The sequence below is a fragment of the Pelodiscus sinensis genome, chromosome 2 (genome assembly GCF_052426305.1).
Source record: "Pelodiscus sinensis isolate ZL-2025 chromosome 2, ASM5242630v1, whole genome shotgun sequence".
In the NCBI taxonomy this organism is placed as follows: domain Eukaryota; kingdom Metazoa; phylum Chordata; order Testudines; family Trionychidae; genus Pelodiscus; species Pelodiscus sinensis.
Window position 1 is genome coordinate 81,367,281 of NC_143053.1, and position 225,070 is coordinate 81,592,350.

Below are 225,070 nucleotides of genomic sequence, written 5' to 3' on the forward strand. Positions count from 1 at the left end.
GCACTAAAGAGTCAACTGCCAGGGCTGACTAAGTGCTGCGTGCTCCCCAGTCCCTTGGCCCTGATTGGCCTGGGGGCAGGGGAGCGGCCGGACCTCCATGGGCCAGATCATCCCGCTTGGTGGGCTGAAACCAATCCACAGAAGCCCTTTTGCCCACCCCTGATGTAAGTCGTATCAGTATTACCATCCACCAAAAGGCCCAATCAAGAAATCAGAAAGGGGGAAGATTAGTTTCCAAATTTGTATTCTGTTGATAAGATGAGGTTAATGGGGGGAAAGTAACTTCTCCTCTAAGTGGGAATATCAACAAAGGGAAAGAAAAGGAGAAGAAAACATAGGGATAAAGGATGGAGAGATTCTTTTTTTTTTTTTTTTGTATTTGACATTCAGACGCTGGCTGAGACCTTTGTGGTTTTCAGCTAAGGTGCTTTAATAGAGCTGAACATTTTTGTTTAATCATATATTGTTAACAAACTGGCTGTCCCATATGGCTTTGCCTCCATTCTAACTAAGCAGATTCCTTCGCTTGGCACCACCCTTGAGGCAGCTTATCATATTTCCATTAATAAAACCAAAGACTAATTCTTACCACTTGTTAAAACCAAGAGAGTGTCTACTGAAAAGAAGAATTAGAACAGTGGAGCCATTTGATATCTAGGAAAATAGCGAAGTTGGAACAGACATACCTGTTTAATCAGTACAGTGAAACTAGACTATTTATAACTAACTTGGGTTCTTGTCCTGCACTATTCAAGTCAATACATATTTTACCCTACATCCCATTTTCAGTATAAATCAGGAGTAACTGTACTGGGTATAAAATTGTTATGAGAGGACAATTTTTATTTGGCAGAACTATTCTTTCATTTAACTTTGCTTTTAATACATATGATATGTTTTTGACAATTTGTATGCGTAGGTTGAACCTTTCTAGTCCAGCACCCTGGGAATCTGACCAGTGCTGAACTAGGGAATTTGCTGGACCACAGGAGATCAATATTGTCTAGCAGCATTATCAACACTTCCACTGCTCACTGGGCTCTTAGAAGACATTTAAGGGTAAATTAGAGCTAATTAACACCACAGAACACTGAGAGCCAGGACTGATGGCTGTAAAGAAACTTTATGGGACTGTGGGAAATTTGGCCACACACATTTTAAGTGGACATCCAGATAACTACCGGTAAGTCATGGTAGACCATGGATATTGCCGGACCAGAGAGTGCTGGACTAGAGTGGTTCAGCCTGTACCCATATACACATCTGCCAATTTGCTATTTATGTATGCACAGAATATGTATGCACAGAATCCTTATTTTAGTGTCTCCCATTTAGTGCTCATTGGAACATTTTTAGATAATATTTATGGAAATTGAAGGGATGTGAAAAATTCTAAACAGCCGAAAGCAGTTCATAACAAATAAGTGAGCAAAAGAGAGCAGTTAAGAGGTGACACATTTCATGATGCTGTAAGGCACAACTTTTTTTCCCATAACATTTACAATGCCAGCCACTTAATTAATAAGGTTATGTATACTATCAGTAAAATAGCAATTGGTTTTTATGTTACATTAAAAATACAATGGAAATATATATTCAGTATGTCATTAGAACATAGCCTGTTCCATTTTAGCTGGATGTAGCTTACCCAGACATTTCTACAATTGGATAAAATAGTTTTCTCACACAAAAGTAACCTTCTGCGCAACTTGTGCTGTCATTCAAGATTTACTCTGAGGATATTTATCAGATCCTCTATGGCGACTTTGCCTCCCATGGCAATCTTTTGATCTCTCATGGCATCTAGTCTGCACTCTTGCGAATAGCCCTTCCTATCATGACACTTTCCTGAGCTGTACTGGGAACTTCCACATCCTCATTTTGAGATTTCATTCTTCTTTTTCCACATTCTATTTCTCTTTCTTTCTTGTATGAATGCTGGCTAAGCTGGACAAATGGCCATTTGCTTGATGAATTTGCATTAGCTTGCCTGTGCTCTGCAGGTCAGGTTTTCAATGACGGTTATCTAAACTGTGCATGCAGAGGGCATCTACTTAAAGTCACCCACTGAATCTACCTCTGCTCCAAGCATAGGAACAGGGACCCAGATCTTCAAAAATATTTAGGTACCTAATTCCTCCTGAAATCAATGCAAGTTAGGTGCTAAATATGTTTGAGGATGTGGCCCAAGGTAACTGAGAATCAGGCTTGTGGTCTTTCTGACTTAAGAGTGGGTAATAAAGAACTACACTGAATGTAATCTCCATCTAAATTCTTTATACAATATTTATTACTCAATATTTTACATCCTTAAACTGGCTCAATTCACTGTTCTAAATTGCTGGTAGTCTGTGAATGGGAAATCTCTATGAATGGAGATAAATGCTCTTGGGAGGAACACTTACTAAAATCTATTTTCACTTGAAAGCATTGTAACATATGTGCTATGGGAGAAAAAAAACATCTTTTTCAAAAAGAATACACAGTAAAACTCCAATAGTCCGGCATCCAATAGTCTGGCACTCCTGATAGTCCGGCATCAAAATGGCAAGAGCCTAGTGAGTGAGCTTCGGCAAAAAATGAGTCACAAGGTAACAGTGGCAGCAGCTGAACTGAGCAAAAAGGGTAAAAAAGGCTTAAAAAACCTAAAACCTTACAGTATACTGTATACAGTATGTACAGTAAAAAGGGTTACGAACACTTTATATACAGTATATAATGTATACAGTATATATATAACCAGCTTATAGTACCTCCTGATAGTCCGGCATATCTGATAATCCGGCACCATCTACGTCCCATAGGTTCCGGATTATCGGAAGTCTACTGTAGTATGTCCATTAGCACGGGAGATTAAAGATGGCCTTATGGAATGAGGTATAACAGTTAACTCGAACTCGAACTAAGTCCTTAGTTCAAGTTAATGTTTGACTGCTGCGTGTAGCTGCGGGCAGTTAGTTCGGACTAAGGGGATTTAAAAATGGCGCCTGGACAGGAAGATGCAAATAAAGCCCGGGATATTTAAATCCCGGGCTTCATTTGCAACTACGAATGCCTACATTAGCCTCCCTAGTTCGAACTAGGGGGCTAGTGTAGACATACCCTGAGGGAGTTGGGATGAAGCAGGTGGTTGTGACTTAAAGCAGGGGACTGAAGTGCAGGGGTTTGGGATGTGACCTAGGGTAGGAGGGGACTGTGATCTGGGGCAGGAGATTGGGGTGCCAGATCTGGGAGGGGGCATGGGTGTAAGAGGGGGACAGAAGGTTTGGGTATATTGAGTGGGGGGGGGGGGCAGAGCAGGGAGTTGGGGCAGGAAAGGGCTGAGGTACCAGAAGCAGGCTGTGGCTAAGAGACATACTTGTCAGCTGCCAAACTAGCCTGCCTGCCTGCCTGCAGAGCTTAAAATGTTTCCCAGCCAACCAGCCTGCTTTCCTGGACATGTGCTTCATGGACAACTGAGCCGAGGAGAAAGGGTGTGATTCTTCTTAGCTGCCTGTTATTCTAACAAGCAGCTCACAATGGCTGGTTTCTGCCAGAAACTGGCCAATGGGAATGTGCTGGGGGGGTGGGGGGGGCTCCTAAAACTTCCCCCCTCCCCTCCAGTTTCAAAACAGAAAGGGAGCTCTGCAGCCATTTTTCTGCATGGCACACAGGGCTGCAGGGCAAGTGGGGAGCCTGCCTGGAGCTCCCCGCTGCCTCCATGGGCCAGATTCAGGGGCTTGGCAGGCCGGATCTGACCCATGGGCCGTATTTTACCCAGGCCTGCCTTATAGTAAAGTCTCCCAGTCCCATGCCAAGAGATTTGAGTTCTATTCACAGCTCTGCCTTGAACTTGTTATGGCTATGAGACTAGTATGTCTCTCAGTCACACCAGCAGAAATAAGGAGCAACTCCACTTAAATCAGAGTTATATTGGTGTAAATTAAGAATGAAGCCTCCATATTACAGCCACTATCATGGCGATATTAATACTTCTCTAAAGCACTAAGATTCTGTAAAGCTTTGTTCATGAATGTTTGTAGGTTGGATGAAGGGTCCTACTATAGTGCTGAGAATTAATATGGTCCCTGTCTGTCTAAAGATGCTGTGCTAATCTCATATCTACTATAAAATATATATTTAAACATAGCAATGCTATGAATTTACACACATTTGTGTATATAGGTACCATATAATATTCATAGATCATCAGATGACCATAGACCATCTGTCAATACATGACAAAAAGACAACTCATCAGGATATTTAACTTGTTCTAGAAAAAGCACTGCCTCTAAAATGACTTTTCACTATTAACTGTGCTGGTGGATTCATTTTTCATACTCATTATATACCCAATGGATTTCTGCATTGTACTTTCCAGGTAGTTTCTCGGAATAAATTATAATTGACATTACGGAAGAGGAAGATGAACTTTCGAGAAAGTATGGAATTTAGGTCTAGGGAGCTCTAGAGCCAATAAGGGAATGAGCTTTAATTGGTTAGTCTTATAAACAATGACCGAAAATATAAATTACAAAATCTTGTCTCCTTCCAGCAGAGCTGGAGTATTTCAACAGGCTTATCTGTACTCAGCCAAGGTAAACTGGAGGTCATGAGGCAGTAGAAAAACAACTCTTCCAAAAGGGTCCAAAAGAACATGCATGATGGTATAGCATGTGGCCTCACCGAGAATAAGCAAAGTAGAAACCAAATCATGTGGATTCTGTTAATAAATGTTAAATATTTGTTTATTTTTTTGTTTAAGATAGGCAGTGCTGCTGCTGTCTAAGTAATGGCTCTTTAGGGATATGGAGGATGTGGGTTGGAAAGTGATATCATCCATTAACTCTACTAGAGTCTGGTGGCAGCCTACTTAATTTGGCTAGTTTTTTTGGCAAGGGAGGACTCAGCCAACAAAGACATGACATTAATTTACATTAAAACATTTTGGAGAAATGCAGGTTGACTTGACCTTTTAGAATACACCATGTTTTATTACCACATTTTAAAATCCAGCTTAAAAACCACCTACTACACTTCAGTATGCTCATATTTTTCTATTTTATAAACATCTTTTCATGTCATCTTAGCTTGACTTTCAGTAGTAAGCAGCACCCGTTATGGCAGAGCTTCTAAAAATAGCTTTTTAATAATCAAGAGGAATAATCAAAATATTTCTAAAAAATCTAGAGATGTTCTTCTGTTTGATATTTTTCTGTAAACAGGGAGACAGGAAGAGAAGAAGGGAAGAAATTAAGGCAGGCATCACAGTGTCTTGTGTTAACATAACCCATATTGTACAGCAGTGCATTGATGGTTAACTGGCTGCCTGTGATTTATGGCTATCATGAATATCTGGTCCCTGATCTACTTAACTGATACTCACACAGCCTAGACTTGCATAAAAATACTGTATAAAATCAACTTCAAAGTTATTTAAGCAAGTGGTTCATCTGCGAAAAAAAAAAGCATTTTTAACTGGAAAATATTTTTCTATAGCTGATCAAAGTTAAGTCTAACTACAGACTGATTATGATTACTACTTTTACTGTTTTCTTTGGTCCCTGTGTACTATATATTTTTTTAAAGACAATAAAAAAGAACAAATGTAAAAAGCAAATATTTTGTACAAAAATACAAAGTTTTAAAAGCTCTTAAAAGTATATCCCATATTATTGATAAGAACTTGACTATATATATATTTATATAAAATCTATATACTATATAAGTGTATCCGTATAATTTTCCTATATTTGGGATTTTAGCAAATGAAATGTACTGTTTTTACTGTAGCTTTATATGTATTTCCTACTTGCTTCCCACTGTAGCTCAATGACCAAGAGTCTTACTCAGACTGCTATATTTCATGTTTTGAAGACAAAACTCATAGTTGTATGGAGATGGACAAAAATATGTAACTGATTCAGTCCAACTGCATTTCCAATAAATGCACTGTGCTATGGGTCTAAAATCCTTGAATAATCACAAGATGGCGAAGATGAGTTGCTGCTGAATTTTTTTTTGCATTATGCCAGTTTTCAGTGCTTCCTTCTCAATTTTGTTAGGAGATGATGACCCATAAGATTTTTAGTAATCTGTATTTGTGTCCATAAATTCATAACTTGTTATAATCCAGGTGCCTAAACTACAAGAGAGAAAGAAAAAGGGAACATCGGTGTAAGGCTTGTAAAGGTAAAATAAATGATCAGCAAAGAGGTTTATTGAATTCAGAGAACCTTGGAAAATTCTCTCATATCAGTCTTGGTTTTCACGGAATAGAACTTTTAAAAATATGACCCATATTCAGATACTGTACACCAAGAACTAATATTTTCAAAACCTGAAGTTCAACTAGTGTAATACATATTAATCTATGAAGAAACGAGAACTCTGCATAGAAGCAGTGCCTCACTCTGCACACACAGGATTAATCATATGAAGAGTGTACAGATGTTTTTGTGGGTGCTATCTAAGAGCCAGTATCTGAAAGTTTGGCTCCAGCTGGGCGTTTCTACCACATCCTATGAAATTCTACCTATGCAATCACAGCAGCCAGGGATTCATGACAAAAAATATTCTGAGGGGAAAAAAAGCTTTATTTAAACAATTAATGTTTCCGGCAGGCTGTAAAATAACTTCTCTTTAAAGAACGAAATAATCAGAACAAAAATATAATGAGCTCTAGTAGTGATCATGGACCAGAGCCCTAAGAAGCTCTGTGGAGCAATGGGGTTCTATGGCGAGTGCATCCCTCAACCTTGAAAGAGACTCTGTAGTGTTTATGTTTTTGCTCAGTAAAAAAATCTGTGATTTCAGCCCTGCCCAGCTGCCATTAAGTGATACTGAGCTGTCAGCTAAAGAACTTGGACAAGGCCTACACTCCTGCCCAGCAGACAGAGTGAGTGGGTGTCAGTTGAAGGAGAGAAGCCCAGCAGTTGCCAAACACTTCCCGGCAGCAGGGAAGTGTTTGGCATGTGTTTAGCCCTCGTGCTTGCTGGGGTGAGATCTGCATAGAGTTGCTACAGGCAATAGAGTTCTCATTTGTGAGAAGCCCACACTGCCTGTAAATCAGCTCCACAGTACCTGCCCAGAGGGTAGGGGTCTCTAGAGCCCTGCATGGATACAAAATTTGTATCCACCTCTACAAAAATAATCTGCAGGTAAACCACATCCATGGATAGAAACCAGACATCCACGGATTTGCAGGGCTCTATGGCTCTCCTCTCCTCAAGCTGTGCAATCGTGGCTCTTTGTGACTATGATTAAACTCTTTTAACTGAACATCTAGCTTACCTTTGTCCATGTCTTTCTCACAAATAAAATTGTTAACATCTTCACATTGAAAATCATTCCAGAGCCCAGCAGAGATCAATCCAGCACAGTCTTCTCCTGGCCCTTGCCCTGTACTCCAGTTATCAGGTTGCCCACTTTTCCAGTTTCTTTCAATAAAATAAGAAGTGGATGTTAAGTAGCCTCACATGATACATGCACAACAAACGAGATTAGCAAAAAACATCATGAGATCGGCTCTGAACTGGAAATATGCTCTTCAACAAACATTACAAGACGCCTACTGAAAATAAAAAACAGATGTGTTGCAGAGAAGGAAATCTACTCGGCCTTTGCACGTGAAGGCTTAAAGCTTAAAATTCAAGCAATTAGCTCTATTTTGGTTCGTGGATATATATATGCAAGTGTGAGGAGAGTGCATGCCATATGCACATGGCACCATTGCTCCACTGTGTACATCTAGTTCATTTTTACTGGCAAGCGGTACTGAAACATCCAACAGTCTTCTGGTGGGATTTTACATTATTTCAATACCTTGTCTGCTAAAAAGAACACAAAAGGGACACAGCAGAGAAAGGTGGCAAAATAGGCACCTGTAATTGCAACTCAGATCCTGCCTTGATTGTGATGGACCTCTCTAGCTGCAAAACCTCAACTTATCTATCTTTTGTAGACCTCAGTTTGGATGGGAAATGAATGTTCAGACTCAGAAGAAATTTTTTAAAAGTTGGCTTTATTTGGAGGCCAGTAACCTTGACAGTGAAATTTGACACAGTACTTAGTACCCTTGCTAGATGAAGCAAAACTCTCAATTCTGATTTCATGTAATAAATGAGATGTGTTTCCAATCTCAAAACTTAAAAGGTCAGTTTTCTTAAAGAAACAGGTTGTTGAATAGAAGCTTGTGGTTGTTGTCTGACATGGTGCCATAAGCAGCTAAATTATATGCCTGCCTGATACAAAGAGCCTGCCCAAGTGTCTGGGAAGAAATACAGAGTTCCAGAAATAATGAATCACAGACAGTGACTGACAGTTCTGCGGTTACCAGATGACCTTAAAGACACAGCACAAGAGAAATCTTTGGTGACACAGACCATGGGTTTGCTGTAGCCAACTGAAGTTGAGAGAGAATAATGGTAGGATTTACCAAAAACAAAGTAGCCACAAATTAGAGCCCTGCAAATCATTTATAACAAACAACAATGATTTTTTCTCGTGCACTGCATGCTGAGATTTATAGTCACTATGGTTCACTCCACTGCATTAAAAATTAGGGTGGCTGCATCCTGCTCTATTTAATACCAATTTGGTGTATCTCTTGGATTCCTGGCTACCTGCCAATGTAGCTCTCAGGTAAGTGAAGTTTGGACATCCTTGCTTTAGACCTTCTGCTTCTGTTTAATACCTTGAACTTGTTTGGGTTTTGGTAAGAATGAGCTCTCTGTTTATGGCCAGTTGTAATACAAGCAAGGAAAATTTAAACCAAAACCAAAATGCCAACTGGCCTTTCCAACTGCCACTTTGTAAAAACACTGGCAAGCAATTCCATGCTGTGCGGTTATCTGATTCTTTCATTCGATATTCTATTTTCTATTTTCCTTTTGGCAAGGAAATAAAGGTTTGTGCCTGGAAAGAGGAGGTGGGAGATAGGGGTGGGAAAAACAATATCAACACCACTTCCAGATAAAGTATTGCTTCACTGGCATCCAGTAACTCATCTCTAGATACTGCAGATCTCTAGTAAAGTAGTGGCAAGAACAGTAGCACCCTGCAGAAAATAAACAACACGGTTCTTTTCAACACTTACGTGTACTCTGGTAAGGTTCCATCCAGCCATCTCCACTCATTCTCTTGGTCTGTATCTGTGAGTCCAATCCAGAAGCTACCTTTCCCAGCAATCTGTCTTTTTACCCATTGCTGTAAGGGACAGAGATCTGTGATTTCAATTGTCTGTTTCTCAGAGTGCACAATTACTTGCTTTGCATAGATTTTGCTTTTTGAAGATAGAATAAGAAAAGTGTTCTTCCTCTTCTCATTCCCAAGGCTCAATCACTTCACTCCTTTCTTGGTTACCTCTCCTTTCTAGTTTTGGGTCTTACCTGCCTTTGTTCTCACTCCTGTGTATGCTGCTTGTGTAACCCACACATCTGCTGGATGTGGCATACTATCCCATTTAGTGGCACCAAGTCCACTTCGGACATGTCTACACTAGGAAATAATTTCAAAATAAATTATTTTGAAATAATAACTCCTGAAATAACAGTTTTGAAATAGTGCTGTTCCTCATGACAAGCAGGAGTTATTTTGAAATGACAAGTCTATTATTTTGAAATAAAGGGCTGGGTAGTGTAGACACTTATTCTGAAATAACTCCCTAGTGTAGACCAGGGCTTACAGAGAGAATAATGAGTCTGCTCTATAGCCTTAGCTACCTTAGCTGGCTTTTAGCTCATTCAGTAGAGGCTCATGCTCTGAGCTTCAGAGGTCGCAGGTTCAATCCTGTCTGTCAAATGTTAAAAGTGGGGGCATTGTCCAGGATTTCAACAGGGATGTATTTGAAGTTTGGGACCCACTTCCTCAGCTAGGGTGAAGTATGTAACTCCCACAGCTGCTGGGTGTGGTGCACTGTCTCATGTAGTGGCTCTGAGTCTACTTACAGAGAGAAAAATGAGTCTGCTCTATATCTTCAGCCCATGAAGTAAAACTAAGCTAGAGAGGTCCCAGGTTTGATTCCACCTGTTGTCATTATACTGAACAATTACACTTTTATCCTTACACTGAAATGACAAAAAGCATCCCCATAGGCTCAATGGCACTGTTTGTCTGTGAATAAAAACGTCCTGTGAGAAGTGGGTATTTGGAAGGCTACCACCAATGGTATTTTTTAATTAAGAAAAAATAAGCAGTTATTCATTATTGCACCACTCCTGCATAGCAAGGGTATGTTTGGCTACCAAACAATTATAGCAGATAATAATGTAAGATATGGTTATTATCTGCTATTGCTGCTCTCCCTACAGATGATCTATAGATCATAATAAAAGCTTAAGTTGTCTATCTTAATGATTGAATTTAAAAATAACTATTTGCAACACAGAACAAATGTATTTCAGATAATCTGCCACTGGCAAAGGGCTTGATTCTGAAAGGCACCAAGTGCCTACAATTCCCACTGAATTTGCAGTGGCAGGCATTTAGCACTTTCAGGATTAGGCCTACTGCCTCCTACATTGTTCTTTTTCTCAATAAGGGGGTGTCTACACAGCCCAGCTAGCTCGAAATAAGCTATGCAACTGGAGCTACACACATTTCATAGCTTATTTCGAGCTAGTCTATTTAGAAATTTGGTGCTGTCTACACAGCGCCAAGTTTCAAAATAGACTGCTATTCCAACAAGTCCCTTACTTCTCATGGAACAAGGTTTACTGGTATGTTGGAATAGCAAGCGTGTAATTTTGAATGCATTTTGAAACAACGGGCAAGCTGTTAAGATGCAGAAAATGCAATTTCGGAATACTGGATGTATCCCGAAATAGCGCCGCGGTTTAGGCGTATCCTAAGTGCTGACATGGGAGTACAACATTGGGAGTGGGGTAACTCAGTGTGTTAATTTCACCATATGAATTCATGAAGTTCTCAACTTCCTTACTGCCATGTAATTTGCAGACTCAAAGTACCTTCAAACCTTATAGCTTTCAGAAAAGCAGCATGTTATTTACCTGCTCCTCTCTGTTGTTTATGATAACCAGATGTGAGGACTTCTCGTCACAGAAAACTTTTGCTTCTTCAAAGACCTCTCTTTCAGATGAAAAGTAGTAACAGTTTCCTGTAAAGTTCTTCCAGTGAGCAGGACAACCTGTGACATGAAACTGTGCTGTTAAACTGGGGATTTTAAACTGTCCTAAAGCATGGTCAGATCTGAAATTCTTAGGTGCTGAGCCAATGAAAATGCACCTACCGGAAAGCTGCCCTGCATTGTAGAACATAGCTTAAATTGCATGCCTAGAGAACTGCTCATTATTCATTGCAATGGTGCCATCTCTTTAGAGATGATGCATTTTAATCAAACTCCAGAGCAGCTGAAAGAAGTCAGGCAGACACAACTTTGCTAGGGGAACCTGTGGTCAACATTAAGAATCTTTGAGAACTGGTGGGTCTAAGGAAAAGTTAACAGAGATTAACACTAGCCCACAATCATAGTGGTAGTTGAAATAAAAACACCTATTTGGGCAGATGGGCCTATCAGTAGAAAGTAGGTGGGTGAGTAGATAACTTACCATTAGCCTCAGGTGTTGATGTCGGCTCACTTTGCAGTGCCATGGGCATCCCTGGACCTGGTGGCCCAGGAGGCCCAGGGGGCCCAGGCAACCCTGGCACGCCAGGCAGACCAGGCAGTCCTCGAGGACCAGGTACCCCTGGCTCTCCAACAGTTCCTTGCAGTCCTTGAAATCCTGGTGGACCTGGTGGACCTGGAGGACCATCTTTGCCAGGTGGTCCCGGTGGTCCTGGGTCTCCATTAGGTCCTGGCAGACCAGTCTTGCCAGTAGAACCTCTCTGACCTTTGGAACCAGGTGATCCTCTTGAACCTTTCCCACCTTTTTCTCCTGGTGGCCCAATTGGCCCAACTGGGCCCTTTTCACCGGCAGGTCCTGGTGGCCCTGGCTCACCCTTCTCTCCTTTCTGCCCTTTTAGGCCAGTGGGACCAAGAGGCCCTTGGGGTCCCCTGTCACCTTTAGGTCCTCTTGGACCTGGAGGTCCTGAAATAATTAAAACATGTAGAGGAGGGAAACAAAAACCAGGAAGAGTGTTCAATATACCAGAGATTAAAATCATGTGGACATTCAATACCCTACATGCAGTAATAGAGCCCAAGAAACTTGAGTTGCCAATGTAAAAATACAGTTGGTCTAGAAAAAAAGAGGTGAATTTCTTTACAATCATTAGTTATATTTTATTAGTTATTGAGCCTCCTCAAGGCACTTGAAGCTCTACATGACACAAGAAACTTGGGCCCTGCTGGACAGGCCTTGTAAGTTAAGAAAAAGAGACACATAGTATTCCAGATGATCAGATGAGCCATGGATTTCAAAGAGATACGACTATCATTTGTTTTCTAAATGTAGTGTTAGGCATTTTTTGTCTTTGGTGGATTGACAGTGATGGGCTTCATGGCAGCCTGAAGAAGGAATCTGAATGAAGAGAATGAGTGCTTGTTTGGGACAGAAGAATAAAGAAGGCTTTTTAATATGAAGGAGCAGCATAAAAAGGGATAGAGACAATAGTGAAGGAGGTGGCAAAAAAGATGTTTAGAAGGGCAATTTGGAGGGGGTTAGCAATCTGTATTTGGGTCAGTGGTGGGCAATAACCGGCCAGTGGGCTGGATGCGGTTCAGCAGGGTTAGCCCCGGCACACTGCCCACCGCAGTATTTACCCTGCACCTCCACAAGTATGAACACTTGCAGCTCTTGTTGGCTGCAGTGTGCTTTTCCTGGCCAATGGGAGCTGTGGAAAATGGACTCCGGGTCTGCACCACTTCCCACAGCTTCTTTGATTGGAAATTACGATGGACAACCTACGGGAGCTGCAAGTGCCTGCTCCTGTGGAGGCACAAGGAAGTAAAGTAACGGTAGCCTGCCAGGGGCTAACCCTGGTGAACCACTGCCATCTTATTACTCATTCCTGATATGGGTAGGGGGCTGGAGTAAGGAAGTGAGATCTATGACATTGGGTGGGGGAAGGAGAGAATTTTTAACAGCTTCCTCCCAGCAGCCTTAAGTGGATCACTGGTCCCAGAAATATGAGGCTTACTGCAAACCACCCTTTATTATCTCTTCTTTCCCATCTTATCCTTTCACTCTTCCTTATATTCTCTTTCCTCTTCTACTCCCATGTTGTTATGTTCTTTCTCCCTTTGCTCTATTCCCCTGTTGCTTCCAACCACACTTCTCCTTTCACTCTACCACAAGATATAGTAAGAGCAGCACTGTCTTGGTGTCCATAGGATTTAGCAGTGATATATTGGGATAGTGGAGCAAGATTAAAAAAAAAGCCTCAAAATGGAATGCACCACAATATTAGAGGGTATGTCTACACTACCTCCGTAGTTCGAACTAGGGTGGTAATGTAGGCAACCGGAGTTGCAAATGAAGCCTGGGATTTGAATTTCCCGGGCTTCATTTGCATAAAGCCGGGCGCCGCCATTTTTAAATGTGTGCTAGTGCGGACTCCGTGTCGCGCGGCTACACGCGGCACAGACTAGGTAGTTCGGACTAGGCTTCCTATTCCGAACTACCGTTATTCCTCGTGAAGTTACTCGTGAAGTTACCGTTACTCCTCGTGTAGCCGCACGGCACGGAGGCCGCATTAGCGGACATTTAAAAATGGCGGCGCCCGGCTTTATGCAAATGAAGCCCGGGAAATTCAAATCCCGGGCTTCATTTGCAACTCCGGTTGCCTACATTACCACCCTAGTTCGAACTAGGGTGGTAGTGTAGACATACCTAGAGAGGCTTTGGAATTGTTGCTCCATGAAGCAAGAAACAGACTGGGAGTGAACCACAGGCCACCTGGATGATGAAAGGGGGAAATGAAGGAGCTAAGGGCTATGTTAGAATCATGGGATGGATGGATGGATGGTGAGAAATAAGGCGACTGGAGAGCTAATCGCATGGCTAACAAAATGCTATCTGCCTATTGGATATTTATGGAAGGACAGTGCACCAGTCACAGTGGAAGATGAGAAGACAGTAAGAATGATGGGTTTTCCATATTTGATCATTAACATGAATTTGGATTTGTTCACAGATAAGCATGTTTTAGTGCCTTGTTTCTTAAACTGTGTTCCATGGTGTCACGGGGTACGCCCCTGGCGTGGGGTGCGCCCCTTCCCTTACAGGCCCATTGCCCGCTCTACAGGGTGAACACAACCCTAGTAGTCCCAACATAAAAGTTCGTGCCCCTCTATCAGGGTACCTACGGCATTAGAGGCCTAACCGCTCCGAGAAGCCTCTCCTGGCCCGGGGTTGATTATCCAGGGCAGGGGAAATGGGCGGTGGGGAACCCAGGCCCTCCCTCTCCACCGGGTCTCAGCCCAGGGCCCTTTAGGCAGGGCCTATGGCTCCTGCCCGCTCAATGGGGAATCCGGCCGCTACAGGCCAAGTTGCGCTTTGAGCCCTTTGCTCTGGGCTGCTTCCTACCCCGCCCTGCTCCCCTGGGGCCCATTCGCCTCGGTACCTGCCGGGGTCGCAGGCTCGCTCCTGCCTCCCTGGGGTCGGCGGCTGCTTGCTCGGTTTCCGGGTCAGACACGGTGGCAACTCCGGTCTCAGCTGCTACAGCAACACCAGCCCGGACTGGTCTACTCCCTTAGCCTGCAGCCTCCTCGGCTGCAGGGCTCCCTCTGCTTTTATACCCAGCCTCTGCTGGGAGCATGCCCAGCATGGCCGGAGGGGCGGGGCTTTCTCCGCCAGCTGGGCCTTGGCTACGCCCTGTCTGTCAGTGCGGGGCCTGTCCGCCCCCTCACACATGGAACACCGGTGTTCCGTGGAGAACTTCCAGGCGAGTCTCAAACGTGTAAGGAAAAATAACGGCCGCTAGAGCCGCTGAGACGCAGCCGGTGGTGCGAAGCGTGGAAGAGGTGAGCGAGTGTGACGCAGCAGTGACGCAGCTGGAAATGAGACAGGGCTACCTGCGTTCCTCCTCACGTGCTCCTGTGCCCGGCTTGCAATCACCTGGGAAAGCTCTGCGCCTTGGTTGCGCCCCTTGACAGAGAGGAGGAGCATTGCAGGGCCAGCAGCAGGGCCCGCTCTGATTGGCTGTCTCCGCTGCTGGTCTGAGGATCCTGCCTGTCAGGGGAGAGAACTGCCCTACAGCCTCCACACCAACTAGGTCTTTGCACTGCTGCTTTTAGCCCTCACTTGTTATCCAGGACACCTGAGGGGGGCAGATACAATGTTCCTTCTTTGTTGGACAACTTTTTTTTATTTAATGGATAGCGATTGACAGGTTATGTTTGGGATACTTAGATTAAAAGTGTGTGTGTATGGTGTTGTTGGTTGTCTTTTTTTCTTTGCTCAACCAAAAACTCTGTTCCTCATCAACAAAAATTATTGTTTGGTGTTCCCTGGTCTTAAAATGTTTAAGAAACACTGTTTTAGAGCATTTCTCCCCCAAGAAATCTATTCCATTTAATTTTCTTTAAGGATAAGCTCCTAACATGCCTCTGAAATTGAAGGCACTGATTTCCATGTGAAACGGGAACAGACGAGAAAGGTATTTTGGACTCACATGCATCATGGATCTTGCTTCCATCTCTATCTATTTTGAGGGAAGGTTTTATTTCTGTGATCAGTAGGGTTGCCAAGTTTTGTTGGACATATTCCTGGACGTTTCATCATATCACATAACCTCTGATAAAAGATTAATCTTTAATTTACAGAGACTCCAGGACAATCCTGGAGGGCTGGCAGCCCCCGTGATCAAGGTTCAAGGCCTGCCACTAGCTGGTTCAAATCAGGCCAGCAATGTGGAGTATTAACTTCAATTAGAAGAATACTTGGCTTGGACGACTTTAAAAAAAAACAAACCAAAACAACCAAAAGAAAAACAACACTATGTGTATATTTACTTCTGAAGAAAATAAAGTATCCTTTGATTAAAAGAAACAGGAGGTTTCCCAGCCTGCTCCCAGCTGGCTTAAAACAAAATAGTTTTACTTTTTCACTGAGAGTGACCTCTCTGGGAATGATCCAGTTTTGCTTTGTTCAGCTATTTCCTACTTAGCGGGGATTGGTTTCTTGAGGTTTCCACCCTCTCCACAACTATTCCAGCTTCATTCAGAGGTGAAAGTAACTTAAATTTTGGACGGGTACTGTCCTATTGCTACTCTCGCCCCCTGGGGGAGGCAGTCAGGGCAGGAGGTTGCGGGGATGGTTGCGATAGGACAGTGCCTATAAGAAATGTAAGTGTGGGAGACCCAGGGCAAGGTTTTGGGGTGTGTGTGGGTGTAGGGGAGCTCAGGGCAGGGGATGGGTTGTGGGCAGTGCAGGAGTAAAGGCAAGGGGATGGGACTTGGGAGGTGTGCAGGATCAGGGCAGGCGTTGGGGAATAGGGTGGGGGATGCAGGCATAAGGGCAGGGGATGGAGGGCTTGGGGCAGGGGTGGTGGGTGCAAGAGTCAGGGTATGGGATTGTGGGGTGTGGGATGGTTTAGGCCTAGGGCTGCCGGGGTTGTGGAGTGGGGGGGCAGGGGCTCAGGGCTAGGAGAGCGGCCACCGTGCTACCTGGCTGTTTCAAGCACCAGGGCTGGAGCCAGGGTGCATGTGCAGTGGATGCACCATCTGGGATGGTGGCAGCATCCAGAGCCCTGGTCAGTCTATTATCAGTGCAATGCACCAGGGCGCTCCAGCTTCCTTTCATCTTTGAGCTTACTTTAGATCAGTGATTCCCAACCCACATCCCACACAGCTGCAGCCTATGTGACACCCTCAGGGCAATACAGGCAGTGTACATATTTTGTGTGGCCGTGGCTCACATTAGAGATATTAAATTTAGATTAATCAACTAATTGAATAGTCGATGGAATTTACATCGACTACTCGATTAGTCGATAAGTACGCCTCCACCTTTGAAATGCACAAGAGCCCCCCGGGGCTCTTGTACATTTCAAAAGCAAAGTGCGCAGGGAGCCCAGGGCGAGCAGGGGGCTCAAGCAATTACCCACTGGCTCTCTGCTCCCTGCTTTTGAAATGTACGAAAGTCCTGTGGGGCTCTTGTACATTTCAAAAGCAAAGTGCCTAGGGAACACATGGCCAGCGAGGGAGCCAAGCAGTCCCTCCTGGTCCCCAAAGAGGGTCCTCTCTCTGGGTACGTCTACACTACAGCGCTAGTTCGAACTAACTTAGTTCGAATTAGTTAATTCGAACTAAGCTAGTTCGAACTAACGCATCTAGAACTAAAAACTAGTTCGAACTAGCGTTTTGCTAGTTCGAACTAGTAAGTCCACATTGAGTGGACTCTGAACAGGGCTTAATGATGGCCGGAAGCAGTGCCGGCAGGGCATAAAAGGAGGACTTAGAGCATGGAGATACTGTCTCAGGCTAGCCGAGGGCTGCGCTTAAAGGGTCCCGACCCCCACCCCGGACACACAGTTCTAAGGGGTGCCCCGCTTGCAAAGAAGTTCTGGCTTGGAGTGCCCTGAGTGCCCACACTGGGCACATCACACCACTCGGCCATCAGCCCGGCTGCACTTGCCGCAGGCTGCCATCTGGGGAGAGGGAGTAATTGGGGGGCTGCAGGAGAGCTTCCACCCCCAGAAGCCCGCAGAGCCAGCCCAGTCCTCCCCATCGGGGGCTCGTACCCCATTCCTCCCTCACCTCCTTCCACTTGCCCTTCCCTAGCCCCCCTTCTTCTTGATGTACAAAATAAAGATAACGTTTCTTCCAACATTGACTCTGTCTTTATTGAAAAAAACTGGGGGAGACTGGGAAAAGGAGGTGGGAGAGGGGAAGAGAAAGGCTGGGGGAGGGGAGGGCAACTAACATGATCAGGGGTTGGGAACAGGTCCCAGATGAAGAGAGGCTACAGAGACTGGGACTGTTCAGCTTAGAAAAGAGGAGACGGAGGGGGGACAGGATAGAGGTCTGTAAAAGCAGGGGTTGGGTGGAGAGGGTGCATTCAGAAAAGTTCTTCATGAGTTCCCATAAAGAAGGACTAGAGGACACCAAAGGAAAGGAATGGGTAGCAGGCTTGAAACTAGTAAGAGAAAGTTGTTGTTGTTGACAAAGCAAATAGTTAACCTGTGGAACTCCTTGCTGCAGGAGGCTGTGAAGGCTACAACTAGAACAGAGTTTAAAGGGAAGTGAGATCAAGTCATGGAGGTTGGGTCCATGGAGTCCTATTAGCCAGAGGGTAGGAGTGGTGTCCCTGCCCAAAGTTTGTGGAAGGCTGGAGAGGGATGGCACGAGACAAATGGCTTGGTCATTGTCTTCGGTCCATCCCCTCCAGGGTCCCTAGGGTTGGCCGCTGTGGGCAGACAGGCTACTGGGCTAGATGGACCTTTGGTCTGACCCAGGACGGCCATTGTAAGCTCAGGGCTCAGTGTCGGGGGTCTCAGTGGACCCCCTTGATTTTCATGCACACCTGCTCCTGGGTGGCCAGGCTGGCAGCTCTCCTGCCCTAGACGGCCACTTTCCTGTGCCTAGTGCGGAGATCATGGACAAGGTCCACGATGTCCGCACTAGTCAGGAAGATGCCCGCCTCTTGCGGTCCAGGGCAAGCTCCCGGGAGCCGCCAGCCTGGTCCCGGCAAGAGGGGGTGGGCTGGGGGGCATCGGGTGGGTGGCTCTGTGCCGTGCCAGGTGCAGGGTCTGCTAGCTGGGTGCTGGCAGGCTTGCACCTGGCACGGGCACCGTAGCCAGCCCGTGCCCCTTTAAGGGGTCCGGGGCCGGGAGGGGGGCATAGAGTTTCCCTGGTGTTGGCCAGAGTGGCCACCAGGGAAACCTGGGGAGGGCTAGCCTCCCACTAGTTCGAACTAAAGGGCTACACAGCCCTTAGTTCGAACTAGCTAGTTCGAACTAGGCGTTAGTCCTCGTAAAATGAGGTTTACCTAGTTCGAACTAAGCGCTCCGCTAGTTCGATTCAAATTCGAACTAGCGGAGCGCTAGTGTAGCGCCTAGGAAAGTTAGTTCGAACTAACGTCCGTTAGTTCGAACTAACTTTCTAGTGTAGACATACCCTCTGATAGAGGCAGCATGAGAGGCAGGGAAGCGATTAGTCGAGTCACTAGTTGACTATCTGATAAGCATATACTTATCGGATAGAAGACTAGTTTACTAGTTGCTTACATCCCTAGCTCACATACCGCAGAGAAAGCTGCATATGCGTCCCAATGGTAAAGAGGTTGAGAACCACTGGTTTAGATGACAGATCAAAAGCGGACTCAACAGTCAGAATAAAATTTAACCATCCTAGACTTTCTTTCACAACATTCCAATTTCAGCCCAACAAAGGACAGATGGGAATATTAGGTGAAAAAATTTAAACCAAACTAACATCTCCCAGGTTTAGGTTTAGATAATGGAACAGGTCAGGTAGGAATAAATGGTAAGTTTTCAGAGTGGAGAGAGGTAAGTAGTGGAGTCCCCCAAAGGTCTGTTCTGGGACCAATCCTATTAAACTTATTTATAAAGGATCTAGAGAAAGGAGTAAATAGTGAGGTGGCAAAATTTGCAGATGGTACCAAACTGCTCAAGATAGTTAAGACCAAAGCAGATTGTGAACAGCTTCAAAAAGATCTCACCAAACTAAGTGATTGGGCAACAAAATGACAAATTAAATTTAATGCTGATAAATGTAAAGTAATGCATGTTGGGAAAAATATTCCCAACTATACATACAATATGATGGGGACTAATTTAGCTATAATTACTCGAGAAAGAAATCTTGGAGTCACTAAGTGTGGAGTGGCTTCTGTTTGTCTTGAAATGCATGACAGGAGAGGGATCACGTAATGATTCCCTGTTCTATTCACTCCCTCTGGGTATCTGGCATTGGCCACTGTCGGCAGACAGGATACTGGGATAGATGGACCTTTGGTCTGACCCAGTATGGCCGTTCTTATGTTCTTAAGTTCTCTGTCCCAGCATAAATGGGAAAAAGGACTTTCATACAACGAAAGCCATTTTGGTTTTGATTAAAGGTTACACTAAGGATTCCTTTTCTCTGGCAACTATGCAGGGAGAAGCCAAAGACCCCCATCACACATTCCACAGAGAGGAGGGGATAACACCTGTGCTCTCCTGGTCAATGTTTCTTTTCTTAAGGCTAGATTTTACCAGAGGTACTGTCTGAGGCCACGTCTATGCTTACCACGCCAGAGATCGATCTTCTGGCACTTGACTTAAGGACCCACTAAATCAAACTCTGAGGGTGCTACCAGCTGGTGCTGGTACTCCTAGGTTCACAAGGAGTAAGGGAAGTTGAAGCCACCGCTGTGGAGATGGTGCCAAGTCTGGCTTAAGGCTAAGTTATGTAGCTGGAGTTGTCTACCATAAGCTGATCTTCCGGGTCTAGTATAGACCTGGCTTGACATGTTAGAGAGGCTGCAGAGGGGTCATGAAGCAGCCAAAGCCCTGCTTCACAGAGCTGACAGCAAGGGGTGGGCAGGGGAGGTCCATGTGTGGGAGGCGCGGGAATTGAAGATTTCATTGTGCAAATCTGCTGGGACCTTCACCCGATAGAATAGGGCAGCAGGAGCTTTGACAATTGCTTTCACCTTATAGCAGTCACACAGTTGCTTTGCTGCAGTTCCATGGGCAAAGCAGGCAGTGCTCTTTCTGCCCATGTCCTCACAAACTACCGCTTTGCAAAGCTCAGCTATTCAGGGTTTCCTCGGAAGGATAGAATTTAGTCCATAAGGATAATAAAAAAGAGCTGAAGTGTTTTGGTTTTATTTAAAAGCATGTAAAACCCATATATTGTAATGAGGTGCAACTTGAGATATAGACTGAAATTCCGCTCACCTTGCAGTATTGTGAAGTTCTTGATGAGCTGTCCATGTCTGGAATCTACCAGCTTCATTTCTTCCATAATTAGTGACAAATTTGCAACTTCCACATCTAATCTTGATCTCATCACATCCTGTTGCATCCTGAGAGATGTAGAATCTAAACGAATATTGGCAAGTGTGTTGTTCATAAAAGTCAGGTCATCTGTGTGTTTACTTAAGGTGTCTGTACAAGTTGTCCTGACCTCATTGAGATTGCTAGTCAGTGTCCGCAGGTGATGTGCAGTGTAGCTGATGTTGCTAATGATATTAACTATATCTGTCTCAAATTGCTGAAAGCGCTCTTCTAACTGGTTAAACTTGGCAGAAGTTCTGTTCTCATAATCTTTATGGTGCTCCTGCAGCTCCTTAAGATTTTGTTCATTGGTTTGAGCGACTGTGGTGATGTTCTCCATTTGCCCACTGAATGAGTTAAGTTGACTATTCATTTCTTCAAGTGTATCATTATTAGCTTTGGCCAATGCTGAGTTGTTGACTGCTAACATCTGTAAATTTTGCACTTTTTCCTTAAGCCAATCAGTGTCCTTTCGTGCTTGAAGGACAACCTGTTGCAGATTTTGAAAGTCATTCTTGATTCTTTGGATAGCCTGACTTGTATCATCCACAGACCTCTGCAAAATACTGATAAGATTCCTTTGTTGAACTTGCGTCAGATTTAAATTGTTTAAATTCATGATGGCCACATTATGAGAATGCATTTGGCTTTGCAAATTTGTTTGGATATTACTTGTGTCTTGCTGGAGATTGTTGATATAACCAGTGTATGCTTGGAGTGTTTTATTGACAGTGATGATCATGAAGGAGTTGCTGTCCAAGACCCCTTTCATTTGGCTCTGCCTGTCATCTAATACACTTCCAGAATCTTGCAGCTTCTCCAGTGTATCCTTGTTTTTGGTGGTTTTCTCTGCAATCTCCTGAAGCTGCTGGCGAAGAGCCAGAATGTCAGATCTGAAGCTAGAAAGTTCTTTGTTAGTGCTCATATCTTTTTCTCCAGTTTGGTCATCTATTAAAAAGGGAAATTTTCAAAAGCATTAGCTTTGCATTGTTTTCTTTTTGTAAACACAATATCAAAAGACTCTTTCCAGAACTGTAAGTGCTGTGTCTAAGAATGGTCAGGCAATTAAAGCATTACGTTGGTGAAACATTCTATTGTCACTTTTCTAAAACTAATGCTGTAGGGTCTAGTTCTGCCCCTAGATCAAGGGTGGGCAATAAGCCAAACATGGTTCACCAGGCTGGGCCCCTGCTGCGCTGCTGGTGCTTTATTTACCTGCGCCTCTGCAGGTACGGTTGTTCGCAGTTCTGGTTGGCCATGGATTGCCATTCCTGGCCAATGGGAGCTGCGGAAAGTGGTGTTTAACCGGTTAACTAATTAAATGGGATTTTACAACCTTAATATGCAGATTCCTAGACAACCTGTTCATCAGACAGATCTGTGACGATAAGATCAACTCATATCCACTGCTATATCTCCCACAATGATACTGTACAAGGACATGCAGATAGGGTTCCTTATATGGCTTTTGGTTATGTGGAGATTACCTAATTTCTTCAGACCACTCTCCACTTCTGTGAGTTTCTCAGTGTATCTTCTGTGGGATGTCTCCATGCCACCTGTAACATTGTCCATTTTTTCTACAACTGGAAAATTGAGAACAGTCTTAATGGGCGTTTACATTTGTAATTTTTGTAGATTTAGTTGTGAGAAGTTCCAGCTATGAGATATGGTGTAAGTAATGAGATTTTCATAACAAGTCATATAGAAGATCAATAAATGAAAGTGTAAATAATGAAAAAAAAACCCCAACCAAGGATAGAATTACCTGGCTTTGCACTTAACTCCAGAGTTAAAGTACTCTGAATAATATCAGAACAGTGTGTTCCTTTCTGCTCACATAATTGTGCACTCTGCTAAAAAGTTAACCACTATGTTTGGATCAAATATTTATTTTGATAATAAACAGATTCATCTCATGAATGAAGAGTCGTCTGAATTTTCCTCTCTAATCAATTTATTTTTATAATATTTAACCGCAAGCAGTGCCTCCTTGTCTACTGGAGGTGTGTTGGATGCTTGAAGCTTGTTACACAACTAGAAGCAGATTCCTTCTTACTCTCCTCTAGGCCATTTCGATTCAGATGGACCAAATAATTTTCTGACCCTTTTAATCACTATGAACTGCATCTTAATTACTATGTGTGGAACCTATAGCTCATATATAAGATGCTGCTCTTAAATAACATCTTCTGAAAAGTCACAAATCCTTGAAACCTCTTGATAACAACATCAGGTCATTGAATCAAACAATGGCTTTAAAATAATTCTGATTTGCAAGGGTTTAAACCGTGTTTGTTCAGCCCAGCCTGGATGTTTGGCTGTTCCCAATTTGCTCTTGGCTTGATGAGGTTGGAGTTATTTTCCTGGCAGTGATGCATTCTGTTGCTTTTTATGGCAAGAGTAAGGGTAAGAAAGAAGGAGAGAGCCAGAAATGATGAGTCCAGAAGGCTCAAAGTGCTAAATATGTATTTATAAATGGTTACAAGCAAGGGAGGAAATTGAATGCTTCAGAAGCTAGATTCTGCACTGATAGAGTTGCCAACTTTCTAATCACACAAAACCAAGCACCCTTGCCCTGTCCCTTTCCCTTCTTTGAGGCCAGCCTGCCACTCACTCCATCCCCTCTCCCTCAGTCATTTGATATCTTCCACCCTCACTCACTTTCACCTGGCTGGGAAGGGGTTGGGGTGCGGGACAGATTGTGGGGTGCAGGCTCCAGGAGAGAGTTAGGGTGTAGGAGGGGGCTCAGGGTTAGGGCAGCGAGTTGGGGATGCAAGAGGTAGGCCTGGGAGGAAGTTAGGTGCAGGAAGGGGTTCCAACCTGGGATAGGAGACTGGAATGTGGGAGGGGTTTGCAGTAGGGATGTCAATGTGTAGACGATTACATGATTAATCAATAAGCCTGGGCTTATTGGTTAATCTTGTTGACTACATGCATTCCTCCCAATTTTTGCCTCTGTATCAGAGAAAACAAAGGGTTGGGGGGGAGCTGGTGCTGATACACGCAGGTGCTGATACACGAGCCATGCGTATTGGCTCCTGTGGACCTGCCTGCCACCCTCTTTGCTTCCTCTTTCAGTCGCAGGGAGGAAGCACAGGCAGGAGCCGGTGCTGGGGGAAGCCAGTTTAAAAGCTGGTTCCCTCCAGCAGCAGCTCCATGGTGCTGCCTGCGAGCTTGGGCCCGCTGCGGACAAAGGATACTCCGTGATAGCAGCCCCTATCTGTGGGGGCTCTCAGGTGGCACCATGGAGCTGGTGCTGGGGGGAACTCGGATTCCTGCAGACAGGGGCGGCTACCACCCCATGCAGCTGCCTCTGATACAGAGACAGAATTGTGGGGAGCAGGAGGCTCCCTGGGAGTGGGGACGGGAGCGCACTGGCTGTCAGCCCCACCTCCAGGGACTATTGAGTAGTCGTGTAACTGATAAAAGTTCATGAGGTTACACAACGATTTAATTGCATGATATTTAACATCCCTAGCTTATAGTGAGGCTCTGGCCAGCAGGCACTAACCTCAGTTGGCTCCTGGAGGCAGAGGCATGTCCAGCTCCTAGGCAGAGGGGCCAGTGGGCTCTGCACACCACTTGCACCTGCACATGCCACCCCTGCAGCTCCCACTGGCCATGGTTTCCAGCCAATGGGAGCTGTGGAGCAGAAGCCTGGGATGGGGACAGTGCGTATCGCTCTTGTGGCCTCCTCAGTGTCCAGGAAGCAGAGCTGCTGGCCACTTCCAGGAGCCATGAGGAGAAAGGGCAGGCAGGGAGCCTGTCTTAGCCCCCCTTCACTGCCAGCTGACTTTTAGCAACTTGGTTGGCAGTGCTGACTGGCTCCACTAGGGTTTCTTTTTGACTGGGTGTTCCAGATACCTGGCAACCATATGCCTTGGCCTTGAAGTCCAAACCTAGTATCAGTTTGGTGTTTGTGAACTCAAATCACAGTGAAAGCCTGAAGGCTCTGTCCTATACCCAAATTATTTGGACTCTGGACAGAGAGGAGCTGCACCATACCAGGTGGGGATCCACAAGACATTGTGCTGCATTGCGTCACTCCCCCAGTCTCCTTGCACGCTGGACAGGTGCTGCAATAGGCCTTTGGATGAGCAGTGACACCCAAAAGGAGATGAAGGACCTTGGGGGAATATGGACAGGGTCTCGTGTAGGTAGCAGAGAAATATGAAGAGACTGTGCATATATGTATGGAGTGTAGGTTTATGGAATTCTGTGCTTGGACTGGCCCTCTCATGGGGGGATTAAAAAGTTAAGGACCGCTTTTGTAATGCTGTGGATGAGCGATCACAGAAGCCAATGGACACTGCCTCAGCTTGTCCACTAATCAAGCATGAATTGTTGAAACCCCACCAGGTACTTCCTGGAGCAATGGTGAGGCTCAAATGCATACATGGGGATAAGAAACTCTGCCCGAAGGCACAAGAGCCTCTGAAAGTCCAGTGTAAGTTTAAATGGAAAGAGTGTTGGGGTAGTGAATTGGTTGCCTTGTTCCTTCACGTATCTGGAAACCCCAGAGGGAAGGAATCCAATCCCTAAGGAATGAAAAAGAGCCATTAAACTCTGAAGGATTGGGAAACACTAGACAGGAAGATACAAGCCAGAGAGAAAGTAAAGAAAGCAGAATACCCAGAGAGATGAAGTGAGAGGGGAAAGAAGATAAGGAAACAGTCTCAGGAGAAAAAGATACATGAGCTCATTAACAGTGATCAAGCAATTACTTGCGTGGAGCCTTACTGAAGTTCTTGAATCTCCAAATTAATACCTTTCCATAGCAAAAACTGGCAATTACATACACACACACACACACACACACACACACACAAATCTCAACCAATCACTATTCTAATATCACAGTTTCATAGCTGTTTGAAAGAGAAATTTCGAAGTTTGTTTCGTGTAAACTATGTCAAGCATGCAATGAATTATGGTAACTGACATTTCATGCTGCAATAATATTAAAGCTGAAAATAAAATAAATCCATTCTCCTCTCCATCTCTAATAGTTGGAGCTCTTGCTTGGATTCTCATCTGAAAGTGAAACACCGTGGCACATATGGTACATACCTTTGTATCCCAGAATGGCTACTGTTATTGTTAGCAAGGCACACAAAATATATAGTAGAATGATGGAGAACTTCAGTGCCCAATTATTTTTACATTTGGTACATTGAGTCCCCTCCTGAATACCTGGAAAAAAATGGGACTTTAAGAATCAGGTCAAAGAGTAAATCTTAACTTTCCTTGTGTTTTTTTTTTTGTCTAAAACACATAAACAGATTATATGTACACAGACTTATCTACACTGTAAGTGCTGGTAACATTCCATGGATTTAAGGCTCAGTGTAGCCCTACTTTAGTCATATGGTCATTTTAATGTCTCAGATGAGTATTAATTAGATTCAGAACACCCCGCATGTTATTATCAATCATAGGTGTGCGCACGGGGTGTGCCGGGTGTGCCCGGGCACACCCTAATGTCTCAGGCTGGCTAGCCCGAGCCATTTTTGAGCCCTGGGCCCCAACTGGCCTGGCAGCACAGCACGGCCCAGCAGCACAGCGCGGCGCCCCTGACGCACCCAGTAACACCCCCACCCAGCACGGAGCAGTCTCCTTGAGGTGCCTGGGAGCGCCCCCGCCCAGCATGGCAGCACCACACGGCATCCCTGAGGCACTTGGGAACGCCCCTGCCCAGCCCAGCAGTACGGCGCAGCGCCCTTGAGGTGCCCAGGAGCACCCGCACCCAGCCTGGCAGCACCGGGCAGCGCCTCAGGAGTGCCCCCACCTGACCCGGTAGCACCACGCAGCGCCCAGCCCTGCAGCACTGCATGGCGCCCCAGGGGCATCCCCGCCCCACCCTACAACACCGCGCGGCGCCAGGGGCGCCCCCGCCTGTCCCGGCAGCACCATGCAGTGCCCTGGGGGTACCCCCACCCGGCCCTGAAGCACCATACGGCGCCCTGGGGGTGCCGCGCCCTGGCCTGCAGCTTGGGTTGGCTCTGACTCCAGCCCTGCAAGCTATAAGGCAGAAGCTGAAGGTAAGGGGTGGGAATAAGAGGAAGGGGCTTTTGCAGTGGGGGAGGGTGGAGGAGGAAGAAAGGGGAAGAGGTGGAAGGGGCTTGTACTGAGGGGGAAGGGAGAGGGGGAAGAAAGGAGAAGGCACCAAAGGGACAGGGTAGAAGAGACACAAATGCTAGGGGATGAAGTGGAGACAATGAGGAAAAGGGCAGGAGAGGAAGTGTCAGTGGGAGGGGGGACAGGGTGATGCTGGAAGAGGAGAGGGAAGGGCACTAAAGATTGGAGGGGGAGGTGCTGGGAGAAGACTTGAAAGAAGGGGTAGGCATGAGGAAGGCGGGGATGGAGTAAGTCATGTGTGAGGACACGGGCATGAGGGGAATGGGGGCAGAGAGTGGTGAGGGGATGGGCATCAGGGAAAAAAGGGCAAAGGGAGCAGGGACAGTGAGAGAAGGGGGAGGCACCAGGAGGGTGCAGGGGTAAGGGAAGGTGCAGGTGCCAGGGGATTCTGGGGGTAAAACAGAAGGGCAGACACCGGGGAGGGACCAGCACCAGAGGAGAGAGGCGAGGGAGGTGTAAGACGAAGGGATGAGATGGGGTAGCTCATATGATCAGAGTGGGGCTACTGGAGGAGCGGGCACAGGGGGGAGAGAACGGCTGGTGGAGGAGGGGCAGGTCTCAGGAAGGCTGAGGGCAGTGAGAAGGGCAGGAGTCAGGACAGCAGCGGAGGGTGAGGGGTTGGGGGGCAGCAGGCACCAGGGGAGTTGATGGAGCAAGGGGAGGAGACATGGCAGCAGAGGGGAAAGGTAGATATTTATTAATAACTTGGGTGCCACAATGGCACATACAAACAAGCCACATGAACTCAGTACTGGTGCACAACACAAAATTCATTCTGCTCATGGGAGGAAAATCTTAGAGGGAACACTTCGCCCCCCCCAGCCTCTCCACCCCCGCATTAATGTCAGACGCATTGGATTAATGCAATCGCAGGATAGCTGCATGGGGGGGGGGGGGAACTAATCCCTATTGGTAGGAGGATGGTGGGAAAAGTCCTTGGGTCGGGGGTCACATAACACTTTTTACTTTTGGTCATGTGCCCATCTTGCCCGGAGAGGGTTACCTCCAGGGGCATGGCTAATGGGGGTCAGGGGCATGGTTAACAGGGGTCAGGGGTGTGGCTAATGAGGGGGGGGTCAAAGTGCATTTTTAAAAAATTCTTTGGGTGCACACCCTAATGAAATGTGCTGCGCATGCCTATGTTATCAATAGTCTGACAATGAGACAAGATTGCAATTAAGACAAAAATTATGGCAATATTCTGTCTAGATCCTCCTGGTAATAACTCAGTTCTAGCATTCAACTTCGCTGCATTGTGAGCAGTGAGTGATATGCACACATAAACTGAAAGAAGTAGAGCTGAAACTAAGTGCTAGTGTAAATGTCTGAAAGGAGACTTTTGCCCTATTTTGCAAATTTTATATTGAAACACAGGGATGGTGACAGACATCACTGGGACTTGGGCAATGTGGGGGGCATAGTCTTGGGTGGAAGGGGTGGAGCTAGTATCTAGCCTCTCTCAGCCAGCCTTCAGTGCTATACAGGACTCTGGGGCTGAGGTTACTGTTGATGCCATGGTGGAGATGGCCTGGAGCCCTGGGCCAATTGCTCTTTTTGCCTGCCCTTCCTCCTCTCCCCTCCTCCCCCAAACCACAATGGCAGAATTGTTGACACATGGACTTAGAAGGAAAATATGAGGATTTCAGCACTTCACTTTTTTTCTACTGTATAAAATAAGGATAATGAGATTTAGGGTTTCTCTACACAAGGAAATTTAGCAGTATAGTAATACTGGTATATCTCCCTGTATGAAACCCAAAAGGAGTTACATCAGAATAATTATGCTACTCATACCATTTTTCCACATAAGTGAGTTCGAAGGAAGAGAGAATAGAGAAAGGGACCTTCAGCTGTGAGGAAAAAATGATCCTTTAATATTTGGTATTTAGTTTCATACAGAAAATACTAATGTCAGTCTAATGTGGAACTGTTTTGCCAATGATTACAGGGTATAGCACATAATCTGCTCAATGCTTGCAATGCTTATAAAAAAATGCAGGGGAAACAGAGATCTATAATAACCATGAAAACATGAAGACTGTGTTGGAATGAATGGAAGAGATTAAGCACTCATTAGGCAAGGATGAATATAACCTCCTGCGTCTATTAAAAATGAACTTCCTTGACCTTTTACCTTATTTCTTTATTATTAATGGAATCCCAAAGGAGAAAACTTTAGTAGGCAGTGTGTACCAAATTACTGATCTAATGAAAACTTGTTCAGCAACTTTTTATAAGTAAATTACATTTCTCAGGGGGATTAACCTACCAGCTGATTTTACTTTTCTGCAACTTGTGACCTTCTGCATAGTGCAATTCCTCAGAGAAATGCATAGGCAGCCTTAGCTGTTTATTGAGGACTAAGGACAGAAATAACAAGTTAAATCATTTCTTGTTATCTCAAAGAGTAATAGGTTCTAATGGTTTTCTTAAACCAAACATGCTTTAAAGGGGGAATTTTCATACGGAAGCAAATTCAAGAAGAGAGAATTATACAAAAAGTTTATCTGAGTTATTTTCTTAGTCCCCTTTACTAGTGTTATTTCACATATCGGCCTTAGATTAGACTGAAACGAACAATTCACAGGCCAGTTCCTTTTTACACGTTATAATTGTGTGGTGAAGTCACACCATAATCTTATGGTTGTGGGACACCACATTTTGTTGCAATGGGATAGATGTGATGTCAGGGATTCAAAATTATGAAGTCACTGTGGGACATAGAAGAGAAGCTCAACTGGGGAAGAGCAACTTTCAGCTAGAGGTACAAACCTCTCAGTAAATTGATAAATGTGGCAAAAAATGTCAGGAAAACAAGTTAATACATTTATGTTCTAAATCTATCTTTGTTAGTGTGAGCCCGGCCAGAAGCTCCAGACGGGAAAGAGCTCTCTGCTCTCTCTATTGGAAATTAATGGGAATTCAGAGCACTCAGCATATCACATGATTATGCTCTTATACAGGTAACAGAAAACTTGATTCACTACCATCAGCATTGAGACAAGACACACACTAAAGCACCTATAAAGACTTAAGTGATTTATTTAAACAATCTGAGTTTCAATTCTGGTTCATATTGGGTGTGTGTATGTGAGAGAGATTCCTGTTCTTGTCAACTTCCACTTAAGTTAATGGCATTTTGGCTATTTGGAGCCTGTGAATAAAGACTACAAGATTTGGTGTATTATCTGTGTAATCAGTGTTATCTGAGTAGGTTTGTAACATCTCATTTGGAGATCTTTAAGTCAATGGAACCAGTGTGGACATTTTTCTACAAAGGGAACATATATAAATCACACAGAACAGGGCTTCGTTTTAATCAGATCTTCTTTGTTGTTTGTAGCACAGCATATGCCATTATGTATTCTCAACACGTGGTTTTAATGCTGATATGCTCCCAAGACATTTGTCAGTAGCTTTACATACCAAAAAAGTCAGGGGCACTTCCGGGTGATGAGCATTGCTCTCTGCTGACTTTATCAACATTTAATAAATATCAGATGGGACATGCTGGGCCTTGCTTCACTTGACACACTTTTCTTTTTTCCTGACTTATTTTAATAAGAGGTTTGTTTTTTCTGTCTCACTGTTGGGAAGACATCTGGCCAAACAGACAGCAAGTCACTACAAAGGGATCCTGCTGGCTCACATGTTTTGGGGACCCCCATCTCTGTGAACCAAGATTGTCACAATAAACATGCAAGAGAGACATCCCCCTGTTACCAGCCTTTGTAGTATTTGTTTTTATAGCATTACATTCTAGTGACTGGGAACTTTGTTTTTCTGCAGGAGGTACCCATCTGCAGTCTCCTTTTGTGCTACAGCAAGGCAGTTTTTTTCTTTTAAAATTACAGGGGGCCAATTGCATATTCTCTTTGCCAATGTGCAGATACCTTATCAAAGGTCAGACGTCTCAAACATATTCTGTTTCAAAGACCATGATTTTAAATGCTTAAGTGTAATGTGTATACATATTTTCCTGTCAGATAATTCTTTTGAAATATTTTCCATTGAGCTTTCTACTTGGCTCTTGCTTCAGGAATCCAGGTGTCCTCATAAATTCTGTGCTATAATGTAGAGTTGTGATGAAGACACAAGATTCCCTACCTAACCATGACAAAAAAGCATTGCTCAGATAATTTAAATATTAAAAGAATGTGGTGCAGGAAACATTATCTAGGGACATGGGTAACTAGAGTTATGCACCTAAATCCATATTTAGTCTAATTTTAAAGATGCTCAGTACAAGTAGTAGTATTAGAATAAGCATGTAGGACCCAGCTTTTAATATATACTTAGTTGCCAAAAAAAGGCAGAGAAGCACCTAGTGAGATTTTCAAAAGCCACTTAGATGTCTAATGCTCTAATGCCAAGAAGAGTTAGATGCCTGAGTGCTTTTGAAAATCCTACTTGACATCTCTCTGCATATGTAGACATATAAATATGTTTAAAAATCTGACCCTATAACTAAAATCAGGGACACAAGTTTGAAAATTTCAGCTAGTGTATCTGACAAGTAAAATTATAACGCTTTAGCATTAAAGACTTACAAATCTTGATATATACCTTTAAGCATTAGGAGGTTGGTCTAATATCAATAGGGAATAAAGAGGCAATTTTCAGACTTTGGGTCCTAAATTTTAGCATCCAGATATACATTTGGGTGTTTGCACTGACATCTTCAATACCTAAAATAAGAATCTGACTACCTGAGGGACAACTGGAACATTGAAAGGAAAAGATTAGGTGCTCACATGTGAAAACTGGGCTCAAAGTATTTAATATTTGGATCTGCTGAAGTATTAAGGGAACAAAGGGCATATTTCATTAGCATGTTCTAAGCTCAGGTTTTCAATTTTAACCTTCAATAAAGCTTGGAGATTTGGTTGGCTGGATTCTACAAAGTTTTGGCTGAGATTTGCAACTTTTTTCCTTCATATGATTTTTACAGTTTAGTAAACTGTAAAAACTGTATTCATGGTATGAATTCATATAATCCCAAGTGAATATTTTGGTTACAAATAGCAAAACTAACTATCCAGATAAATCCTGATAGTTAACATATCTTAGAAAGCAAAAAGTCTGTAAAACATTTAAATCAGTGATTTTCCTAAAGTTTATAAATTACAAAAATAGGTTGATTTTTCAGGAACATCAGCTCTTTATTTCCCTAGGCTTATCGGTTAATCTAGTCAACTACTCGCATTTGCCCCCGTTTGCTGCCTCTGTATGAGAGGCAGCGGGGAGGGGAGGAACAGGAGCTGGGGGGAGCTGGCTTAAAAGCTGGTTCCCCCCAGCACCATTTTTGTGGTGCTGCCTGTCCCCTCCATGCTGCTGCCTCTATCAGCAGCAGCATGGAGGGGACAGGCAGGGAGGGGGCCAGAGAAGCTGCTCCACATCCCACGGAGCAGCCTCTGTCTACGGCAGCCCAGGCTGGCTGTTGGCAGGAGCTGCTTTGCGGCAGGAGCCCTTGTCTGTGGGGGGTCCCAGAAGACATGAACTAGCCCCGGGCACCGTTGAGAGATGCTGCTTCACGGCAGCCTCTCCTCCTCCCTCCCCCCCCAGCTACCTTTGTTCACAGGGAGCTTGGACCCCACAGACAGGGGCTGCTGACACCTCTGTCTGTGTGCGGGACAGCAGGCAGCCTGTCTGCATGGGGAGCTGATTTTCAAATTGGCTCCCCTTGCGGACCGGCTACCACCTGGCACCCTGCACTGCTGCCTCTGAAACATGAGGAACCGATGCAGGGTAGTAGGGAACTCCCTGGGAATGGGGCTGGAGCGCACTGGCTGCCAGCCCTGCACTAGGGATTGTAGAATAGGTCATTACCACTAAGAATTCATAAGGTTAATTGACTATTCTATTATCAGATTGCTAACATCCCTAATTTGAATCAGACAGATCCCAGCTCCATGCTGCCTATGTGTCATCAAAGAGAGCACAGAGAGCACAAGTGAGAGGGACTCTGCACTTTCAGATCCCATGTCTAGCCCCACACTGTTCCAGAACATTAAAGGAGGGAAGAGCTCTTGTGATTCAGTTTGACCATCATCTCACACTTATTTATTTAACCCATCCAGCATTTTGACTTTAGCTTTGTACTTGTTCATTGTAGAATACAGAATGAATTGTCAATTTTCCCAATTATACACATCAATAACCATAACCATTTAATTATGTACAGTACTATTACCAAACAAGGTCCTGCAGTGATTAAGCAGTCAATATCTTAAAAGGGTACAGAAAAGGCCTTGGTACAACACAGGCAAACCACTGAGTGTCTGAACTGTATGGTACACAAAAATAGTTAGGAAAGCTGTAGGCTTGTCATGGCAAATTTTGAGGAAAATCATAGATTTGTTACAGTACAATATCAAGCCATAGAAATGTGGTAAGATGATTAAAGTCCCAAGGGACATGGGATCTTTTAAACCACTGTATTAAAACAATGCATTCAGATCTAAGATCAATCCCAAATAACCAAGCAGCAAATGAGTGTGCTTTTAAATAAGTCCTTAGCCAGGTGAACTGTCACTTGCACTCAGTAATGCAAATCAAGCAGAGGATCATTGAGTGCATGCCCCAAAAATAAGGAAACCCATTTAAACCACCTGGAAGAAAGAAAATCTAGAACTGCTAAAAGAATTTTAAATTGTGTATGAATTAAGGAGATGTACAGTGACTCACAAGAGGCATTCCAGCTGAGTTTCTCAAACTGAGGCACATGCGTGTGCACATGCACGTACAGGAGATTCAGGCTGATTAACTGAAGAAATTTCCTAATAGAAAGATTTATTGGATTGTGCAACAGTCTCTTACGAGAAAAAGTGGAAGCCCCATTGTTTGAGAATAAATTAAAACTAGACAGAACAAAAAACTGGAAAATACATAGAAGGGAGCTGTGGTGCAGAGGCAGGGCATTTAGCCAGATGGCCTAATATGTCTTTTCTTAACTCTGTATCATTCCATGATCTTCAATTCTCAAACAAGGAGATTCATCTTTAGTGTTCCCAATGGAACATAGTTCCTAATTAATGTTGTACAATTTGAAGACCAATCAATGTATCTGAACTTTTGCCCCTAATTTAATTTACTCATTGTTTTTCCTTCAGTCTAATGCATTAGATTCCATTTTTATTTTTTCTTACTAGTCTACATTTTTATACCCTGGTATCTGAGTGATGGTGATTAGTCATGGTTTCTTGGTAGTTTTTAGTCAGAAGAAAAAAAAAATGCATGCTTTACTGCTCTTGGGCTTCCTTTTAAGAGGCCAGGTTAAAGAAGTACCATTAGGGTCCTGGGGGAAGCTGTGAGGCTTCCTAGTTATGATGTTGGGCACCAATGATATTTGCATGGAGGAAAATAGTCACATTGTTTGTTAGGAAAATAGTCACATTGCTTAAAGGGGCAGATGAAATTCACAGCATCCTATCAATCAACCTTTGCATTACTATTTCCAGACTTTTTGAATGTTCCACTTGACATCCTTAATGTTCTTTTAACATAGATTTAAAAGAGAGAGAGAAAAAAAATAAAAGCATGTGCCACTATTTCAAAACCACAGAGGAACACTCTCTCTTGCACAGTATCTATGCACAATGAGGCAAGGGCTCCTTCTTTCACACACACTGTCACAGGTCATATTTCATAAGCTGCATGTATTAAAACTAGCATTTCATTCAGATTTCTTGTGTACAGTATACATATTGAAATCCAAAGAGAATACCAGGAGACTACCTGTTCAATAGAAATTGCTGTAAAATTTATATACAGGGAACTCTCGGACTTATGACATTTGTTCCTCAGAATTGTGTTGTAAGTCAAAATGTTTTAAGACAAAACTGCTCTTCCCATAGGAATCAATGGTATAAAAGGGGAATTTGTTCCTGAACCAAGGCTTGATACACTATTTTCACCACAATAACCTAGATTTTTATGCTAAATGAATTATGGATGACTAATGTGGTAACATCAATGAATTTCATTGGTAAACAGCATTCACATAAACCTAAAAGCACATGTGATTTCACTTTCCAGAACTTTTTGAAGGGCTCTAGACTGCAAGTTACTCTGGAGTCTTCTCTGCAATCTTAGGGCTCGTCTACATTGGCCCCTTTCCCGGAAGGGGCATGTTAATTTCAGCGATCGTAATAGGGAAATCCGCGGGGGATTTAAATATCCCCCGCGGCATTTAAATAAAAATGTCCGCTGCTTTTTTCCGGCTTTTAGAAAAGCCGGAAAAGAGCGTCTACACTGGCCCCGATCCTCCGGAAAAAGCGCCCTTTTCCGGAGGATCTTATTCTTTGAAGTAGGAATAAGATCCTCCGGAAAAGGGCGCTTTTTCCAGAGGATCGGGGCCAGTGTAGACGCTCTTTTCCGGCTTTTCTAAAAGCCGGAAAAAAGCGGCGGACATTTTTATTTAAATGCCGCGGGGGATATTTAAATCCCCCGCAGATTTCCCTATTACGATCGCTGAAATTAACATGCCTCTTCCGGAAAAGAGGCCAATGTAGACATAGCCTTAAAGAAAGTGTCCATAATAAGCAGAATTGCGTTTGCTTTTTACAGAGTTGTTTGTAATTAGCTTTTTCACTGTGTTATAATGAATGAAGATGGAAGGGGATCTCTTGCAGTTGCTTGTTTAATTGGCTTCCATGACCATGGTAGATTGCTGCTGGGGTGTCTTGCCGTTTGTTTTTCATTGGCCCTTGGCTCAGCTAATCAGAAAGCTTGAACAGTGAAATCAGTGACTGGCTGAGGCTCAGCATGTGATGTGTGCTGTTCTCCCTGCCTGCTTTTATTGTAAGAGTGAAACAAGCATTGCAGGAGCAAAGCAGGCAGCCACTTGAAAAGCATCATAAATGGTGCCCAACCTAAGTCGGGCATCTTAAGTCCAAAGACTCCCTGTACCCGCACGTGTGTAATGCTAATGGAAGTTTGACAGGTGATTAGTTTTATTGTATAACAATACTCACTGTGCATCCATGAACTATGCTTTTAAATTCTTAACTCAGAAGACCCAAAATTAATTTTCATCAGATCAACGTAAGACACATATATGCCCTTGGAAAGATGTTCCTGACTAACACAAAGCTTCCATCACTTCTCACCGCCGTGCTACAGCTGTTCAAAATAAGTTCCCCAAAATATTTTACAGGAAAAAACACTGCGTTTTCTCTTTTTCCCATGCCTGAAAACCACAGAGCCATCTTTACTGAAATTTGAAACTGAATGGGAATGCCATGGTTCAGTAAAAAAAGAAAAGAAAGAATAAAAATGCCGTTTGTTTTTCATTGGGTAGCTTTAATTACAGGCTTCACAATATAGTCCACCTACAATATGGTAATAGAAAACTGACTGTACAGAATTGGAGTAAGCAAATCATGAGTTAACGGCTTCAAATTAATATACAGTCCTTATTCTGCTGCCACTGACTGAAGTCAATGGAAAAATTTCCATTGACTTCATTGAAAGTAGGATTAAGTTTATAATGTATAGAATACTTTTTTTTCCAAATTAAAAGTCTAATGGGGGCATTATTCAGGACTTAAAATGGAAGAGATGGATGTGCTCCTGTTAGTCTGGAATATGTAGCAGCAAAGTAGGTCTCTTAGGCTATGTCTAGACTACAGGGTTTTTTTTTAAGTGGCCTTTTTTCGAAAAAACTTCACCTGCATCTAGACTGCTGCCGCGTTCTTTTGAAATTAAATCGAAAGACCGCGGTGGTTTTTCTGACAGCGGTAAACCTCAGTTTACGAGGAAGAACGCCTTTTTTCGAAGCCCTCTTTCGAAAAAAGGCGTTCTTGAATGCAAACAGGGCTTTTGCGAAAGAGAGCATCCAGATTGCCTGGGTGCTCTCTTTCGAAAAAAATGGGTCGCTTTTTTGAAAAAAGTGGCTGTGTAGATTATTTATTTTGAAAGAAGCTTTTTTGAAAGATTCTTTCGAAAAAGATTCTTTCAAAAGAAACTTGTATTCCTAGACATATCCTTACTTGGAATGAGACCAAGTAAATAGAATTATGCACAAAAATAATGAGGTGTATGAAGAAGACCAACTTGATTGTAACAGAACCTCATAAGAACATGAATATGGAAAACACTTGGATTCCATAAGTTATGCACCATTTATTTATCAGGCTATAGCTATGGATGCAAATTGTCAAAGGCCATTTCAGACTAGCCTTTTCCACGGTGTCCCCATCATGCTCCAGCTCCTAATAGTGCATGGTTGAGACTTCATCACTGAATAAAAGAGGGGGATCTCAAGACACACGAGGTCAAATTCACCTTTATGTGAGTGGTTAAATCAATAACCAGTCTCAACAAATATATTTCTGGGTAACTCTCTCAGTTTCTTGGCACACACACTTCTCGAGTATCCAATTACCTTGCTATAAAGTAAGTTCAGCATGAGTTTCCTTCACCAGACGAGCGCTTGTTTCAGGAAGTTGTGCCAATGCATGAGTGCTCTGTATGGCAAGGAAGCCACAGTTCTGATGAATGTAATTCTCTCTGCCTATGACTAGCACTTCATAAATTTGAGGAGTTACCTGAAATTGTGTTTTATTTTAAATTCCTTTATATCTGGGGGGAGGGGGAGGGAGGTGTGAGGGGGATAATTTTCATGGCTCTATACTAACATATCAACTGGGACAAATAGATAATGTCTTATTTTTCCTCCTAATTATGTTTTAGAAATAGGAAAATGCCATCTTCTGCCTTTTTTTGTAAGCATCGTATGAATCATGGAATGGTGTACTGTGCAGTTTGCATTCATAATCCAGATAAGTTACCTATCAATAAAAACACAAACCCTGTTGAAATAATATTTTACTATGTCTCTTTTGCCAGTATCTTCAGATTTGTATATATATGAAAACCCTTCCACTCGGTTAAAGGCCAATGAATGTCTGTTAAATAGATTAAAATCCTACTGCAAATATTAACATATTTTAGTCAACAAATCTGCAACCCTGTTAAATGTGCACATCTTCCCAGCAATAATTTGTCAGATTTATATACAGAAAACTCATTGAACATCCACCTAATTAAGCAATAAATCTGTTATCACAATAAAAATAAATCTTACTACAGAAGGTTCTGGCTGGTAAGTGTGTTAAATGAGCATATAATCCTTACTTGATAGCTTTTGAAAGCTTGAAAAAATATGCAGTTGTAGGCTCTTTGAAAAACCTTTTATCATCTGCAGTGGCAAGGAAGGGAGAAAATGTATTTGTACTTTAGTAAAGAAAATTTTGAAAACTTACATTCCAGACAAAATTTTGGCTCATGATTCGATGAAAGAAGTCATGGGATAAGTCTTAATATAATATTTGCTTACTTGAAGGTCAACACTACATGGAGCAAAGTAGGCAGGAACAAAGTTAAATTATCAGACCACATATGAAAACTTCTTATTGAATGAGTCTTCAGCTTTAAATTGAGGCTAAAGTCACTTAATTTGCATATTTAGATGTCCGCTTGCTGACTGTCTCCTCAGTAGTTAATAGCTTTCCAAGGTTCTAACTTTATCTTATCTTTAAAATGCTGAAAAAAGTTACAGTTCTCAAATTCATGACTCTAATGTAGAGGTTTCCAAAACTTGATGAGGCATTTAGAATATATACATATTGGTCTTTTTCCATGTTTGCTGTAAAGCAAGGGTCTCCAACCTTTTTGAGCACGAGATCACTTTTTTAATTTAAGCAATCCAAGATCTACCTCAACCCAAATAACCTTTCCCCGTCTCCTTTCCGCCTCTTCTCCGAGACCCCGCCTCTGCTCACTTCATCCTCCCTCCCCTATTCTCACTCACTTTCACCAGGCTGGGGCAGGGTTGGGGAGTAGACTCTGGTCGTGGATTAAGGGATCTGGAGTGCGAGGGGGGCTCTGAGCTGGGCATGGGGCAGGCAGTTGAGATGTGAGCTTTGTCTGGGCACTGTTTACCACAGGTGGCTCCTGGGTGGTGGTGCAGTGGGGCTAAGGCAGGCTCACCCCTTCCCTGGGCCTGCCCCACTCCCTAAAGCAGCCAGCAAACTCCATCCCAAGTCCTGTTGTGCCCCCTCTCTGCTCTGTGGAGACAGGATACAGGGTGGGAGGGGGGCACCTTGATATCAGCACCTTCCTCTCCCTACCCTGCACAGCACAGAAAGCAGGAGGCTCCCCAGTGGGAGGGGTAGCTCCAAGGCAGAGGGCAGGAGTTGCGCAGCAGTGGGGAGAGGGGCAGCTGAAGTGCTGGCACTTGATACTCTTGGCCAAACCAGTCAGGATCACCTGTCAGATGCTCCAAAATCTATTGGTAGATTCTGATTGACTGGTTGGTGACCAGTGCTGTAAAGGGTGCAACACATCTGAAGTCAGTGCAGTTACACCTGCTTACACCAATTCTAAATTTGGTTCTCTGTTTTATGTATTGTCAGATTTATTGGTCCTTGAGTTCAGATATGAACTGAGGCAAATGTGGAGTCAATATTAACCTTTGGATCAATAAATCTTTATTTTCTCTCCAAGAGAAGTCACTATCTGCTATAATTTATGCCATACTCCACAGCTGTTCCTCTGAAATCCATTACCAAAATACATTGTATTCTTTACCCAGTCTTTCAGAATTTATTTAGAGCCATTATAATTTGTAGTGTAAATGCAAATGGAAAACTCTCAGCCAGTTAGTGTACTAAAAGCTCAGGATCCCAATTCTGATCTGATTTATACGAATACAGTTGTAGGATAGAGTTATCTCTGATTTACACAATGCAAGTGAGATCACAATCTTCGCTCTTCAGCTTTTCATTTAAAAAATAAATACATATACACTAGAACCTGTTTTTAAAACAAAGCAAATTGCCTTCTTGGCTTCAAAATTGTATTGAGTTCCCATTATGCTTTCATGCTCAACAAAATTTCAGCTGAAAAATAATTTCAATTTAAGGAGTGCAAAAATTACCTAAAAATGTCTTTTCTATAGACTATTAACTATTGTTAATGCTACACCATGAACCATACCAGGAATGGCAAAGTTTCAATGTGATGTTGAAGCATGCACATGTGTTTCATAAAATATGTATTTTGTTAGACATATTTCACAAATCACTCAAGCTTGTACAGGAGGAAAACATTTGAAGACCTATGCAGAACCTGTTTACAGCAGAGACTACTATGTTTGATTACTTTGCATGCTTTTTTCCCTTTTCTAGTAGCTTAATTTGCAAGAAAAGATAATTTCCTCTCTCTGTGTGTGTATGTGCAAGTGTTTGTATCCACCAAATTTGGTATGGAACTTTCTTACTCTAACTTTGGTTGTGCCTGGAAAATGGGAAGTTCTGGGAATGAGACCGTTTTCCAGAATTTGCAAAGGGAGGGGCAGAGAGAAGAGACATGATACTGTGCGTGGCTATTGGGGGCAGTGAACATGGGGAAGAGCTGTACTGCAGAATGACCACCAGGGGCAGCCGCATCAGCAAGAAACTGCCCAGCTGGGGACAGGGCTCTGCAACGGAGCAGGTTAGTGGCTTGGGGAAGGGGAAAGCCTCCATCCCACCTGGCCCAGTTATCCCCCCTTCCTTGTTCCCTCCCCCTGGCCCTTCATCCCAATTCTCTCACCCTCCCACCCAGGAGCTCTCCCTGCCCTACCTAGGAACCTCCCACCCCCCCACCCCACTCCAACAGAGGCCCAGACCTCAAGGCCATGAGGTGGCCACTGCAGCCTGGGGGCAGTCCCCAGAACCTGCTCCCCAAGATCCTGCAGACCACAGGCAGGGCTGTGCCAGGCTAGGGACAGCTCCTGGAGCTTGCTCCCCACCCCTTCCTGCAGTGAACCTGTAGGCCATGGGAGGAAGGAAGATGTGGCAGGATGTGACCAGCCCATGGAGTCCCTCTCCCACCCGTTCCTGCAAGCTGCATGCCAGGGAGGAGTTGCCAGCCAGGGAATGCAGCCCAGAACCCCAGGAGGAACCCACCGCCAGAGCAGCAACACCCTTGCTGCCACAGGTGGCCTGGTAAGCCCCCTCTCAACTTCCCAGCTCCCTGCCCTGACTCCAGCACTTCCACCTCCTGTCCAGAGCCTCCCCAATCCCCTGTCCTGAACCTCACCCTCTGCTGTGACTCTGGCATCCCCAACCCGCTGCCCTGAATCCCCTCTCCCCCTCACACCCAACCCCTGCCCTGAGCCCCCACCCATCTCCCAGCTTCCGGCCCTCACTGCTGTGCCCCCATCATTGATCTGAGCCCTCTCCCACCCAGCCTCCTGCCCTGAGCCCCCTCATTTCAATAAAGTATGTACATTTTCCTTTTAATTAAGCACACCCACACACCATTATTACAGTTAAGAACCCAAGCAACGCTGGGTACACCTGCTGGCTGGTTTAAATGTAACATTGCTCTTTTGAATAATTTTTGACTTGCATAATCTTATACTTTAAATACAAGGACATTCTTTTCAAAGGTGATTCAGCTCTTATATCTGCTGTTGTGACGGTATTTTTAACTGATAAGATACAAGGTGTAGTTTCTATAATTTTATAAAACCAAGTAATCAGGATGCAGAGTTGCACAAAGTGTCAGTTTGACATGGATGTAACCTTAAAATAGATAGATACAGCCAGTAGATTAACCTTGAGCATCTCCATTTGTTTTAATCTCGGTCACAGCTGTTCCTGCAGTTCTTGTGGCATAGAATCAGATGTGGCTACAGCCAGCCATGGTATCATGCTCCCTTAGAAAATGGAAGGCTGGCCTACTCTGAAGTTAGGGCTCTCTTTCTTCTCCCATCTCTATGTTCAGGATCTCTGTTCATGTGAACAGTGTTTTTTGAGAACTGCCTCTTTCTAAGTATTTTGCCATGGATGCTGTAGCACAGTTAGGGCAAAATCTTGTTGCATAGGAGAAACAAACTAAAAGATAGGACAATCACATTTTAATAGCCATTTTATTTTTTAATAAAATACTGTTTTGTGTTGAGCAGCACTGTATTATCTCAAGATAAATTGCAAAGCACCATCGGTGTGAGACTCACTCAGCAGTGGACACAAACTGTGCAAGACACACAAAGGGGGGCAGGCCCATAACTTCTCTCTCCCCTGGCAAGATGTGGAAAAGGGGAGTTTGTTACACTCCTGAAGACATATAGCACCTCCTGCGCTGAGCATGCACATAGAAAACTCCTGCTGGTATGATTCAGCACTTCATCACTTCAACAGGGGAGGTAATTAAATACAAAATAGAGTCCATAATTAGTATGGGAAAAGAATATTTACCACCACCCACTGGAGATTTGAAAGGGACTGCAAATAAAGGGGATGAGTGTGAATCAATAGCTGGTACTCTCTCAATACCCAGAGAGACTGTCTGAATGATTTTGCTATAAAGACCATAATATAAATATTTGTTCTATGAACAAATAGGATGAATCAAAAGACATGAACTCCGGATATGAATGAAAAGCCTGTTTGTTTGAAAAGCACAATTGGAGATATTGTTTAGGAACAGTTCATCCATGTGAAACTGACCGTGTAGTACTGCCAAGATACGTGAGAGCTTTGGTGAGTAAGCTCTGGTTCTGCATGTTAATATTGCATAATTGAGCAATCTTATCTGCTTTGTTTTCTCCAGAGAACATGTGCAAATTGTAACGTGTAACACTGTTATTAAGGGCCAGCTTCTCCCATTGTTTCTACTTTTTCTGGATGCTTGAAAGAGGGTAAAATTATAATTTTGAATTTCTGGGTCACCCCCCTCTCTCTCTAAAGGGCTGGGCCAAAAGCCCCAGAATTGGACATGCCTGAATTTTGGGGAAGTTTGTATCCAGATTCCTATTCTGTGGCTGAGACCCATCTCCAGAACCTTCTTCAGATGGCGCCTTCTGATGACATCCTCTTCTTGACACCTGCTAATGGTGTCAAATAGGTTTGAATGGAGACTAGTAATGGCTCTCTCATTACAGTAATTTTACCCTTTAAGTTTTCTCACCTTCCTATCATTGTTGGAAGTGGGTCACATCCACTGACAGAATTAATCTCATTAACACTGTTGTAACACTCCCATCTCTGTATCCGTGCTATGTGATTCTTTCATTTCTTGTATCTGTTGAAGTGAGCTGCAACTCACAAAAGTTTATACTCTCATAAATGTGTGAGTCTTTTTAAGGAGCCACCGAAGTCGCTGTTGTTCTTGTTTAAATAGAATCTACTCATAGTCACAAATTATTAAATCATTTTGGTCTTTATAATCCTGTTCTGACCACAGCGGCGGTTTTGAATCTGTTTGCTAGTAACAGAAATAAAAGTAAATAGAACGATTTGCCCAATAGGCTAGTTAACATTATACAAATCTAATCAGTGATATAACACGAGAGAAATGATGAAATGCTGTATCAGTTTCTAAAAACAGAAAATCCGATCATAAATATTGGATAGCTATTCATGAAGGGAACACTATGGAAATATGTTCTATTGGGAACTCGTGGATGGTTCCCTTGGTCTTTCCAGCTTGGTTCCCTCATAAAGTAACTTGTCAGTTTTTTGACAGGGTAATTGGTAAGTTTATCACTGCAGCTGCCTTTTATTGCCAACAAATGCAAGTCCCAAGGAGCTGTAGCTTTACTTATTCATCATTCTACTCTTAGAGGGGAAAAAAATCTGCTCTGCTTTCAGCTATAAGTCCTTCATTCCAGGAAGGGAAAGTGAAACATGCCTTTTAAGATCCGCAATGTGGTTGTGACTCTGATGCTTCTTCCTTCAAAAATGGCATAATCAATTTAAGGATTGTATGAAAAAAGAGATGCGTGAAAGTGACAGGTTCTAGAACACATCTGCACCTAGCCCAATTCTCATAATGGGTGTTCCACTGGAGAAAAGCTAAAGCAGACAGTTGTTTTTATTTTAAATATAGTTTCCAAGATTTCTTGCCGACAGGACATCATTTTTTTTCACCTTACTCATCCAACAAAGAAGTTGAGAAGAAAAAAAAAAGGAAACAAAGACAAGCAAAATATCTGGAGTGTTGACAGATGAACCCTCTTTTGGACACAATTATGCTTCGGTATCTCTGATGGCTATTAACTGCTTATATGCCAGAGTAATATTGTAGATGATTTAGATTAACAGATAATTTGCTGAATTGTTCCAAGAATGCCTAAAATGCTGTAAAGAAAAGGATCAAGGACTGTGTCTTCAAATTTATCTGTCTAGTGCCTGGCAAAACTGACCAAAAGAAGAAATTCCCTTTGAATTCTCATTTGGTTTCAGTGCTTGGATTCCATGCCAAGTCCCAGTGGCTTGAATCTAAGATTATTCTGGTTCATCAGTACTACTTTCATATGGAAGCTGCGCCAAATTCTTTTCACAATTACTCTTGGGGATCACCACAGAAGTGAATGGTACTGTTTCAATGTAACTGAGAGCAAAATGAGGTCTGTCAACTTTTGCTCAACAGTGTAGTCTCATTGCTTTGTAAAACTTCTAGGAAGGGCATAAGCTGAAAGGGATTCAGTTTTGCTTAATCCAATTACCTCACACACTCTGTGTGGCCTGAAAAAGCTCGCCTGTTTCAACAACTGGTAATTGTTTATTTTGAAAGAAGATGAATGCTGCATTCCTTGCATTTTCTGCCTCTAAAAATATAAATATTTGCTTTTTTTGATTTAAACTTTTTTTTTTAAAAAAATGTGCTTACATTTATTGAAATGGGCTAGATTTGTGTATCGTTGAAGAAATTCCGGTTTTTTTTCAAGACTATTATGGTAGATAGGTCAATAGTTGATGGGATAATTTTACACTACAGACTAAAGCTCATCTGAAGAAGTGGGTTTTGCCCACGATAGCTTACAGTATTATAAATATATCTGTTAATATCTAAGGTGCCATAGGACTACTTGTTGTTTTTAAAGTTACAGACTAACAGTTTTTGGATGTGCATGCATATCCCATTAACGTCTCAATTCAAGCCAATGCACATGCATTCAAATTGGCAGGATTTGTCCCTAAATCTGCATGTGTGAGATAAAAAAAGCACTTATGGACTTTCAAGTGAACACATCATTCAGGCTGTGTTTACACTGCACCCGTAGCTCAAAATAAGTTACGCAATTTGAGCTACGCAAATTGTGAGCTTATGTTGAGTTAATTTCAAAATAGCTTATTTCAAACTTTGGTGCTGTCTACACAGCACCAAATTTCAAAATAGAGCACTATTCTGAAGCATCCCTTACTCCTCATGGAACAAGGTTTATAAGGATGTTGGAATAGCGAGCTCGATATATTTTGAAATAACGGACTTGCTGAAAAGATGTGGAATAACTATTTCGGGATACCGGTAGTATCCCAAAATAGCTCCACTGTGTAGATGTAGCCTGAGAAAGCTTTTGTAATGTGTATTTTGAAGATGATTAATCTGAATATCACAATTCAAAATAAATAAAGTGTAAGTATTTTAAGTTTGGCCCCTCTAAAGTTTTTCAAATGTATCCTTTAGTGTAACTCCACCATTTCAATCATTGGAGCTGTTGTTTGCTTACTGATGACAGTGTCTTCGGCTCTGTACAGTCTATAGAAGAGATGTGTTCCTTGCCTCACAAGAGACTTACCATTTAAGACGCTAATCCTGCAACCAGATACATACTTCCCACTGGAAGCGGTCACAGGAGAGTAAGTACTGAGCCCAGCGGGCAGCGTTTGAAAGTTCAGGTTTCCGTAGTGCACACAGATACACCAAACAAAGATCATAAGACTGTAGAGAGCATTTGTTGCCTTCACGTGGAGTTTCTTTCTTATGTTAAATTCTGATCTCCGGGATATCAGTGTAAATCCAGAAGAATGCCACTATTTTTACTGAAATTACTCCAGATTTATATTGGTGTAGATAAGAGCAGAACTTGACTCAATACATTTAAGATATTACTTGTCAATATAAACATTAGGGGTGTGTTTAGACTACATGGCTCCGTCAACGGAGCCATGTAGACGATGCAGGACTACAAAGGGAAATGAAGCGGCAATTTAAATAATCGCCGCTTAATTTAAATCAAAATGGCTGCCGCGCTGTGCCAATCAGCTGTTTGTTGGCACAGCGCAGCAATCTAGACAGTGATCTGCCGACCCCAGAACCCTTCGTCGGCAGATCCCAGGAACCAGGAATTGGCCAAGGGACAGCCAGCCTTGGGATGGCTGAGGAGATGGAGGTTGGTTGGGCAGCGTGCTGCAGGTGGGATCCCTGCTGACCCACTGACCAAGAAGGTGCGTTATGGCCAGGAGCCTTGCCAATCCAGTGGAGGCTACATGGCCACTACTAGGGCCATGGGCTGGGACGTGGTGGAGTAGGAAGGGCCTGCGTCCCACCTGCCACCCCTTTCCTTGGGTGGCAGATTCCCACGATGGGGAAAACCCCCTGCACTTGTCGGCTCTCCGCTAGCGAAGAGACCCAACCCCTGGTGCTGCCTGCAAACGGGCCTGCACAACTGAACTTTCCTCTTGTTTGACTTGTTTATTGCTTTGACCTGACCCAGCGACGGGGCTCACGAACTGCTGTGCAGCCCGCCAGACTACTATCCAACTGTTAGTTACTGCCCAACCCTGAACCGGGGCAGGTCCCTAGACTCAATAATTGGCCGACTGTCAGGCCCTTAAGGCTCCCGACTGGGGAGTACCAGGAGTCAGCGTGGCCCCCGCTGACTTGAACTACTACAGTCCGTTTATCCTTTGGTGTAAAGACTATCCAGTTCAGCCAATATACTTGGCAGAGGGGCGTTGCTGGCACTTGATGACATATATCACATTAGTTGAGGTGGATGAGCTCCTGCTGTTGTGGCTAAATCCTGTAATGGTGTCGTTTGTATAGAAATCCCATTGCCAGTTCTGTCCACATCTCTTAGACACATCTATGTAGCTCACTCAGAGCTCTGAGGGTGCCTTCACGTGTGTTATCCGTGTGTCCATCTGAAAGAAAGATCTTCCCCACGTTATGTTCCTATTGGCCAAAATGTGGGCAAATGCAAGTTTCATAAAATGTATAACAATCTATAGTACACTTCCTCCTAGAGAGAAGACTCATATCCATGGATATTATGAATCTGAACTGCAACATGCTGGGTAAAATACAACAGTTACTTGGAGTAAACCATGTAAGCATGTACCACTAAAACAAGAGCCCCACAGAGATATATGGTGTGTACCAATTTCCTTGTGCATATCCTAGAAAAGTACGATACCTGGGAAGATTGTATATGCAAGTTTAGAGAACTTTTCTGGTCAAAAAGGAGACCACGCTAATGTAATTTACATTTTGAAATATATCAAGTTCTTCATCTTTGCAACAGAAGGATCCACACTTTTCTTTACTATTGGGTCCCATATGCCCCAGCCTACATGTTGTCATTGGGGCCTGGTTCTGCACTTTTCAACACTGCTGTAAAAGAGAAGTAATTTCACTGACTTCAATAGTTACAACAGTGTAAATAGCATCTTAAGCGGGATTAAAATCAGGGTCCCTGAAAGTAGTCAAGAACAGTATTTATTTTACACTCCCTCTGTGCCTCCCTCTCTTGAAAAACACACTTCACATCTGCTTGTTATCAGTAGTTATCTCACAGCATGCCTCTGAATCATTTAGAAAACTCAAAGCACATGCTTATTCCTGCTGAGGAATCAGACATTACTACGCTATTTACAGGCCCTCTGTGACCTGAAGCACGTTACGTGGTGTAGAAAGCTGCCAAGGTTTTTGTCTCAGGGTTTCTCACTGCTTGCTAGGTTTAATTTCTTAGTCACTTTCAGAGATGCCATTCTCCCGGACACCAACCATTAGCTCTTTCTTCTTGAGAAGCAATGATGGGGAAAGCACAGTGCATGGTCACTAGTATTTGGATTTGTGTGTATGCACACACGCATCAGAAACTGAAGACCACTGGTTGATATAACTAAAAACAAATGGTCTGGTAGCACTTCATAGACTAACAAAACATGTAGATGGTATCATGAGCTTTTGTGGGCACAGTCCACTTCTTCAGATGACCGGAGTTATGAGTAGGGGATATGAAAACTCGAAATAAATAAGAGAGGGGAAGGAGAGGGGGGAGAAAAAGAAAGGGGGGTGTTGGCCTTAGAAAGATTTAGGTCCCTTTGTTCACAAAAGGCCAGGAATAAGCTTTACTCCAGTTCTTTCACGTTTAGCTGGTCCAGATGAGCTTTATATGCCACTTTAAAGCATCATAAAGAAGGTGATTCCACTTGCGCTAAGACACATGGTATGATCCTTTGCCCACTGAGGCCAATGCAAAGCTCCCATTGACTTGTCTGGTGTAGGATCAGGATCTACCAACTCGGAGAGATGACAGACAAATCTCTCACCCATGTTTTCCCATCCATTAGGCAATTATCACTATAATGCAAAAATATAAAGGAAGGAACTACAGTACATAAGGGATGATCACCTTTATGAGTGTGCCAACCCTTGCATTAAGCTACTTACTATAGCTTAGCAGTGTTCAATCCCCTGCTTTGCCACAGACTTCCTGTGTCAGCTTGGGCAAATCACTCAGCTGCTCAGTGCCTCAGTTTCCCCTCTGTAAAATGGAGATTATAGTACTTCCCTAACTACTTTGTGTCATGAGGATAAATACATTAAAGGAAGTGCTCAGATATTATGGTAATGGGTGCCATACAAGTATCTAAGATAGACAGATAATTGTAAAAAGCTATGTGCCAATTATCAATGGAAATAACTACTGTAATCTTTACACAGTATTTCTACAGTATCTATTACATTAGTTAGCATTAGAAAAAAAGTGAAGTTAAACAAAACCTAAAGATTGTCAGTAAAAATATAATTCAACCAAATGCCACAGATTGAAAACATCTGAGTGTTGCTGAAATGTTCATGTCGACGACAGTTTTAACCATACATTTTGCGCACTGCTTCATTTTACACCATGATATTTATATACCCACTTAAAAGTGTCAGGTGCTTTAACAACACAATATGGGGAACTGCATGGCTACGTTTACACTGGCATGATTTTCTGAAAATGCTTTTAACGGAAAACTTTTCCGTTAAAAGCATTTTTGGAAAAGCACGTCTAGATTGGCAGGATGCTTTTCCGCAAAAGCACTTTTTGTGGAAAAGCGTCTGTGGCCAATGTAGACGCTGTTTTCCGCAAAAAAGCCCCGATCGCCATTTTCGCGATCGGGGCTTTTTTGCAGAAAACAGTACTGTGCTGTCTACACTGGCCCTTTTGCCCAAAAGTCTTTCGGAAAAAGACTTTTGCCCGAACGGGAGCAGCATAGTATTTCCGGAAAAGCACTGACTATCTTACATGAGATCGTCAGTGCTTTTCCAGAAATTCAAGTGGCCAGTGTAGACAGCTGGCAAGTTTTTCCGCAAAAGCAGATGATTTTGCGGAAAAACTTGCCAGTCTAGACACAGCCCATAGGTATGTCTACATTGCATTCCTCTTTCGAGAGAAGAATGCAAATGCAGACAAACAAAATTGCAAATGAAGCGCGGATTTGAATTTCCCATGCTTCATTTGCATAATTGCATCCAGACTCAATTTTGAAATACCCTATTTCAAGATAAAAACACCAATTAGACACGTTATTTTGAAAGAAACCCCTTCTTTAGAAATAACCTTACTCCTTAAAAAATGAGGTTTAACGGTTATTTCGAAAGAAGGAGTTTCTTTCAAAATAACCACATCTACATGGCGTTTTTTATCTCGAAATAGGGTATTTTGAAATAGCGTCCGGATGCAATTATGCAATGAGGCGCAGGAAATTCAAATCCGCGCTTCATTTGCAATTTCGTTTGTCTGCATTTGCATTCCTCTCTCGAAAGAGGAATGCAATGTAGACATACCCTAAGAGTGGAGAAAGAAAGCATTCAAGGTACTACTAGGTCAAAATCCAAATGTAAGCCTAACCTACATACTGTATGTCTGAATTCCTGCACTCCTTCTGCCAATGTGATATAAAACAATATGCTTGACTACAACTTGAGGACCATGGAAATTCAAAGCTGCTGCATCCACATGCAATTTTAAAAAGTTGTGCGCTCTCCAGACCAGTAGGCGTTTTAAAACATCTAGTCTATCATTTAAATACACATTTAAAACTTAATAAAACTCATTTACCAGAATATCAGTAGCAATTAGGTTAGAGGTGAAAAATATGTGTAGCCAATTTATTTTGTCCATCCCAGGGCAAGCTATTTCCCTCTAGCATTTACATACAGATTTTTCTTCCCCAGGGATCTTTATTGTAAGATCTGAAAATTTGATGTTGTCACGCCTCCAGTGTACCATGTGACTTGGGGTTATCTTGTCGTCAGTAAATATAGGAGAAGTGGAACTCTGCTTGTTTCCATTAGACCTGGAGAGTGTGGTTTCTTTGCTTTCCCAGTGCCTGGCCAGGAACAGAATTTGGATCAGAGTGAACTGGCTAAGACTCAATCTGACAAGATGATGTTGATGGGAGCGGAAAGGATCTTGATGGAAGGGTTGATTTCTATTCCTGTTATTGGAGGGTTTTTTCCCTACCCTTTATGCAAGAAGAGTGGGGGAAAAGAAGTTCACCATTTGGATCTTGGACTCACTATTATTCTTAGTACCCCAAAGTACCTTTTTCATCTGCATCTGGTTCATGACCTTTTCTGTCACATCCTGGCCTTGACACAATAAGCCAAAAGTTTGGTTTTGTTTTACTTTTAGATGGAATTATTGCAAAGCACTTTATTTGGTGCTTCCTATGAAAATCAAGTGGAAACTACTGCTGCTACATACCTGCAGCATCCTACTTGTTAGGCAGTGTTTCATGACAGGCAACATGTCACAGCAACTCTCCTGATGGTGACAGGGCACTATGTGCAACATAGACATTATTCTATAAGCCTCTGTCTGTATTACTTGGATCCAGGAGAGAGCTGTGTGTCACTATGGCAGTTGAAGCGATCAGACTAGCTATCCCTAGATTTAAGAGTCTGATGGCTGGTTGCAGGATCTTCTTCCTAAAAGGCACTCAACTCCTGAATTAACTTGTCCTGATAATTCAATCAAGGCCACATCTGTTGAGCATTAGGGCACAATGTGAGGTCCATCTCTTAAGTATTTGCTTGAGGAATTGGTCAGGGGGACAGGAATATTGTTGACTTTTGGAGACCCTCTTATTTTTGGAAAAAGAGGCAAACCTGTTTTTTCACATGCTATGACATGCAAGGAATTAGAAAGGAAAAGCTAAGGGTTTAAAATTCTCCATTATAAGCATGTATACTACAGGTTGAACCTGTCTAGTCTGGCACCCTCAGGACCTGACCAAATATGAACCGAATTATGCCAAACCACGGGAGGTCAGTATTGTCTAGCAGCATTACCAACACTTCCACTGCTTAACTGGGACTACAGGAAACTTGGTCACATCCATGATAAGTAGACATTCGGCTAACTAAAATCATGCCGGGCCACAGATGGTGCTGGACCAGAGAGATTCAACCTGTACCCTTACAAACAAGCAACTGCACTATCGGCATGCTTTCTCCAGTGCTCTTCTAAGTCTTTTATAAGTTGCAGTGAGTACATCTGAATAAAAGCTTCTAAAGTAAAGGCTTATAACAGAAAGACTGACAGGAATCTTAAGTCCCTGGCATATGAATACAACCATAATTGGCTGAAGTCAGGTAAATCTTATTATTTATCAGGATGCTCTCCCTCCTTGGAGTCATTCTGTGGTTTTGTTTGTTTGCATCAATATTTAGGAGTTTGGGAAATGAATCAAATGGTAAAACATGACTGTCATTCTTTAGCCTTTTGTTCACAGTTCATTGAAGGCTTTAGCACACACTACAGTGTTGTGAAACACTAGAATGTCTTTGTAGTCTCTAAAAACATTACCAGTCTGCTAGCAATTTATGTGTTGCTAGGGAGCTACAACCTTATAAACTGGTTCATTTTTGACAGTCATAAATGTACCTTGTTTCACACACTGGAATAGTCCTAAGAGTGAGGCATTCATGTATTAAGGCAAGTGTATCCAGATCTTTCATAATTACTTGAAAAAAATTATGAGCTGGGGCAGGATGAAGATAAGATGAACATTAAATATTAATATTAAAATACTTTGATTCCTTCCTCAAAAAACCAAGTGGGATTTATTCCAGATGACTACAGTTTTTGTTTTTAAATATAATAATACAAAATCTATGTTTTATGCTGGTTTATTCTGAACTTTGCTTGTTTATGCCTCCTCTGTGGTCTACAAATGGCACCCACTTAAATGTTTCCAACTCTTCAACTGTCACCTCTCATGGATGGGGTTCCAGTCTCTCTGCCTCTTGACCGGGGTGTTAAGGCTGCTCAGCCTCCTGATTTACACTGTAATATTCTAAGCAAGACAGACTGCTTGCATCTGATCTTTGCTTCCTCTCTAGAAGCTAGGAACAGAGTAATTGGACATATATTACCATACAGCTCTCTCTAAGCAATCACATTTAGTCTTAAGGTAAAAGCATTGCAAGAGAAAAACAACAAACAAACAAACTGAACCTAACCAAATTCTAAAAAACCCTCCCAAAAACACACAAAGAAACAAAAAGCTTACCAGAAGTCACCCCAATTCCAACATTGGCCTCTGGTAGTGTCAACCCTTTAAAACCTACAACTGCATTTTCCATCTGGTTACAAGTTCATAACTGTCTCAGATTTAAAACCAGAGCACAGACTTGGAAGTTCTGCTATTTCTTTATGCAGCTCAGGCCTTTGAACTTGTCTCCAGGAAAACGGAATCAGCAGACAATGACCCACTCCTCCAGGCACAGCTTCAAAAGGCTCAGTTTTTGCATAACTAGATATGGGGGAATTTGCATGATCTCTCTCTAGGTATTTCCCAGCAAATCCACTCCACACTTATTGTCCCAGAAGTCCATTCTTGTCTGGCATATTTTCAATATAGCCCTTTGAACACCCAGGCCACACACCATGTCTACCCTTTGAGAGGCTGCATGCAGTCCTGATCCACAGTATTACATAAACTTTAATACAACAGACCCCATATTTAATCTTAATTCAGTAAACTCTCCCAAGGATATGCAGGAAATTGCCATATCTGTCACAACTTTCTTCCCTCTTTTGTTCACATCTGGAGTTAGGCCTGATATCATGAGTATGGTATGTCATCTGCCTCATCTCCCCTGGTATAAATGAAGAAAATTACTTAGTATTCATCACTCATTCACAAGTCTAAATACACGAAACTGCTCAAAGTGGCTTATCCGTTTTGGCCTGGTTGATTTATCTACAGAATTAATGCTCTTTGGAAAGTTGACAGGAAATATTAGCTCCATTGCTCCTGTAAAAATAACTCTGTCTCTTTATAAACTTAATTTTAATTCCTTTCTCCCCTCCCCATTTGTGCCTTAACCGGGATTTTTTCCTCCTCTGCTATAATGGAGATGTCTCTTCGTGCTTCCTTTTGTCTTTCAGAGGGATGTGTGTCCCTTTGCTGCAACTGCTCTGTTTCGGCCTGATTTCTTAACAGAGTCATCCCCTAAAAATGTTTATTTTTTTCCTGCACTTTTTGCTTCATTCTTTGCATCTTCTTCAGGCCGGGCTTTTCTCTTGCATCTCAGTCTAAAGTTGTGTCTGTTAGGCTATGTCTAGACTTCATTGCTTTTCTGGAATAACGGAGGTATCCCAGAAAAGCAATGCTGTGTCCAAGGAACGCATACGCTTTTCTGAAAAAGCAAACGCACTCTTTTGCCATCCCTGTAAACCTTGTTCTATGAGTAATAAGAGATGTGTTGAAAGAGCACTTTTTTCCCAAAATTTGACGCCATGTAGATGTGCCAAATTTCAGAAAAGCCTCTTTCGAAAGTAAATTGGAAAAAGAGGCACAATTTATGTACTGCAAATTGCGGGGGGGGGGGGGGGGGGGAGAGGGGGAGGGGAGGAGGAGGGGGTTTCCAGCTTAACATTGCAGTGTAGACCTAACCTCTGTTTCTGGGAATGTTGAAAACAAAGCCTCCTCTTACTTAAAAGGTGATTACCTTACTTTAGAGGAACATTTTCCTGTCCTCTCTCTTCTCTCTACCAGTGGGAGCAGGCAGTTCTCATAGGCTATGTCTAAACTACACCCCTCTGGGTATGTCTACACTACCCCGCTAGTTCGAACTAGCGGGGTAATGTATGCATACCGCACTTGCTAATGAAGCCCGGGATTTGAATTTCCCGGGCTTCATTAGCATAAGCGGGGAGCCGCCATTTTTAAATCCCCGCTGCTTCGAACCCCGTGCAGCGCGGCTACACGGGGCTCGAACTAGGTAGTTCGGACTAGGGTGCCTATTCCGAACTACCGGTACACCTCGTTTCACGAGGAGTAACGGTAGTTCGGAATAGGTACCTAGTCCGAACTACCTAGTTCGAGCCCCGTGTAGCCGCGCTGCACAGGGTTCGAAGCAGCGGGGATTTAAAAATGGCGGCTCCCCGCTTATGCTAATGAAGCCCGGGAAATTCAAATCCCGGGCTTCATTAGCAAGTGCGGTATGCATACATTACCCCGCTAGTTCGAACTAGCGGGGTAGTGTAGACATACCCTCTGTCGGCAGAGGGATGTAAATGAAGCACTTCGAAAGTACAAATGAAGCGGGGATTTAAATATCCCGTGCTTCATTTGCATAATCGCATCACTGTGTTGTTTTGAACAAGCAACATTTCTAAACTGAATCCGCAGGTTTTTTTGACAACGGGGCACCTTTTCAAAAAATGAGGAGTACGGGATCTTTTGAAAAGGCGCCCCGTTGTCGAAAAAACTGCAGATTCAGTTTCGAAACGGTGCTTGTTTGAAACAGCGCCATGACGCGATTATGCAAATGAAGCACGGGATATTTAAATCCCTGCTTCATTTACGCTTTCAAAGTGCTTCATTTACATCCCTCTGCCGACAGAGGAGTGTAGTTTAGACGTAGCCATATTGAGTTAAGATGCAGGCTGGAGCAAAGGGGAAATACAACAGAAATAACTGCTGTATTAGTAAGGACCCAACAGCTAGCTGAAAATTCAGCTCTATTTCCAGGTGCAATGAGGCCACTACACCATTATGTCTTCCAGTCTGGGATTCATCCTCTGCAGGATGCATATGGTGTTGCTGCCCTTCTTCAGATTTTCATACTTGATGGTGACTAAAATTTTTAATAAGTATTAAACAAGGCAGACTGCTTGGAGGGAAGATACAAAACTTGAATTGAATACAAGAATATATAACTCATACTGAGAGTGCTTAGGCTTCTGGAAACCTCTAGATCACACTTGGCAAACTCAGAGGCATCATACATCTATTATAACAGTCAGACTCACATTGACATTAAGTCATTCATTAGCATAGTCACTCCACTATCAGTAATATGATATCCATCCTTAGAGGGAGCAGTGGTTCTCAAACTTTTTGGCCTATGGACCACCTAGCTCAATGCAAACCTTTCTGCAGACCACCAGTTGCAAATGGAGATACGTTTGATTATATAATTACACCTGAGCCATTTTGCTAGAGAGAATGGTTTAATTTAAATTATTAAACAGATTAAGCATTTTAAATTTCTCATGTTAGTTTATCAAACTTCATTTTAAATAAAGTAAAATATTAATTTATGTCCAACGTAAAAGGTTCCCATGTTTTCTTTATTTATGGCAGGGTGGGGTACCTTTTTTGGGTCAGGGGCCACTGACCCACAGAAAAATCAGTTGGCAAGTAAGAACCAAAAGAACTCCTCCAAAACCCCCAACTCTCACTGATATGGCCCACAACTAAGACATCTTATTCCTCTGGCGCTCCAGCCTCACAGGGTGAGGGAAAGGGACAGGGAGGACTGAGGTTCAGGGTTTCCCACAGGCCAGATTTACTTTTTTGGGGTTCTGGAGTTAGTGGATTTTATGGACCCCTTAGGCTCTCATGGAGAGCTTGCTGGTAATTTTTAATAGTTATCCCCAGTTCTGCTTGTTGTGCTATTAACAAACATTTGCAGGAAGCAGTCTCCAGCTCCTGGCGGTATTTCCCAGCATAGCTGGCAGCTCCTGCCTGTCCCCCTTGGTGCGCAGCCACTGAATCCGATTCTTCCCCTTCAGCCACTTCTCCAGCAGGCTGCTCAGCACCATGTTGATTTGGGGGCAGGAAGGGCTGGGCAGATTGAGGGCGGCAGCGGGTGTGGCCACAGCGCAGGGTCACTGGCTCACACAGCAGCCATTGGCACAGCAGGCAGCCACACAGTACCGATGGGTGGCAGCAGGCGGGGTCGTCCAACACTTTAGCCACCCCCTAAGCCCCGTTTGCTGGTCTGTCTAAAAAAATACAGGTATATAATTTACATTAATTCTGGGCACTTATATCAATTTACCAATGAGAATATGCTCTTTTGATAGAAGCAATCTGAGAATAGTTGTGAAATTGATCTGCATTGAACGTATACAAGGAACCTACATGAGATGATAACACAAAAAATAGTTTTTCCATAGACTTCCAAGGGAGCAAGTCCAAGGGATTGGCCTTGAATACTTTAAATCCACATGCTCTTACTCAGGAGTGGGATCTTCTCCCATTTCTAAAATAAGAGGAATTATTCTTTAGGATTTATTTTCATCTGTTTAATACATTTGCACAGGGATACAGCAGCCAATCTCTCTCTTGGCATTCTGGGATCATGTTGAACTATTCTCCTGAGAACCAAGTGAACAATTTACCGTCACTACAGCAGAAATAAGCCACAGGGCTATGTTTAAACATCTTTGGCCTGATTTCAACTGTTAAACATTATTTGCCTTCCCGGTATTTCGTAAATTCATATGGGACAAGATTCTTTTTAGTTAAAAGTTGGCTTTATTTTAAAATAAAGCCTAGGCTATTGGAAATCATGAAAATTCCATGTATCCTCATACAGAAACTGTCCTTAATTGGTAAGCATGTTTGTTTAGCAACCACACCCTTAACCATGTGGTGTTCAGTTGCAGACTTCTATCAGTGGCCATGTTTTTACACACCAGCTGCAAGGGAAAGTAACTGAATTTTAACAGAAACCATCCTTGATCTAAAGCTGCAGGGAAAAACTAATTAGACATATTTGAAATCAGGGATGCTAAAAATATATGCATGGTATCTTAACTACTTTGTAAATCTGTCATTATTTCTTTTAGTTTAAGACATGTAAAATATGTGTAGTAACCTCCCATTCCCCAAAACCATATAGTTCTCAGAAACTAAAAGTAGTAACAATTACACTCATATATATATATACAGAGCTCTATGGGTATGTCTACACTACCCCGCTAGTTTGAACTAGCGGGGTAATGTAGGCATACCACACTTGCAAATGAAGCCCGGGATTTGAATTTCCCGGGCTTCATTTGCATAAGTGGGGAGCCGCCATTTTTAAAACCCCGCTGGTTCGAACCCCGTGCAGCGCGGCTACATGGGGCACAAACTAGGTAATTCGAACTAGGAAGCCTAGTTCGAACTACCTAGTTCATGCCCCGTGTAGCCGCGCTGCACGGGGTTCGAACCAGCGGGGTTTTAAAAATGGCGGCTCCCCGCTTATGCAAATGAAGCCCGGGAAATTCAAATCCCGGGCTTCATTTGCAAGTGCGGTATGCCTACATTACCCTCCTAGTTCGAACTAGGAGGGTAGTGTAGACATACCCTATTATAGTTACTATATACATGCTATATATGCACTCTATGGAGTGCAATACACAAAATATAATAAATGCATATACAGTAAACTTCCGATAATCCGGCACCTTTAGGACCCAGGGGGTGCCGGATTATCAGATATGCTGGACTATCAGAAGGGGGGACTATGAGGGGTCTGGGGTGGGGTGGGGGGAAGCTACCCTAGACCCCCTCATAACCCCTCTCTTCTGATAGTCTGGCTTTGCCCCAGGAGTCCCCGATACAGCCGCTGCTGGTCAGTTTCAGCAGCGGCTGAATCGGACACGCCTGCAGCAGAGCAGCTGGGGTGCTGCTGGGTTGGTTCGGTAGAGCCGACCCTTGGCGCTGCGAGACCAACCCATCAGCACCCCAGCTGCTCTTGGGGACGCCTGGGGCAGAGCAGCTGTGGTGCTGACGGGTTGGTCCCGCAGCGCCGCTCCTTGACGCTACTGGACCAACCCAGCAACACCCTAGCTGCTCTGCCCCAGGTATCCCCAAGTCAGCTACTGCTGAAACTTATCAGCAGCTGACTCCAGAAAGCCAGAGGCAGAGCTGCTCTGCCCCGGGCTTCCTGGAGTCAGCCCTGGTCAGTTTCAGCAGCGGCTGAATCGGGACGCCTGAGACAGAGCAGCTGGGGTGCTGCTGGGTTGGTCTGGTAGCGCCAAACCTCGGCGCTGCGGGGACCAACCCAGCAGCACCCCAGCTGCTCTGTTCCAGGTGTACCCAAGTCAGCTGCTGCTGAAACTGACCAGCGGCTGATTCTAGGAAGCTGGGGCAGAGCAGCTCTCTCTCGGGCTTCGTGGAGTCAGCCGCTGGTCAATTTCAGCAGCGGCTGAATCTGGGACAGCTGGGGTGCTGCTGGGTTGGTCCCGCAGCCCTGAGGGGCAGCGCTACTGGACCTACCCGGCAGCACTCCAGCTGTTCTGCCCCATGCTTCCCAGATTCAGTGCTGGTCAGTTTTAGCAGCGGCTGAATCAGGGACCCTGGGGGCAGAGCAGCTCAAATGGTCCGGCTGCCCGGAGCACTTCCGGGTTCCTGATGGTGCCGGACCATCAGGAGTGCCGGACCGTCAGATGCCGGACCATCGGAGTTTTACTGTACCAGTTTCATTTTTAATACTAGTGTTTGCAGGCGCGTGAGTATTTACATAGCATGCCCACACGAGACAAATCTGTAATGACATTATAAAACTGTAATAAAGTGATGTCTTTTTTTCCACAGAGGAGCATTTTATAGTCACACATGGAACTTATTCTCCTGAATTAAATAAACCTTACACAACCTGTCTTCAGTTAGATATTCTTTTCAATAATTTTCTTGTAATATAAAAGCAAGCACTTTTTAAATATACAGCAAAAAATAACCATTTTCAAACTTGGAAAGGAATGAATTTAAGATAAGGACTGAATTATTGATCATAGTTGTTCCAAATTTAGGATGCAGCAAGGAGTTAAATACAGGCAGTCCCCGGGTTACGTACAAGATAGGGACTATAGGTTTGTTCTTAAGTTGAATCTGTATGTAAGTCGGAACTGGCGTCCAGATTCAGCCACTGCTGAAACTGATCAGTTTCAACAGTGGCTGAATCTGGACGCCAGTTCTGACTTACATACAGATTCAACTTAAGAACCCCAGGCATCCTCAAGTCAGCCACTGCTGAAACTGATCAGCAGCTGATTCCAGGAAGCCACTGGTCAGTTTCAGCAGCGGCTGACTTGGGGACGCCTGGGGCAGAGCAGCTGGGGTGCTGCTGGGTTGGTCCAGTAGCTCCGCCGCTGGACCAACCCAGCAGCACCCAAGCTGCTCTGCCCCAGGCGTCCTGATTCAGCCGCTGCTGAAACTGACCAGAGCAGCTGGGGTGCTGCCGGGTTGGCCCCATAGCGCCCAACCGGCAGCGCCCCAGCTGCTGTACCACAGGCGCCGGGAGCAAAGCCACGGAGCACGGGGGCAGCGGGACAGCCCAGACGCTGTCCTGCTGCCCTCGGGCTCCGTGGCTTTGCTCTGCTTTGCTCCCCGTCCCCCTGGTCTGCGGCGGAACACGCGGGCAGCGGGCAGCCCAGACGCGTCTGGGCTGTCCGCTACCCGTGTGCTCCGGGGCTTTGCTCTGCTTGCTCCCCGTCCCCCTGGTCTGCAGACCAGGGGGACGGGGAGCAAAGCAGAGCAAAGCGGCAGAACACATGGGCGGCGGGCAGCCCAGACGTGTCTGGGCTGTCCACCGCCCACGTGTACTGCCGCTTTGCTCTGCTTTGCTCCCGGTCCCCCTGGCAGGGGGACGGGGAGCAAAGCAGAGCACAGCCGCGGAGCACGCGGGCTGCGGACAGCCCAGACGCGTCTGGGCTGCCCGCTGCCCGCGTGTTCCGCCTCTTTGCTTCCTCTCCCTGGTCTGCTGGAGACCAGGGAGAGGGCCCCGTTCGTAAGTGCGGATCCGACATAAGTCGGATCCGCGTAACTCGGGGACTGCCTGTACTACATTTTCACAGGAAACAAAAAAAGAGGTAGGCCCAAGTCGCAAGCAAAACCAGAAAACTAACCTGGGCTTGCCATTTGGCTTTTATTCAAAATGTCTTCTTTAAGCTGAGAAAAAAATAGAGGAAGTTGTACTTGAATTCAACTTTATTCTAACAGTTCCTATGCACATCATGTTCAGTATCATCATTGTTCTAACACCTTTCCAAATTATATCGATAAATGTAAGTCTGTAAAGGACAGGAGCATTCGTCTATACAGTAAAAGCTGTGTGAGGCGGCTCTGTACCAATGGGAAAGCTCTATAAACCATTGTTTCTAATCTTCCCTGACTATCCAGCTTATCCTCCAGTTGGCATGGGGCTAGCAGGCTTCCTGCCTGGCTGTGCATGGCTCCCCAGAAGCAGTGACATGTCCTTGTTGCTCCTAGGTGGAGGAATGGCCACCATGGATTGGTGTGCAGGAAAGGGTGTGGGGCTGGGGCTTGTGTCCTAGGAGTGGATGTGGGCTCTGGGAGGGAATTTGGGTGTGGGAGGAGGCTCAGGGTATGGGGTTGGGACATGGGAGAGGGCAGGGGGTGCCATATTCAGGGGCGAGGGGACTCATTTCAAGCGGCTCCCTTTAAGCAGACAGTTCTTATTAAGCTATATTTAGTACTTTCTACTTCTGGGGCTGACCATGTGGTCCACCATGCTTCTGGACAGCTGAGCACCTTATCTTAAAGTTTCAAAGTTTTTCTAAGAACATCATACCTTGCATAGTAAAACAGACTTGAAATTTAACACAACCTCTGAAAAGAGGGTCCTTAACAGGATTTCATTCAGCTCTGTAGTCTTGTGCATTAAGGAAAAATAAAGTGATTCCAGTCAATTTTATTTACTTTCAAAAAAGCAAATCAACTGATATTCACTCAGATTCTGAGAGGTAATTTAACTTATTTTCCCTGGAAATAAAAATGGGCTGGGTAAAGATTTCTGCATATGGTGTGATGAGGTTTCAGTAAGAAACCAAAATGGCTTTGACCGCTGGATTTCTAAATTGGTCTTTTTCTAGGGATGTATTGTGGAGCTCTGTGTATGATCTGCACCCAAAGGGCCAAGAAGTCTCTTAAAAATTAGATGCTTAATAATTTCAAATACTACTAGGATGTCCCAGCAGCAGCAAGAATGAAAGCGTTTAATATTATCTTTCCAAACACATTGACAGGACAGCTCTAGTGTCTCATAAAATCGTCCAAGAACACGATATGATGAACTGTGTCTGAATTTATCAAGGGAGGTTGGTAAGGAGAGCTCATCCAATATTTCCTCTCCCCTGTGTAAACATAAACAGGGCTACGGTGTTAAAAGCTGAGAAGGAAGGTAAAAAGGCCATTCATTTTCTCTTACTCATGCAATCAACCAGGCTCCATCATGCCTGTGAGCTCATGAGAACTGTGCTCTGGGTTGGCCCTTTGTAAGTTTATCCTTTGCTCAGGCTCTGCCACTGGGATTTCCAGCAGCATGGAAGTTTTAATAAAGCAATTTATACTTATTTCCTATTCCCTATGCTGCATGCTCTGACCTTGCAAGCAGAATGAATATAAGGCGAAGCTATTGTTTTTTTGATTGCATCATAGTTAGGTGTTCTTCAGAAAGTAATTGTGAACCATGATACCCAAGAAACAATTTACACATTACAGCTGAAGCTGTTCTGACCTCAGCAGTGAGGCAGACAGGAGAGTATTTGAAATAGTCCTGTTGATGCACAGCTTGATAGGATGACTTTTCAACTTGTCTTTTATGAACAAATTCAAACCCTGTTTGTGGAAACTGAGTGACAATTCCCTTGTCCATTGCCACTTTCACACGATTCCCCCCGTGCTTTGGAGTTTGATCACTTTCAATAAACTTGAAAACGCTAAGTCCTGGCTTTTGCAGGACACCTTTGCCCAGAGCTATCAATCCAATTGTTCACCGCCTCAGTTTTTTTTCTGTCATCACTTTTCTATTTTAGAGCACTGATGACCACTCTGAGCACTACTATTGTGGAACAACCCTTTCTAATGTTGAACAGATAGCAGCCTACGGTTATTTATCTCAAGTATTTATTATGGTCTTCAACACCACAGTTCCTCTTTAACGTATTTATCCTCAACAGTTTGGCTGTGTCTAATCTACACCCCTCTGTCGGCAGAGGGATTTAAATTAGATGTTTCAAAAGTGCAAATGAAGCGGGGATTTAAATATCCTGTGCTTCATTTGCATAATCACATCATGGCGCTATTTTGAACAAGGGCCATTTCTAAACGAAAACCGCAGTTTAGATCCTTTTTTTTTTTTTTTTTTTACAACGGGGCGCTTTTTTGAAAGATCCTGTAGCTCCTAATAGCTCCAGTACAGAATCTTTCAAAAAAGCACCCCATTGTCAGAAAAAATGAGTCTAAACTGCGGTTTCTGTTTCAAAATGGCGCTTGTTCGAAACAGCACCATGATGCGATTATGCAAATGAAGCATGGGATATTTAAGTCCCCACTTCATTTGCACTTTCAAAACGTCTAATTTACATCCCTGTGCTGACAGAGGGGTATAGTTCAGATGTAGCCTTTGTGTGGTAGGGAGCATTTTTATCCCAATTTTACAATGGAGAACTGAGGTACGGAAAGACTAAGTGACTTGCCCAAAGTCTCCAAAAGAGTGTATAACAAAGCAGGCAATTCAAATCCCAAATCTAAGATCTCCCAAGTCCTGGGCTACTGCCTAAACCACAGGAATGTCCTTCCTGCTGTAGCATTTTGGAAGTACTGAATTCTAGCCTAGCCAAATCTCCCCACTGAGAGATTTCACTGGAATTCTCCTGGAAAACAAAGGTTTCCAGGGCAGGACAGGGTAATTGTAACAGTCCTGTGTTTGTCCCTCCTCAAAGCCCTGCAAGGCCCATGGAGTGGGACGGCAAAGGTGGAAGGAGAGAGAAGTGTGATCACAGCATACTATGTTTCAGCTATTCTGAGCTTCTGGGCAATGCTTTGGCCAACACAGTAAGTTAGAATAGCTCCTAAGGCATCTCTAGCATACATGGAGAATAAATTATCTTTTGGCAGCCCAAGAATCCCAATAGTGCAAAGATGGCAGACAGCCCCCTTTACCCTGCTTGGGCTGCACTCATTAGTAGCCTTTCTTGAAATGCACGGTGTAGAAATAGTGCTTGTAAGTGTAAAACAAGGTTAATGCTCAGCAAAGATAATAAGATAATAAAGAATCCAATGTGTTGATTATAGTGCCATATGGTTATAGAGTAATAATCATGGCATTAACCCAACTTTTCTGTTTTCTCCATATTTAGCGTATGCTTAAGTCTACTCTGGCCATGCACACGAAACTTGGAGCAGCATTTAGTCCACAATATTAGGCCTAATGTATCTGATGAAGTTACTCAGTGGTTATTTGCTCCAGAACCACCCCCAAGAACCTGGCTGAATAAGTACAAACATGCAGAAAATCTAGTAAGGAGTTGATGTGGGAGTACGGATTAAAATCATAGCTTTTTATGAAATTAAGAGAGTTTGCCACACCTCTGTGCAAAGGTTTGCATCTCGGAATCTTTGAATTTTACATGCCAAAACACTCAAGAAAGATCCATCCCTTCAACAACTGTTAATAAAGAATCATATTTTTGTTCTAGAAGCTCTGACAGTTAGGGTTTGTCTACACAGAGCAGCCATATACCTATGGAGGTTTGATTTCTAAAGCATACTAATGTGCTATGCATTAATTGACCCTTATAGATCTTGCTCGTGTGCAATAATAAATCCTTAGCATGCTTTCAACAGAATACTGTTAAAGTGTATTAAGGTGCTAAAGGAGCATTCAAGAAGCACAAAGCTGTAGTAGAGGATCTGAGGGAGAGTCCTATTTCTGAGCCATTGTTTTTAATATGACAAATCTGAGAAATTGTACTAGAGTAAAATGTCAATAAGAGGAGGTTTTTGATCAAGAACCAGAGGGCATTCGCTCAAGTATTCTGAAGGAACTCAGATATGAAATTGCAGAACTATTAACTGGTGTGCAACCTATTGCTTAAATTAGCCTCTGCATAAGATGACTGGAGGTATAAAAGCCTGGGAACTAGACCCTGGGTATGCAGGAGTGTGGAACATCTAATACCCTCACAGTGCCACCAGGAGGCCTTACAGAGCCATGTCAGGGAGCAATATGGAGAGTAGGCACCAGAATGACAGTATACTGCACCCGTCTGATTGGCCCAATGCTTTATTTAACCCCCTGAGTTAAATAAGTTGTCCCAAAAAGGGTTTTGGGCAAACACAGAAACTCTGGCCTGCTTGCAATGCCAGACTTTGCTTGATTTCTGGTCCCCAACCACAGCCTGACCCTGACTCTTGCCTCTGATTCTGATTCACAGGTTGGATCTCTCTGGTCTGTCACCCTAAGGACCTGATTGGTCCCAATCAAGGGGATTTGCCGGACCAGGGGAGGTCCCTCCCCTAATGGCCTGTGCTAAATCACTGCCCGCTCCACCGCTGCCTGGCCAGCTATCACTCCCTGGGCCAGAGCTCTCCAGCTCCCAGTGGCCCTGCTGCTGCCAGGGTCAGAGCTATTCAGCTGGGGCCGGAGTTTCCTGGTTGCCGCCAGGGTCAGAGCCGCGCAGCTACTGCCGGCCCCGTTATTGCCCAGTTGCTAAGGGACTCACCCAGGAGCATCCCACCCCCGGGGCTCCTGGGTGAGTCCCTGCCCCCATATCCCTCCTGCCATGCTACTGCTCCTTGACCAGACCTCCCTATACCTGGACTCTGTGGTCCAGGAACATCTGATGTCCTGCCGAACCATGGATGTTGTTGGACCAGAGAGTCCCAGTTAAGGGAGGTACAACCTGTAGTACTACCTCTGCTCTCCGATCCTAGCAGGCCTTCACTCTTTCCTACAAAACCTGGAAGAATTGTAAGAGCCAACTTCCTAGCCACTGACAGCTGCCCACCAGGATAGTAGTCAGCCCGGCTGTGATTGCTAGGCCAGACTACCTACATGCCAGGCTCTTACAGGAGACTAGATGATATAGGGCTTATTTTTTTTAAAAAAAGGCTTCACAGGTGATATTGGAAATTACAGGCTGGTAAGCCTCACTTGAGTACCAGACAAACTTGTAGAAACTACAGTGAAGAACAGAGTAATCTGACACACAGGTGAACATGATGTGTCAGGGAAGAGTCAACATGATTTTTTTCAAAAGGAAATCATGCCTCACAAATCTATTAGAGTTTTTTGAATGTGTAAACAAGCATGTGGATAAGGGTGATTTTAGTTGATACAGTATACTTGGACTTTCAGAAAGCCTTTGCTTAAAAGCCTTTGTGTGGGACCTTGTCAAAGTCAGTAGTCACGGGATAAAAGGAAAGGTCCTCCCATGGATCAGACTCTGGTTAAACACTCATAAATAATCTGGAAATGGTGACATACATTGCAGATGATACAAAATTACTCAAGATAGACAGTTTTGGATTTAACTAAAAAAAGTTACAAAGGAGATCTCATAAAACTGGGTAAAAATGGCAGATGCAATGTTAATAAGTGCAAATAATGTACATAGAAAATCATTATACTAAGTATGCCGACAACATTATAGGGTCTATATTAGCTGCTAACCTTCAGGAAAGATCTTGGGAGTCATGTAAGCTATTCAACAATCGAAGGAAGTAAATAGTCTGAATAATATTTGAACATGTTATTAATCAGCAAAAGAGCTAGTCAAATAAAGATATCTGTTCCCAGATAATTTAATGAAACTTTTTGAAAATTATCTAAAATGAATAATTTGATTAGTTGTAGATTAATTCTCAGGTATCCAATTGTAATGGGCATGCAAGAATGGTTTGAATATACTGTTCTGATAAGCTAGGGAAAGAGATAAAGGAAGCTTATTACATTGGGAATTTAATAGATTCTTATTTATGAGAGACATCAGCTGCAGGTTAACAACAAACTAATGTGTTGATTTTCTAAAGAGAAAATAGTTGCAGCTGCAGGTATTTCAGACTTTTAAAGGTAGACTGTTAAGGATGAAGTCTTTATTTTTTTGAAATGCTACAGAGAAAACCTATAACTAGCTGCTGGAAATATGACATGCTGTATCAGATGATAAACAAGATATAGATAACAATTTCATTTCATACAACACAGGAAAATGTTCTAACGAGACTTAAATTAAGCCAAGAGAAAAGATGGGTGAGGTAATATCTTTTATTGGAAGAATAAATTAAGCTCTAAGTTATAGGCTTCCACCTGCTGGTAGGGAGAAGTGATTACATTCCCAAATTTGCACAGCAGAAGTAATTACACAGTGAAGTTCAAAACATGTAAGGGCCGCAATGTACCTGTTTTGCATAGACTTAAAACTTCCATGTTTGCTCCTGATTCAATTGACTGATGTGCACATGAAAATGTAGGTCTTATCCACACAAACATGTAAGAGAATAAAAGAAGCCTTTAAATATGTGGCCCTTTTTAAAGTGGGGCAGATTTAGAAAGCACTGAAGAAAGACCAATAAATAACCATAATTAAACCATAACCAGAAGCTGATACCTGAAGAAGGACATTGCAATTATATTTCTTCTCTATCCTTCCAAGTGGTACCAACAAGGCTTCTAATTCTTACAAAAAGAAATGAGACAATATGAAGGATTCCATATTGTACTCAGCTCTTGTCTCAAGATAATGCCACATTCTGAATATTTGACGCAGATGTGGAGACTATTGCCTCCACAGCACTTTATGTGGTATAATGTAATGCATCTATCTGTTCACTACCTAGTGGGGATGTGGCATAGGAGACAGTACTGTAAAAATATTAACAAGAAATTAAAGGACTCTTTATGCACTGACACACTCTTATCTATCTCATGCTGTTATATGAAGATAGTAGAAAATGCTTCAGAATTCTCAGTTGGGAATCAAAATAAAAATAGAGGGGAAAAAGAAAAAGTAGACTTCATTCTTTGACAAATGTAAAGTATCATAGGGTATGTCTACACTACAGCGCTAATTCGAACTAACTTAGTTCGAATTAGTTAATTCAAACTAACGCATCCAGACTAAAAAACTAGTTCGAATTAGCGTTTTGCTAATTCGAACTAGCATGTCCACACAGAGTGGACCCTGAACCGGGGTTAAGGATGGCTGGAAGCAGTGCCGGCAGGGCATCAGATGAGGACTTAGAGCGTGGAGCTGCTGTCTCAGGCTAGCCGAGGGCTGTGCTTAAAGGGACCTGACCCCGCCTCCGGACAGACAGTTCTCAGGGGTGCCCCGCTTGCAAAGCAGTCCTGGCTTGGAGTGCCCGGAGTACCCACACTGGGCACATCACAGCACTTGGCCATCAGACCGGCTGCACTTGCCTCAGGCTGCCATCTGGGGAGAGGGGGCAATTGGGGGGCTGCAGGAGAGGTTCCACCCCCAGAAGCCCGCAGAGCCAGCCCAGTCCTCCCCATCGGGGGCTCGTACCCCAGTCCTCCCTCACCTCCTTCCACTTACCCCTCCCTAGCCCCCCTTCCTGATGTACAAAATAAAGGACAATTGTGTTCAAAAATAGAATCTCTCTTTATTGAACAAAACTGGGGGAGACTGGGAAAAGGAGGTGGGAGAGGGGAAGAGAGAGGGTGGGAGAGGGGAGGGTAACTCCAATGATGAGGGGTTTGGAACAGGTCCCATATGAAGAGAGGCTAAAGAGACTGGGACTTTTCAGCTTAGAAAAGAGGAGATGGAGGAGTAACGGTAGTTCGGACTAGGAAGCCTAGTCCGAACTACCTAGTCCGTGCCGCGTGTAGCCGCGCGGCACGGGGTTCGAACGAGCCGGGATTTAAAAATGGCAGCGCCCGGCTTATGCAAATGAAGCCCGGGAAATTCAAATCCCGGGCTTCATTTGCAAGTGCGGTATGCCTACATTACCCTCCTAGTTCGAACTAGGAGGGTAGTGTAGACATACCCATAGAGGTCTATAAAAGCACGAGTGGGGTGGAGAGGGTGCATACAGAAAAGTTCTTCATTAGTTCCCATAATAGAAGGACTAGAGGACACCAAAGGAAAGGAATGGGTAGCAGGCTTCAAACTAACAACAGAAAGTTCTTCTTCACAGAGCAAATAGTCAACCTGTGGAACTCCTTGCTGCAGGAGGCTGTGAAGGCTAGAACTAGAACAGAGTTTAAAGAGAAGTTAGATCAAGTCATGAAGGTTGGGTCCATGGAGTGGTATTAGCTAGGGGGTAGGAGTGGTGTCCCTGCCCGAAGTTTGTGGAAGGCTGGAGAGGGATGGCATGAGACAAATGGCTTGGTCACTGTCTTTGGTCCATCCCCTCCAGAGTCCCTAGGGTTGGCCGCTGTCGGCAGACAGGCTACTAGGCTAGATGGACCTTTGGTCTGACCCAGTATGGCCATTCTAAGCTCAGGGCTCAGGGTCGGGGGTCTCACTGGACCACCTTGATTTTCATGCAAACCTGCTCCTGGGTGGCCAGGCTGGCAGCTCTCCTGCCCTAGACGGCCACTTTCCTGTGCCTAGTGCGGAGGTCGTGGACGAGGTCCACGATGTCTGCACTGGACCAGGCGGGTGCCCGCCTCTTGTGGTCCTGGGCAAGCTCCCGGGAGCCGCCAGCCTGGTCCCAGGAAGAGGGGGAGGGCTGGGGGGCATCGGGTGGCTGGCTCGAGCTGTGCCAGGTGCAGGGTCTGCTGGCTGGGTGCTGGCAGGCTTGCACCTGGCACGGGCACCGTAGCCAGCCCGTGCCCCTTTAAGGGGTCCTGGGCCAGGAGGGGGGCAATAGAGCTTCCCTGGTGTTGGCCAGAGTGGCCACCAGGGAAAGCTGGGGAGGGCTAGCCTCCCACTGGTTCAAATTAAGGGGCTACACAGCCCTTAATTCGAACTAGTAAGTTCGAACTAGGCTTAGTCCTCATAAAATGAGGTTTACCTAGTTCGAACTAAGCGCTCCGCTAGTTCGAATTAAGTTCGAACTAGCGGAGCGCTAGTGTAGCGCCTATCAAAGTTAATTCAAACTAACATCCATTAGTTTAAATTAACTTTGCAGTGTAGACATACCCATAGTGGCTTATGCATCATATGTGAAAATCATGTGATATGAAAAGATCATGAACTATCCATGAATGTTTAAAGGAACAAGGAAAGACAGTCATGAATTATGGCTGATTTTTAGGTCTTTAATTTAGGAAGTCAAAAGTTGTAATCACCAGTTTACACAACCTAAGTAATGCACGTAGATGGTATGTATGTTAACCATGTTTAAAAAACCCAACAACTCTGTGCCACCCACACTGCAGATAAGTGGCACTTTATTCTCTCACTTTAAAGACACCCTTTAAAGATTTGTAGATGTAAAAACTGACTTCCTTTGACAGTGGTCTCATCTGGAAGTGTTTATGTTCGGGAACCATCTCACATATAATATTGCTTTCTTAAAACAATTCATGGTATAGTAATTTAAAAAAATATTTAAAAGCCACAATTCACTGTTACACCAATAGTAAACAAATCAATGTTTGTACAATATATGTGACAATATAGATTTTGGTTACTGCAGGTCTGTTCGTCTCACATTACCAGGCTGTGGTTCCTACTAACCCCATTATTCTACATAGTAGGTTTTTTATTTTCCTGGCAGCAACAGTTTGAAATGAAAAATACATTGGGAAGATCATTAAAGCAAGCTCTTTTGGCTTCTATAGATCCCTACCAAAGCATGTCCATTTGTGGAGCTATGAATGTTAACAGTGTTCTTTGAAATAACGCTTTGGTTGTGGCACAGTAAACTTTTTTACCCTCAGAATATAGCTGTTCTTGCCACTCATATTTTATTATATTAAAAATTTATACCATGATAGAGCCTTCTAGTCAATCAAGTTGAGGCTCAATTGTACTAAGAACTGTGGAAACATCAAGGAGGATTTTCAAAGGCACGAAGGGCAGGCAGATACCCAGCTTGTATTAAAGCCAAGGATAGTTGGGCACTACGAAAAGGGTACACTCACCACCAGTGCCACCACATGGTCAGGCAGGGGTATGGGAGGTTGTCTTGCTCCCTGATGTTTTCAATTCTATTCTATCTTGTGGGGTCTGTTCATTTTTTTTTTTTTTTTTTTTTTTTTTTTTTTGTGGCTCAGCCTTCTTCAAGGGACACACATTCCAGACCACCCTTTTCACAATATATAAAAGAAAAGCCGATATTAGGGACACATTTCAGTGTCTGCAATGGCACTGGGCTTTCTCCTTAGTTCAGGAACTAGGAATCTGGACCCTTGAGCATTCAGGATCCTCCCCTGTTGGATTCCCCTCCAAGGTAAAGGTTCTTATTGTTGTCCTGTCTTGTAGACTTGGTAGGTAATCCCAGGTCCATCTGCTTCAATCCAGGGCTCAGCGGTGCACAGGTAAGTTCTGTAAGCAACCACATCCTTGCTCACTTCCTACCGAAGTCCTCTCTTATCCACAAGGTAAATTAAAGTTTCTTCCCTTTACAGCAAGTCACCAGTCTCTCGTTTGCAGGCTTCGTTAGGTTGGTGTTGTCAGGTCTCTGCCTACAAGAGCTCCTAGGTCATGCTTCCCCAGACTGCAGAACAGGTCATACTGAAAGGTGAACTGTTAGGCTGGAAAGAGGTTACTAGTGGAGCTCCTCAGGGATCAGTTTTGGCAACAATCTTATTTAACATATTTATTACTGATCTTGGCACAAACAGTGAGAGTGCACTAATAACATTTGCAGATGACACAAAGTTGGGAGATATTGCCAAGATGAAGGAGAATCTGAATGATCTTGTAAACGGGAGTAGAAATGGGATGAAATTTAATAGTGCAAAGTGATTTATTTAGGGACTAACAACAAGAACTTTTGCTATAAGATAGGTACTTACTAGTTGGACGCAACAGAGGAAGAAAAAGGGGTGTATTGGTTGATCACAGAATGACTATGTCAGTGTGATTCAGATGTGAAAAAGCCTAATGCAGGTGACATATTTCCAGTAGTGACAGGGAAGTGTTAGTTTACTTATACAAGGCACTGGAGAGGCCTCATCTGGAATGCTATGCACAGTTCTGGTCTCGCACAGTTAAAAAAGATGAATTCAAACTGGAACAGATGCAGAGAGAGACTATTAGGATGATCTAGGAATGCAACAACTACCTTATGAGAGAGGATAGTCAAGGAGCTTGGCTTATTTAACTTAACCTGTTCCTCCAAACTCTCCTCTTCCCCCTTCCCTCCCCACCGCCAAAAAAAAGGCTGAGGAGAGATATGATTGCTCTCTATAAATACATCACAGGAATAAATCTCAGAGAGGGAGAGGAACTATTTAAGTAAGCCCCCATATGGACACAAGAAAAAATGGATATAAACTGGCCATCAACAAGTTTAGGCTCAAACTTAGGTGAAGGTTTCTAACCATTAGAGGAGTGAGGGTCTGGAACAGTGGGAGGAAAAAAAATTAACTGGTTTCAAGATTAACTTGATAGTTCCGTTATAACATTCCCTCCACAAACCTGCCTATAATGGCTTGTGGCCGACAGTGACTATCAGTAGCAAAAATGCCCAATGGCTGGACACAGGACACTAGGGGTGTGTCTAAACTACATGGCTCCATCGACCCATGGCTCCATCGATTAGGCAGGACGGTAAAGGGAAATGAAGTGGTGATTTAAATAATTGCCGCTTCATTTAAATCAAAATGGCCGCCACACTGTGCCAATCAGCTGATCCTACCAGTGTTACTAATGTGACATGCACACAAAGGGCACCTAAGGGCACATGAAGTGAGGTGCATGCTGATTGCACACAGAATTGACAATGAGAGCCTTGCACTCCCTCTGCAGCCAGACCGCTGCTATGGTTCAATCGGCAAACTCTAGATATGCAAGTGCAGTTAGCAAAACTACCCTATCTCGGGAGATTGTCTCGGTTATGATAATCTTGAGGCCCACCAAGATGAAGGCCCACTCACCAACGTAGGTTGCATATTGCTGTTTTAAACCATGGCATGAAGACTTCAATATCTCAGCCAGAGGTTAGGGATCTATTCAGGGTGATCCCTAGGGGAGAGTGGGGCCCAGAGCAAACCCCCTTTTTCAGGTCCTACCCCTCACCCCACCTCTTCCTGCCCCTCCTCTACCCCTTCTCCACCCTCTCCTGCCCCCATTGCTTCCTTTCCCGAAAACCCTGTCCCCTGAGCAATGTGTCCTGGTGTTGAGCCACTGCACTCACCGCGGCAGTGGGAGCCACAGAAAGTGGCTCCCCTAGCAGCTTGCTCCCAGGCCTGTCGATGGGGCGCAGGGGGCAAAGGGAACATTGTCCCAGGGCCTGACAATTCTAAAGGCCCAGGGTTCTGGCTGTCACTGTTGTTGCAGTAGTGGTGGCAGCAGTGGCCAGAGCCCTGGGCCCTTTAGAATCACCACTGGATCATGGGCGGTGCGCTCCAGCCCCATTCTTTCTGCCCAAGGCCCCACCCCTTCCAGGAGTAGGGCGTTGGCTCCCCATCCCCACATTGCCCTGGGGCCCGGTAATCCTGTTGTCTCCCCTGCCTGCTCTGCACTTCACCATCTTGCAGCCAGGTCACTCCACTTCAACAGTGGAAGTGGAGGGTTGGAGTCAAGTCCTTCTGCTTCCCCCTGCCACAGTGAAGTAGAGCAACTCAATTGGGAGATGGCAGTGGAGCAGAGCAGGCGGCTGTGTTGCTCTGATTCCCGCTACTTCTGCTGCTGCGATAAATGCAGGGGCCCTGATCCCTGCTTCTGGCCCCAGGCAGTCCCCCAGACAACCTTGGGTCTTGTGGGCTAACCTCACTACGGGGGACCATCCTGTCCATAGGATGATTGGCGCAGCCACTATGAGGTCTGGGGCAGTCACCCCGAACTGCCTATGGACAGGATGGCTCTGCATCAATTACAGAATTGGATAGATGAGGTTCTGTGGCTTGCAACATGCAGGAGATCAGACTAGGTGATCACAAAGATCACTTCTGATCTTAAAGTCCTTGAGCAGAGATCTGCTCCCTTCTACTGTCTCTCCCTGAGTTGCTCTGCTTTGCCTTGGCAGGTGTGGCAGGGCAGCCTGAATCTAAATCTGTTCCTTAAACCCTTGTTTTCCAATGTGGGACTTCTATACCCTATCACAGGCATCTAACTATCCTTCGTGCCTTTAAAAGTAATAGTTCTTTGTCCCAAACAGCCCAAGAATCAGACAAGATCCACTGGGGGAAATGTGAGCTTATGCTCTGAAAAGGGCGTGAGGGGGAAAGCAAGCAAGCAAGCTACTCCCAAAATCATATGTAACAGAGATCCACATTGCCATCAAGTGACTGGATCCACTATCACTTTTTAAAAGATTCTGATGGATAAATGATATATAGCATCTCTGATCTGGTTGAGACTGTATAGGAAATATATTATGATGAAGGCATTTTTACAATGGTCTGTATATAAATCTGTGCCATGACTATTACACAATCAACAAGGCATTTTTAACATTCATTCTGTTTGGATTCTGCATGTGAACAATGTTGAATTTTTTTCCATACTGTAATCGTACCTCTGAGGATATCAAATAAATCTTTCAATTGTTAGAGAAAATTAGAAACAGTTTAAGGGCAGTTTAGCCATGCTATTAGCTCGAGGCTTTCACTACATAACCCTTTAGTAATGGTGCATGACATGGAAGGAGAGACAGTCCGTCTTTTGTGGGAAATTAGCCAATTAGTTACTCTTAAGTTTTATTTTAAGGACTATGAGCTAAAACTAACCATGCAGGTAAACCAGCAGCAAATGTTCTGTATCATCACACATTTATTTGGAAAGTTATGTCTAGTCTGAATAGTGGTTTCAGAGGTCTGAAATATAGTTATAATTATTTAACATCTGTTAGAAAGGCAACCAGTCACCTATAAATAATTATTACTTCAGAAATCTCAAGAACCTGATTCTTCTGTTTACACATCTTACATGCAGAATGAATTTCTATCCAGGACCATTTTCAGACTTGGTTATGGACAAACTACTAGGTTCATACAGAAAATGAGTTAGGCTTGTGCTAAGGAGGAATACTGGGAGCATGTTTCACAGCACAATAATGTATTCTTTCCGAGAAGAATTAAAAAACAAAAAGGCTATTGACGAAGAGCAAGCAGACCTGGAATGCTGGCTATTACTCAAAGTAAGTAAGGGTATCCAGCTTTATGCGCTAGATTCTTTTTTTCCAGTTAGGAGAACTGAAAAGAAACATGCTATGATGAAAGTACACCATCCCTAACCTGGAAGACCATTTGGCTTCTGAACTATAATTTATGTTTAATACTATTTTCATATAATCAGTGCATTGGGCTAAAGTTTTTAAAGTACTGTACTTAATACACCAGGTGTCAGATTGTGAAGTTAACAGCTAAATAAGAATTGATTAACTTAGTTGCATTCCCTTGAAATGACTAGTTAACCATACTGTTTCACAGCTGTTAGTCATCATGCTCCAGGGGGCCAACAGAATTCTCTGGCCCCTGAGCAAGGTAGAGTGGGGGCGGAGGGCTGGCTCCATGCTCCTGGAAGGGAGAGGGTCTTGAGCAGAAGGGGAAGCGCTGGGGGCAGTCAGCTCTTAGCACCACATCTCCCTTCAGCCAGCCCTTAACATCACCTGGAGTGTGCTGTGCTGGGCTCCAGTGGCAATTTAAATGGTCCGGGGCAGTAGACCCTTTTGTGACCCTCTCTCCCCACTGTTGGCAAGCCTATCACGCTCTCATTGTTTTAAAGACAAAGTAAAATTCCTAGGGTTATACAATTATTCACCCTTTTCTACTTACATTACAGATGGACCTGGACTGGAAGGGCAGAGACGAACCCTGCCCTTTGAATTTGGATCATAATGAGCCAAGCCCTCACATTTAGGCCCAGCACTAAAAGATGGATCTGAACTGGAACACTGGCTCCAGTACTCCTTGATCTTTGGAGAAGTTTTGACCTAGGCTGAGATCTATTTCCAGGACTCAACTTAGCAGCATAGACTTCTCTAATTTGTTTGTAGTCTGCAATGTTGAATGCTTAAACCAACTCTTACATAAGATACAATACTGCTGCTTTTCCACCAATATTCATATCAGAACTGAAGCGTATTTAGGTTTTAAAAGGAGGGAAATGTGATAGTCATTTATTGCCCCACACTGATATGAAATTCCAGGCTTTTATGTGCAGGAAGAACTGTGTTGATTTTGGCTTCCCTATGGGTTAAAAACCTTGTTTAAATGTTGCAGACTCTCAATGTTCTTTGAGGTTTTTCTGTGTTGTTTTATGGAAAGGCTTCTGCCTGATTATTTACAGATGCTGTCTCTGAGAAAGCCAAAAATAGTCCCTTACTAATTCTGAAATTTCAGCTTGCACTTTTATTATTTTACTGCGTAATGAATAAACATTACTCTGGGTTCTTTCATTTACATAGCAAAGTGGAGCCTTTTAGACCTTCTGCCAGCATCCCGTGCCATGACAGTTCAGGTTAGCTAACTGCAGCTATAAACGCAGACGTTAGGACCTATCAAGCAAATGTTCATCCTCTACTGCTGCTTGCCCAGTGGCTTTTCTGGGTGCCATTTCCACAATGGTTCCTCCCTGTTTCAAGATGGTATCTTCTCCCTCCTTTGGATGCATAAAACCATTTAAACTGGAGAAGAGGAGACTGAGAACAGTTTTCAATCTCATAAAAGGTAGTTACAATGAAGAGGGAGAAAAATTGTTCTTGTTAACCTCTGAGGATAGGAAAAGAAGTGACAGAAGTTTAGACTGGACATTTAGGTTGGACAAAGGTTGAGTATGAACAAATAACACAACTACATAGGGACAAAATTAGAAAGACCCAAGCACAAAACAAGATTCAACTAACTAGAGACAAAAAGGGCAATAAGAAAACATTTAACAAATACATTACAAGCAATAAGAAGACCAAGGAAGCAAGTCCCCATGGTCTTATGAAATGGTCATCCTAAAATACTTGAGCTGCTGACAGAGGAGACAGCTGAGCCATTAATGAAGGTAGGAGACACTCCAGAGGACTGGAAAATGGAAAATGTAGTGGTTATCTATAAAAAGAGAAATTAAAGACAACCCAGGGAATTACATACTAGTCAGTGCAATGCCAGTGCTCAGAAAAATAATGGAGCAAATAACCAAACACTTTGCAAATACCTGGAAGATAATAAGGGGTCAATAACAATCAGCATGGATTTATCAAGAATACCTTTTATTAAATCAACCTAATAGATTTCTTTGATAGGATAATAAGCCTTGTGGATGGAAGGAAGTGGTAGATGTGCTATACTTAGACTTTAGTAAGGCTTTTGCTAATGTTTCACATTACTGTCTCAAACAACCTAGGGAAATACAACCTGGATGAAGCTACTATGAAGTGGGTGCATAACTGATTGGAAAACTGTTCCCAAAGAGTAGTTATCAGTCATTCACAATGCAGCTGGAAGGGCATATGGGGGGGTAGGGAGAGGGGACTGTTCCACGGGGATAAGCTCTGGGTTTGGTTCTGTTCAACATCTTCATCAATAAAGGCATAGAGCATATTCTTAAAGTTAGCAGATGAAACCAAGCTGGGAGGTGTTTCAAGTGTGTTGGAGGACAGGATTAAAAGTCAAAATGATCTAGACAAACTGAGACATTGGATGAAGTAAATAGGTTGAAATTTGATAAGGACAAATGCAAAGTACTCCACTTAGGAAAGAACAATCAATTGCATACATACCAAATGGTAAATGTCCACTTAAGAAGAAGTACTGCAAAAAGGGATCAGGGGTGTGTGTGTGAAGGGGGTAACAGTAGATCACAAGTTAAATGAATCAATATCGTAACACTATTTAAAAAAAAACAAACATCATTCTGGCATGTCTTAGCAGGAATGTTTTAGGAAAGACAAGACCTCAATTGGACTATGATGTCCAGCTCTGGGTGCCACATTTCAGGAAAGACGTGAACAAACTGGAGAAAGTTCAGAGAAGAACAACAAAAATATTTAAAGGTTTAGAAAATATGACCTTTTAGAGAATTGTTAAAGATGGATAAGAGAAAACTGAGGTGGGACTTGATAAGAGTTTTCAAGAGTATAAAAGGTTGTTGAAATGAAGAGGGAGTAAAACTGTTCTCCTTAACTTCTGAGAACAGGACAAGAAACAAGGGAGCTTAAATTACAGCAAGAGTAGTTTTGGTTGGCTATTAGGAAAAACTTGCTATCAGGGGAGGTAAGCACTGGAATAAATCGCCTAGGGAAATTGTGGAAACTTTTTTAAGAGCAGGTTAGCCTCTGACAGGTGTTTGTCTATCTAGATAAAACTTAGTTCTACCATGAGTGCAGAGGACTGGACTAGATGCTCTCAAGCCCCTTCCTGTCCTACACATCTATGATTCTTGGAACTACACAGCAACTCAAGACTTCCTCTTTCCTGGGACTATCCTGGCTGGTAGCTAAGGAAGATTTTTTTAAAAGGTCATGCAGTCTTAAGCTGTTTCTTTGACTGATTGTGCTACAGTAGGGAGCTTAGCCGTTAGATCAAAGATTTCCCCAAAGGTTGTCCAAGTCACATAATAGTGTGGAAGCTGAGAGGAATCACACCCTCCCCACACGACAGTCATAGGGAGGGTAAGGATCCCAGACTTTTTCTATAGTAATTTAGGGAAAAATTCTTCCTCCCTCCACTTAAATCAGCACCAGAAGAGTTGCACTTCCCTCACCGCCCATTCTCTCTTGGACTATGGATACACTGCTTCTTCTGGCAAAGCTCGTAATGCAAATGAAGTGCATTTTCTCGTGCTTCATTTGCATTGCCTCTTCCAGTAAAGCACGTAGTGTAGCCGTAGCCTTACCTGATATATAAGCATTTAGGGGCTGTTTTTCTCCCTATCTTGGAGCCAGGCATGCATTATTGCAGTTCTCCAGCTAGGGTAGCTTTGGGGAACCCAGCAAGGGGCAGATCAAGTTAGGGAGCTGTAAAGCTAATTTCCTGTTCTACTTTACCCAGATCTTCATAGCTCCTCAATGTGCTGGGTTTTGAGCTCAAGGACAGTGTGCCTCAAAATAGGTTAAACTGTCTTCTGAATAAGTCAACCTGTTACCTAAAAAATATCTGCAGCCATTGTGGTTTGGAACACAGTTGGTGTTTTCTGAAAGCAAGGCTCCTTACTACCGTAAATAGTATTCTTAATTTTCTGACTAAATATGTAAGTGTCATGCAGGGTTGTCTTTGTAGACTTTTTTAGTTAGTATAGTATAGACCAAGAGGGGGCAATAACACGGTGGCAGTTCCTGGCCAATGGGAGCAGCAGAAGTGGTACGAATGGGACATCGCTTCCCACAACTCCCATTGGCCAGGCACGGTGATCAGTATCCAACAGAAGCTGTGATCGCTGGTAGCTGTAGTCATGTTGGGAAATATAGCAAAGAGGGGCCTGCTAGGAGCTAACCCTGGAGGACCAGATCCAGCCTTCAAGCTAGTATTTGTCCATTCCTGGTATAGAATGTAGTCGTTCCACAGTTTGGTTAAATAAATTGTACATGCAGTGTGGGCTGCATTTGAGGGCCCCTCCCAATTAAAAAACAACTTGTGATGTTCACAGTGGCAGAGATGTACCAAAGATGTACCAAAGATGTACTGTATTTAGTTTGACTATACTTGAGAGACCAAGTCATGGTCAAATGAGTGCTAAAAATGAGATTTGGATTTGATTATGACAAAATTTCACCAACTTATGAGTTTTCTGCCATTTTGAATGACATAAATGTCATGCGATCAGACACTGGCTTAAATATTTAATTCTGGGTTAGAATTTAAAGTTTTTAGGGGAGCTTTAGATTGAAAGTTGAAATCTAAATGCTTCCCTCCTGAAATGTAAAGGAGGTAAGATTCCAAGTTCTGGGTTCAACTTATCTTTAACAGTAGTATAAGCAACATCACTCCAGTCAGAATCAAGTATAGATGGCAATGACAAGTAATATATCAAAACGTCTATCACAACACACCTGAATGTTCCATCAATTGTCACACAGGACCAAAACTGCAATTGTAAATGGCTATTTTTTGCTCTACAAGACCAGAAAGGCACCTATAGTAGTATTAGGCAGTGGCATCCTGTGAGACTCAATGTGGTAGTTCTACTGTGTGTATATTTAAAACATTCTCCTCTACACATCTTGGCTACTGCATTTCTGTGTTTCCTGCTGACCCTATAGGATATTGCCTAAGTATTCTTGCTATTATATATGTTTTTAAGATTGTTGGAAAAATAGTTATCTATAGCTGCCCATACACAGTGCAAGTTGGCTGCACAATTTTTGAACCCACAAAATAAGGAGATAATTTGCATTTCTGTAGGCCCTGCACTCAAGGAGTTCAACACATTTTACATATATTTATCTGTGTGTGATAATAGTGGCTGAGTGCCTTCCATGTAAAACAGTACAAACTCTGGGTAAGGTTTTTTGCTTGTTCATTTGGTTGATTTGTATCTGATTCCATTTTTGGTGTGAGTAGACAGGAGGTGTGCATGAACAGATGAGGGTATTGACAATACAAATGCATTTCTTGCTATAGTAGAAAGACATATCCAACATGGAAGGTTTTGCCTAATTTCTAAAGATGGTTAGACTCTACTTTTGCCGAATATTTTTTGGTTGTTGATGTCACAGGCAAATCAGCTAAGAATGCTTTGATCCCAGCTGCCAAAAACTTTGTCCTGGGGTTTGTGATAGGCATGGTTATCAGGAGTACAGCAATATTAACCCTTAAAAGGCCCTGTACGGTAGGTAAATCTCATTATCCTTAAGATTAAAAAAAAAACATAAAAGACAAGTGACAAGTAAAATACATTCCATGAAAAAGCTGGAATAGAATAATGACTGCATGACCCTCTTCTTTCTCTGTGTATACAGCTCTACGTGCTCTCCATCCATTTTATTTTTAAAGAAGGCTCTTAACTATGCACCGACCTGCTCTGTGACTATAAGAATGTCACTTCCCTCTATGACACAAAGTCCTTGTCTGTAACATAGGGCGAATTATATTTATCCTCCTCAGAAAAGTAGTTTGAGATATGAACTACTGACAAGTGCTATATAGAAGCTAAATAGTATTTTAATGAAAAGTTTGTCAGCTTTTGCTTACTTTGTTAATGAATATGCAGGTTATTAGTGGAACTGGACATATGAAGAAAAACATTGAGTGCTTCTGATCCAGATAGAAAATTTTACATAAAGAATAATAAAAAAAGTTATCCACTTAGAGCTGCTAAAGAAACCTGATGTCGAAGATTTTTGTCAATCATTTACCTTTTGAGCATTTCCATTCCTTTAATATATGTTGCAAGTGAGACTGTCTTTTATGAAAAATAATTGCCAAAAGACAATTCTCTCATGGTTTTGAAATCCCAAGGCAAAACTGAAAATTTGCAAATGTAGAAACAAAACAATTGTAGGCAAGTTGTTCTGGGAAAAAAAATCCAAGTGCTTTCCTAATTCTGTAAGTATTTCTGTTTTCATCATGGCTATGTTCAGCATTTGTGGCTGGTTGTCTGCAATTTTATAATCCTTTTCTGTCATGAATGCGCAGGATCACCAAAAGTCTGCAAAGAATGTTTTCTTGGCTAACACACAGATTAGAATGCCTTTCTAAACAATTTGTTATCTGCAGTAACTAACCTTAACTTGAAGCCAGAGAAAGCGGAGAAAGAAGGAAAGATGAGGGATAACGCATGCGACTAAGAAGTGGAATGCTTTTGGGCCTGAGCCACCACAATGTTACTATTGTTTTATTTTGGCATAATGTCACAGTAGTCAGTCAATGGAGTTACTCTGGGGAAAAAAAACCTGGAAAAACAAAGTGATGAACTAGGACCTCTATTTCTAGAAGTTTTTTACCCCACCCCTTCCTTCTATATGTTCATTTTATTTATATTTAGATTTCTAAATAAAGGGAAATCTGTCCCGTATTACAGGCCTAGGGCAAATTTCATTGAGAAAGATAAATTATGGGCAGAAACTAACACTCGCTTTGCATGAAGGCACCTCAACGGACTAAACTCATAGAGACAAACTTATGTAAACTTATGTAAGTTGCTGTTTGCAAGTAAGTTAACAGGCTCTCGCTGCTTTACAGGATTAGGTCTCATATAGCCAATTGGATTCGCTGGCAGAAAATTGAAAGTATTGTTACTTTCATTAACTGAGAAAATTTCCTTCACAGTGGCAGAGTTTGTGCCAGGAGAATGCTGGTAGCATACTGATAGCCTTTGAGCTTATCATTTGATTATACAACTCAAAACATTCCCTGGAATTTAACACCTTCCTTCTGATAGCACACAGAAGAAATCCTTTGAACTGAAACCTGATCTTCAGATCATGGGCCTGCTAAATAAATAATTACAGCAAAACTCTCTTGTCACCTTGCCAGCCAGGTGTTCTAAGTAACTGGTCAACCCCCTCCAACTTAATGTCACTGTTTCTACCTCATGCTGCAGGGAATTTAAGCCAAGATTAATGAACCACAATCACTGTGCGTAGTATGTCAGCCAGACAATTTCTCTGTAACCACTAGTCTCTACTGGGCACCGGCTCTTGCCTTCCTATCTTTGCCAACCAGCTCTGTGTACCTTGGTAAGTTGTCGCATATTTTGAAGAGACAGAACCCCACTGAACTACCTATAATTAAATCCAGGTCTTAGAAGGAAGGTTTGTTCTCTCTGTCAATGATCTAATAGCTAAAGCAGTGTACCATATATTGAAGAATGAGGAATGCACACTAAGGGGATTATCACACCAAGATACACGTGCTAACAGCTGGAAGAGATCATGGATTATTGAAGTTACATTAGCTTCAGGATGGCCACCTGCACTACATTTTCAAAAATCCAAAACTCGTTTCCATGCCCAAGATGATGTGACTATGACTATTTCCCCCCAAGTATTTTCAATGAGAATACTTTGCAAAGGCATGGGAGAGATGCAAAAGTTAGTAACTGAGAGTATGTCTACACTACAGAGGAAGATCAACGCTGCTGCAGTCGATCTTCCAGGGTTCGAATTAGCAGGTCTAGTTAAGAGAGCTAATTCGAAGTAAGAGGGGCACTCCGGTCGATGCCAGTAACCCTGCTCTCATGAGGAGTAAGGGAAATTGAAGGAAGAGTATTCTTCCTTCAACTTCCTGCAGTGTAGACAGTGCCAAATGCTGAATTTAGCTATTTTGACTTTGGCTACGCAATTGACCTCGCTGAAGTTGCGTATATTAACTTGACTTTTGCCTTGCTGTGTATCCTGAGAGTCATTCTTCAATAACAGCAAGTCAGTAGTACAGCACAATGAATTATCTCTCGTTGTGTAGGTCTATTTAGTTAGCAATGGTAGAAAGCGGCTAGTGGGCAAGAGTAGGTTAGGTGAAATAAGTCAGGTGGTTGTTCCTTTGCAAGGCAGGGTCAAAGTACCCAGCAAAAGAATTTAATAGAGACCCAGAGCCGAGCAAAGGAAAACCCAAACTTGAGTTTCCATTCTTACCTAATGGAAACCACAAAAATTGCAACAGTCTACCACACACAGAAGAGAACATTATAAAGCACCCAACTCTTTTGTTTCCACAAGAGCTGCCTATCCAGGCTTTTTGTCAACACAAACATCTCTCTGATTTGGGAAACCCTCTTAAAATGCTAAGATTAAGAAGGATCAGATATACCTGATTAGTTCCCATTTGGGAGCATCGCTTTGACCTGACTCTTACTGGCAATTTAACTCCTCAATCCTCAGATCTCTCTCTGGCTCAGCTTGACCTCCATCTCTGGGCTCTTCTGGCACAGACCTCCTCAGAGGACTCAACAAAAGAGATGTATTCTCTGTCACACCGGTGTTACTTAGGACTAGGTCTGAGGAGGAATGCAATAATGGTAAACTATCATATAGCAACAGTTGCCAGGATAGTAGCTGCTGACACTAGAGATAATCAATGAAACTCAACAGTAAAGTCTATTAAACTTCTTTGTGGGTACGGCTAGACTACAAGTTTTTGTCGGAAAAAAGTACACAAAATGCGCTACGTATTTTGTGTACCTTTTTCTGATTCTTTTGTCAGAAGAGGCTTTTCTGACATTTGGCCTGTCCAAACTGGGCCAAATGTTGGGAAAAAACCCTCTTTTGGAAGCCCCCTTCTTCCTCGTAGAACGAGGAATACAGGGGCTTCCAAAAGAGCATGTTTGCTCTGCTGCAAAGAAAAGCAGAAGAGCAAACACATTCCCTGGATGCAGCAGAGTTTTTCTGGGTATCCCGCAACCCCCCCGCAGTTTAGCCATACCCTGAATGGCAGACTGTTTGTAAAAGCGAAATCTAATGAGCATGTGACTAGGGAAGATCTATCAGATGAAGTGTTTCTTTCAAAAAATTGCTTAATATTAAACTATCACAATGAACTACACAAAAATTCCAAATCTGCACAGTATATTTTATGATAGGTGATATTTAGTTGTATTACATTCATATTAAAAATGAGAAAAAAAATTTCCTTATAACAATTGTCATATCCATGGATTGATTATAGGGACTCAAATGTGCTCAATTCAGGCAAAACTCCCATTGATTTCACCGGGATATGTGCTCATTTACACAAGACTGAATTTGGCCCAAAATTGCAGCCTTACTTCTGAATATCCTGTTTTCTCTCTGGAGGAATTACATGACAGAGTCTAATCTCACTTGTTACTTTTCCCCTTAGTTATGAAAGTCACAGTTCATTTATTTCTACTGAAAATGGTTTTACCACATGAAGCTTGGCACTTCGGCGTGAACATGTAACACATCAATCAAACCTGGCCAGCGCAAAAATTTTCATGTGGTGAACAGAATAAGTTCAATACCAGAAAGTGCAGCAATGGTTCTTTCATCATGGTAAAAATGTAATTTCAGCAGAGGAGTCCATCCTCAGTGAGTTTTATATCTCCCAGCAACATTATCATCCTGCTATTCTGGAAAGATTAAACATCTCCCTGGGGACTGCAGTGAGTTCCCTGTGGCTGCCGGTCCCCACTGGGAGCTCAATGCAGGTGTCAGTAGCTGCGAGATCACCACTGCGGTCAGGAGCTGCTGCCCCCAGTATTTGCAGATTTCATGATTTGCTGTGGTGCCAGGAATGTATCCACCAAGAATGGCGAGGGTTCACTGTACTGCAATATTGAAATTTTCAGCAGAAAAGTTTGGATTTTGAAGACTGTATTTTCTATGAGGAAAATGGAAACAAAATGTTTTATTTGTAGCTGTTCTGAATCAAAACATTTTTGTTTGTGGAGCCAAACAAACATTTCTGGCTAAACAGCTGTGATGCATCATGGTAGTCTGGCCCTTACAGGCACGTGGCAACATGATGTACCTGAGCTACACCTCCCATGGGGCACAATGGAAATTCCAGTGGATGCAGTTTAGGGTCAAACGGAGCTGAAATGAAACAGTTGGATTCAGGAAATACTACACTATTTTTTCAGCCCCCTGTGGCAGGCCAGCACAAGACTCATTCACCACTTAAATCTCATTTTAAACCTCACAATAAGATTTGAATTGTGCATGAGTCTAGTGACAGAGTGTCCCTCTCCAAACGCAAGGGGACATTCAATAACATCATAAAGGAGAGGATTCAAAAAAACTTTTCCACACAGTGTGTATTTGGATTGTGGAACTCTGTGAAGAGCCTAGTCCTGCTGCAGCACCTCTTCAGGTATGACAGAGTCATATACTCATTCACACACTTGGGGGCAGGACAGGAGGGGAGAGACTAGCATCACTAACCCAATGGTGGAAACTCCAGTTCCTCTGGTATTCATATTTCTTCCCTCCTGGGATCAGAGAACAAAGATGAAGGTAGAGAAGAAGGAAACAACTGACCACGCCCAAATGAGCCACCAGGCTCTCTTCCTTCAGGGGACTATTGGACAAGCTGCTGTCTGGCTCATTGTCATTTGGTTAACTACCAAAAAGCATGTTGTGGTAACTGTTTATAATCCAGCCTGCCATTCTCTCACAGTGCTCAGACAGTTTATAGGTGTGGGTATGGGCTCTGCCCTCCACTAGGCCCCTTCTTGGGTGCTGGGGACTAGAAGTCTATCCTCCTAGGGTTGCATCCTACTGCGATGTGCTTCTCTTTTGAATTCTTCCTCCAGCCCTGACGTGTCTTGTAGGTCGGTTGAGATGGTCTTCATGAGGCCTGTCTGGTGTCATATTTTGTTTTAAAAAGACATACATACCTTTACACACTAACTCAGGCTAAAAATGTGAGGTTCAAAAAGGACATTGATATAGATAGCACAAATATCCAGAGTTACACATAGTTAATGCAAACACATTTTGGAACTTGGAAGTTATATTAAACCTCATGATTTGGGATTTAAGCTAGTCTGTATAAGAAATGAAGAGAAGATCATACGAAGAGGGTAAGTTATTCCCCTCTGACTAACACAAGATTTCTGGCACCTTCCTCTGAAGCATCTGTTAGCTTCTTCTCTCCGTAAGACTGGCCAAAATTCTGGGCCCACAGCAAGGAAGTTAAGTGGTAGGAGTGGAAAGGCTACACTACTGAAGACTAGAATGATCTGGATATGCTGTTTGGGTCTGATCCAGCATGGAAATTCCTATATTCTGTTGCAATGGGGAAATTTCTGACTTCAGGACCAACCTGTGAGTACTCTGCATGTTCCCTTTGCACTGAGATGAACAGGATTATTTTACAGAACTTTTACTTTACACATTCAAAATGCCATGCAAGCATTAAATATTTGTTTTTAACTGGAGAGTAGACCAATATGTTCCTATTGCTTTAATACTGCTGTGGCACAGTTTTGGATTTTCTCCCAGATCAGGTTTTAGGCTTACTTCATATTTGAAGGCAGGTGATTGGTTTCAGTTTTAAAGAGGGCCGTGGCTTTGGGTTTTAGGTAAACTTTGGAAAAACAAAACGTTTGCTCCTCCATCGCACTGTGTATTTTTAAACGTAGTGAGCCCCCTGTGATAGGTATAGAAGAGAAAGCACATAAATGTGTGTAGGTGTGAGAGTCAGGCTGAGCAATGGAATAACATGACAATTAGTTATTTTTCAGGCTCACTGACAGGAGCCAGAGGGGTCAATTGCTCCCAGGGCCTGGCAATTCTAAAGAGCCCCCAGGCACTGTAGAATTGCTGCCGGAGGCTGGCTCTGAGGCCTAGCTTGGGGGAGGGGATAAGGGGATGCCAGGCCATCCGGGTGTTACTGGGGCCTGACTGCCCAGCCCTGCTCCTTCCACTCAAGGCCCTGTCAAGAGCTGGAGTCAGCCGCCCTTCCTTCTCCTCCTTCCCACCCTCCTCCCACACTGCCCAGGGGCCCAGAGATCCTTTCGGCTCCCCTGGTTATTTTAACACTTACAAATCTTTAAATAAAAGTATTCAGAAACAGCCAAAAGATTAGATGTGGTTGATTCTAGTCTTTTACCCTAATGTGAGTGGGATGAAACCTATATAAAAATAGGGATGAGGGGCCAAAGAGAAGCCCTTTGAAATGAAAACTGAATTTCCTTATGGATGTAAAATACAAAGCTAGTCTCTGATCTGTTAGTTCATGAAGTGATGATATCCAGGGAATCTGATGCGCGTTTTGAAAACTATCTTGTGAAGGAAATTCTATGTCTTGTTAGAAATACTTCATCCATGGCCTCCAAGGGCCGAGAGTGCAAAACACTAATTGGTAATAGGCCCAGGTGCAGAACAATAATTGGTACTGGTTATAAGTTGAAATCACATGGTACCACAAGCTCATTAAAAAAGACTGTGGTACCCACTCCTCACAGATACCGATCCAGGATCAGGAAAGGGTCTAAAATGACAGCATGAGGGATAGAGATGATTTAACCAAACCATGAGGTACAGGATGATGGGTGATATCTAAGTAGCATCAGAGGGTGGTAATCTGACAATGTCTGAGGGTGGCAACCTGATACTCCAGCAGTGAGGTGTGAATTGATTGTACCTGTATATAAAGAGGTGTCTTGTGGGGGACAGTCTTTGGATGACCCTTTGCACTGGGTGTGGAAATTTCCCACTGATGGAGTCATTTCATTGTGGCAAGTACATATGCATAGTGGTTCAGTAGAGTCGGACAACTGTTACTGTACTTCACTTAATAATCCTGGCCTGACACCTTTGATTTTTATCTGGTTTGTGATCTTAGGGGTCCTCTCAGGGTCTGCTGTGGTCATTGGGCCCACATCATTGAGCACACACACAAGCACCTTTCTGGTTATCATCATTGATGGAGCCAGAGACCTGTGAGGACACCATTGCAGTAAATACACCTAACTACACCAGCCAGCAGGGGGGAATGCCTTTTCCATTCCTACCACTTGGCTTCCTTGCTGTGGGCCCTGAATTTGGGCTCGAGTTACAGAGTGGAGAAAATCCACACTGGGAAGCAGGGAGCAAGGGAAGGAGGAAATAATTCTCTGGCAGGTTTGGGGTTTTTTTTTTTTTTTTTTTTTATTGGCAGCTGTTTGAAATTGCTTACAGGTTTGGAATGTTAAAAGTGGCCCCACAGGAGTTGGGGCAGTGCACAGAATGCAGTGAGGTAGCAATTTATCACTCAGTTGTCTCCACCACGTATAGTTTAAGACCATATACATTAATATGAGAAAGATAATCGGTCCTTAAAATCCTAAAATGCAAAAAATTAAGAAGTAGAAAAAACTCCCAAACACTGCAGGCAGTCCTGTTAATATCTTAATTACTTTTCTATTCAAAATCAAGATGACTTTTTTCTAGGAATTTGTGAAAGTGTTCTACTTGGTCACACATGACTGCAAAATTTCTTTATTTCCATTACTGAAATAAGACAATAGGAAATGCCAATTGTCCTGAGACCTTGCACTAGGACACTATGGCTATGTCCACACAGCAGTGTTATTTCTGAATAGCTGATATTATTCCGAAATAACATAGTCCGTGTCTACTCTACAAGCCTTTATTTTGAAATAAGGTCAAATGGAGGACTTCTTACTCTGACTCCTGTAACCCTCATTTCATAAGGAGTAAGGGAAGTTGAAGAACGAGTGTTCTTCCATCGACTTCCTGCCATGTAGAAAACGCCAAAAGCCAATTTAAGCTATTTCCACTTCAGCTACGCAATTGACATAGCTGAAGTTGCATAGCTTAATTCGACTTTTGCCCTGCTGTGTAGTCATACCGTATGAAGGCATGTGATCTTTCCTTCAAATTACAAGAAAACTAAGAAGAATTCATATTCAACTTGTTTAAAGAAAACATATAAAAATCAAACAGAAAACTAGACTTTCTTTTTATTCTGTATTGCCAGTTTCCAATGAATTGAGTCAACACCAGAAATGGATCTTCAGGGCTTCGTGAACAAGAGCACTTGTTTCTCGCTCTGATTTCTCCTTATTAAAACTGAAATCACTGAGTTAGAAAGTCTACCTCAATTATTCTTAATTGCTGTCATTTCTGATTAATGCGGACTGTCTTGATTCTGCAGCAATCAGCCAGGAGAACAAAATAGGTGCCTTTTTCTACAGTCCTTTCACACACAGAACTCTTTTCAATTTCAACAGAAATACCATAACTGGAATGATTAATATTAGGTTCATTCATTGCTATGGACGACATGACATCACATATGTTACAAAGTTTTGCAATAACAGCACTGTTTCTATTGTAGCTAATTATTCATTATGACCTTTACTGTATAGTAGCAAGTAGCGCGTAAAGCACTTTATAGGGCAGATGAAAGTCTGTCAACACGATGCGTATAGTCTAATTGTAGATGCAATGAAATGAGTAACTACCAATGAGTGGGACAGACTAAGGAACCATAACACTTACTGTAATAAGATCACCAAGTAATGATGTGCACATGGTTAGATGGTTCTGCTAAAGCAGCAGCAGGCAAATACTTGTCCATGGGTTGGAGCTGGTTTGCCTGGGTTAGCCCTTGATGGTCCACCACCACTGTATTAACACGCACCTCTGTAGGTCTGGGTGCTTGCAGCTTGCCATTGGCAGTGGATCATCATTCCTGGCCAAGGAGAGCTGTGGGAAGTGATGTCCAGACCACAACGCTTCCTGCAGCTTCCTTGAGCTAGAAACAGCAATCCACAGCCAACAAGAGCTGCAAGCACTCATACCTGTGGAGGTGCAGGTAAATATAGTGACGGAAGCCCGCTGGAGTCTAACCTGGTGAATCACTGCTGTCTTATTGCCCAGCCCTGTGCTAAAGTAAGAGCAGGGCTGGAATAACTCTCCTGTGGGCCTGGGGTTAGAAGATTTTGCGAAGCCCCTAAGGGTTTGGAGTGCAGGAGTGGGTTGAGGGCTGGGGCAGGAGATTAGGGTGCAGGAAGAGGCACAATTCCAGCTTGGGGTGGGTGGACTCAGGAATGGTGCCAGAGATGGAACAGGGGAGAAGCAGGAGGTCTGGGATTCAGACTCGAGGTTGGACTGGATTCTAGAGGGCGCTCTATGCTGGGACAGGGGTTTGGTGGTAGGATGGGGGGCAGGCTCTAGCTGGTAAGTGCTTACTTCTGGCAGTTCCTGGTCAGCAGTACAGTGGGGCTAAGGCAGGATTCATGACTGCTCTGGCTTCACGCTACTCTGTTCCCCAAGGTGGCCAGCACGTCTGTCACCTAAGCAGAGGGGCCAGGATGCTCTGCATGGTGTACACTGCCCATACCTGCAGGCACTGCCTCCACAGCAGTAGTTCCCAGCTAACAGAGCTGGCGTTCAGGGCAGCACACAGAGATTACCTGAACAGTCCTCCCTAGGACATACAGGGACATGCCCATGAACTGGTGCTTGCGACTCCAATCCTATGTGGGGTACGAAAACTCGGGGACCTGTGTCCGGCCTGTAGTGCAGAAATTTGCTGCAGGCCAGATGAAAAGCAGAAGCAAGCCACATCCAGCCTGTGGGGCTCCCATCAGCCCTGGGCTGCAGATGCTAAAGCCCCTGCATTGATCCGACCCTCGTACAAAGGTGTTTAAACTCACTCATTTTTTATGGCTGCATGGAGCAAGTGAGGTTTCCCAAGGTGCTGGAATGAGGAGAGACGACTGGTTTTCCTGAAGGGAGTTGAGGAGGCATAGGTTTACTACTGCATAAAATGTAAGAACTACAATGGGCATAGCTGTTTTACCACTCTTTAGGATTCTGTTTATCATTCATCTTAGGTAACAAATGGCAAGGGACAGATTGAAGGATCCCTCATCACACTGTATCAGGGTGGATAAAAATCAATTTAAAAACATTAAAATATTTACTTAAATTGGATTTTTTTATTTTTAATATCAATAAAATATCATAGTTCTCATTTAAAAATAATAGTTACAATTAAATCTCATCAAAAACATGCTACACCTACACTTAAAGACTTGTAAAAATGAATTAATGGCTCTAATCTGTCCAGCCTAACAACCAGCTCTTGCTTCTTGAAAGTTCTGGGATTTCAATTGCTGTTTCTCCAAAGACTAAAAAGTCACATGGGCAAAGACAGGCACAAGCTGGATAGGACTGTTTTTGTCCTGTGCTTATGTGGCAGTGGACTTAGGCCAAGTATGGCAGAGGAGTTAGTTAAGACATTGTCTTAAAGACAGAAACACAATATATAGAAAGGAACATTGGAGAAAAACTGACATGGTGTCTGTCACTCAAGTTTACAGAACAGAAAGCTCCAGTAAGAGAAAACTAGAGTTGCCAGCTGCCACTGTCATTTTCTTATGTAATATAAAATAATACATGCCCCTTATTTTGGAACATCATGGCCACAGACCATAATGATGATACCATAAATCTGTTCCCTATTTTACTTCAGCATAACTCAGCTTTTCTAAGGGAACCTCATCCCATACTTGTTTTCTCAAAAAACAGAAGTGCCAGTGAGTTCAACGGTGCTTACTCCAAAATTAAGTACACTCTCAGCACAGTCTTAGATTTCTTGGTAATTTGGATCAATGATTTTTTTTAATGATTTAAATCGTGGTTGGATCAATGATTTAAGCCACCTTGATTTAACTCGATCCACCCTGCTGTGTAAGAAACATAAAGGGGTGGAGTATTGGACATGATAAATGGAAATAGAATTCTTTTTTAAAAAAAGGAACCTAACCCCCCACAACTATAGCAAATTAACAATACAGTTTTCTAATCTCTTCTGATATACTTGATATCACATGCATTATTAACCTCTACATATGTGGCATATTTGCAAGAGAGAAAACTATTAACTTCAGTTCTTAGAGCAGCAAGGGGCAAACTAGGCTAGTGAGTGGGCCACAAATGGACCTCTTTCATCTCAGTAGGGAGCAAGATCATCATAACCAAGACTGTCTCCTGGGTTAGGGTAGCTTGGCTAAATGTGCTAGCGTACCTAGAATTTGCTGACTGAACCACTGCAGCACCTTGGATGCAGAGGGAGCAAACAGCTCTCACAGTCAGTGTTTTGTGCAATCAGCATGCACCTTACATCACATGCCCTTGCTTTATGTAAATGTCACTTTTATAATATCGGTAGAAAAAACCTACATGGATTAAAAACCAGCAGAATATGGCAACCCTGTGTATGTACTACGGTAAACAAAATGTCTTATGGACCATACACAGAACCCCAATGGGACACAACTTGCCCATCACTGTGTTAGTGGTATTAGTAAATGGGAAACTGTCATCTCAAAAGACAAAGGGCTCTCTTGCAGCCAGACATTCTTTTAGATAAAAGATGGATTTTTGGACTTCAAGCGAGACTGTCTTTATTAAATCCCTTCAATAACTGGATGCAAAAAAAATGAGATTCACTTCATTATTGCAAAACTTTAAAATATGCACAGCAACTGTTAATACTTTGCAAGTTGCAACTATTCATACTATTTACAATACTTGTGTACATCTTCATATATTCCAGGACTGGGTAATAGCTAAATTCTTAGCTATGTCATATTACTACACTCTACATTATTTTCAGTTATACAGTATTTCGGAAGGCAGGCTCCTGATTGGTCTTTCATCACACCTTGCTCTAATTCTTCATTTATTTCAATCGGACTGCAACAGGTGTAAATCAATACAGATTGTGATCCTCTTGCTAAATCAGGGCCTAAACCAAATCCACTGTAGTTAATGGAAAAAGTGATTGGCTTTTAAAAGAGTTTTGGTTATACTCTCAGTCATACTATTATCTTTCAATTGCCTGCACAGGTGTAATTTGAGATAGACTTTGCAGATGCGTTTGCAAAAAGTATATCCCCAAGGTACTGTTTAGCTAGCAGAATTTTTATTATGGGTAATTCATGAGAAATTGACTCAGATTGACTTTCAGATGCCAGGGTATGTTTCCAGCTATTTACTAGAAAATTGAATGAATTTGATCTGAAATCAGTGGAATACAGTGGATCTGATTAAAATATTTTTTAGAACAGAAGCACATTTAAAACCATACAAGACATACCCTAGTTATCCTAGAAACATACCATAATGATGTGAATGGTGTAAAATCCTGGATAAATATGAGTTCCTATATAAAAAGAACCACCCCAAGGAAAACACTTCATTTACTCTTTCAATGTGATTACCATTTAACACTGAGTATAGGAAGGTGTAATACCATCAAGTGAGTGGAATTGTACCTATTTACGCCATTTGAATCTAACCCAAGAAGCAATTACGGAGAACTGGTCCAGAAACCTGAAAACATGCTTACCTTTTTCATTTTTTAGCATATTTCAAGATTGCTTTAAAATAAGTGTCATGAACTTTAATCTCTAAAAACTCAAAGCAAAAACTTATCAATAGAATATCAAGAATGTAAGTATTGGTGCTTTGTTACAAGAGTGAAATTCAATAAATATTTCAAGACTAGGAAACTGAATGTAAAAAATTTAAATTTAATCACACAAACCTTGGACTGAAAAGACAAAAGGGCTAATTTGGCTATCCAATCTACAGAAGAAAGCAGCATACAAACTGCAGATTCTCCTCCCATCAGTTCAAACACTACACAGAAGCCAGTTGGAGTTAAACGTATGTCTAGTTTACCAAAAATCTGCTGGCAACAACTTTGAGTTGGTTCAAGAGCAATATCCAAAGAGCACATATTTTAAAGATACTGAAATATGCTGACTGGATTTGCTGACTCTCTGTAATAGTGAGCTCTACCGGATAAACATTTTGAGAAGACACATTATGCCACAAAAGTTCAAAAGCTGATCAGATAGCACTGCCAGATCTCCATCTAAGAAACAAGAAAGGAACCCAAACAAACAAAAAGCAAGTAGGAAACTAAGAATCCTCTAGTCACAAACCTGAGGAGTTAACAGAAAATGCTGAGGAGGGAACCAAGGGCTAAATTCTCACTTTGTGATATGAAAGGAGAAAATGAGGGAAATCTACTTCAAGGTGGGAGAAAAATATATTTTATAGTCTCTCTTAGGGCCAGTTAGTAGCATGTAGCCAGACTTTGTCCACCTAATGGTATCAATGGCTCTCACTTTGTGAGCTTTGTGGCAAAATTAGGTTATCTTTCTTGACCAACTTGTAGAGCCACAGGCAGGAGGACAACTACCCTCATACCCTCCAAACGTTTTTTTCAGGCTTCACACATGGTCTCTGCTGGCAGCAGCAGATATGTTCTTCATACACTACCTCCTCTCACTGGAGGAAGGAAGCAATTTAGGTCCTGGCAGGCTTCCTGCTGTTTTATCTCAGCTAATAAAGTGTTTGTCAGAGTTATTCCAATTATCCTAGAAGATGGAATAATTTATGCACCTGCTGCCCACGTGTTATATACCATTCTGGGGGTTCAATATCAATAGAGCTGATCTGTGAACAAAATGGACCTTTCCTCATCCCACAACTCTTATTCTTCATTGCCACCACATCAGGTGCTTTCTTTTTTTAAATGTTGCAAAAAAAATAAAAATACAGGCAGAAATCTGCTCAAAATGTGTCATGCTAAAAATGTGGCAAAATATATGGGACAATGTACTTTCTGAAAAAAGAAACAATAAACCTTTTTTAAAACTCTGGAGTTCAGCATGAATAAATCCTACATCCAGCTTTAACTGTAATATTCATTTTGTGCAACTTTTCGAAATCCCATGTGGGGATTCATATAAGAATATGCAGTGATATTTATAGACATGAACTAATGCAGTCATAGGTAAGGATTGTTCTTACTAATTGCTCTTATCTAGGTTTTGGGTTTTCGCGTATGTAAGTGAAGAGAGTATGAACTACGTCCATTCATTTCAAGACAAGCTTTGAGTAGTTTATTCTGTTGTAAGTGAATAAAACCTACTTAGGGATTCTGGGAAATAGCTATGTAAATGTGAAAGGGGGAGGCTAAGCCAGCAGTTCTTGGCCTGCTGACACAGCTGTACTAGGATAACTCATTCGCTGGAGCTCAGAGGGATATTCAGTTACAGTGAAGAAATCATAACAAAGACAGGAAACAGATCAGCACTCTCTGGATTTAACACCCTCCCCAGGGACTGTGTTGATTTCCAAACTGCAGATGTTTTTAACCCTGTCTTGAAATACGTCTGTACCACATACTCCAATCTGATGAAGTCAAGTACAGTATATAAAAGAATACGAGTCAGGGCAGAAACAGCCTTAATAGACACCAGTTGGAGCAATTGGAAACATTTCATAGTACTTTCTATGAATGAGCATAAAAATATGTATGGCACTGAACTCTGTCCAAATAATAGTAGACAAACCCTTACAATGAAAAAGCTCAGCTAAGCTTTGCAAAAACATTTTATATGTCCTGATATAAGTGCTTTTCACTGGGAACAGAAGTAACAGACTCTTCCACCAAGATCCCAACTCTTTCTATAGCCATAGTAGATCTCTGTTGCACTGCAATGTTGTTCTCCATTTATGCCGCTTTCATCACTACACATCAGACACAGGGCAGGAAAAATCAAGCTGCCTCCATTTACCTTTATTAAACTCAGTGCCAAGAATAACTAGATCCTGGACTGTGTAGTGTTGGTTATTAAGTTAAATATAACATATCTAGCATAACATAACAGGGCACCTTTCATAAACTAGATCAACACTACAGTGCTGGGAATATTTTGTTTAAAAATATTAAACTGAATTGTGTAAATATGTCAGGTTTCACAAAGTACTGATTTGCCTTGGCTTTCCATTGTGGTAAAACGATTAAGAGCCAGGTTCTACTCACATGTTAAAGTACTACTCATGGAGAGCAGACTAGGGCCTCCATGTCATAAGCTCATTTTGCCTAAATTGTAGATGGCTGTAATTGGCACAATGAAGTGTCCAATACTGAGTGAGGCATTGGGCAGGATAGGAATAAGGATATCATGAAGCCACCTTGAAAATGAGAGGGGCTACAAGTGTCTGAAAAACAGAGATGGATTTGGGAATTTACCTGACCAGAGACCACAATGGAGCCTAGGATGGGAGCTTCCTAAATGTCACCAATACAAATATCGCATTATGATGTTTGCAGAGGGAGGGGCAAAAAATTAATCTCTACTGTTAACAGAATTCTTAAGTTCCTGTGATGAACCATTTTGCAAGTATACCGCCTTTAAATCTGCATCCAAGTGCTGGCACTTTGCTCCACACAGCTTTTAGACTTGCCTGAGGAGATGGGGGTGCTGCACAGCATGCTCCAAGCAGTGCTGGGGACGTGAGGGTGCCATAAATCCAAGAAGCTCTGAGAGTCAACTGCCCTCCACCCTGCCCCTTCTGGCTTCAGTCCCGCCACTTCTGGGAGTGTGGAGCCATCCCTCCCCCACCTTGCCCAAGGGCTGGTATGGCTGTTGGGTCCCCTGGCCATGTCACTGTAATCTACAAACACACACACACACACACACACACACACACACACACACACACACACACACACAAAAACTAACATGGTATAAGTGTAATTTGATAGATGATATTTAACCTCATTGAGATCTCTGCTCCCATGTAAAGAGGAGCTCTGACTAGGCTTTGTTTATTATCCTTCCCTACCTAATCTCCTGTACAAATTAGCCACTAAGATTATATGCTTCAAAAATATCCTGGGTCCTGGTTTACCTGGAGGATTGTTTGGTTGCTTCATTTTCCCTTTTGCCATCTAGCTTTATCTCCCTAAAATTTCATTTCGTGCATTAAGCAAGAGACTTGGCAAGGAGTCTTTTTAATACTAGAGATGTAATTAAGGAGCTTAATTGCCACTCAAACCAAATGTGTATCCGCAATACAGTTCTGTATTAAATCATATCATCATTAACCATAACCTCTTTTGCAGATATTTGCAAATAAAAATATGACAATATGATGACGTATTTCACAAAAGAGGCTTGTGAACTGCCAAGAACACTAGCTTCTGTACCAGGAAAGATAATGGAGCAAATAATTAAGGAATCATTTGCAAACATCTAAAAGATAATAAGGTGAGAAGTAACAGTCAGCATGGATATGTAAAGAACAAAACATGTCAAATTAACCTGATGGGTTTTTTGGATAGAATAACCAAGCCTTGTGGATAAGGAGGAAGTAGTAGATGTGGCATATCTACAGTTTAGTAAATTAGGAGATACAATCTTGCATTAATAAAATAGGGAAATACAACCTAGAAGGGGGTTACTATAAGGTGAGTGCCTAACTGGCTGGATAACTGTTCCCTGAAAGTAGTTATTAGTGGTTCATAGTCACACTGGAAGGGCATAATAAGTGGGGTGCCGCAGGGATCAATTTTAGAACCAATTCCGTTTAATATCTTTTTCAACAATTTAGAAATAGCATAGAGAGTACGCTTACAAAGTTTGAGATGGTACCAAGAGTGGAGGAGCTGCAAGTGCTCTGGAGGTTAGGATTATAATTGTGAATGATCTGGACAAATTGGTGAAATGGTCACAAGCAAACAAGAAGAAATTCAATAAGGACAAATGCAAAGTACTACACTTAGGAAGGAATAGTCAATTTCACACATACAAAATGGGAAAAGGGCATATGTTGAATTCGTCAATGTTTTGCTTGATTGATGGTACCTATTAGTTGAAAGGTCCAATTTTCCATAATTTGTTTCAATGTCTCTTAAGGGGAAAGTGGTGGGTTAGCTGGTTTAGGGAAATTTACACACAATATAATGGAAAACAACCTCCGCATTCCGGGCCAGGAATATAGAAGTTGCACAAGAAAAGCCACTCCAATTTTTTCAGTTATCAGGCACTGGGAAGGCTAGGTCAGGACTTTTGGAGAGAACATTTTCAAGAAAAGCTTAAGCTTGACCTAAATGTTTATTACAAGTACATATTTTTGCACACTTGTGGAGAGAGAAAATGTGCAGGAACTGATATATACACATTCAAATGGAATTTGTGCATTTAAATACAATCACACAAGTAACGGTGTGGAAAAGCTTTTGGGGCCTTGTGATGACGTGCTACACGCAGTAGCTATATTGAAAGCTTGACCCTGAGAGTTCAATTAGTACTATGCAGAAAGATATTTTAATTAAGGCTGATAATTTCTCCCTTCAAATTCAAGCCTTGTTATAATTTGAGAAACATTCAGTTATATGGAACACTGCACATATTAATTCTACACACAACAACAATTACTACTTTTTTAAAACTTGCTTATTTTTTACTTTTGGACTTATTTGTGCTGCAGCTTCTAAAAGTTAGTTAAGCGGAGTTTGCCACAATATAAATGGCACCTGAGGTAGTGTACTGCAATGTTCCATTTGTGAAAGAACAACAGGAGAGGGAAAAAAGGCCGTTGCTTAGTTATGTAGCTCAATTAATATAGAGTACTCTGTGACACTCAACAGGAAGTATACTTGCAAATAGAACCACGTTGTTCAGCATTATATGCTGAAGAATCTTTCTGCTACCAGTGGCATTATATACACAACAGCACTGTACAAAATAATTGGTTTGAGTGCAGATTCCAAATTAACAAAAAGTCATTAACAAAAGTGGGTTGACTAATTAGTGTATCAGCATTTTCAGTGAACTGAAATGCGAAAAGTACAGTTTCACTTTTGACTTAGTAGTTTTTAAATGAATTTTTAAAATAAGATTGAGGGAAATGCCAAAATAAAATATCTTTCCAAAATGAAAAGTCAAAATGTTTCATTTTAGAAATGCCAAACGAAGGGTTCTGACATTTAAAAAAAAAAAAAATTTTGCAACTTCAACAATTCACAAGACTTACCTGAATTTGTGAATTGTGTCAGTCAACCTGAATCTGTGAACAAAGATTTAGGTGAGGAGAAGAAACAATAGCTTTACCTAGCACTAACACAGGGAGTCTAAAACTCTAAGGGTGTGTCTAGACTACCTAGTTTTGTCGACAAAAGTGGACTTTTGTCGACAAAACAATACCAGCGTCTACACTACCGCGGAGTTCTGTCGACATAACGTTGACAGAACTCCGTGGTTTTGTCGACGCTGGTATACCTCATTTTACGAGGCAAAACACCTTCTGTCGACAGAGTTCTGTCGACAGAAGGTGTTATTGCCTGTAACGTTGCGTCCAGACTACGGAGTTCTGTCGACAAAGCGGCTTGCTTTGTCGACAGAACTCCATGTGTCTGGACGCAAATTGTCGACGGAAGTTTTGTCGACAGTATCTGTCGACAAAACTTCCGTCGACAAAACGTGGTAGTCTAGACGTACCCTAACTTCCAAAAAATACAAATTATTTGTATCACCACCCACCACTGAATAGTTTAGCCTCTGAACAAGCTGTACAGGAATTTCACTGAAGTCAAGGCAATTTCCCCTTTCAGGAATTTTAAGGCTATAAACAATTTAGGATTTTCCACCTTTCAGACACAACCTCAGTATCAGGTACCATGCAACAAGATATGAGCTACTGAACACTATTCACCCCTGGGATAGTTCACCTGGGGACTAGCTCTTGGTCAGTCTTCCTTTGATTCTTTGACTCCAGAGTGTGAGATCAGAGGGCAGTTTACTCCTTTCAGACATGGCCTTCTTGCCAGGTCATCATAGTCCCCCTCTTCTGGGTTAACACTCCAATGGACAAACTCCCAGCCACTTTTCTAATCCATTGCCCACACTGCACCATGTTCACAGGAGTTGGTAGGGGAACAAGCTTCCCCACTGCTCCAGGTTCCCACCCAGGGACCTTATGTCTAGCAACCACTGTCTACACAATCTCCAACCCTGCTGCTGTTTTACTGAACTCCTGTCTCTGATTTCTAGCCCTCCTCGGAGTTACAACTGGAGCTCTCTCTGCTCCCTCTGGGCACATCTAGACTTGCTTTCACTTTCAAAAGAAGATATGCAAATTTGGTGTGAATTTTTTCAAAGAGGTTCAAAAAAGAAAGTAGTCTAGATGCGGTTCTTTCAAGAAAACCCTTTTTGTTTAGGAAGAATGGTCCTTTCGAAAACGAAGTTTACATGGTTCTTTTGAAAAAGGGGTCCCCCCCCTCGAAAGAACCACGTGTAGACTACTTTCGGAAGAAGATATGCAAATTTGCTGGGAATTTGTGTATCTTCTTTCAAAAGTGAAAGAAAGTCTAGACGTGCCCTCTGGCTATGTGTACACTACAGAGTTTTCAGAAAAAACTTCACTTATGTCCACACAGCAATCACGTTCTTTCGGAAAATAAATAAATAAAATAAAAAATCGAAAGAACAGAAGGATTTTTCTGACATTGTTAAACCTCTTTCTATGAGGAAGAATTCTATTTTTTGAAACAGCTCTTTCAGAGCAAAGGTTTGGGTGAGGGGAAGAAAACTCTTTCAGAAAAAGGCGTGTGTGGATGGGGAAGAGGGAGTTATTTCGAAAAGACGAAAGAGGAAAAAGCACAGATGCCCTGGTGGCCCCTCTGTCCATAGTAATCACATCTGAAATGCAAGAAAGCATCCATTCAGTGTGGATGCTATCCTTTGAAAAAGCAGATCACTTTTTCGATGAATTTTGGCAGTCTGGGGGCTCGCTTTTAGAAAATGTTTTTTCAGAAGATCTCTTCCAGAAAAGCTTCTTCCGAAAGAAGCCTGCAGTCTAGACATAGCCTCAGGCTTCTTCATCCTGTCTAAGGTTCTTGCCAGAGTCTCTATTCTCATGCACAATTCAACTATATCTAAACTACCCCTCTCTGTTGGCAGAGGGATTTAAATTAGACGAATTGAAAGTACAAATGAAGCTGGGATTTAAGTATTCGATGCTTTGTTTGCATGATGGCGGCCACCATTTATTTTTCCTAAACGAGGCTTTTCAAAAAAAAAAAAACAAAAAAAAAAAAAACAGCAATTTAGACGGGGCATTTTCAACAGAAACGCCCTGTTTCAAAAGATCCTGTACTCCCCATTTTTTGAGGACTATAGGATCTTTCAAAACGGGGCATTTGTCGAAAATGCCTCGTCTAAGCAGCCTGGTTTTCTCGAAAAGCCCCATTTCGGAAAAAAGCTACAGCCACCATTATGCAAGAGAAGTGTGGGATATTTTAATCTCAACTTCATTTGTAATTTCGATATGTCTAATTTACATCCCTCTGCCAACAGAGGGGTTTAGTTTAGATGTAGCCTTCCAGGGGTTATTCTCCCCCTCATCACTTGCTAACCTCCATTCCCTCCCCAGAGGTGATTGTAGGGGATCACTCCTTGCAGCACCAACTTCCTTTCTTTATAAAATATCCCAGCTCCCCTCCCTGTTGGGCTTCATTGGCCTTTATCAGACCCCGGGCTCCCCTTCAGGAGCAGCCTATAGGTTAAATGGCCTATTTTACGGGCTCAGACTTTATGCCAAAGTGGCATAAAGGGGACACATTACATCACAGGCACCCAAAAGAGTTCCTAGTAGTGTTTTTAAAGGATGGCAAGCACTAGCAATCCTCACTTCTTCATAAAACAGCAGCAACACTCCATAGTATCTATTCTTCGCTATGTCCTTGCCATTCTTAAAAGCCCCAGACATTCGCATTGGTCCTAACTATGGAAAGCTGGTCTGAGTTCCGCTCTCTATCTTCCTCCCACAGAGATCTCAGTTTGCTTCCTATGGGGTAGATGACAAAACAGAAAATAATAATCTTAGTTTTCTAGGTCATCTTTGGCCTCACTTTTTGGCTTGGGGTGGGGAGAGCTGGGTTTTCTGGATGCATCTCTAAAGTGAACAGGGAGTGTCTGTAGCCCACAGAAACTATCAAAGCACCGATTGCTCAATACTCCTCCATATTCCATCTGTACACTGTGCAGGGCGTCTCCATTTCATACATCTTTCACAATGTGCTTCCAGTCATTCCAGAACATCAGCACATTTCTTTAATCCAAAGTAAAACAAGACTGATATTTTTCTGCCTTGATAGCTAAGCCAAGCACCTTGAATACTAACAAAGTAGATAAAGAAAAGATTGAATAAAATGTGTATCCCAGCTCTTCTTTGGCTAATTTCAGCACATTGGACTATGATTTTGTTTTAATCTCACTATCCTGAGAGCAAAACCACATATGCTTCCTTCCCCTTTGTCTGCCTTAGACAAAACATAATAAAGACTATTATGATCTTTATTTAGCACATCCATAATACCATGCTCTTCTTCAGACAGCTATTTCTAGGTCAGCATTCATTGCTAGATTTTCCAGACAGTGGCTGCATGGAGTTCCTTACATTTAGCAGTTATATAATGTAATACTGAGATCCAGAGTTGACGGACAGTCGTAGTCATGCTATACCTATGTTGCTGTGGATCCTCACTAAAAAGTATCTCCAATACTGAAAATACCTCTCTAAGTAGGAAGGGATAGATGGTGCATAACCAGCAACAGAGCTGTCTAGTGGTTAGAAAGCGGTTGGCAGGACATCTCCCTCTTAAAGGAAGGCCCTGTCCTTCAGTGCTCCCACCTCAATAGTCTCCAGTTTCCCCTTTAGCAGATGGCCTTTGAGGCTGGGTCCATGAACAGTCACACTCTTTTCCAGCTGCCCTCTCACCTGAGGTGAAGGATCTTGTTGTTGATCTTAGTGCGGGTAGAGAAGGGCCCACCTTCTCGACTGGGCTCCAGTCCAGGATCTTATGGTGTTGTCACCCCGACTACTTCCTAACCCCAGTCTCCTCCTTCAGCTTCCCACAGTAACTCACTCCAGGCAAGTCCCTGACCCTCCCACTCCACGTCCTGCTTCTCTTGTGTGTTTGCCTGAGATCTGACACCACACACCTCGACTATGAGCTCCTGGGCAGTACTTTCAGCTCAGAACAGCCACCTGCCTCCTTCCACGGCCCCCTCTGAGCCGCTTTGTTCCCCTTCTTAAAGTCCTGACATTAGCTTGTGCTGGCTTTGCAGGTGTGTCAGGGGAGCTGCATGTGAGCATAGCTGCTCCTTAACCCCTTGCTCTCTAGTGGGGGAGGGGTCTGTGTACCTTATCACAGGAAGTCATTTATTTCTTTCACTTAATGTGCTGAATGAATCTTCAGCCATGAAATTAAGTCCCTATAAATCTTCATGTCAAAAGCTTGCCATGTACAGGAATGCAGTCTATCAGAGCTGGTCAGTCATCCGTCCCAGGTTATTGGCTACAAGTTAAGGAGCCAAACCTACAAGGTACTGAACCTATTATTACATAATTATACGATTGGAAGGACCTTCAGAGATCATGTCCAGCAGCCCCCTGCACTGAGGCAGGACAAAGTAAACCCTGATCATTCCTGACAGGAATTTGTCCAACTTCCTAAAAACCTCCAATCATGGGGACTGTGCAAATCTCCCTTGGAAGTCAATTCCAAAGTGAATTACCTTTATAATTTGAAAGATTTTGCTAATTGCAAAAATCTCTCATTGCTTCTTATACTAATTATTTCTTGTCCTACATGTCAATGGACATGAGGATTAACATCCTCTTTATAACAGTCTTTAATGTAGATAAAAACTTATCAGGTTCCCCCTCAGTCTTCTTTTTTGAAGACTAAACATGACTTTTTTTTTTAAATATTTTTTTGATAGGCTTGGTTTTCTAAACCTTTTATCATGCTTGTTGCTCGCCTCTCTCCAATTTTTCCACTGTGACACCCAGAATTAGACAGTACTCCAAGAGGCCTCCTCAATGTCACCAAGAGAGACAGTTACTTCCTGTGTCTTACCCATTCTGGGGTGTAAGTATTAACAGGAATGGTGTATGTCTATACTACAGAGTTGTCAGAAAAAGAGCTCTTTTTCTGACAAAACCTGAGTTACGTCCACACTGCAATCACGTTCTTCCAAGAGAAAATCTAAAGAAGAGAGGGGCTTTGTCTGATGTTGGTAATCCTCTTTCTGTGAGGAAAAAGCCTTTTTCCAAAGGAGCTCTTTTGGAAAAAGGCATGTGGGGACGGGGAAAGAGGGAGTTTTCGAAAGAAGATGAAAGAGGAAAAAGCACAGGTGCCCTAGTGGCCCCTGCGTCCATAGTAAATCACAGCTGAAGTGCGAGATAGTGTCTATTCAGTGTGGATACTATCTTTCGAAAGAGCAGATCGCTTTTTTGATATGCTGTTGTGTGTGGACACACTCTTTCAGAAGAAGTTTTTTCAGAAGATCTCTTCCGAAAAAAGGTTCTTCCAAAAGTAGCCTGCAGTCTAGACATAGCCAGCGATAGTACCCTCTGATTCACATTATTTTCAGAATTACTCCTACCAAGCCCTGTTATTCCTCATTTTGTGCATCTGATTTTTTCCTTCCTAAGTGTAGTATTTTGGTCTGGTCTTTATTGAATTTCATCTTGCTGATTTCAGACCAATTCTCTAATTTGCCAAGGGCATTTTGAATTCTAATCCTGTCTTCCAGAGTGTTTGCAACTCCATCCAGTTTGGTGTCATCTGAGTATTTTATAAGTTAACTCTCCACTCCATTATGCAAGTGACTTATGCAAATACTATAGCTAGTACTGGATCAAGAACTGTTCCTTAGGTCACTCCACTAGATACAAATTTGGCAGCAAACCACTGATAAATGTGCTTTTTCAATGAGAATGTAGTGAACTTTGTCAAAAGCCTTATTAAAAAAAAACCCACACCACAAGATACATCACTTACTGCTTCAACCCCACAATCCAATAGGCCAATAACCCTGTCAAAGGAGGAAATTAGGTTGGTTTAGCATAATGATTCTTGACAAATTCATGTGGGTTAATCCATATAACCCTTTTATCCTTTAAGTGCTACAAATGTTTCATAATTTGTTCCAGTATCATTTCAGGTATGGAAGTTAGGCTGTTAGGGTCCTCTTTTTAAAGATAGGCACTATGTTTACCCTTCTCCAGCTCTCTAGAACTTCACCCATCCTCCATGAGTTTTCAAAGATAATTGCTAACAATTCCAGGATTGTCAGCTAATTCCTTGAATACTCTATGATGTATTTCATCAGTCCCTGCTGAGGTGAATAGATTGACTGTATCAAATATTCTTTAATCTGTGTCTTTCCCTATTTCCCCCCCCCATCAGTCCAGCCTGAATGAGCAATGCACCTCCCCCTCTCGACCAATATTCCAGTCATGGGATTTATCACGTAAATCATCCATGGTGCCAATGAAGTCAAAATTTAGCTTGTATACTAATTCTTCCTATTTCCCATATGTGACAACGCATCAGGGAGCCTCTGACCCTGCACCCTCATCTGCAGCCAGATGTGACTCCACCAGCCAGTAGAATAGAAAGGGTTTATTGCATCTCTGAGATAAAGCACAAGCTCGATGTTAACATAGGAGCCAGGGCAGACAGCCTTAGTCCTCTTGGAGGAAAGGGGTTCACAGGCCCCTGCGCTCCCTGCTTCCCCCATACTGTTTTAGTCTGCTATCTTCATACTTCCCCCAGACAAGACTGACCGGCTCCCAGGCCCTGCCCCCCAGCCAGGTCACCGTCTCCACCTCCCTTCCTTTGTCTCTCCCTTTGGGAAGAGCCTTGTTAACTGCTCAAACTGGGACTAGCTGTCTGTGCTAATACACATGTGGGGTGAGCTATTAGGAACCACACATCCCAGCACAGCCAGGTGGGGACACCAGGTTACAAAGCAGCCAGCTCCCCCCTTCCCCCAGTCACACCATACTCCTTGCATTGTGTCTAGACTGCTAAAATAACTCAACAAGGTCCTGATCCTTCGAAATACTTAGCACTTCTGAGGGGCCTCAAATGCTGGGTTGCCTATGTCTGATAATCTTCAGAGGGGTAGCCAAGTTAGTCTGTAAAAGGAAAAACTTTAAAGACAGTCTTTAAGGTGCTACTAGTTTAACAAAACATGGAGATGGTATAATGAGCACAACCCACTTCATCTGAAGAAGTGGGTTGCACCCACGAAAGCTCATGATACCATATCCATGTTTTGTTAGTCTAAGGTGTTACTAGTCTATCAGACATTAAAAAAAAGACACAAATAATGTCACTGTTAGAGGTTCCCTGGTGTTCCAAATGACCTTTCAAAGAATATAAAGAATCTAAGACAGCATCACCCATGACCAGCTGATGTAGAGTGAGTTTTATTCATTGTCAGAGCAAAATACTTAGCCTGAGGGTGTGTCTACATTGGTGGGATCTTGCGCAAAAGCAGTAGCTTTTGTGCAAAAACTTGCTGCTTGTCTACACTGGCTGCAAGTTCTTGCTCAAGAACACTGACATTCTAATGTATGAAATCAGTGCTTCTTGCACCAGAACTCTGATGCTCCCGCTCAGGAATAAGCCCTCTTGTGCAACTGTTCTTGTGCAAGAGGCCAGTGTAGACAGGCAACATAAATTTCTTGCGCAAGAAAGCCCTATGGTTAAAATGGCCATCAGAGCTTTCTTGCGCAAGAGAGCGTCTACACTGGCATGGATGCTCTTGTGCAAAAGCACATGCCCGCATAGATGCTCTCTTCTGGAAGAGTTTTTGCACAAGAACTCTTCCATAACAGTTCTTGTGCAAAATCATGCCAGTGTAGATGTAGCCCAAGAGTTTCATATACCCTCAAGAGAAGGTTACATTTAAAAATGAATGCTAAGGGTAAATGCTACTTATCAGTTCAACAGCTGGGTCACATGCAGTGAATACAGCACAATAGCTTAATTAGTGAGGATGATTCTGAAGGAGATATGCAAGGCAGAAGAAGTCTATAATGCTGTTCTGAAGTTTGTTATATAATGGCATTAGTGTAGTTCTATAAAAATGGGAAAGGTCGTAGTGTTTGTTTGAATGATATTTAAAGATGCTTTCTCATGAGATCTGGAATTACAACAAGCATTGCAAACATAAACCTAACAGTCAGTAACAACTTGTCATTTTCATCTTTCTCTTGAAGAGTAGCTGTTCATCTTTAATTCCCATTCTTTTCGCTTTGTATTGTTTTCAGATGAGATAGAATTATCTTATCTGAAGACAGTGCCTTAGTCCCTATGTAAAGCAGTATAGTTCAGAATCAGTGTAAGAACATGAACTCATAGTATCACATGTGATTGTGTGGCTTAGATCAGGGATTTTGGTAGTAAGTAGGTGTTAAAGTACCCCCTCTATAGGACTGATTTAGTGGACAAGCAACTTCATCAAGATAGACTGGATAGTCAACATTTTTCATTATCCAATATGTAAAACACAACAGTCAAGATCATGATTGTTGTCCAGCCCCAATACAAGAAAATGGGAGAAGGGGACACAAAATACGCAATACTGAGTATCTCTCTCCTTTCAACACATCTTGTAAACAGACGGAAGGTGCTCAAAAGCAGGCAAGAGGTTAGGCCTGAAAATGAAATATGCACAACTTCGTAAACTTTCATTGCATTCAGAAAGTCTGACTATAACCCATAACCAAGAAAAAAATAGATTGCTTACATAAGAACACAAAGCTGGAATGACTTGAGTCACCTAAGTTAGTTGCTTAGAGGTGTTTTCACAGGTTTGGATTAGAAAAAGAAATGCCTGTTATAAGACGTTTGCAGGCCCCATTGTACAGAGGCAGATTAACCTAGAAGAGTCAATAGTTTTTATGGCTGCTTGAATAAGTATACATGCAAATGGACAGAAGATTGTTAACATTTTGGGTTTCAGTAACTAGTCCAACACTTGCAAACATGGTCAGGATCTGCCAGTTTTCTTCGGTTTAGGCATGAAATGATTATGTAATTTCATATTCCAAGACTGGATCATCATCTATCCACTTAACATGCATACTTTTGGTAAAATATAGAAGCTATACTAGTGTAGACAACATCGGAGGCATGTGTTCAAACTTTCCAACTTTGATGGGTTGTTCCCCTCCCCCCCCACATTCCTCTGAAGTGTTCACATTGCACACACACACACACACACACACACACACACACACACACACACCTCAATTGTTTCATATTTGAAGTTCAGTTCCTTGCAAAGTGCCTAAATACTGTCAGCATACATTGTAAAGTGACAGAATGAGGTTTTTTTTTTTTGGAAAACAAAATGGTCCTTGTATACAAAGCAAGCACACGAAGTACTACTAAAAGTCAATGGAAGAAATCTCCAAGGGCTTGCATAATAACTAGGCTTACTGGAAAGGGCTGATCTCAAAAATGTGTTTTGCCAGGTAAGCTATGTTGCTAGTTTATAGCAGCTCCTGTCCATTTGTTCCCATGAAGCACTTTTTTTTTTTTTTTTTTAAAGTCAAGTTCATCTGCCAAACCCTCCATAGAGCCATTGGGCTATGTAGCCCTTTGAGTTACATAATCAAATCCTCTGAAAAGATAACTCTTTATATTTATATCTATGGACAGTCACCAACCACAGTGGGAATATTTCCTTAGTCCAGAGGAGAAAAGTCAAGCCTGGCTTCTGCTTGACTGACTTCAGACGCTATTCATGCTAGGACGAGAACTTTGTATTGGAAGTTTTCTTCTACATGGCTGTAATTAACAGAAACATTTTATAATATGATAAATATGGCCAGATCACTGAACTGGAAGTAACTTGCCAGACTTTACTGGTTTTGTTATTAGAGGCAGCCCAAAGAACATTACAAAGTTTTCAAACATATTGTGGCAAAGTCAGTCCCACTCCTGGGTCCCTGACCCCTGTTCTGTCCACTACCCCACAGTTTTAGGGCTGCAGCATGACACTCACTTGCAGAGTTTTTAGCGCTTGACCTTCCTGGCCCTCAGCATGAAGAATGGAGTGTTGGGCTGAAGCCCTGGGCCAGTCACAGCTGAGTAGTAAGCCCTCCTCTAGCCCTGTAGGGATAGGGAGCCATTCAACACTCCCTGCTTGAGCCCCTCACCTCCCCCTACAACCTTAGCAGGGCTGGTGGTTCCTCCTGTTTTGCTCCTCTGACTCTTCTTATCACCTGGTTGTTTGCTCCTCAATTCTCTCCCCTTCCCCCACCCTTTCCCTTAGGGAAGGCTTTTAAAGAGGCCTTGTGGCAGCCTGATTCAGCTTACCTAGTCTTTAATTAACGTACAGCCACCCCTTTCCCCTTTTAACTTTCCATGTCACAATATACATAGAAGAATGCCCTCTTGAATTATGAGATCTGTGGGGACGGAAATCCTCCAACATTGGCCTTTCAGACCATTTCCAACATTGGCCTTTAGAAGGAAGTCACCTCAAACTTTTAGAACTTGGATTCCATCCCCCCCCCCCCCCCCCCCGAAGGCCTCAGGTTTGTGTGCATGTAGTAAACATTGCCAAACTGATGCCAGGCATTTTCTGCAGGTCATTACAGTTTTGAACAATTGACTGGATTCATCAAGGGATAAACAGTCGAGTTCTGGGATGGAGGAGGTGGACTGTTCAGTGTTTAATGAATAAATGCTCTTTCTAAAGCTGAATAAGTGTCCTCTGAAACTAGCAGAAAATGCCAAAGGGGGAATTTTAACACATGCTTACAATGATAATAATCTGAACTGTTTTGTTTTATAGTAAAAATGTGTACTTATTTAGAGGAGTGCCACAGAGGCCTATTCTGGGTCTGATGCCAGTTCACAGAGCTTCCTTTCATTAAGGATTTGGATAATTGAGTGACACTTACACATAAAATGTGTAGACGACAGCAAGCTGGGAGGGGTTTCAGGCATTTTGGAGGACAGGATCAGAATTTAAAACGACTGAAATTGTAGAACTGATCTAAAAATCATCAAGAGGAAATTCAATAAGGCCAAACACTACATGAAGAAAGGAAAAATAAATAAATAAATGAGCAACTATAAAATGGGGAATAACTATGTAGGTAACAGAACTGTAGAAAATGATCCCATGGTTAGAGTGGATCACAAATGAGTATGAGCCAATAATGTTATTCAGCTACAAAAAAAAAAAAAAAAAGATACAGGTTGAGCCTCTAAAATCTGGGACTCTCTGGTCCAGCAACATCTGTGCGCCGACAGGACCACAGATATTGCTGGATCAGAGAGCCCCAGCTGGCCAAGTTGACAATCATAGCCTAGGCTGGGCTGGCAGTGGGGAGCCCAGCCCCAACATGCCAGTGTGGGGGAGAGCACAGCCCTGCCCAGGGCTGGAGGTCAGGAGCACAGCCCTGATTGGGGCTGGCACAGTGAGAAGCGTAGCCTGAGACGGGACTGTCAGGTAAGGTTGCCAGATGGTTTCAACAAAAATACCGGATACCCTTGACATTACATCACAATCTACATTACATCTTATTGAGAAAATGTCTCATTTTCTCAATGAGCTTTCTGCTGAGGAAACAAAAATATTGGACTGTCTGGTTCAAAACTGGACACCTGGCAAGCCTACTGGCAGGGTGCAGGAGCACAATCCTATCTGGAGCTAGCAGCAGGGAGCTCAGCCCCGACTAGGTCTGGAGTCAGCTGGATGTGCAGCCTGTACTGGCACCGTGGAGGGAGAAGAGAGGCTCTGTCTGGGGCTGGTGTGATGGGGGATCTGGAGGTAGCAGCAGGAGGCAGGAAGCACAGCCCCACCTGAAACCAGAACCTACATCCGGGTAGGGAGTCTTGACCTACCCTCATCCAGCAAACTCCATTGTTTGGGACCACTCATGTCCCAAGGGAGCCAGACAAGGGTGGTTCAACCTGTACCACTGTGGGGGAGGGGTATTAAAAGCAGGGTCATCTATAAGACCAGGAGATGATTTTCCCCAATATACTTGGCACAGATCTCAACCAGAGTAATGTGTCCACTTTTGCACACAAAGCCTTAGAAAGATGTGAACAAACCAGAGTCTGGAGAAGAGAAATAAAAAAGGATGAAAGTTTTAAAAAACTTGACCTAAAAGGAAAGCTTAAAAATACGAATTGTGTTTAGTTGTGAAAAGAGAAGACTGAGGTGGGACCTGAGGATAGACTTCAACTAAGAGCTTTTATAAAAAGGGCGATGATCAATTGTTCTGCATGTCCACTGAATGTCAGACAAGAAATAATAGGATTAATCTGCAAGAAGGAAGATTTAAGTTAGATATTAGTGAAAGCTTTCTAACAAGAAGGATAGTTAAGCTCTGCAGTAGACTATCCAGGGAGTTATGTAATCTCCATGACTAGAAGTTCTTACGGACAGGTTTACAAACACCTGACAGGGACGGTCTAGGGCAGTATATTTGGTCCTGCCTCAGTGAAAGGGGCTGGACTAGATGACCTCTAGAGGTTCCTTCCAACTCTTCATTCCTGTGATTATTAAATGTAAAGTTTTATTTATTGAATAGTTCTGTTTTTCCATTGTAAGTTATAGTTTTCATTTCAAGTTTGATTTTGTAAAAGCTTCTATTGAAGGTAGAAGCATAGCATTTTTTACTATTTATGTCTAAAATATAAATATGTAATATTTGGGACTCAGGCTATGTTTACACTTGCTGAGGTTTTTTTTGCTGAAAGATGTCAGTGATCGATAAGTGCTATAAGAAAAGCACTGCTTTGTGTTTACATTGTTTTCCACAGACGTTGGAGCATGCTTACCTATGTGGCACTTGCACTGCCAATAAGAGGGCACTGTGGTAGCTATACCACTATGTACTGCTCCGAAACACAAAGCAAATTATTGTGGCAGGAGTGGATTTGTATGTGAAAAAGCCATTGGACACAACCAGTCCTGAGGCAGACGGAGGGGAGATACTGACCTCAGCCCCCAACTCCCTCCCTGTCTTGGTACAGCACATTCTGACAAACCTACCTCTGTTTGCATTATGGGAGGCAGCAGGAGCATTTTCCAATAATGATGTTTATGTCCCAGAGCAGCGACAGCACTGGCTGTCAGAACTGAGCTAAAGGGGAGGGGCGCACAACTTCATGCAGGAATGCTGAATTCCAAAGTGGGGGGAGCACTCCTGCTCTCCATTGAGAGACAGCTCCGGAGGACAACTAGACCAATAAAAGAAATCAAGAGTCTTCACTGGCTCAAAGCAAAAGCATCAGCACAAAAGCAAAAAATACTCATTAGGGTGGTTGTATTTTTGCACTGAAACTCACTGATTTTTGCACAAAAACCTAGGCCCTGATTGGCCAGGGGCAGGAGGCGTGTAAAGCTTCCTCTTGCCCTACCCCTGCCTTGCGGGGAGCACAGCTCACTTCAAAGTGCCACGTGCACCTCGCAGGGCAGGAGGAAATTTCACACGCTCCCCTGCATGCAGACCCTAATTGGCCAGGGGAGCAGCCCTGGCCTCCGGGGGCTGGATCAACCCGCTTGGTGGGCCAAATCCGGCCCACGGAGGCCCTTTTGCCCACCCTTGGTATATGGATTAGATTTTAAAGTAGCTTCACAACATGACTGACTGAAGTAATAATGGTGACAAAGTATGTTTGTGTGCTCTCACCACACGAGTCAAAAGCAAAGGGAAGGCATGTTAGCAGATAGCTCACACTTGGCAGTTCTTGCACATCTGCAACATCCACTGAAAGAAGTAAACAGCCTCAACCACCACTCAGCTGGAAAAGGACTTCAGGCTCCCTACAACAACTTGTTCTTTGCTTTAAATAAAAAAAAAAAAAAAAAAAAACTAGGAGAAAAATTATATACTTTTTAAAGCATCTTGAAGAAGGCCACATTATGCCCTGGTTGTTATTTAACATCTTTATGGCTTAATATAGCTAGCTAATGTTTTGCCAGTTAAAGCTGGTAACACCATAAATTTAAAATTAGTTTACAGGAGAGGGCGGGAGGGAAAGACTCAGAAAGGATAAGTGGTGTTTGTCGATTTTTGGCAGGATGGGGCACCATTTAGTCTTTTTTTTTTTTTAAAGCTTTTCTCCAAAAACAAAGTTTCCCCCAGGATGTGTTCCTCTACCACTGAGCATCAATGAAACTGAGTGCAGAGTGTAATAAGGTTTATCAGTCTCCCTCCCCTTTATCCATCTGTTCTGTTTGCAGAATGAACTACGGTCAACAAAATCCCCTAATAATCCTCTTTGCTGAACTCTGGAGAAGCAGTTTGGTCAAAACTTTGCTTGCCAAATGCTGACCAACAACTGTTCCCAGCTGCCAGCAATTACTCACTGTAAGCCTTTAAATACACTAAACTTCTACCAGTGTTTTTCATGGAATCAACAGTGTTCTGGCTCTTTTACTGCTCAAAACATTATATGTTCCAAAAAGGACAAACAAGCCCCACCTCCTCCCAAAAAGGTGGAGTCAAGGGCCCTTGAAGTCAACAGCTGTTCTGCCCCTGAGGCAATATCTGCCTGTCTCAGAAAACTGAAGAACTAAGAGCACAGCTATGTACTATTTACAGTATTTCAGAGTATGATAGCAGCTTATAGTAGGGACTCATGGAGAAATAATGCTCTAGAGTCCCTTATTCTGTATCATATATATTCTAGGGTTTGTAAGTCAGTAGCAGCAGGATTTAATTGACTGACTTGAGTCAGTATTCAACATCCAGATAATGTATAAATTAAAAACAAACAAAACACCACTTAGTACCTGCACTCTGGTTTTCCTCTTCAAAGACCTTCATAAATAATACCTAATCCTCATGTCAGATGGGGAAAAACAGGTACCGATTTGACCAGGTAAACTAACAATTGCAACCAGGATTTCCTGGACTTCTTGATTCCCAGTCAGGTGCTTATGCTATTGCCCCACACCTGTGCACCTATGCTAAATTACAGTATCCTACTTAAAGAATTAACCTTGATGTGCTAATGAGTTTGACTGGTCCAGGCTAGATCCTAGCTTACCTTTATGAATAGTGGTGCCAGTCTCAAGACCAAGAAGTTGACCCTCTGCTATGAATACAGCACATCCTCACCCTAATTTTATGTTACTCTTGGGGGAATTCTGTATCACTGCATAATTTTTCAATAATTAATGTTGTGCCTACACAATTTCCTTTCCTCCACAGAAACAGGCTGTAGTGCCATTGGCCGCCACTAAGGGCTGCTGGACTGGCAAAGCCCAACTCACACATAGAAGACACTGTGTGGGCAAGGGGGATGGGGAGGATGAGAAGGGGAAGAGAAACAGGAACTTGCTTGTTATAGAGGTTTCCTTAATTTCCCTCCAAGAATAGAGAATCGTGTGTTTGTATTGCTACAGGCATATTTGCTGACAGGAATTCTGAAATGATACCACTTTCTATTATTTTGGTAACTTATGTGCTGATATTTTGACAAAATTTGCAGAATTTTAAAATACTGTGCATAGACTGTTTTTGGATGCATAATACTCCCAGAAATAATAAGTGTTTGTATACTGAAGACAGATAAAATGTGCAAACAATGGCCTGCACATGCAACAAATTATCTTTGACAATTCACACCCAAAAAATATGGATGGCTGAAGAGCATTTCAGAAATATAAAAGTCTCATTGCAATGTGAATACTGGGTATGAAGTGTCCGAGCCTTTTCTTAGATATGATTGTTCCACACCAAAGACTGGTTATTTTCTAAAACTGGGGAGCAGAAAGAGCTCTGGAATTTTGTTCTGAGTAAGGAGAGGTTAAGGTTATTTTCTAGAAATGCAACTAGCCTTTCCTTTGTTCCTGTCACAGCAAGTATGAGAAATCTCTTCCTACTAACAATGCCACACTACTTTTCTTTTCTCCCATGAGCGGTTCAGAAAATATTCATATGAGCTTTATGACATTAAGGGGCAAAATGAATAATTTTTAGTGTTACACCAAGCAGGGTAAAGGAAAAAACCATTTAACATTTTAATATGTTATATCACATAATTGGGTTTACACACAGAAACATTACAAAACCACGTTGAGTACTGCAAGGCAAACATGAAACCTAGAGAGCAACTACTTTTATATTTCATTTTGAATTATAGTCTCTCAGAGGTGAGAAGATTAGGGGTACTCTCTCCTGGTTTCTCTGGAATCTTCTGCTACTCCAGGGCCTGATCCAGCAAAGATGGATAGATAGGTCTGATGAAATTTCCAACACACATATACTAGCCCTATGGTGAGATGGCCTGTCCAAAATAGTCAAACAGCAGAGATCTCTGGAGTAAGCTCTGAGAGGGGAGGGGGAAGGTTGAGCAAATAAAATCCCCATCTCCCAAACACGCCAGTTCCTTATGCCACAAATGTTCCTCACTACTCCTTTTGAATTCACCAAGGAGTCCTGCGGTACTTTAGAGACTGAGGCTACGTCTATACTGTCACTCGCACTGACTGCAGCACAATGTCCAGCCCATGTGCAACCACATGGTGCATTACTGTGTGGCACATGGACTCAGCAAGCCCATCATTTTGAAGAGACAGTGCCAAATTACAAAATAAGCTATTTTGAAATTGAATCAAGATAAGCTATGCAATTTGTGTAGCTCAAATTGTGTAGCTTTTTTCGAGCTATGGATGCAATGTAGACACACCCTAACAGATTTATTATGGCATAAACTTTCATGGGTAAATCTACTTCATCAGATGAATTGTAATGAAAATTATGGAGCTGGGAGTATTATAACAAAAGAAGGGAGTTACTTATCAAGTGTAGGACCAGTGGATATCACTCACAGCAGCTGATGGGAGGTGTGAATACCAAGAGGGAGAACTGCCTTTGTAGTGAGAACTGTTCTAAATCATTTAGTCCTAATCTGCTGACAGCTTTTGCACAGGAAGCTGGACTATGTTCCCCTTCAAAAAAAAAAATCTCACTATTAGTCAACTTTGACAGAACTTTCCCTGCATCTACATGCAGTTGGCTCAGTGTGTTCACACTATTTTGCCTGCAATCCCAATAGCAACCGCAGAGTGTAGAGTGATTGCTTGTCTTCTTGGGTGACCATGCAATGCTTCCAAAAGGTAGTTGCCAATGAGAGAAAAAAGTCCCTTGAGAATAGGAAACAGTCTGACTATTAGCCCTCATTCACAACTGTGTGCACCAGAGATAAGTGCCACCCAACAGACATTTATAACAAGCAAAGATCAGATGTTAGGTTATTAAAGTACACTCAATAGCATTGTTGTATAAGTAGCAATTCATAATGTATCCGGCTGTACTACATTAAATCAGAAGTAAATAAGGTGGTGATGAGAAATTGTTATTAGGACTTACTTTTAAGCTCTGATGAGTACGCAACATGTACCTTTATTTCTATCTTGTTCTAATGACTTTATATAAAGAGAAATAGAGGATGGGGGAGTTTTGGGCTAAATTGTCACCATGTCTTGCAAGAGCCCATAATAGTTCCCATTGTCGTATTCCTGAGAAGTAAGCTAGTCATTTACAGGCCTAAGGAAGTATAATTGCCAATGAGAAAGCAATGATGCACGACATTGTACTTCTTTTTTTAAACTACCAGCAGAGACTCACTTCTGCTGAGTGCAAGCTTCAAATTAAACAAAACAGAAATATTTTCTCTTTGATGTTAAGAAACTATGGACTATTAGCTCAAGTCTGTTTCTGAAGGATACACTTACCAAAGATGCCTCTACCAGGTCTAACTTGTTTCTGGTCCTACAGGTACATCTATACTGCACAGCTATTTCAAAATAAGGTATTCCAGAACAGTTATTCTGAAATACCACGTCTACACTGTAGGGAAGCCTTAAAATTAGTCCGAGGCAGGCTTCCCTAATGTAAAGGTGCTATTTTGAAATAAGCTCTCTCAATTTAGAGCCCCAGGAGGCACTAGGGAGGAATAATTTAGAATGGCCCTGCTTAGGGGCTATTTTCAAATAGTAGCAGTAGAGCATCCACACATGCCTTATTTCGAAATAGCTCTTTCAGAATAGGCACTCTCGTGGAATGAAGTTTACAGAAGTCAGAATAAGCCATCCGTTACTTTGAAATTATTTCAAAATAACGGAATTGCTGTATAGACGCTCACATAGTTATTTAGAAATAACGCTAGTTATCTTGAAGTAGTGCAGTGTAGATGTACCCATACTGCGCATTTCCTTTACACATTTGCATCAGCCCTGTGAGGAGTCTGTTCCCATACTTGTTTATTACTGTCAGTAGTAGTGCTGGAAGCATTTTTAATAGTAGAGGGCTGAGAGCCACTGAACCAAACTACAAACCCTGTATGTGATGGAAACCACTTCATGCCCAGTACCAGCACCTATGGCTACCTTTTGTAACACCTTTTTGACTTCATGTGAGTAATAAGAAAGAGCAAGGTAAGAGATTTATTGCTACTTACCAAACCTCTTGTAACCGAAGGACTGCACCTCCTCCTCTTCTGCAAAGTCGTCTGCAGAAAGACAGATGCACAGAGTTAGTGCTAAGATTAGATATGAATGCACAGTATAGGACAACAGGTTACTGAACATTGTATGTGAAAGGTTAATTGGGTTTATCAATATTACTGTTCATTGGTATATGAAAATATCACCACTTTCCCCAGTCTTTGGCTACTGCATGATACTTGGATCCTTTTTCCTTTGAGTCACCAGCAGAAATAACCAATTGATAAGTTAGCACCTGATGGCTGTTCATGGACTTATTAAAATTCCTGGTCATAGTACAGATTTTACCAGACAAATCCCTCATCACAACTGGCACTTAGTATATCTTGGTGGGCAGTCTCAGCAAGGCAAAATAGGCACCAAGACTGAATCACCTTTCAATTTGTACAGAGTCCCCTCCAGGTCATGGCAGAGGCACGTTAGGAAGGTCTTTGAGGAAAGCTTACATTACTGCTTGCCTGGGCTGTGCTCTTCCTGTGATAGAGAAGGCTTCTGAAGCTGGGGCTATCAATCCATCAGCTTTCCTGAACACTAAATTCACTTGAAGAGATAAACCTCATTCAGATGTGGGCAACTGAACTGACAAGTTGATCAAGGTCAAAAAGGGTAACAAAAATAAGTGTATTTAATCCTTTTCAGCTTCACTTTGGCACAGGGAGCAAGAGGGTGGTATTCAGGCCTGTGGCTTATTAATTTCTTCTCCCCACTCCCACCTACAAGTAGCAGCACAAAGGAAATGGACCATGGTCAACAAATAGGCAATATCACAATTTCTCTCTTTTTAAGATATGTATCTAGCGTCCCTCCATCAGCCCTGTTCTTCCACCCATTCCCAGCAAGGCCCTTCTCTAGAGACCCAGAACTCACTCAGCAGCTGAATTCCCAGCCATGGAGCCCTGGCCCAGCAGTACTTCCTTTATTCTAGTCTCCTCCCTACTCTGTGGAGAAAGCAGAGTGGGGAGCCTCCCCCACTGCTAGTTACCAGCACACAGCCTGGGAGCAGGGAAAGAAGGGGTAGCCTCATGTCTGTCTTCCCATTTGCAACCCCATTTCCCACTGCATTGAAGCAGAGCTTCCGTCCTTCCAACATCAACAGTGTGCCCAGGAGTGTGAACATACCTGCGTCTGGAGCAATTACAAATCTTCAGAAGGCGCTCACCCTAACTCAGTCCCCTAGGAGACTGCTATCACTCTGGGTGTGCCGACACAGACTGCCATTGCTAGCAAGCACATAAGCACACTAACCCCAACCTACATCTTTCCCAGGACAAGTTATAACAGAAAGAAGTAAACAGGAATACCAGCCAGTATCTGGACAGATTACCAGAAATTTTCATTCAATCAAGTGCAGCCACAAAATATATACGATATACAGGCCCCAAACAATCCCTGGGGCCCACCGCCTGACGAGGATCAGTAGATTCTTTGTGATTCAGTCCAATCACCTATGAGTCAACCAGCCAGGTCTGCATCACAGAAATCAGGCTGACACTGGCAGTCACTGATACCCCACCTTGCCCTCCCATCCCCACCTCCTCCTGGATACTTTCACTACACAGCCAGATCCAGAGAAGATAAATCTGGAGATGAAGCATAGTTGTTTCCCTTCCAGGCTCAAGTTCAGGAAAAATTCACTCACATCAAACTACTTTGAGGGCATCCACCACTTACTCTTGCCCAGATATCAGACTTATGTGGGCATACTACTAATCCATTAACTCCCAAACACCAATGGCTCCCACAAGAGTTGGTAGAGATATTGCCTGGTTTGGTGATGTTCACAGAATGCATCACTTTGCAGGACTTAACATCCACACACTGGCAAGTACAGCTCAAAACCTACTACTCTAACTCTTCCACCTTACATTTCTTACAGATAGCTGTGTAAGAGGTGGGCGCTGTCTATACCCTGAACTGGATCCTGAGTTGGAGGTATACGGAAGGAATGCAAGAACTTGTGGCAGCTTCCTAAAAGTCTTTCCATGGTTACAAGAAACCGCTTCCCCAAACTCTCCTGCATCCTGCCAGATTTCAGAATTTTATACATTGATTTATTAGCATCCTCTTTGGTGGGGTAGAGTTTTCAAAGTGACCAGAAATCAGTCAACATCCAGCTTCTTCACATGAGCACTGTTGGGGCATTCACTACACAGAGCTTCAGGAGAAACTGGCACTGATGTTCACAAAAAAACGCTAGATAACAGGCTTCTGAGCAAGACTGAACTCATTTCTCTTCCCATTTTTCTATCATGGTGGACAACACAACCACTTACCCTGTCACTTCAGACTACAGTTTTGGTTTCATGTTTGGCTTGGCCTTCCACTTTGACCCATATGCCCAAGCCAGTTCTAAATTTTGCTGCTTCTTCCTATACAACAGCTAAGATCCCATCATTCCTCTTGGCCAACATTTTATGCACGTCCTGGTCATCTACTGCAATCGCCCCTTCTCTTGCCTCAGTGCCAAAACTGTCTCCCTCAAAGCTTTTGTAAGTGCTGCTGCTAAGACTATCATTTTTGTCTGGTCGCTAGGAATAGATACTGTCAAGTTGATAAGTGTAGAAATAAGTTCTCAAAGAACCCTTGGGGGAGGGAGGGAACCACACACCCAGATACTTAGACGTGATAGACTTTTAGTCTGTCTTCCCCAAAAGGTAAAACTTAAATTTATTATTGTATTAATTATCTTAGAAGGACAGGCTGGACATGACTGAAGATGCAGTTCAGCAGGGAGGAAACTCACTGTTTCAGATTTATTATATTGGGAATGATTAGTTACAAGTAAATAATTAAAAAGGGGTCCCCCCCCCCCACACACACAAAAGAAAGTTTCCTGGAAAAAGACATGAATCAGATCCAAAAGGCCCCTTGGATGAGGAATGTTCATACTTCCTGTAGAGAAATTTTCTGTCAAAAATATCTACTTTATCTAGAAAGCTACTGTGCTTATTTTATGAAATGGGGGCCAGAGGAATGCCTAAATAGCACCTCTCTCATAAGACATAAAAAGGGCACTAAAATATGATGAGATCCAGAAGGCACTGAAGTTAAAAAAAAAAAAAAAAAAAAACACTAAGCAAACAAAGCAAGTGATGTGGAAGAGAGAAGAATGTACATTCTTATTTCCTGTGAAGCTGCAGGAAACTCATTACAAGAATTTTGGGAGACAGAACCTGTTGGACAAAATTGAGCACAGTTCCATAGGGGATTGTAATCATCCTCCCTCAGGAACAGATAGAGAAATGTGGCCTAATGTTCAGGGTGGTGGTGGTGGTGCCTTTGAGTATCAGTGATCCGGTAACCAAGGCTCTCAGTGGTCCAAGTAGGGTAGCATTTTCTATTCTGCCACAGTTTAGTCCAAGGCTTCCCCTTCTGGGATAGCGCATACCAAGAAAATAAAATGGGATTACTAATGTCCATATGCAGAGTAAAAGGAAATGCTTCCTTCCCTGTGTTTCTGGGATGGATTCTCCTTTCCCTCAGGGAGGGCCCTTTGTGGCAGTCAAAAAACCAAACAAAACCACCACCAATAATGTTAGGAATCATTAAAAAAAGGGATAGATGAGAGAATATCGTATGACCTCCATACAAAACCATGGTACACCCACATCTTGAATACTGTGTACAGATGTGGTCACCTCATCCCAAAAAAGATATCTTGGCATTGGAAAAGGTTCAGAGAAGGGCAACAAAAATGCTTAGGGGTTTGGAACAGGTCCTATATGAAGGGAGATTAAAAAGAGTTGGACTTTGCAGCTTAGAAAAGAGGGATGAGAGAGGTCTATAAAATCATGACTGATGTGGAAAAAGTGAATAATGAAAAAATTTACTTGGTCCCATAAGATAAGAACTAGGGGTCACCAAATGAAAATTAAGAGGTAGCAAGTTTAACACAAACAAAAGGAATTTTTTCTTCACACAGCACAGTAAGCCTGAGTAACTCCTTTCCAGGGGACGTGGCAAAGACCAGGACTTTAACAGGGTTCAAAAAAAGAGCTAGATAAGTTCATAGAACTTAAGTCCATCAATGACGGTTAGCCAGGATGGATAGGAATGGTGTTCCTAGCCTCTGTTTGTCAGAGTCTGTAAATGGACTACAGGAGAGGAATCATGTGATGACTACCTGTCCGTCCACTCCCTCTGGGCCACTGTCGGAAAACAGGATACTGAGCTAGATGACTTTTGGTATGACTCAGTATGGCCCTTATGTTTAGAGATTTTGGCCTTCCCTCTGCTCTGTGCTGCTGGAGTCATGGATTGCCAATTTGTTGCCTTGCAGGTATTTCCCAGTGTTGTCATTCCTCCACCAAAGAGCATTTGCTGCAGGTGTCTGCAGCAGGGTTGGCTGGCCCCAAAGTAATTCTGTAACTTTGTTGCCTAGCAAGTGGTTTATACAACCTACCATATCACAAAGAGGATAAGTCTGAAGACTAGTAAGCAATGGAAAGTTGAGACATTATGTAGTTTCTCTTAACTGCCCTCTTCAGTTGAAAACAATTCTGCCTGTACTCCTTTCAGCACATTCTGGCTCATCTGCTTATTGGTTGTAGTTTTCCCACTGCCCTTCTTGTTTAAAGGCAAAAGTTTTCAGAGAACTGTGCACAACTCCAAGATCTTTCTTCAGTGGTAACATCATTTCCACCCCTACCTTTTTTAGCAAATTTAATCACAAGCAATAAAGATTCAGCAGGGCCTTCACTGATAGTTGTGCACAGACATAACTAATTGAAAATTAGCAAACTAGTCCATTTAATGATGTATAAGAAGAAGCTCTTCCTTTCCTGTCTTGTCTCTGCAGTGCCAATAAGAGTTAAAAATAGAAAAGAAATAGTTATTAATGTATGCAGATTTGTCTAAATATATAAAAAGACTAGTTTGAACAAAAATATGTCATTTATGTAGTTATTTTTCTGAGGAAAATTTAACTTTTGTACAGTGCAGATACAATTAAAGTGCTGAAGAATCTAAGATGTTTATGTGAAATACACGGTTAATTTGCTATGCTTGTTTTCAGAAAGTCCCACCTCCTTCCCTAAAACACTAGATAGACTGTGTAAGTCATTACTCCTGTTTTGCCCAATAGTATTGCCAGAAGTTTAGATTTCCTTGGACCATTGTTTGTTTTTTTTAATTTGTGCAACACACTACACTGATTTATTGAAGACTATGGTTTTCCTTTGCTTGAAGGCAAAAGGACTTTACAGTGCTCATAATAAGTCTCTTAATTATGGTGTGTGTTCATGCTGTTTTGAAAGTAACTAGAGTGTAGGGACTCTGTCAGCAAGTCTGAGCTTCCTTTTCGTTACTCTATAGAGCAGATTAATCTATTTCTTTGGGAACAAAATAACTAATGGACCAAGTCTTTATGTTTGGCCTTCCATTATTATGAGTGAAAATATAAGCAAACTTTTTTTTTTTTTTAAAACAAACCAAACAATGGCAGTTGTATATGCAGTTAAATTAGAGAGATGGTTGAATTAAAGCTACATCCTTTCATGGAATGAGAATTCTTCCAGTGACATGAATCAGAACTCAGGGTTAACTCAACATTATAGTGTTAAACAGAAGTTGAGAAACAAATAGATACACATAAACCCAGAGTTAAGGCTAACTCCTTCCCCCACTCTTTAACCCAGAGGTTCTCAAACTTCATTGTACTACAACCCCCTTCTGACAACAAAAATTACTAGGTGACCCCAGGAGGCAGGGCTGAAACATGAGCCTACCCAAGCCCTGCTGCCCCAGGTTGGGTGGAGGGGCCCAAAATCAAAGTCCAAGCCACACCATCCCAAGCAGAAGGTGAGGCCCCAATGCCAAAGTGTAAGGGCTTCAGCAGGCAAGGAGCCTGTACCTAGAGCTCTGTCACACAGCACTGAAGCCCCCAGAATTTGGCTTTGGCCCCTGCCCCAGCTAGCCCAGCAGACCCCAGTAAAATGAGGTCATGACCCACTTTGGGTTAAGGCAGTGGCTTTCAAATTGTGGTTCTGGAACCCATTCTGATCAGTACTGAACTAGGTTTGTTCAGCTGTGTTAGGAACAGAGAACTGAATTCAAGCATTGCCAATTCTAGAGATTTTATAAGCAGCCCAGCAAAAATGGGTGCTTTTCTCAAAGCCCTTGTTCTTGGAGTCATGTGACTCCAGGAGATGCTTAGTTTTCTTTAAAAAGCAATTTTAGCCTTCATGGCTGAAAAGGAAAATATGTAAATAGGGTTACCAGGTGTCCAGTTTTCGCCCGCGCAGTCCATTATTTCTGGCCCCTCTCCAGTAAGAGATAAAATTTAAATGTCCGGTATTGTTTCTCAGACAGAAGGCCAGTGGGGTTTTTTTTGGGGGGGGGGGGGCAAAGGGGGCTGAACAACTTTGGCTCCATTTTTGCTCAACCATTTTTTCCTGCCATGTTCGAGATTTTTTGTTAAATTATCTGGCAAACCTATGCCTATGATTGAGTGTCCGGGGTTGTCACTTCTGCAAATCTGTTCACTGACATCTGTGCAATCCCTCTGGTTTCAGAGACTATGCAAGTGTAGTTGAGCAACATTTGGCAGGATGAAAGCCTTAACCTTGAAGTTTATTGCTGTTTTTAAGTTAGATTGTTTTTAAAAGTTATTTGTCACTGAAGAAAAATCTCATTAAATAGGTCCCTAAAGCACTCTATGAAAATGAAAAAACACAAAGGGCATATTTCTCTTTAATCAAGTTGAACTTGCCATTGTGACTACCTGAATGTTAGTGTCCTGCCTCCCACCTAGTTTGAAAAAGAGCTAACTCCCTGCCAGTGCAGAAGAAGGCAGCCATAATTCAGTTCAGACTGCCCCTTAGGGGGGATGGAGCTCTGGGCAATCCAACCTTGAAACCACTAGGACAGCTAATGGAATGTCACTGATCACACCCCCTATAGCACAGCAACAGCTTTCCTGTATGAGCTTGGCTAGATACTAAACAAAACCAAAATGTTATAGAAAACACAGATTAGACGGATATCTAATACCCTATGGCAGAGGTGAGGAACCTCCAACCTGCATGTGGTCCATCAGGGTTAGCTGCTGGCGGGCAGCCTCAGATAATCAAACTCTCTGGCAATGTCTGCACTGCAGTGCTATCCCACATCTTCACAGCAAGCCCATTATTTCGAAATAACGGGCTCGATATTCTGATGTCCACAAGAAGTAAGGGATGTTTTGGAATAGCAGCGTAGACAGCGCCAAATTACTAAATACGCTATTTTAAAATAAGATCAAAATAAGAGACTCGATTTGCATAGCTCAAATTGTGTATCTTATTTCAAGCTACGGTGCAGTGTAGACACACAGAGTACATCTACACTGCAACACTTTCAAAATAACTAGCTCTATTCCGAAATAACTTAGTCCGCATCTGAACAGCAGGTGGTTATTTTGAAATAGTGTCAAAATACTGTCAAGCTGGAGGACTTCTTACTCCAACTCCTGTAACCCTCATTGTACAAGAAATAAGGGAAGTCGGAGGAAGAGTGCTCTATTTCAAAATAATTGCTGTGTAGACATTCCCTATTTCAAAATAAAATACACAATTGATGAAATAAGCTACATAAATTGCAGTCCAAGTTAATCATTGCAGTGTAGAAACACCTTGAGTATCCACAAGCACAGAGCCCCGCAGCTCACAGTGGATTCAGTTCGCCATTACCGACCAATGGAAGCTGTGGGAAGTGCTGCAGGCTGGGCCCAGGAACAGTGAAAAGCAGCCACTGGGAGCTGCAATCAGCCAGGCCTACGGACATGCAGGTAAACAAGCCATCTTGTGGCCCATCAGCAGATAACTGACAAACTATGTACAGATGGTGCACTGAGGACTCCTCACACCTGACTTATGGAAACCCAATCCAGATTCCTGATCAGGATTTTGGAACAGACGGACATTCAAGGTTTTCTACTAAGCCTAGAATATGCTGGCACAGGACTTCAGCAGTTTAGTCAATAATGCTATGCTGACATGATCAATGCAGGTCACAGTCTTGTATTTCACTACTTAGTATCAATGCTTTGATTTACTAAAAATTGGGAGCTCTAGAAGAAAAAGAAAAAGATACAAGTTCCTGCCCATGCAAAGCTTCCATTAGCTTCAGCTGGAGCTCCGGTTTAAGGAGGATCTACAAACATTGGGATTTCAGCTAAAGAAAGAAGGTGTTAATTGTTCCAAAATTTTAAAAGTAACTACCCAGTATTAAGCATACAGAAGAAAGAGAAAAATAGAGTTTTTTTTCCATCCAGATACATCCTTGCAGTTTTTCCACTCAAGCCACACTTGGTGCTCAGTCCCTGAGCCACTGAAGACAACTTTTTAGCTAGGTCTAGACTACAGTCCTTTGTCGGGAAAAGCTACACAAGTTGTGCTCTGCAATTTGCATAGCTTTTTCTGATCAATTTTCCAGAACAGGTTTTTCTGCCATTTGGCCCTGTCTAGATGGGGCCAAATGGCAGAAAAGTCTTTCGGCAGAGCCCTTATTCCTCGTAGAACAAGGTATATATAGGGCTCCCCGAAAGAGCGCATTTGCTCTTCCACCTTTTGCAGAAGAGCAAATGTGTTCCTTGGACATGGCGGAGTTTTTCCGGGACTCCCAAAACCCCCCGCAGTATAGACATAAGAGTTTACAGTTGAAATGTGACCAGGATAAGAATCTTATTGGGAAATCAATGGAAAGCAAGGGCTCAGATTCAAAAACTTTGAAACTTAGGCAGCAGCTACACCCGAGCAGACTCTGATTGTAAATTTTGGTAACACTTTATATATTGTTTGTCATATCTTTCATAAATACAATTAGAGAGTTAAGTTACAGTACAATGTTTACAGGGAGAGGCAATAAGGCAGTTCAGCAGGGGTTGAGCACTACTAACAGAGCGAGTTCATTTAATCTAAAACAAATTAGACACTGGTTTCATTAATTTGCTGGAGGCAAAGTAAGAAATTGCAGTGTTCTACTCACCAGATTTTTGCTTCCTTATTTTTAGAATCTTCAACATGTTAATCATGGACTACTTGTGACCCAGTTTGAACTCAAGTAAGAAAAGATTTGACCCGAAGACATAAAGGTTGCCAAACTCATCCTAGTCATATATCCCATAACCACTCCACTTCTCTCTTTTCACTGGCAATGCATCAGATCTGTGGGTTCTTTGGATCCAGTATGATTTTAAATGGAATTGTTACAATTTTACTACTGTGTTTTATGAATGTAATTCTTGGCAGCCAGAATGTGTTGTGGAAAGCAGCTCACGAGCACATCCATTTGCCACCTCTCAAAAGCAAATAGTTCAATTATTTAACAAATGAAACAATATGGAGGACCTGAAATACTTCTGGACCAAATTCTACCTTGATAGACTTCTAGAGCAGTTGCACACCCACTAACTAGGGCAGAATCTGACCCTAGGTTTAAGTTAAAGAACATTAAAAAAGACAAAACTTTACACACCAGTTTTCAAAACCAAATAAAGATACAATTCAAGGAACAATGAAGCAATCAGGACTGAAAACTGTTGTGTCAGGTTTCAGCTCAGATTTGAACAGCTAATTTATAAACCCCATGAAAACTGGATTTACAGTACATTAGAACTCACTCATAAGCATTCAGAACTCAGTACTATAATACCAATCTCTAGTAGCAATAACATCCACTGTTTCCTTTAAATACATCTTTCAATAATGTCCATTTGCAAAGAACTTTAATGATGTTGGCCCTGACTTAATGGGAACTGCATATAACCTTATTCAATGCTCAAAAATTTACTTCACCCTTAATATAAATCTTTATTTTGAAAGATGCTGCATTGTTAAAGATTTAACAAAGCTAGTCAATGCAATAAGGCAGGATTCCTCTCAGAATTTTATGCTACAGGTTGGAGCCCTCTGGGGACCTGACTGGTCCAAAGGTGGGAGTTTGCCAGACCAGGGGAGGTTAGCTCTCTGCCAGGCTCCCCTACCCCCAGGATCCTAGCTTCTTGATCAGTCCTGGGGATGCTGGGGCTCTACTATCCCAAGGCTGCCAGACCCCACAGCCCCAGGGCCACCGCACCTCAGCTGCTCCGAACTGCTAGGGCTCCACTGCTCCTGAGTCCCTGGTTCTGCTGCTCCGGGGTGCTAGGGCTCTGCTGCTCCAGTCTACAGGCCTCCAGGGCTCTGTCCCGGGGCCGCTGGAGTTCTGCAGACAGTGCCAGAGCCACCTGAACTCCGCAGCCCCCAGGCTACCCTTGGGCACCAGGACTCTGCTGTCCCGTGCTGGGGCTCTGTTCCAGCAATATCCGGGGTCCGGTATTGCTGACCAGAGCATCCTGGACCAGAGAGGTTCAACTTGTAGTGTCTCAGACCCAGTCAAGAAGTACCAATTCTAGTGGCAAAAAGTTCAGTCTCTGTATGTATTGACTTTGTTACAGGTGCAAACTTACATGCCTGTGTATTTTTTGGTAACACTAATATCTGCGCACAAAGAGGACAGTCACAACCCACTATTACAGGTTGCTGAATAGCCATCAGATGTATTCATCCTTGTGGTGACTAAATGGAGCACCCATAGAAAAAAAAAATTAGTGGGTGCTTAGCACACCCCTGCAGCCAGCTCCTCTTTCTCTCCCCTCCCACCTGTTGCAATTGGCTATTTTGCAGTGTTCAGGAGGCTCTGGAAGGGAGGTGGAGTAGCAAGGACAGTGGATGCTTAGGGAAGGGGTGGTACAGGGGTCAAAACTTAGGAAAGATGAGAATATAGAGCCTGGGGTAGAGCAGGGCAGGACGAGGCAGGACTGGGAGGGAATTGTGGGAAGAGGTCAGGTAGGGGCAGGACCTGGGGTGGAGCAGGGGATTTAGTACAGAGGAAGCCAGTGCCTGTGCTCAAAGATCCTTGTAGTGGGAGTTAGGCACTTAAATACCTTTGAAGATCTGGGCTCTTGTTCTTCAAAAAACACTGACCTAGAGATGAAACTGAGCCAGCAGGAACAAAGACAAGCAACTTCAGCAGGGATTCTTGGTTGCTGATGGTGTTAACAGTGTTCAGCTAGTTTTTACAGCTACATGTTCCCTCCACTGTGCCCTGACTGGCCGTTCTCTCCAATTCTTCCATTTGCTCCTCCACAGACTCTTCACTTAGCCTCAATTCCATCTGCCCTTTCACTCCTCTTCCTCACTACCTCTTTTAAATCCTTCTCTTCCTTTGTTTAGCAAATCCCCTCCCAACAAAACCCCCACCTAACATTTTAAAAATATATACCACCAACAAAAAAAAAACCATGAAACTAACATGCCATTTTCAAGCAAGTCATTCATTCTGCTTCTCTCATAGTCGCTCACCAGACCTTTGGCTGACTTGCTCCTTCAGATTTTAAGCTTTTTGGGACAGGGGTTGTCTCTTACTACGTTTGTACAGTTCCTAGCACAAAAAATTGATCTAATTGGAGCCTTGGCAACCACTAATACAAATAATGATAAACAGGTGAGGCACAATAGCTCATTCCCAATTCTCCAAGATTCCAGCCCTCATCTCCCATTCACTTCTTTTAAATAAAATAAAAAAAAAATCTCACCACAAGTTCTACTTAGGAGATCAGTACAGTAGAGTAAAGACACCATTAGTTTGACTTTTAAATGAAGACTGTAGAATAACTCTGAACAAAGCAGCCTCTTTGCCTATCAGTGCAGAGACCAGCAGCTGCTGCACTGAACAATATCAAAGTTTGAAGCTAGCAATTAGAATCCAAGGCCTGAATTTTAAGTCAATTCCTATTTCAGAATAATAATTTGAGAACATGTCCCCTAACTCCTATTCATGAACTGAAAACTATCCCTCCTCTACTAGCAGTTTCTAGGACTCATTTAGAAGTGTTAAAGCATGGGTTACATTTTCCTGGACAATATATTGCAATTCTACTTCTATAATGCATCCATTTTGTTTTTCAGTCATGTCTCAGTCTTCATCTCCAGTATATAACCCCAAATGGATTGTAATTGTAGAAAGGGGCAGGTTAACACCAAAGAGAATGAAACTTATGTTTAGTCCATGCTTATATAATGCTACATACAGTATTTTAAGGGGGATCAGATTAGTTCTACTACCTGGTAGATACCGTCACAATTTTTTTCCCTCTACTGGTGAGGTCTGTTTCTCCAACAGAGAACTCTGGAGTACAAGCACCCCAGGAATCTCCCATGACGACTAGAGGCAGGTATTTTGGGATAGTTTTAAATCAACGTTTGTATTTATCCCATCTTCCAGACATCTTTAATTACAAGTATTTTATATTTCCTTGTGTTTCACAATGCACAGCCACACAAACTGGGGACTGTACCTCTATGCATGATTGCATGTTCCCCTCCCTCTTGTGCAACATGAAAAAGCAGTGTCATTTGGACGTACCAGCATGATTTTTGCTCTTATGGTGCAGTTCTAAACAAATAGAGCTAAAGAACCATAACAAAAAATGGGCCAAATTTTGCTCTCAGTTTTACCAGTCTGGATGACTCCCATATATACAAAAAATCCCAGTGAATATAAGTCCCTAGTCACTGCCTAGAGCCTAGAGAAAAATAGAATATGGAGATCCATCTTGCACTGCTCTGATTAATCCTGAAAATACTTTGAGATAGTATTAATATAATTAGCATGGAAATTGTTTATATACAGCAATTCTCCTAGCTACATTATGTCCAATATTTCATGACACCATGCCTTCTTGCGTGCAGCCAAATAAGAATACACTCCTAGCTCAAACTTGCAAGATTCCCCTTCCCCACTCTCTTCTGTCCGAAATTTCCAAAACCCTTTTATTCAGACAACCCATTCCAGCTATAGTGACCACGGACTGGCAGAATTTTGGGTTTGTTCTGTTTTGTAGCATATGCTTATTATACCCACTCATATCTTTGGACTCCAAAGGCTGTTTTCTGTTACATGTGCACACCTATACTAATCTATTCAAGATTCCAGGATTATCACACCGAATGTCTGAAACAACTCCTAGCATGGTTGAGAGCTCTTTTTGTTCAGAACAGCACCATGATGAATCATCACTAGCACTTGAGTTCTCTTAGTGACCAGGGTTTAAGTCATTTTGATGTTATAAGTTACACCTGCACCATAGTACAGGCTTTCAGTAGACAAGTGTCTTAGACCATTATGATAGTCGAGATAAGTTAACCAATCACCAGTGTTGCATGCAAATTAGCTGTAAAGTAACAATTTCATTGGTTGCTGATGGAGCATTACTAAACTCAGTTGCCACAGGTTTTCCAGCAGGATCTTTCAGCTACAAATATTATAACAGCGAAGTTAAACTTACTGGGTCATTTCATTCTAAATTTTCCCAGTTTCCATTGTTAATATCTTTCCAAATCTTATCTACTTGACAGAAATTAGTGAACTGTTGTTCATGCCCAAGAAAGATACGTTTGCAGAAAGATCATTTGGCTATTTTTGAAACTAAGAAAGAGAGAGGGGTACATTAGTGTCTTTAATTTTTTGTTTTATCATCAGACTGTCTGGGGACAGAAAACTGAAATTTGGAAGGGAAAAATGGTAATCATATAGAATGGGTAAGATTCAGCCTACAGGCAGAATCTGGTCCACCACACATTTTCCTCTGGCTTGCCATGACCCTCTGGGCCAGGGCTGGTGGAAAAAGTCCTGCAGCCCAGCAGGATGTTCAGTCTGCCTGCCTGCCTGCTTGCTGCAGCCCCAGACACATTGCTCCCAGAAGCACCATGGCCAGAGGCTGCTGGCAAGTGTCTCTGCACAACCCTTAAGGCTTAGCCAGTCTCTGCACAATGTTCCTTTCCCTAGGACCTTCCTCATAGCTCCCATTGGCCAGAAACTGACCAAAGGGAACTATGGACATGGGCAGTGCATGGAAATGCACTGGCCATCTATCACACTGAACATGCAGTTTTTAATATAAGAGTGCACTTTGCACAGGGCAGGTCACTCGTCATACTTTTCCCTCAAATAATGTAGCAGACATTCCTCACCCTCACCAAATATATTTCATATAAACATCCCATAATCCTGTATAGGTCAAACAAGCAGACTTCAAGAAACGGATAGGAGAAGTACATAGTCATGCATTATGGTTACTGCATTTGAGAGCAGAACATTTGTGATAGAAGTATAGTGCCTACTGATTCATTTGAAACAAAGAAGTTCAGCAATATCCAGTCGAACACTCAGTTTTAATGGCATCTTCTTTTCCTGCATGAAATTAGGCCCAATGGTTTTGAACACGTGTTATTCAAATATGTGAAAGTTTTCCACTGGTTTCCTAGACAACAAGTACTACTTCATAATTCACAAAATATCAAAAACTGAGAAGTATTAGATAAAGATACGGCTAACCCTACAGCAGTCGAGTCCCTTTATAAATAAGTGCTATTTATTTAAAAAAAAAAAATGCAGCAACGTTTATGAGCTCAGTTTAGTTTACTGGAAATAAGTCTGGCAGTAAACTAAACACATTTCAATTTATTTTACTGATTTAAGACAGCACATCAAGAATCCAAGCAATGGAAAATATAATTTATTCCTTAAAAATATCTAATGATGTAATTATTTTGATACTGTTCTCTAGAGATGTAGATACGGGAATAAAGACAGCTGTTTATTGCATTCAACAGTTCGTCTATTTTATTATTCATGAGAAGAATGTGTGATTACACTAGGTTCAAAAGCTCTAGCGTTATTACAAGCACCATGTTTAAACAGGGAAATGCAGAAAGCCAAATATGTATTTTCCTATTGCCTCTTTAACATAGACAAAATTTACTTTGGCAGTATTTAGGACTTCTATAACTCTTGCAGTACCAGTTGATTTGATGTCTTGGTTCAAAGATGTTTTCTATTAATACTGTTATGTAAATATTTTATTTTACAAAGCTTATAGGTTTCCAGAGGGTTTTTTTTTTTTTTTTTTAGGAGGGGAGAAGAAGTCAAGCAGTTGTGAAACTTTCTGAAGAAAGATTGTGGTTAGGGACTAAAAAGGTGTGTGAAGCTTTCCACCAATACTGCATTTTCTGGAGCAACAAAAACTGATTTATAGACATCATAACACCTTCTCAGAGTGCCATTTCTGCCGATAGCAGAAAAAAACAAACAAACAAACAAACCAGTGGGTTACAAGTATCAGCTCAAACTGTGTATCTGCAGAATTCCTCTTGGCTTCAGTGGGTGCAGGATCCTGTTCAATGGACATGCAGCAAGGTAAGGTATCATGGTAATGTCCTTTAACCTCACCTCCCTCTCACCCCCCCCCCAAAAAAAGAGACTGATAGAAAATAAGTGAGCAAAGCCTCAATGCCAACATGAGAAGAAACACTGAATTAAAGATTGTCAAACACACAGCTGGTTTAAATTTGCTATTTCTACTATTTTGTTTCTGCCACTTTAGATCTGCCAGTGAAAGATGCTATATAAGAGACAGGAATTATGATGATTGCATTAAAGCTGACAGCAACAAGACCCTGACAAAACTTCTGGCACTAGTGATCTATAAATAAAAATGAATATATTCTTGTTAATAAACTGCAGGCTCCCCTAGAGATATCTTGTCACAATGCCAAAAGTTATTTAAGTAGTATGTGTGGGTTCACAACACAAATAAAAACAACCACATTCCTCCCTTTAAACAGCTACTCACATGCAAAAAAGAGATCACATTGGTTGCTGTACTGAGCTCTGGAAACTAAGTGTATGATGTTTCTGGCCTGCTGGCATCTAGAATCAAAATGCACAATCCAGGTTCTAAACTGATTCCCAACTGCAGGCTTCTTGGCATTTTTAAAAGTTTATTTTTGTCTCTGAAGAAAAACTCAACTTGAATCCTGCAAACTGAGAAGTACTTCCTAAACTTCCCCTAGTGTTCTTGGATGCTTTCTTTGTAATGTTCGGCAGAGTATAGAGTTGCTTTGCTGCACAGCTCTCGCTTTTCATAAACAGGAGGGCTTCTAGCAAATCCCTACTACATCTTTATTAGATTACAACTATAGCAGTTTGGAGAGGCACTTCTGTATTTGATTTAAAAAGCCCACTCTCTGATACCTCTTAGTCACAACTTTATAGGACATGAACAGGGCCAACTGGTGTGTTAATGTAAAAACAGCGGGTGTTTCACCCATTTAAGGGGAGGGGGGCTTTAAGTTTCAGTTTTAACAGATGCAAAAAGCAAAAGACCAAATATTTTCCAGTCCGTGGATCTTGGGGTGAAGGATGCCAAATACATTTCATAAGCCAGTTAAACCTCCCCTGGCACCTAATCATTGCCAGATGTTTAAGAGCAACACCAAGAACATCACGAACGACGGGACAAAAAAAAAAAAAGCGGCTGTGTTTGTAAAAGCACGGGGAAACAAAAGGGGGACAAGAAAAGCGCTAGGTGGTCAGGCAGCGAGGGCGGGGGAGCAGGAGTGCTCGGGGAGCTCTTCTCTCCTGGGAGGTGTTTTTTTGACCCCCAGTCCCAAAGTCTGAAGCAGATCCCTGTTCGCAGTCTCACGGGGCTGCCCTGTAGTCTGCTTTAGAAACTCATCCCGGGCAGCGTGAAGAGGAGCCGGGCGGTAACAACCCCCCGACCCCGCGCACATTTCTCTCCTCTGGCCAGGGCGTGCCAGTGGCGCTTTAGCGCACACACGGGGGCTGGCAGAGATTTCCCGGCAGGTATCTCTCCCCCCCGCACAGCAAGCCCTGCAGACTGGACCCCCCCCCCCCCCCGCTTACCTTTCATGTTGGCACCGCCGCTGGTCCCCTCAGAGACTTCCCGCGCCTGCTGAAGTTTGCTGCTGGCGCCCCGCGCTCCCTTATTGCAATCCCATGCCGGGCACCCGGGGCGAGGCAGCTAGCGCGGGGGCCTCTGGCTCGCGCTCCCTCCGGCTCCGCTCTCCTCCGCCGCCAGGACCCGAGTTCCCAACCCTACCCCAGCCCGACCCGCCTGAACTCACACGACCAGCCCCCGCCCCTCCCCTCCGGCTCGGCTGGCAAGAGGAGGCAGCGCTCGGCTTGGGGCCACCCCGCTCCCCCACTTGGGCTGGAGAGCGCGGCCGGGAATCCCAAAGCGGGCGGAGGAGAAATCCTCCCAAGGAAGTTCTCCCAACCCCCCTGCAGGGAACGGCGGAGCCCTCAGCCGGCCACCCCCTGGCTGCTTTTCTAGGGGGCTCCTCAGCCTGGACTAGGAGGTGAGGGAATCCCTGGGGAGTGGGGCTGGGAGGGAAACGAGCTCCAGGCAGAGGCGCCCTTCGCACTCTTTAAGGAGTGGAGAGCAGACAGGCTGGGGGAAAGACACCCCTCCCCCCACCCCGCCCTTAATTAATTGCCAGTTTTCCCAAGGAGCACTAATCGGCTAGTGAATGCTTTGTGCCTTGACAGCTCCTGCAGTCTGGGGATCTCAAGGCACTTTACAAAGGTGGGTCCAATTTTACAGCTGGGATACCTGAGGTACAAAGAGATTAGGGGGCCTCCAGTGAGCTCTCCAGCGATGGATCCCTGCATTTTCATGGACCCAGGGTTCCACCTCCACTCAGCCTAGGCTGATCCTGCACCTTGGATCACACACACCCTAGATCCATGCATCCTAACTCATAGGATTGGAGCCTCAGTTATTTGGTTAAGTCAGTGGCAGAATCAGGAATAGGACCGTTTGATTAGATCTTAAATTCATCAGGGTGAGATGATTGGCTGCAATTTTGTCTTGTATGCACATTGCCAATACATGACAATTCATACATAATAATGCTATCCAGTCTTTTGTTATAACCAGTGGACCACCCTGTCTCCACAAACCATTGCACTTTACCAGTGCAAAACAAAACAAAAATCTACTTCAAGAAGCAGAAGAATCATACATACCTATGTCCCATCTATCAGAAAGACCTGTGCTCAGATCCTGCAAGGACTGATACACACTTTACACATCAGCTTGTGTACACTGTATCACAGTGCTGAGTAAAGGGGTATAAACTGCAGAGTTCCCCCAAAGTGTTAGAATCTAAATGTCCCATTTGGATGCTGCTAGCACAAGCTAAAAAGTCCACTGGTCCTCTTTCAAACAAGACTGTTAATGTGACAGGTACATTTTAATTAGTACCAGCAGTGTCCACATCAGGAAATTAAATAGCAATTTTTGCAATTCATACCTACCATAGTTCAGACTTTGGCACAATTTTTACATATGCAGTGTGAGTAGCCCTATTGAAATTAAATGAATTATTCACAGTGCCCAAAATTAAGTGATTCTTTGGAGAATTAGAGAATTAAAGGCAAGTCAACTTTTATTTCTTTAGCTCAAGGTACTCTGGAAGAACAGTCATTAAATCATTTGAAGATTTTCCTAACTAAGGAGGGGAAGATTGGATGCACAAAATATTTTTAATGCAAAGATTTTTCTTAAAACATTAGAAAATATTAGCTTAATATTGGTTCCAACTGAACTAATTCTTCTTTCTGCTGGTTGAGAAAAGGTCCTTGTTCTGCCTTTCAGCAATATTGCCAAAATATTTGCAATATTAAACAGGGTGTAGTTAACCCAGTAATCACCTTTTAATTTTGGATCAAGTGTTGGATAGCAAAGAAATTACAATTTCTTTATATTATATTAGCTTATTTTTATTTTATTGTTATTACATACGTGTAATGAGTATGTAACTCTTAAATCCAACCCTGTTCAGCAAAGCCTTGAGCACATGCTTAAGTGCTTTCCTGAATTAGGGCCTTAACAAGAATGATAATCTGCAAAGGCAACAAAAGTGACAGTATTTACATTCCAGCACAATGCTTGATCAGATGTTTAGCCTAAATGGGATCCTGAGACAGTCACTAATTTTTGATTTTGTGGAATCTGAATTGTTATGCATTCAGTTGCCAGAATTAATAACTATTTATAGCCTGAACCAAAGCACATCAAAGCTGATTCCAAATGGGAATTTTTCCAATGATTTTGATGGGCCTTGGATGAAGCCATAATTGAGGAAGTTTAAATTATCCACAGAAAAAATACATCTGAATTAAAGTTGAGCCACTTGGATAATATAAAATAATGAATAGTCCTTTAAAATAGTGACATTAATGAAGAATGTGGGAGCTGGTTCTTCAGGAAGAAAACCTCAAAAGCAGCTTTTTGTTGGCAGCATGTGCAATTGTCAAGAGTTTAAAAAAGTAAAGGACACAGATAAATCAACAAAATGTTGTGGAGTATTGCAATGAGTTAGTTGATGTGCCTGGAGAAAAAAATGGATAAGAAAAACTAGAATATGTACAGGCATATGCACCATGATTTTAGACATTTACAACTGATCCATTAGGATTTGAATCTGTTAATGTGTATTTTCCTGTGATTTCAAAATATACATTTATTTATTAAAACTTGTATGCATTGTGGTACTTCATGTTTTTAAATGTATATCCTTCCTTGATCATCTGAATTGTATAATTGAATTTATATATATATATATATAAATATATAAAATCCCTGCTGAGTTTTGCAAATATTTAAATAGCTATGGCTTTTAAATCTTTATTAGTGCTGAGCAAAGAAGTTCAGAAAAAATAAGAACTGCCTGAAGTCTCAGCTCTTTCCTCTGACATAAATCCTATTATGATTCAGACTGCTGGAAATAAGGTACTTCCTTTTTCTTCCCCGCAGAAGAACACTCCCCCTACTCCTAATCAGCCCCCTGAATTAGTAAGTATAGTTTGTGGAAAGTCCTTGTTAACGCCAACATTTATGAACCTGTTGAAAGATAACTGTTTGGACTTGTGGATGTTCCATGGAGACTCTGAGATTCTAGTGTATTTTTAAATTTGTTTCAGGGAGGCTGAACTCTGACTTCCTTGGCTGCAGAGATTGTTGATCTAGAAGTGTGTATACTATAATACAAAGATCCCTTCCATCTAAAAGTGTTTGATTAGAAAGATAGATGTCTGTCACAGACTAAAACATGCTGATAATAATAGGCTATGTCTAGACTGCAGGCTACTTTTGGAAGAAACTTTTCCAAAAGAGCGTCCACACTGCAAAAGTGCATTGAAAAAGAGATCTGCTTTTTCGAAAGATAGCGTCCCCACTGAATGGACGCTATCTTGCATTTCAGCTGTGATTACTATGGATGGAGTGGCCACCAGGGCACCTGTGCTTTTTCCTCTTTCCTCTTCTTTTGAAAGAACTCCTTCTTCCCCATCCACACACGCCTTTTTCTGAAAGAGCTCTTTTGGAAAAAGGCTTCTTCCTCATAGAATGAGGATTACCAATGTTGGAAAAAACCCTCTGTTCTTTCTATTTTATTTCGGAAGAACATGATTGCAGTATGGATGTAATTGACATTTTTTCGGAAAAATGGCTGTTTTTCCTCCAGAAAAACCCCTCTGTAGTGTAGACATACCCATACTGTAGAAATCTGGCAGTTGGTGGGGTGACACTATCCCCCACAAAAACGATGCTGTGCCTCAGCATCTTGCTTTTCTCGTTTTTATTTTATTGTAGGCAGATGTAGGTACCAAGGGTTGCCTATCCCATTGTTGCATCTGAATGAACAGAAATATTTCATTTCAGAGATTTTTTTTGCTCTAGTTCAAGAGATGATTTAGAGATGCATTTTTCATCAGATAGAGTAATAAAGGACCACAAAATACTGGTACAGAGACAACCTACTATTACACTGCATTGTTGTAACACAGCATCACGTACCGATATTACACTGTAGGCAAATATAGACAAGATGGGCAAATTTTACTCCCTTAGACTTATTTTTACCCATTTCATGTTGCTTGAGCATTAGCGTATCTCAATTTGTGTAGTTTATACATCAATTTGAGGAAGTTGCTGGGCTCAGTGCAAAAATGGTTATTTGAAAATTAGAAGTTGAGTATTATAATGTATTTCAGAGATACGTTTTCTTTCTCCTCAACAATTTCCTATTGTTGTTAATGACCTTTTTGGAGTTGTGCCCAAAGCAAAGATATTATCCTTCCATGTGGGTAGCGAGTTTGTAAATGATCCCGAGCAAATGATTAAGCTATTTAGTAATCATTTTGTAAAGTCTACAGAAGAGGTTTTCCTTAGTCTGGATTATGTAGTCTCGTCTGCTTATCATCAGAATTTGGAAGTCCTGTCCTGAATTTGAAATCTGTTTCCTGATGCACCACTCACTATTTTTTCATTTTCTGGACATATGAAGTACAGATGGGCATATCCAGAAAGCAGTGAGCCTATCTTCAAGTAACTCAAGTAAGTCCTGTGTGTAGATTTCCATTTTATATGTCATTCCCTCTAAATTTGAACGTAGGTGCTGCTAAGACCCACATCCCAGGGGCCACTTGCTAGGCTTTCTTTGCCTTCCTTTTGGATGACTTTGTGGAATACCAGCATTCCACCAACTCTTAGTTCTAGAGATAGTTTGGATGCTCCGATTACCCTAGATTTAAATAAAAGCAAAATGTTTGAATGGAATTAAAACTACAATCATTATAATTAGCTGCAGATGACATTTGGAAAACATTAATTTATATTTTTAGTATTTGATGAAGAACTAATTATATTTTTCATATTTGGAAGCAAGAATGAATTTTTCCGGTTCATAAAGTTTGGAGAATTTTTTCCTGGCACTTTATAAACCAATTTCCTTATTTAATATTGTATCAAAATAATTGGAAATTATTGTACGACTAGTTTATTGACTATCTTAACCAACAAAACATTTTGCATTCTCTGAAAATCAGATTTTGTAACAAGTAAATCCATAACCTTTACATTGCTTACACTTATGTCGAGATTCAATAATTTGTGCTACATTTTCAATTTTTCATAAACCATTCCCAAAAAGGGCTCTTTAAATGTTAGTAATAAAGTTGCTTTTCATCATAACCTCACTTTGTTTCAACATCTACTATATATTTAAGAGAGTTTGTCTGCCTGTTTGTTCAAGAACTCCTCTTAAACTGTAAGAGCTAGGACCACCTAATTCAGTATACAGCTTCCTTTTATCATAACTTAAAGCAAGATAAGGGTTTGGTTGTGCCAGGAAAATGGGATGTGCCTGGAATGGGATAGCTTCTCATAAAACCATACATAAAAGAGACAGAATCACCAGGCAGGTGAAAGGGGCTAGCTGGGGAATGCCCCCTCCTGTGGGACTGTCCAAGCCCTGAGCCTCCTGCCCTCCCTCCCCTTTCCCAGCACCCTTTAGGGACAGTGAGGTGGGAGAGCTGAAGCTTTGTACAGGAACATTGCTGGCTGTTCCCCTACATCAGAGAAAAGGGGAAAGTGCACAGTTTGTTGCATTCCTCACTCTGGCTGGGAAGTTCAGGGATGAACCTGGACCTGTCCCAGCCAGGGAACATGCATCCTTACCTGGGCTGTGACTGCTGGAGTTGCAGCAGCCATGGAGAGGTGCTTCCCACCTGTCCCCAAGCTGAACCTCTTATCCCAAGCCCCACCTGACAGCAATGATTTAAAGGAAGCAGGTACATTTTAATTTTATTTTCCAAAAAACAAAAATTAATTGAGTTAAGAACCTGAGCAACACTGGGTAAATCATCTAGTAATAAAATAAATACAACAATTTGAACTTCCACTGTGATGTGTATTACATTTTCTCCAAGATCTAATAGATTATGCTCTTCAGTTGGATAGCAATCGGTTATCATTGCCACCAGTTGTGATTTGTATGTTCGTGAAAAGAAACAAACAATAGAAAACAGATCCTATAATGTGTGAGCATCTCCATGCTGACCAACTTCAAGACCCTTTTACATTCAATAGGACCCCTGGGTGTGGAGCCCTATGCAGAATATGCTCATGTCCTTTGCAGGAGCAGGCTCTATATGCACATAGAAGTACAGCTACATCCTAAGATGCCAGATTGTTTTCCATATGCAATAGGTAGAGAATCTAAAATGTTCTACATTCTCCAGTCCTCTGTTGTAACTTCTTTTAGAGAGTAGACAAATTCAGATGCTTTAGAGAGCTTTCTTCTGTCATCATCAACATGTAGCTTATTTCTAGTAGAATGTAGCTTGTTTCCTCTAGTTGTATTAGCTCTCTAGTTCTATTAATGCAGGCCCACTTACAGCTTTCAATCCCTCTTACTCATCATCTCTGAATTTGGATCACAAAGCCTATAAGGGAAGAAGGAGAATCTGGAGAATAATAGACCAGTCAGCCTTACCTCTGGCCCCAGAAAAATAATGGAGGGGATTCTCAAGGAATCCATTTTGAAGCACTTGGAAGAGAGGAAAGTGATCAGGAATAGTCAACATGGATTCACCAAGGGCAAGTCATGCCTGACCAACCTGATTGCCTTCTATCATGAGGTAACTGATTCTGTGGACATGGGGAAGACAGTAGATGTGATATACTTGTCTTTAGCAAAGCTTTTGAGATGGTCTCCCACAGTATTCTTGCCATCAAATTAAAGATTGGATAAATGGACTTTAAGGTGGATAGAAAGTTGGCTAGATCATTGGGCTCAATGGGTAGTGATCAATGGCTTGATGTCTGGTTGGCTGTCCGTATCCAGTAGTGTGCCCCAAAGGTTGGTTCTAGGGCTGGTTTTCTTCAACATCTTTATTATTGACCTGGATGAGGGGATGGATTGCACCCTCAGCAAGTTCACAGATGACACTAAACTAGGGTGAGAGGTAACTATGCTGAAGGGTAAGAATAGGGTCCAAGAGTGACTTAGACAAACTGGAGGATTGGGACAAAAGAAATCTGATGAGGTTCAACAAGGACAAGTGCAGAGTCCTGCACTTGAGATGGAAGAATCCCAAGCACTGGTATAGGCTAGGGACTGATTGGCTAAGCAGCAGTTTAACAAAAAAGGACCTGGGGATTACAATGTATGAGAAGCTGGATATGATTCAACAGTGTGCCCTTGTAGCCAAGGAGGCTAACAGCATAATGGGGTGCATTAGTAGGAGCATTGCCAGCAAATCTAGTGAAGTGATTGTTCCCCTTTATTTGGTACTAGTGAGGCCACATCTGGAATACTGTGTCCAATTCTGGGCCACATTACAAAAAGGATGTAGGCACACTGGGGAAAGTCCAGCAGAGGGCAACAAAAATTATTAGGGCGCTGGAAGACATGACGTATAAGAAGAGGTTGAAGGATTTGGGCTTATTTAGTCTACAGAAGAGAAGAGTGAGGGGGGATTTGATAGCAGCCTTCAATTACCTGAAGAGGGGTTCCAAAGAAGATAGAGCAAGACTGTCCTCAGTGGTGACAGAAGACAGAATAAGGCTTAATGGTGTCAAGTTGCCATAGGGGAGGCCTAGGTTGGATATTAGGAAAAACTATTTCACTAGGAGGGTGGTGAAGCACTGGAATGGGTTACCTAGGGAGGTGGTAGAATCTCCATCCCTAAAGGTTTTTAAGTCCATACTTAACAAAGCCCTGGCTAAGATAATTTAGTTGGGATTAATCCTGCTTTTAGCAGGGGTCTCTTCCAACCCTATGATTCTATGATACGATGACTCACATGCTTATTGGCCAGAAGAGAGAAGCATAGCAAGAAAAATAACTGCAGATATCCTCCCTACTCTCACTTAACCTTATTACAACCTCAGTATGTAAGTTACACTTGTGTAGACTCCCTTACACACCAGTAAGTGGATGTCAGAGAATGTTAATTTACAACAATTCTCCCCTGAATTTGGCCTGAAAGTATAAACATAACTTTGAAAACAATAAAACATTATGATTCTGACTGCAAATTATTTTGCTTAGTGTGTAGAACACATCTGTGATCTATGTCAATTACTGTTTACAGAAAACACTGAACCTTTGAAGTTCTGCTAGTTGAGGTATAATGATAATAATCGATAGCTGCTTTAATAAGAATTTTTAGTCTTATTAAGTTTACGCTGGACTTGCTTTTCAGACTAAACAGACTTCAAAAGAAATAGACAGACTAAAAGATAGGTGGAAATAAATTACCCCTTTTACATTGCTTTTGATATCGTATTATCAACAGTTGCCTCTGACGCAGTATTTCTGTGTTCTTTCAGCTTGATTACATACTTCAAGTTATTCATTGGAAATATTAAATTAAACTTTCAGAGGAGCATGTGTCTTGCTTCCAGCATCAATCTTTAAATATATTGCACACAAAATACAATGTACTTCTACAAATGAGACAGCATGCTCCCATGTCAAGCACCAGAAAATGAGGAATGCACAGTGACCATTTGTGAAAAGTTTGGTTTAAGTGAGTTGCCTAGCATCATTTGGAAACAATGTGGCAGCATTCAGCTGCCTTACCCATGAGACATCCTTTCTCTTTCTGCAGCCTCCTAACTTAGGATATGTCTAGACTACATGCCTCTGCCAGCAGAGGCATGTAAATTAGACTACCCGACATAGTCCATGAAGCGGGGATTTAAATATCTTCTGCTTCATTAAAATAAAAATGGCCGCTGTGCTGTGCTGGCTCAGCGGATCATCGGCGCAACGCAGCAGTCAAGACGCAGATCCATCAACAAGGAAAGCCTTTGCCGAGCGATCCCTTATGTCTCATGAAACAAGGTTTACAGGATCGGTCAGCAAAGGCTTTCCTTGCCAACCGATCCGCATCTTGACTGCCGCGTTGTGCCGATGATCAGCTGAGGTGGCAGCCATTTTTATTTTAATGAAGCGGGGGATATTTAAATCCCCACTTCATTGACTATGTCGGTATGTCTAATTTACATGCCTCTGCCGGCAGAGGCATGTAGTCTAGACATACCCTTAGTCACTACATATCTTCTGATTTCTATAACTAATGAAGCAAGGTCCTACAGATAAGTCTCCTTTTCTACAAAACGCTAATTTCACCCCCAGATCCTGTGCATTGAATGAGGCAGGAATCCTGTGGATAGTATGTGATCATATAATTAAATACAAAATTCCAGTGCATATGCACAAGTGGGCTAAGCTTAGGTTGCACAGGGAAACTTAATTCTTGCATTTCCTAACTTTTGAATACTTGACTTTGCAGCCTTAATAGTGTTCTTTTAAAATAGCTTTTTGTGTGCAATTTCCTTGGTTTAAAAAAATGCAGACTAAGGGGGAAAATATCTAAATTCCACCATGTGTCATCATTTTGACACCCGCATGAATCATCAGCAGGATTGAAACTTTTAATTGATGCCCTGCATAGACCTCTACTACTTGAGCTGAGTAAGTGATTGCAATAGTAGGTTGTGACCCTGTGCCAAACTTTAACTGATTTGAGGAGCACTTCTTCATGCTGGGTATCTGTCTCAGGCTGATTATTTTGGAGGGAAACTTTCAGACAAAACAATTTAGTTAGAGAAGAAAATGTGTATTTCATCCATGTAAAAAAATCTGGCCACATTTTAGTTAAAAAACTCTAGCATCTCCATGCTTTACAGCAGGGATTTGAAATTTGGTGGGGAGATAAAAATAAAGATAGTCCAGGGTGTGCCTTTCCCATACTCAGGAACATCTGCTCAGGTTTGGCCAAGTTATAAACCATTGCAAAATCACAGTTTGCACATGCTCAGTAGAGAGTTCTTAGATTTTAATAGCTCAATTTTCCGAAACTTGGGACTTTCCCTGCAATTGCAGCTGTGGGATCCTGTGTGTTGTGCTGGGTCCAGCCCACTGAACTGTCTTTTGCTAGACTCAGGCAGTATGGAGGAGGAAGCTACCTGATTCAAATGCAGAGGAACAACAAATGGATCTAGAAGTGGGAATTAAACTGGAACAAGGACAATTACAGGAAAGACTGAAACTGGAGGCTGCTGATGGGGGAAAGTGAGATTGGAAGTTGTGGTGGAGGAGAGACCGGGCCTGGAGTTTGGGGTTGGACAGTGGGGCAAGACTGGGACTGGCCGGACAAGGGAGAGTGGGACTGGAAAACAGAGAGGAAAATGGCAGAGTGGGAACTGGGAGCAACTGGAACTGGCTAGGCGATTGGGACAGAGAACCAGAAGGGGGAGACCAGAGAGGATTGAAGTGGGAAAGGAGACACATATTGAGGAGATTGGTGTTCAGAGGAGAATTGGGATTGGATGGGCAAAGAGAATCCTGGAGAAGGATACCACATTGGACAAAGTGCCGAGGGAGGGAAATTGGAAGTGAAAACCTTGGGGAATGTGGGCTGGGGGTGACTATAGGCCAAGGTGGAGGTGAGAAATATATTCAAGAAGGAGCCAAGGGTGAAACTGAGACTGGCTGGGCAAGGACACTGAGGATGAGAAGCCTTAGGCTTAGTGGACAAGGGGAATCCAGAGAATATAGTCAGGTCCATATGCAGGAATTTCTGGGGGGTGAGTGCGAGTTGTGGGAGGGCCTGGTCCCCAGCCTCACTCCTGGAAGAGTGGGGGAAATCATCCCCACCCTTTCCCCAGCCGGCCATAGTATGTGGGAGGGAGGCTGGGGCAACACACCACTCCAGCCTTCCCCCAGCTGGCCAGAGTATGGAGGAAGGAGACTGGGGCAATGTGCTGCTTTTGCCCTCCCTCTGGCTGGCTGGAGCATGAAGGAAGGGAGGCTGGAGCAACACGCTGCCCCAGACTCATGCTTACTTGGAGGACCATGGGGGGATGTGTTTGCACCCTTTGCACCCCCCCCCCCCACTCCCTCGCATACAGGCCTAATAGTGTATTAGATTTTCAGAGAGCATTTAACAAGATCTCTCACTAAAGTCTTCTAATCAAAATCAGATGCCATGGGATAACACAGAAGGTCCTCTCAGAGATTAGTAACTGGTTAAAAGATGGCAAACAAAGGTTAAGAACATAAGAATGGCCACACGGGGTCAAACCACAGGTCCATCTAGCCCAGTATCCTGTCTGCTAACAGTGGCCAATGCCAGATACCCAGAGGGAGGGATCACAACAGGTAATCCTCATGTGATCCTTCCCCTGTTACCCATTTCCAGACAAACAGAAGCTAGGGACACCATTCCTACCCATCCTGGCTAATAGCCATTGATGGACCTAACCTACATTAAGCTATCTAGCTCTTTTTTGAACCCTGTTAAAGTCCTAGCCTTCACCACATCCTCTGGCAAGAAGTTCCACAGGTTGCCTGTGCGCTGAGTAAAGAAAAACTTTGTTTGTTTGTTTTAAACCTGCTGCCTATTAATTTCATTTGGAGACCCCAAGTTCTTATATTGTGAGAATAAGTAAATAACTTTTCCTTATTCACTTTTTCCACACAAGTCATGATTTTATAGACCTCTATCATATCCCCCCTTAGTCTCCTCTTTTCTAAGTGGAAAAGTCCAAGTCTTTTAAATCTCTCTTCAAATGGGACCCATTCCAAACCTGTAATCATTTTTGTTGCCCTTTTCTGAACCTTTTCCAATGCCAATATATCTTTTACGAGATGAGGTGACCATATTTGTATGCAGTATTCAATTATATTTATCAACGTTAAATTTTATTTGCCATTTTGCTGCCCAATCCCTGAGTTTGGTGAGATCTTTTTGAAGCTTTTCACAATCTGCCTTGGTCTTAACTATCTTGAGCAGTTTGGTATCATCTGCAAATTTTGCCACCTCACTGTTTACCGTTTTCTCTAGATCATTTATAAATAAATTGAATCGGACTGGTCTCAGGACAGACCCTTGGGGGACCCCACTAGTTACTCTTCTCTACTTTGAAAACTTACCATGTATTCCTACCCTTTGTTTCCTGCCTTTTAACCAGTTATCAATTCATGAAAGGACATTCCCTCTTATCCCATGACAACTTAGTTTACTTAAGAGCCTTTGGTGAGGGACCTTGTCAAAGGCTTTCTGGAATTCTAAGTATACTATATTCACTGGATTCCCCTTCTTCACATTTGTTGACCCCCTCAAAGAACTCCAAGGGTACATCTACACTTGCTCTTGTGCTTCATTAGCATAATCCCGCCTGCACGTTATTCCACTCAACAACTGATTCGAACCAGGACGTGCACTCCGGGATATGTTAGTTCAAATCAAACCCCTTGGTTTGAGCTAACATTACTCCTCAAAAAATGAGGATTATGCTAATGAAGTGTGGGATATTTAAATCCCCGCTTCATTAGCAATTTCGGTCGGCTACATTTGCATCCCTAGCTCGAACTAGGAAGTAAGTGTAGACGTACCCTAATAGATTAGTAAGGCACGATTTCCCTTCACAGAAACCATGTTGACTTTTCCCCACAAATTATGTTCATCTATATGTCTGACAATTTTATCCTTTACTATAGTTTCAACTAATTTGCCCAGTACTGATGTTAGACTTACCGGTCTGTAATTGCCAGGATCACCTCTAGAGCCCTTTTTAAATATTGGTGTCATGTTAGCTATCTTGCAGTCATTAGGTATGGAAGCTGATTTAAAGGATAGATTACAAACCACAGTTAATATTTCCGCAATTTCACATTTGATTTTTTTTCAGAACTCTTTGGTGAATGCCATCTGGTCTCAGTGACTTGTTATTGTTAAGTTTATCAGTTTGTTCCAAAACTTCCTCTACTGATACCTCAATCTGGGACAATTTCTCAGATTTGCCATCTAAAAAGAATGGCTCAGGTTTGGGAATCTCCCCAATATCCTCAGCCATGAAGACTGAAGCAAATAATTCATTTAGCTTCTCTACAATGACTTTATCATCTTTGAGTGTTCCTTTAGCACCTCGATTGTCAAAGGGCCCCACTGGTTGTTTAGCCGGCTTCCTGCTTCTGATGTACTTAAAAACCATTTTGCTATTACTTTTTGAGTTTTTGGCTAGCTGTTCTTCAAACTCCTTTTTGGATTTTCTTATTATATTTTTACACTTAACTTGACAAAGTTTATGTTCCTTTCTATTTTCCCCACTATGATTTGACTGCCACTTTTAAAAATATGTCTTTTTAATCTCTCACTGCTTCTTTTACTTGGTTGTTAAGCCACAGTGGCACTATTTGGTTCTCTAACTGTGTTTTTTAATTTGTGGCATACACTATATAAGGCCTCTATTATGGTGTCTTTGAAAAGTTTCTATTCAGCTTCTAGAGATTTTTCACTGTATCTTTTAATTTCTGTTTAACTCATTTTTGTGGAGTTCCCCTTTCTGAAATTAAATGCCACAATGTTGGGCTGCTGGGGTGTTTTTCCACCTCAGGGATGTTAAATTGTATTACATTTATGGTCACTATTTCCAAGTGGTCCAGTTATATTTACCTCTTGGACTAGATCCTGCGCTCCACTTAGGACTAAATCAAGAATAGCCTCTCCCCTTGTGGGTTCCAGAACCAGCTGCTCCACAAAGCAGTCATTTAAGGTATCAAGACATTTTATCTCTGCATCATGTCCTGAGTTGAAGTGTACCCAGTCAATATGGGGATAGTTGAAATCCCCCTCTATTATTAAGTTTTTTATTTTGATCTCTCTTAGCATTTCATAGTCATTATCACTGTCCTGATCATGTGATCAATAATGTACCCCTACTGCTATATTCTTATTATTTGAGTATGGAATTACTATCCATAGAGATTCTATGGAACATTTTGTCTCTTTAAGATTTTTACTTCATTTGATTCTACACTTTCTTTCATGTATAGTGCCACTCCCCCACTAGCACAACTTGTTCTGTCCTTCCGATATATTTTGTATCCTGGTATGACTGTGTCCCATTGATTGTCCTCATTCCACCGAGTTTCCGTGATGCCTATTATATCAATATCCTCCTTTAAAACGAGGCACTCTAGTTCACCCATCTTATTATTTAGACTTCTAGCAGGAATAAAATGGTCTGTTTTCAGAATGGAAAGAGGTAAATAGTGGTGTTCCCCAAGGCTACGTCTACACTGGCCCCTTTTCCGAAAGGGGCATGCTAATTTGACAGGTCGTAATAGGGAAATCCGCGGGGGATTTAAATATCCCCCGCGGCATTTAAATAAAAATGTCCGCCGCTTTTTTCCGGCTTTTAGAAAAGCCGGAAAAGAGCGTCTACACTGGCCCCGATCGTCCGGAAAAAAGCCCTTTTCCGGAGATCTCTTATTCCTACTTTGAAGTAGGATATAATTGAAGTCTGTATAAACATGACTGATGTAGAAAAAGTAGATAAGGAAATGCTATTTACCCTTCAGAGCACAAGAACTAGGACCTCACCAAATGAAATTAATAGACAGCAGGTTTAAAACAAATAAAAGTAAGTATTTTTTTTATACAACACACAGTCAATGTGGAACTTTTGCCAGAACATGTTGTGAAGGTCAAGACTATAACAGGGTTCAAATAAGAACTAGGTAGGGTCATGAGAATAGTTCCATCAATGGCTATTAGCCATGATAGGCAGGGATGGTGCCTCTAGCCTCTGTTTGTCAGAAGCTGGGAATGAGTGACAGAAGATGTATCACTTGATAATTACCTGTTCTGTTCACTCCCTCTGGGGCACCTGGCACTGACCACTGTCAGAAGACAGCATTCTGGGCTAGATGGAGCTTTAATTTGACCCTGTACAGATGTTCTTACGTTCTGCCTAGCTGGGAGGGGAGGTCTCAGGGCTTCAGCCCAGCAGGATACACCTACCAGGCTTCAAGTCTTCAGCAGAAGCTGGGCTGAAGTCCCAAGGTGCAGCAAGTAAGCCCCAGCCTGCAAACTTCTGAAGACTGTCATATGTTGCTTGGAAGATCGGTAAGTTGACCTCCTCGCTTCCCTTCCCCCCGCTGTATGCCCTCAGCAGTTCATGCTGACAGGGCTCCAATGAAGTTCCAATGCAATGTACTGCTGGTGGAAAACTCCAAGGGACAGTAGTAGCAACACTGTCTAATGCTTCTTAGCATAAATCCACTCCTTTCCAGGGCATAGCAAGCCAAACTGGTGCAAGGAGGCATCATTTACACCTTCCTCAGAGTGCCTCAGTGAATCTAGTCCAAAGAGATGTTTGTTTTTTAGACATATTGACTGTATGTGTATGATACCAGTGAAAGGCGGCTGGGACACTTAAATGGTTTTCAAACTATTTCAGTCCAGTAATAGTTCATTTTGCAGACCTAAACTGTGGAATGGAAACCTTTTGACAGCTGCTGACCCAGTCTGCCTAGCCCTTGGGTAAAGAGAAGGAATTGCTTCAAGTTGTTTAGCAACAACCCCTTGGGAAAAGAGTCCCATCCACAGTCATTTTCAAAGATAATTTTGTGGTTTGGATGATGTAAAGTAGAGGAATTAGTATGTGGGAGAGGATTTCACAGGGCTCTGATGTGGAAACGGAGGAACCCTCAAACTTCTTCAAAGAAGACTGAAAATTCTAATTAAGGAACTACATATTTAAGAGACATGTTGGCTGTTTTTCTGTTTATATATTTACATATTTATATAGGCCCTGTGACCCTGATATCTTTGCACTAAGTATTTAAAATATAAATAATAGTGGTGTCTCTCTTACTTTTCTCTTTATTCAAGAGAAAGTGACGGAATACTTCCTACTGGGGATGTGTATGTAGAACTTAGAGAGGGAAATCTAAGACTGGAGTTTTAGATTTATCTCTGAAAGTGATGGAGTTTATGATCAGCCTTTTCCACCATCAGAGGGAGATCCAGAATCCTGATTCACCTCTTGTGAACATTTTGTCTGAAGTTGTCATGAGCCTCCACCTATTATCCGGCAATTGATTGTTCTAGTGTAAGGTAGCCATTATGGGAGGTCATGATTATGGTGGAAGAGGCATTGTCTGAGGTAGCCATGCAAATCTTTGAATATCAGAGGTGAGAACTTGAACTGGTCAGAATGTAGAAATGGATTGTGGCAACCCAAACCCAGACTTGGCTTGCTCCACTCCCCTGAGTGATGCAGGGCTCAGGAGAGCAGAGGGAGCTGGCTGGGATCAGGGTGCTCCAATCCCTGCCACTGAGGCAAAGAGGAGCACAGCAAGCTGGGAGAGCTGTGGGGGAGCAGAGCAGGCTGCTGTGTTGCTCTGGCCCCTGCCGACCGTGGGAGAATCATGACCCCAGTATATGGTTGGTGGCACAGAATCAGCAAAACCACTCTTGTGCCACTTTTTCTTCCTGATGCTGGGGTAAAAGATGTGGTCAGGGTTTCTCTGTGAGCTGGTTATCAGTGGCTGCTGTAATAGGCTGTTGGCGACCAGTGTCTGCTCTAAGTTACATGACAGGACCAAACCAACATGCAGCCAGTCCAGAATAGACAGCACAATGGTGGCTTCAAGCCACCTTTTCAGTCTCTCTCCCGAGCTGCACTATACGTTACTGTAGCAGAGCTGAAGATTGCAGCCTGTGGTCTTATGCGGCAAACGTTCGCTTAGGAATTACTGGGTCACGCAGCGAGTACTTTTGTTAAGATTTTCCTTGGCAAGAGTGAATTGGAATAACTTATGTATAATTACACAGTTTTACTTTGACATGTATTTCCTGATTATATTGATGGGCAGGACTCTTGGCTATTACAAAACATATGTAATCTTACCCTGCATACAGCAGTGCTGTTTGAATTGATATTGGAACAATGTCTAGAATTCTTTCCCAGACTATTAACAGCATTGAGAGTGTAAACAGTTTTGACTAAACACCTGCTCATACACACGCCTTTGTACAGTCTGGTAGTGTTCCTTGGAAAGATGCATTTTCTTCTTACATTAGATGGATATATAAATGCTATTCTGAGACAGCATGGCTGTTTATTAAAACACAGATTGCAAGGATTAATAGAAATGATCCTGGCCTCTAACTAAAACTCTACATGCTATTGTTCCTCAGGGGCAGATCTAACACCCATTAAAGCCAATGGAGAAATTGCCAAGGACTTTAAATGGGATCTGGATCAGTCCTTATACCATTAGGACTTTGTTACTCTTCTCTTCTTTTTTGGTTCATATTAGCAATAGAGACCTGAAGGGGAAATATTGGCCCCCATTGAAGTCACTGGGGGTATGTCTACACTAGAAAGTTAGTTCGAACTAACGGACGTTAGTTCGAACTAACTTTCCTATGCGCTACACTAGCGCTCCGCTAGTTCGAATTTGAATCGAACTAGCGGAGCGCTTAGTTCGAACTAGGTAAACCTCATTTTACGAGGACTAACGCCTAGTTCGAACTAGCTAGTTCGAACTAAGGGCTGTGTAGCCCTTTAGTTCGAACTAGTGGGAGGCTAGCCCTCCCCAGGTTTCCCTGGTGGCCACTCTGGCCAACACCAGGGAAACTCTATGCCCCCCTCCCGGCCCCGGACCCCTTAAAGGGGCACGGGCTGGCTACGGTGCCCGTGCCAGGTGCAAGCCTGCCAGCACCCAGCTAGCAGACCCTGCACCTGGCACGGCACAGAGCCACCCACCCGATGCCCCCCAGCCCACCCCCTCTTGCCGGGACCAGGCTGGCGGCTCCCGGGAGCTTGCCCTGGACCGCAAGAGGCGGGCACCTTCCTGGGCTAGTGCGGACATCGTGGACCTCGTCCACGATCTCCGCACTAGGCACAGGAAAGTGGCTGTCTAGGGCAGGAGAGCTGCCAGCCTGGCCACCCAGGACCAGGTGTGCATGAAAATCAAGGGGGTCCACTGAGACCCCCGACACTGAGCCCTGAGCTTACAATGGCCGTACTGGGTCAGACCAAAGGTCCATCTAGCCCAGTAGCCTGTCTGCCAACAGCGGCCAACCCTAGGGACCCTGGAGGGGATGGACCGAAGACAATGACCAAGCCATTTGTCTCGTGCCATCCCTCTCCAGCCTTCCACAAACTTTGGGCAGGGACACCACTCCTACCCTCTGGCTAATAGGACTCCATGGACCCAACCTCCATCACTTTATCTCACTTCTCTTTAAACTCTGTTCTAGTTGTAGCCTTCACAGCCTCCTGCAGCAAGGAGTTCCACAGGTTAACTATTTGCTTTGTCAACAACAACAACAACTTTCTCTTACTAGTTTGAAGCCTGCTACCCATTCCTTTCCTTTGGTGTCCTCTAGTCCTTCTTTATGGGAACTCAGGAAGAACTTTTCTGAATGCACCCTCTCCACCCAACCCCTGCTTTTAGAGACCTCTATCCTGTCCCCCCTCCGTCTCCTCTTTTCTAAGCTGAACAGTCCCAGTCTCTGTAGCCTTTCTTCATCTGGGACCTGTTCCCAACCCCTGATCATGTTAGTTGCCCTCCCCTCTCCCAGCCTTTCTCTTCCCCTCTCCCACCTCCTTTTCCCAGTGTCCCCCAGTTTTTTTCAATAAAGACAGAGTCAATGTTGGAAGAAACGTTATCTTTATTTTGTACATCAATAAGAAGAGGGGCTAGGGAAGGGTAAGTGGAAGGAGGTGAGGGAGGAATGGGGTACGAGCCCCCGATGGGGAGGACTGGGCTGGCTCTGCGGGCTTCTGGGGGTGGAAGCTCTCCTGCAGCCCCCCAATTACTCCCTCTCCCCAGATGGCAGCCTGCGGCAAGTGCAGCCGGGCTGATGGCCGAGTGGTGTGATGTGCCCAGTGTGGGCACTCAGGGCACTCCAAGCCAGAACTTCTTTGCAAGCGGGGCACCCCTTAGAACTGTGTGTCCGGGGTGGGGGTCGGGACCCTTTAAGCGCAGCCCTCGGCTAGCCTGAGACAGTATCTCCATGCTCTAAGTCCTCCTTTTATGCCCTGCCGGCACTGCTTCCGGCCAGCATTAAGCCCTGTTCAGAGTCCACTCAATGTGGACTTACTAGTTCGAACTAGCAAAACGCTAGTTCGAACTAGTTTTTAGTTCTAGATGCATTAGTTCGAACTAGCTTAGTTCGAATTAACTAATTCGAACTAAGTTAGTTCGAACTAGCGCTGTAGTGTAGACGTACCCTGGGAGTTTTACCATTGATTTCACCAAGGTCACAATTTCTCCCGCTGTTGAGAAGATTACCATATTCTGTTGTTATTAGCAGAAAGGAAAGTGGTGCAGCTCTTATACAGTTAAATTAAGATGCAAGCAGTTTGGATGAATAACTCCATGTTGGAGGCAAAATGTGCTGAAATGTATCCTACATACTCTTCCTCCTTCTCCTCTTCCTTCTTCAACTATCCCTCAATGCAAGGATGAAGTTTGCTAAGGGGATTCATTTGTGCCTTTGTTCACTGGCTATGGAACCCAGTTCATGCCCTGTAGATTTTCTCACAGAAGTGACTGGTGTAATCTTGAAGGAGATGCAGTTGTTGGCTGGATTTCTGTGCGCTTTCTTTCCTCCTTTGTTGCTCTTTTCCTCATGGCCATGTCTGTTCTCCTCAAAGTGAATGTGGGTTGGTGTATGGTAGGGCACCCCTGTGTTCTGTGCCGCGCTGACTCCTCCAAGTTTGTTGGGTTGATGCCTCCCTTTTTAAGGTACACTTTCTTGAATGTCCTGGAAATACTTCCACTGCCCTCCGTAAACCCATCTTCCCTGACTTAACTGACAGAAGGGCATTTGCTTTGGGAGGTGAGTGTCGGGCCTACATACACAGTAGCCAGCCCAGCGGAGTTGGCATTTCATGACCTGCACTTCCATACTGATGCTGTTGGCTACAGAAAGAATGCTGCTGTTAGTGTGTTAGTCTTCCCAGTTGATCCTGAAGCGCCTCCTGAGGCAGCACTGATAGAAATACTCCGGCTACATCTAGACTGGAAGCCTCTTTAGAAAAAGAGCGTCTAGACTACAACCAGTACTTCCGAAAAAGCAAGCCGCTTTTTCGAAAGAGAGCACCCAGGCATTCTGGATGCTCTCTTTCGAAAAAGCACAGTTTGCATTACATAGCGCCCTTTTTCGAAAGAGCACTTTTGAAAAAAGGCATTCTTCCTCATAAAACAAGGTTTTCCGTGGTCAAAAAAACTGCCGCGTTCTTTCGATTTACTTTCAAAAGAACGTGGCGGCAGTGCAGACACAGGGGAAGTTTACGAAAAAAGGCCACTTTTTTCGAAAAAACCCTGTAGTCTAGACACACCCTCCCACGACTTGAGATGCCATTTGTGGGTTATCTGGGTCTCACACCCATAGAGAAAGGTGGAGATGGCAACTGTCTTATAAATCAAGAGTTTGGTGCCTGTTTGCAGATCTCTACCATTGAAGACTCATTTTAGCAATCTCCCAAAGAATGTGCTGGCACAGAGGAGCCCGTTTTCAATTTCTGTGTCAGTGCTGGCTGTTTGGGAGAGGTAGCTGCCAAGGTATGTACAGATGAGGGCTGGTAGAGGACCTTGATTTTCCCAGTGTTGAGAGACAGACCAGGCTGTGGTAGCTATATGCAAAAATGTTTAGGCTACTTTTCAGGTTGGCCTTTGTGTGAGAGAATGACGCAGTCATTTGCACACTTGAAAGTCAGTGATGAGAATTCTTGTGATCTTAGATTTTGTTTCGAGACACTGAAGATTGAAGCGTTGGCCATCTTTACCATATGTAATCCTGATTCCAACAGAAAGGCAGTCGCAGATGAGAATCAGGACCATGAAAAGATAAATGGTGAAGCATATTGGGGCAATGGCACAACTCTGCTCGGCACCAGGGCAAAGGGTGAATGGTTTGGTCTCTGAGCCGCTGCACAGAATGGTGGCTGTCATTCCATCAGGGAGTAGTCTGATGTTGGAAATGAATTTCTGTGGACAGCCAGATCTACACAACACCTTCCACAGAGCAACAGGACTGATAGAGTGAAAGGCCTTGTTTAGATCAATGAAAGCCACAAACAGTCGCTCTCTGCAATTCTCCTAAATCCGTTGTGCCATGATAGAGGCGCTGAACAATTTTTAGGATGAGAGTGCTGAACTGCACCTCCCTTTACTCCTTTCCATGCCCCTTACTGCCCCAGGCTGGGGCCATAGCTGGGGGCAGATGTGGCGCCCCAGCCTGTGGCCAGGAGAGAAGCCCGATGGCCAGGACCCTGGGGCTGGTAGTGAAGCCCCTGAGCACAGAGCCAGTGGCCAGAACCCCAGGTGACAGAAGGGGTCCTGAGCGTGGGCTGATGGCTGTGACCCGGGCGTGGGGCCACGCTGGGCACAAAGCCTAAGGCTGCTGCAGCACTCCCTGCAAACCCACTTCTCACATCTATGTGCCACAAAGATCATGTCATTTGTGTCTCAGGATGACCTGAAGCCACAGTGTGATTCAGGGAAGAGTTCCTTGTCAAGGGGGAAGAAGGCAAGTTAGTAGGATCTGGGCAAGGTTCTTCTCTGCAATGGAGAGGAGGGCAATCCCTCTGTAGTCCCTGCACAAAGATTTGTGTCCTTTTCTAGAAGATTGTAACAAAAAGTTAGCGTTCTTAAAATCAGGTGAGATTTCTTCACAGGTCCAGGTTTTGTCAAGGAGTTGGCAAAGTTTGTGCTAGAGCATTGTTCCACCAGCTTTAGAAACCTCCGTTCAGATGCCATCTGGACCTTTTGTCTTGTGGTTTTTTGTATCTGAGTGATGGGCACGTGGACTTCAGAAAAAGAGAACTGTGTAAAGTGTTCAATTGCAGAGCACTGTGGAATAGACTAAATTGTGTCTTCAGAGACTGTGGATTCACGGTTTAGTAGGTTCTCAAAGGGCAGCTGGAGTTATTTCAAAATAAGTGGCCTCCAGGGCTTCCCACAGGTGCCCTGGTGGCTACTCTGCCCGAACGCATCAGAACTCTATAGTTCTCCTTCCCCTGCAGCCCTTAGAGCCTCAGCCACAGGGGAAAGGGCTTGTGGCACAATGCAGGCCCCACCAGCCCTGTGCCCCACACCAGCATCTATGGCAGACTGCAGCATGCCTCCTGAGCCCTCCATGGCTGCCAGCAGTGCTGCAGGCAGCTCCCAAGCCCTGCACGGGGGTGGAGGAGATGGGACCCATCCTGGTTTGGTGTGGAGATCCTGGATCTCATTGAGATCTGGGGAGAGGAGGCTAACCTCTGGGATCTCCGCATCTGACGTAGGAATGCCAAGATACATGGCCACATGGCCAACAGCCTGGGCCACAGGGGCCACATGCGCATCCAGGAGCAGGTGCACATTGAGGTCAAGGAACTCAGGCAGGCCTACACAAAGGCCAGGGAGTGCATCTGCATTTTCCGAAAAAAACTCTGTAGTGTAGACATAGCCTCAGTGATGATGGGGTCCACATCATCCAGGAGGATGAGCTGGTGCAGCAGGATGGTGTTGATGGCCCTCAGCACCTGGAGGAGAGAAAAGGAATCACTGGGTTGCCAGGGCCCTCGGAAGTTCCCTGAGCCCAGCCCCCGTTCCTCCTTATACCAGGAGCAACCCCCAGCTTGCCTCATCCCCCAGCAGAGCTTTGAGAAGGCGGAACTGAAAAGCTTTCCAGGGAGGGAACTTCCACCACACCCGCTTTCCCTAGGAAATCCAATTCCAGCAGTTCACCTCCCTCCCAAGAACATAGTAAGAGCGCCACACCTGCATGACCATGATCCCCATGGTTGATCTCCCCATGCCAAACTAGTTCCTGATGGAGCAGTAGCTGTTTGGCATGGCGAGCTTCTACAGTGTGATGGCGACCTGTTCCTGGGGGGGGGGGGCGGGTGGCAGGTCGCATGTGTGTGTCCTGTCACCGGAGGGCAGGGGCGAGCCACTCACACAGCTCCAGGAAGGTGTCCTTCCGCATGCAGCAGTTCTGGAGTCACTGCTGGACATCCCACTGCTCCATGACAATTCGGCCCCACCAGTCGGAACTGGTGTCCAGTCTCCAGATACAGCAGTGCATGGTGCACTGGGGAGGGTGGAAGGGGCTGTGCTGCATGAGCAGCATGTGGAGAGAAGTGAGGAAGAGGCCTGCAGGGAGCTGTGGGTTCAGATTCTGCAGAGCCATGAGAGCAGCCTGCAAAAACTGCACCAGGAGGTACATCATGAGGTCCAGGAGCTGCTTTCCAGCAGATCCAGCTCCATGGCTGAGAGTGCTGTGGTGTCCACAAGGGCAACCACAGCAGGCGGTGGAATAGGTTTGATGTTCCTCAAAGAGGTAGACAAAAGAGAGGCGCCTGTGACATGGCTGTACAGGGGGGTCCCTTTAAGCACAAGCCTCAGATAGCCTCAGGAAGCAGCTACAGGAAGTGTCTGTTGTCCTGATGCCCTGCCTGAAGTGCTTTTGGGGGGCTTTAAATGCGATTGAGTCTCCAATCACTGTAGACCCTCTGTTTTGAAATAGCTCAGCACTATTTCTATTGGCATTTGCTGTGTAGACGCACTATTTCAAAATAAGCTATTTCAGAGTTTTTCTTCCAATATAGCTTATTACAAAATAAGCATGCAGTGTCGACATACCCTCAAAGGCAGGGGTGGGCAATAATTTTTGCCCAGGGGCCATCCCGGGAAGGGGCAGGGCCTAAACAGAAAGGGGTGGGGCTCCCCCTGGACCATAATTGGTCTTGAGTGGGGGAGTCCCATTGCCCCCGCTTCCCACTAAGCACCCATACCATGGAGGATGCTTGGCATGCTCCCCCACTCCCAGGCCAATCAGGGCCTGGGGGCGGGAAAGCGCGGGAAGCCTTCTCTGCTCCCCCCCCCCCACCTTGTGAGCAGTGCACGGCGCTTCAAAGTGCCACATGCTGCTGGCAGGGCAGGAAGAGGCTTTGTGCGCTCCCCCGCTCTCAGGCCAATTAAGGCCTGTGGGCGGGGGAGCGCGTGAAGCCTTTTCTGCTCTGCCCCTGCCCTGCTTGCAGCATTTGAAGTGCCGTGCACAGTTTTCCGGGGGAGGGAGGGGGGACACAGAGCGGAGGAGGCTTCGGGTGCTCCCCCGCCCCCAGATCCTAATTGGCCTGGGGACGGGGGAGCAGCAGGGCCTCTGTGGGCTGGATCCACCAACTTGGTGGGCTGGATCCAGCCCACGGAGGCCCTTTTGCCCAACCCTGCTCAAAGTCCTTCTCTTGCCACCATTTATTTTTGAAATAACACAGTCTTCTTTGGACTTTGAGCAGGTGATAAGCCTCATGTTTTGTTGGTTAGAGGAATTATTTTGCCAGTTATACAATGCAGAATGTCTTTTATTTTGAATTAATGTTAGGAAGACAACAAGGAGCTGTTTAAAGCATTCTCGATGCAGTCCTCAAAGCTACACTACACTAGTTCCCCCCACTACAGAAGGGATGGGGACGCATTAGAGAGGGTCCAGCAGAGGGCAACCAAAATGATTAGGGGGCTGGAGCACATGACCTATGAGGAGAGGCTGAGGGATTTGGGTTTGTTTAGTCTGAAGAAGCGAAGAGTGAGGGGGGATTTGATAGCAGCCTTCAACTTCCTGAAGGGAGGTTTCAAAGAGGATGGAGAGAGGCTGTTCTCAGTAGTGACAGATGGCAGAACAAGGAGCAATGGTCTCAAGTTGTGGTGGGAGAGGTCCAGGTTGGATATTAGGAAAAACTATTTCACTAGGAGAGTGATGAAGCACTGGAATGGGTTACCTAGGGAAGAAGTGGAGTCTCCATCCCTAGAGGTGTTTAAGTCTCAGCTTGACAAAGCCTTGGCGGGGTTGATTTAGTTGGGATTGGTCCTGCCTAGAACAGGGGGCTGGACTTGATGACCTCCTGAGGTCTCTTCCAGCTCTATGGTTCTATGATTCTATGACACACCCAAGGCAGACAGCCTCATCCTCCTGGGAGATTTCAATGTCAGTCGGACGAAACTCCCAATTCTGGAGTGCCACAGTAATCAAAGAAGGGGTGGGAAATGTAAACCCTAATGGCATTCTCCTTCTCAGCAAATGTGTGAACCCACTCATACAAATATCGTCTTTAAGAAAAGTAACAAATCTAAGATCACCTGGAAACAATATAATTTTGCATTGTAACAGTGCATGGAGACGTAAGCCCTGCATAGAGTGTAGTGAGGCAGCATGGCCTCCCTCCAAGATTCAGGGGGAGAAACTACTCTCTCCTGCCTGGTGGGTGGAGCCAGGCAAGCCACACCCCCACACTGAAAGCAGAGGGGCACACTGGGAAGTATGAAAGGCAGACCCTGCAGCTCAGTTAACACAGCTTTTGCTTTTTGTGAAATATTGTTTGTGGTGGACTATGTTAACGTGACCAAATTAGAAACGTAAAATGCAAAGTCTTCTTTTGCAGGAATGAGAGTGGGCATTAAAATCAAAATCCTCACTATCAGGCCATAAGTAAGACCTTGCTTTATTTGATTCTAAACACATTTTTGTCATTAAGATCGGTAAGCTTTTCATCGTTTTTCTATATGTTTGTCATACTATTTTTCTTATTTAGTCACTGATTCCCACGGGGTGGGAGAACTAATAACCAGAAAAACTTCTGTCAAGACACTTGAGGAAAAAAAAAAGAAAATGTGAGCCCCGGGTACTGAGGATTTCAAAACTTGGGTAGGCATTTTAGCCTATTTAGCTATTTAATTGTACATGGATTTTGTGCTCCCTCCCCCCAGACACACCGCACTCTCCAGTCATGAGTGCAGAAGAGAGGACAGAATTTCAGGAAACCATAGTAGTGGGGAAAGAAGAAGGGAAGTGCAACACAGAGAATTTTTTTTTAGATAGTGGGCTGATTTAGATCGACAGTTTTGCAATAAATGAGTCAAAATTGCAGATGGTGTTTAAGAAAGAAGAAGCAAAGTTGTGGATAGTAAATTAAAAGCTGTATCCATGGAGCATACGAGGGATGTTTGTGAAGACAGATTGAGTGACATCAAAGGTGTTATGAAGTATGGGCACATCTGCACTGCATGCTTATTTCAGAATAAGCTATTTCAAAATTTAAATAGCTTATTTCAAAATAGCACGTCTACACAGAAAATGCCAATTGAAATAGTGCTGAGCTATTTCAAAACAGAGTGTCCATACTCACTGGATGCTGAATCACATTTAAGGCCACCTGGAAGCACTTCAGGCAGGGCACCAGGACAGCACTTTCTTCTTGGAGCTGCCTCCTGATGCTATCTGAGGCTTGAGCTTAAAGGGCCCCGCTATACAGCTGTGCCTCAGGCTCTCCGTCTTTGTCTACCTCGAGGGACAGCAAAGCCTTTCCTTTGCCTACTGAGGTTGCCCTTGTGGACGCCACAGCACTCCAGCCTCCAAGCAGTTGATAGCTCTTAAATATGTTGGTGCACTTCCTGCTGCAGTTTCAATGGGATTCCTTCCACGCCCGGCAGGAACAGGATCCTCAGCGTGTTATGGGGCAGCTCCTCACCTCTCTCTGGGCACTGCTCATGCAGCTCAGTCTCACCCACCCTGCCCTGCACATCATGCACCACCACTTCTGGCAACTGGACACAGCTCCGACTGCTGGAGCCGGATTGGCATGGAGCCATGAGACGACCAGCAGTGGCTCCAGAATTTTTGCATGTGGAAGGACACCTTCCTAGAGCTGCGTGAGTGGCTCACCCCTGCCCTCAGGTGACGGGACACCCACATGAGATCTACTATCCCCTTTCAGAGGTGGGTATCCATTGCCATCTGGAAGTTTGCCATCCTGGACAGCTACCAATCTGTCAAGAATCAGTTCAGTGTGGGGAGATCAACCATCAGGGCCGTGGTCACGCAGGTCTGGTGCTCTTGTGCTATTGTCCCAGGAAGGTTGTGGACTGAACTGCTGGATGGGATTCCCTAGGCAAAGGGGGGGGGGTCCCCTCACCGGGAGGTTTTTCAGTCCCTCCTTCACAAAGGTCTGATGGAGAATGGGGAAAGTCGCAGTTGCTCCTGGTGTGGAGTGGAGAGTGGGGCAGGGCTCCGAGACTTCCAGAGGGCCCTGGCAACTCTGTGATTCTCTGTTTGTTTGTCTCCTTCTACAGGTGGTGAGGACCACCAACAACATCTTGCTGTGTAGAGTCATCAACCCGGGTGACGTGGACTCCATCATCGTCGGCTTTGCCACCATGGGCTTTCCCAACTGTGGAGGAGAGGGGGGGCCATTGACAGCACCCTCATCCCCATCCAGGCCCTCAACCATCGGGCATCTGAATACATTAACTGGAAGGGGCATTTTTCAATAATCCTGGAGGCCCTCATCGACCACCACGGCCAGTTCACCAGCATCTATGTCGGGAGGTCGGGGAAGGCACACACGCACATGTCTTCCAAAACTCCAGCCTGTTCCAGAAGCTGCATGCCGGCAACTTTTTCCTTGATCACACCATCAGGGTCGGGGACGTGGGCATGCCCATCTGTATTGTAGTGGACGCAGCCTACCCTCTGCTTCCCTGGCTCATGAAGCCCTATACCAGACACCTTGACCCCACCAAGGAACATTATAACACCAGGCAAAGCAGGGCCTGCATTGGTGTGGAGGGCTTCCTCAGGCATCTCAAGAGGAGGTTCCATTGGGAACCTGACTGAACCTTGGCATGTGGAATGTCCCCCAGGCACTGGCAGTGTGTTGTGTCCTTCACAATATTTGTGAAAGCAAGGGGAAGATGTTCCTGCCAGGGTGGGGAGCAGAGGCTGAGTGGATCTGCAGGGCCTTTGAGCAGCCGTGCACAGCTGCTATCTGTCAGCCCATCAGGGGGCTGTGCATATCCAGGAGGCCCTGAGGAGAGTTTCACACTCTCCCTCCCTTTCACAAAGTACCCCAGTGACACTCTCCCCTAGGCCTTACCACTAGTGGCCTGTGCATTGCCCCTCTTTGCTTTTCCTCCCACACCCGTCCCTACCCCTGCCCTCCTTTTCCTCCCTCCATCTTCCCCTCTCCTCCCCTGCATAGACAATAAACTACACTTTTTGTCTGAAAACAATAGACTCTTTTTTTATTATTTGGGTAAATGTAAATGGGGAGGGACTGGGGAAAGAACCTGGGTGGAGTGAGGAAGGAAGTTTAAGGGGGCAAAGAGGAAGGAGAGAGGTAGAAGGGGGAGGAGAGTCTCAGGGCTGGGGCTGGGAGTGGTGCCTGTGTCAGATGGTGCCACCGCCTTGTGTGCAGGGCCCTTAGTGGCCACGGTGGAAGAGGTTGGGGGAGAAGCTGGAGGGGTGGAAGCTGGTGCAGGAGTGGACACCAAGTGGTTGATGACAATGTGGAAGGCTGACCAGATGGATCAGCCCTGATGCAGCAGCTCCTGCCAGGTGTCCCTGCGCAGTTGGGGGTCCTCTTTCTGCCAGTCCATGGAAAGTAATGGCACTCACCTGAGGGGTCTTTCCCAGCTTCAGATGGTGGCCAGAAGACATCCTAGGAGGGGGATACCAGCTCCAGGGCAAGCATGACCTCCTGGCTGGTGGGCATCAAGTTGGTGCTGGCCTCGTCTTGCTCCTCCTCCTCCTCCTGCTCCTGCTTCTCCTCCTCAGCTCTGCCCCTCAGGAGGGTGCTGACGGGCGTCTCCAGCCCTGAGTCCACAATGGGGGGGGAGGGGCTGAATTGCCCCCCAGGATGTGGTGGAGCTGAGCGTGGTAAGGGCAGGCCTGCGGTGCCGCCCCGGAGTGGGCGCTGCGCTTCCTGGCCTTGGCATAGGCCTGCCTTAGTTCTTTTACTTTCATGCGCACCTGCTCCTGGATGTGCATGTGGCCCTTGGTGGCCAGGCTATTGGCCATCCAGCCATAGACGTCTGCATTCCTGCATCTGGTACGGAGATTCTAGTGGTTTGCCTCCTCTCCCCAGACCACAATGAGGTCCAGGATCTCCGCACCAGACCAGGAAGGTGCACGCCTCTTCCTTCCCCAGGCAGGATTCTGAGAGCTGGCTCCTGGCTCCCATGCAGCCACAGAGGGCTCAGTGGGAGCAATGGGGTCGCTCATGGTGGCAGAAAGAGCTGGGCTGGGAGCTGCTGTGTGGCTCAGGTGGCTGCTGTGTGTCTGTTGTCAGAGCCCGCTATGTGCCACACACTGCTTCCCCCGAGGTTGCAGCTTTAAGAAGGAAAGGAAGGAGAAGGGGAAGGAAAGCTATAGAGTTCTGTTGAGAATGGACAAAGTGGCCAGTAGGACACCTGTGGAATTTTCTGGAAGCCTCTTATTTCAAAATAACTCCAGCTGCCCTGTCAATACATACCCTATTCCGAAATAGCTATTAACCAGGGGTTAAGCCCGACAACCAGGGGTTAAACACAAATTCCAAAGGCTTAAACATGACTCCCAAAGGGTTAAACACAACTCCCAGGGGTTAAACGTGATGCCTAGGGGTTAAACATTATTCCTCATAGAATGAGGGTTACAGAATCCAGAATAAGACGCCCATTATTTTGATATTATTTCAAAATAACGGGCTTGCTGTGTAGATGCTCATTTTATTAATTCGAAATAACACTGCTGTGTAGACTTGCCCTATAAGAATTTAAGCCCAGATCCAAAGTCCATGGAAAGCAATGGGAAAGCAAAGGGAGACTTATCATGGGTGTTGGTTATTTGGAGATCAGAATTCTTGCATTTCTTTTTTCTCTCTTCTTTTTATAAATCATGAGACCAAAATGTGATTTTTTTCAATTTATGTGTCAAGCTTTTCATATACAGTAGCTCAAATGATGCTTTTCAGGCGGTGTTTCATTAAGAAGATGCCTTATATGATTTGGAAGATCGGTACATGTATTCTGTGGATCAACCATGATTGAAAGCATGGGCAGCATGTAAGGGAAGCTGAGGGAGGCTAAGCCTTCCCAACCCTCACACTGCTGTGGGGTCAGTGGTGGATTACTGCAGGGGCCCCAGGCAATTTGTAGCTCCTGGAAAAATCTGTCCCCCTCACCATGGCCCTGGGGCTGGGCGAGTTCTCTCTCCATGTTGCAGCCACAGGACTTTCCTGGTCTCAGAGATTGCAGGGAGGGATGGGGGCCAGAAAGTAGTGAGGCGGAGGTGGGGGATTAAGGGGGGGCGGTGGAACAGGGGAGGGGCTATGGACAGAATGAGGGCAGGGCTACAGGGGAACAGGAGGAATGGGGTGGGGCCATGTGTGGGGCCCAGAACTGAGGAAGGGCCAGAACCAAGAACTCCACTGTAATTCCGGCCAGGGCTGAGTTCTCAGTCCCACAGGGAGCTAAGGGAAGTGATCAGAGTTGTGGCCTTGACCAGAAGAGGCAGGATAGGATCAGAGGAGACAAGCCTCACCAAGGAGGAAAGCTTCACCCAACACCTAGGACTGTACATATTCCATTTCTCTATTTCTAAACTGCAGTAATTACAAGACTCACTTAAATAACAAGAGACTAAGACTGACCTCTTTTCAGTCATCTTTTTCACAAGTAAAATCTAACTGCTGATAAACAGATGCTTTCTTATGACGGAACATCTTTGTCTTGCATGGCTTGCTTTGTCTGTGTTCTTGCAGGGGCACACACCTCTTAGTTACACTGCAGAGATGGAACGAGATCACCAAAACACATGCATCAAATATAATGCCTTGGGAAAAACTAAAAGTATGTATTTTATTTTAAAAATATACATATGTGTTCTGCCTGTGAGTGTGCTGTGGAAATATTTTTTCATTTTTCTCTTCTTGATGTGGGCCGTGTGTTAATAGTGTTACAAGAGCAGAAAGCCAGATGGCTTAATTTTGAATTGTTCTAAGGCTTTCTTTTTCCACAGTGACTAATAAAAATGTATTTATGAAGCAAAAGAAAAACATTACATTATGCAGCTATTAGTTCATCACTGAACAAAAGCTATTTGTGAGTCCATGGAAACATTATTGAATCAATGAAGAAATTATCTGGCTTAAAACAAACAGAGTAGCTGACAGCTATTGTAATAGCACCTTGCTGGCCAGTACATATATTCATGGGAAGAGTGGCTGATGCTGAGAGCACAGAATTTTTGCTTTCTGGGGAGAAAAACTTCACGGGTTTTTAAAGGAAACTGCATCATCTAGAAAATTCAGAAGGCAGCGACTACATAAGAACTCTGATGTTAGTAAAAAATGGCCTCATGTTACTGAGGCTTCTTTAGCGTCTGCTGCCGTGAGGGGCAACGTAGGCTAGTGAGTAGGTCAAATGAGTGGCCCTCTTTGATCTCAATGAGCCAATAGATTGTCATAACCAAGACAGTCTTCCTGGAATAAGGTAATTTTGCTAACTGAGCTGGAGTACCTCGAATTTGCAGGGTGTGCCGATTGAACCATAGCAGCTCTTTGGATACAGAGGGAGCACACGGCTCTCAGAGCACACCTCACTTCACGTGCCCATGAGTTATGTGTGGTAAGAAAAAAATCTATGCAGATGAAAACCAACGGAATCTGGTAACCCTGTGCATGGGCAACGGCAAACAAAATGTCTTGTGAGCCACACTTAGAACCCCAATAGGCCGCAGCTTCCTCACCACTCTTCTAAGGCCTATAGGATTCACTCCAGCCCAGAATCCTCATGGCATGGAGCTCTATATACACTGAGCTTCTGGCCCCAGACTTGTCTGGACTCATTTCCTGGACTATGACTGAGAATGAGCAGCATAAGGACATTTACATAGGCCTCACACTGCTCCCAAACTGCAGAAATTCTACCTCAGACAGCTGCAGCTTTTTTAATGCCCCTAATACAGCAGTGGAGCAGCACAGAGAGGTCAGCATGGATTCCAGAACTTGGCTCTATTATGGTTAGGGATGGAAGGTGGTATTGACTTTCCAGATTTTCGAGCAATAAACTCTTCCAAGCTCTACACGGAAGTGTTTGATGCTAAGGAGATTTCTGATGATGCCTTGTTGCTGGTCTTTTCTGGTCCAAGCATCATAAGTCAGTGCAAAATAATAGAATTATCGCAACTTGTATTTCACAATAAGATTTCCTCAAAGTAACTATCAGGGCACTTGGGTTCTAATGGCCATTTAAGTCAATGGGGATCTTTCCATTGGCTTCAATGAGTCAGAACATGAAAAAGGTCATGTTTTATGCTGTCACATAGATGTGGAAACTGAGTCAAGAAAGGGCTAAATAACAGAGCCAAAACTAGATTGCAGGTTTCCTGGCTGCATGCTTGAACCAGTAATTATTTTTATGTTTTAATCAAGGAACTTTATCTAAGGAGCTATCTCCACTACAAATCATAAGACTTTCTTTTCAGACACATCTATATAAACTTCCATCGAGTGTTTTGCAAAAATTAATTAATTAGACTGTAAGCCAGTGGTTCTGAACCAGGAGTACGTTTACCATTGGGGTACACTGAGGACTTGCAAGGGGTACATCGACTCTGCTAGATATTTTCCTAGTTTTACAACAGGCTACCTAAAATACAGTGTAGTCAGAACAAACTAAAATTTCATAGAGACAACGACTTGTTTATACTGTTCTATACACTGTACACTGAAATGTAAATACAATATTTATATTTTTAATTACTAGGCTGTAAGGCCAAGGCTGTGATGTGGGAGCCCTGGCTCTCCCCCTCCCTCTGCCAGCTGCAGGGCCGACGCGATAGCAGTGCTAGCTCTCCCCACCTGGGTTGAGACCATGGCAGTCCCGGCTCTTCCCCTCCCCCGCCCCAGACGCTGGGGAGGGCCGGGCCCGGCCAACCTCGGCTTCTCTGGCTGCCGGGAAGGGCCGGGCTAGGTCGCACCAGTATTGGCTCTTCCCCTCCCCTCTCCTGTCCTTCTGGCTGAGACCGGGCCAGTCCCAGCTCTCCTCCCCCAGCCGTGGAAGCAGGCGGTGAGATACAGAGGTGGAGGCAGGTGGCAGGATGCAAAGGTGGAGGCAGGTGGCAGGACACTGAGAGACGTGATGACATCATTCTGTTGTCCCAAAGAAAAATTTTTGTATATATAAAGAGAAATATGGTAACAATGAGAAAGTAAGCAATTTTTCAGCAAAAGTGTGATTTTATAAGCAAGTCATTTTTTAGTGAAGTGAAACCTGGGAGTAAGTAAGACAAATGAGACTCCTAAAAGGGGTACAGGAGTTTGGAAAGGTTGAGAGCCACTGCTGGAAGCTGTTCAAAGTTGGAACTGTCTCTTCCTGTGTGTGTAGCTGGGAGGGTGGGGAGGTGGGTGGGTGGGTGGGTGTAGCACAGAGCACAATGGGGTCATGACGGGGCTTAGCCTTTGGGCACTATGAAATTAATAACAACAACAACAACAACAATAATGATATCTTTTTAACACCCCATCAGTTACTAAGTAGCATTAGTCTCCTTTTATAAATGAGGAAAATGAGGCACAGAGGGGTTAAGTGTCACATGGTGTGACATGGGCAAAGCCTCCTGACTCCCAGTCCCATGATCTCGCCACTAGACTTCTCGCTCCTTTCTTTTAAGAATGGTGATGGTTTACTGGAGAGGAAAATCTACAAACATTGCAATTCAAGTGTCAAAAAAAGTCTTTGTTACTTGATACAGGAGCTCTTTTAATTACTGTAGTAACTTCACAGCATGAGGTCACAAAGGGCAAATTTGTTAGCAGCATTTATTAGCAATCTCTGCATGGGTTGCTCACGTGTACAAGATAAGTCCAAAGAACTGGGTGGAAACATTAGAGTTTATAATCCTGAAACAGTCTAGATCAAGAAAATAAAACACCAATAACAGGTAAAATAACATACTGTTTTACTGGGAACAGACAAACTGGTGCCAATAAAATTAGAACTGACCTGATCCTTTTTATCTTCAGTTTGAAAAACACCCAAATCCTTTCCTGTCTCTTATTTCTTTAGTTTCTGGTTTCAGATGGAATGAGAAGTAGCAGAGAGATCTTGCAAAATTTTCCGAATCAAGAGTTTCAGCTAGGCATTGTGCATCTAAATCATGCTGACTGTATTTCAATAGTTTGTTGAAACTCCATAATAAATGCAAAATAGTGATTTGAATAAATCTTTGCCTTGTATTTCTAGAACTAAATAGGGTATTTGGGCAGTTTTTTTAATTTCCTGTAATGTCACCCATGGTTTTTCATTTTTCACAAAGTTTCTATTCACTTTTATGCCTTGTATGGATTTGACAACTTTTACTACTTTTATATAGAAAAAAATAATACAAATCAAATTTAGAACATTTCACTTGAAAATCTATAGTACTCAGTATATATAAAATGGTTTAGAAGAATAGAAAAAAAAAGACCTAGCTATAGAAAAAGATTTAATATTGACAAAAATTTGAGTCCTGATGCATCCATTGCTTTTAGGAATGTTCTCCCCACTTAAAAAGCAATTAATTTGGTTCAACAGGAGCAGGATTTGGACCAAAAGTTGGGAGAACCTCGTAATCCATTGAATCGTAAAAACTGATAAAATACAGAAACCCAGAAGTAACAGTATCCTCAGTTACAAGTCATTCACATCTCTAAAGTTTTGACGTCCGCTTATAAGGGCCAGTCCTGTCAACCCTTATCTGTCTATCTACAGTTCATGTGAGCGGACCACTGATTTCAAAGGAACTACTTATGTGAGAAATTTCGCTCATATATATGTGTCTGCATCACCAGCGCTTATATGAAGTGCCTAGTACTTTCATACACTTAGCAAATTCAGGTCTCTTTTTTAAAAAAACGGTTCATGTTAGAAAAGTGTCATCTAAATAGTCATGTCAAACAAGATCTATAGTAATTAATGGTAATGTCCATAGTAATACTTCAAAGTGCTTTACAAAGATGGGTAAAAATAATTATGACCATTTTACTTATAGAAAACTGGGAAAGAAAGCCAACAAATTTAAAAGTCAAAAACTTGTCTTTGTTTTGATTTTGTACTCCTCTGCCATTAATTTTTTTAAAAGGTAACAAAAAAATTCATACAAATTTGAAAAATCTCATTTAGAAAATGTCAAAGTAAAATGTTTTCCCTCTCTCACTTTTCTGATTTTTTTTTTTTTTTTTTTTTAGTTTTTCAACGGAAACCATTAATTGAAATCAACATGCTTTTGTGAAAAGTATAGCTTAAAAAATCTGCATTTTTTGCTAAAAAAAGGTTGTTGGGAAAAATACACCCAGCTTTATATTCACATGTTTAAAGTTAGGCACAGGCTTAAAGGATCTCATTCATTTAAGGGCCTTTTCTTGCAACATGATACACGTGGTTGGGACCCATATTACCATATCGATCCTTATTGACATTAATGGGGCTCCAGATTGCTATGTGTACGCGTATATATGTGTTAATCTTAAATAACTAACCTTTTTAGTTGTTTGTATAACTATTATACTGTATTTTCACATGAAATGTGTTTTTATCTGCCAGTACTACACTGACCATTTAAAATGTTTTGGATCACAAGGTCAAATATTTTAATTCATGGAGGGTCACACCGAAGGAATTTTCAATATCCTTGTAGTAAATCCCCTCTCCAAAGCAGTAAACATTAGTATGTCAGGGTGTCAAACATGGATTTGATTCAAAATTATTTACTTATAATTAGACATTGTGCTGGCCTCAGAGAGAGAAGTCAGCAAACTCAACATTATTAGAAATAGCAGGGGGAACAGCTAGAGTTTTAGAATCCATGGAATGTGGTTTTCCTAAATTCCTCAGGATTATGAAATGCTACCAGACCAACTAATTTGTTCTTTAAGGACTATTTTATGTGTGTTTCCATTTTAAAAACTTTATATTATGAAGTAATTATAAACAATTATTTCTCAATTTTCATACTAAGACGACAAATTTTTTCTATTATGATCAAAGTAATTTTCTCTTAGTTTTTTCTTTCTTTTTTTATATTGGAGTGAGGGAGAAAGGAAGAAAAACAAACACTATCACCACTACACACATATATAGACAAGCCCCAGCAGTGTGCTACCAACTGGGGAAAAATGAAATCCACAAATGTAACAGGTATATAGTTTTATATACTGATTCCTTTTAGTGCCACTGTAAGGGTATGTCTATTCTACATGGCTCCGTGGATGGAGCCGTGTAAACTAGTTTACCCGGCATAGGCAAAGAAGCAGGGATTTAACTAATCCCTGCTTCATTAAAATAAACCATGCTGTGCCGATGATCAGCTGATCCAGCACAGTGCGGCAGTCTAGATGCAGATCTGTTGGCTGGGGAAGCCTTTGCCGACTGATCCTGTAAACCTTGTTTCACGAGGCATAAGGGATCGGTCAGCAAAGGCTTCCCAGCCAACAGATCCGCATCTAGACTGCCGCACTGTGCTGGATCAGCTGATCGTTGGCCCAGCGTGGCGGCCATGTTTATTTTAATGAAGCGGGGATTATTTAAATCCCCGCTTCTTTGCCTATGCTGGGTAAACTAGTTTGCATAGCTCCGTCAATGGAGCCATGTAGTCTAGACATACCCTTCGTGCTTTCTAGTACTGTCATTTTTATTGTGCTTTGACAATTAAGTAAGTTGCTACTCTTTAATGAGCATTCCTTATAAATCCTTGCAGTATGAATAGAACTTTTATAGGCTTTAAAGGCAGAGGAAAGTATCTCCATGCCTATAACTGTGCAAATAAATAGCTTAACATTTTCTGTGTTGTTTGTCTGTGTTTTAAATAAGATCTTAATTATTCCCTTCAGCTAAATATAATAGACATATGTCGGTTGTAAAAACAATGTAATAATACAACTGACTTTTTTAAGGCAGGGCAGAAAAATAAACCACATAGCTTAAGTGTACGATAAAAAATGTGTGAACATATACTTATACAAAGCCAAGTTGGTATAGTTGCATTGAAGTAAATTGACCTATGTCCATCTATACCAACTCATCATCTGGTATTATATTTTTACATTATAAAACAAAATTTAAAGCTCAATAGCACCTTAGTTATGTACACCAGCGTTCCAAATGGATAGGTCAATCATACGGCTCCTTTGGCACTCGGAGTAAGCAATCAGGCAGCAGCAGAGACCAAAAAAGAAAGAAAAAAAGAAAAAAAAAAGAGGCAAATACAGTACAGTACTGTGTTAAACGTCAGCTATTAACAAAATAAAGGGAATGTTAAAAAAAGATTTGACAAAGGAATGAAACTGTTTCTGTGTTTGTTTCATTTAAATTAAGATGCTTAAAAGCAGCATTTTTCATCTGCATGGTAAAGTTTCAGAGCTATAGTAAGCCAAGGTTCAGTTCTAAACCTTTGAAAGAACAATCATAACATTTTGTTCAGAGCTGTGAACGTTTCAGAGTTATGAACAGCCTCCATTTCCGAGGTGTTCGTAATTCTGAGGTTCTTCAGTTGAAAAGCAATTGAGTTCCAGCTGATGATGGCAGAATCATCATAAAGAAAGTGGAGCATGTAAAGGAAGAAAGTTACTATGTAATTTTACATTTCAACTGCACCTCTATCAAAGAATGATTTACTTTTTAATGTCTTATGATGAATATGGCATGTCTAATGGTACAAAATCATTTGTACTGCATGTTCAGATCTCTGTTTTAACCCAGACAGGGCCGTCCCTAGATGGGCATGGAGCCCAGGGCAACTCTTCTGCCACAGGCCTTGCCCCATCCCATCCCTCCGCCTAAGCCTCGCCTCCTTCTCCACCCCTAACCAATGTGAGCTAGGGAATTATCAGGGTCCTGGCACAGGGCCTCCCCTACTCACCCAAAATGTGGGGTTTGGGGCAATCTCCTCAAACTATCCAAATGGATGGGTCATCTCTGAGACCAGACTCTGTGTGGGATATGAAAATATTCATTTCTACTGCATAAAAGCTTGCAGTGTAATCATTATTTTGGAATATTTAATTACATCTCAATTAAGCCAAAAAGTTTACCTGTTACTCCTGAAATCTGATCACAGTATGCTAATAATGAGTTCTCAGGTTAGCTTGCTGTTTTCAGGAGTGTGTCTGTGGTGCAGCATTACACTTTAAACCATGTTCCACTACTAAATGGAATCAAATTCTCCAGTAGCACTGATCATACATTGTGGATAAAAGCTCTTTGTGGCTAGAAAGTCAGATTCATCGGTCTAATCTTGATTCTTCTAAAACAGTGTTTCTCAAAGTGAGCCACAGGCCTGCTTTGGGAAAGCCACTAAAGGGCCTGTGTAGCTTTGTTTACAGCTCCCATTGGCTCCCATTGGCTCCGGTCTGTCATTTCCAGCTAAGAGGAAACATGGGAAGCTACAGAGCCTTTAGGTAAACAAAGCAGCGTGGGCCCACTAGTGGCTTTCCCAAAGTGGGCCAGTGGCCCACTTTGAAGAACACTGTTCTAAAATGATCAAAAATAATCTGGCGTTCTTTCAGTATTTCTGCTTGACTCTTTAGGCCTTTAACCAGTGAGGTGCTGCATGGCCTTAGCACCCATTTACTGTACTTCAATGGGTATTGCAATTCCTCTGCACCTAGCAGGATTGGGCTTTATGTGAACCATAATGGATGACCTTTGACTAAATGTCAGCTTCAGATTACAGAAGAGAGAGTAAGGAAAGGAATAGCATGGAAGGAAGATAGCCAATGAATGCTGTAATAAATTGTTCAAACTCACACAAGAAAACAGGAGTCGGATGTAGACAGTAGGACTTCTTAGCAATGCCAGTACATTTACATGGCAAGATAGGTGTTGTTAAAATGTTAAAGAAATATTTTTACTCAGCATTCACATAATGATAGAGAAACAGATGCCAGAGAGAGGATAGGGGAAAAAGCAGGCAAGACAAGATGGATAGGAACAAGTCTCTGCTCTTCTTCACCTCAGTAGTCCTGCACTGTTCCATTAATTGTGTGCAATTAAAAACTTTCGGTCAGCAACTTTATTTGTGGCAAGAGTGGGGCTGGTTCGGAGAATCAGGAAGCTGAATCTGACTCCCTCATGCCTTTCCCCACACATCCCATTATATTTTCCATTTACGAACCCGGGGCCTACCCAGCCCTCAGATATTCTTGCACAGCTCCAAGGGAATACAGTGGGAATTGTACAGGTGTATCTGAGAGCAAAACTGGGCACACTCCACGAAATTCTGTTTGCTTCTTTGATGGCAGGATATCAGAGATGGACAAGTGACAGGAGAGGGAAACCAGATGAAGTAAACCTCTTAGTTAAAAAGATTAAAGGTACTGGGCTTGTGAACTTTCAAAAGATAAAATTCTAAGGAATCTAAATGATGTATATAAGAATAAGGAGGGACAAGACAGATACTAACAGCTATGAGTTCATACCAAATACAAAATAAGGAGCATAGATTTAATCTGTGGAATGACCAGACACAAAAGGAATTTAGATGGAATTTTTTCTTCCTGGAGAGTAGTACATAGAGAAAGTAGAAAAAAATGAGGCACTAAGAGCATAAGTCATTTGAAAAAGTGTTGGATTAAAAATCAATTATTGTTGAGTTTATCTATAAACATCCAGGGGGGTGTCACAGATTTAATTATAAGAGATTTCCAGCTTCCTTGTATCATAAAATGTGTCTTTTGCTTTTTAGTAGCTCAATAGGGTGTATATGATACAATTACAATTTTTTAAAGAAACTTCAAATGTTTACCCCAAGATATTAAACATGTCACTCAAAGACTAGTACTGCAGCCCTTACTCAGCAGTCCTGTTTCTTTTGATGATTTATTTGTAGGTGCTCAGAGTTTAAAATAACTTGAACAAGAGAATGCTGTAACATATACCTCATTACAAGCAGTTCTCCTGAAATGGTGTATAACATAAGGCTGAGCAAGCCTTTTTACCAAGTTTATTTACTTCACAAAATACTTGGATGATAAAAATGATATTTCCTATGAATTTCCCACCATTCCTAATAAGACCATCATTTCTGCTTTAATTCCCTGGTCATAGTTCTGGGCAGAGGAAAAGATGCAAATGATCCTATTCTGTAGCTATGTCAACATTCCTGATTCTTCTCTGCAACTAAATATTACCCTGACTTACATCCTGTTCAACATGATTGCTGTGTGTGAAATGGAACTACACTGCTATGCTCTTCAATAACTAACAAAAAGAAATGTCTAGTTAATATACATCAGGGCTGTGTTTAGACTGGCCACTTTTTCCGGAAAAGCAGCCGCTTTTCCGGAAAAACTTGCCAGCTGTCTACACTGGCTGCTTGAATTTCCGCAAAAGCACTGACGATCTCATGTAAGATTGTCAGTATTTTTGCAGAAATACTGTGCTGCTCCAGTTCAGGCAAAAGTCTTTTTCCGAAAAACTTTTGCGCAAAAGGGCCAGTGTAGACAGCAGAGATTTGTTTTCCACAAAAAAGCCCCGATCGCGAAAATGGCGATCGGGGCTTTTTTGCAGAAAAGCGCGTCTAGATTGGCCACGGACGCTTTTCCGCAAAAAGTGCTTTTGCAGAAAAGCGTCCTGCCAATCTAGATGTGCTTTTCCGAAAATGCTTTTAACGGAAAACTTTTCTGCTAAAAGCATTTCTGGAAAATCATGCCAGTCTAGATGTAGCCCAGAGGTATTTATAATGAGATCTTCAAAATAAAAAAGTTCATCACTCCTTATTTTATTTGAATAAAGAAAATGGAAAACTAACCATGTTTTACTGTTTTGGCCACTTTGCCTTCCTTGGAAAACTCTGCTAAGATTGGCTGGGGCTGCTAAATGAATTATCTACATTACAATTGAATGTCAGTTGGAAAAGAAATACCACTTAAAACCAGTGTTCCCTGTAAGCTGAATGCTTGGGCGGTCATCCAGAAGAGATTCAGGTGCAGAACAGCTGATTACCAGAGCACCCACAACTGGCAGCGTACGTGTCTACTGGTGGTGCACATCCACATGTGCCTTGGAGCACATAAATTTTATTCAGCACCGTGACAGGGTTCTTGCCCTGCACTGCCCCTTTAAGGGAAAAACCCCAGCCAGGAGCAGGGGACAGGAGCAAAGCCCCAGCTGAGGCAGTTCTAGCTGATGAGAGCCCAGCTGGGAGCTATATAAGGGAGAACTGACAGCTGCTTTGAGAGAAAGCAGTGAGGGCCTGACTGCTAGGGAAGCAGGAGGTGCCCTGGAGCTAGAGAAGGTGAGGTGAGGTGAGGTGAGGTGAGGTGAGGTGAGGTGAGGTGAGGTGAGGTGAGGTGAGGTGAGGTGAGGTGAGGTGAGGTGAGGTGAGGTTTGGCCAGACAAACGCCCAGGCTTTAGCTCCTAAGGAGGAGATCAGGGTGTTATGAGAAAGAGAGGACTTTGAGATGTGAGCAGATGGAACAACAACCTCCCCAAGAAGGGGGGCTTGGACGCTGGTGTGGGCACTGCCGGAGGGCAGTGTCTGCAAGAGGACACTGTGACATGAGGAGAAACATGGGGTGACACCACCTAGAGAAAGGCATCCAGCAAAGCAAGAAGAACTAATTCACAGGACTGCTGGCTAGTGGTGCCATGGTGGTGAGTCAACTCCTCACAAGGATCTAGATGGAAATAATTAGAGGGAATTGTTGAAAATCCATTTATAAGTCACTTTGATACTTTCTAGATGTGCAGATAATAGCTGTTATGGGGGGAACTAAACCTATGTTACAATAGGAGAAGTTACCTCTTCCTGTGGATATGAATAAGAATTAAAGCTAATAGAGAGATACTACTATGATGTGGCTCAAGAAGTACTAACACATCTCATACACGTCTCTGTAACAGACTGAAAAAGGAAATAAAGCTGCCCAGAAATAACATCATTTAATTTGAAAACTTTTAAAAAACTGAATAATCTAGCACAGTGTTTCTCAACCTTTTTTTATAAAGTACTCCCTTTAAAAAAAAAAATTATAAGTACCCACTGTACCTACAGTTTTCAGACACACAATTTTTTGCAGCCATTGCAATGCATTTGTTTAAACAACTTAATTGTAGCCAGGTGGGTGATGAAATGCTTGGGTGTAAAAAGTACAAAAATAATAAAGTGCTGTAAAACTATAAACAAATTCAGTTTTCTCCAAGCTTCAGTTGTGTTGATGTACCCACTAGACTTCTCTTGAGTACCCCTAAGGATACTCGTACCACTGGTTGAGAAACACTGGTCTAGCAGCATCTTAGAGATTAACAAAACATGTAACTGGTATCATGAGCTTTTGTGGGCACAACCCACTTCTTCAGATGAATGGAGTTATTAAAGGTCCAGTTTCTAAATAAACAGCGGATGTGGCAGGGGGAGAAGGAAAAAGAAAAAGGGAAAAGAATAGACAATTAGGGTACATCTAGACACGGGGCTACTTCGGGATACCAGAGGTATCCCAAAATAGCTACCCTGCATCTTTTAAATGCGCCCATTATTTTGAAAAATATTTCAAAATAACAGGCACACAATTTTGGCATCCCTGTAATCATTCTACGAGGGTTAAGGGATGTATCAAAATAGCAGGTTATTTTTCAAAATTTAGTGCTGTGAAGATGTGCCTAATTTCAAAATAAGCTATTTTGAAATACCATCAAAATAAGATATGCAATTTCCCTCCCTCTCTGCCCCCCATGCTTGTCTCTATACTGCCAGAAAATTTAGGCTTGGGACATTGCTGAAAACAACATGAAAGCATGTGGCTTCCTCCTAGGTCACTGTAGTTTAAGGAGACTACAGTGGGATAGATGGCAAAGCAGCTTTTACTTCTTAGAGAAGAGAGGAAACATATATGTTCAAAATGTATTACTTGGATGACAAAATGGATGCTGCGGAGGCACATTTAAGAAAGTATATTGAAGAAAAAGGGGTTTTACAATAGACTATAAATTGGGAGGTTTGGAAAATGTGACAAGAAACAGAGGTATCCTCATTCTTGGGGTGTCAGATGATGTAAATGCCTCTGTCCTCACTGACCTGGTGGAAAATTAAAAATTAAATGTGGTTACATTATAAAAGAGAGAGCAGATTTTTACCTTAAGGATATCTTAATTATTACAAATGGACTACATTCTTTTGGCCTTTGCTCAGTTTTGACTTTAGCAGGAGTTCTACTTGCATAAGGATTGGATAAACACTGCCTAAGGACCTCACAATTTAACCATTGTGTCTCTCAGAAGCCCCAAAATGCTTTACAGAATTACAAACTAAATACTCTTCATTCACCACTAAAATGCAGCCACTATAATGCTGCTAGCATCACCATACAAAAATATAGGGACAGAAAGTGGAGAAAAATAGCTTGTCCAATTAAAGAAATGACTACTTAGGTGGCTAGAATTTGTTCATCCATTTAATGGAATTTGTTCAGGAAACCAGAACAAACATCCCTACTGTTGTGAAAATAGCACACTTGTGAATTATTGGGAATGTGTTGTACCTCATCATAAAGATGCTGTTTCTGGCAGCGTGGTGCTCTCCAGTATCATGCAGATTCTCTGACTTAATTCTGACTCAAAAAGGTGCTTCCTACTAATTAACCAAACCATTTCCTGCAACACTGGGGCTTTTCCATAAGATTCCCAGGCTATGCAGATACTAACCAGGCACAGCCAAGCTTCCTTAAGTTTAGCTTGTGAGATATTCAACACAGTGATGAGTGAATCACTCTGACAATGCTCTACCGGTGAAACTGAAAGTGATTTATAAAAACACCTTTTGGGCCAGAGTATAATGTTCAAAGGGCATAGGCTTTGAGTATAAATCACAGTTCTGCATTTCTAAATAACTAGTTGCTTAATTACCTGATTTTCATCTGCCAGTGTGGTTTTCATAGACACATAAAAAGACCTTTCACTTTAACATCAGTTTCTTTACTTTTTGGGGAAAAAATGAATAAATGGGAAGACCAAGACCCCTAGAGGACTCAGCTGTTGAGTGATAAATGGACAGATTATGTGCTAAGGATATGTATTTGATATTTCTGGCAAAAGTCCACATTTAAGAGGATATGGAACTATGCATATGATACAAGTAAATGCTGGATATTGTTGGCACCATTTAATTTTGCAGTTTCTTCAGTGATTTGCAAAATCCCTTTTTCTGTTTTTCCAAGAAGATTAAAGCACTATGCTTAACAGCACATGCTTTTTAAAAGCAAGCAAATATTAGAAAGAAAACCTGGGCAACATTTTATGGAACAAAATTGTTTTAAGTATAGTTCTGCTTCGTCCAGCATAAATGTGACTGGTCAGCAACTTCAGACTGGAAGAGTGTTGATATAATTTTTAACTTGATATTGAACAATATTGAAATAAGTCATTTTAATATCATGGATGCTTACTCTCTGAACTGTTTCCTGCTATGATATGGGTGACTATAAGCACTTGAGATCCACCAAGAATCTGATAATGAAACTGATAACTTTATCACAGATGTGTACTGGTTTTAAGCTGCCTATGAATCCACAGGCAGGTCCTTTCAGAGATCCAGAGAGTCCCGAGACCCTTCCAGCTTTTGAGGCCTCTAGCCATAATAAGAGAGCCGGAGCTGCCCCTGCACATGTGATGGCCCCACATGGCTATGCTGCAGTTTCTGCAGCAGTTTGTGCAGGCACCTTCCTGACCCCGCACAAGCTCAGCTCCAAGCTCATTCTTGAGACCCGCTCCCGTGCACAGGGAGAGGGTCTCAAGACCTGTGTAACCACACTCTGCAGTGGAGAGGTGTTTTCGGAGGCTGAGCACCAGTCCCGACTGGTGGGACCACCTGGTCATGTGGTAGTGGGACGACCAGCAGTGGCTCCACAACTTCCACATGTGGAAAGCCACCTTTTTGGAGTTGAGTGCTTGGCTTGACCCTGCCCTCCAATGACATGGCACTCACCTGCAGCCTGCCACCCCCCGGGAGAAGTGGGTTGCAACTGCCATCTGGAAGCTCGTCACCCCTGACAGTTACCGGTCAGCGGACAGCCAGTTCAGCATGGGGAAGTCCACCATTGGGGCCCTCCTCTTGAAGGTAAGGCTCTCTCAGGCTGCAGTCCCTTTGGGGGCGGGAGGAGGAGTCCTGGAAAAGGGCAACCCTCAAGAAAAGGGAAGTTGGGGGGGAAGAGGGGACCTGGGAGTGAGGGAGGTTTTACTGTCCTGCCCTCTCTCAGCCCTGCTGCTGAGGGGAGCAGCCTCATGGGGGTGGCTCCTGAAGTTTGGTGGGGAGGGCAAGGGAGAAGGGTGGGCACCTCCCAAGGTCTCAGGAACACCCTCTAATTCTGTATTTTGTGTGTTTAGTTTGTCTCCTTCTGCAGGCTGTGAAGGCCATCAACTCCATCCTGCTGCACAGGGTCATCTGCCTGGGGGACGTGGGCCTGATCATGGCTGGATTTGCTGTCCTGGGGTTCCCAAACTGCGATGGAGCCATAGATGGGACCCACATCTTGATCCACGCACCTCAACATTGAGCGGCCCAATATATCAACCGCAAGGGCTATTTTTCAATGGTGCTGGCAGGTGCTGGTTAACCACTGTGGACATTTTACTGACACTTTTCTTGGGTGGTCGGGCAGGGCACACGATGCCTGCATCTTTTGAAACTCCAGCCTCTGTGGCAAGCTGGAGGAGGGCATATTCTTCCCCGGCAGTGACTTTGCGGTTGGGGATGTGCAGATGCCACTGTGCATCCTGGGGGACATGGCCTGTCCCCGGATGCGGTGGCTGATGAAGCTGTACCCCAGCCACCTGGACCTCAGCAGGGACCAATTTAACTCCCACCTCAGTTGGGTGAGGATTCAGGTGGAATGCACCTTTGGCGTCCACAAGGAGCAGTTCAGGTGCCTCCCGACCTACCTCGATTTGGGGGAGCACAACATCCCCAAGGTTATCTCAGCATGTTGTCCTCCACAACATTGTGGAGAGGAACAGGGAGGCATTCCTACTGGGGTGGGGGGCAGAGGCCAGCCGCAAGGGGGGACCCTTTCTGCAGCTGCAGACAGCTGCCATCTACCAGGCTTATCAGGCCAGGTGCACATCTGAGAGGCCCCGAGGGAGAGTTTCTTTCAAGGACCTCAGTAACTCTCCCCAGGGTCTCCCCACTAGGGGTCTCTGGCTTGCTGCAATATCCCTTTCTCACCACGACCCCTCCCTTTCCCCCTTCCCTGTACTATGAATAAAGATACCTGTTTGAAATTGTACAGAATGAACTTTGTATTGATCTTTCATTAAAAAAAAGCTGGGGAGAGGAAAAGGGGCTCATAACCAGGGGGCGGGGGCTCAGGGCTGGGAGGGATGTGGGGGGCAGCTGGATGTGCAGGGACCTTGTTGAACTTGGGGTTGGGTGGGTCCTGTGACCATGGGTGTGGGCAGGAGTGGGGTCAGGGATGGCAGGGGGAGGGAGCAGGGGCATCGCTTGGGGAGGGAGCAGATGCATTGCTTGGAGAACAGGGGGAGGGGGAATTGGCTTGGGGGAGGGCAGAAGGGTGGTAGGCAGGAGCAGTAATAGCAGCCGGGTGTGCCATCATTTCCCACATGATGGCCCACATGCTATTGCCCTGCCACACAAGCTGGTCCCACATGCGGGTCCGTCACTCTGCATCCTCCTGGACCTTCTGGGCCAGGGTCTGCTGCAGCCTCATCAGCTCCTCCTGGACCATGGAGCGTACCCAAGTGTTGGGCGGCTGGCTCGAGTGTCATGTCTCACCCTGGTCCACCTCTGGAGAATACAAACAGGTTGCGGCGACAACAGTCCTTGGGCCAGAGAACGGGGAATGTCCTGGGAGCAAGGCCATGGGTGGCCTGCACAGCAGGCCCTGCCTCACAGGGTCCCTGAGGTGCCCAGGGAACTATGCTGTCTGCTCCTCCCACCCGACATGCCCAAGCAGGCAAGGGAAGTGTATGGCCCTAGTGGGATCCCATGGGGAGCAGAGGAGCCTGGAGCAGCCTGGCCCTCTCTGGGGCCCGCACACACCTGCACCTTGCAGTGCTGTCTGCTGCAGGGATAGTGCCTTGCACGTGCAGGCATGTCCGTCTGCTGTGTGTGGCGCTCCTTGGTGTGTTTGGGGTTGTGGCTAACCTGCTTCCAGCAGTGGCAGGTGGTGGGTGGGCTTGGATCCAACCTGTGTGGCCTGCTCAGGTGCACAGACTGCAGCACAATGTCCAGGCCGAGTGATGCTCGCACACCAGCCCCTCTGCTCTGCATGTGTGATAAACTGAGCGCACCCATCTGAAGATCCCTCCCTGATATCAGATGATGCATGGGGCACATCCAGGCTCACGGCAACTGGCTCCAGGGACAACATCACAGTTGTGGCCGTGTCATCGTCCTTCTACTCCTGCCCTTGCTGTCCATCGTCCTCCTCTTCCTCTGCAACCACCTGGTGTCACCAGCCTGGAGTTGATGACGATGGATGGGGAAAGGGCTTCCCCATCCCCTCAGGATCTGGTGCAGTTCTGCGTGATAGGGGCAGGTGTGGGGTCCTGCCCTGGAGTGCGAGCTGTGCTCTCTGAACCTTGCATATCCCTGTCCCTGGCAGAGCTCCTTCACCTTACTCCAGATGTGTTCTAAAGGTCCGGGATGGGTGTCCCTGCTCCTCCAGGGACTCGGCCATCGGGCCATAAATGTCCGTATTGCGGCTTTTGGAGTAGAGATCCTGTAGGGTCTTGTCTTCCCCCTAGAGCTCGAGGAGGGACAGGATATCTGCTCCAGACCACGATGGTTCCCACCACTTGGTATTTCTCAGTGGATCCTGGGAGCTCTGGTTGTGCTCCCTTCAAGGGCCAGAGAGGTTTCAGGGGGCTTGTGTCTGTGACATGGGTGAGTAGGCCTGTGGCAGGGAGAGCCGCGTGGTGAGGTGCTACGCCAGGGCTGGCTTCCTGCCACAAGGCTTGTCCTGGGTGCCTGCGGATTTAAGAGAGGCCAGGAGACAGGAACTGTAGATCTTGTGTTTACTTTGGATGGAGTGGCCACCAGGGCACCAGTGTTATTTCCTGGCGGCTGCCTCTTTTAAAAAAGAAAAACAAGAAACCCTCTTCCCTGTCCCCACATGCCTTTTTCTGAACAAGCTCTTTTGGAAAAGGCATTTTTCCTTGTGGAAAGAGGATTACTGCTGTCAGAAAAACCCCTCTGTTCTTTCAATTTTTTTTCGAAGGAACGCAATTGCAATGTGGACGTAAGTGACGTTTTTTCAGAAAAATGACCGTGTAGACATACCCTCAAAAGATGGTATGTAGATGTCCTATCACTGTGGTAAAATTGGTGACAATTATGAAAATGACCTCATTGAAGAAAGTCATATGTGAGTTCTCCATCTCTCTACAGGTTAGCTTTAATGGTGAAGGCCCTTGAGGGGGGAAGTTTGGACTGTTAGGAGCATATTTAGCTCATCTGTTATCTTGAAAGTGGAAGACTTTAACAAACCTAAAGCTCAGGAGGCTTTGGAGTGATAAATCTCTTTGACTAATGTCTGAGGACAGTATCTAAGTGGTAGGCCCAGGCACATGTTCTTACAAATCATTTTCATGGGCTGGAGGTGGGGTAAAAGCCAGAGTTGGAAGCAATATCTTGGGAGAATTGAGACAGAGAAATTTCTGCTGTTTGATTTTATTTACTTACTGAGATCTGGGAATGCCCAGCCATGACTAATGATCCCTCCCCCAGCCGAAGGGAAAGAGCAGCTGAACATGGGGCTCAAATAATTCTCAGGGACAACTAAGAAAGAAGAAAACAGGAATAGGAGTGAGGTCACAGAGCCATAATCACGAAACCAAGGCAACAGTGAGCAGAGTACCCAAGACAGTGCACACCATTCCTCAAAGATGTCTAGCGAAGCAGCAGATGCCTCCCAGAGGAACTCTGTCCGGAGGTGTGATTGGATGGATGAATGGAAATAGGCCCTCCAGCACAGAGCAGCTTGCCATCCAGCATCCTTCTCTTGGTTTTATAAATGGCCACTTAGGCCAATGTGAGGAGGAAGTTGATGAGGAGCTCCTGTGACTCTGTGGGGCCATGGACAGGGTGTGCATAAATCAAGAGGTATGAGGAGAGGTGCAGCCAGAACCTTAGGAGAAGGTTCTGGAAGAGCCAAAAAAAGGCGGTGAAGATGCAGCCTGGTGTGCACAAGATAAATTGGTACACTCAAGTCTCCCTTATACTACAAAATGGGCAAGTGTTAGAGAGATGGGGTGTGTGATGGGGCATGCACCCATCAGAGGTTGAACTGTGCAAGTACATGCTCATGGTCATGGCTCCATGAAAGTGCCTCCTGCTGATATCCCTGACCAGCCATGGAATCAAGGCAGAATACAGGCTGGCCCACCAGGGTTCCTCTCCCTCCACGGATGGCAGAAGTTTCCACCACTGGTGGACAGTATTCAGTTGTAGCTCATCGTGATTAATAGCATGATTTAAAAATTTAATCGCGATTAATCATGTGCACAGCCCCTTTGAAATGCTGCGGTGGCGTTTCAACGGGGCAGCACTGTGGGAGCCCGGGATCAGCTGGAGTCCTCAGCTGCCTCTGGCTCGGTGCAGCGCTGCCCCTTGGAAGTGCTTCAAAGGGGCAGCGCATTAGGAGCCGGGGATCAGCTGGAGTTTTATTGTGTGTGTCTAGATCAGTCATGCGCCGCTTTGTTCAGCAAGTCAGAATACGGTTGTTACATATACAGATAACCCTTTAACATACAAAATATAAAAAACTGCAGATAATGTATGTGCATTTTGTAAATGCTCATCTGAGTTAACCTTTTCCCGTATGGAAAGATACAGTGGACCCAATATTTCAGCTAGGCTACGTCTAGACTGGAAGCCTCTTTCAAAAAAGAGTCTGGATGCTTTCTTTTGAAAAAGCACAGTTTGCATTACATAGCACCTTTTTTCGAAAGAGCACTTTCGAAAAAAGGTGTTCTTCCTTGTAAAACGAGGTTTTCCACGGTCGAAAAAACTTCCGCGTTCTTTTAATTTACTTTCGAAAGGAAGTAGTCTAGATGCAGGGGAAGATTTTTAAAAAAAAGGCCACTTTTTTCGAAAAAATCCTGTAGTCTAGACACACCCCTAAAGACTAATGGAGTAATAATGCTGCCTTCGTAATTATTAGAAGGAGTTCAGAGTGATTAGTCAAGCTTAACCTACTTGTTTTGACAAAGTCTTCAAGTTTCCTTCCATTTAAACAAAAGTGTAAAGCTCTCCATTGATGTTCACTTAGTTTGAAAACACGTTTTCCTTTAGGTGCAGTGAAAAGAAATGACTGCTTCAAAGGTTCCAAGCAAATACTTTAAGAATAATGTTCAAATAAGTGCCATTTATCTAGTTTCCCAAAATTCAACAAATATATCTAGTCAATGACAATACAATGTCAAGAAGAGATTCAGATCAGATGTACTAGTTTTTGCAGTTATTGGTAAAAGATTATCTCATAAAAAATGGGAGAATGGGATACAGACAGCATGATGAAAGGGTAGAGGAAACAAACTGATAGGAAAGTACAAGCTGGAATGCTGTGTAATAAACTTTTCTTTGACTTTGCTTAACCTTGAAGAATGTGAAAGGAATTTTTAATTCTGAATATTATTCTGGGCCTCACAAATGCAGATTGAGACTTCGGTGATTTTCAAATCTTTGCATCAAACACACAGAATTTACTGTCCAGACATTTTCTTTACCTTTTTCACTTCCTGGGCCTTGGACAGATTTCTTTAGACACCCTCTTTCCACAACTCATGCCCCTTTAGGCAGTGCTAATTAATGAGACAATTAAATCCAGGGAAGCATCTTACTTATGCAAGTCAAGTCAGGAGGTCATTTATTTGATAATGCAGAACAGTGACTAGCAGAGGGCTAGTTAACCCTGGAGTTATGGCTCTTACATTAAAAAGGTGGATGAGACACTGCGTTCTTGTGTTGTTTTCTACAGATGTTTTCCATCTTCCTGGGGATCAGTTTTTAATTAGCAGATGTTTTACTGCAGATGTCACCACCTGAAAAATCATGCCACATCTCTCTGTGTGCTTTCCTTTCTTCATCTGCAAATGAGGACAATAGGACTTGCTAACCTTTGCAAAGACATAACTCAGGGGTGATTTTACTAACTGCTAACTACAGTCCATCAAAAGGCCTCCTGGCAAGATGCCTTTCTGGAGATAATTGTCTTCTGTGGGAGATGTGGGGGCTCAGCACCTCAGAAAATCAACCCAAAAGTGATTTACCCAAAGTCACACAGGAAGAATGGGGCTGAGTTTTGTATGGGACCAGGCCTCCCTTCTCTTTGTCAGTGCCTTAAGCATCCTTTCTAGGTGTCTGGTTTTTCTGGGAGGATTTATAATAGGGAGTGTAAATAAAGCAGCCTCGTGTAATCCACATGTGAAAGATATTAGCATCTGACTAATTCTGTTTCCGTAGTCACAGATTCATCATTGTCCATCTGTCTGCCAATCCTGGATTATTCGCTACAAAGCAGTTTCCAGGGTTTTGTCAAGTCTAAATTTAAGTGTCTCAGGGAACAGGGATTCCAAGAATTCCCTGGGAAGATTATTCTCCAGCCTAACTAACTGCATCAGGATATGGTCTCTGATTTTTCTCTTTAATCCCTGTGGTCCTTGCAGTACCTTCTATAATTCCTCTCTTTCTTTGGTCTTTACACCTTACATCTTGTTAATGTATTTCGTCATAATCAAGCTATACATATTTACTGATTTTTAACTTCTATCTCCAAGTCTGAATCTCTAGTCATATTTCATTAAATGGCCTCCAGTTTGTCTGTTTTTCCAGTAGAGAAAACAGGGGGGAGTGGTTTCGGAAAAAGGTATGCAAATTACGAACTGCAATTTGTGTACCTTTTTTCAGTTCTTTTTTTGGAAGAGGCTTTTCCAACATTTGGCCCATCTACACGGGACCGAGTGTCGGAAATACCTCCTTTTTCAGAAGAGCCCTTATTCCTCATAAAATGTGGAATACAGGGTTTCTGAAAAAGCGCATCTGCTCTTCCAAAAAACATTTCGGGAGAGAAGACGCGTTCCCGGGATGTGACAAAGTTTTTCCGGGATGCCCCTGAGATCAGGCAAACTTCATAAGAATTTATGTACTCACTATGAGAAGTGCAGGAGACAAATAGGTTTGTGTCCATAAAGACACAAAATAATTGTATGCAAATATCACTGTATCAGATATACATTAAGAGGATCATGCCAACAAATAGCAAGTACAGGCAGTCCCCGGGTTACATGGATCCAACTTACATCGGATCCCTACTTACAAACGAGGTGAGGCAACCCCACACTAGCTGCTTCCCCCCAGTAGACCAGGGAGACGCGAAGCTAGCACTCTTCCCCCCCCACCCCCCCAGCAGACCAGGGAGACGCGGAGCGGCTTTTCTCAGCAGACACCTCAGCTTGAGAATAAAGGACTGAGGGAAGCGAGGTGTGGGAGAATAAAACTGAGCTCTGGAGAAATGTTTGGCTAGAGTTTCCCCTACAATATGTACCAGTTCCGACTTGCATACAAATTCAACTTAAGAACAAACCTACAGTCCCTATCTTGTACGTAACCCGGGGACTGCCTGTAGACTGGACTAGTATATAATAACTACAGTAATAAACTGGCAGATTCTTTATTCCTCAGCAGTTTTCAGCATTTAACTATCCTCCATGTATTTATTTAAACAACCAAGAAATGGCAGAAATGCTATATAAACACCTACCTAATTATGATAATGGCTTACATTGATAAAGTGCTTCTCTTCCAGAAGACTTGACAGCACTATGTATAGTGGATATGATAAACCTCAGTTAGCCACATGGATTGGGGACCTGAAACTAGTTCAGACACATTCAAGCAGTTCTAAGACAAATATTTGACTTTATAGTGAATAATCTAGATTAGATAAGTGAAATTTCACAGTCCTGCTATCACCTGCTGACACGCAGGCACGTCTGGGATAAAGTGCGGTGACAGCTATTTAACAGCATATTGCAACACTACCTAGGAAACAAATAAAGTGTCCCCAACTGAAATTGTAATGAGAATTATTTTTAGGTAGAAACGACAAAGGTAGGATATGATTCAATCATTTTATGATCACGTGTTTAGCATTGTATCGCTATTGTACAGACCCAATATCAATGCATAAACAAGTTACATTTTGCAAACTGGATAGGCATTTAAAACTGGATCATCTCAGCATTATTAAAGACAGCTGTTTCTGCAACTGTGAAACACTTCAGAAAATTTGCACTGTTAATTTATTTCCAACTCATTTATTTGTAGGGTCTAATGGTAACCGTGGACTGTTATAAGAAAGCATGTAGCACACAAGCTTATTATACTGAAGAAAAAAATATAACACTGTGGACGGGATCCTTGACTTTATACCAGCTAATGATCTGGCTTGTCTTTCTTCCTCTTCCCTCATTTAAAATCCTACTGACATGCATGTAAACCTGACACATTCATGCTGGTCTGATTTTTGCTCTGGGTTATGATCAAGCCATTTGCTGAGGTAGGACGGAAGACAACTAACTACCCTACTTCCAGCTGGGCAGTATGGCATGTTTAAAAACACAGTTCCTGAATTTTGGGGCATCGAGCCATTGATAATCATTCTATTCAGTCCTGAAAAAAACTCAGTAGCCAAAGGCAGAAGTGTGAGTGAAACAGATTCATTTTAAAATATTGCAACATTATTGCACTACTGAAAGTACCATCCTGGAAATAAAAGTTGAATAAGGCCTGATCTACCCTACAAAGTTAGGTAAACGTGAGCCACCTTGCATTCTCATAGTTGTGCCATGTGTCTACACTTACATTTGTCTCCCACTGATGTAAGCTCTCCATTTTGCTGACATAACCCCTCCCTCCCAAGCGGCACTGAGCCAGGGTTGATGTACTGAGGTCAGTGCAGTGCCAAAGTAGACACTGTGTTATCTATGTCAATAAGAAACAGGCTGTGTCTCAAGGATCACTACCAACATTTCAACATCACCAATGTTAATCTGCCAGGCAAGAAAGAATTTCCCTGTTTGTAGCATTCTGAACAGTCGTGTTTTCTTAAAGATGCAAACGTCATGCATCTTCTCTGACCAGCATAAACTGATGTCAGTGAAGCATCCCCAGTGATCCATCAGCCCTTGCATAGCCATAGAGAAACAGCCCTTTCATTTGATGTTGTTGGCTGTGGCAAGGTAGTATAGTGCCAAAATAGAAATACAAGAGCCATCTATCATTCCACCACAGTTTGGGGACTCCATTGCTGAAAATCATCCTTTATGTCCTGTCTATTGCCAAGAGTCACAGTTCTGTGTAGGAGATGACTAATGACACTGCTCACATGCATGACAATGTTGTGTCCCCCCCTCCCCCCGGCAGAGGAATTTCCAACTCCAAAAGGGACTCTTGTACATTTCAAAAGGAAGCAGGTCTCTTGCTACAGTTCAAAGGTGGAGGCGCCCTTATAGACTAATTGAATAGTCGATGGAAATCCCATTGCTATTTGATTAGTTAATTAATCTAAATTTAACATCCCTAGTCCTGGTGAGTATGCACAGTGCTGGTGGAAGGAGCCAAGAAGGCATGTGCACAAGCAATATACTAATTGTGCCAGTATTATGGAAATGTAACTATTCAATTTGAATAGTCCAGCCTGGGATCATATGATTTGCAATGCAGTGATTCTCATGACAACTGTGTTCAAAGCAAAAGCTTGTAGAAAAGCACTTGTTCCCATACCTGATTACTTCAGAATTCACTATAGAAAGATACAGTGGATCAAAGGCAAAAATGGAAAAAGTAACATTTCACCAACTATAAACAACATCTTTGTTACCTGTAACTAACTTTAATTGTCCTACTTAACTTTAATAGGAGTAGAAAGGTAAAAGGATATGCCCTGTGGATATATTTATCTACTCAAGTGCTTGCAGATTTAAATTTCATGAAGACTGTTAGTCTTTTGTGAATGGCTCTGTTTGTTGTCATAAATACATGGGTCTATTTACTTCAAACTCACCTACATTCTCATCATACTCTCACTGATTCTGAAAGGAGTTTTATGTAACTTATAGTCTGGGTTTTATGTAACTTATAATGTCCATCCATTATAGTCAATGGGAATCTTTCTGTTGGCTTCAGTGGTTCATAGATAAGAAAACAGATTTTCTTTTCCTCCCTACTTTTGTACCATATTCAGTACAGTTAACAGCCCTGATTCAGTAAAACATTTAAAACCAATGGTTTCAATAAAACTACTCTCCTGTTCTTTGCTGCTGATGAAAAGTGTCTCTGCAAAGTGTTACAAGCACACTATTCAACTTAAAATAGTCTAGCATCGGGTCATGTGGTTTTCAGTACAGTGATTTTCATGACAACTGTGTTCAAAGCAAAAGGAATTTGGACTGACAGATATAACTGGCTTTTTGGAAGTTGTTTTCTTCGAGCAAGTACTGCTTTCTATTATTGTTAATTCCATTTGATGACAAATTATTATTCTGCAGTGCCAGCAATAGATATTTCCTCTAACAACATCCCTCTTTGAAGTGTGTCTGGTTCACTAAATCCAGACATACAGAAAATGTGTATGTATATATGTAACCCACACACCTAGGCTACATCTACACTGCAGGCTTCTTGCGCAAAAACTTTTTGCGGAGAGGTCTTCCGCAAAAAGTTCTTGTGCAAGAGCGCGTCCACACTGCCCTGTGCTTTTGCACAAGAGAGTGTCAACACTGCCATGGATGCTGTTGCCCAAGAAAGCTCTGATGGCCATTCACAGGATGGCCATCAGAGCACCTGTGCTTTTTCCCATTGGGTTTTTTTATGCAAGAAACCCCTGCTGTCCAGCCACACATGCCTTTTTGTGCAAGAGCAAATTCTCAATTGTTCTTCAGATGCCAGCTTTCGTATTTCAAAATTAGTGGGAATGGTTGTGAAGAAAACCTTTAAAATATGAAACCAGTGCAGTACACAATGAAACCAGTGCAGTAAAGTGTACCTGATTCTGCAGAGAGCCTGAAACAACAGCTCTGAAGTGTGCACTGTATCATTTATTCACAGAATGCTGTCAATGTCAGCTAAGCCAACAGGAACCTTCTTCTATAGGTACAGCTATGTCTGTACTGGAAGTTTTGTCAGCATGCTATGTCACTGGAAGAGGGCACAGGGGAGGTTTCACTCCCCTGACTGGCATAGCTATGCCAGTATAAGTTTTAGATGTAGACCAGATTCAGTGGTCAATTCTAATGATACAGTCAGAGGAAGGAAGAGACGATGAAGCTACCACTACTGAGGCTATGTCTACACTAGCATTTTTGTTGGTCAGGGGTGTGAAAAAACAACTCACACCCAACCTAAATGAGTTTCACTGACCAAAACACCAGTCTGGGCAGCACTATGTCAGCAGGAGAGCATCTCCTGCCAGCAATGGGATGAGTGGTCAGGGCAATCACATGTGGAGATGATTCTGGCATTCTTGCAATGGCTTATAAAGGCTAGAGACACAAGCTAGAACAGCCCTGAAGAATGTCCTCACCTGCACCAGGGAAGACCAGAATACCAGAGATACAAGCCTCCTCTATATCCCTGCAATAGCCATTGTGCCAGTCCCGGGGTGAAGCTACCTCATAGTTCTTGCCCTGAAGAGTTTGATCTGGTTTAAGATTCAATATTACAAATGGGAGTGACAGACAAAGGGGGAATAATGGATAGAGAGCGGGCAAGAGTATAAGAACATACGGATACACAGACTTGCAGTGTTCACTGACACTGAATGTGACTCATTCAACAGGGGATTTTCTTTGTAGTAAGGTATGTGAGTAAAACAAAAGGAAAAATAATATTGATATCTGTAATCCCTACTGGCTGTTGGCCACCTTCCTAGAACTAAAGTCCATTGTTGCACTAGACACCAGTTTAAATATCTGTCGCAAAACTCTGAATGTATCTGAATGACAGAAAACAAATAAACCAGATTTTAAAAGTGTTAGAATCAAATTTTAAATTACAATATGCTATTAATTTATGCTTCACATAACAGTTTTTCCTTTTAATTTTTATAAATGTAACACCTTGATCCAAATTTTCAGCCTACTTCTGACTTATATGTGACAGCTGATTCTGGAAATTGAACCAGGGATTTCTAGAACAAATAAGCATTAATTTCTCCAGCATGAGTTAATCAGCCATACTATAAATGGAGGCTGTCTCAATTCCTCTGTGGATCAGGACCAGCAGAAGACACATCACACACACTAATATGTGACCTAACTTGTTTCAGTTTGCATATTCAGAATCTACCTATCCTCCCACCCCCCCATCTCCCCGTAAACCAAAATTTTCACATGCAGAACTGTTAGCTGGCAGATTTGGGCAGGCCAAAACAGTGGTGTTCAACCTCTGTGTCCAAGATTTATCATTATTATTTTTTTATTTTATGGTGTCCAAAATGTGGTGGGCAATTTAAAGCATAAACAAACCCCAAAATATTTGTCCTAAAAATTTACAATCTAAAGTTGCGAGGAGAGAAGTGAAGTTAGATGTGGAGGAAGATGGATGAGGAACCATAAAGGCTACACATTTATTCAGGTATCAGAGGGGTAGCCGTGTTAGTCTGAATCTGCAAAAGCGACGAGGAGTCCTGTGGCACCTTATAGACTAACTGAAGTGTAGGAGCATAAGCTTTCGTGGGCAAAGACCCACTTCATCAGATGCATGCATCTTCTCTCCTCGAAACCTTATGCTCCTACACTTCAGTTAGTCTATAAGGTGCCACAGGACTCCTCGTCGCTTTTGCACATTTATTCAGGTTTTTTTATGCATATGTTCACCAATACTTTTCAACTTTTTGTTGTTTGGTGAATTAATTCTTATTTGTAGGTGACATGGTAATGTATTGTACATTGTAAAACTGCATAGCCTGTTTTTCCTTAAAAATGATTCCCTTTAAATTATGATGCTTTGTGGACACCACTCTTTCTCCCTGTCTCTTTTGCTCCCTGTTGCTTAAGGAATTCATCCTTTCCCGATCCCCAAAACTCATATTTCTATCACAGAACCTTTAAAAGTATTTTAGTATTGTGAGGCAGATACTGTGGGTAGCATAGCAGATCTATAAGGAACAGCTGTAAAAACACACAAGATGCTAATTGGACAAGAACTTCTAGATGCATAAAGTCATTCATTCTAATTTGCAGTGAAAACTCTTTTTAGAAACTTTAGCTAATATTTTAATGAACAGAGGAAAAGTTCAGCTTCAGGCTGCATTCCAGCTCTGCTTCCGGAAACAACTCCATTTCCTTTTCACAACAAAGTATGGACTTGTGATTGTCTTCCTATTGGACATATTGAGGAAGCTTTATCTTTACACATCCCTCTTTGTGCTTTCTTTCCCTCAGGCACTAGAACAGGTTGCACTCTGTGTTCAACAGAAGCAAGAGACCAGGGTTCCAGCCAAAGACTTTTTAAAAGCAATGTCCAGTCATCTTCACTTATTATTATTACATCCCAATTCTTCAAAGTACTAAGTGCTCTCAAATACATCTCAAGCAGCTGAGTGCAATTAGTAGCACCTCTGGGGAACCACTCAGTACCTCACAGGATCAGACATTAATTCATCCTTCTTCAGCTCATTAAACACCAGGGGTGTTTCTGATAAGCAGCAGTTTCAGGGCTAGCTGATAATGAGCTGTATGCAGAATAGATGTGCAAATGAGCATGAACATGGTATCCTTCTAACCTGTCCCTTTCAGTGTCAACCTCAAAATGGATCTATTACATGACTGCATGCAATAAAACTTTACTGTTTTAATTGTCCTACAGAGGCTTGAAACTAAACCCTCACAAAACATCTGGTTGAAAACTTTACCATTTTCATATTGAATGCTTCCTCAAGTCTATTTATATAACTGCTCCTTGCAGACTTGCCTCATAGGTTTGGAATAAATAGTTCCTAACTCACTTTGTTATCCTTGCATTGGGTTTGATCTCTCCTGCTGATAACCAAATATTAGTAATGGTATTCTTCCAAGTTCAAGAGTTAGCTGATAGTCCAGGCACAATTTTTGAAGACACCAAAGTAAAATTTCTGCTACATATTGTAGCACTTTTGAGGTATTTATACTACTCCACTAATGTCTGAAAAAGCCGTTACCTAATACATTTGCCCTTCTCCATTCAGTAAACATAACACAGCATTTTGCTAATGATTTAGGAGACAATTGCTCTCTTTTTCTGTGTAACACCTTTGTAATGCTAACCTGAAATTTACATATCCCTATGAATAGCGGTTGCTGCTGGGACTGGTATTTAAAGTGTTTTGCACAAGCTCTGGGTGGCTTAAAAAAAAAGAATTTGTCAGTGAAGTGATATATTTTCCCTGCCCTCTACCCCAGATTCTTGGGTTCTAGAGGGTGTCTCCTAGCAGACAGCCAGTTCAAAGATAAAAAATGTTTATGTTAAATTTGAATTATATTTATAATCTTATTTATATATCAGTTTCTAATCTGAATGACTGCAAAGTACTTTATCTTATATAGACCTGTCGCAATGAAATAATACAATACGTATCTCTGAATAGTGTGAAGGAGAATTTTAGCCTGGGACACTAACAAAACCTGTGTTGCCTTTTGCTAAGGAACCCCCTGGGCGTAGTGGGGTCCAAATATCCATGTTTACTAAACATATATAACATTCAGGGCTTAGCAACATATAAAGGTTGGACCTCCCTGGTCCAGCACCCTGGGGACATGACTGGTCCTGAAGGAGGGAATTTGCTGGACCAGGGGAGGTCGGCCTCTCTGCCAGGCTCTCCTGCCCCTGGGCCACTAGGCTCCCAGCTCTTTGGCCAGCCCTGGGGCTGCTGGGGCTTCCCTGTCCCAAGGCTGCCAGACTGCTGCCCTGGGGCCACCAGAGCTCCACATGTTACCAGAGCTCTGCTGCCCTGGGAATGCCAGAGCTCAGCCGCCTTGGCGTCACCAGGACTCTGTTGCTCCAGAATCACCGGGACTCCACTGCTCTGGAGCTGCCAGAGTTCCATGGCCAGCCATGGGCCACTGAGGCTCTTCTTCCCTGGGCCACTGGAGCTCCACAGCCAGCCCAAGGGCTGCCAGCACTCTGCAGTCCCAAGGCTGGAGCGTCAAGACTCCGAGGCCTTAAGCCGGGGCTCTCTTGTCCAGCAACATCAATGGTCCTGCTGGACCACAGATGTTGCTGGAGCAGAGAGTCACAGGCCAGAGTGGTTCAACCTGTATATGTTGTTTCCCTGTCAGGGTTCTGGTGGCTTCTAAAGCATAGATGATAAACATGAGGGCCACTAGAAGGTTCAGAAATTATTTAAAAGGGTACTACCCAATTCTTAGACCTTGAAAAAAAATAATTAAGGGGACAACCCTGCAAAAACATTCACATCTTCTTAACCTTAAGCACATGGCTAGGTTCTAGAAGTGCTATTGGATTTAGCATCAGTTCAAGTCACATGTTTAAGGCTACACAAATATGTTTGCAGGAACAGGACCTATTTCTCTGAAATCTTTATATAGCATTTAGTTTATCAGCAATAAAAGACTATTTAAGAGAGTATAGTTATTCCAAATTTAGTGTATAGACCACGAGTCTACCTCAAGTTGGAGTCTGAAGATACCAGTGGTATGAAAGCAACAAAAATAAAATGAAAGACATGTATAATGATTCCATACTGCAGGTAATGCCTTTATTTCAACATCTGTTTTTGTCCTGAGTCACTGCAAATAGTTGTAATAATCTAGACATTTTATGCAATGGCTCAAGAACAGGGATTAACTGTGATGTACACTGGAAGTTACTATCTGACTAGGGAGCAGGCCCCATAAATAACTGATGTTATTTCTACACAACAAACCTTTATTTCAAAATAATGTTGAGATGAAGGACTTCTTACTCTGATTTCTGTAACCTTCATTTTATGAGGAGTAAGGGAAGTTGAAGGAAGAGTGTTCTTCCTTCAACTGCCTGCTGCGTAAACAGTGCCAAAAGCCAAATTAAGTTATTTCGGCTTCAGCTACACAATTGACATAGTTGAAGTTACATATCTTAATTTGACTTTTGCCCTGCAGTGTACATGTGACCATAGTGCAGAATGAAGGCAGGAGTAACTTAAAACTACAGTTCCTATGAGGCACCACAGTAGCTCAGGCAGAGTTTAATGCTACCTAACCAGAAGTGAAATATTTCATTTCTCAACTCAAAATTTCCTGAAAATTAATCCTGTTTTCTGGGAAATTTCAATTTATTTGAAACCCCATTTTCCAACAGGAAAATGTTTCATTTGAAATGTTTTGACCAGCCCTACTTAGTTAGATAAACTATAGCATGAGTGGAATTTCAGACTGGCTGTGTCTACACTGGCCAGTCTTGCACAAGAACATATGCAAATGAGGTGCAGTGATGAATATTGCTGTGCCTCATTTGCATATTTAATGAGACACCATTTTTGCACAAGGAGCCGTCTACAAAAACTCCCTCTTGCGCAAGAGCTGTTCTATCTGAAAATAAGTGGCAGAACAGCTCTTGGGCAAAAGCCCCCTGTGCAAAAATGGCGGCTCATTAAGTATGTAAATGAGGTGCAGCGATATTCATCACCACGCCTCATTTGCATATGTTCTTGCGCAAGACTGGCCAGTGTAGACGTAGCCACTATGAAAAACAGCCGAAATCCACAACCCCTTTGCTCATACATATAGTCCAAATGGGCCTAGAGGTATGAGTAAGAGTTACAGGAACATTCAATAATTAATAATAACAAAAATGGAGTCTGAATTTTGGGATGTTTCAAGAATTTTCTTGTAGATATAGCACATTCAATGCAATATAAAAACTGAACAGGGTAGTACAATAGTGTGGTGAAAAATTATATGCTGTGGATGAATATATTGTCCATAATCAAAAGTGCAGTATTATGATAAAAAATCAATGTAAATTGCAAGCAAACGAAAGATTTTTCAGCCCAAGTTTGGAAAAGTTTGAACTGTTCATAATTGGTAAGGGTAGATAAAACCTGAAGAGGTAAAGTAAAACAGGTTCCAACTATGAAACTTACTGATAAAATTTGTGTAAAGTTTGTAAAGTTGAAAATCAAGAGTTCCGCTTTGAGATTAGTAGATGACACATTAATAACAGTACTTTCTTAAGTGCGAAATCATAGAATCATAGAACTGGAAGGGACCTCAAGAGGTCATCAAGTCCAGTCCCCTGCACTCATGGCAGGATCAAGCATTGTCTAAATCATCCCTGATAGATGGCCATCCAACCTTGCTCTTAAATATCTCCAATAATGGATACCACAATCCAATAATGGATACCACAATCTCCCTAGGTAATTTATTCCAGTGTTTAACCACCCTGATAGTTAGGAAGTTTTTCCTAATGTCCAGCCTAAACCTCCCTTGCTGCAATTTAAGCCCATTGCTTCTTGTCCTATCGTCAGAGGCCAAGGAGAATAATTTTTCTCCCTCCTCTTTGTGACATCCTTTTAGAATCTTGAATCCTGATGCCAGCACTTGATCCCAGTAGACAGGCTAGCTATGGGCTCTTACCCAGCACTCACTAGGGACAGGGGGACAGGTTATGTGCACTAGTGAATTCTGTAGTATTTGGTTTGTTCCCTCAAGTTCTCTTATATGCCAAACACCACACCATCAAGAACACAGAAGACCTAGGCCTCTGGGAAGGCATCCTACCTGATTGATAGCAGAATACCAGATGATCAATAGTTCAGCACTGATGCTGCTGTCAGTGAGTTAACATTTCATAAATACCAAGACCAAATTTTTCAGAAGAGACCAGCAATACTTTCAAGAAAACAACAAACAAAACAAAACAACAAACAAACAAACAAACAACAAAAAACCCAGACTAACATGTCTCAAGGAGGGCATTCAAAAGAGAGGCACCTAAACACTCTCAAAACTTTTGGCCCTGATGGAAAAATTTTGAAATACAGATCTGGAGGCCGATTCCAGTGCATGTATGCATTTAAAAACAAACAAAACAATAACAACAACAAAACCACCTCCCTAAGTAGTGCAAATTATGTCTAATCTTGATTCAAGGCAGTTAGCAGTTATGACTTTGAGGTAAAATCATATTCAGAACATTTTAGAAATGTGTTTACAACGTATGGATATTTTACATTTTGGGCACTTCAATAGATTCTCACTTCCCTCCTCTTCCACTTCAGTGGGGAACTGCACTTGCACATCACAATGTGGAATACAGCTTGACAACAGCACATCACATAGCTGCTATTAGTTAACTTAAATATTTCATTTCAATATTTAGCAACATATATAGCTAAGATTCTGCAAATCTTTCGCTCATGTTAATTTGCATTGTAATTAAAAATAATGCAAGTATAAACATAGGTATGAAACAATGTTCAACATGAAAAGATTTGTTTATCGGCTATCAGACCAATTTCAGGGTGTGTCTAGACTGTAAGGCTATTTCAGGATACATTCGGTATCCCAAAATAGCTACCTCGCATCCAAGGAAAGTATCCACTATTTCAAAATAATTTTGGCTTCCCTGTAAGCCTCATTCCACAAGGAATAAGGGATGTCTTGAAATAGTGCTTTATTTTGAAATTTGGCGCCATGAAATAGCCTATTTTGAAATAAAATGAAATCTTATTTTGATTTTAGAGTGCAGTCTAGATGTGTCCTCATAAGTACACCTGTATTTGAATCAGGAGTTCTTCTGATTCCTGAATCTTATTTGTCTTTTTTGTTGTTGTCTTACTGGGCATTTTCCTGGCATATGAAAAGGAAGTTATTTTGAAATAATTAAAGGTAGAAATCATTTTAGCTAAAGTAATTTTAATAAACATTAAGATATACTATAAGCTTCATATCTTTTCTGTCTTAGGAAATAATTCAAGAAGTCAAAAATACTAGGAGCATTGTATAAAAGGAAAAAGTAAATCCATATTATAGCCAATACTCCCCCTAGTGTTCATTTTTATTGTACGTATGGGCAAGTCTTAAGTCTGAAACATGGAAATCCTATAGCCTAATCACAAAATGTCTCATTAATAGGATTAAGTACCTTGTCATCAGATAAGTAGAACATGGCAAAATCCCTGACACACATGAAAATTAGATCAGAACACAGTCTGATTTCTTCCTGACGCTGGGAACAATTTTTACAAAGGAGCTATTTCAGTATTAGTGGTAAATATATGCTATTTTTTAGATTCCTTTGATTAACTGGTTTGTACTTCTTTGCAAAGTTAATTGTTCATATGCTGTTGATGTAGATATAAAAGCAAATCCATTATATAAATATACCTTAATTTCTATATAAACTTCTAACTGATACCATGTTGGTTTGGAAAGGGGTTATTGTCTTTAAAAAGGAGCTAAGTATTGGCTTACACTTTACATTATAGCTATACATGAAGGGGAAATAAAGTAAATGAAATTCTTTTTCCTTAACTTACTTCACAGAAATATGTTTTAGTTCATTATTGATGTATTTTTGATTCATATAATTAATTAATTTCCCAACTTCTTACCACATCTATTCTGTGCTTTTAACACATTTAGCACTATTTTGAATGATAGTGTCAAATAAAATCAGGATACAAAAGAACCACCTTTTTGGAGATGAAGAAGGAAAGAAAATATTTTATTTTATAATATGGAATTTGTACATAGTAGAGATACACTTATATGCTGAACTAGTAACTAAAATGAGTAAAAATTATATAGTGCAGTGTCAGTATTTAAGGTTTTTTGGGACTTGTGTGAGTTGAATAAAATTTACAATATTCTATAATAAACTAATATAAAAAGCAAGGGACCTGATTCTGATTTCAATAATGATGCTTAACACAATGAATTTACACTATGTAAATAATAACCAAATCTAGGCTGCTATAAAAAGAGATAAATTTATTATGCTTATTAATTAATCTTAACACAGAGATGTGTATTATATAAAGGAGCAAAATTATTCAAGACTTTGGTCTTTTATCACATTTTTAACATTGTTTAAGAACTTTGGAAATAATATTAAAATTTTCACAGGCATTACTACTGCTTTTATTGAGGTATAATTCTGAACCCTTTGTTAAAGTCTATTTTTGGTGCAATTCAAGATCCCCAGCTATTAGTACTGATTAAGAAAGAGCCAGTTATTAAGGTGTCCCAGAAAGGAGTTTCAGAATGTTTATTCAGGTAATTTCATAGAAAACAAGGAGCAAAAGAGGCATATTTGACAGAAAGGTGTGGTCTGAATTGGGCCCACTGATTTCAATGGCAAAATTCTCAAGATTCCATGGGAGCAGGATCAGCCTCTTGTATTACATTTATATTCTTATTTGATGATAAATGAGACAGAGACTCAGACACAACTCTTACTAATATGAGTAGCACCAATGAAACCAAGGGAACTGCTCAAGTTCAGATGGCAGTAAGTGTTTGCATGATTAATTCCTAATGTTTCAAAGTTAACTTCTATTAATTCTTCTACTTCTTATATAGAGAGAACATGAAGTCATGCTGGCTAATTCTGATACACCTGCTATGGCTGAGGGGCCATCAGTGTGCGCCTACAAAGGAGCAAGAAATCAATCCACGCGAACAACTGAAAAGTATGTATGCTTTTACTATTAAATATGAACTGAAAGCTTCTAAGCCCATTTCTGCCATCAGATCTCCATGGGAGGACCTCTGCTCCCATACAGAGACCCACTGAAGTCAATAAGGTTCTGCAAAAAAGTCTGCCCATGCAGATCCAATTGCAAGTGTGGGGCATTAAGATGTGTGATATTGGTGGTTTCTAGTGATATTGAAGTGAAACATGCCCCAAACATTCACTATAAATTCCTATTTTAAGGGGGTCCATAAAACTGAATCTAGTTATACAAGGGATCACTGAAGTAAGCTCATTTTTCCTTTTTATTTCTTATGTTTAATTAATATTTTTTCTTAAATTACTGGAGTAAAATATGAAAACTATATTGATTTCAACAAGGTTTGGATTATTTTACTTAATTGACAAACAAAATTGTGCAAGTTTTTTAGTACTATTAGCTATACCCCTTTGCTGTTAAAAATATTAAAAATACTTTGATTTAAAGCATTTACAGTGCATTTTGAAAATGTTGTTTATTTTGTTGCTTACTACAAAAAGGACCAGTTATAAACATATAAACCAGACTGGGGCAAAAACAAAAACAAACAAACAAACAAAAACAAAAATACCATACATCAGAGAAAAAATGAGAGGAAAGAAAGATATGAAAAGAGAAAAGAATGATGTATGCAAGGGCATTTTATAATTTCACATGCGGCATATACTTCACTTGTGTTCTGCAGTTCCCATAGATGTTGATGGGATTTCTGCACAGGGAACTATTCATGTCTCCAGCATGATTTTTGTTCCCAAAACATGGGCCAAATTGAGTTGCCATGGAAATCAATGGTCGTTTTGCCATTTACGTTCAGCAGGATTGTGATAGTCCTAAATTCTTATGGGAATGGAATTAAGAATCTTTTGCACTATATTTTTTAAAAGTTAAAGTAAGTAGTTAGGATTAAAAATAAAATGTCAGCTAAGCAGAAACAGGTGGCTGAGGATTAACCTGAACAAAATCAAATTAAGCTACAACAGGAACATACATGTGATCAACAAAAGGCTTTGGGCCAGCTCTTCAGCTGGTATGCTCCATTGACTTCACCTTGCACCAGCTAAGGGTCTTTTGTCTGCTTAGAAATGTAGAACCATTTAATTATGCTTTGTGATCCCAGTGTATTACCGCAATACAACAATTAGGCCCCATTTTAAAATCTATTTCATTTTAAAATTTAGTCTAATTTTTTTAGCATTATCTGAAGTTGGTGAGAAATATGTAGACGAAGAGGTAAAGAAAGCTCTAATAGGCATTAAGCAGATGAAAGTTATGATGGAAAGAAATGAAGATAAACATGTACATCTGATGAAAACCTTGAAGAAGAGCAGTGAGGAAAAGCAGGTAACTATAAATGATAACTTCTAGGGAATTGATATCTTATCATTTTTATGTTGTCACTTGTTCCAGTCAGAGACGTTATGGGCTCGATCAGTTTGTGACCTAACCCATGGTAGCGGCACATGCTTTCACGCTGCCTGCTGAACATCCCAGGAAAGTCTGTGGTTCAGGAAGTCAGAATCTCCCTCCTGGTTCCTCCACACTTCTGAAAAGGATTTTAACTGTGCCAAGAGTATGCCTGGTGTAGTGTATGCCCTCCTGATATGGCAACACAGCTACACCACTAGGCACCTTCGTGGAGATAGAGTCAAGGCTTTGTTCACTGCAGTCCCCTTCCACCACTTCCACTTCCTATCCTTAAGCACGCAGGATATAGGGTAACAGCAGCTTTGCCCAGCCTACTGTTCCCTGAGCACTAGAAGCAGCAGCATGGTATATCAGTGCTAAGGGCGCAGTATGTCTCCTTACCCTCCCACCCCCCCTTATGTGAACACAAGATGAGCTATACTCTGGCCCCATACAATTACATTTTAAATATTAAATAATATTCTATTAATTTAGAAAATTAAGTCTTGCAATTGCCAGTTTCTTAGGAAAGAAGACGAGGTCTTCTCATATGTATGTTGGCAAAACAGGGATCCACTTGTAACAGGGCCCGCTGGGCGGAACTGCAATATAAATCTAATATATAAAGGAGAATGTTTGTGCTCTAATAACTTGGACACTGTAAGAGCTACCGCAACCAAACTTTCCATGGGATAACCTTTTCTCCAGGAGAAGGTTTTAATTTACTTTGGACCCAATCGGGCCCGATCTCAACCTGTAAAAATAAAAAAATAACCCACCACACTGCGCTGCAGGGGCAGCCCTGCCCACCCTAGGTCACGTGCCCGCGCCGTCTGGGACTCGCTCCGCCCCCATGCGCACAACAGCTCGGGCACCCACCCTGCCCCCCGCGGCAACCGTTACCAGGTAGTTTAAAAAAAAACAAAAAAATGGACACAGTTGATCGGGGGTGGGGGTGGGGGTGGGGGTGGGGGAACTGTCCAGGAGGGGAGCAGGACTGCCCGGGAGGAAGGGGGAGGGGTCGGAAGCAGAGCTGGCAGGGGGGCCAAGGGCAGTGGGGTTGGCCCTGGGAGATTGGGGGAGTGGCTGCCGGTAGGAAGCAGAACTAGTGAGGGAGGGTCGGGGGCAGCGGAGCTGGCTGGGGGAGATTGAGAGAGGGGCAGCCGGCAGGAAGCAGAGTTGGTCAGGGGAGATCGGGGTGGGGGGGCGGCCAATGGGAGCGGGTCTGGCCAGGGGAGCTCAGGAGGAGGAGAACCGGCCAGAAGGAAGCAGGGCTGGCGGGGTGGGGGGAAAGTGAATTGGCCGGTGGGGAGTGGGACCGAGCAACGCCGGGAACTCCAGCTAGTAGTATATATTTACCTGTTGGACAATTAAAACATTTTTCAAGTTGTGTTGTATTATTCATTACAAATATGCCATCTGTGAACTCTTCCCTTTGACTCTCAGTATGGGATCTGTCAACCGTGTCACATAATATTGCATTTTCCTCACTGATTTAGGAACTGAAACATTTTAAAAAGGAGATCAGCAAAGGACATGAGGTATTTTTGTTCACGTATCAATACCCGGAGATACGTGTAGTCATAAGAAGAACAATTATTCCAAAAAATCTGTGCAAATATGAACCCAGTCATGTGAATTGTTGTGAAGAGTAAATGAAATGTAGCACAAACCTTCCTGAGCCAAAGCTGGCACTGGGTTTGCAGTATTTGATCAGCTTTCATTGTGGCCCTAATTTGGCTAGGAATATTGTCTGCTACCAGTGACTGGCTTGTTTGGATACTCAAGATGAGAAAATTCAAACTAATGTATAGTATATGACTCCTTAATTCAAATCTGACAATTTAACGTTCAATTCCCAAACTGGATGAGCACTTTTTTCACTTAATGTCCTTAAGTATTACTTTATTCAAGTCACATATTCATTACGTTTGAATACACTATATAAGGATTAATAGAGCTTTCATGAAACAAAACATTTCTTAAGTATAAGAAAGAGAAGTTAGAAAATAAGGTAGTACAGCAACAACAAAAAAGGTTAAATAAGCAAGTCGTTATACAAGCATAATTACATAAAATTGGACTCCCTCCATGGATTTATAAACCCACAGATAGGAACTCTGAATTGGAAGAGGAGTGTCATGAATTTATATGGAAAAGAACGTAGGCAATGTACAATGGCATCCCTTCTCGGGGCTGACTGTGCATATCCAGGCTGTCCCTCAAGTAGCCATTAGACTCTGCCAGTGGAAGTGAAAAATACTATTGCAGAGAGAATGATCTGGCACTGAAACTGTGTCCTGTGCTGAATAAAGTGCTTACTCTACTGTTCATTCTGAATATCATGATTTTATTTACAAAGCAATCCTTTCCCACCTATCCTGGCTGCAATAAAAGATAGCATGAATGAGGACACCATAAAACAAATAATATAAATGCAAGACCTGTTAACTCCCCTCCCTGCCTCCAGTATGCTCTTACAGTGCATACAAGTTCTTTTTCAAGGGCCTTGTCCCTGTTGTTAAGGAGCCAACAGTTGTCTCCAGCTGCCAGAATCCAGAAAGGAACAAGCCCAATTAATAAATAAGTTAAGGGGAAAATGTGTATTTCTGAAGAACCTGGAATTTTGTTTAGAAATTTAAAGTACTAAGAAATGCACTGCACTGGCTAAGAGAGGCCACCCACTTTTAACCCTGTGTGGTGCTGAGAGCTTTCTCTTCTAGTGTTGTACCAAATAGAAGCAAGCAGGATCTTATGAGGGGGATAAGGCAAAAAGCCACATTTATTGTAAAGATAATAATAAAAAAATAAAGAAAAGATAGAAGCAAACAACGTTGTTTAACTACTTAACCCTTATACATATAAACATTCATTCATCCATTCATTCAGGTTCTGTGTATTGTTATAGTTACCAGCCTGGAAGTTGCTTGTGACAGAATACTGGCCAGGTATTCTGTACACAAGTGATGGTAGTGGGGAGCGAAGTCCTGATCAGATGCACATTTGAAGCTCCTGGTAGGCTGGCAGCAGAACCTTGGACTCTGATTCCATAGTTTTTTAGTCCAGTTCTTATAGGAATTTTTTCCTATGCCAGTCTATGGAAATTGCTGCATCATGCTGATGTCTCCAGGGTGGCTGCCAGGTGCTCATCAGTGATCTCATCGGGTGGACCTCCAGTACTTGGTTTTCTCCACTTGACACCTTTTGGTTGCACTGGGGCTATGTCTAGACTGCAAGCCTCTTTCGAAAGAGGCTCTTTCGAAAGATACTTTCGAAAGAGCGCGTCTAGACTGCACGCAGAATTTCGAAAAAGCAAGCCGCTTTTTCGAAAGAAAGCACCCAGTGAGTTTGGATGCTCTCTTTCTAAAAAGCCTGTTTGCTGTCAAGAACGCCTTCTTTCGAAAGAGCACTTTCGAAAGAAGGCGTTCTTCCTCGTGGAATTAGGTTTACCACCGTCGAAAGAAAAGCCGCATTCTTTCGATTTAATTTCGAAAGAACGCAGCTGCAGTCTAGATGCAGGTGAAGTTTTTTCGAAAAAAGGCTACTTTTTTCAAAAAAAACCCTGAGTCTGGACACAGCCTGGCATCTGACGCCTTCTTCAGCCCTTTGTTGCTGTATTCTCAGGCTGGCACCTTTCAGAACCATTTATTCATCGTCCAAGCACTCTCTCTCTCTCTTACATACATTCCCTAATTAATGTTTCCCATACAGTATTTTGTATAATAATAAAAGTTGTAGTTACAAAAGTTTCTGGGTGGTATTGCTTAAAACATTCTCTGAACAGGAGTCAATTATGTAACAATGCCCTTAGTCAATTACAGGGCTTGGCTCTCATAGCAGAGTTAGTGCCTTGACAATGCATTGTTACAATGTATCTCTGCAATGTCAATTTCAAGCAGCCCCTTGATTATATTCTTAACAGTTCTAAGTTACATGACCTAATACATTATATTCTAAAGGGGCAATAATAATAATAAATCTAAACATTTAACAATCTTAACAAATAATAATAATAAGAATTAATAATAAATCTAAACACTTTAAGTTGTGGGGAACAAATTATGGGGAGTCACTTCCATTTGGAGGAATCATTTTCAATACATTAATATGTTATCCCTACACTAGTCCAATGTCAGCTACATTTTGAAGTGCTAATCAGTGCTTGGCCTTGAGCGCTAACACATGTAGAAGGAAGCATAAATTAGAACAAGCCCTATAGAAGGTACCCTGCATGTGTGCAGTGCAGAACATCTGGCAAATGGTAGGGGAAAAATGCTCTCACTCAAGTCTTTTAATCAATAAAAGCCAATAAAGGGGATATTCAATACTTCTCCAAATCTCTTTATTAAAGAAGGAGTTTATGGACAGCAGGATCACTGAAATATCTAGACTAATGGAATGTAGTATTAATAAACAATGTACTATGAAAGGGAATATTAGCTAAGTAGGAAAAAAGCTCTGGAATACTCAGTTATGAGATTTGAGGTTATGGGCACAAGCAGCTAGACATCTCCTGCATCAGGGCCTCTCCATAGCTTTGGCCTCAGCATATCATCTGAGGTAGAAATGGATCTCACAGATCTTCTGGATTTTGTGGGCTATGTCCACTAAGGGAAAGACATCACGGACACTGTAAATGGAACTCCACAGAATTTCCAGCTTCCTTCCAGGGCCGGATTAAGAAAAGGGGCTTTACAGGGTTACAGTGGGCAGTGCAGAGCCACCTGTCCCCTTAACTCCCTCACCCCCCAAACCGAATCTGCCCTCGGTAAGCACCCTGCACCCCAACCTCCTTCCCCAGCCTTGAGCCCGTCTCATATCCTCTCTCCCAACCCCCCCCCAATCCTGAGCATGCTCCTGCATCCTAACTCCTGCCCAGACCCCCACACCCAATCCCAACCTCCTGCCCTGAGCTCATTCCCTTGGCCTCAGCCTGGAGCTCCCTTCTGCACCCCAAACACCTCATTCCAACCCTACCCCAGAGCAACCCCTCATTGGAGACCGCACCCCCTTTCTGCACACACCCTCCTGCCTCAACTCACCGTCCCCTTCAGTACACTGAAACCCCGCATTTTGACCCCATCCTGGAGCCTAGGGAGCTCCATAAAATCTAATAGCCCTGGGCCCCCAGAAGAGTTAATCCGGCTTTGGCTCCTTCGCATGCAATCTAGACAGAGGGGCTATCTAGCCCTCTCTTAGGAACAAAGAACAAACCACAGATAACTACAGAGAACTTAATTAATGGTGGGCTGAAATGAGTGTTTTACTAATGAGAAAACTGAAATTAATTAAATTGAATGAAGAAATTGTGAACTTTCTTTTTCAATTAGGAGGCTCTGCGGCTTATGGATGAAGTGAAAGAACAATTAGAGGAAGAAGAAAGACAATGTCAGGTGGCTCTGAGAAATCTCTGGGATGAATGTAAAACTTGCTTAGAAAGTAATTGCATGAGATTTTATACCACCTGCCAGCACGGTCTGTCAACATTTACAAGTAAGGTAAGAAGAAAATCAGCCTCTGGCAAGCACTCTTCCTTTAGTTGCTGCTTCACCTAACACTTTTAAGTGAGTACATCTTGTTTTCTCAAATGGGCAGATACACCATGGTTGTGTCTACATTGGCATGATTTTTTGCAAAAGCACGCACTTTTGCACAAAAACATGCTGCCTGTCTACACTGGCGGGGAGTTCTTGTGCAAGAACACTGACATTCTAATGTGTGAAATCAGTGCTTCTTGCACAAGAACTATGATGCTCCCACTCAGGAATAAGCCCTCTTGCGCAACTGTTCTTGCGCAAGAAGCCAGTGTAGACAGGCAACATGAATTTCTTGCGCAAGAAAGCTTGATGGCTAAAATGGCCATCGGAGCTTTCTTGCGCAAGAGAGCGTCTACACTGGCATGGATGCTTTTGCACAAAAGCGCATCTCTTGCGCAAAAGCACATGCCAGTGTAGATGCTCTCTTGCTCAAATACTTTAACGCAAAAACTCTTGCATTAAAAATATTTGCACAAAATCTTGCCAATGTAGATGTAGCCCATTAGTATTAGGTTATCAAAAGCCATTTGATATTGGGATCTGGATCCATGGATTTGTACAGAACAGACCTCATCTGGCTTCAGATCACTGCACATTGAAGCTGTTCTGTGACATTGGTATAATCACAGAGTGACTCCAGTGAAATCAATGGAGTAAATCCGTTCCAGATTTATAACAATGCAACCCACAGTAGAATTTGAGTTAAGATGTTCAGAAATCATTTGTGCTAGCTGTGAAAAATGCCACTTTTGTTTTTCTTCTGAGAAACAGCAAATCTTAAACTGTGGCTATGATCAGTAAAGTGACCATTTAAAATATTCCATCTTCCTATACAACAGCTCTCCTGCATGTGTTTGTTTATTCCAGTGTTTCTCAACCTTTTTTTATGAAGTGCCCCTTTAAAAAAAAGTAAAGTACCCCCAGTGCCTACAGTTTTCAGAAACAAATTTTTTTTTCTACCATTGCAACACATTTGTTTAAACAACTTAATCGTAGCCGGGCAGGCAATGGAATTTTTGGGTGTAAAAAGTACAAAAATAATAAAGTGCTATAAAACTTAAAACAAAAATTCAGTTTTCTCCAAATTTCAGTTGTTGGCATATTCCTTCCCCCCAAACTTCTCTCGAATACCCAAAGGGTACTCGTACCACTGGTTGAGAAACACTGGTTTATTCCATGTCATATCTACTATTTTTAAAGCAAAGGTACATTTTTTACTACATTTAACTCCAGTTAACACTTCAGTGCCAACACAGTTCTGGGGACAAGGATAGATTCTTTCTTACCATGTTCATCATCAGCAGAATTGTGACCTAAATACTAACTGCAAAATCTTTACCTCAAAGCATACATTTTGATTACACCTTAACTTCACCTGAATACACCTCAGTTGAGTCAGAGTTATTAATAATAACGTGCAGCTCAGAAAGAACACAGTTTGTTTTTCAGCTCCGAGGGCAAATCTGCTATTTATTTTTTCCAGGTTAAAAATGCACATTTGCTCTGAAAGGCACTAAACAATAAACTTGAAACCCAATCATGCCATTTTTATAAAATAATTTTGAGACATATCATACTTTAAATTCATACACGCTTTAGCATCATGTTGTCTTTGGCATTATTTGGTAATCTTCACAGTGAACTCTATGGATTCTATGAAGACCTCACATTGGTAGTTGTAATGTGACAAACATTTAAAAATAAGAAAGAAAAGTTTTTTTGAGGCCAGCTCCTGAAGACTTTACTTAGTTCTTTCTTGGGCCAATCTTTCACTGATTTAAAAAAATCTTGAGTAGGAACTGAGGGTTTAGGCCTTGGAGAGAGAATTATTGATGTCTGAACAGCAGAGAAAGAACAATTCCTATTTGTTCAACGTGTATTTACTACATTACTACAGATTGAACTCTAGTCCGGAATGCTCTGGTCCGGCAACATCCTTAGTCCAGCATGATTTTAGTTAGTTGGATGTCCAAATTTCAAGGATGCGACTAAGTTTCCTGTGTTCCCATAAAGTTTTACAGACACCAGTCCTGGCTCAGTATTTTGTGCTGTTATTTAGGTCTAATTTACCCCTAAATGTCTTCTAAGAGCCTGGTAAGCAGTGGAAGTGTCGATAATGCTGCTAGACAATATTGACCTCCCATGGTCTGGCAAATTCTCTGGTTCAGCACCGTCAGTCACGAGGGTGCCAGATTAGAGAGGTTCAACCTGTATAATGCAGCTGAGCTCACAATGGTGTTTCCTAGATGAAAACTAAATTATTTGTTAGGTGATGCCCAAATGTAATTTTGGGACCCTGACACAACTATTAACACAAACCTAATGGCTCAGAAGATTAGCGGCCAACTGGTTCAAAGACAGGCATCCTCTTTAATGTAAATATTAAAACCCTGCAGACTAATTTCTCAATAGTTTTTGGAAAATAGGTTATAATTTGGAAAATGGGCTAGATACCAGGATACATTTCCTTCACCTCAGCATTTTTGAAGAAATTCTTTATAGCATCTGCCCTCTGAGAGGATAAAGATCTGATAACTTGTTTAACAACCAATATATTTTTGTGTATGCAGGTTGAAGATTTTTTCAGGAAAATATCTCCACTGACTTTTACTTTTCATGAAGATCAAGAAAAAGATTTCCAGTCAAATGAAAAGCCTGAGAAGGAAAATGCCCAGCTAGTACAAATGGAGGATTTATTTAGCCAGCTGTTATTGGATGTGAGCACAATATTTGATAAAAGCTTTGCTTTTTTCAAACAGATGCAAAAAGAATTTGATCAATCTTTTCAAATATATTTTGTGTCTGATCTGGACTTTACTGAACCCTACTATATGCCTGCTTTCCCTGAGGATCCTGTGGGAAACAGCGGTTTTCAGAAAGATTGGGGTATGCCAGGCTTCCTTCAGATATTTTTTTACTTCAGCAAGACTCTGTTTGAAGGTGTCAGCGAGGTGATTTCTGAAGCAATTGATGGATACACAGAAAGTGAAAGAGATTTGCCAGAGGAAGCCAAAGGTAAGTGTTAGAAGAAGTTAAAACAGACTGTGGTACTAGTAGTATTAAACTTTTATAAGTGTTGGCAATAGTTTTTAAATGATTAGCTATTCAGTTTGAGGCTATAAACAGAATAGCACATCTTGTATGAAGGTCTGCAAGCCCTCTTAAATAAGCAGATATGGGTCAAATATAACTTTGTTGGCCACATGAAAATTTGGAATAATAAAACAAAAGACAAAATGCCAAATTCTCCAGGTCCATTGAATGCTAGTTTAGGGTTTATGATTCCTAGAATAATTCTCCAAGCATTTGCAGGAATTCTTGAGTGTTCAGTGCAGATATAGATTTTCATGTGTCTGACTGACAAATCTGAACTCAACATTAGTAAGGAAGAACCACATGTTGTGCTGATGTGTTTCCATTGCTCCTAAAAGGATAAGACATGTCACCAGACCTCACAAAATTTCAGGAAACAGATGTGTCAGTCTGCTGTGACACTGCTAGTAGCTATAACAGGCATCTGATGTGCCAACAAGACACAAAGACATACAGCATTCCAGAAAATGGGAAGAATTCCATTTACGACATCTAAGTTTGTTTGTTTTTTGAGGGGGATGATGGCAGTTTTCAAGGAGATGGAGGAGAGTATTATAAGATACACAGTTGGTCCCATCCAGACTCCATTTATAATCACGCAGAGGAGATAGTCTAACTTTTGGCAACAGTAATTCTTTTCAGAAACAGAGTGCACTTTGGGATGCAGTGTTGATCAGAATCCAGTACAGCAGCCAGGGAGAGAAAGATGAGAGCTTGCTTCCTCCAGTTCTCTGCCCTCAGTAACTTTCTGTACCTTTGTGCACTATAAAACAAACACAAAAAGGCGTGGTTTGGGAATAATTTAGTTAGTTGCTTTCTCACTGAGGTAGCTGACATCATGTGCAGCATATGTATCCAGCAGCCAAAAGCTGAAGCAGGCAATTATGCATTTGTTTATAAGACTGATTTTCCTCACTCTGAAACATCAAACATACAACAAGGAGTCCTGTGACACCTTAAAGACTCACACATTTATTAGGCGAAAGCTTATGCCCGTATACATTTGTTAGTCATTAAGGTACCACATGACTCCTTGTTGTTTCTGCTGAAACAGATTAACATGGATACCTCTCTGAAACTTATCAAAGGTGCAGGTAACCACTGAATCATGATACCAGACAAGATGATCCCAATGATACACTCTGATGGAGCAAAACTCATGTTTCTAAATAATTGGAGTGGACAGTTTTTGGCTTTGGCCTCTAGCATACTGGTTTTTAAATGTACTCGCCAAGAGTTGGATCTTTTTGAACAAGAACTGAAACTATATCATGGTTCTTTAAAATATATTTAAATAATTAAAAAAATATACATGTGTACTTTTTTTATTAAACAACCCCCATTTTAGCGGAATCAAAGCCACTAAGTAGCCTAATCGATTACATCTGATGATGAATTAGTTGGCAGACTGAAGAAACCAACTAAAAAATTAAGTGAATTTACATTTTTCAGTTTTTTAATAAGACAATGTAGGTGAAGTTGTATCATTTCTTGGACCAACTTCTGTTGGTTGAATCTTTTGAGCAACAAAGAGTAAATAACTATAGAAGATATTCGTTTTTTTAAAGATAATTTCAAATGAAAGTACATAAGTCAGAAGAGTATGTATGCATATACTCTCTTTCGCAGACCAAGAATATGAATAGATATGTCCTGTGGTTGTTGGTAAGAATCATCTTGAGGTTAGGTGGTTGTCTAAAGGAGACATACCACACTAATACCAACCCTGGTACCTTCCCTTGCAACAAACCCCGTTGCCAGCTTTGTCCACATATTCACTCTGCTGATACCATTATTAGGCCTAACCAAGTGAGTTATAAGATCAAGAATACATATTCCTGCGCATCCAGAAATATAATTTATGCTATCATGTGCCGAAAGTGTCCGTCTGCTATGTACATTGGACAAACGTCTCAGACACTTCGCCAAAGGATCAATGCCCACAAAACAGATATTAGACAGGATCACAAAGAAAAAACAGTTTCTTGCCATTTCAACCAGAAAAGACACTGTCTCAACGACCTAATTACCTGCATCCTACTCCAGAAGACTTTCAAATCTGCACTTGAAAGGGAATCCTCTGAACTGTCATTCATGCTAAAATTCGACACTCTTCGCGGGGGGCTCAACAAAGACACCAACTACCTTACCCATTACAAAGATAGCTTCCCGAATTATCACCTCTAATACCATTAGCTCACAGACATTTACCTCCTCCCCCTCCACATCCACTTTCTGTTCTGAAATGTGATTTGTCCTTTTCATATGTGTTTACTTTTTTTTTAATTGTATCCTTTGGTATATATGGTTGTGACTATTTTCTTCCATTGTTTGATCTGAGGAAGTGGGTCTGGCCCACGAAAGCTCATCATCTAATAAACCATCTTGTTAGTCTTTAAAGTGCTACATAGTCCTGTATTTTGTTTTAAATATATGCTAGAACTTATCCGAAAAGAAAATCCGTTATTTTTAAAAAAAAGCTAAATTACTCCAGAGAAGTACTCGATCTTCCCATATCATGACTGCACATTATCACAGGTATTAGTTTTGGCCTGGTCTGCGCTAGGACCTTAGTCTGAAATTAGCCCCTTAAGGTCGATTTTGTAAGCGATGCATCCACACTACCAAGCCTATTATTCTGGAATAAGGGGCAGCGGAATTTGAACTCTGTAGTCCTGATTTTCATGAAGAATAATGCTATTCCCAAACTTGTAAGTCCAAAATAATATTAATGTGGACACTCTGGTGCCACTAATTCAAACTAATTTTCCTCCAGGAGGCCTCCAACAGCAATCCAGAGTGCTTCCTGGGGCTCTGAGCTTTCCACATAAATGGAGTCTGCCTCAGACTACCTTTGATTCTTCCCCATAGTGAGGACATGGAATTTCAAATTTGTAAAATTGGGTGTCTAGAAGTCGAATTTAGTAATTAGAAATAATCTCCTAGGCTATGTCTAGACTGCAAGCCTCTTTCGAAAGAGGCTTTTCGAAAGATACTTTTGAAAAAGCCTCTTTCGAAAAAGAGCGTCTAGACTGCAAGCGGAACTTTCGAAAAAGCAAGCCGCTTTTTCGAAAGGCAGTCTGGATGCTCTCTTTTGAAAAACCCCTGTTTGCATTCAAGAACGCCTTTTTTTGAAAGAGCACTTTCGAAAAAAGGCGTCCTTCCTCGTAAAATGAGGTTTACCACCGTCGAAAGAAAAGCCGCATTCTTTCGATTTAATTTCGAAAGACCGCGGCTGCAGTCTAGACGCAGGTGAAGTTTTTTCGGAAAAAGGCTACTTTTTCGGAAAAAAACCCTGAGTCTGGACACAGCCCTAGTGTAGACATGGCCTTTGTGATTCCACTCTCATCTAATAGTAAAGAAGGTGAAAGTGGTTGCAATCCTTGGAAGTTGCAGCCTGCAAGTTAAGAACCCACAGAATAATTTGGTATATTTTTATAAGGGATCATACAATAGTGACATGTACTGTTTAAAGGGGAGCATGTTTTGGTTGCTATTGCTCTGGTCTTATGCTCATTCATTTTGAATTCAGATCTGGAAGTTTTATTTAAAAAAAAAATAATGGAATAGGAAAAAACATTATATCAATAGACCCCTAACTTCAGTGAGCTCACATTATACTGTACATTCACTTTAGATTCTGACAGAAGTGGCATGTTTTCAAAAATCATCCCAGGACATAAGAGAATGCTGTGTAAAGAGCTCCGTCAGAATTCATCAGGATGCCCACAGTTTCAAGAGAGATGCCAGAAATGTCAGGATAACCTAATGAAAGGTAAATAGTTATTTTCTAGTGTGTTTATATACTACCATGTTAAAGTAGTGACTTTTTTATGACAGATTTTGGTGCTATCATTTTCTACTGTCTTATTTACATAATTAAGTTTCAACTCCTGCAGATTTACTATTATCATGAATTAAAAACCAGAGAGTTGATCCAAATGATTTCATGTACTCTTATCCAATGTGTCCACACAGTGTCAGTATAACTCAGTTGTTAGCACTCTTGTCTCAGTTCCAAAGTGAGGTTCCACACCAAGAAATGTATGTATTTTAAGATGCCATCCTCCTGATAACACAAGGGGTCAGATTGTGATTGGCTCTAACTGGTGCAAAATTGCAGAGGGGGTACCAGTTGATCCTAAAGTGCCCTATGCTCTTTTACAGGGCCAGCTGTAATTTTACAGCTGGACTCTGTTACAGGGCCAGCTGTAATTTTATTTGGGATTAAATTCCTCAAAGAGAAAGTGAGGGCTAAATAAGCCATGGCTATACCTTGGGGTGTTTCTTTCACAAGCCAGCAGAGCTGAGCCTGGGGAGGGCATACTGTACCATGTAAAAGGGTGGCAGAGCTCTGGCACACTCTCCAAAAGACTTAAGAGGAATTCTGGCTGAATCAGTTAGAAGTTCAATGGAGACTCCTGCTACAGTATGGTACATCTGTAGCCACCCCGTCTTTTCCCCAAACTAGTGGTGCCTTAAAAACTATAGTGCTGCCTTAAAAGCATAATTAAAAATACAACAATTCAAAATACTGAATGAGAAACATGAAATACAAATGTGACTAGTCAGTTTTAGTGACTCCCCTGGGAATTTTAATGATGTTAGGATTGGGTTCATTTTATTTACTAGCACGGAAATTAAAATATAGCCACAAAGAGTTCTTTGAAGGAGTTTTTAATGGTACATTGTGGGCCAAATTCTAATTTCATGTGCAATGAGCATTGCTGTTTACAGAACCTATAAAACCACCAATACGGATACAAGTTCAGTAACAGATACATCTAGATACATACTAAAAGTTTATTGCTCCTCTAAACTAAAATTGGATCTTAAAATTCAACAGTACTAAAAGCTAACAGCATATATTATAGTCTCATTTGCAATGAACAAATAAAGAGCTACAGGCAATTAAAGCAGATGATAGTCAACTTATACACTAACATAACTCTCTCTCTCTCTAGTAATGGCAAGGTTTGCATTTAGCAGACCACACTATTCAGTTACCATGAAGGACAGGTGACTCTAAGTATCATTTATCTAACCTAAATCCATTGAAATACTTTGGCAAAAATTACATTAGATTTTTTTTTGAAAACCCATCCTTGAAATAAAACCTATATCTGTACTTTTATACACAAAAATAAGTGTAAAAATGAATGCTTTCCAATAAAGTTTAATGTTGGTTTATTTTTTAACCAGAGTGCCCAAACGTCCCTGAACTACACATAAAGTTTGATGAAGCCTTTAAGCTGGTTAACGTCTCGGATGAACAGTATAAGCAGATCCTCCAGGTGGTTCAGCGTCACACAGAAGACACTTCCTACTTGTTGAGCAAAATGAAAGAAAGTTTTGGGTGGGTGTCGGAACTATCCAACGTGACCATCGGACCAGAAAACATTTTCAATATTGTAAAGGTAAAGGTTAGTTATTAAAAGGGACGTAACTACTGCACAGTGAGGTTGGTGCTCTATATTTAACTCATTCTTAAGCTTAAGGACAGATTGGAACGGTAGTGTATGTTGTGTGTGTTATTTTTGGTCTGTAAAACATTAAGCTCTTACTAAGGTTGATTTTAAATATACTTGATAATCCCTTGATGATCTGAAACTCCAGAGATTAGAAACTATTCTACTCTAAATCCTTTTAGTATGATGGATAACTGACTGGGCCGACCTAAATCATTGCCTGACAAGTGTAAATTGGCACTAACAGGTTTGATTGTCCCCAGATTACCTTTCCAGAAGAAGGGAGGCTCTGTCAAGGGGCAACATGAAACAATACAGGTTTATTATATCACTATAACAAAATTAGAACTATAGTATCAAAAATGTAAAGAACTTTACTACAACATAGGTTGTATGACACACAAAAATAATCCAGTAAATATTTATAAATAATCAGAGATCTTTCACACAGTGATGTAACAAAATAAATAATGCTAATTTGTACTAGAATAGGGACAAAATACTGCTATAAACCTTCTGCTGCTGTCTCTGCATTGATCATGTATAGAATCATTGGTCATGCCATTACCACGGTACAGTCTGCACGTATTCTTTCCTCCATAGCATCTCTCAGGAGTAGCATTGTATTTTCCTCAGTACTTATAGTTTCATTTGTAAAAAAAATGTGACTGCAGTTTCTAAGGGCTTTGATCCTGAGACAGCACCCAATGCTGGTAGAATTAATGCAGTAGAGCTGTCTTTTGATTAAGAAAAACATGGAGGACAAACAATAGTTCTGAACATTTTTTTCAATCTGACTTCAAGTTGTCTGCTTTGGAAAATATAGAGTAACTAATCTCATGAATCATTCCTTTAAATTAATAGGATGACTCCTGTGCCTATATGTTTGCAAATTGGGCCCCTTGTTGTCACATAGCTAAGAAATAAGAGAGCAGAAAGGTTTTTTAAATGAAGTAATACATAGCAAGAATAAAGCACAGTACAATCACTAATGTGCACATCTCCATCATGGCAATGAAGAGCATTATTACCACACCTGCTCCCCTTTCCTACACTGTTTAAGAATCTAGAAAGCTACAGCTCACTTCAGAAGAAAGCCACTTGATGAAAACACTCATGTTTAAAGAGGCTCTCCCTTTTCATTTTTCATTCTGAAAGTGAGAGGAAGCAAAATAGGCATTAACAAATTGACAACGCATACTGGGTTACAGTAACCAAACCAGGTTGTTCTATTTCAGGTATCGCCAAGTGTCCAAGAAGCAGATTCTTTCAGTCTGAATGGAACAGTGGTCGATGTGAATATTCTGACTTCTCCTACTTTTACAATTAAAGTTCCTCATAATTTAAACATAGGGAGTTCTGAATTCATTGAATATGTAGCTGGGAAAGCTCTGCAACTTTACAAGCAGAATTTTTAAGGAGGTAAGTTATTTGTCCTTGTGTAGTGAACTTAAAACTTAGTAGTATCCATCTCTTTTTTCTGCATTGTAACTGACGTAAGCTGGAACAAGATTAGGTCTATTATACAATCTATGCCTGTCTCTCCATTAGATAGATGGAAGATAAAAGTAGTATGAAAAACAAAACCAGAGTATACTTTAAAAATCACATGATGTTCAATGCAATCTCATAATTTTCTGGGGCCTGACTCAGGATTTTTGAACACTGGGGATTGGCAATATTGAATTTTTTCCCCAGAGTCCCTTCCTGCAGAAGAACGAACAGGGCCTTTGACTGTACATATAACATAGTAAAACAAGACTATCCTGAACTTTGATTTGGCTATGTTGGTGCATATTACATCAGAAATGTACACAGAAGTGAGCCATTTTACAGGGAAATAAGAAATCTCATTTCACCATGGGTTGTTTCTTTATAGCTATTGCTGCTATTAGATCTAACTATTAGCAATAATCACTCTTTTTTCACCTCACACAAACCTAAGTTTGAGAACACTAAGTACTAGAAACCTAATAGTAATACCGTATTTTCCGGCGTATAAGGCTACTGGGCGTATAAGACGACCCCCTAATTTTTTAGTTAAAAGATAGGGTTTCGTCTTATACCCCAGCGCCCCTCCGCCTCCCCGGCTTTGCTCCCAGTGTCCCTGGTCTGCTGGAGACGGTCCCCAGCAGACCAGGGACACCGGGAGCAAAGCCTCTGAGGCCGCCCCGGCAGCGGGACAGCCCCGGCGCGCCAGGGCTGCCCCGCCGCCGGAGCCCCTCCGCGGCTTTGCAAAGCTGCAAAGCTGTATACCCGGCGTATAAGACGACCCCCGATTTTTGGGGGATGTTTTTTAACATCAAAAGTCGTCTTATACGCCGGAAAATACGGTAATCTGAACTCCCGTAGAGAGGGCCTGAATCCTTGTTCCATTACTGATCCTGCTGTGCAATGCACTTTTGTGGTCATTTTCATACCTCAGTGAAATGAGTGAAAAGATGGAATAATTACTATCCAGTCATAATAGTAGCCCTTTACACCAGTGTGCATACATGACTACACACAGGTTATTTATTAGCATGACAGAAAATAATGATGGGGGAATCCAGAGGATCCTTTGTTTAAAAGGAAAAAAAGGAAAAAAGTACACATTTCAGTATGAAACCAACTCTCTTTTTCTGTTGTATGTTCACTCAATAGGAAAACGTGTCCACTATCATGCGTTATTAATTTATGAGACACCTTTTTTTAGTCCAAAAATAGAAAAAAGATAGGTGTTTCACAAACATCCTATGATCACTGACATACTGCACAATGCAAACCTTATTTCCCCCTTAGGCAAGAAGATGTGTGGAATATCATCCACTTCAAATTCAGCATCCTCTCCTTATAGTGAAGTACAGTACTTCAAAGTTCAATGTAAAAAGAATTGTTCTACGAATAGGGATTTTTTAATGTTTCCTTTCAAAAAATATATTATTGAATAAATATTGTGACATGTCAAATATTCAATATTTATTGTAATTTAATTGCATGGCAAATTAAAATCCACATAAATGTATATTCAATTAAAAGGAAAAATTATACGGAAGTATGGTATAATGGTATGGTTATATTGTTCTTGGTTATCATTTTTTATCCCAACCTTACAAAGACTTGTGCGCATGCTCAGTTTCAACCATGAAAGTTGTCTTCATTGCCCTAAATGCTATTATTTGCATGCTTAAAATTAAACACATAGACTCATAGACTTTAAGGTCAGAAGAGACCATTATGATCATCTAGTCTGACCCCCTGCACTGTGCAGGCCACAAAATCTCACCCACCCCTCCTAGAATAATCCTCCCACCTATATCTCAGATATTGAAGCCCTCAAATACTTTGAAGACCCCAAGATGCAGAGAATCCTCCAGCTGTGATCTGTACCCCATGCTACAGAGGAAGGCGAAAAACCTCCAGGGCCTCTGCCAATCTACCCTGGAGGAAAATTCCTTCCCGACCCCAAATATGGCGATCAGCTAAACCCTGAGCATGTGGGCAAGACTCATCAGCCAGACACCCAGAGTATGTCTAAACTACAAAGTTAGTTCGAACTAACGGACGTTAGTTCGAACTAACTTTCATAGGCGCTACACTAGCGCTCCGTTAGTTCGAACTTAATTCGAACTAACGGAGCGCTTAGTTTGAACTAGGTAATCCTCATTCCATGAGGATTAAGCCTACTTCAAACTTGCTAGTTCGAATTAAGGGGTGTGTAGCCCCTTAATTCGAACTAGTGGGAGGCTAGCCCTCCCCAGGTTTCCCTGGTGGCCACTCTGGCCAACACCAGGGAAACTCGTCTGCCCCCCTCCCGGCCCCGGAGCCCTTAAAGGGCCACGGGCTGGCTACAGTGCCCGTGCCAGGTGCAAGCCTGCCAGCACCCAGCCAGCAGACCCTGCACCTGGCACGGATCGAGCCACCCACCCGATGCCCCCCAGCTCTCCCCCTCTTCCCGAGACCAGGCTGGCGGCTCCCGGGAGCTTGCCCGGGACTGCAAGAGGCGGGCACCCGCCTGGGCTAGTGCGGACATCGTGGACCTCGTCCACGATCTCCGCACTAGGCACAGGAGAGCTGCCAGCCTGGCCACCCAGGAGCAGGTGTGCATGAAAATCAAGGGGGTCCACTGAGACCCCCGACCCTGAGCCCTGAGCTTACAATGGCCGTCCTGGGTCAGACCAAAGGTCCATCTAGCCCAGTAGCCTGTCTGCCGACAGCGGCCAACCCTAGGGACCCTGGAGGGGATGGACCGAAGACAGTGACCAAGCCATTTGTCTCGTGCCATCCCTCTCCAGCCTTCCACAAACCGTGGGCAGGGACACCACTCCTACCCCCTGGCTAATAGCACTCCATGGACCCAACCTCCATGACTTGATCTCACGTCCCTTTAAACTGTTTTCTAGTTGTAGCCTTCACAGCCTCCTGCAGCAAGGAGTTCCACAGGTTGACTCTTTGCTTTGTGAAGAACAACTTTCTGTTACTAGTTTGAAGCCTGCTACCCATTCCTTTCCTTTGGTGTCCTCTAGTCCTTCTTTATGGGAACTAATGAAGAACTTTTCTGGATGCACCCTCTCCACCCAACTCCTGCTTTTAGAGACCTCTATCCTGTCCCCCCTCCGTCTCCTCTTTTCTAAGCTGAAAAGTCCCAGTCTCTTTAGCCTCTCTTCATATGGGACCTGTTCCCAACCCCTGATCATTGTAGTTGCCCTCCCCTCTCCCACCCTCTCTCTTCCCCTCTCCCACCTCCTTTTCCCAGTCTCCCCCAGTTTTGTTCAATAAAGAGAGATTCCATTTTTGAACACAATTGTCCTTTATTTTGTACATCAAGAAAAGGGGCTAGGGAAGGGTAAGTGGAAGGAGGTGAGGGATGAATGGGGAACGAGCCTCCGATGGGGAGGACTGGGCTGGCTCTGCGGGCTTCTGGGTGTGGAAGCTCTCCTGCAGCCCTCCAATTGCCCCCTCTCCCCAGATGGCAGCCTGCGGCAAGTGCAGCCGGGCTGATGGCCGAGTGGTGTGATATGCCCAGTGTGGGTACTCCGGGCAATCCAAGCCAGGACTGCTTTGCAAGCGGGGCACCCCTGAGAACTGTCTGTCCGGGGTGGGGGTCGGGTCCCTTTAAGCACAGCCCTCGGCTAGCCTGAGACAGCAGCTCCACGCTCTAAGTCCTCATCTGATTCCCTGCCGGCACTGCTTCTGGCCATCCTTAACCTCGGTTCAGGGTCCACTTAATGTGGACATGCTAGTTCGAATTAGCAAAACACTAATTCGAACTAGTTTTTAATTCTAGATGCGTTAATTCGAACTAAGTTAGTTCGAATTAGCGCTGTAGTGTAGACGTACCCCCAGAAAGTTCTCTATAGTAACTCCTATCATCCCTCCATTGAACTATTTCCCACTGATAATGAATGGTCAATTAGTTACCAAGATCATGTTATCTCATCAAACCATCCCCTTCATAAACCCATCTAGTTTAATCTTGAAACCAGATAGATCTTTTGCCCCCACTAACATGGTTAAGATGGTTAAGACTTTGCAGGACTAAGGCCTAAATTTCTTGGATGCCCAGCTAAGAATGAACCAACCGAATCTGAATGTATATGTAATATATAAATGCAGGTATTCTGGCATTCTGATTCTTCTTCCAGTTGCTTTTACATTTATAATATAATGTATATTAAGAGACTTGTTTTTTCTAAATTTGTGATGAACAGATTATTCAGCTTTTTGCGTAACTTGTAGTTTGCATATAGTAACTTTTTAACTGGGCAATAAATATTTTCATTCAGAAAAAGTTTGTGTTGTCCATTTTACACATTTGCTTGAATTTCATATGTAAAATATAATAGAGACTAAGGCCTTTATACTATAACAGGTAGGGTTGCCAGGTGTCCGGTTTTGAATGGGACAGTCCAGTATTTGAGCTTTCTGTTCGGGAAACAAATTGAGAAAATATAAATGAGAAAATATAAATGTCCAGTATTTTCTAAATAAGATGTAATGTAGATTGTGATGTAAATGTCAAGTGTGTCCAGTATTTTTGTTGAAACCATCTGGCAACCCTAATAACAGGGGTCAGCAACCTTTCAGAAGTGAAGTGCCGAGATTTAACGTATTCACTTCTATTTATGAGTCTGCGTGCCATTGATACTTTTTAAAGTCAATAATTGTCCTACTTACAGCAGTGTCATTAATAAATAAATAAAAATGCAGATCTTATTGTTTTAGTAACACAGGATTTTAAAAAATCATTGGGATCAGAGTTTTAGATGTCTGCAACACTCCAAAAAATTCCGTTAAAACAATCTTGTTTTCTTTCTTACCTTAAGCTATGAACACCTATGTAAATTTTGTTTGAAATGTAATCATACAAATATCCTCCTAGCACACCCCTCCCCATGCAACCTGCTTTCCTCCCCCGCTCCAACCCAGCCAGAAAGAGAGGACTGCAGTCTGGATTGCAATAAATGAGTCAGACACCCAAATAAACTGTTCCCTGCTTCCACCTCACTGCACAGATGCCAGCACCCACACACCCCATCTTTCCCCGATCTACATCTTTGCAATCTGCTCCCCCCAGTCCAGGTGGGGGCTGGGATAAAATCCATCTTCTCAAAGTAGCAGGCACCAGCAGTCTGTCCTGTCCTAACTCCCAGCTAAAGCACAAATTATCCACACTTCTCAGCACAAAAAAGCTACATCCCTGCCTCCACCTCACCCCAATGCCAACATCCACCACCCCTTCTTTTCCCCACCTACCCCATGCAGTCAGCCTCATACCTTCCCCTTCCCAGGAGGCTTGAGAATGCTGAGTTTCTGCCTCTCTCTTCTGCACACAAGGGATTCTCCAAACTCCACTCCCTCTGACTCCCTCTCCCAGTTACCTACTCCCTCACTCCTCTTCCCCCTACCGAGACACTTATTCTTTCCTTATCTTGCTTTTTATTACCTCCTCTGGGAGCTGCTCTGTTTCAAGCATGGAGCCGCTCCATTTAGCACAGTGGTTCTCAAACTTTTTGGCCCGTGGACCAAGTGGCTCAATGCAAACCTTTCTGTGGACCACCAGTTGCTAATGGAAACTCACCTTTAATTACATAATTACACCCGAGCCATGTCGTTAGTGCTGCAGCTAGGGAAAATGGTTTAATTTAAATTATCAAACAGATTAACTTTCTCATGTTAGTTCATCAAATATTAATTTATGTCCAATACAAAAGGTTCCCATGTTTTCTTTATTTATGTCAGGGGTGGGAACTATTTTTGGGTCGGGGCCACTGAGCCGCAGAGAAATCAGCTGGGGTCCACACAAGTAAGAAGTAAAAAAATTCTCAAAAAAATCCCAACCCTCACTTATCCCAACACTCTTCTGACACTCCAGTCCCATGGGGCGAGGGGAAGGAACAGGGAGAACTGAGATTCAGAGGCCAGATTTACTTTTCTGGGGTTCCAGGATTAGTGGATTTTGGGGACCCCCTCACGCTCTGGGATGGGGACAAAAATGAGGGGTCAGTGTGCGGGACAGGGCTGCTAGCAACTGGGATAGGGATGGGGTGCAGGATCTGGGCGGGAGGTGGAGTGCAGGAGGGGGTGTGGAGGGCAGGGTCTGGAAGGGAGTTTGGCAGCAGGAGAGAGTGTGGGGTGGGGGTATGAGAGGGAGTTTGGGGACAGGAGGGGGTTAGGGGAGTAACGCTGAGAAGGTGAGACTGCAGCCAAATAGCTGCACATCAAAACCCTTGTGGCTGGTTGATTATTGTGCTCCCATGTGTGAAAGAGGAATGAACACTGTGACCTTTCTGGGGTATGATTGAAATTTGTGGTTCCTATGGCAACTATATGCTCTGAAACTAAGTAAAAGAAGAACACTGATGCACTTCTATATGCAGATGTTGAAGCAGCTATTTAGCCTAAAAATCCTAAGCCAAGAAGTATGCAATATCATAGAGGGGAGAGGTTTCCCTTGGCCAAGCTTGTTTTCTGGCAATCCCAATGAGGTGTTGTCAGTAACTGAGAGGTCAAAACAGGGACTGGAGGAGACTGAGCCATGGAAAAGCAACAAATCCCAGACAGACACAGCTCAGAGCACTGGGGGAAATAACGAATGAGGGTCTGACTTGCCAGCAGAAATATGCACTGGCATTAAAAGCAGCTACTCTGCTGGAGACATGGAGGGGGTCAAATGTCCCAGGTCTAATGCCAATGGAGCTACAAATTATTGAACAATTTACAGACCTGCCAGCTTTCTGGCAGCGCCTGTAAATGAGCTGAAATTCTCATTCACACAGAATGATAAGGTGCAAAGAGGATTGTGCTCTGATGGAGGAAGGGAGGCAAAAAATTGGGGAGTAAAGGAAAGTGCAGCTTCTGCAAAGAGAACTTGTATCCCTCCATCACATCTTCCCTCTGCTCCAGCTTCCCCCTCAGTCCCATTATCCCCCCCCAGCCTGATCCCCCCCGCATCACCCCAACCTCCTGCAGTGCAACCTCTGCCCCCTTCAATCCTTCCCACGCATCCTACTTTGCTCCCCTTTTGCCCCACAACCCAGTTCCTCTCAGGCACAGACTGGCAGGACAGCAGCGCTGGGACTCACAGCCACCAGGAGCAGTGCTGGGATGAGGAGAGGTGGTGGTGGTGGTGGGGGGGGGGAACAGTCACTTCCCTGTCCAGCCCAGCCCTTTGCCTGAGGCTCACCCCTCACCTGCAGGCTGCATCTCCAGACCTGGGGCGGGCAGAACCCGGGGCTGCCTCTGGGAACAGAGGGGCGCTGGGGAAGGGGCTCCCCATCCCTGCACACACCCCATGGGGAGTAGCGTGGCACAGCCTGGGCACCGGCGCCCTGCATGTGACCAGCTGTCCAGCCCTGCCCCATCCTGGACTGCTAGGTTGACTCTGGTAGTGGGATTGGGATCTTGGAGGAGAGAAGATGCTGCAACATGCCTAGAAGAAACTACCTGAGACACAGCAGGAATAAAACTCTGCAGAGAAGAAGCTGAGAAACAGAAGCACCTACCAAATTCTAAGGTTGCCTTTGACGATGGCTGCTTCAACAACCCAGCCACCACGGAGCTGGAGCAGCTATCCCAGCAGCCAAGCAGACATCCATCTCTGCCACCGGAGAATGGTTCTTTTACCTCAGCAGCATTAAGTGGCAGGAAGCAAACAGCAGCAGATGGCACCTTCTTTTCCTTTTGACAGAAGGACCATCTCAGATGAATAAGAGAAATATTAAAGGAAAAAGTGTAAGTCTAATATTCTTTATTCATAGTGTGTATGAGTTTTGTCTTCAAATAAAACTGTGGTTTGAGTGAAATCTTCCTCTACCCATCTGGTAACTGCCTGGCCAGCACTTACCAGAATCATAGAATACTAGAACTGGTCGGGACCTCGAGAGATCATAAAGTCCAGTCCCCTGCCTGCAAGACAGGACCAAGCGCTGTCTAGATCATCCCCGATAGATGTCTATCCAACCTACTCTTAAATATCTCCAGTGATGGAGATTCCAAAACCTACCTAGGCAATTTATACCCGTGTTTAACCACCCTGACAGTCCTTGTCGACAGCAGCGCGTCCAGACTGCCCCGATCTGCCGACAAACAGCTGATCATCAGCTGGTCGGCAGAGCACGGCAGCCTTTTAAATTGAAATGAAGCCGTGATTATTTAAATCATGGCTTCATTTCCCTCTGCCGATCAGCCTAATCTAAATGCCTTCATCGACGGAACCATGTAGTTTAGACACACCCTGACTGTCCTCATCGGCTTCCATTGGCATGAAATGGCAAACTGCAGTCAATGGGTGGGGAGACCATGCCTGCAGACTATCCTGCGGCCTGCCAGAGAATTACCCTAATGGGCTGCTTGCCAAAGGCAGGGGCGGATGTAGGGCAGGGCGAACGGAGCGGCCGCCCCACGCATGCGCTGTGTCAAAGGGGGGCCACTGCGAAATTGTGCTGCTCTGGGCCCCGCAAAATCATCATTTGCCTCTGGCCAAAGGCACAGTATAATATACAGGCAGTCCCCGAGTTACGCGGATCCGACTTATGTCGGATCTGCACTTACGAACGGGACTTTTTTCGCCCCGGAACTAGCGGGCGGCGGGAGCACCCAGACGCGCAGTGGTTCTGCCACCGCGTCCTCCAGGGCGAGAAAAGCTGCTCCGGGTGTCCCTGGTCTGCTGGGGGGGTCCCCAGCAGACCAGGGACACCCCGAGCAGACCAGGGACACCTGGAGCAAAGCCGCAGAGGCGGCGGGGTCCCCGCCTCCAAGGCTTTGCTCCGGAGCAAAGCCGCAGAGGTGCGGGACCCTGCCGCCTCTGCGGCTTTGCTCCAGGTGTCCCTGGTCTGCTGGGGACCCCTCCCAGCAGACCAGGGACACCCCGAGCAGACCAGGGACTCCCGGAGCAAAGCCTTGGAGTGCACCACCCCCCCAGCAGACCAACTAGTGCGCTCCCCCCCCCCCCAGCAGACCAGGATTTTGTTGTGGACCCTGGGGTAGAGCAGCTGGGGTGCTGCCGGGTTGGTCCTGGGGGGACCTACCCGGCAGCGCCCCAGCTGTTCTGTCCCAGGCTCCAGATTCAGCCGCTGTTGAAACTGATCAGTGGCTGATTCCAGGAAGCTGGGGGCAGAGCAACTCTGCCTAGGGCTTCCTGTAGTCCTGGAGCCAGTTCCGACTTACATACAAATTCAACTTAAGAACAAACCTATAGTCCCTATCTTGTACGTAACCCGGGGACAGCCTTTGATTGAATCTAAATCTTCAGTATAGGAGTGTACGTGTGGAGTGTCATTGCACCGCCCATGAGCTTTTTTGAGTGATAACAGCTAACTTGCGCCCAATCATTTTGTATGGATAGTTGGGATTATGCTTTCCAATATGCATTACTGTGCAATACAGAGTT

At 42.8% G+C, this 225,070-nt stretch overlaps 2 protein-coding genes across 2 annotated transcripts; one reads left to right on the forward strand and one right to left on the reverse strand.

The window, feature by feature from the left end:
- Positions 1 to 356: 356 nt before the first annotated feature.
- On the reverse strand, positions 357 to 133,960 carry COLEC12 (collectin subfamily member 12). Its single transcript, XM_014581524.3, has 10 exons — positions 133,430 to 133,960; positions 116,662 to 116,712; positions 25,960 to 26,082; positions 22,374 to 22,472; positions 20,788 to 21,834; positions 11,550 to 12,029; positions 10,992 to 11,128; positions 9,080 to 9,189; positions 7,276 to 7,421; positions 357 to 6,127 (listed from the first exon to the last, which is right to left on the reverse strand). The coding sequence occupies exons 1-10, from the start codon at positions 133,434 to 133,436 to the stop codon at positions 6,123 to 6,125; spliced, it is 2,205 nt and encodes a 734-aa protein (XP_014437010.3). The 5' UTR covers positions 133,437 to 133,960; the 3' UTR covers positions 357 to 6,122.
- A 63,178-nt stretch (positions 133,961 to 197,138) lies between these two features.
- On the forward strand, positions 197,139 to 215,783 carry CLUL1 (clusterin like 1). The gene is made up of 8 exons (XM_089775984.1): positions 197,139 to 197,232; positions 198,547 to 198,656; positions 199,891 to 200,039; positions 205,433 to 205,600; positions 208,210 to 208,654; positions 212,370 to 212,507; positions 213,935 to 214,159; positions 215,461 to 215,783. The coding sequence occupies exons 2-8, from the start codon at positions 198,554 to 198,556 to the stop codon at positions 215,616 to 215,618; spliced, it is 1,386 nt and encodes a 461-aa protein (XP_089632110.1). The 5' UTR covers positions 197,139 to 197,232; positions 198,547 to 198,553; the 3' UTR covers positions 215,619 to 215,783.
- The last annotated feature ends 9,287 nt before the right edge of the window (positions 215,784 to 225,070 follow it).

Excerpts from the sequence above, each read along its gene's own strand:
- CLUL1 (XM_089775984.1), top strand. The coding sequence starts at position 198,554 with ATGAAGTCATGCTGGCTAATTCTGATACACCTGCTATGGCTGAGGGGC. Across the intron at positions 198,657-199,890 it reads TCCACGCGAACAACTGAAAA|CATTATCTGAAGTTGGTGAG; the intron begins GTATGTATGCTT and ends TAATTTTTTTAG. Across the intron at positions 214,160-215,460 it reads TATTGTAAAGGTAAAGGTTA|CAGATTCTTTCAGTCTGAAT; the intron begins GTTATTAAAAGG and ends GTGTCCAAGAAG.
- COLEC12 (XM_014581524.3), bottom strand. Across the intron at positions 22,473-25,959 it reads AGCCATTCTGGGATACAAAG|TTGTAGAAAAAATGGACAAT; the intron begins GTATGTACCATA and ends TCAATTTTCCAG. Across the intron at positions 21,835-22,373 it reads GAGTGGTCTGAAGAAATTAG|ATGACCAAACTGGAGAAAAA; the intron begins GTAATCTCCACA and ends CCTTTTTAATAG.